At 40.7% G+C, this 249432-nt stretch overlaps 5 protein-coding genes across 10 annotated transcripts; 2 read left to right on the plus strand and 3 right to left on the minus strand.

Moving 5' to 3' along the window:
- Positions 1-21626: 21626 nt before the first annotated feature.
- Positions 21627-28253, minus strand: LOC311206125 (myosin regulatory light chain 2, smooth muscle minor isoform-like). Of its 2 annotated transcripts, none has more exons than XM_084281336.1 (4): positions 28034-28253; positions 26645-26843; positions 26320-26481; positions 21627-22540 (listed from the first exon to the last, which is right to left on the minus strand). In XM_084281336.1, exons 2-4 carry the CDS (start codon positions 26826-26828, stop codon positions 22368-22370), a joined length of 519 nt encoding a protein of 172 aa, XP_084137462.1. In that variant the 5' UTR covers positions 26829-26843; positions 28034-28253; the 3' UTR covers positions 21627-22367. The 2 variants fall into 2 exon arrangements, with proteins under 2 accessions (XP_084137462.1, XP_084137461.1); XM_084281335.1 differs by having other exon boundaries at positions 26320-26476; positions 26640-26843; positions 28034-28168.
- A 10570-nt stretch (positions 28254-38823) lies between these two features.
- Positions 38824-44975, minus strand: LOC311207018 (myosin regulatory light chain 2, smooth muscle minor isoform). Of its 2 annotated transcripts, none has more exons than XM_084282877.1 (4): positions 44835-44975; positions 40637-40834; positions 40312-40473; positions 38824-39329 (listed from the first exon to the last, which is right to left on the minus strand). In XM_084282877.1, the coding sequence occupies exons 2-4, from the start codon at positions 40818-40820 to the stop codon at positions 39157-39159; spliced, it is 519 nt and encodes a 172-aa protein (XP_084139003.1). In that variant the 5' UTR covers positions 40821-40834; positions 44835-44975; the 3' UTR covers positions 38824-39156. The 2 variants fall into 2 exon arrangements, with proteins under 2 accessions (XP_084139003.1, XP_084139002.1); XM_084282876.1 differs by lacking the exon at positions 44835-44975 and adding an exon at positions 42426-42585.
- Positions 44976-62129: 17154 nt separating this feature from the next.
- MYOM1 (myomesin 1) lies at positions 62130-134436 on the plus strand. Of its 2 annotated transcripts, XM_084282119.1 has the most exons (38): positions 62130-62273; positions 65733-66219; positions 74448-74585; positions 79817-80027; positions 81736-81893; positions 85409-85501; positions 86461-86549; positions 86683-86745; positions 88307-88471; positions 89010-89171; positions 92607-92748; positions 95021-95220; positions 96703-96759; positions 97117-97241; positions 98739-98922; positions 99955-100129; positions 101952-102073; positions 103023-103349; positions 104953-105149; positions 106354-106480; positions 107223-107407; positions 108412-108526; positions 113876-114032; positions 115087-115193; positions 115312-115356; positions 118763-118899; positions 119908-120052; positions 120674-120733; positions 121001-121068; positions 122017-122130; positions 122810-122897; positions 123643-123681; positions 123775-123880; positions 125493-125656; positions 126846-126882; positions 127198-127220; positions 128453-128508; positions 133446-134436. In XM_084282119.1, the coding sequence occupies exons 2-38, from the start codon at positions 65792-65794 to the stop codon at positions 133725-133727; spliced, it is 5091 nt and encodes a 1696-aa protein (XP_084138245.1). In that variant the 5' UTR covers positions 62130-62273; positions 65733-65791; the 3' UTR covers positions 133728-134436. The 2 variants fall into 2 exon arrangements, with proteins under 2 accessions (XP_084138245.1, XP_084138244.1); XM_084282118.1 differs by lacking the exon at positions 103023-103349.
- A 9980-nt stretch (positions 134437-144416) lies between these two features.
- On the plus strand, positions 144417-189997 carry LPIN2 (lipin 2). Of its 3 annotated transcripts, none has more exons than XM_084306836.1 (20): positions 144417-144528; positions 159177-159377; positions 161907-162002; positions 164286-164584; positions 168348-168455; positions 173458-173581; positions 174243-174564; positions 174788-174887; positions 176012-176199; positions 177102-177195; positions 177552-177621; positions 177723-177812; positions 178527-178609; positions 179738-179879; positions 180733-180881; positions 181340-181426; positions 183158-183310; positions 184329-184443; positions 185112-185215; positions 185548-189997. In XM_084306836.1, the coding sequence occupies exons 2-20, from the start codon at positions 159186-159188 to the stop codon at positions 185690-185692; spliced, it is 2661 nt and encodes an 886-aa protein (XP_084162962.1). In that variant the 5' UTR covers positions 144417-144528; positions 159177-159185; the 3' UTR covers positions 185693-189997. The 3 variants fall into 3 exon arrangements, with proteins under 3 accessions (XP_084162962.1, XP_084162961.1, XP_084162960.1); XM_084306835.1 differs by lacking the exon at positions 144417-144528 and adding an exon at positions 151135-151163; XM_084306834.1 differs by lacking the exon at positions 144417-144528 and adding an exon at positions 153441-153611.
- Positions 189998-191848: 1851 nt separating this feature from the next.
- Positions 191849-230546, minus strand: EMILIN2 (elastin microfibril interfacer 2). The gene is made up of 8 exons (XM_084282477.1): positions 230393-230546; positions 230120-230242; positions 213681-213856; positions 209675-211609; positions 203172-203504; positions 202585-202623; positions 197325-197459; positions 191849-196598 (listed from the first exon to the last, which is right to left on the minus strand). The coding sequence occupies exons 1-8, from the start codon at positions 230518-230520 to the stop codon at positions 196261-196263; spliced, it is 3207 nt and encodes a 1068-aa protein (XP_084138603.1). The 5' UTR covers positions 230521-230546; the 3' UTR covers positions 191849-196260.
- Between the last annotated feature and the right edge of the window lie 18886 nt (positions 230547-249432).

Below are 249432 nucleotides of genomic sequence, written 5' to 3' on the forward strand. Positions count from 1 at the left end.
AGTTTGTTTTCTAATAAAATCTGATTTATAAACCACAAAAAGAGGGCCCCTGAAAGCTGTCCGTCCACTGAGAACAATTCATTAATTAGCACTTTTTCAGTCGTGATTATGGAAGATACAAACTTACATATTGTAATTTCCTTTTTGCCCCTGGGGAGTATAATCAGTGTAGTACATCCGTGTCTCCACGTACGGTCATATGCACCGGGGTAGAAGTGTCATAGATACTTTATAATGCTATCTTTATAATCTTTGTAAAGATTTACATTTTCTGCATCCCCATGGCTAGCAGATGTCTGTCATCATTCCGCTGGAGAATTTTGCGCTCTCCAAAATGGAGCCTGCATTAGGCCATCCATTCTGAATTATGAGCTGTCTTCCCAAAAAAAGCGTTGAGGCACCTCAGAGAACAGCCACTGTAGGACAGTTATTGGCTCGAACATGAAATTCTTGGATGAGGCCCTTGGAGTGGAGGACTTTGGATTATTTATTTATTTTTTTAATTTTCCTTTCTTTCACTTTGCTTTTACGCAAGGGAACAAGCGTGGCAGATAGGCCTGCTGCTTCTCAGTAGGACAAGAGGAGGGGAGAGCCTGTGGGGCTGAATGGACATGCAGGAGGTCGAGTGTGGTTCTCTGTAAACAGGAGTGCTTGGTGAGATGGGAAGAAGGAAAAGCTTTGACTAGCTTGAAACGCTGACAAAACTTAGGCTGATGTGGGGCAACGCCAAGTCCATGGAGTGAGGCAGTCCCAGTCCTGGTGTTGCTTTGCAGATGTCTGTGACTCTGCAGCGACTGGTTGAGAAATTCCTTTGCTAAGCCCGAGTACCATGTGTTTCGGGTTGGGCTCTTTTTTTTTTTGGTGTGCCTGGAGGTGTGTCAAACTAGAATTACAACACCGAGGAGGAGTTCTCAGAACATGTAAGTAGATTACTAAAAGGGAAAGGAGAGCCTTGGACATGTAAGGCAGCACTTCAAAGCTCTGTGATAGCTGGGTCATGAAGCACTGACTCGGGAGGATTTGCACAAGGCATCTGGGCCTGGCGGAGAGCAGTGCTGATCCAGAGCTAGATTCAATAACCAGGTCAGTTGTAAGATAACCAGGTCGGTTTAAAGATGGCTTTGGACTCAGCTGAGCCTTCTGGAAGGTCAGCTGTTATCCCAGACCCAGAGGCTGAGCTTTGGTTCTCAGTGAAAGGTTGGATCAATCTACTGTGATCCTGCAGCTTTTCATGCCATAAATAATCTTGAGGTCCAGAAGAGTAAAAGTTGCAGAAGAAGGCTGCTATTGTCTTCCATGGCAGCTTTTGGGCACTCGTAGCATTCATGGAATGGGAAAAATGTGATCCTGTGGTTCTTTACAAGTCCTCGTTTGCTGTGGTATTGTGGGCAAGTTATGATCCCCATTTAAGAAGAAGAGATGGAGATGCTTTATGGGGGAGTTGGATTAGTATGTTACAGAGCCCATATTTAGCCATTAGTATATGTTCTTTCTTAGTGCCTTACCGGGAGGTGATGTGTATTCCGCGTGGCGCTGAGAATGCCTTGGACCTCTTCCTAACCTGATTGTGTTTTATCATGAGTTTACCTTTGATATCAGTGAGATTACTACTTACAATGTTTATTTTCTGAAGCAGAGGAAATTAAGTTCTTGTATGATTTTTTTTTTGTAACCGTGGGAGTACTTGACATTGATTGTGGTCTTCCCTTGCTCTGTGTAGCTTCGCATCTCAGTGCTAGCACTGAAGTACTTCTGGAGCTTAGCTATAACACAGCTCTTTCAGTAGCTCCTACTAAGATAATTCATTGTCAAAGCTTAGTTAGAGGATAAAAAGAGAAAATCTTCACTGAAAATAATTGTTAGCGTTTCTGTAACGTGTCCTGCATAAAAGACTGGAAGTTTGGAGATCTGAGCTAAGGCCTTTAAGTAAAGGCTTGAATTACTTTGCTCAAAGTTACTGTGTGCCAACCATGCTGTGGTAACTGTCACTGTGTATATGCTGCTAGGTTATAGGAAACCCAAGGTAAAGTGTATTAGCATCAGCCTCCAGGGCAAAGGTTTAACAAAATCTTTGTCTCCTCTTAGAGTTATGCTAAAACCAGCCATATACTGTGTTCCTGCAGCACCCTCTGAGTTGTTGTAATTCAGTCACACATTAAGATCCTGAGGTGGAACTGCCCAGCCAAAGTAGTTAAAACCTGTATCTGCAGTGTTTCATCTTTGATGCCAGTATAGCTTGTTTTCAAAACAGTGGATTAAATGGGGAGGGTTTGGGTTAGATCTAGTTACCTCCTTAGAAAGAGTGATTATGCAATTTAAGAAGTATTTTGGAACTAATGACCGGAGCTCTCAGTGCTGGTCATCCTCACATTTGCTGAAGTACAAAGTCTAGCTTTGTAAATGGCATTTGTTTGAGACAGCAGCCAGCCCTTGGCTTAATCCCTAACGCTGACTCTGTGGAAGGAAAACTTGGGCTGAATTTACTTTAACAAATGAATGCATGCCATGCTGTGCTGTCACCGTGTCCTGTTCCTTCATTCGTACCAGCTGGGAAACCGGACAGAGTGTATACCAGCTCCAGCCTGGCCCATGTATATGCTGCTGTCCTGCATAGAAGGAGGGGCATAGGGATGCTGACTGATGTCAGATCTTGCCCTGAGAAGACAAAGTGGGCCATGGATGTGTCCTCAGCACCTTCAGTAACCCGAGCAGTCTAAAAGTTCATAACACTAAAAAAAAAAAAAAAAAAAAAAAAAAAGGAACTATTCTATGCAACATTGCTGGAATGGTTTATCCCTTTACAACACATTAAAAATACAGCTGAACTGACTTGCTCTTAAACTTTTTTTTTGCTTGTATCTCCATTTGTTTGTTCTCAGAAAGCTATTTACATTATGTGTATAGCACCATTTCTGATATCATGTGATCAATTCTCACCCACAGGTCAATTGATAAAAAACAGAGGTCTGCGTCAACCCCGTTGTTGTGCAGTATCTCATTTTCTCCGTGATCTGAGACCTAGAATTCATATCGTGAATAGGATATATTAAGAATTCATATTGTGAATACGATGGCCAGAACTAGGATAAATTGATTTTGATATTTTCTAGAGGAAGAATACGTTGTTTCATGAGCCTATAGCCAACACAGCAGGCAAGAGGAAAGGAAAGATAAGGTAATTCTTAGAAACTTACATGTTTTCAAACCATTTTACTGATATCCTTGCTTGAACTTGCATAAATCTGTGAAATTCCAAGGAATTTCAGTTTCAGTTCAGACCATTAGGTAACTACACCTATGCGTAGGCAGACAGCCTTGCTCTGTTGCTTTTGCATTTAAATCCTCTTTTGGGAGGATTGTTCTTCCAAGTTACTGGCTGAGCAAACAGGAGGAAGAACCAGAATAGCTGTGGTTTCCAGTATCATAAGGACTGTTCAAGTCCTCCTTAAGACTCAGGTTATGATCTTTCTCCCTCTGTCTTCATTCTGTCCTGGAGCAATTTCTCTACTACACTGGAAACTTATTGTCTTTTTTTTCTTTTTCTTTTTCTTATTTAAGCTGTGATCTTTAAATCTGGCGAGTCATTCAAAGGTAATGCAAGTCATTAAGTAGAACAAGTATGTGCTGCTTAGTCATGAAGTGACACACATCCCGAGGGAATGTTCCAGCTCCTGGATTCCAGGTTGCTCTGTAAGAGAACTAAGTATTTGTAGAGTCAGAGAGAGAGAATTGCTGCTTCTCTCACTCAGCTGTGTTATCACTGAGTGTGGCTCATATCTTTGCTTTAGTGGATGTGTAGTTAGTTATACAAAGCTATACACAGCTATTTAAACAGCTTCCCTGATAGAGCCTTACCCAAGAACGACCCATGGCTTTATGGCATAGACACAGAATTACAGATCCCTGGGTTAATGTCCAGCTTAAGGACATGAAACAAGATCTCCCACATTAGCTATAAATACTTTAACCACTAAGCTAATATGAGAAGATAAGCGCTAAACATACAGGAAAAACATCTTGTTTGGGCTTTTGTGAGCACTACGTATACCTTAGTGATGGCCAGAGCTGACCTGCAGGCTCAGGTTGTCCTGGTGAGCACTAGAGGACAAGCCTGGTTGAAGAATGCTGCCCCGAGACTTCAGTGGCCTGCTTCAGTCAGTGACATGCCTGTCGGGTGGTGTAGGCACCTATCAGGTGATATGGGATGGGTTTTAGGACAGACACCCGGTCATGCAAGTGGAACTACCCGAAGGGATAAAAAGTGCCTTCTGCAGAAACCAGTAGTGCTTATAGTCATCTAGTAGTGTTGACGGTGGAGCTTTTCTGCTGTTTATATGCTACTGGACTTACTGATATAGGAAGGGATTAATTTGTATCTGTCCCAATATTGCCATTGGAAAAAAAAAAAAAATCACTCCTGTTTCTAGATGCCGCTTGACCAATTTGAAAATGTGACTAGAAAGAGTGACTGCATTTCAACTAAAGACATAACACACAGCATGCTTTAGGGAACAACATCTACCCTTTCCCCTCCAAACAGAAGCCTTTAACACAGCATGCTTTAGGGAACAACACCTACCCTTTCCCCTCCAAACAGAAGCCTTTAACAGTATTTTTTTTTTTTTCCCCTCTCAGGAGCCTTTTCATAGATGCTGGAAAATATATGGGCTTTGCAGCATGGACAGAAGATCAGTAAAGCAATTGGCTTATTTCAGTCTTGGTAGGCAGTAGGAAACTGGGCACACTGTTTGGAGAAAACTGCCAGACTGCTCACTTCAAACAGCAGTACAACCTGATAGATCCCAGGGCAGCGCAGAGATCTCCATAGCAAAACCAACAGCTTAAATTCAGTCTCCTACTAAATACCTAGCCCATCTGAATTCAAAGCATTAATGCCTGTTAAAAACTGTCCCTGTAACTAAGGAACTGCTCAATTCTGCAATAGTTTCAGTGTCTGGGTACGTTAAAAATGCAATGTGACGTGAAGAAAGAGAAAGAACGGTTTGGGGGATTATGTTTCCATCTGTGCTAGTTAGTCTAATTGTTAATTGAACACCAGCATGTTCCAGGTCTTTGCTCAGTTACCTGGGGTAAATGCAAAGGGGATTTATTGGCTTTGTTTCAGATTTATGCTGAATTAAATCAGGATGTGAAATCAGGATGTAGAATAAACCATAGCAACTACAATATTTTCCTGCAGTTCTCTTTTCAGTGCTTATTTCAGTTTATGTTGACAAATATTGCTTACTTTCTCTACTTTCCCCTCCCTACCCCCCACCCCCAAGTTGTTCTGAAAGTAAGTACGATTGATGTTTAGGCCTGATTTAATGATCAGAGTTTGAGGTGTTTTCTTTGCTTCAGCAACAGCAGAGTAGAAGGACAGGACATGTAAAATAAATGAGTTCAGTCACTCTTCTGGGGAGGCACTGTGTGCTGCTCCTTGATATGTTTATATGTAGTAATTTATCACAGTTTCTAACATGAAGACTCGCAGGCAGTCCCCACGTTCACACCTTCCTATTGACAGCACCCTAGAGCAGTGGCACTGCCCAGCCAAGCTGCTCTGGTACATCAGTCTTCTCAGCAACCATGCAAAGCTGGCACAGCTTTCAGCAAAACCTTTGAAGGACCCTACAGCATCCTTGTTTTGTGTTGTGGGCAAGTAGTGGTCATGTCTGTATCACACCTTCTCCATTTCCCAGAGGAAAGAGAGAATCACAGGGACCTGACCTGCTAACTTCACAGGAACAAGACAGGTGTTACAGGCATGGTGCCGTATCTGCTCCTACATTCAGCGTTTGGTCTGGTGAGCGTGAAGGTCTCATCTTTCCTGGCTGGGATGCTTTGCATGCAGTAGTGATGTGGGATGTTCCACCAAAGCAACAAATCCAGCAGCACCCGCTTGAGACGTGTGTTCCCTATACCCAGCTCCACCAGTGGAAGCCGTCTTGTTGGCAGTGCAGTTTGTTACAAGCCCAGTATCATGGCACTGGAGCAGATTCAAGAACTCAATTGCCTTGAGTTTCCTGCTTTGTACTTGGGTCTTCCCCATCACTGGGGGCAGCAGCCTTCAGGGTGCCAGGTGAAGTTTGTGACCAAAGTATTTCACCGGACTGCAGAAGGGACTGTGGTTTTGGCACAACAGGCCCCTGAAGCAGCACCACAGGAGAGCTCAGTTTCCTCACGGAGTACCCTTTCTAATTTGGTATACCCTGACACGATGGGTGTGGGGCATTTTCCAGACAGAAAAATGGCACTCAGAAAATATGGGTTCCAGTTTAATCAGATGTGCTGCCCACGTGGGTACCAGATCGATGCGTCTGTTTTAGTTTCCAGTTCTATGTGATGAACACCTGCCTTGTATGTTATTTGCTCTGTTTTGGAAATGAAAATATGTGCTCATAGCTTTAAGATCATGTTAATAATTTGATCAGGAGATCCAGTTAGCCAAACTGTTCAATTGCACTAGTGCCGTAGTCATGACTTAAACTGAAAGCAGAGATTTTGGCAACACCATGAAATAGGACTCCAGTGGGACTGGCCAAATACATACTAGATGAGACCTTGTACTGAAGAGTGAGAAGTCGGAGTAATATGCTGACATGTGCTTTGCATGGTGCCCATAGAATATGACTAACATGGAAACTCCCCTCTGAGTGTACAAATAAAATGAGAGAGCTCTGCTCATATCCTGACCAAATCAGTCAGTCCAAGAACGGGCCAGGCCCAGTGTTTGAGATCCCATTACGCCAGTCTTTTTTCTGATGTTGAGAGGTCTGCACCAAAATCGGTGCTGTTCTAAGGAAGGGTCCCTTCTGGCATGGCCTCCACTATATCCATGGATGAAAGGACGGCAGGAACAGTGGCAACAATGGACTATTTCCAGTCTGAGATACAAATAATTTCTAAACAAAAGGAAGACATTTCTCCTTTGGGCTTAGATGACAAGTGGGATGTCTCGAGTACGTGAAGTTTAAAATGGAGGTCTGTAAATAACTTCAGCACACATTCCAACCAGAGCACTCAGTGTAGCAGTAGTGCTGAGCAATGATTACTTGCAAAAGGAACCTCTCCCTGCTCACATTCATCATTAAAGGAGTTCTATGATGTTAAATATAATTCTGCTGTTAAAGTGGTGGTTGTGATGAGAAAAGATACTGGCTAAACAGTTCGAGTAGACAGGAAGAGATGAGCCATGAGTGACTGATCCAGATTATTTGCACCTATCATTATGTTAATGTGCAAGTAAAAAGTAAAGAGAGAGGAGCACTGGGAGATGACTAAACTAGTAGTGACATGTCATTTTAATACGTGGCTAAGCAGAACAGTCCTATTTTAAGTTTGGAAGGGGATAGGTTAAATAGCAAACTATTTTGCTGCTACTGCTACATTCAGGCAAACTTTCAAAGTGTAATCAAAACCATATCCATCACATAGCATGTCTTTTCACTGTTCTTGCCAGAAATATTTCTATGTAATTCCAATGTTTTTCTTTCTAATCAAAAAGAGCTCTATGACCTCCAAAGGGCATGGCGCCAGAAGCTTCAGTTTTAATCTCAGTCCCTGTGTGGCTTTTTAGCTTCTTTGCCTTTCTCTGAAGGGCAGCGGTAGCTGCCCAAGTAACTTCTAATCTCTTAGGATTAGTCCTCGTTCTTGTCTGCATTGTGGAAGGGAGCAGGGAGCCAACAGACCCCATTAGATCCAATATTTGATCAGCCATAGGAAAGGGAGGAAGAGCTGTTCTGCTGAAGTCCTACTGCGTCAGGTCCATTGCAAACGAATGCTCATAGGCAGTGCCTAATTCTGATCTCGGTATTACTGCATTCTGGACTTCATGTATTTTGTGAATGGGGGAGGATTTCTATCCCAGTGTCTCTACTGGGTATACTTGTCATCTGGGCCCTCAGCCACCCTGAGCCTTCACAGTAACATTTGTCCTCTCCTGAGCTCTGCTCGTTCGCTCAGGAGCTGTAGGCAGCCATCTGCTGTAGGACCCTCCTGGAGGTAGAGGTTTTTCTGCCTCTGAAAGTCCATGCAGCACAGCAAAACAGTCCAAACCAGCCCAAGGTCCTGGTCTTAGTCACCCAGTGATGTTGCCACACAGCATTTGGCAACAAAATGCATATACAAGGAACTACTCTGTGTAGCAAACATTCATTCTGCACATTGTGTTTACCCTTAAAGGCTCTGTGTAACACATTCGTTGTCTGTACAGTTAACGTATGAATTGAAATCCGTAGGGTCACTTCCAAGGTAAGAAGGAATCTCTATGAGTAATGATGACAATTGGCTCCGAAAGTTGGAGGCAAAGAGAGAGGCAGTTAGAAATAGGACAGTGCAGTCCCTGCCTGGTAAGTTTGTCACCTTTTCTCACACCAGTTGCTGCATTTTCCAGCTAGTTCCCAGCCCTCCTGTGCTGGCCACGGCCCATGTGCCTTTCTTCACGGCTGTTCCCTCTCCAGGACCAATCCCTGTGCAGCCACTGCTGTTAGGCAGCCCTCCCATCTACACCTCTTTTTCCTCATTTGGTGGCACCCCTCGGTTGACAACCCCTCCACACACACCCCTGAAAACTTTTGCTTTTAGTTTTCCCATTCTCCATCATCGGTCCTGAGGGCAGCAGATGAAGGAAGCACTCTGCTGATTGGAAAAGAGGAGACTTTATTTATATGCCTATTTTCTAGGCAGAAAAAGGGGTTGGGGGAGCAGAAGACTTAATACAATTTTAACTCAGTGATGGTGTTCTGCTATTTTTTTTGTGCATGTCAGTTGTATACGCATCTGAATGGGTTGTGCTAGCTGTATGGACAGCAAGACTTCTGCTTTCCTGGAAGTTTCTGACTTTTGCTTTAAAATGGCTGTTGGAGTTCTGGGGCTACATTCTTAAAACTCACCACAGAGGAGCGGAGTAACTGCAAATTCTTGATTTCCATGTGAAATATTAAGTAAACTCTTCAGTGAAGCAAATCAGCTGAACTGGCGTGTGTTTTGATCTGACTTTTTCTTTGTGGTTTCTTTTGTCTCACTCGGATTATGCTCCGTATAGTTGGTTCTGTTCTTGCTCTCACTGGGCATGATTCTTGTGATTTCTTTTTTTTCCCAAGACTGGTCTTGGGCTTACACTGCTTGATGCTCCTTTGTTCTGTGTGGGTACTTTGTCCATCGTTTCACCACTCAGAAAATAAACAGCTAGTGCCCTTCTAAGCATACTGTTCCTATTTAGCCAGACTTCACTATTTTGTTCATCTCTTGCTAACCTCTCTGCCCAAACTGTTATGAACATGAACAGTTATATTTGGCCCATTGGTATCTCCTTTCAAGACCAGGAACTTTTTCCAGGCCTCAAGATGTGGCAGTATAAAAAGTAATTTGGGATTCCCAAGTAGAAAAGACAAAAGAATAGCTTTCCTCATCTGTCAGATATACTGATGCCATGCTATCCTGCAGCGCTCGCAGCAGCACACTAATTTCTGTCATTGGCTGCTATCAGAAGACACTAAGAATCGTGGTTCCCTTTTAAATACCAGTAACTCTCATCTCTCCAGTTTGTCTTTCCCAATCAGTCTTCTTCCTAAGCCACATGCAAATAATTTTGATCCTTGTATTAATCTAATTTCTCTTCTTTCTTCACCACCCCTCCCCAGCAACTTACACTACTAGTTAGCCTCTTCCTGACGCACACCAGTAGGTTCCTCCTATGCCTTCTGACCATGTAAGAACCCCCCCATAACATTTAGTTGGGGCTGTTCGTCATTATTATTGTTGCCTATCACACAGATTTCCTGAGCTAGCTCTTTTTGCAGGAGCCCCTCTGCACTCGCCTCTGATCAATCGTTCCTTTCATGTTGACACTCTAACTGCTTCCTGTTCAATCTCAAAAGCTCCTTTTTCAGCAAAGAACTCATGAAAGCACCTTTGTTTAATCTTTTTAGGTTTCTTCACCAGATACATTTGAAACTAATTTTAACTTTTATTAATCTTTCTCAGGAGGTAACTAATTGAAGTAATACTAATGTTTTCCTTTCTCTTGGTAGTTTTTGCATGTTCTTGAACTTGGTACTGCCTTGTGTACTGATTAGTGCTTACATGCCAGTTCTGCAGGCATCTGCTTTGCTTTCCTGTTCAGATAACATACCTACTTCCCACAGTCTCTAGTGATTCCCTTTCTGTACCATGGCTTCTTTTCCATGGTAGCCCAGAAACTTTGTACCATGCTATAATGTTTGGTCTTAGTTCTTTCTCCTCTGCGATCCTGTCAGCTTGCACCAAAAGGTATTTCAGTTACATATATTCTGACAGTTTGGACTGAATCAGGAACTGTGAACAGATTATCGTGTGCTATTTTGTGTATTCACAGAACAGAGATAAACTGGGATGAGAAAGGCTTGGAATATGGCACAGACATCACCAAAATTGGCTTAGGACTCTGAGAAGAGACAGGTTTGGAGTGTAGCATGGGAACATGCTTAGTGCACAGCACCAAAGCTGGTATCAGGGCGTCTTGGGACACAGCAGATAGGCAGAGGGCCGTCTGGGTTAGCTGAAAGCAGACGTATCTGGGCTGTGGAATAGGCTCTGAGTACTGAGTCCAAGGAACTTGAGGAGAACTGAGAACAAGCCTGGCTGTTGCATAACACAGACATACATCAGAGAATAAAATGCTGGATCCATGCCTTGCCACCAATGGAATGACAAATCTGGAGCCAGAACTAGCTTACTTTCATGACTTGCCATACCCATGCTACTTCTGCCAGGATCTGGAGTGGGGACAGATGAGTTCTCCCACAGCAAGCTCTAAAAACACGGACGTTGCTCCACAACTTGCTCCAGTCTTACAAACCGTAAGCACCACATCTGAAAAGAACGAACAGCATGACTGCGTGACTTCACTCACGCAGCCACTCGTACATCCCCCTTCCCCTTCCACCCAGTGCTCCACCGTTGCTCTCTCATTCTCCTCTGTGGTAGCCCTGCACAATGGGAGTGCACTGAAGGGTGCCCTGTGGTGCCTCAAATTTAATCCTCTAACTGAGGGGCGCTCTGCTGGGGATGCTGAGGGCAGGGAAAACCCTTGCGTGGAGCAGCAGCACGATTTAAAGGCATGCGGCCCTGCACATTGGTACGTTTGGGCTGTGGCATAACTTACTTTGACATTAACCTGAGCAGAAGCAGGGGTAATTATTTGGTGTGTCCCTACGTCCCCCACTGCCACCACCTTTTCAAGTTACTTAGGCTTGACAAATGCTAGTCCTCTAAGTTGAGCTTAAAGCATGAAACATCACTTCAGGTGCTTTGGCACTGGCGATCATTCAGGGAATCTGAGGAGCTCTTCCATAGTTTTCCTTCCACGTGTAGGCCTAGGCTATACCTGCTGTATAGGGCTCTGGCTATCCTTCTGTTGAATATTTAAGGACTGTTTGAAGAGGTCAAGAGAAGGAAAGCATAATACCTGTACGTTTCAGTTGCTCTACCAGGAATGGCAGGTCCAGATTTGCCCTGTAACTTTTCCTCAGCTGGGGGGATTTTTGATCTGCAGTTGCTTCCTGAGTTCTGTGGTGAAGGAATCCTTCTCTTGCCTGCGCCATGTCTCAGCCTCATCAGCTCTCACGTGAACCTGTGATGGAAATTGCACTTATGCTCCACTGGAGGTATACTGGAAAAGAGAGTAGACGAGGCAGGAAAGAGCAACTTTCAGTCAAGCCCCCTTTGCCTGTGTGTTCTCAAAACCTAGAGAAATTCTCTGGCTAGAATTGTAGACCTAAGTGGAAGTAGAGATTGTCAACAGCCTCTTTCCTGTCCCTATGTCCTTGCAGAACTAGTTCTTTATAACTGGAATAATTTGGTATCAACGCACCAAATTTTGCATTCCTCTCCACCTAGGTTGTCCGATTTAACAGGGGCTAGTTGCAAGGACCTCTGGATAACCAGAGTTTATCCTTATGAAGAGGAATTGTTAAGAGCAGTTAAGAGTTCCTTTTGATTTATGTTATTCTCTGTCCACAGAATTGTAACATCTACTCATATCCCAGACCCTCACAAATGAGAACAACTTATTCCTTGAAGTAGGATGTATTTAAATTGCAGTGATCCTTTACAAATCAGACCCTCTTTTAGGATTTGCCATCATGGATTAATGTGGTATATGAAGTGTCATCATACAGCTTGGGTCTGAAATTCACTAGTGCTATATCCAATAAAAAATATAACTTTGTATGTGAAAATGAGACTGATGTCAGCCGTCATGCTAGGAAGGGAAACCCTTTTACTTGAATTGACAAGAAGAAATGCCAATAATGAGTATATATAAAGTAGAAAAGGAGATGAAAAAAAAAAAATCCAAACCCACTTTTACAAGGATACTTGCTAGGAGAGAAGGCAGACCTAGGTTGTTCTAAGGAAGTCTTTGCTTTGAAGAAAATGCTCAAAATGTCTTGGACCTCACACTGAGGAAGCCCAATGTCAAATTCTTTGTGAACTTCCAAGTTACAGAGCCAGGCATATATATTGTTCCTTCGTGTCTTCTCTTCCACAGCCATGAATCTTAGCCTCCTGTCCAACTTCTATGAGTCCTGCATTTACCTAAATGGACATAGACTAGGATATGGCCAGTACAGTTTCTGCCCATCCCAGGTATTGTAAAGGGTAATAACACGCGGTACTCCGGCTAGCGGTTGATGCAAGGTTTAAGGATGTCGTGGCATTACGGTCAGTAAAGTGTAGTTGGACTCACTTCCTAGGCATCTAAACCCATGCTTGCTGACATTTCAGCACAGCTTTCACCTATGTGATTCACGCTTACAAAGCCACCTGCAGCTGTAATTACCTGGGTTAAGCGTGAGGCTTTCTGGAAACCTCTCTGAGGGCTCTTAGTGGCGAGCTAATTTGTGCTGCTCTAGGAATTGCTTCAGACGTTGTTTCCTCTTTCTCTGCGCAGAAGGTCGTAGCCTGCTGACACATTTATCCAAGTCACCTCCAGCTGCAGGCACACGTTGGTTCTGGCCATTCAAGCAAGACCCCACCATAAAATGGGCTACTTTTGCACATGCAGTAGCAAGATATAATAAAAGCTGCATGAGATGAGCTCGTTTAAGCCACAGTTTCTGACATCCAAATACAACATGAGGTTTCTAAGGGAGCATTAAAGCTGCAGATAATATCAGAGCACAGAGCAGTGTGCTGGGCAGGACTCCCGAGGTTAGTGGCTAGATTACTTGTTCTTGCATGCCTGGAAGGGTCAGCAGAAACTTCAGCACTTCCACAAGGAAACAAAACCCTTCACGGTACTTTATAAGGGGGTCTTCCCCATTCTTTTAATTCCATAGCAAACAAATGTGGAAGCCTTACTGCTGCTAAATACATAGCTACCAAGACTGGATGCTGGCTCTCTCACCTGGCTGCCTGAAGGCAGTGGCCAGACGCATGAAGGCCACAGGGTGCCCAGATGATGTATAATAGCACCTTCTTAGTGGCTTGGAAATCTGGTGTGCCACTGGCTGGCAAAAGGAACAGCTTCCCTCTTAACATCAGCGATCAACAGGTGCCAACGCACGCGTTTGCTCTTTTATGATACATTCCCAAGTACCGCAGCCACGAACTGCGTGGAGGAGCTGTGCAGACAGTGTCACAGAGCGATGATAAGCGACTTGACAGTGTAAGCCAAAATGCAAGATAAAGCACTGTATATAGTTAGCAAACGGGGTACAATCGTCTCCTTGTGTCATTAGGCTGTGGGATAAGAAAAGAGGCGGCCTTGGAGTATTTTGTTTGCCACTTGTTATCTCGGCTAGTGCTAACAGAAAGCTGTTAAATCAGCCCTTGCAGAGACATAAGAGGAAATGATGTTCTGATGAATTAGAAGTAGAAGCTGTTCAAACATCACATTTCTCACCTCTACTGAGAAAGTGTTTATTGTATTATGGAAATGCCGTAAGACATTGCATCTTCTAGAGCCCCCCCCTTCCCTGTTAGACACCGTACAAACACAGAGCGAGGCCAGTCACCTCACTGAGGAGCTCGGTCTGAGAGCGCTGTGAGCATTGGCGTGGAAGTTGCTCTTCAGCTGACTTTTCACAGCACAATAAGAGGAACTATGCTCAGCCCAAGAGCAAAATATCTCCTAAAGTCACCTCCTGAGTCTGCATCTCTCTCCCAACAAAGATGTAATTTATTTTGGGGATCCAAACTGCTTTTGAGTATGGAATACTGGCTTTGCCCAAAGTTTTTATCTTAACCCTGCTCTTATTTATTACTTGACTACAGTAATAGCGTATTGTATAAAATTATATAAACCAAGATTGTACTGCACAAAAGGCCCCAACGTATTTAATAAATATGTCTCATGGTGTCTGGATTATTACATACAAAATGCCAGGGGCAAAAAAGCAATAAAAGCAACAAGACAGTAGAAGTATTGTTCAGATAGCTGTGTAACAATCTTAAGCAATTTAATTCTCCATGTTGAAACTTAATTACTTACTTTTGGGAAAGACCAATTTAATGTCTTTAGTCAACTAAGTGGCCAAGATTCATTAAAAGGAACCCATATTACAAATACCCTCATGCCACATTGCTTTTATTTCCAGGGATAAAACTTTTCACCCCACCACCCTATCCAGCTACTGTTCTGAACAGATTTTATAGAGTCCTTTTCTCTGTAGCTTCTAGGGACAAAAGCTTGAAACAAGCCTTTGTGGATTGTGTAAGAACATGCCCAGATACATGTGTCTGACGTCAGCCACATACGGCAGATAAATGCAAAGAGATTCACCAAATAGAAATTTCAACTGCCACAGAGATAAAACGAAGCAAATTGTATAGGAAAGTTAATAATGTACTATTGATTAGAGGCTGAAACTCAATAAAAATTGTAAAAACATAAAAGTGTGAGAACGGTCAGAAAGTTAGACAGAATTATACATCAGCCTGTAAAGATAAATACTGGAATTTTGCATAATGTTGCTGAAATGGCCTCTTGAAGTGATCCTTACTAAATTCAGTACAATTTACCTGTTGAAAGAAAGCCCATGAATAGGTTTACAGAGGCATGGAGGGATTAGAAGGAGAAGAAATAACTAAAATAAACACACCCTGACCTGTTCATAATAGCATCTCCCAGATGCTTTCCTTGCTTTTATAGTCACTTTTAAAACCACCAGTAGGTAACAACATTCCTGCCAAGGGTGTGTGCGAGCACTAAATCTATCACAGGTAAGAATAATCCAGAGTCAGTCACATAGGTGCAAAGTATCCTAGTATAGAAATTGGTTGTGAAAATAAGCAGCTAGCACCCCCTTGTTTGATATTTGTTCTTTGTTAGCAATTCTTGAGATTGGTGGTGGAAAAGGCAAAATTACCAAGTTTGACAATCTGGCATAGGATGAGGTCTCCCAGGCCTCGCTAATGAGAACATCAGCCAGAAGAGTTTTCCTAGCACACTTACCTACTGCCCCCAAATGTCACGTGTTTTTTTTTTTTTCATGTGTTGCCCTGTTATTGTGCGTCCTCAGATGTGCACAAGAATCTGATTTCATCTTTCAGCCAAGAGTCTTAGATGTCTGACACACCATTTAGATACTGCCAGCGTTTTCAAAGCTGCCATTAACTTACTTCTTAATCCTGGAAGTGCTTGAATTTTTATTCACCAAAATTTGCAAAGCCTGCCCTACAGCGAATTAACTGCTTTGAATCTTATCTCAAGGTGAGGCCCAAGGTGTGGTACACAAAGCAGGGAAGGGAATGCCTTTCTTGCTTGTGGGCCTCAACCCTTAGGCATGTGTAAAGCTTTTAACAGAAGGGATGCAGGTCGTTGACATAAGGCATTTAAGTGCTTGCAAGAAGGGCAGAAATGCCAGGGAAGAAGGGGAGAGAAGAGAGAGACTCTGACACAGAAGCCTTGAAGAGCTGCTTTAGGTTGCTGAACTAAGGGGCTACCTAAGCAGTTGACAAGGCATTGGTGTCCAGCTTTTAGAGAAGACAGGCTACTGGGATTTGACTAGAGAGTCATCTCTCTGACCAGCTGCATGAGGAAATACTTCTGTGCATTATCTCTTATCTCCTCTCCTCTGCATGGTATTTTAATCTTTAGTTTATTTAGACAGCTACTCACTTGCCTAAATTCTGCATCCAGAGCTTGGGGCAGAAAATTAAAAGGGCAGCAGGCTGCTTGTATTGCAACAGGAACAGAGTAAAGGCTAAGTAAGGACTTCCTCAAACTCATCACTGTCTTCTGATTACTGTTCCATCCATATTGCAGCTAGCTAATATGTACAGTTTCTGCTAATCACGCACTTATAACTAGCGCTTCATTTGGGGAGTTTATCCTCCTCTTTTGAAGTGCAGGTTGCCCACAGTCATCCTGCAGTAAATGAATCAGAATTCTGTGTTTTTGCAGTGTATCCCTTACTCATCCTTTTGTATGAGTTTGATGAGTCCTCCTTCCTCTTAGGTCTGTGTGTGGTAAGTCATCCTCAAATACAGTTGTAAACAGTGCTGCTGCTGTCCTCTGCCTCACACAAAGAGGCCATCAACAGATGGATGTGCTAAAAAGCACCAATAACAAACTACAGAATCACAGAGTATCCTGAATTGGAAGGGACCCACAAGGACCATTGAGTCCAACTCCTGGCTCCACACAGGGACACCCAAAAATCAAAATTTATGTCTGAGGTATTATCCAAATGCTTCTGGAACTCTGGCAGGTTCAGTGTCGTGACCACTGCCCTGGGCAGCCTGTCCCAGTGCCCGAGCACCCTCTGGGTGCAGAACCTTTTCCTAACACCACGCCTGACCCTCCCCTGCCCCAGCTCCATGCCATTCCCTCGGGTCCTAAACACCAGAAAGACATGCAGTTTGCTCACCTATGTTTGTTACAGCACAGAAACTAGTTATTGTAGTTCAATTCTAAGATTATGTCCAATTAGTTACAAAAAAAAGTCAGAGAAAGTCCAAAAGAAATGCTGTCTTTGGACAATTGAAAATAGCATTGCTACCTTTTTATTTTTCTTGTAATTAGCAGAGGAGGGCAACAGGCAAAGTACAAGGGTTTAGATTCAGGCCAAGTTCCCCTTTTTGCCAACAGAATAGCAATAACAGTTAATCTTACAAATTGTTTTGCACAACATATGGCTCAAGTTCTAATAGATATAAAATACCTTATCCATGAAATCAGTAAAAGGACCAGGCAAGCACTGACTACAAGTAACTCTATTCTACTTAATTCTCTTCCAAAAAAAAGTATCACGAGGTTCACAATTTTATCTTGCTAACATGAAACTTGTCAACTCCCCTTTCACCTGACTCCAGTCCCAGGGCTCTGAAGCTTGCTATGAGGCATAAAGCTGTGCCGATTGCTCAAGGAACTATTGTATGTGTGTGTGTGTGTGTTGGGGGGGCACATGCAATGACTGTGGGCTCTTTGTAGCTTTTTGCAACCATTTCAAATGTCACAGTGACCTGCAGTTCTTTGAAAAGGAAGTTCCCAGCTGCAAGTATCTTTAATTTGCAGCTCTCATCTACTCACTGAAAGAAGCCTGCTGGGACTGGTATGCATCCCTGTTAAACTTGTGTGAATACTTTTTTTTTTTCCTCCTTTTTAATACAGTTTTACATACTCGTTTTCTGTGACACTTCTGATCTCATGAGGCTTGTGTGGGAATTCTGGTTAGGTTTGCCTTTCACAGCTAATGAGTGCTACTAAACCAATTTTTATGCTCAAGCAATGGGATGCAGAGAGTGGAACCAGAGATGAGTCAGCAGTCAGCTGAGGTGATTTGAATAGCACTCCGAGCCATGCCTACCCGTAGGAGATAGTCCGCAAAGGTCATCCCAAGTGCCTAGTGTTTAGATTCAATCACCCTGATGATGTGAATTCCCCTAGGACTCTCATGCTTTTCAGGCCAGTCATCACTCTGTGTGACATTTGGATGTTGTCGTACTAAATACCCGCTGCTTGGTAGCTGGATGACAGGGAAGAACGCCTGACATCATTTGTACTTTGCCTGCCAGCCTGACAGATGCTTCTCTCTCCCCGTCTAGGGGCGTTAGGCACTAAAATTAGTACCTATTAAAACAAGCACACTGAGTAAGGATCTGCTGAGTCTCATCAAGAAATGCTGAAGGGAAGGGAAAGAGCCACCATTGCCCTTTCTAGAGGAGTTAGGGCTGTAATTCACAAGCAGGGACAGCACAGCTATGGACAGCTTACAGAATTACTGTCCCTGGTCCACAGGTAGCTGAGTTGCTCAGAGATAATCAGGGGCTGAGCCACAGCAGCTTGCAGTGCCCAAATTAAAGCAGAGTAAGGTCAGTGACAGGCTTTAGGAGCTGTTAGATTCGCGGGGAGTGTGTTGGGGGTGTTAGGCCAGATACAGGATGTGTGAGCCGGTTCCCTGGTGAGGCTCAGCTTCTCACAAACAGTCCTGGAGAGGAAACGGTTTATAAGCTTCAACTCATTTAAGGTTCAGCTCCGTTGCCTGTGCAACCACAGGAAACAAGCACACCAGCCCCACTTATGAATCATACCTTTTGGGAACTTCACCTTGGAGAGCAGGAAAAAAGTCTGTCTTCAGGTAGAACTGATCTCTGTAATCCCTTCCCTTCTGCTGGGATCATTGCCTAAACTCCTTCATTGCCAAAAAAAAAAAAAAAAGGCACAATAAGAAACACAGCTTGTGATGGTTCCACCCTCCCTTATTCAATTGTTCAGCAGTTTAACATTCAAGCCTGAATGTTGTAGACCTAGTTTTAATTCTCTTCTAACTGAGAGGATTCAAGGCCACATTTTTCTAGCCTTCCTCTTAAGTGGCTTAAGTACAAGCCAATTGAATTAACAAAAAAGATGGAGAAAGACATAAACACCTTCATCTTCTCTTGATCCCTTTCAGCAAGAAAGAAGACTTTGAGATTCTGCCTGGCTCTTACTGAGACTGATTTTGCCAGGGCTGAACACTACAGGTACTCTATAAAACCACTTACTGGTTCCAGACAGACAGGGACTTCAGCATCAGGGATGAGTCGGGGGTTAAAATTTGCCAGAGAAACCCCAGGTGCCTGAATTACCCACCAAAAGCTCGTTTTATCAGGCTCTGGGACATGTTTTATCAGCGCAGTTAAGTGCCATAAAACCTGAGAGGGTAAAAACGCAGACTCTTTTAAAGGCGAGGCTACAAACAATAGCACTGGTGATTTACGGTCCATCATCCCAAAACCAAGCGGAATATTGGTGTTGCTTTGCAGCAACTGAATCCTAGCCCCCTGAGCAAGATCCAGGGCTTAACTGTTGGTGCTTACTGCTATAGAGAAATAGCTGCCTCACTCTAAGTCTCAATAGCACGGTTTGTATCACAGATTTTAGTCTTTCGTATGTAAACAATATTATGCACGCAAATAAATTTGATTTTGGGGTAAAGCTAATCTTGCAAAACAGCACGGGCACTTGCTGAGATGCTCAACCAAGCAATGTGCCTGGGTTTAGTTACGAAAGGTGACCCTAACTACACACGAAAAGCAATCTTCTTCAAGCATACACCACGTGTGTGTTTGTACATACAACAACGGCTTGACAACATCTCATTTCGCTCATCTCTGTAACGAATGAATTTGATGAAAGAGCCGAAATTCAGCGCCTACAAAAGCTGTAACATGAAAAAGCCCAGCAGCATTAGTCCTGGCTGCGCTAGCTTCTGTGGGAACCGACGCTATTTTTCCTCCGCACGCTGCATCAAACGAGCTCTTCGGGACTCAACAAACAAAACCCCAAGAGATAAAAACCCCACAGTCGCATCGGGAGCCGTCTGCCCTGCAGCCAAGCCGGAGCTGGGGCTGCACTGCCACCTGCCGATGGCTGCGGCTCCTCGGCCCGAGTCCGGGAGGGATCCCGGCCGCATCCCTGGGGCAAAGGGGGCAGCTCCCAGCTGCTGGGCTGGGGTACATCAGCATATATATATATATATTCTATTTAAGATCCGCCCCTTCCAAATATAAATATTTTTGCAGGAAAAAAAAAAAACAGCAACTAAGAGAACATTTATTATTGAAGCATTTAGATTTTTTCTTACATCTTCCCTGAAAGCGTTTTGAGCCCTTTTTCCCCCCTCTGTTTTCGGTGTCTTCCATATTTTTTTCCTTATAGGCCTGCAGTTAGCGTCCTGCGGTGCTTTATGTGTCCAGACAGGTCCCATTCTTTTGCGAAGGCAGAGGAGATGCACCAGAGCTGCTTCTGACAGGCAGCAAGAGCCATTAAAAATAAAGAAATCTGGCAAAATGAGCGTACCTCTGTCATACCCACAGAGGAGGAGGCACTCTCATCTCCATACAGATCAATAAATACCAAAAAGCAGGGTTTGTCCCAAACAGAACACAGCACATTTCCTAATGCAGTACCACGATGAACACCACGCTACTTCCAGGTCATAGTTAAGAGATTGAAAGATGATTGATAGAGTGATAATAAATTGTTTTAAACCCACTCATTTGCAAATTTACACAGTTACTATCCTAAAAATGACAAGAAGATCCCATATCATAGCATTTTATATGCCCCTTTACACCCAAACCTGTGTCAAGGACATGGTAATTCTTACTTTTTAAACTATCTACAGAAAAAGTTTTAAACTGGGTGATGGTTTGTACAATGTTCTCCTTGTGTTACGGATCTGAGTACCACCATTTAACATGACCAAGAGCATTAGCAAAGAGCTATCATTTAAATCACCGTACCATCTAATCCCACTTAAAATTCCTGCTGGTTTGAAAGTTTTGACTAGCTCAGGAAGTATTTACTGCAAGAACACACGTACATAAACACACTTTCGTACGGCTTAATAATGCCAGAGACATTTCCTAACAGCACTTACTGTGCTGGAAATGTGTTTGGAACTGGACGAGTAAATATCCTTGGTAAGCCCTAATGTATCAGACGTGCTGTGGAACAGCATTTCCATCAAACCTTTTACATTCATGGTTTCCCCAGGATAAGCTAAAAGGTGAATGGCTTTTATGGCATCGCCCTTCTCAAGAGTGCTGGTAGGTTATTCATGAAGCACTGCGTACCTCTAACACAGTCATCGGCCTCTATTGAGATGCAGTTTATGAAAGCAGCCTACCAAGAAGGAGCAAAACACTCCTAGCCAAAAGCCAGTTCTGGATTTTGTAACCTGAATTCCTAAGGGAGAGCACTGTAATTCCTAGAAGTGATGGAAGCAACTCTGATCACCATTTCTCTCCACCAAAAAAAGGAAAACAGAACCAAAGGTATTCAAATTATGCTGAAGATGCTGGAAGTGTGTGGCAGATCTGCTACACATTTCACACCACATAACTAGAGGATATAATGATGAGAAATGGAACAGAAAAAGATGCCTTCTCCTCACACACCCGAAGCACTATAGACAGCAGAAGCTCTCAAAATATATTGAATATAGCTTAATTTGGATGGCAAGAATAATGTATTTTCAGATAGAAAACAAACAGCATAGAGGCAGCACACCTTCCTTCTTCCTCCAGCCCCATCCTCACTGTGTTTTCAGAAAAGATAGGAAGAAAGAAAAAAAACTGATTGCAATGAAAGACAATGAATTCTGTATTGTTAGCGCTGAGATCTGGTGAAAGGCATCAGTCAAACACTTGGCTCATACACAGATTTCTTTTATTGTTATTATTTTAAAGAAAGCACTAGAATTAACCATGTAAGGTTAAAAAGCAGTATTAATATTGTATTCAGTGTCAAGAAATGGAGGAGTTAAGATGGTAAAATATCTCCTCAATTACACCCATAGGATTTTAACATGTTAATGTGCAAGTCTAAGACAAAAATCATTAATTTACAATGGATTAAAATTTGAAGGATGGGAATTTCTTCATCACGTATGCTCACAGTAGGAAGTGAAGTACTCAGTCACTGAAGTACAAAATCAGTATGCTTAAGTGATTCATGACTCATTTTTAAGGCAAAAATAGATAACATGGTTGTATACAGCTGCAAAAATATTTACAGATATGATTAGATAAACAGTCCACTTCTGGCATGAAAATGTTTAATGCCATACTTAACACAGCAGTGTCTTGTTTGAAAAAAAAATTATCATAAACTGCAAAAATCTAGCTAGGATGAGTAACACTGACATTTTTATCTGTGCCTCCCAAATCATTGATCCCTGTTCCTAAGCCTCTGCCACTCTAAGCTCTCCTTTCTCCCTGCCCATTTCCAGTCTTACTGCAAAGGTACAGGTGTGCCTGAGCAGCCTCCGAGTACACAGAGGCAAAAGCTGAAATACTAAAATGTATGCAAAAGGTCCCAAAAAGAAAAGAGGAAAACAAGCAGATCCAGAGGAAAAGGAAAAAAGCGTTATCTGCAGGTATCAAGGACTTGCTCAGTCATCCTTGTCTTTTGCTCCGTGTTTAAGGATGCGCGTGAACTCGATGTAGTTGAAATTCCCCTTCTTGTCGATCGGTGCCTCTCTGTAGAGCTCATCTACCTCCTCGTCTGTGAACCTGTCTCCCATTGTCGTCAGCAGCTCTCGCAGGTAGTCCTCTTGAATAAACCCTACAGGGTGAGGTATAGGGAAACACAAAAGGAAGTTGTTTCTTAGCAAGCCTTCAAAAGCAGCAGGATGAATGTGCAACGGCCGACGACAGACATGCAATCACCTAACACAACATGTAGGATGTGCATTTGTACCAAAAGCCCAAAGTACTTCCTTAATCGAATTGTAAAGAAATTTTTTGAATGCAAAGGGGAGGGAGAGAACTTTGATGCTTTTCATACAAATATTTTAAGAAGGCCTGATCTGCTGTGATCTAATAATATCTATTTCCTTACATGGATCTTCAGCAGCTCGAAGTCGAAAGACACGATCCTGAGCTACGAATATGGTCACTGCTAACCTTCATTATGAAAGCACTTCTCTTGATTGAATTCTATTTTTCTTGACTTAATTAGATACATGTGTGCATCCTCTATAAACGAGTTTCCTGTGGGGACTAAATAACCACTGGTTGGCTTTTCACCGCTGCACAGCGCCGTTGCTGGAGGGTTTATGTGGATGCAGTGAACTGCTGGCACGCATCCAGGGGTAGAGTTTATAATAGATCAGACTCTCAGACAGGATAGAGCAAGTTAACTCAGGAAGGAGCAAGAATGTTTACCATGGAGAGGTAGAGGCAGAAAAACTAGTCAAAAGAGGTAGGATATAAAATGAGGTGTTTTGTTTTTTCTTTTTTAAATGACAAAATGTTAGCAGACTTTAGAGGAAACTATCAAAGATATAAGAAGGAGCAGCTGATGATTTTATTACTGCAAAGAAAGCTCTGTCAATTCAATTTCAGTAGGTGGGCAGAACCACCAGCTGCCAAATAATTCCAGGAAAGTTTAGAGATTAAAAAAGGAATGTGCAAAAGAGACACAGACCTGAGAATGCAGGAACTGCTTACTGCTGAAGTAAGACCTATCATGCCTTTACATGCACAATAGTTGCTTCCTTGGAGAAAGAAAGCTGTTACTGAACTCGAGTTGGAGAAATACCAGCAACAGAATGGAGGTAGAAGTAGGTTCCAAAAAGAAATTTTTTACTGGGCAGAACAGCTGGAAATCATAAGTAGACACCAACAGTGACTGACTGATGTAGAATTAGTTAGGATGTGATTTTTACAAAAAAAGAATTCTGCTTTGAAAAGAGAGCTGTATAACTTGAGCAAACAGAGTTCATTAGAGAGAAAGCCAAGAAGGAAATCAGGGAACCAAAAGGCAGTCAATGAGCATGACAAATTACCCTGGGGTTGGTCTATGCTGCAGGGAAGGGGGAAAAAAAACCACCAAAAAACACAACAAACACATGTTACAACATATGCTAATTGAAACAGCATCATATCCTAGTGCAGGCAAGTCCATGATTAATGACTCCAAATGAAGAAGGCTAACAGCAATGTTATCATTTGAAATCAGGAGGGGAATGTTCAATTAGCCAGGCCCTACTTAATTGGGTCAAATTTTGCAGTTGTCTCTTTGCAGGTGTGAGCAAAGGGGGGAGGGGGTGACACGACAGGACATGACACAGACAAAACAAACTAAATACAGAAGGCTTTTTCCTTCTGTAGTGCTACAGAGACCAAATAGTGATGAGAGATGACATAAGGATTAGTATTCAAAGAATGCAAGGCCTTTCGTGGTACAAGTTTAGCCTCGAGGACTTAATCTCTTTTGTCTGAGTCGGTGGGTGTTTAAGCACCGAACTGGGTTGCCAGACGAGGCATACGCTAAAAGTTTTAGCAGCACAGATTATATAAAGCATAAAGTCTACCCACTATCCCTAAACCAATCTCACACACAATTTCAACGTAGACAGGGAGTAATAAATTAATGAAGCAAAATTTAAGATGCAGCCTTTGGCAGGCAGCACAAAACAGATGACAGCGCAGGATCAAACAGCAGACAAAAGTTACACCGATTTAGAAGACAGATATAAGCTTTTATACTAATTTCATAGTACTACTGGTTTATGTGACAGTAATGCTGAAGTAATATACCCAACTAGATGGACCATATAGGAAAAGTAAGTAAAAACAAGTACAACTGCTTTATCCTCATCAAGAGGATCTGATTTGGATTATTCTCCTTCAAAAGAACTACACTAATGTCGAGTAGAAAATCAGGTCCGTAACACAGACATATGGAGATTATTAAGTGAAAAGAAGGATAAAGGAAAAGAAAGTTCAAATCTGAGTATAAGATGAATAACAGGCAAAGACAACATGGGTTCTACCTTATGCTTCATTTTTTAAAGTGCGTTTTGATGATCATCATTCAAAAATCAATAAAACAGCATAAATATCTTAACATATTTCCTGGTTAAAACTTCAGGATGGCACAAGACATAAAACGGACTGTGAAATCGTTACCTTCAAGTTATCCTGGGACTAAACTAAAACATTTATCACGGAGAGTTTAAAGATGATAAAAATCAATCTTATCAGTACATGGGGGCCTGAACTAGTAACTTATTATTTACAGAGACACAGAAGGTCACTGTTTAAAAGAACAGGTAGCACAATCATTTTCTTTATATCCTAATTCACAGGTTCTTGTTTTCGTGCACACAAAAAAACCCTGTAGCACACTGAGTCAGACTACCTGTGGAGAGAAAATAATTAACCTACTAACAAAACTTCCTTCTCTAGGAGATGGTAAAGAGATTTCCCTTGAGAGGGAGGAAGTCAATTAACATTTGAAAAGGCCTTACCACCAGAAAGCCTGTTTACCTACATCCCAGCAGGAAGGGGATGCACTTTGAAAAGGCAAAAGGTGCTAAAAATACACAGACAGAAAATAGCTGTTTGAAACGGAATAATATCCTTTGAAAGAATCTAGAGCACACATCCACAGATTAGATTGAAATATTTCGGTAGGCAGCTGTGAGAAGAGTTACAGGTGTTGCCTGCACTCTCGATGTGACTGCATGATTTCTGCACACGCTAGCAGGGCAGCCCTGACACTCTGTGACTGCACAGAATGCCCTCAGGATCCATCCCTGGTCACTACCCAGTTCTGCAAAACCTCAGCCTACATGAGTAAATAAATAAAAGCCCAAACTCTAGCTTCATGATTGCAGACACAACCTTGAAAGTCTGATAAAGCAAAACTGAGCTCTGCATTCTTTCCCTCCCCCTTCCTTGCTACGCAAGTCAATTCAATGTCATTTCTGCCTTCTGGCCCCACCCTGTTTTATCTCAGCAGATCACCACGGCTACAGCCCTTGCTATGCCTTTAAAAGGACTGAGCCGGGCGTGATGGCATGACACAGAGGATTTGTCATCAAAGCCTAACACACACTAGGCAAGAGGAGGGGTAAGAAGAAAGAGTTTATGTACTCTGGATGGTCTGTCTTCAAGTATTAAATACATCAAACAGTCAGATGTATCTACTGCAGAGGGAGGACAAACTCTTGTCATACAGATTTCACATCTACTCCCTTTTAAGTGCCATAGAAAAAAACACAGCTTACTGATTTGAATTTCTTATCTTCTCTGAGCACATACGTCGTATTTTGTACTTCGAGGAACATGCACGCTGCCTAATTAAAGCACTCTTCTTCACAGCCCCACAGAAGAATGTTACTACTAGTCCTCAGCGTGCAGCCAGAGCAGCCTGACAGCTTTCACTCTCACTTATTACTAGAGTCAAGTTCTCATACATGGCAGATGATGCCATCTAGCATTACTGTGGAATACTTCATTGACAAAGGTGCAAAAGTCAGCCTACTAATTAGAAATCCAAATAAACAACATGTAAATACAACACCCCAAAGGAGCTGACTATCACCCACATACCTGTTGCTTCTTCATCAAAGCAAGCAAAAGCATTCCTGATTACATCTTCCGGATCGGTGCCGTTTAACTTCTCACCAAACATTGTGAGGAACATCGTGAAGTTTATGGGTCCTGGGGCCTCGTTCATCATGGCATCTAGGTATTCGTCCGTTGGATTCTTTCCTACAAAGAAAAACATTCAGCTTTGCTTGAGCTTTCAAACTAAACACAACAAAAGTCACCTGAATAGTGCAATACAAAGTGAGACACTTATAAGCTATCCCAAATGCACTGTTTTAATTATAATAAATTTGCTTGGCAACTGTAAAGAGAAAAGGCACATTACCAAGGGAGGCAAGCATGTCGTGCAGGTCCTCCTTGTCAATGAAGCCATCCCTGTTCTGATCGATCATGTTGAAGGCCTCCTTGAATTCCTGTATCTGCGACTGGTCAAACATGGCAAATACATTGGAAGTGGCGCGCTGAGGGCGCTTCTTGGTGGTCTTCGTCTTTGCTTTTTTGCTAGACATCTTGGCTGTTGGATACTAGGAGAGAAGTAAACAGAATAAGGTCAGTTAGGACATTAAAATAAAATGTACTAAGCTTAAATCTTTAAAGTTAGTGTTCAGAAACAGAACACACCTCTAACACCCTTACATTTCCTCTCAGCAGAGCCTATTTCCCTAACCAGGAAGTGCAAAAGAGAAGCAGGAAATACAAACATCAGTCAGACTGTTAACTAATAAAAGTGACTAAAACGAGATGTAAATTGCACTTCATTTTCACTGTTAAAAGAAACAGCTTTCATCTTGGTTTCCTTCTTACAACATGCATCTGCAAGAACGGAACTTTGGTCTCACATTTAAAGGAGGAAAGCGAGGTTTTGAGCCTGTGAAGTAGCTTTGTATGGATACAGTCTAAGTGTGTGCAATATTAGAGTAAGGGGAAGAGAAACGGAACTCAGTTCACCTGAACAAACCCCGAAGTGCCTGTGCTTGGCAGTATAGGCACACATATTACAGCAGTTGGTTTTGTATGACAACGGGTCTCCATCTCTGCCTTGCATTCCCTTGTTTAAAAAAACAACCCCCTGACATTAGGAGAACCGTGCCAGCTGCTTTTCTGCTGCTACCTGACCTCAATTTACTTTTATCCACTTCATTTCACCTGTACCACAGGTTCGGCCTACCTGACAGCTGCCTGAAAGCTTCCTGCCTACTCCTTTAAGCAAAAGGGGGGGTGGGGGAAAACAACACCTCAGGGCTTTTGCTCCTCTCCCTAGCACCGGGCACCTTCACCTGTGGCAGGCTGAGCCGCAGGGCAATGTCACCCTGCGGTGGCTTCATCCTTCGTGCCGTCATTTACCTGTTGCTACGGCTCCTTTAGGATCTGACGCCTTTATCCCTCAGGGCGAGCGGGGCCGGCAGGGGGCTGACAGCGCCACAGGGGCTGCGCCACGCCCGGGGAGCCGCCAGCAGCCGGCCGGCCGCGGAGAAACCCGCTCGGGGACAGCGCCCGGAATCTAAAATCGCTCCCAAGGCCTCTCGACGAAGCTCTAAGCTGTATATTTGCGGGTTATTTGCAGGTTATTTGCGGGTTATTTGCCCCCACAGGCAGCCCGGCCGCCCCCCGCCGCCTCCCCTCAGCAGCAGCCGCCCCCCAACGGCCGCCCCGCAATGGCCGCCGCCCAACGCCCCCCTCCGGGGACCCCCCCCCCGGTGCCCAACGGCCTCACCCCAGCGGCTGCCGCAGCGGATCGGGGCTGTGGAGGAACCGGCGGCGGTGGCGGCGCTTCCTGGACAAAACCACCGCCCCGCCGGGGGCGGGCAGCGGGCCGGGCAGCCGCCGGGCGGCCCCCGCTGAGGCGGGCGGCGGCCCCGCTCCGCGCCCTCCCCGCCGCCGCCTGCCCTCCCTCACGGCGGAGGCTCCGCGGGGCGGCCCCGCAGCCGCTCTTCTCTCCCTCTCCCCCCCCCCCCTCCGGGAGAGTTGGTGCAGCCCGGGGGCAGCGCCGCCGCCCCTCAGCGGGTGCCCGGCGGCGGGACCATTGGTGGAGGCGGGGGGGGGAGCCGGTGGCCGGCCGCCATCTCAGCGCCGCCCCCTCCAAGCGGAGCCACCTCAGGCTTCAGAAAAACGTTGTTTAGTCCATAAAGGGGTGTGAATTGTTGCAAGTTTGGAGGGCTGCGCTGTCAGCTTGCTGTTCTTTCATCCCCTTTCCGACCTGTCACCGGTTTTGCTGGTGTACAGCATATTTATGGTACAATTTAGTAACTCTCAATAATGAAAGAGGAAAAAAAATCATAATTCTGCCAAAATTACCGCTTTTGGTGCTTCAGTACAGACCTTTACAGAAGCGTAGGCACTGCACATACTGAAGTTAATGCATCCTCTAGAAGCAGAGTTGAAGGGGGACACGTTAATGGCTAAAAGGCCCAAATTTCCTTCCCCTTCCCACCCTAACACAGAAAACAGGTGTGAGAATGTGGCCTAAGACTGAAGAATTTTAATACTTTCTCCAGCTTGCCTGAAAACGCAATGGCAAAAAGTAGCTGAACTTTGATGACACAGGAGCATGGCCCTAGAAGAAGTACTGGGGAAAAATCCCCAGTACCTGGGGAAAAATCCCCGTGCTTACTGCATACGGCGCATGGTTTCGTAAGAATACATGCACAGTGTGAGTGGGTGGAAGAGTGGCAGGGACACCGAGACAATAACAGAGTCATTAAAATACCCTGTGATAATCTCAAACAACCAAATCGTGTGTTGAAATTTAATTACGAAAATAGCAATTTCATGTCTTGATCTAAAACCCTTCCACCAGTTACTTAAAATGGAACCAGTGTTGCACACACACTACTCTGTATTGTACTTTTTGTTCTATTAAAAAGGTGTTATATGAAACCTGTCAGGCTGTATGTTGCTCCCAGTGTTTAACTTTCAAATAGGTGAGAAGAGATAGGGTAACATTGCTTGCTCTGCATGAGATCAGCTTAGTGATGAAATAATGTCTGCTCCTCGCTCTCTCAAAGCTTTTGTTCTCCAGTTTACCGTGTCACAGTGAAACAAGAACCACTTCTTAAATGCAGACCATTTTCTGTGTGATGTAAATGTATATAATCCTTTTCCAAATGGTTCAGTCTTACGATACACACACTCACAATACAGCTTAAGAAATTTAAGGGGGGCGAAAATGGATGTATATTGCGCCTCATAAAAAAAAAGGCCTTTTATGTGTCTGCATTAGCTGGTGGTACAGATCTTGATATCTGCTGTGATGATCCCTCAGGTGAGCAGGGCTCCATGCTGTATAAAGCTCCCTCTGGAGAGGATACAGGTAGGACGACGGTTCCTGTGAGCAGTACTGTGACTGTGAGTGCCTGGCTGGTGCTGGAGGAGCACGAGCGGCTGTGATCTGCCTACCTGCTGCCACACAGCCTGTTTCTGAGGGTACAGGGAAGTCTCTTGAGTATGCAGCTCCTTTGTGCTCCGATCGTGCTCCCAGGTTGCACAGGGAGCTGTTCTGGCAGGTGATTATCTGATGGGACAGAGGGCCTGGTCTTGACAGCGGCTGTCGGGCTCTTCCAGAAGAGCAGTCTGGGCACATCCTAGGGAAAGCATGCTCTGGGAAGCCCATGCTTGCAATGGGCAGCTCTGCTAAGAGGTTCCTCCACCACCACGTCCAGAGTCCTCACGTCCTGGCACTGCAGTGGCAGCGAAACATTTCTACAGCTGCTCTGCACACAATGTGTCCTTCGTGGCTCACAGGAAGGGCGTTTGGGTCAGGGGCTGCTCAAGCAAGGGTGAAAGGATGCCAATGTAGCCCTCCGTACTGCACCAAGCGGTGGGGCCATCTAGTGACGAGCATTGCTTTTATACAGCATTTGCCCTGTGGGCTGGAGAAAAATGCTTCCACCACCGCATCCAAGAATGTCTGCCAAAGGCTTGTTTATTTCTCAGTACCGCCTAATTTCCTGGAGAAACCATACAGAACAGGAATTAATTTATCTATTCTGAAAACATGAGCTTTTTTAAATGCTGAGTTTTCAACTCTTTATGTTTTCTTCTAACTCCTTTTCCTTCATTACTCCCACCTTCTTCCTCATTTGTCAGACGTATTTGAGAAAACAAGCCTTTAAGCAAAACATGTAAAATTTTCCCATCCTGTCCATCTAAAATATTTTATTACTTTGGTGGAGTTGAAAAGTTTTCTTAGAGTTACTTTCCTTAGATTGCATAAAAGTCTTCAAAATTAACTATTTCAATCTTAAGTTCTAAGGCTGTCACAGACAACAAGCAGTTTACAGTAAACTTTTTCCCCACTTTCATTTAATTCTCTCCATTTCCTGACCACGGCAGAGTTGTAATGACTGGGTGAATATTTGTGATTAACTTGGTTGCTTAATGAAGCAGGGTCGATCTGGGTTATTTGATGTTATTTCATAAATCTACGGAACGCAAGAGGAACAGCTGTGCTGCCTCACAGTAAAAGCCTGCCTAGGCCATTCATCCCTAGCTGTAAAGAGCTGCATGAGCTGGATGTGGAGAGCAGGGAGCAAAGTCTTGGCCCTCCTTTGGAGAGCTGCTGTTCCCTTGGCCATGTGTGCCCTGCCTGCTCTTTTGGCAAGTATAAACTGGCACTTAAATCAGAGAAGGGGAAACCCAGCAACTGACCACTCTCTCTGCTTCTTCTTGTATCTCTAATAGGAGCTCCACTGGGATGCACTGGCTCCTTGAGTGTCTTCAGCAACCAGACCTGAGGTCTTCCCCTGCCAGACCCATGGAAGGTCTTTTTTTGATTTGTGATTTTCACATTGGAATAAGGATTAAAAATATGTGAAAGTTGGATGGATGTTTTTGTAAATTAAGAGATTTTTCTGCGCATATTATCATTGTTCAAGAAAAACTGCAAATGCTAATTACAGAGGTTAAGTATTGACAGCACAATTAAAATCATACATGTCCGAATTTTGATCTGAGGTAGTTTTAGGTCAAAACAGTCATTTAGCAAAAGCATGTTGACTGTCAGTTCCTTCACCTAGTATTTTGTCTCATTACTCTCTGCCTTTCTATGCTTTCCCATTCCAGCTGTTATCTGTTGTCTCTGTAAAGCTATCCTAAGTGCAGTGCTGTATCGGTCAGAGTGACAGTAATTCTTGTGATACTTGGGAGCCGGAATTGTTCGGAATTCCTCCAAAAATAGCTACAGTGCTGTGATCCAAAGGGACGACATCTGAGAAGTTTTAAACCCAAGAAGGGATTCTGAATGCGTATCTTTGCTTGGATCTCTCCGGGAGCCTCAGAGCAAGACTTCCAGCCAACTTTCTGGATGTTCACTGTTTTGAAAGGCCTCATGAATAAAAATGGTAAGTAACTGCTTACCCAGGTGATCCCTGCTTCAGTGCAGATTCTGAGGCATACAAAATAAAGGCTCTCAGAGAATATGCCGTAGCCTATAGAAGAAAGACGTGTGTTTCTCCAACACGTAAAAGACAAATAACCCTGTTTTGACTTTCTGGTAACTTCCATTGTGCCCAGCTGAGGAAAATGTAAGCTCTCTAGAGCATCGTATGACAATGATATTCCAAGGCTAAGGACAAAGCAGAGAAATGTAATGCAACATAAATAAAATACAGTCAGTCTTTTTGAAGTGTTGTAAAACAGGAAAAAAAAAAAAAAGCAAACAAGCAAAAACAAACAAAAAACATAGTTATTTAAATCTGCAGTTTGATCACTGTATGAGTGGGGACTGAAACTGGCTGATTGACTGTGAAGGGACTGGAGTCAGCAGAAAAGGTGCTCCTTGCCAGTCTTACATTCCCAAGTCCAAAGTCCTGTGTATAGAAGCAACACGCACATGCACACAAACACACAGTTGAAATGTACATCTTGGGCTGCTGATTCCTGCTACCTGTTCTCTATGATAAAGAAATCACGCTACTGCCACTTCCCTGCTTCTGCTGGATGTCCATCACTTGTTTTTAATTCCAGCTGGCAAGTTGTGATACTTGTAGTCAAATCGTTGTGTTCCCTCCTACCTCCTTTGCGCACTACTTTTAAACAGAAGTATTGTCAGACACCATGATTCTTCAATGTTTATACATAAAATGCAAAAATAAACAAGTTTTAATGTATTCTTAGTCAGAAGAGACTGAGCCCTCCAGTTTTTCAAACACATGTAATTAATTCTGCTAAGCCAGAGCCCATAGCACATGCTGAATTAGCGTGTGTATCTCTTTGACAGTGTGCTTGTACAAATAAGGAAGAAAATGAAATTTGTTCAATGCTTGGCCAAAGGCCTAAAAATGGTATTTTAAAACATATCCAGAAAACAGGAAGGAGCGTATTTAGTCAGGTGGTTGGCACAAAAAGTAAGCTCTTATCAGTTTTCTTGTTAGCTGATGCTTACAAAAGGTTTGTTGGCTGGTGAACCAATTTCAAAATCAACATGCTTCTTGCGGGCTGGTGATATGTTGACAGTATAAAACGTGTTGCTTTAGAGATGATTAGCTCACAGCTAAGGAAGAGGAATTTGACAGAGGGAAAAAAAAGTCAGTGCCTGTTAGATACAATGCTAAGTCAAGGCTCAAGTTACTTGCGTCTGATGCCAGCTCTATTTTAGCAAGTACTAAGACAGCGCTCGCAGTCCTTATTTTACACCCAGTCAATTGGTTATGTTAGACAAAGGCTGTAAATTATTGTGAAACGCTGCCTTTCAACTCCCAAGGAGATATACACACAACACTCATAAGCAAAACAAAAGAAAACTAAACTACCAAAAAAGTATTTCAATATTTAGATTGTGCCAATCTGTTCTCTCTGGTGACCAGCAATAGGACACAAGGGAATGGAGTCAAGCTGCAACAGGGGAGATTCAGGCTGGATATCAGGAAGAAGTTCTTCACCCAGAGGGTGGTCACACACTGGAACAGGCTCCCCAGGGACACAGTCACGGCACCAAGCCTGTCAGAGTTTAAGAAGTGTTTGGACTGTGCTCTTAGTCTTATGGTCTGAATTTTTGGGTAGACCTGTGTGGTGCCAGGAGTTGGACTCGATGATCCTTGTGGGTCACTTCCATTTTGGGACATTCTGTGGTTCTATGATTCAGTGATTCTATTTATGGAGGTTTTACTCACTGATACCTTAAAACAGTCAAAGTGAGGAAATCAGAGATTAAAGATTAAATAAGCCTTGCAAAATTGAGCAGTGACAGCTGACAAAAATGCTAAAGTGAATGCTGCTGTCATGCACCGTCTGCTTCTGTAGGTGCACATATTCAAGTTTAACTTTACCTGCCTAATTCTGTACTGTTTATAACTGCTTTTCAAGCTTTGTCAAAGGACAAGACTGGTTTACAAAGGGAATAAATCACCACTGTATGGTAAAGGAAACTGCATGAGCAAACTGTTGGGATTTTCCAGGAGGCATTTTGATTTCCTGTTCTCCTGTTAATCATGTGCTTCCAAAGAACATGTAAACATCTTCTGTTAGTGTTATTAGAGTCACAGAATATCCCGAGCTGGAAGGGACCCACAAGGATCACTGAGTCCAACTCCTGGCTCCACACAAGACCACCCAAAAGTCAGACCACGTGTCTGAGAGCCTTGTCCGAGCACTTCTTGAACTCTCCTAAAGGCTCGGTGCTGTTACCACTGTCCTGGGGAGCCTGTCGCAGTGCCCGAGCACCCTCTGGGTGCAGACCCTTTCCCTAACCCCCAGCCTGACCCTCCCCTGTCCCAGCTCCATGCTGTCCCCTCGGGTCCTGTTGCTGTCCCCAGAGAGCAGAGCTCAGCGCCTGCCCCTCCGCTCCCCTCGTGAGGGAGCTGCAGGCTGCCATGAGGCCTCCCCTCAGCCTGCTCTGTTCGGGGCTGAGCAAACCAAAGGGCCTCAGCCGCTCCTCGTATGTCTTCCCCTCCAGATCTTTTACCATCTTTGTAGCCCCCCTTTGCACACTCTCTAATAGTTTTATGCCCTTCTTATACTGTGGCACCCCAAACTGCACACAGCACTGGAGGTGAGGCTGCACCAGCGCAGAGCAGAGCAGGACAATCCCTTCCCTCAACCGGCTAGCAGTGCTGTGCCTGATGCATCCCACATATGGCCCATGGTGTGCCAGGGCACACTAGTGGCTCGTGTTCAACTTGCCATCAACCAGAACCCCCCAGATCCCTTCCTGTGGGGCTGCTCTCCAGCCTCTTGTCCCCCAGTCTGTACACGCAGCCAGGGTTGCCCCATCCCAGCTGCAGAATCCTGCACTTGCTCTTGGTAAGATTTCACACAGTTGGCGATGCACTCTCATTTGTCAAGATCTTTCTGCAGGGCCTCTCTACCCTCCGGGGAGTCAATCGCTCCTCCTAATTTGGTGTCATCTGCAAACTTAGTGTACATCTGAATCCTGCATCCAAGTCATTTATGAGAACATTAAAGAGAACTGGCCCCAAAACGGAGACCTGCAGAACCCCAATAATGACTGTCCACTAGCCTGATGCAACCCCATTTACGATAACCCTTTAAGCCTGACCCGGGCTCAAAGTTTGAATGACATTCATTCAGACTGCTTGACCCCTTAAGCCCTGTGATGCAACACCTATTATGTACAATCTGTTTTCTAGGGAACATTACACATTTTGGCCTGAAAACTTCCCTTGGCAATAACCATTTCTGTATTGCCAAAATTTGTAAAGCTAATTATTTTTTAGAAGGCCTAGCGCGGGTATTGCCAAAGGATGTGGTACCCCAGCAGCCTGTGTGTTCTGTCTGCCCTCAGCAACCAAGTTTGCTCCTGCAGGAAATTCCTGGTCCCAGGGTCCCAGGGAACTCCACGTACAGGCCCACGAACTGGAGGGAGAAAACAGGAAGCTCAGCCGTGTGCTCCCACTTTTAGTCTTCATAACAAGTTTCCTAATCTAATATATCAAAAGTTTAGGAAAACAGCGATCTCTGAGTCACCAGCCATGAGCTGCGTGGAGTTGTTTTCCAGTATTCCTTTTCGACATTTTGTAATAACTTATTTGCAAGCTGCGTTTGCCGATTTCTCTTTTTTTCTGCATTGTTCCTGGCATTCATAATCCTGTTTTTGAGTTCATAGAGTTTGCTCCTGTCATACTGAATCATTTCTCCGTGAACTAGAAGGGTATCTAAAAGCGACAGCAGTGTTTGAAAAATCAAGGGAGCAGACCAAAATAGGAGCACGGGGACACAGACAGTACCAATGGCAGATTAACTGCTGCTATCCAAAACGTCTCTGCCTCTATTTTCATTGTTACTCACCTGTTATTTGGACTTCCATAGTCTGAATGCCTTCAGTGGAGTAAGAGCTACTTATTGCTAGTTGAAACTCCCTAGGAACATATCAGATAATATATTAGTATTATTACCAACAAGAAAAAGCCATAGACATGAGAAACATTTGACAAGATTCAAGATATTTTCCATCTTTTAGAACAAATACTATGGGCAGGATACTAAGGCCCTAATGTCCTGTTCCAGGATGGGGCCCATTTAATTCCCTAACATACGCTGGTGATCTTAGAAACAAGTATGCAATCTAAAGATAGTTCTCAGCTCAGTAGCGAAACAGATCCTTACTTCCACATCTATGGACACTACCTCTGTGACAGCAGTTAGTTGCTAAGCTAAGTGTATTTGGCTGACTCCATTTTGTGAATGCTTGTTATGGGATCACTGCTTGAGAATGCTTTACTTGCTTAGGTGCAGATTAAAAGAACAGAAACAAGCACATCCTGAACAGTCAAAATGCTGCGTATGACGAGCATCACCAGCAACAGAGGGGAAAAATAAAAAAAAAAAGGGGGGCAAATATACACTGGCAGCACTTCACGCAGACAGATTCCTCTCTGGATTTTTCTCATGCAGCTGCAGTCAGGCTTTGGCTTGAGTTTGACCCTTGTGGATGTAGCCTTAGAAGAGGGTAAATGGGTCACATAGGATAAATCACTCCTTTTCAATGGCGCTTTGCAGGGTGTTATATATCACTGCAGATTTAAGGCTATTAAATGTGTGCATCAGCCTGTGAAAATAGTCTTTCATCATAAGCCTACTCTAGCACAGTTTGAAGACCCATTATACATGAACCCCAAGGGAGAACAGATTGATTCCAAAAATTTGACTGCAAAATGCTAAGATTAAGTCATCGGGATCTTAAACTGTTTCAAAGACCAAAGTTATTTTTATTTTTGGAAGTGGATTATTGATGACACATCCCTCCAGCCCTCGGCACGCAACCTCAGCTGTCTGAACATTCCTAGCTGCAAAATGCATCTGATGCTCTTATATGGTCTCTTGGCAGGGCTTGTTATTGACCTTCCAGTGGTTAAGGATAAATCCTTAAGGATAAATCCAGTGGTTAAGGATAAATAAGGATAAAACAACATGCCCACGGTCAAGTGGACTAGTCTTCTATATTACAATACGGATAACAGGGAGACCTGGCCACATGGAAGGTCAGCATTATTTGCACTTGAACATACTTGGAAATTCTTCCTCAGTAACATATCTTCCTTTATAGGTATCTTTACACTTCATACAGTTCTCCATGACCATCCCCTAATCAGCAAAAGTGGCCAACAGCATAACGTCCACACACAGCAACAAGAAACAAAACTGCCATGTTCCCCATTTCAGCTGGCTCTTGAAAAATTAAGGGCAGCAGCACAGAAGATTTTGAAATAATCTTCCTCTCGAGGATACCAGATTCTCTTTAGCATGATATTCAATTTAATAATCACTAATTCTAAACTTATTTCCAACATGGAAAAAACAGATGGTTTATCTGCTAATTATTCAGTGTAACATACCAGCACCTAAAATTTATTGAGAAGATTTACTAATCAGGAAGAGAATAGTTCAGAGGCCCAGTGTTTGTAAGAGAATAAAAGCTTAACCTCCCAGTCTTAGTCCATTTAGTTGTTCAAAGAAAAAAAGACTTAATGTTTATCCTTAGTGCAGGCTGCTTGCATATCCACACACAATACTGAATTGCAAAAATGCTACGAGAACAGCAAAGAAGTAGAGTGGAATTGCTCCTCAACTTAATGGTACATAGCGACACTTCACCGATTTCATGTGTCCTAGATATCAACAGTTCTGTGACAAGGGTGTTGTAGGTAAAGATTTTGACATGACCTGCCTTCTCAGAGTCATCTGCAGGTATTCCAGGGAAAGACTACCCTAGTAACCATACTCAAGAGCATAGAGAGTTTAAAAGCAATCTTTTGAGAATAGGAAGAGGTGTGGCAGTCTGAAGTACTACTGTGAAGAACACAGTCTGGGTAGGAGGGAAAAAAAAAAAGGAAGAAAAATTGAGACAAAACAAAAATAGGAAAGTAATGGTTGAAAACCAATTTTAATTAAGCCCAGAAGTAGAAGAAACCACCAAGGAACGAACAAAGGATGCTTACTGTGTGTAAAATCAACTGATTTATGAAGCTAAAGACAGAACATGTGAACACAGGCAAGATTAAGAAACCAAGCCTTCCATGACTCTACACAGGAAGTTAGACAAACACTACTTTTTTGTAGAGTATTTGCATCCTGAGGCATTTCATGCTGGCCCAAATCTTCTCACACCCTTTAGCTAAAGTAAGATTCCTATCCTTTTGGGTCTCATGTGAAATAGCTCAGGGAATGGTTTCTGGTTAAGATGTCATCGCTTGAACAGACAAATACGTAGGCAAGATGGATTTCCCTTTACTTTTTTAGCTTGTAGGAGCTAGGAGCAGGAGACACATGGAAGGATGTAGTCAGTCTGAGAACTGAGTAGGAACTTTCTCTTCTCTTGGTATTCAGGAGAACAGCATCAACACAGCTGTTTTTGTGTGAATGGATTTTGTTTGTGCAAAAGCTACTTCATTAATATCAGGTAGATTAATAAAACATATGATCATTGAAGTAGTGAGAGTGGTTTTACCACACACAGGGTTTACCATGTTAATTCTCCCGACTTTCTTGCTGTCATTCTCCCATGCAAATGCTATTAGCTGCAGAACAAAATTTATGGAGGTTTTCTGGACAAGTATTGCTATTAATCACCGCCAGCACAGACGCTTTTACCCCATAGATGCCTTTGCATGAGCTTCCTCCAACAGAAGGAAAAAATATGCCTAATTCCCACTTATTGCCAGTAGTAAAAACAGGAATGCAAACTTGGGAACATAAACATTGATATAAAAATATTGCTGAAAAACTATCAACAGAAAAAGGAAATAAAAACTAGGCAAGAATCATAAATGCTCCCTGCTGGCAATTAGGCAATTCTAAGTCTTCCCTAAAGATTTCTTGGGCTGAGTACTTACACCAGTCATATTCCACTTGGAAAAACTTATGTAGCAGATTTATGCAGCTTCATTTTTAAAGACACCAGCATATACTGCTAGAAGCATTTCGTAACTATGCAACAGAGAACAATACATTATGAGAGTGAGTTTGAGCTTGATTTGCAACTGCAAATAAAATACAGTTAAGACCCGCATTTGTAAATGCATAATAGAAATTCCCCTCTCCACAAAAGAATGAGATTTTAATCTATATAGCAAACTTTATTTCAAAATGGCATTTGTTACAAAAAAGTGTAAAAATCCAGCTAAACCAGAAATATTGAGATTATTTCCATGGACTTCAAAGTCCACTGATCTTTGTCCCCATATGCTTTTCCTCAATATGTTCCCCACTTCCAGTCTGATTACACAGGTGCAGATGTGCCTAAATGGCCTGGAATAGATAAATACGTAAAGAAAGGCAAAAGCTGTAAAGCTAAATGCATGCAACAACTTCTACCCTCAAAAACCCTCAAAAATAAACATAAGTGTGAAGTAGAAATTAATCTGCAGGTATCCAAAGATTTGCTCAGTCATCCTTGTCTTTTGCTCCATGTTTAAGGATGCGCGTGAACTCAATGTAGTTGAAATTCCCCTTCTTGTCGATCGGTGCCTCCCTGTAGAGCTCATCTACCTCCTCGTCTGTGAACCTGTCTCCCATTGTCGTCAGCAGCTCTCGCAGGTAGTCCTCTTGAATAAACCCTACAGTAAGCGGACAAGAAAAAACCTTTTACATTTATCTGCTAACTGCTGGATAATAATTTTAATTCTTTAATAAAAGAGCTAATCTTTTTCAGCACATGAAAAAGCCTATTACCATAACATACAAATAATTACAAGCAATCAATCAAGTCAAGCTTCTTCGTTAATTTGCATGGTCTCACTACTTCAAGTAAAGGTCACTGCATGACCTGCCTTTGTAAGAAGTTTGTCAGTGTCCATATGCTGTCGTCTTCATAATAGGACTGAACTCCCAGTAGCACTGAGAGCCTTTTAACAACTATGTATTTTATACAAAAGGGATCCATTTGTCTTAAACATTCCTAATGAAAACAATCACTTAAAATGGAACTTCATCATTGGTCAACATCTGTGTTAAGCACTGGGAAGTCTGAAGTATTTTAAAGACTCAGAATTCATCTTAAATCATTGGCAAAACTCACATTTACCAGACTCATTGGAAAGAACACATTTTTACCATTGTTTTATTAAACAACCTTAAATAACCTGAAATTCCTTTCTTCTATCAGCAATCTAATTACTAGCTTTTTCTTGTATAGATTTTCTTCTCCTATAAGTGCAGCTGAACAAGTTGCTAACAAAAAAGGTTCTTCAAAAAAGCACACCAGCTTTGTAAACAAGGAGGATTCCCCTTACATATGTTGCCCCGACACTGAATTTAAAGTTAGAAAACAAAAAATAAGGCCATGGCTCCCAGTCAGTATCTTGTTCTCCTGCCTTGAAAAAATAAATGTAGAGCTAGAAGTTTGGGATTCCGTTTTTCATTGTTAAAAAAAAGCGCAACGCTGCTTTTCAGCTGCTGAGGAAATACAGCATGATTTTTACCTTCCAGAAATCAGAATTCTCAGAGTTAACATTCATCACTACTTCCATGAATAGAAGCATTTATGGTTACAAAACCAAGTAAGAGCAATACACATACACTGTTATTTTACCCACATACCTGTTGCTTCTTCGTCAAAGCAAGCAAAAGCATTCCTGATTACATCTTCCGGATCGGTGCCGTTTAACTTCTCACCAAACATTGTGAGGAACATCGTGAAGTTTATGGGTCCTGGGGCCTCGTTCATCATGGCATCTAGGTATTCGTCTGTTGGATTCTTTCCTACAAAGAAAACCATTCAGCTTTGTTTTAGCTTTCAAACTAAACCCAACAAAAGTCACCTGAATAGTGCAATATAAAGTGAGACACTTATAATTAAAATAGTGCATTTGGGATAGCTTACAATAAATTTGCTTGACAACCTTAAAGAGAGAAGGCACATTACCAAGGGAGGCAAGCATGTCGTGCAGGTCCTCCTTGTCGATGAAGCCATCTCTGTTCTGATCGATCATGTTGAAGGCCTCCTTGAATTCCTGTATCTGCGACTGATCAAACATGGCAAATACATTGGAAGTGGCGCGCTGAGGGCGCTTCTTGGTGGTCTTCGTCTTTGCCCTTTTGCTAGACATGTTGGCTGTTGGCTCTAGGAAAACAGAAACATATCCAAAATTTAGACTGATTAAACCAGATCACAAGTACTTAGGGGGAGAGATGGATAAAAGATTATCAAATTTCATGTTGTAGTCAAACACAACATACAGAGTTACTTTGTTTTCTTTTATGCAGACTTAACTGACTACTAAGCATAATCTCCTGCATGATTCAGAGAGAGAGAGTGCTGAAGGTCAACAGCATGCTACATTATAAAAACAAAACAAATCACAGCTCCTGAAGTGAAGCTCGCTCAGTGCTTGTATTTCTGATTCAGAACCCCAACTGCCTCATCTGAGAACCAAAGACAACCTGTTTAGCAGATCAGGAGGCACTGGTGACCTGCATGTAGAAGGTTATCATCTGCCAACCTGTACTGTATTTAGCTGTTAAATAAACTTTAGCTTACTGCTTGATAACATCTGGGAGAAAAAAAAATATATATATATATTTTAGACTCTGAATAACAATGCTGAAGTAGCTGCTGTTCAAGGAGCCGACCCTGACAGGATCCTCATGTTTTTCTGAAGGTTTTTGAACAGTGCTGGGCTGGGGTGCTGGGAGATGGAGAGATTGGCCAAGCCAGCCCCTACCGGAGTTCTTTCAAAGCCAACTAGGGGATTGTGTGTTGGAAAGTGGAAACTGACTCTTGGGCCAAAAGCACTGCATTGCTACTCTCTTACACAGCTGAACTATTAACAGAATACATATGCAAATGCCAGCATACTCCGTTTATTTCACAAGTGAATTAAAGTCACATAAGTATTCTTAGAAGTTGATAACTTGAAAGAAACGATCTTCAGATCATAGAACTGCTATTGTCATAGGCTCTTTACATAGCACATGTATATGAATTGCATTGTTTCCCTTGAGCTGCCAAAGAAGCTAACAAGTGGTAGTTCCCGTGGAAACATTAATACAATCTGGGTATAAGTGAGACTTTCAAGTTAGTGGCTTGTGTTTAGCTGAGAAGACAGACTTAGCATTCAACAAATATGAAAATCTGGTGCGCTGACATGCAAACACAAAGACCTCAGCATAAGGCAGGACTTGTTTACCACTGTTTCTAGAACACTGTTGTAGTACACATCTAGGCCTTAGTTTTATTTAATGCAAATACATGTAATCCACACTGCTCTAATCCTTTTTTATGCCCAACCAAGCGTTACCCAACCCAGATTCCTTCTATCCTTGGTTTTGGGTTTTACATTAAGCACATGCAGTAAGCGCCCTGAAAGAGGAGGACTTCAAGCTTCACTTGTCACAAGAATGCCAACATGCTGAAATCGACAGTATTAATTGGCAGCTCCAAGTATTAATTTTCTAACTTAGTTTTGTTCAATGATCTCATCACCAATGCAATTCTAATTAGAGTCACAGGTCTACTGGCCTCTCAACAGTTTGCTCACAAGTTACTGTATTTTGTTAGGCTCCTGAACATCAAGACTGAAGTCACCAACTTGGATTCATCCTTTAAAAAAAAGGAAAAGGAGGAGTTGCTCCCATAGATGATCAACCGAATACAGAGGCAGAAAGCAGTTACCTTTCTTCTTTTGTTCTTAATTAGAGGAAACGCATTTTACCTTGCTTTGTGTCAGATACGTGGCACGCTGTACCAAGCATCTGGATCATGAAAGGATATTCCATAGTTCTGTCCTTCTCCTCCCGTCTACAAGCAGCGTTACTGATCTCCCCTGCTAATTCCACGCTTTTATAGCTTACGTTCATATACAACGTTCGCCTGACGTATAAAACCAACCATTATGCCCTGAACTAAAAATAGCCCCCGAAATGCAACTGTGCATCATTCGGCAACGCTGAAGTTCTCATCGTTACATTCACTGACCACAAGCTATCTGAAACCTCTGGCCTCCAACAACACTTCAGCAAACAAACCTGAACTCCTGACGCCCAGAAACCCATGAAGGCAGCCGACAAAACAGGAGTTGGCTTTCAGGCTGCAGTCAGGAGCTGCGCGTGACTTCGGTCTTCTTCTTACCTCAGTAGAAACCTGTTCAACTCTGAATTGCTGGTTAAAAGTTCCACTGCTCAAAATACGGCCAAATCGTACCCACTAAGAATCGTTCACTGAGGTAGTTCATAGCTTGAAGGATATTGGCTATTCAAAGTAAACCAAAAAAAAGTTTCCTTTGGATGCAGCATAGGACAATACTCCCAGAAGGCCAGGGAGCTGCTACCTCCAATTCCCTAATGTACAATTCAGTCCTAACTGAGAAGGTAACAGAAGCAGACTGCTGCTCACTGCAGCTACGCATGATGGGAAGAGAACCATTTGTTTTTAACTCTGTTCAAGAGATTGCCACATCAGAGTATCACACTACAAGAGACAAAAAAAATGCCAACGGAACAGTATCTGTACTTGCATGGCTGCTTTCTAATGTTTCTCTAAACCAGCTTTGGGAAGCAGCCATACAGAGCACAGAAGGCACAACTCCTGCACTCAGACCTCTTGAGCATCAGCATAGAGAGAGAGGAGCATGTCACAAGAATGTACTGCCTTTCAGCATAAGCTTGGTGCAGGTATGCCTGAGGTATTTCCTGCACTCTGGAAAACTCCATTACAAGGAGAGTGATAAATTGGAACATCCTCAGAAAAAAAACACACAAGGACATCAATCCATCCAGCCAAAGAGACCAATTTGTGATGGATAGAAGATCCAAGTGTTTATACATAAGTTATCCTGGTGCATGCAGCAATGAGCAAGAAGTAGCTTCACTTGAGTCAAATACAGGACTCACTGATTTTGGAGAAAAAAGGATTTCATCTGAGATATCCACCAGAGAGACCATTTTGTTACAGAAGTCATGGCACTGGAATTGAATACATGAAGTGCAGGGTGAACATAGAAGAGTATCAGTAGATAAGCAAATGGAAAAACTTCACATTGGATGGCCCAAATCCTGACAGAGAGGCTGGGTTTCCACCTAACATTATGACTCACAGAAAGGCTGGGGCCTTATTTCAGAAACCGTTCAGGAACTCCTCCTGTAAGGCTCATAGTACACCTCAAGTCCCACAACGCCTCCCCACAGAACCCTGGGCTGGATCTAACGCTGCTGCCATTACGTTGACACAACAGCCACCTCTCCACACACACAGAATCACAGAACCATCCAGGTTGGAAGAGACCTCAAGATCATCAAGTCCAACCTCTGACCTAACACTAACAAGTCCTCTTCTAAACCATATCCCTAAGCTCTACATCTAAATGTCTTTTGAAGACCTCCAGGGATGGTGACTCCACCACTTCCCTGGGCAGCCTGTTCCAATGCCTCACAACCCTTTCAGTAAAGAAGTTCTTCCTAAGATCCAACCTAAAACTCCCCTGGCGCAACTTTAGCCCATTCCCCCTCGTCCTGTCACCAGGCACGTGGGAGAACAGGCCAACCCCCACCTCGCTACAGCCTCCCTTGAGGTACCCATAGAGAGCGATAAGGTCGCCCCTGAGCCTCCTCTTCTCCAGGCTGAACAAGCCCAGCTCCCTCAGCCGCTCCTCGTAGGACTTGTTCTCCAGGCCCCTCACCAGCTTCGTCGCCCTTCTCTGCACCCGCTCAAGCACCTCGATGTCCTTCTTGTAGCGAGGGGCCCAAAACTGAACACAGTACTCGAGGTGCGGCCTCACCAGAGCCGAGTACAGGGGGACGATCACCTCCCTAGCCCTGCTGGTCACGCTGTTCCTGATACAAGCCAGGATGCCGTTGGCCTTCTTGGCCACCTGAGCACACTGCTGGCTCATATTCAGCCGACTATCCACCATCACTCCCAGGTCCTTCTCTGCCAGGCAGCTCTCCAACCATTCCTCTCCCAGCCTGTAGTTCTGCCTGGGGTTATTGCGCCCCAGGTGCAGGACCCGGCACTTGGCCTTGTGGAACCTCACACAGCTGGCCCCAGCCCACCGGCCCGGCCCACCCAGCCCCCCCTGCAGAGCCTTCCAACGAAGCGGCCCCGGCCCTACCCCCCCGCCACTGACCGGGCGTCGGCGGAGCCCCGGCGGCGACACGGACACGGAGAAGGACCAACGGCACCAACGGCTGCAGCAGCGGCGACACTTCCGGGCAGCGCGCGGCCGCCGCCCAACCAGCACACGGGAAAGGAAGCGTGGGCGAGACCATTCCCGCAGAAAGCCCGGGGGGGGAAGGGCACGCGGCTCATCGCTCCTGACGGCACGCGCCGCGACCGAGCCCAGCTGACGGCACGCCGGCGGCGACCGAGTTTTACCTTCCTCTCGGCCTCTCCTTGCCCTTATCAGTGATCCTGTGAGAGACACGCGCCCTTTCTCAGCCCGCTCCCCCCCCCCTCAGCTCACTGTTGGTACATCCCGGCGCGCTCTCCGCATTCCAGGCAGCGCCTGCCCTAATAAGGCAACGGCGGGAGTTTCCTGCCCGTCGTCCCGCCAGGCCCCGCCCCCCATCCCCGCGGAGCCCCGCCCCCCACCGCGCCCAACGCCCCCTCCCCGGAGGAAAATGGCGGCCGGGGCCTCGCCCGGCGCCCAAGCGGCCTCGGGGAGCGTGGGGGCGCTTGTGGCTGCTTCACGTGCAAACACTGAAACACGCAGTTTATGGTCTTAATTCATCTCACTGAGCCACCCCAGTCCCTCCCGTGGTATCTCCAATAACTTCTGAGCCCTTTTGTTTCCATCCCCCGTTACGTCACAGCTGCCGCAAAATTACCTTAATTAGAGCTGAAATTGTCTCAGAAGCATCGCAAAGCTTAACTGTTGCCATTTCCTGACAGAAAAAAAGAAATATTCTGGATATTCAGGGTAATGGGGTGTTGTGGTACAGCTGTCAACTGACCCTACACCTACCAGGAGTAAATATCCTACCAGGAATATAAGTGTACATATCTATATTTTTATGGTACTGCCCCGCCTTCTCGGGAAGTGCTCTGTTGTAACAACCAGAGGAGCTGATGTGTCTGGAAGATTGCTTTTTACGCTTGCTGATTGCCTTATCTACGTAATAGCCTCAACTACATTTTTTTTTAATCTTCATTTTTTATGTTTCTAGAGCCGGATACTTCTCCTGCTGGCATCATCAGGAAAATTAACATATAATTTAATAATGGGAACCTTTGCCTGTGTTAGAGACTGTATTTTTATCCAACAATGAAATAAATAATATTTCATAACCACTATTTATATTTTTTCATTCAAAAAATGATACTATGTTAACTCAATGACCTATATGCATTTTTGTGACTTTTTCTAAAATAATGCTTTACCTTACCTAGATAACTAACGAACAATGAAAAATGTAAGTATAAATGAACAATCAAAGGCTAAAATATGTATAATGAATATGTAGGAAAGTCTATCAGAACAAGTCTTCATACCTGTTTCTGTGTCTAAAGTGGATATGAGTAGTACTTATACAATGTAGTACTCATATTAAATATTAACATAATGAGCAATATGTAATAGACTAGCCACAGAGGACTTTAGCCTATAGTTGAAATCACCAGGGCCAGGCTTATGTCACTGCCCACTGACCTTTCAGAAGACTTTTTTTTTTTTTTTTTCTGAATCCTTTTCTTAATGGGGAAATGTGTGTAATCTGCTATTTTGGAAATTAGGGTGGAATTTAGAGATTCACTAGATCCCAGGCATCTATAAGAAATACAGATGACAGTACTATTGACTCATGAAGAGCAATACTGTTTCCACAAACACTAATTAACCAATTATAAACAAATACATGATTTGTTTGTAACATTTTTCTCATTAGCTCTCATTCAACTTCTTCAGACTGTATAAAAGCATCACAGGTTCCACCTTACAGGTGATGAAACTGAAGCACAGGTGGATTAGACAACCAGCAATGCGTGAAGGCTAAAGATGCAGCCAGGAATGTAAAATGTCTCTCAATAAGTTTCGGAGTCTACTTTCAGTGGGATTTAGAAACTTGCACACTTCCAAAAGTCCTATGAGCTTCTGGACTTTGGACGCTTCTCAATAACTTTAAAATCTACCTAAAAGTGACATGCCTACTACTTTGTCAGGGGCCAGATGCCCCTAATGGAGAGTTTTCCAGGCTGCTTGTAAACTTAGTCTTGAATATACTCTACACTTAAGCTATTCCTTCTGGGTTAGTGTCACCTTTGTGTAAGTGAATAGCCTCACTGCAGTAGGTACACTATTAATGGGGCAGCTGGGTGAGTGCCTCTCTTGGGTAGTGGGCAGTGCTTGGGAGGTCCTGTGGTGTTTTTTTTTTATTTTATTTTATTTTATTATTTTTTTTTGGGAGGGGGGGGAAGGGTCTGGCTTCCTAGACTTGCTTGTTTTGCATCATATTGTGTTTTGCATCTGCCTTGTCTTTTCATGCTCCACTGTTACAAGGATCTCCACTGTTGCTTTATATATGCTCTGGGAACTTCTCACACTGAATTACGCTTGGCTTTCCATATAAATTGATATATTCCATGTACAGGCAATACAGTTCCCCTCCATGGAAATGATCATACTGCATACCAGCCTGGCAATGACGTTCTAAAATGAATTCCATACATTTATCAAAATTAGTTTGCAGCCAGCAAAATCCTGGCCATGTGGAACAAAAGGGCCAGAATGTCACATCTCTTTATCCATGTGTTGAGGATTTTACTGGGAGAAACATACTTTAATGAAGCTCATGTGTCATAAAAATAAAAATAATTCAGAGGGATTCAGGGCATTCAAAGGAACAGAATCTGAGCACCCTCCTGAAGCAGATGATTTACCTGCTCTAAGCATTTACCAACTCATCTAATGCTTTTCAAATGCATTCCTCTTTGTTTGTCTAGAAACAAAACAATTCCCAAATTAGTCAACTCAAAAAAAAAAAAAAAGCTTAATACTTTTGCAACATAGGTCAGGAGAACACATTCTTTTACAGTATTCAGTTACGTAAACAGCAGTATTGTAGGACTATTGGTACACACAAGGAAAATAAATCAAGGAAGCTGGACTATTGTTCCACCACTATGTCACCAATTCACCAATCGGGAAAGAAGGCATATGCTCCAACCTGCTACAAATTTCAGCAGACTGTAATAAATAAAGAGAAGTCTCAGGCACTGCTGTTTGCTTTGTGCAAGCTGAAATGCTTTATCTTTGTTGTCTGCTTATTTCTTGCACAACTCAATTAAATGTCCTGCTCTTGTCCTGCTGGGACATCCCAGCTACTGTTCCACAGCTGAAGTGAAGAAATATTTTGAAAATGCAAGATGACGTCAATGTACTTGAGAACAGACCAAACAAAAAGCGCTACTGAACCCAAGCCACTGTTCTTAGACAACATGAGGCCATGAACAATAGCGCAGAAAAGAAAGAGAAATGGCCAAAGTGTCTGATGTGTTAAAAAAGAGCATTTCAGTGGGCTGTCCATGCTGAACAGCTGTGTCTATGCAGTGAGTTAGTCCTCTGGTACTGCTGAACAGAAATAACTACAAAATAATGGATAATAATACAGCGATGCTTGTTTATGGTACACTGCATGACACCAGCTTCTGTATTTATCTTTCTTGTTCTCTCCAGAGACTATGTGATTAGTATTTTTCCAGCCATGATCAATATTACGGGAACATTTTTAGTTTGACTAAATGTTTGTTTCTTTTTAATCTTTCAAATGCAGCTCTTTATCCCTTTGTCTTTTGCATTACGTCAATGAGATTTGTCCTTCTGGGTGGGGACAAAACCTGGTTCTGGTGTTGAACCTAAGGAGTCAAGCCATGTACTGGGAACTGCAGGTACCTGGAAGTAAAAGGAATACCAGTCCTTCTATCCTCTAGGCCCATTCTGCTCTGTGACAACTTGGTGTGTACCAAGCATGGCATACACCAACTACCTGGGCTCAGAGGACCTGCTCCTGGGAGTCTCCTTCTCACCATCGTGCAAGAACCCCGCTGAGGAGCTCAGTGCTTGCCTGCTTTCAAGCTGCAGGCTCACTGTGACTTAGAATTCAGACCCTGAGATGTGGCTCAGGCTCAGCATCAGGCGTGTTTGTGTCGTCTAAGTCTAAAAGTAGCATCCCAGCCCAGCCGATGGGGAGCAGCAGGTCCTCCCAGCAGGGCTCTTGCCCGCCTTGTGGAGCCCTTGCGGCCGATACCGGCTGCAGCCAGCAAGGGGAGCTCGTAATTTGGTTAGAAAGCTCGGAGACAGGCTGGGCGTGCTGTGTGGCACACGGCAAGGGATGTTGTCAAATTAAACTGATGTTGGGCTACATGCTCTTGTGGCCCAGGAAGGAAAGTGGAAGAGACCTTACGTGGGCAGTGGGCTCCTGGAGGTGACCCTTGGGATGCTTCTGGGTTCTTCAATGAAGACCCTTCTGGGACAGGCATCTTCCCTACCAGTAGAAACTGCTGGATGTTTTACACAGTGGGAATCCTGCTTTACTACAGCAGGGCCTCTTTGCTCTGCTTCTGTGCTATTAATTACGTCTTAGTAAGAAACTTAAGGAGGTCTCCAAGCCTTAAATACATCAGAAACTTCTCCAAGAGCTTTGTTTTCATAGCTATTAACGCTATGCGAAACGAGATGTCACGTTTTCACCTGTGACAAAACATTGAGCAGTTTCTCTGGTTTCGGTACAGCCTGGATGAATCAATGCCCGTTCACTTTATGGACAGCTCAGTATTTATTTATTTATTTTCCTGGGATGGAAAACATTCTGTTTTATGGTACTGCAATCAAAGTGACAAGTGCAGTAACAGCAGCAACATCATAGCAATTAACAACATCTATGGTAAATATATTTTCTACTTGTTTAACAAAATTAGACTAATTGTTTTCAGCAGGGGCACTTGCAGGAGCGTGATGCACCAGAGCTAACCTACAACATGAACAAGGTTTGCAAATCTTCCTGTGAGCCTGGATTGAATTTAGAACAAGCCAGAAGGAAATTTTGAATAAATCTGGGTTGAATAAAACATCCAAGTGCTTGGAAGGTATATGAAAACAGATGGTCTAGAGTAAGCCAAGAGCTGGAAAAAATGAGATCTGAGGTGAGTTTCATTCAAACCTGAAAGCCAATGGAGAAGTCGTAGTTTATGAACCCTTTTCAGCAAGCACTGATGAAATGAACACATGGACAGCACTGAGCAAATGAACAAACCACAATGAAAAAAACGAGCAAATGAACACCACAAACTAAACCCTGCTTCACAAAGCTCTAGGTTCACCTTCATTCTGTAGCCGTGCTTGCTAGTTCAAGTCTACTTCAATATCCCAAAAGAACACGTGAATGTTGGTGTTAGGGTTAGGAATATCTGCTTCTCTCCCTTGTGTAGCTCCGGAAAAGTAACACAGACTGTTCATATGGGATCCACCATGGCTTCTCGCTGCTTAAGCTGGCAGTGCCTTCACAGCCACTGCACTCACTAAAAAAGCCCTGGTCAGAGAGAACAGGCTTCTCATGTTAATTGTGTGCCAGAGAGCTAGGCTTCTGTCAATTCTGTGTCCAGGTTAGGTAACAAATATTCCTGGGAGACTCAGTGAAAAACTGATGGAAGACTTAAATGCATTTAAACCCAAATATTTTTAATTTTTCCTATGTGTAAGTCTATCCCACTGAGCATTATCTGGATGTTCTGCCTGTGTCCAGGACACTGGGTTTCCTGTAGCCAGGTATTGAAGGAAATATGATTTTTCCACTGATGAGCTAAGAGAACATCTCAGAAGCCCTTGTTGAGAGAGCCCGCTTTTGTGCCTTTCCAAAGGAAATCTCACCTCACAACACGAAGTATTAAGTCTCTGGCCGTTTTATGCATGAATGCGGCCCCGAGGCCAGAAGCCAAATGATAAGGTGAAATGGCACCTGTAACGTGACCTGACTACTCCAGCTGAAGGTGGGGATAAGGGAAAGCACGATCCTTTTCCAAACACCCCACCCCAAACCATAACCTGACGCAGTGCGCCACGGCTCCGGGGTGATAGTGGAGAATGGGAGCTGGTTGCAAATGGTGGGTGGAATCAAAAAAATTGTTTTGCAGTGACTGTAGAAACTCAAATGTGAAAAGTTAGCACTGAGACACAGAGATATGTGCTTCATATCTCTGAATGTGAGTCAGCAGCACACTTCTGCAGCAATGAAGGCAAATCAGATCTGGGGCTGCATCCCCAGGGGCTATAGTAGCCAATAGAAACGTGTTCGTCCCACTCTACTCAGTGCTTGTCAGGCTGCATGTGGAGTGCTGTGTCCAGTTCTGGTCCCCACTATTCAAAAAGGCACAGACAGACTGAAGAGGGTCCCAAGGTGGTCCGTAAAGATTATCAAAGGGCTGTGAGGAAACCTTGAAGGAGTTAGATCTTTCCACCCTGGAGAAGAGAGGACTAAGGGGGACCTCATCACAGTACTCTGATACTTAAAGGGTGGCTACAAAGAGGATGGGGACTCTCTCTTCATAAGGAGTCACACAGTCAGGATAAGTGACGAGGGCTACAAGTTGCACATAAGGTTTTGTCTTGATATAAGAAAAAAATATATATATTTTTACAGTGAGATTAGTCACTGGAACAACTTCCGCAGGGAGGTGGTGGAGTCCCTGTCACTGGAGGTTTTCAAGAAGTGTTTGGGCAGGCTCCTAGATGATCTCAGCTGGGTTCCCTTGTGCACAAAAGGTTGGACCTGATGGTTTTCTGAGCTCCCTGCTGACCTGGGCTGTTTGATGATGCTCTGCTATTGCAGAACAGCTGATGTTCTATGATGTTCCATGACTGTGTTCCCCCCCAAAAAAGGCTTCCTAGGGGTATCTGACAGATGTAATGAAATCCCTTTTTTTCCCCCTTTTCGTCCCCCTGTAACCATTTTGAGGAATAACACAGGCCAAGTTCCTATTTTCCCCTTTGGAAGTTTTGAAGCCTTGCCCAGCTCTTCCCACCAGACTCTGCTTGCCCAGCCCTCACCGCACAGCATGGAGCAGCTACGAGGAGGAACAAGGAGCTCTGCTCCCTTGCTGAAGATCAAACAGGCTGTTTTCCCACTGCTCCTGGGCTGGACTGGAGAGATGCTGCCTTGCTAGGACAGGTAGTGGGTTCAGGAGACCAGAGGCTGCTCACTTCAGCCGTGCTAGCACGCAGACATGCTCCCCTCTTCATTAACAACCCAGCAACAAAAAAATGAATTGCTCCACCAGGCGTTTCTGGGACTGATCATCAGCTGCTAGGAACCCTCCAGCAGTCATCACGCAGCTGCAAGTCCCCGTAAGCATTAGGGGAGGGAACATTTCCCCTGCGTTTCCCCTGGCAGCCACCATACCGGTCCCCGGAGGACAATTACAGATGAGTGAAATTTTAAGCAGATGCAGGAGGGTAGCGGAAAATCCACCCTGAATTGGGAAGCCACTAATATCTTTTGCAGGGCTATTCTTGGACATAGCCAGAGCTTGCAGCCCGTGGCTGAGGATCCAGCTGCCTGCCTGTGATCATAGCACACATCCCTATACGGAGAAACCTCAAACACGGGATTTTAGGCAGAGTTTTTTTCTTTTTTTCTTTTTTTTTTTTTTTTGGTGGAAAATGTAAAATGCTGTGGTGTGCTTAATAAATTAACATTTTTCCATATGCAAAATCAGAGAAATTTGATATTAGCTGAAAAAATATGCATTGTGCATTTTATTTTAACGACACTTTGAAACCTGCAGAGATAATGGTAAATAAATGAATTCCAAGGTGCCTCTGTCAGGCTTGATGAAAATTGCTTCTTCATGAAACATAGATAAATACAAGAAAAAAATGACAAAAATCTTTAAGGATATTATGCTTCTAGTCCCAAAATATTACTGCTTTTCCCCTGGTGTGGATTAACTGCAAAGATCTTTTGCAAAATCCCATCAGAAACTGAAACTTTCAAGAAGTGCAGCCTCTGCAAGTTAAGCAACCCCAAACTTTAATTCCTAAACCCACAGAAGATGGAAATAGCCTTGAACTATTCAGTTTGATCTCTCCATGTAGCTAGCTTTAATTTTCTTTGGCCTTTGGCCAGAGCTGAAGTGACGTCTAAATAAAAGAAATCTTTTATTTTTGCGAAAGCAAATACAGTAACTGTGGCTGAGCTTCAAAGGAGTGGTAGTAGGTGATGAATGGCCAACAGATGGGCTCCAGTTTGGACCATCTCACAGAAAATAAAACACATTGAGTGGAAAAACGCTTCCTCTCTGATTTTCCATGCGGCTATAAATAGCAAACAAAGATACACCCTATATTTCCTGCTGCGCACATTCAGCCCAGGGGCTGGCATCAGCTGCGTAAAGCAGCGGATCATCTGAACAAAACCAGACCTCACGTTCTTCTAACTTTATCTAATAACCTCAAGTGCTGTGGGTCCCTGTCGCTGTTCTAATTATTCCTACAAAGATTATGCTTTTATCTGTAAGGGTGTTCCTAATTAAGCTAAAGAGTGCCTGCATATTGAGATAATAATTCGAGAGCCTATCTCCCCTCCATTGTTTTTCTTAGGGGAGATATAAAGATTAGGAATTGTATCTGCTGGAGTTAGCAGCCTAGCAGGCCACGCAGAGGGGCATCTCTGCTGATGAAGAGATTGTGTTGCAGTTATGTGAGCAGGCATTTGAGGACCGTGCACTGGGCATGCCTACCGACAAAAGATGCAGCCCTCTGTGTGCATTCTCTGGAAGGGAATTACTCATCCAGCCTGTTTTAATTCACAGGATACGAGTGCTGGGGGAACAGTTATTATAAGCAGTTCAAAAGCAGAAAGCACTTGGGCAAAAGAGACTTTTCTGCCCCATTGCCAGCTCACTTCCAGCAACAGAAAGATCAAACAGTAAGAGCATATTCAGACAAAGGTTTTTATAATACATTCATCAGAACAATTCTGGGACTCAGCGACAAAAATCACAATGCTGGTATCTCTCCAGCTTCTCGAACTTGACACAGCTAATGCTAATCACAAAAGAAGTGCATGAGGACAATAGAATCAAGGACATTTTTTGTCAGAAAGGCAAAAATGCTCTAGCTGAGCAAAAGAAGCCTATGCAAAGCAAGGAGGGTCCCAGCCTTCCAGTTGTTGCAGATAATTGCAACAGCTGCCTTGGCCAGTGAGGGTAAAACATTAGCATTGAGTGGGGGCAGACCTGCTCTATTGAGCAAGGTAGCAGAAAAAACCCTTCCAGAAGAAGAATTAGCTCTGCATTAGGAAGGTGATTGTGGCTTGAAAGCTTTCAATACCAGTTTGCAAATGTACTTTGGAAACACCTCCTTTTAATTGTGTGACAGGGAAAGCAGAGACAGAAGAAAGGAAAGATTACAAAACCAGTTATGTTGAAGGATTTTAAGGTTTGAAAATTTGACCTAGGCCAGATGACTTGAGTTTGAAATACATTTTCATCATTATATTCTCTAGTCAATCTTGCACATACTCGCCTCTTGCATTACATCTTCTTACCACCTTCCACTTCCATCAGCAAAAATGAAAGACAGAGGTAACAGCACAGAAAATCAGGGAGAGGTTAGCTGCCCTGTGCCCAGGCCCTCCTGGTGCCATTCTCTGGGACTGTGTCCCTGCAGTGTTGATTTCCCTTTAGATTTTTCAGCCCTACACTTGGCTGCCCAGGTTGTGGCAAAAGTGGATGAACCTTTAGTTCCCTGTTAACTTCACATCCACTGTTATTAAAAGCTGGCTGTTAATTACGTGTACATGCAGTTCACCCAGTGAGCAGCATTCACAAACATCCTGAATACTACATCTCAAATAATAGCACACTGAGGTATAGTTTTTCTTACCTGAAGCATTTTGTGATTCTTAAGAGTTGTCTTTTCCAGGCAATTGCTTCTCCTAGGTAAAATGAGTTGAATTCCAAGACGTTGCAAGCTTGTTGTAAGCTTGGTGTAAGCTTGTTGTAACCAGAGCTGAGAAAGGACTGAAACTAAATGTCTCTGTACAGTTGGTTTCTCTTTGCTCATTACTCTAAAGTTATTTTCAGTGAAATAATGTTATCCTTGTATCTGATACTTGGAAAGAAAAACTGAAAAACAAATATGCCATCACCATGTTTGCTAAAGATTGTGAGTATCAATGTTGCTGTCAGCAGTTTTCACTGAGCTATGGTAAAAAATGTGGGCTTGATTAGCTAGTCCTAGCTTACATTCAGAATACTGATTTATTAATTATACACACAGTTTGGAGATGCAGTACTCTGAAAATTAATGTTATTCAACAATTTTAGTGAGCTGATTCAAATTCAAAATGGCTATCATGACCACAGCCCTGTCTTCTCCCAGCTTGCTGTATCTGTGCTTCCAATGATAAATCAGATAAATACAGATTTGCTCTTCCCTAGCATTGATGACCATTATCAGTGACCTTCCCTTGGCATCACCCAGCATGAAGCTTCCTTCCTGTGGGTCATTAAGCTCCTGAAACCACTCCAGCTTCTTTGGATTAGTATCGAGCTCTTTCAGAACCTGTGGAAAGGTCACTGCTGCCTTCTCGTGTCCACATCCTCTATCTGGGCACGCAGCTGAAGACCTACCCATGTTTCTGGACATCATGTGCCTGCTAATATTCAACATTTGTAGCTCTGTGAGCCCTCATGACAGCCTATCAGGGGAGCAGTTGTAACCCTCCCCAGAGCTATCTGTACCCAGAGGCAGCCCAGACGTCAATTTTTACATTTTAGGAGAAACCTCCTGTCTGGCACGAGCAGCCAGACTGAACTTCTATATTCAAGGAAATTGCCCATTTCATTAACCAAAGATACAGTCAGCTAACACCTAGGGATGCTGCTCCTGTGTCTCAGCTGTTAGAAGAGCCAGGGACAAAGAGAGGTTGTGCATGGAGGTCGTGCAGGCACCACCACTGGAGGTATTCAAGACCCAGCTCAACAAAGCCCTGGACAACCTTGCAGCTGGCACTGCTTTGGTTCAACACGAGACCTCCCAGGTCCCTTCCAACCTGAATTCTTTTCTCTTCCTGCATTTCTCATTGTAGACTGAAATTGCCATTTGGATGTACTTTACTGTATGCAGAAGTGATGGGACACTTGTCATTTGTCTATTACTAGTGATCCTATTGTACTAAAAAATATGACCAATTTCTCAGTCCTTCACTTCTAAATAGGCTTATTTTTTTCCAAGAGAGATTTTCTCTGTTTAAGACAAGCAATGACTTTCTTGGCAGTTTAATATTGTTCCAAACATGTAATTACAGTCAAAAAAAAAAGTAATAACCACTCTTATTCACACTTTTATGCACTTCAGACATGCAGACTAGTCAGATTAGTTTAAAAGACTGGTCTTATGCTGTGCACAGTTCAGACTCATTAGAGGCAAGTGTGATTGAAAACCACAACTGAAGCAGAGCTAGAATTAGAAATTGTGCTGCTGCTGGTGTATTGTTTTAAATAGCAATTGTCTATGGTGTAGGGAAAATTTAGAAATCAGTGTTTTGTGCAGTAGAGTGATACTAAGATCCTGTGAAGAACAAAATACTCAAAGGAAATAGGGGAAAAATAGAGAAGAAAAAAGAATAAAGGAAGAGCACAGGATAACAAAGCAAAAACCATTATAAGGAAAGAAGAAATACAAACCAAAGTGTTTTGATTATAATGATGAATTGTAATGTGGTGGGTAACATGCTGGAGTGATGGTTACAGACTGGGAAAGTTTCCCAAATTCCTATGGTTTGGTAATGGGAGCAGTACTGAATTACCAAGTGGGCCAGCAAATTGTGTGGGGAGGGGTTGCACAGTCACTAGGTGAGTTTGTTTTTTCAGAAACCAGGAAAGATCAGGAAGTTAATCACATCCTTAAGGGTCTATTTTATTTTATTTTATTTTATTTTATTTTATTTTATTTTATTTTATTTTATTTTATTTTATTTTAATTTTTAATCCACTGCTCAGAATGGTTTTGCTTCAGCCTACCAATAACACTAAGCAGAGCTACTCATCTGTGGGAGCTGCCAGCAGGGTTCCTCCAACCCATGTTTACTTAGTACTTTGGAAAAGCTGGTGGCTGCAAGAACAGGACCCACAAGCACGAAGAATATCAGTTTTTCCTGTCGCAAACCATTATGTTGCAGCTGGGTTCTCTTTTAGGTTCCACATGAAATTGTTTTCTTTGTCTGCAAGATGATCTTTGATGTTTTTGAAGAAAAGACTCTCTAAAATAAAAATGATTTAAAAGAAATGTAGTTTATATCTGTAGTCTTCCTTCCTGATTTTCTCTATGGCAAAACAAAAAATCTTTATGGCCCAATTTTCAGAAAATTTTTATTTAAAAATTTAGAAAATAAGTTAAAAAAAAAAAAAAAAAACAAACAAACACAAAAACAATAACACAAAAAAGACCACAAATTCTTCAAATGCAAAAGTCTTCAATTTAAAATATACAGTGCAAAGATTTTTAGATTTAGATTTAGAAATATTTTTATCCCAACTGAACAACAATTTGTTGCACAACAAAAATGGCTGGCATGTAACTTGTTTGTGCCATATCACGATATATCTCAGCCTTTTAAGATCTTATTTAGCGTTTCAGAAATTGAGCCCCTGGGATACCACTTGCCTGTTTGACAGCATGTACATTGATAGCTTTTTACATAAATTTCTAGAAACAAATAATGCACGCCAAATATCATGGTTAAATAGTTTGCTTCAATTTGCAACCAGCAGCATGAGCATGTAGAATGGTGTTTTGAGGTCAAAATATGGAGACGGAAAATAAACAAGAGTGGGGATTTTAAGAACAGCCCGAGAAGAAGCAAGGAGCAGCAGACCTAAATAATATGGATGTGCTGTGATAGGAAGAATAAATGTGCAGTCAGATAAAAGGGACAGAGATAAGGCTGTATAAGCACAGTGTCTTCACTTAATAGCAGCACTCTTTGTGTGCTGCTATTACTTGGCCAGTAATCTTTTTTGTTGTTTTCAGCATGTGCAGTTGCAATATGACTCATTGTATAGCATCATCTGGGGTGTAATAGAGTCTTGATGTCCTTACATTCTTGCACTGAAGAAATAGTTAAGGATATGTCCACATGGCCATCACATAGAGATATATATGTGAGCACTTTAGACTAACTAGTTCATTTCTGCTAGCTGTACACTTGCAGCAGCACAGAGATCAGGGCTGACTGGAATACTCACCCCAAACTGATCAGCTGTAAAGTTTGTAAAGAGTAAATAGCAGGTAAAAAGGTGTTTTGCTGAGCATTGTGTTGCCAGTGCTATACCATCACTGGTGCTGTATGTAGCTAGTTAAATCTGCCTTGGATAAATCTACATTTTGTCACAGCTGTTATCAGGAAAAAGAAATGTTCTGTTTTCTAAGCCAGCTGCTGGTGGAGGCAGAGGAGAAGAGCTGATGCCCTCCTTTCCTAGAGGCTTCTTTTGGCATCCTCTCTTAATTTCCAGTTACAGAAATTTGTTTCTTTGCAGTGAATTCACGGTCTCTTTCCTGTGGGAGCAGACAGTGGGGTTTGGATATGTCTGTTGTCCATACAGTGCATGTCTCTCACTGAAGCTTACTGCAGCTCAGATGCTGGGAATAGTGCAAAGACATATAGGTAAAACATCCAGAAGTAATTATTTTTCATCACAAGCACCGTATTTTGGGAGAGCACATTGGAAATTTGGTGCAACTAAATGACTTGGAAGAGTTGCTTTTTCTAGATGAGGATTCCTGTTGTGTCACTGTTGGTGGTTGATCTTATGGCTTGTTTCAATTATCAAATACTGAGTTCTGAATCCCAGTTGTTAGAAATGATGAAATAAGACTTTGGTTCTCTGCTCCTTTCCAAACAATTTTGGGGGAAGACTGCTGTCACCTGGCTGCCATGCCTTGCTGGAGGATTTCAGAGGAACAGGCACGTACGTGCTAATAGGACATTGACAGCTTCTGGTAGGCAGCCAGGATCAAGCTATAGCAAGAAAAACACAGATGGGAACTAGTAACTTTTGACAGCTTATTAAATAACCAAATTCAAATTGATTTTCAGAGAGCTAGTAAAATTATACTCACTTTAGGATTAGCATTATACCAAATTCAGAAGTTTTACTCTAAGCCGTGGACAGGTATTCCGAATCTTAACTTTTTTTAAACTACAGGACTTCATTAAGCAACCACAACTTCTCCTATAAGACATAGAATCATAGAATCCTGTAATCATCTAGCTTGGAAAAGATCTTCAAGATCATCAAGTCCAACCATCAACATGACGTACCAAGTCCCATCACTAAACCACATCCCAGGGTTATAAGATTATAAAATATCTGATAAACTACAAATGCTAAGGGGAAACATCCTCTTGGAAAGGATGCTGCAAAACTCTCCACTGTGTGGTTTCTTGCATATTTTCCTGAACTATCTGCTGCTAGCTACTGGAATAATCTTGTCTAGCAAATTTATATATTTTCCAATCTTTGAAGTATCTTTAGCTGTTGCAGTTCCATTTTGTTGAGTCTCCAAACCTGAGCTTGCTTTAAATGTAGGAAACTTGTCCTACAGCATGGATTGAGAAACAAGAGCACCAGGTCATCACACAAGAAAGCAGAATAAAATGAAACCGAGATTGACTTTAGTTGGAGACTAAGACCTCCTTTTTGGGGGAGAGGGGAATCCATTCAGAAAATTGGACCCAGGTTTGAAAATAAATTCCAGAAGACAATATACATGCTCAAAATCTCTGCCTTTCAAAAAATATTTTGGTAGTTTTATTTAGGACCCTTTCCTGTTGGAAGGGTCCTGGGATTGTTCAGCCTGGAGAAAAGGAGGCTCAGGGGCGACCTTATTGCTCTCTACAGGTACCTCAAAGGAGGCTGTAGCGAGGTGGGGATTGGCCTGTTCTCCCACGTGCCTGGTGACAGGACGAGGGGGAATGGGCTTAAGTTGCACCAGGGGAGTTTTAGGTTGGAGCTTAGAAAGAACTTCTTTACCGAAAGGGTTGTTAGGCATTGGAACAGGCTGCCCAGGGAAGTGGTGGAGTCACCATCCCTGGAAGTCTTTAAAAGACGTTTAGAGCTTAGGGATATGGTTTAGTGGGGACTGTTAATGTTAGGTCAGAGGTTGGACTCGATGATCTTGGAGGTCTCTTCCAACCTAGAAATTCTGTGATTCTGTTGAAAGAGATGAATTTGGATGTTGTGGAATTCTACTAGCGCTCACAGCTACAGCATCCTGTAGCTCTTAAAACTTAATCAGACAAACAGCCTGGAAAGCTATTTTTTCTGCTGTGTCAAGTTCTAAATTTATCCCCCAGCTTTCCCATTCAGAAAAGCAAACAGGTCCCTGGCACTATGTAATTCTAATTAGATGAAGACTGAACTACAATTTCTGGAGTCTCTCTCCTAGGACCAGTGCGACTAAATAAATGTGGATACACAGTGCTGCAGGGATTCTAAGATTTACAGAGCTCCAAGTGCTTTGAAACATGCACTTTGATATTCAAATGGGAGTTAAGTGGTTTAAAATTAGCTATGGATATTATCTCATTTTATAGGCATATAAAAGTGCATAAATTTAAGTGCCAAAGTATTTCAAGAACCTAAAAGATTTTGCTGCCATACTCTATCTCAATTTTATTTACATAATAAACAAAATCAGCACAGAATCTAAAAAATGGCACTCGGTAATGTTGTTATACCTGGAAAAACACTGAAAATGTTACTCAGATTTTCATATCCCACCTGTGATCTATACAAATTCTATTGCAATGAAAGGAAAAAAACAGGATGCTTAATTGGTTTAATTTCTCTACATCTCTCTCTGAAAATTTCAAAAGAAATTAGTATGTCATTAAGTCTTTTAATATGCCTTTGCAAATGACCCGCTGTGAAGGTGTGGAGTCTGTAACGCAATTCAGGAATCTCTCACCTTCTCTAATTAAAAGTATATATTACAGCCCAAACTCTGTAGATCAGTGGAGCTGCCATTGGTGCAGAAACCTGGGGAAGAAGAGTTTATATTAGAGTTCTAGTTCTCCATTCAGCCAGTTGCCTGAGCCAAGACAAAGTTCGTATGGCTGTACATCTTTTTTTTTTTTTTTTTTTCTGTCCATACCTTCTTAGGCTTTACAGTTGATTTAGGTAAGCAGCTCCCATGCAGAAGATGAAGAAGTGTGTGAACTTACTCCATGGCATAGCACAAGGCAGGAGGTAGCAGCTGCCCAAGGAACTACTAGCTAGTAAGTTAAACTAACAGGTTTCAGGTGGATTTATGGTAGGTGAGGTAAGGAAGAGGATACCAGTGAACCATGGTTCAGAAAAGCCTGGGGCAGCTGGTCTCATCCAGACCTTCTTCCTGTGGTTCCATGTAAGAGACCACAGCAGAAGAGGAATATCTGAAAAGCTTTCAGCTGTGTTGTATGGTAGGTGTGGTGGAAGTGGCTACAGCTGAACTTTGGGTTAACATTCCTGACAATGCAAATGTGCAAGATAAAAGTGGAATAACCATTTGTATTGAAAGCTAAATGTACTCTGCAGAGCAAAATACTTATTTACAATGAAGTCACAGCATAGTTTCACAAATTAAACCCTCTTCCAAATGACAAAAAGTGTTCTCATGCAATATTTAGCTATTACATTGGGTCACGTGCATTTCTGTGCCAAAATGTTGTGACCAAAGTGAAAGAAAAGCCCATTTCATTATCCCTAGAAATAACACTATTTCATTCAGAAACAAAAAGTTGGGTCTTAGAGTTACATTGGTTATACATGTATCTACTTAAATACCTCATGAGGTCATGTTCTTAATTTAGTCATCTTATCTTATCATGTTCTTAATTTATCATCTTATTTAAATAAGATGATAAAAATGTAACATCTTGTCAACAGAGCAAGGAAAGTACATTTTTATTGAACTGTAACGTGTTGTATGGCTTTATAGAGTTTTGCTGCTAATTACTTCAATAGGTTGTCTGTCATTAAGCTGTGAAATATCTGTTACATGCACTGTGGCATGGCATAAAAAAATTAAAAGAATCCGTAAAACTTTAATATTCTTGTACCATGGCAAAGGTCAATACAGAGACTGATATTTCCTACTCTCTGGATCATGACATGACACATTGTTTTGTTTCCTAAAGCTGACTTAACTAAGGAAAAAATTCTATAAATAATTTAAAATTGGCATGCTGATTTTATGCTGATTTTATGGAAGATATTTAAAAGGGAGAATGCTCAGCCTGACACTGCTGTCATCATGTGTTTGCACAGAGATAGCACAGGGTATCGGTATCTGTCTCTGTCTCTCTCACTCTTTGCTGCTATATTTATCACCCTCCTGGCCATAAAAGGTCTGGACTGGGGCTCTGACATTCCACTGACTGCAGGCATTATTTTTGCTCTGGACCTTCAAGTCCAGTCCCTACCCCTGGTCCTGACTACCTCTCCCTTTGCTGCATTCATAGCTGCTGTGTTTTTCTGTTGTTCATCCATTTCAGAGCTATTCCAATTGCCGTTGTTCTTCTGGGCCCTGGTAAGTGTTCCTTTATGATGTAAGATTTTATGTGTTCAACTATTTTTAATTAGAGTCTGTACTACCAGGTTGATAGTAGCTCTCTTTAATCTTCTCAGCTCAACAGTTATTTGAGGGAGTTGTAGATGGGAGCTGAAGAACTCTAAAGGCTCAGCTGTGAAACAAAGCATAGCACAAGGGTTTGCTTAGCAACTCAACTGTCCCAGCATATTCTTGTCATACTCTCAAATGAAGCATGGATTACTGAGATACAGAAGGAATTTGTTGTGCTACTTCCTTTGGGATTAGAGATTAGGTAAATAATCAAAATATTTTCTAATTTCATAGGATGTCTCATTATTTGTAAAGTATATAAAACACCATTGACTGAACTGAAAGAAATCTTATAATTTTTGTAAGCTTATGTGTTTCAGTATTTTTTTTCTATTTCACTATTTTCATTGATGAAGTAGATCTTCAAAGAATAACAGATAATAAATAGTGCAAGAGGCAATTCTAATAAAATCACTTCCTTTAGTGTGCATTTACAACCTACAGACAAGTACAGAACTGCCTGTTTGCTCAGATGCCATTTTGAAAATTCAGTTCAGCAGCTGCTAACATATAGATCCCAAATCTGCATATTCATCTAACTGTGGCCACTATATTTTTAGGCCAGGCTCTGCAGTTATAAAATCCTACACAGATCTTGAGAGGGGTTTTACCCTCATAATAAAAGGGGCTGTTGAATGGACTCAAACTAAGGAGGTGCAGGTAATATGGATTTTATAAAACTCCAGAGATGGGAGTCAGTCAGATAACCAGACAGTGCCCCAAGTTGGAGTAAAAGCCTTGTAAGGTTCAGAATTTCTTGTCATCCCCTAAAACATAGCACTACTGGTCAGACTGGTGTAACTAACTGACCCTTAACCTGTGAGTAATGCTTGATGTTTCAGAGGGAAAACAAAATACAACTCACAGGGTGATAAAACACCTATAAAAGGAGTTTCCTCTTAGATTACATGAGTAAGAGTTGGCCTTTGATTTGAACCAAGAGAGGTGACTTGTTCAGCTTGCCTTACTTAGTTCTTATGCCTAACATATACTCCTCCTTGTACTCTTGAGGATAATGAGGCCCACAGCTTTTGTGTTTGGAAGAAAAAGTTGCCTTTGACACTTTTTTGATACTGACTTAAATGGTTAAGCTTGTTCTTTTGCTCTGATAAGATGTAAATTGAAATGCCTCACTTAACTCTTTAATGGACAATACATAAAGTGCTCTATATTTTTGGATCACCTTCCTTGCTTTGAATCCTGGAGAGCTGTGCAAATCCCTGAGCAATAGAACTGAATGAGTGTTAACGTTGTGGCTGTTGTAACCATGACAAAACTCACTAATGCTGCAAATAAGGCTGGTGAAGATGAAGGGAGGCAAATGTAATGCTCTACAAAAGGTACACAGGATGCTCTCATGCTCTTTCCTTTTCAGTGTCTAAAACATGACTAATCTGTACACCTTAACTTTGCTCAACAAAAATCACAGTGGCTTGCAAACCCTAAACTAGTTCTGTGGAGCTGGGAGAGAAAGTAATGAAGAAAAATGAAGAAGAAATCTCTGAAGCCAACAAAGTGAAATAATCACAACAAAAAATATTGATAGGTATTAGAAATAAAGATAGTAAACAGGCTAATTGTGTTCATTAGACTTACATGAAAAAAATAGCCAGCAGGAGAAACAAGGAAGTTAGCAAGGAATGTGAGTTTTTAATGTAGAGGACAATGGGCTAACACTCTTTCCCATTTCTCCCTTCCTCAGGTAGAAATAAAGTAAAAGGACAAACTGGTCTCCTGGAAGTCATAGTTTCACTATGGTTATGAAATCAATTTCTTCTACATACTTAAAGACTTCTGAATGACTTTCTTAGTTTATTGTTGAATTTCTGCAAGTGAGTGATCCCTTCTGATATCATGCAAAGAGCAGTTCCCAGACCTTGAGTGAGCCCTGAAATACAATTACGTTGAAACTTTTTTTTTCTTCATAATTAGCCTTAGTCCAGTTGAGTACCTGAGCAGTGACCAAAGAGAATAGTTTGCAATTTATTGGCTTGCTATCAGAATGAATACTAAAGAAAAAGCCAAAGGCTGAAATCTTGAAAGCAAAAAGACCAGTGAAAAAATAATGATTTTCATGGAATCAAAATTACATTCCAGATTTGTAAGTTTATTTTATACAAAAACATCAGAGAAGTAGTTTCATTAACATGAACAAAAACAGAAGCAGAACAAGTTCCCCGTTGCTGTGATTGGTATAAAAAACAATAGCAAACACCTCTCTTGGTTTTGGATCTTCAAATTTTTCTCAACATTTTCCCACTGTAGCTCATTTCTATTCATAATGATGTACCTCTTCAGTGACAATCCTAGGCACATTGTAAGCCTAATGACCAATGATAAGAAAAAGAAAGGTTATCATGAGGGATTGATTGGTAGAGGCAACTTTGCATGCCAGAGAAGAAAATGTCAGTTTTAATAATAACAGCAAAACAAAACAAGATTGTATTGCCAGCTGAAAAAACAAAGGGAAATCCTTTCTGCACTCAACCCTCATCCCATTTTGAGAGGGGAACTACCTCTCTCCTGATCAAATTTCATACTATGAAAAACTGCCAGATAATCTATTGATGACTGTGCAAAGTAAAACTTAGATAGGAATACCATCTGGAAGAATTTTCATGATGATTTTCTACACAATATTTCTAGGTTAAGAAGAGAGGCCATTCAGACTGATGAACATTATGTTATTTTAATTATTGGATACAGACTGTATTCCTTATTAAACTGTAAAACTGTGATAAGCCCCTTTAAATGAAACTCTGTTAACACACACAAAATAATCAATGTAATGCATGTTTACAGAAAAAAGTGGCATCCTTCACAATCTTACTGCTCTTAATTGAGTATTAAAGTCTTAAGCCATAAATTAAATTGAATTTGAAAATTGGATTATGAAAATGAATGAAATGTTCACATATTTTTATCTCATATTATAAACTGAATAGCCCTATTGAAATCTCTCATGCTTTTTAAAATAACTTAATAATTTATTCTGTCTTTTGTAATTTAACAAAGTATTTACAGTATCTCTGAAGAAGCTGAACACAAGATTTCAGTAGCTGGCAGTAATGACTGGAAAAGTTGAATACGTGAAACTTCAACAGTTTGCAGTAAGAACAGGGAAATCAACTACAAATGATCAGGCACAATAATGTAAAGATTTCTGTTCCCAACGAATGACGTATGCACTTCCTGAAACTTAAATATGAGCCTACCTTAAAGTCCAAGAAACATCATAAATGATAGCCCCAAATGTATAACATTTATTTTTTAAAGGTTTAAGTTTCATGTTAGTTTGTTCTTTACTAATTGTATGCTAGCTCTTAAGTTTCTTTGGTGTGAGTCTTTATGTTTGATCTTTTTCAGACAGTCCTGTTATATCTACATTCAGAAGAGTGCAGCAAAAAAAAAATTAGAAGGCACTCATGATGTCTTTACCATTCTATCAAAGACACCATGACCATTATGACCGTGCATATCGCCATAAAGCACTGCAGTCAACTGTAAGCCAGTACCAAAAAGAAACCAAAAGCAAATCTGCTCTCTATGCTCAAGGATCTACAGCTTATGCTAGGGGTTCTGCAGCCTATCGCCATGCCTCTGCAGCAGACTTCAGCCTTGAGTCTTCAGCAGCATACAGCCGTGGCTCTTCAGCCTATGACCTTGAGTCAGCAGCCTACAGCTATGGATCTACAGCCTATGATCACTCTGCTGCACAAAGTAAAAGATCTGCTGCCTATAGTCTTGACTCTGAAGCCCTCAGCAAGAGCTCAGCTGCCTATAGTCATGGATCTGAATCAATCAACAAGCTGGCTGCAGCCTACAGACTGGGATCTGAAGCCTACAGTCTTGGGTAAGGCAAAAAGTACATCTACCTTTGAAACAGTATTCCAGAACAAAAATGTCTAACTGTCTCTTATTGAAATCAATGGTAAAACTCTCCAGTTCTTCAACACAAACAAGTTCTGTAACTTGTGTTAACATATTTTCCAGTTTTTCCTTGGCTTTGAGACTGGGAAGATCAGCTTAGTTTGCTGGGCTAACTCATGTGTGATGGTTGGATTGGCATGAGAATAGCACTTGCAATGCTGACGTGGCTGAATGATGACAGATACAAGTTGTACCTTCATTCTCCAAACTGGCTGGGCATGAGCCACCCAAAGTTTTTGCCATACTAAGAGAGCTGAAGTTAATCCGCATTGTTGAGATAGCTTTTGGGTTGGGGCTGGCTCTTACTTGGCCACATTGGAGCAGTAAAAGAACTTGGAGCTGTTCTCCTAAGTTTGAGCTGACATGCCCATATATCATTATTCCTTGGAATAAATGTTTCATTTTTGTGCTGAGTGAAATTGAACAAGAATTGTTCAAATTATTCAAGAAATTGAACATTTCACTATGGAAATAGGTTGAGATATACTATTTTCAAAGAGTACCATTTTTTTTTTGTTTATGAAAGTAAATATTGCTCAATCAATGCATTAGCAGAATGTTTTAGATACCATAGCCTCACATTATTTTAATGTATCTCAGAAATTAACAGAAATTAGGGGAGCATTAAAGTAAGATTAGATCAGTTGTTAGCAGTGGAGGAAATAACAAACAAATTATAGACCAAAACATCTGCTCTCCATTATGTTAATATAAAATCAGAGTATTACTAGCAGAACCAATCATGGCTTGTTCACCGGAAAACTTGAATTCCGAAAACTAAATGGCCTCCAGGGATTTTGGATAAAGATGGACTCCTGGCCAAAGCCACTGAAGGAAAGGATATTGTACCATAGTAAATAAGGCCTTGCGATTGCAGCCTTCACTTGGCTTTCAGGAAGTTCAGGGTCATGTCTCTATTTGCCAGAGTTTGTTCATGAATTTGAACCTCAGGCAATTAGAGCCCAAATGAATGACTGGAGTGCCTGACTATCTTGGGCTAGATTATATCCTGTTTTTCCTGTTGAAACCATTTCCGTTGTGTAAATAATTAATTGCAGAATGGAGTAGCAAAAGAGTCTCATATGTAATCTGCTGAAGAAGGGATGCAGACTGGAGGTGATGGGACTATGTTTCTAGAGAGAGTCGGGTAGGGGGAGGTATCCCAAATGGCTCCTGCACTGTAGTGACGCAGCTATGTGTTGCTGCTCACCCTAACCCAAAGCCTCCCTATTCTCATAGAAAACTTTGAATATTCCAGTAAATGGGAACACTGTTTGAAGTTACAAAAAAATAAAAATGGTTGTAAAAATAATTGCTGCCTAGCTTCATTTACAATCTCTTCAGTGACACAGGTTTGTCAGATATTTCTTCTGAAACACAAGTCTTCTCACCAAGAACTCTAATGTCAGCAAAGCAATACTACAGGAAACTGAATTGTTTAATGTACTGAAATCATACTGGGAGAGAGCTTAAAACATTTCCAGAATTCCTATATGTTTTAATAATAATAGTAATAATAGCTTTTGTTTTGAAACAGTATATTTGTTGCTATTTGCAAGCTACTCTGTAGTACAAGAGTTGCCAACAGACCTCATACTATCCTGGCAACCAGAGATAAGAATGTCTCAGCTGCAATGTCTCTCTGTGATCCTGTCTTTGTATTGGAGAAACTCAGTGCTGCTATGGGAGACAAGGACTTGGGAGATTAGATTGACCAATTTAAACCTTTCTTGAATGAAATTTAATACACAGGAGAATATGGTTCTGAATGGCAATGTTTAACATAATTTAATGGTTAATATATCCTCAACGTTGGTATTTATTTAGTTTTGGAAGCAACTGCTTTGTGGCCATTTTGTTGCAATTTGCAAGTGGTACAAGTAGAAGAATACCATGACTATATTGTTAATTGTGGTCCAATTTAAAGTAATTTTCCCCAAGTTCATGCTATTTTCCCCTGAAAGCCCAAAACACTTCAAGAGATAATGACGAGACAAAAAGCGTTACTAAAAGAAATTGAGCAAATCAAAGATGTTCTGATTTCATCATTATGAAAGAAACGGTGTAACAGAAAAAAATGAACACTTCAAACACTTTAAATTTTCAAAAAGTTCAAAAGGCCTTGAATCCAAATGCTGCATCTAGGTGACCTGGAGCACCGGTGGTTGCTTGAAACCTGAATGTGCACACGAATCCAAAATTAGATTAAATTGTTCAAGTAACAGTTGATTATTGCATATCACTGGATTTTAGTATCACATCTACATTTATGTTTAATATGTTTAAAACATTTTATGTTTTGAGGATATATTGTTTTGAGGATAAACCTTGCTAAGCCCAAGAGGAAAAATATACAATTCAAATACTGAGCTTTTATTTAAAACACCTCTTATTTTTATCTGAAGTAACTTCTGCTAAACTTTACTATTCCTACAAAATGTGTCTCAAACCTTCCTGTAGCCACTTCACAGAAATGAGTGTCCATAAAGAGGCAATGTTGATATACAGGTAGTGCAATGTGAGGAATTGATCACAGGAAAGCACTGGCAAAGGACTTGGGGCTGGGTAACCTGCAAGACCTTGACTTGATCCCAGTTCTCTGATGTTGGAGACTCGCTTGAGTGGAAAATATGGACAGCTTGAAGGAGCTGCAGTGACAAAAAAGGTTCCATTTGGAGACGGGCTGTCTGTTCTTTGCATTTCAAGCTTCCTTCAAACCCATGACAGCTTGAAGAAGAGGAGAGAAGTGAAAGCTGGCAAAACTAAGAGCAAGTGTGAAGGCTTTCAGCTCTGTTGGTAACCACTTGCCAAAGCTGTAAAATCCTGGGCTCATAAAAGAAAGCAAGCCTCATCATGCAAGGACTGCCACTTCACATCAAGCCCTGCACCAAGCCAGGAGGAGTACGGCCTGCTGCTACCCCATGGATCCTGATGGGCCTGCAGGCCCAGCTGCACGCTGGCAGCTCTGTCCCAAAGCTGTGGTAGTGGCCACCCGTCCTGCAGGGGTGTGCAGTGAGGTTTGTGTGCCCCCTATGTGGTTCTTCTGTCCACTCCCACAGCAGAGCTAGGCAACAGCCTTCTTCCACAGCTTCTCCATGTGCTTCTGAGAAGCTGAGTCAGGTCTGACAGATCTTGTAGCTGTCAAATTGGAGTGCTGGATTAAGTCCCTTACCTCTTCTTCATCTTCATTTTTCTTCTTTCTTTCTTTCTTTCTTTGGAAGCTCCTTGTTCAAACTTCCATTGCTTTTCCATGTGTAATTTTCCTGGCTGAGAGCATCAGATAATCCCAAGCAAAGGTAATTGTGTCACAGAGTGGTTATCTGCCACCAAACTTGCAATTAATGCAAGTGCCAGATAGTAAGAGTGAATGCTCTTCTGAGCAATAACGTAACTGGGAACAGGATAGGGCTGAATAAATATTACACTTTAAGAAACATGAGAAGACCATGATCTTGACCTCCCTGCTGGCACTGCTCATCCTTTGGTTTATTATAGGTGAGGGTTAAGGAGCAGGCTTCCAAACATCACAGCCAAGCATGGAGATTGATTTAATGCAACTTGCCATGTGGAAACAATTCCCCTTTAAAAAAACTTGTGGAAGCTGTGTGAGGGAACAGCATGATTATTGCCAGCAATATTGCCTGAGCCCATGACAAATCTGTCAGCAACTTAAAATGAATTTAGTCACCAAAGAGTGCTTCTCAATTTTAGAAGCTGTTTTTAAAGAGCTTTCTTATGAAAAACTGAAAAACCTTCTATTTATTTTTTTCCTGCTGTAACTACACCTTGAGAGATTCCTTTTGGCTAATGGAGCTCCTCTGCTACAGCTATGGTGTATACCACATGCATCCCTTTCTGCTGGTGGAATTAAGTGAAAGAGAGAAACATTTAAAGAAGCATGCTAAGGACAAGGTGCATGATTTACTAATGGTGTAAATGAGCTTACCAATGCCTTTTCATGCTGGGGTGGAATAACTGTGAAATAGGGTGTTGTGGTCCACTCCTAGGAAATGTTTCTACCTCCACTGGGCTCAGGATCATTTTGTGCAGGGTGGGAAGCTTGTACCTTCAGGTGCAGAAACAAGGGCAGTGCCAACATACTGAAGTATATTCATATCTTGAAGATATGAGAATATATATGGGAATAGGACATCAAAAAAAAACCCTCTGTTTGTGAGTTTCACAGGCCCTGTACAGTGTTGTATTTAGTTCCTCTGGTGGGCTAGAGGGAGCACTGTTAGAGGCTGTGCAGGACTATACCTGTGCCTTTAGCATTTACAGTCATCCAGCTCCCATTTCATTCCATAAATTCAGTGACTCTACTGAGAAACTAAGAAAATGTTGGCATTGATATTTTAACATGCTGAAAACTTATCAAGAAATGAGGACGCTAATCTTGGGTCACCAACCTTGATAAGGCAGTACAGATAGCATCTGACCTGGAAAAAAATATATGTATGCTAGCTGGGCAGATCAAATGAGGCTGAAAGCTGCTAAAAGGTCATGGTACTGTTCCTCCCTGCGAAACTAGAGAGCACTGATATCCTGCTCCTTCTCCTCTGGGGAGATTCTGTTCCACATATCAGGTAAAAGGTTGGAACACTTTAAAATAAAGGGCAAGATTTTAGAATCTGGTTCAAGAAAGTGGAGTCCTCCCTTAGGCTACCTAAATAATGGTTGTAAGGCAGGGTTTGTTTTTTGTATTGCACAGGAAGAAACAGTAATAACAAGGAAGGAAAACATAGAATCAAACCTCATGATAGAAGTAATGACCAATTTGTTTTCACATGCAAAGGGGCCATTTGAATAAGCATTTCCACTAGACTCCATACAGCTCATCCTGAATAGATGCTAACATAAGGAGGGTTTGGAAAGGAGAAACATTTTCTACCATTTCAAATTTATTCATCTCAGCTTTTAGTTTATGCACTCCAGTTCTGAAAGATTTTGGAGTTACTCTGGATACTCCTCTGAAAACACCAGCTGGGTTCTCTGATGTGGACACAAACCAATTAGAAACTTAGGAACAGCTGTGGCAGAAAGTGAGAGCAAAACAGACAGCATATTCTGTCAGTGTGTTAATCCAAGGTATGCTTGAAGCTGAAATACTGGGTTCAGATCCTACCATCCCATCCTAAGAAGTAAACAGGAAAAGATCAGAGATCAACAAGAACAGTAGTGGGAGGATACCTAGAGAAGGTATAGGAATTGGGGCTCTTACCTTGGGAAGGTGGTAAACATGAGCATGTAACATCAATGTATAAAATAATGAAAGATCTGCAGAGAATGAACAAGGAACATAAGGAACATTTTTTCCACTATTCTTCACACAGAGAAGCAGGTAAGCAGCAAATATATATATATATATAATGTCACAATTTAAAACAGGCTCAAAAAAAAAAAAAAAGTGCCATTTACCTATATTGCTACAGCAATGATTTCAGCTCACTCATGACATCCCCAGATCTTTGTTTGAAACCAAAAAGATATATTGGGGAAAGTATTTCTCTATATGAACTTAAAAAAACCAAAACACCTGTTGTTGACTATTGTTGGAGTAGAAAACTGGCATAAAAGCACCCTTGACATTATGCAGTGTAACACTGCTCAGAGGGGTCTTGCTTAGTCCAGATCAAGTTGTTGGAAGAACAGCATCTGAAGTAAATTGATTGGTGTCAGAGAGCCTGAGTCCAGCAGACAACTGCAGGACCAATGTGGATCTGTTATTCAGTTTGCAGCTATCACCTGTGGCTTTGATAGGGGAGTGGTCTGTACCACCACAAAGTACCTGGAGGCAGCTCTTAGAAGACAGCACAAAGACTCTCACTGCAGCTGCCCCTTCAAGCTGAAGAAGAAGAAAGGAAAAAATATCCAGAAAGGTGCTTTTCTGGTCCTGAGCACATACAAATGAGGACTGTTCACTATGCCAGCCAAAGCATGCAGTAATATGAAAGACCCAGGAGTACTAATCCAGAAAATAACCAAGTGTCTGCAGTGGAAGGTGCCTTGATCAAGAGACATGCAGCTTAGAAAACTCTGGAGTTACTGGGAATCAGCTGTTCATGTATAGTATTTTTATCCTATTCATCATACCTCTGAGAAAGTCCTAATTCCAGCCCAGTTTTCTCAGGTTGTGGTGGAGATCTCTGGCATTAATCTGAAGGATTTTGGGGGCATATTTTAATTAATGCCAGCTGTAGTAGGCAGAAAAAATGAAGATGAGTTATTCAGCTTCAGCTACTTGCAGTGTTTGATTAAAAACAAACAAACAAGCAACAACAACAAACAGAGCCTAAGAAAGAAAAAAAACATGCAGAGGAGATCTCAACAAAAGACCTGGCAGAAAGTGATGAGAACTGCTATGCATACTGCCTGATGATTCCCTATATAGGTGCAGGATCTAGACCTGAACTGAAAACCAAACTGATAAGATAGCCAAATTCTGCTTTATGAACAATGAGCAGGTTTGGATGTAACAACTCTGAAAAAAACTGAGCTGAGATTTTCACCATATTTCGTCTACTTTCATGAAAATCAAAACTTATTGACTTTTAAACTAAAGTCCAAAAGATACTGTGATTTTTTTCAAATTATCAGAAGCCAAGTGGTCTCCTAAAGGGTTCAGCGTAAAGCCTCCAGGCAATCTGATGACAGATTCACAATTCCAGGTTTGCCCCATCTTGAAATAGGACAGCTATAAAAGTCACCCAATAAGTAAAGGACTGCAGCTCCCTACAGATCACAGTTCATTAAAAACATTAAAAAAAAAAAAATAATTAAAAAAAAATCAACCTTGGCTTTGCTTTTTCTCACCATTTATTTGACAATGAGTTGCCTCCATGCATTTGTGGTTGGCCATAGTGGTTGTACCATATCATCGCCAAACCCAAGAGGGGGGCAACCTTTTGCTTTACTCTGCCTGGGCTGTTCCCAAGTGATTTCTGCTTGGATTTCTCTCCCTAGAGCTGTGTCTGCCTCCTTTGGAGTCCCTCCCCAGCTGTCTGGGGCAGGGAAAAATTTATCTTCAATGTTATGTTCTACGTGCTTTACATTCTCAGGGGCCCAGTGCTGCTATGAGGTTTGGTTATTAGCCTACCAGCCTTACCCTGGGGACTGGGAGCAGGTTAGCCCTGTGAGAATGGTCCAGGTCTGGACGCAGGAGCCTTGCTGAGAAACAGTGGCCTTAATTCTGCTCCTCTGTCTTGTGCCATGCAAACAAAGCTCCAGTCCAAAAGCAGGTTCATCTATGATTTCCCTTGGCAATGTTGAGACAGAGATGAATAGGCAATTCAGGGATTTGTAAAAGTCTGAGAGCTAATGGGGATATTCCATCTCTAAGATATAAATCTGGCAGCTTAGGATGTATTTGGAGAAAAGGAGGGAGGTATTTGGAGTTCTGTTAATATTATTTGTAACCATGTTAAATAGAAACCCAAATATGACTGCTTCAAATATGCTTCATACTCATCAGAAGTCCTCCCCTCTAGCTGGGGAGTCTTTCCCAGGTTTTCCAGAAGTCTTTCTTTTGGTTTGCTTTTCTTTCTTCCCACTCACTCTCCACTTATCTGGGCAAAGTGAAATGACATTACTTCACTCAGATCTGTGCTTTCAGTAGTTTGGGGTGGTGTGGGAGGCCAGTGGGAATGGAAAGAGCAGTTACCGGACAATTCACTGCCCTATATTTTCTCTAAAAAGACCTAAAAGCATCACGACTTTGAATGTATTTGCCCACTGACAATATTTTGTTAGGGGATCACACAATTTGGGAACCATAAATTTTGGGAAAGTAGAGGCCATCAGTTCAGACACAATCTCTAGAATTACTTGGTGGTCTCAGTGACCTCAAGACCTACCAAAACTATGTATATAAACTCTCCAAGTCTCAAACCAATCAATGAAATATGCAGGTATATTGTTTATTCTCTGTATTTAGATTTAATATCAAGGGGCATCAGTGTTATATTTGTAATGGTCCCTTTGTCAAAAGTGCATTTAGTTATGTGTTTAATAACTCTGAAGCCATGGTTATTAAAGACAATATTTTCTTTCTTACCAAACAGAGAGCAAAAATGTGTAGTACTTTAATATTATGTTGGAGTGTTTCTTAACAGCTTTTTTCCCCTGATTTTAACAATATGATTTTTATTGCAGACTGAAAGATTCCAATTTAATGATTGAAGATCAATCCTATAAGATGAGTCCCAAAGCAAAAAGAGCAAAACAGAATTTGATATCTGAGGACAAAGAAAATGAAGCCATAGACTACTCAGTGCCTATATTCTCAGGACGGTATGTCCATTTTCCTTTTTTTATGGTACCTTACTTCTGTCATTTTATTAGCTAATTATAAAATAAGAAATCCATTGATCTTTTTTTTACACTCCTGGATCTCAAGGTGATTGTTTGCACTTCGTATGGGTGATAAAAAGACCAAGAGAAGTTAACTGACTGGCAGAAAATCCATCATGGAGGTCAGTCATCCAGAACCAGGACAAATGAATCCAGGTGTCTGGTCTTTGTTTCAAGCACGTCACCAGGGCCACTTTCTATGAAACTATGATATAATTATAACACTGCTTACTGGGAACTGGACAAACATGTTGTCCGCATAATTTAGCTTACTCTTGTGGTTTAAAGGCTTGTAATCCAATGTCCCCTACCACACATTAACCGTAGAAACAATGAACCAATGTGCTAATGTTTTGTCCTGGCACAGAGAAAACCTGGAATGAAACCAAGCAATTTCTCAAATCCGTCATAATGATTCATACTGATCTCACGTGTTGTTGGTATTTATTGCATGGTTACTACTGATGTAATATGTTTTACTGCAGCACTGTCCTCAGTAAAGCTGAATGTGAACTTTGTGTGGAAGCCAGAAACCACACAAGCAAGGAGGCTCCCTTGCCCTTTTCTGGGTATGGCATGATGATTTTATTAGGAGTCTGCAACAGGTCAGGTGTAGCCATTTGTTCAGGTTGATCCATACCAGGGTGTGGTGTGGAAAGCAGACATGATGGGAGCCTGGGAGAAAAATTTCTTGCCCACCTGCAGCTGAAGAGAAACCTTTCTCCAACTTGGCTTTCTTCTGCCCAACACATCTTTTATGGGGCACATCAAAGCTGTTTTTGGGAGTCAGTGCGCTTGTGCCTGCTGCTTGGTCAGCACTCAGGAAAAAATGTCACTTCTGCCTTCATGTGAGACTGAGTTCCACCTTGTCATTGGGAGACATCACTGCTTTTGCCTTCTGAGCATTCTTCTTTTGTGATGAGACCAGCAGTTTTGGTTTTTATTCCCCCTCTTCCACTATCCTGGAGTAATATTTACTCACCCCTTATAGATTTATGTGCCAGATTCACTGCTCTTTGACCCCACCAAGCTTCAGAAGCGCACACTCTTGCATTTTCAAAGGATTTCTTTGGAGCTCCAGCTGTATCTGCTGTGATAGAAATACATAAATACGTCTCACACAAAGCTTGCTGTAACATATTTTCAAGGTTTCGCACTACCTATGTGCTTTACCCAGTGTTTCTGCCATCTGTCTCCCATGCTCTTAAACACAAATATGCTCCCTTTTTATTGTGTCTAGAGTCTACAAAAGTAAAATTTATAGCGTTAGTCAATAGCTGGAAATCCCAGCTGATGGCCCGCACTCCTGGACAATTATTTTAGATTTTATACAGACTCCTGTGGTCTTAACAAATCATGGCTTTTTTTTTTTTTTTTTTTTTTTTTCTCTCCTTTTTTTTTTTTTTTCTTCATTTCACTTTTTGTTCAGTGAATACTGTAATATCTAATTCAGTGTGATGGTGTGTTGCATCATTGAGTTGTGTCTGTCTGATGCTTTGAGATACCACACTAAAGCACACTGACAGATTTTTACATCATAGTCACTATTCTTCATCTTATTACTGTTGTTGGTATCAGTATCATTTTTTGTGCATGATGACTCAGAAAGTTTTCTGTGCTTTTGTGCCACTGAAATGACCCAAACTGATCTTTTGTAATTAGTTTAGAAGTATAAAAAAAAAGTCATATGAGTCATGTTAGGGTGCCCAACTCAACATGACATGAAGCATTTCAGAGTGCCTGTTTTAGTCTTTTTTCTGTTGGCATCACGTTCATCAGTGCATGCCAAGGCTGCAGAAGTTGCATGCCACATTCCTGTCAGATACTTATTTTTGTTTGAAAGATAACAGCTGAAGCCTGTTGAATCATGTGCATGTTAGATGTCATTCCCAAATTCCCCTTGTGAAACTGATGTGTGGCTTCCCATAGGCAGATAGCTTTTACAAGGAATAGTTATTTATAAAGGTCAGCTCTCTGTGTGTCCATCAGAGCTGTTGCCCATGCTGCTGGATGACCTTCAGCACAGTGTCACCCTTTCCATGATTTGATTCTATTTCAGACCCTTGGATTCTGCTGTATAAACTTTTTTTCACTCAGATTATTCAGCTCATAATTCTTCCCCTTAAGCACCTAGCCTAATCCTTGCAAGATAAAATTAGGGAGACACAGCCAGTATTCCAGATAATAAAAATATCTGGACCTAGATTTAACACCATAGGTGCTAAAGATACTGGATATCTCTCATGGGACTCTTTGCAGCCACTAATAAGTCTAAGACAAAGGACTGCAGATGGCAGATGCTCTTTAAATAAGTGTTTATGTGTGCCATTTGAAGGTTGATTCTCTTGTTTCTGTTTGAAAAGTATTTCCTATTGAAACCCCCGAGACTTGGCTGCAGAATCAATTCTTAAATGGTACTCTGTGCTGCTTCTGATACATTCATCATTTCAGGGGACTTGTTTCTCTTTGATCTCGGAAGATTATAACAGGAAAAAACGATTAATGAATCTAAATATTTAATACTGTTGATCAAAAGTGTCTAGGGACCACTGCTGCAGACAGTTAGGCTGAGTCCTGTATTAAACTGAGGATATTCATGAGCTCACAGATTATGCTTTATGCCTTGAGGATTGGGTCCATATTGTGAAGTTGCTTAACCACTGTAATCAAGGAGAAAATAACGTCAGCTTGCCTTTGAAAGAAAATGTCACTGATTCATTTAAACTGAATGTAGACAGCTACGTTCATATGCATTAAACTGAGTTTTCAAAGACGTCTTTAGAAATCTCTGTGGTATCTCTGAAGCTTAGATGATATTTGTGTGGGGAGCTGATATGCACAAGTGAAGGGTATCATCCCATTGATACTTTTAAGGATCATCCTGTTAAAGCAGCCTGAGACTCAGAAAGTTCAAGGCAGAGTTTGAACAGGAGGGAAGTCAAAGCTTGAAGCTTTTAAGTACATTTTTAGCCTTTTGAGGAATTTTTATGAGTAATTATATTTACATCATATTCTACCGTTTGATTGTCTTGCATCTCAATGAACTGACATCATTCTCCAAAGATTAGGAGTTGGATAGTTAGTTATGGGCTTGAATCCATATTTTCCTGAGTGATGAGATGTCCTATCAAATGCATAATATTAGCAATCTTAGAGAAAACAGAGAAAAATATTTTGATTTGTAGCAGTATTGTTTTATGATAAAACAATGAGGTTGTGTTTGAGTGCCTTCTGGAAATAAGAGGCTACTTTATAGTGTTTGCAAGATGGCACTTAACTAGTACTTACTCAGAGCCTCTTTTCATTATTTCATCTAATGTTAATCTAAAGTAACTAAACTCAGCAAAAGGATATCAATGCTTCTAATTAGGTCAAGGAATTCTCATTATGTATGCACTACTATAGGAACTATAATGTCCTGACAGTGCCAAAACAATATGACTGCACTCATACTTCCACATATGCCTCTCAAAATAGGATAGAATCCATTGAGAGTACCACTTTGCATCCTGTTTTGTAGAAATCCTGAAGGAGATACTTCAAGGAAATCCTTAATTGTTTTTGTGAAGACTATCTTTGTGAAGAAAGGACTTCTGTAAGACCTTTGACACGGTCCCACATGACATCTCCAAACTGGAGAGGAATGAATTTGAAGGGTGGCCAATTCAGTGGATAAGGAATTGGCTGAAGGTGCACCCAGAGAGTGGTGCTCAATGGCTCCATGTCCAGGTGGAGGCCAGTGATGTGTGGTGTCCCACAGGGGTCTGTCCTGGGACTGGTGCTGTTTAGTATCTTTATCAGTGACACAGACAGCAGGATCAAGTGCACCCTCAGCAAGTTTGCAGATGACACCAAGCTGAGCGGTGCAGGTGATACAGCAGAAGGAAGGGATGCCATCCAAAGGGACCTGGACAAATTAGAAAAGTGAGCCCATGTGAACCTAATGAGGTTCAGCAAGTCCAAGAGCAAGGTGCTGCACCAGGGTTGGGGCAATCCCAGACATGAGCACAGGCTGGGAGAAGAACTCATTGAGAGCTGCCCTGCAGAGAAGGACTTGGTGGTTCTGGTGGATTAAAGGCTCGACAAGAGCCAGCAATGCATGCTTGCAGCCCAGAAGCCAACTGCATCCTGGGCTATTTGAGGCCCTGCTTGGAGTCTTGCATCCAGGTCTGGGGCCCCCAGCACAAGAGGGAAATGGACCTGTTAGAGCAGGTCCAGAGGAGGGCCATGAGGATGATCAGAGGGCTGAAGCACCTCTCCTATGAAGACAGGCTGAGAGAGCTTGGGCTATTCAGCCTGAAAAAGAGGAGAGGTCTGGGGAGACCTCACTGCGGTTTTACTATAGTTAAAAGGGACTTATAAAAAGGATGGAAAAGGATTCTTTACTCAGGTAGATAAAGACAGGACAAAGGGGAATGGTCTTAAACTAAAAGAAAGTAGAATTAGATTAGAAATTAGGAGGAAATTATTCACTGTAAGGGTAGTGAGGCACTGCAACAGGCTGCCCAGAGAGGTTGTGGATGCCCTAAGGTGTTCAAGGTCAAGCTGGATGGGGCCTTGGCCTACCTGATTTAGTGGGTGGCATCCCTGCCTATGACTAGATGATCTTTAAGGTCCCTTCCAACCCAAGCCATTTTATGATTCTAAGAAAATACATGGAAGATCAACCACACATTGAAGGATTGAATTCTCTCTTAACAAAGAGACCTTGTGTGATATGCAGTGATGTTCAGTTTTTGTATAAATCACAAATATACAAAATATATACAAAATACAGCAAATTACAGCTACAATTATTCCCTGTCCCTTTGGTATTGTTGCTACAAATGCTCTAACTGATACTTAAGCCTGGCAGATCTGTGGATGTGCTTGACACTCATCACTATGGCAATGGAGATACAGGACCACAGCAGGATAGATGTCAAGTGGAAAGTGTACATGATGTGATTATACAGAGAGACACTGAAAATAGCTACAGCTTCAGACAGTGAAGCTTCTTCTTTGAATACATGTGATGGTTACAGAGATAAAGGTCCTCAAAGCAGAAATGTGTTATGAAAGGCTGTTGGATATTTTACATCCACTGTGGTTGGCTAACTTGATAGAAAATATAAGTGGAATATGTTCTCAGCATTTTCCAATGGCATTCTATTTTTTACACCTTCTTTCAGTGAAGTGAGCATCAGTGGGATCACAGACACAGAAGAAGAAAGAATTAAAGAGAGTGCTGCATATGTTGCCAGGAGGAACCTTTTTGCAACCGGTGAAGGAGTTAGTGTCAGCAAAGTGGCCAAGTCATCTTCTGAAGAGGAACATCATGAGAAAAAATCAAGGAAAGTAGCGATCCGGGAGTCTGCTGAACGTGTGGCCCTGAAGAAAACGGTAAAAGAACAGAGATGAACACAAAGCTGTAAACTGCATGGGTCTTCTTTGTTTGGTGTTTGTCAAGTGCTTCACACATCAGAGCCCTGATTTACACCATGGGCAATCTCAATAACGGCAGTAAAGACCAAAGTATTTGCAATTAATGTATTTTCAGTGACTTAAAGTCTTGTTATCTTGGTGTCAGGTGGATAAGAAAAGAGGCACCAGGAACTCTGCAGTAATGCTGGGAGACAGGGAGGGCTAATGGAGCAGGGGAATTCTCTTTTTTTTTTTTTTTTTTTTTTTGCACCCACACCTATTTGAATGGTGCAGCATCCCTTACCTGAACCACGAGGCAGTCTCTAGGCAACACTTGCTGATAAGAAAGTGATGGGGTAAATCTGGCATTTTATGGCCTGGGAACAAGCTTGTCCAAAGTGTTTACTCCTGGGTTTTAATCACAATGTGTAAATGATGGAGGCAACCGTCAAAGCATCTGGAACTATTTTATATAGCTTTGATATTGTTGCGCAAATTGTTAAAAAACAATATTCAGAGGGTATTTACAAATACATTATGACCAGACTGGGAGAATATCAAAAGAAAATCAGTTTTGTTTAGCTGATTTATTAATGTTCTGAGCAGAAGAATTGGCAGTATGCTTCTAAAATATCCTCATGAGATGAGGTTGGAAAGGGTGTAAACACTTTGAAGGACAAGGTTAAAAATGCAAAATCATCTTGAAAAATTGAGAAATAGTGAAGGTGAAATTTGATAACAAATGGAAATTACTACACATAGAAGAGTACAGTGGGGAATGCCTGTCTCGGTAGAGGTACTGAAGGATCTGGAAGTTATAATATTTATAATGTAATGTCAGTCAAAATCAGGATTCTGTTGTATGAAAACAAATGTCCTTCTAGAATGCATTAACAAAAGTATTTTTATTAAAACGTAGGAGACAGTAACTTAATTATGTTGGAAACTGTTAGACCCCTGATAATGAATACTTAGCATTTAATGAATGTCGAGGACAAGTAGAACATATTCAGAAGTGAGAAACAACAAATGTAGGCAATATTGGTATTGCACATTTTATTAAAGATTGAGAGGATTATAAAAGCTGTCTTCTTTTAATCGCCTTAATACAGGGAGCTGTAATTCTCCATATACATGAAAGTTAGGGCAGAAAGTTTAATTTGCAGAAAGCGGGATTTATAGTATATTAATAGCCTTTTTTCCAGCTCTGTGAATAGTCAAGCAGTTGAAACAGTTACCCTGGGAGGGTGAAAGATTCTCCTCAGCAGGAAAGGTTTGAGAGCACATCTGTCAGAGATGCTGTAGGCATACCTGATTTTGCATTAGAAGAGTAAAGAAGACATCTAAGTTTCAGGCCTATTTCACCATTCATCATGTACACCAAAAAAACAAACAAACAAACAAAAAACCAAACAAACTTAAATGTGGAAAATTATTTTACCTGTGATCATTTTAAGAGGAAAAAAATAGGAAAACCAAATCTAACTATTTTGGAAGGAGAACCTCTTGAAGATGAAAACATTGTTTTCCATGTCCAAGTGAGATAAGTGCATTAAGTACATATCCGGATTTTAGAATGAAATTTCCATACTATTTTACTGCTTTTAATAAATACAAAAATTCTTTTGAGAATTAATAGTTTGCACTTATAACTGCAGAAACCGATGATGAATTGTTTCTTTTCCAGCTAGAAGAAACTCAGGCATTCCACAAAAAGCTGAATCAAGATAAACTTTTACATCCTCCTGAGTTTATTATTGAGCCTCGTTCTCACACTGTCTGGGAAAAGCAAAATGTCAAATTTCACTGTACGGTGGCTGGCTGGCCAGAACCCCGTGTTACATGGTAAGTTTGTATCACTGAAAGTCACCACTTAAACAACATTTAACTCACCTCAGTGAGTGTGGATTTTTTTCAGTAAAAATACAAGATCGGTAAAAATACAGGTAGAGAGGACACCCTTTTTATAACAAACACATTTCAAGTCATTGCACAGGAACAAAGCAAGATACTAAAAGGGAAATAATTTGTGTAACAACAGTACAAATACATAGATCTTCAGTACTATCCTTAAGAGAATGTTTTCCAAGTACTTCTGTGTAGTCTATAAATGCCATTAACCAAAAGCATTAACAAGAACTACCTGCTTGCCTGCTGAGCAGTTATACTGCTGAATCTCCGTAAAACTTAAATCTCAAGATGCAGGACGTTCATAGAAGACACATCATAATTATTTGAAATCAAAAGCTGCAGGTAGATCTAGGATCATCCAAATCTGAAATCTTTGGAGTCTGTTGGAGTCTTTTTATACACATGGTCTTTGAACCAAGTCATTATTGTAAGAACGCCAAAATATACTCTTAGTCATAGCTGAAGGTCTGATTTGATTTGAATTAAGGTTTAACCTGAATGGAATTTAATTTAGCTTAATTAACACTGACTTGTGAAACTTTACAGTCTCACTATCTATTATGCTGATATTTCTTAACTCTTTCATGCTACACAAACACAGTCAAGTTGTTAAGGTAATAGGTAATAATTTTTTCAAACAAAATGAGTTTTGATACTCACTTTTTAATTTAAAAGATTCTTATAGAATGTGTATATAGAATGTATGAATGTGTATACAAAATGAAAAAAAAAAAAAAAAGCTCATGTTCAGCATTAAGCATTAATTAGCAATGAGTTCTATAGATACTCTATTGGCAGAGCCAATATAAAGCATCTATTATACCATGATGTAATACTCATATTTTGTATTTTACTTCTACTTCCCAAAACTGGATGTACTTAAACCAAGCCTTTAGTTATTTGATTTTGCTTTCACTGTGAACTGGCCTTTCATCTACTTGCTAAATGTGGATGGTGGAAGTTAATGCATTATTTTACAGTACATTTGAATTCCAAAGGGATTTCTGTTTGCCACGGGCTACTAATGGAAAAGATGATTTCATAGCCATTTCAGCAGGTGTCTTTGCTCAGAATTAGGGAATAGTTCTGACCTGGATTTGTCAGCTTTCATTCAGCATTTCTAAGTAAATGTCAGTTGTGTATTCCAAACAGCCATTCTTTGTATAAGCAATGAAGACTTGTTCATGCTGTGCATGATAAATTATAAAGCTTTGTGGACTTTCTGTAGAGAAAATCTTGCTATGTGATGCAGCTGTCCTGACTCCCTTGGAAAAAGCATATGGAAAACACAGGACATTTGAAACCAGTAGCAGAAAGCATAAACTATCAGTGCATAATGACAGTGGGAGGTTGCAGTCCAACATTAACTAATGACTTGGCTCTTCTGGAATTTGCGTTTCCAGAAATAACAAGTAGTCTTTCTTACATGAGTCCTATTCTTGCCATAGATTAATATAAATAAGTGAAAACTGAATCAATTATTGTTTAATAACCTGATAATGAAGACAAAATAAGTCTTCTCAGTGCTGGCTTGACTCACTTAAAACTTGTTTCTGCACAGCACTGCATGCCGTGAAATACCTTTGCTACCAACAGGATCCAAGGGATGCCCAGCCTTTTGGAGGAAAATTAGAGATCAGAGTCAAGTCCTGTTCCGTAGGATTTCATATGCCCTGGAAAACATTGGGAGCAAGTAGCATTATTCTATTTTCTAAACCATTTGACACAGTGTATGGAATATAAAGATGCCCAGATGTTGCCAGCCAGGGGGACACCATTGTGCAGATGAAGTGAAGAGTGGTGGTGAATGGATTTACTCTTAGTGGACCCAGGCTGTAGGTCAAGATAATGTAGTAGGAGATCTGTAATGAGTTCAAGAAGATCTGCAAATGTCTGAAGCCCAGAATAGAGAGTACTGTTCTGCATTAACTCCCTTTCCATAGACGTTTTAGTGAGAGGAAGATTGGGATGAAAAGCATTAGGGTTTATGATCCTTGCTCACTTTGGCACTTGGACAAATCCCAGTGTATTACTGTGTCCAAATATTTGTAGTCAGGGAAATATATGTTATTGTATAACACAAAAAGTGCTGAAAGGCAGTGTTCAGATTTATTGCAGATATAGCTCAGTCCTGATATATAACAAACTCCTAATATTCTTGGTAAAAATAAAATTGGATATTACTGACTCTTTTGGTGAAGTGGGACACGCCACTGGCAACAGACCAATTCCCTTTCCAGACTGATAACCAGGAGGGAAACTGATTTTTAAATTCAGAAATGAAGAAGCAAAGCCCTTTGGCTGGCTATCTGCTATGATTTATGTAGAGAAAGGTTTGTTTGGGCTACATCAAAGTGTGAGATGAAGATATTTTTATCTATCACCATTTGCATTCCCACTTCCCTCATATACACAGCACAGGGAAAGCTATACTAAAGCATTACACTATCCTAGGGAACACTTCTTCTTTATATACCTCAAATCAAACCTAGAAGTACTTAATACAATTCAGTATTTCATTTTATTAGACTCCTATTGCCAGCTTGTTCCATACTGCTCACTCAAGACAGGATTCACTTGAACAGTTATGCAGTTACACCATGTATTTTCCAGGATGAGTGACTGTTTTAGTGATGATTGGTGAGAAAGAACCTACCACTAAATTGTCCCTCTGCAAGTCTCACATAAATATTAATTTAAATTCTGCAATCAGCAGTGCCAGCTCACTACTGATCAGTACTGGTTCATTCCTTCAAGCTACTTACTGGGAATTTTGAACACTAACATTTCCTACCTGACTCCCACTATTGAGGGTAACGCTCATAGTACGAGAATCAAGAACATACTCATAGTATACACTTGTAAAAGCTTTTTGATAACACAGTTTTCGCCAGGTGCCTCACTGCAATGCACTTTCTGACCAAGACAATTTTTTACCAGTCTAGCTCTATCTGCTTTGTGGTTTCCACCAACTTAATTATGCAAGTAAAAATAAAAATAAAGATAATTTCCTACATGGCATTTCTGTGAATATGCAGGTTTTAAAATTACATCAAAAATGCAAAACAAAACAATACTTTACCAAAGTAGGTAAGAATGTGACAAAATTTTTATTGTTTGCCATTCAGAAAACCATGAAATGTTGCTCATGAGAATCTTCCATTCCTTAACAAGTAGCAAGTTGAAGTTCATGGCAGTATAAGCTTATTTTCATCATGTTCAAGACTATTTTTCCTTTAGCTAGAAAATAAAATTCACCCGGGGCAGGAAAAAAAAAAGAGAGAAGTTGAGCTTCCAAACATATATAATGCTTTCCCAAGATAAACTATATTTTATCTAGGAGAAACATGCAGAAATTGGTTTTATGTTTCAAACACCAAGCATTTTACTTTTTAAAGTATATAATTATGCTTCCATTTGTGATGTATTGTTTCTTTGCTTTTCCATAGGTACAAAAACAACGTGCCCATCGATGTACAAACTCACCCTGGCAAGTACACCATTGAAAACCGATATGGGCTGCACTCACTGGAGATTAGCACGTAAGGGAATATTAGATAATTTAACAAATAACTTAAGCTGAAATGTTACTGTAGACTGAGACCTGCAAAGCATAAACATATCTCTTGGGGATATAAAGATAAGAGATATCAAGTTTATACATCTGAGATGTATGGTATCTTCTAAATGTTGAAGTAGCTCTGGTTTTCCTCAGCAGAGTATATGCCATTTACTTAAGTGAGTAATTTATCTTTAATATTAATATCTGCATTATTATTTTATTTATGGTTGACTCAGAAGCATATAGAACACTTGTGACTATTTTTCCATTTGTCTCCTTCATGAGTACAGTTAAATACTGAGAAATACCTAGTTCAGGGTAACAACATTTGAGTTAACCATTTTTTCAATATAGCAAGGTCCTGATTCTTACTGAAATGAGGAACAGAATGGGAGTCCTCACTTATACACACACACACACACAAAAAAAGATCTTTAACAGCATTCATCCTCCAACTGGGAAATTTTTGCAGTAAAATTTTGTCAAAAACCACTGAAATCCTGAGATGTAATCAACTACTTCAACCTTCAGCAACAATCTAGTTTTGACAATCTAGGTACCTTTTGAAAATATTTTATAAGTACCATTTCGACAGTTTCCGCATCAGGCATCTCTCCATAGGAGAAAATAAATTAGAAATAACTTAAATATTATCAGACTTTTTTTTCCTACTTCTGCTGTACTGTCAATTTCAAATCTGCATGCAAATTTTGAAGAGACATTTTTTTCAAACATGGATTTTTAATATTGAGAAAAGCTTAATGGCTACAACCAGTCCAGTGTCCTGTATATCTCCCACACTTTTACTGATTTATAGGTTTTACCCTGATTTATGAGTTTTTGTTGTTGTTGTTTGTTTGTTTGTTTGTTTTTTAAAACATAGGATCGGGTATGCCAAGGATTAATGGGTGCCCTACCTAATAATTTCTCTAATTTTAGGTGTGATTTTGATGACACTGCTCAGTACCGGGCATCTGCTATGAATGTTAAAGGAGAAATTTCAGCTTATGCTTCCCTTGTGGTAAAGAGTAGGTTTGCAAAATATTTCCTTGTTTTTTCGTTTGTAAAATGCGTGTTACCAATTTCATTTCTGTAACTCAGAGGCCTTTTACCTCTTGGCGATAGTGACTGGACTTGCTCTTTTTCTGTGTGTGCATCTAGGGTACAAAGGAGACCTTGATGCAAGTCTTTTGCATGCTGGAACAGTTTCCCAGCCTCTGAGCTGTAAGTTGCAATATATGTTTGTTTGACACATCCATTTACAGTTGTGACATGATGACAAATGACTAAGCAGAATATTTTGTAACATTATATATATTAAAAAAAAAAAAAGAAGGAAAAAGCTAGTCATCTTTCAAAGGTACTGAACTCTCCAATTTCAGATAGCGTTTAGCCTAACCTGCAGGGGACGATGTCTTCGCCCTCTAGGTGCATGGCTACTTGCTTATACAAGAAGCATCATTTTAATATTGCTCCTGAACATGAAATAAAATCGTCAAAGAGAGAGACACTTCATATCTTGCAATATGTAAAACATATCCTGGAAAAAAGCTAGAGGGTGTGTGTGCTTCAGTAGACTGGCTGACTTAATAGTTTTTGTCTGCTATGTGATTTCATGTGGTGCAAGAAGGCATAGAAAAAATGAAATTGTCAGAAGCAAATCTGAATATGTTGGCTGTATCAAGATAAAAATCATAGTTTGTTTTACCTGAGACCCTCACATTTTGAAGTCATTTACAACAGTGTGCATTAACATTTTCTTAACATTTCTTGATCAGAAATGTTAAGAAAATCCAGTAGCATATGAGTGCTGAGTACCCTAGGCACCCTGTGCATGGAAGGCTTGACAGATGAGAAACAAAGACATTTATTTTAGCAGCACAGATAAGTTGGGATATGATGCAAAGGCATATGATATGTCATTTATGTACGGAAGCTCTGAAATTACAGAAATACAATTACACACTATTACAAAATGAAAGGCCATAAGTTTTTCATGTCATTTGGGATCTATCATTTGGTGATGGAGAAGGAAGATGACAATCTGTATATATGCATTGAACACAGGAAGACTGTGAGCTACCAGCATAGGGCATTGTGGAAAAGGAAAACGTGACCCTAGCTTTTATCAGCTGAGCTCTTTTCAAAAGAATGATGGAAGGACCTGTGCCATGTATGTGCAGCACAGGTATAAAGCACATACAGTATTCTGTGAATACTGAATCGTTCAGGAATTACAATATCATGTAAGGTAAGTTCAGGAGCAGGTACAGGCTGCACAAATGCCCGAGGGAGTGGAGAGCTCCCTTCAAAAAGACTTAGGGTTTAAAAATGAATTCTGAGTGGACACGACTGCCTTAAGATGAAGCAAAGAGTTAAACAGGGGAAGAAAAGAGACATCTAAGGCAAAGAGCAGCTTGACCTGAACAAATCAGTAGTCATAAATAGAAGAATGCTTAAGTTATATGCATGATAATAAAATGACAAAACACTCAGTCTGAAACTTTGGAAATTCTGGAATGAAATTCTGAAGGAGCTTTTCCCTGATAAAATAAACTAGAGTTATATGAATAGAGAAATAATTGATTCCTGGTGATATTAAGTGTTTGCATTATGTGACTCTACGATTACTTCTGAATACAATTATTGAATACATGTTGTTTCTATTTATACCTCAAAGTTTACCAGAGCTTGTATTCTTAATTGTTGAGTACTTTCACTAACTACTCTTATCTCAAAATGAAAGAAAAGGTAAAAACAACCAATATTTTTTCCCCTTATACAGTTGGGGTTACCCCGCATGGCTATGCTTCCAGGTTTGAAATCAGCTTCGTCGACAAGTTTGATGTAGCCTTTGGGAGGGAAGGCGAGACGATGAGTCTGGGCTGCACAGTTGTCATCAGTCCTGATATCAAGCGCTTCAAACCAGACATCGAATGGTACAGAAATGGTGAGCTACACTCATTGATGTAGATCTTTACTTCTTTCAGCATCTGCGAATGTCATGATTTGGTCAGTATTTTCTCAGCTTTCTAAGCAGTAATATTTCCTCTTTTTGATTCAAAGTTTTTCAAAATTTAGCATTCTGAACTGAAACCACGGTTAGAAAACAGAGGAATTGCTGTGAAAATGTCTTTTATCTTTCTTAAACAAATTTAAATACTAAAAGTTCTAACATCTCTGTGGCCCATCTACATAGCCCGCATAGCTTTTCCTACATATTACATTTTAAAAGTAATTACACAAAGCTGTAGTGCAATAGCTGACAAGAAGCTGTTCTTTTCTGAATGTAAACCTTGAAGATGAAGATAAAACTGACATGAGAGCAGAATTAGCTGTAATTTACGATTGTCTTTGAAGATAGAAAATTGTACAGCAGGAATGGTCTCTTATGCATTTCCAATCTTTTTCAAACTATTCACTGTATTCTCAATGCATTCCTTTAATGTTTTTGCCTAGTTCTCATCATGAAATTCTCTAATTTCTAGGTGTTCTTATTACACCATCCAAATGGGTCCAGATGCACTGGACTGGGGAGCGAGCTTCATTAACACTGACTCATGCAAACAAGGAAGATGAAGGTCTTTACACTCTACGTGTGGTGATGGGAGAATACTACGAAGAGTACAGTGGTTATGTCTTCGTTCGAGGTAGGATAATGGTTTATGAACTGAACTCATTGCAGAAATGAGGAAAATCTGCTGGCAAAATCTGTCTCTGTTTTAGGTGCTTTTGTCCAATAAAAAGATAAATATTTTTATAAATAATATAGTAATTTTTATATAAAATGAATTAAATTCATTTATGATAATACTTTATATTAATATATTCCAGCATTGTTGCTTCCAACTTTTATCTTTGGAAAAATTGAATGCGTACCTCAAGCTTTGGTGTCACATGCTAGAAAACTTCTAAACCACACTGGCATTCCAAGGAAAAAATTTGGGTTATTGATGTAAATTCCCAACTCCTTCTCAGTTTCAGCCTGTGAACAGCACCAAATGTAAAACATAAAGAGGAAAACTCTATAATTCAACTTAAAAATGTATTTTTGTAACTAACTCATGCTAGCTAAACCACATTGTTTAGATCAAGATTTTTTTTATGCACCATTTGAGGAGTTCTCTCTAATGCACGATACAAAAAGAAAAAATATGATAAAAGGGAAACACAAAGATCTACACGTACACCTGGGGAAAAACAACCTCATGCATCAGTATGTGCCGGTGGCTGACTGGCTGGAAAGCAGCTTTGCAGAAAAGGCCATAAGGATCTAGGGGAACACAGGGTGAAGAGGAGCCAGCAACATGTCCTTGTGGCAAAAGTTAGGGACATCCTGGGCTGCATTAGGAAGAGGGTCACCAGCAGGTGGAGGGAGGTTAGCCTTCCTTTCTACTCAGCACAGGTGAGACACATCTGGAGTGCTGGCTCCAGTTCTGGGCTCCTCAGTGGTTCTGTAACATAAAGCAGTAAAGCTGACACCATAATTTAAACAAAGAATTTAAATGTTGTTTTTCTGGATGTTATTTGCTTGTACCACTAAAAACTTCCTTGAGTTTCTATTAGAGTAAATATTTCTTTAAGAAGATCCTGACTATCAGGTTACGTGCTGAGTCTATATCTGTCCCAGCTGCTAAAAGCAGCTGAAGCATGTAATGCTAATTCAAAAGGCTCTGGAAATTTTTGGCTCTGAGAACATGCTTGGAGTGTCACTGCTTTCTCAACTGTAGCAAAGCTGTGTGAGATAACGTAACAGTCTGCTCAGAAAATATGACTGAAGTCAGATGTTTTCATCACCTGAAGAAAGAGCGGACTGAAATGTGAGTCTGTGACGAAGCAGCAAGGAGAATCAGTACTTGTTTTCTTGTTTAAAATTGGGCTGCCATATAAATAAATGATCTTGTTCCTGTTACATCTTCTAGCACTTCCAGCAAGGCAGGTATGACCTGACAGTGAACCAGCTACCCCTTTCACAAGAGTATCTTACTAGCCAACTGGTGAGCTTGTCAAATTCAAATTAGATTAATTATTTTTTACTTAAATGCTCCTTATGGTCCCCTTTGGCTAGTGTGTTTCTCACTGCTCCTCCTAATTTGTCACCAATTTACTCCAAACTCTTAGATAGCTGTTTAAGCACAAATAGATGTCCTGCGTCACATGTAGAAATACCCATGTGTATTGCTGGAAGTGAGTAGGGTGCCCATCAGGCTCATAAAATCAACTCTGTAGACAGGCTTAGAGAGAAGGGGTTACTCTTCTGCCATGGCTACAGGTCAGTATTTGTCAGCGAGCCGCCAAGGGTGAAATCCTAGCCCCACTGAGGCTGATGAGCAATGCTGATTGTCTCAGCTATTTCCCAGTCTGTCTTGGAAAGAAATTGTGGTGGCTCATGTTTTGTCAAGCAGGAGATACGGGCAATTAAACCTCTCATAGGCAGGTCATTGAAGATATCTTGTCTTTACCCTTAGTGTTGTTATTATTTTGCTATGTTAAAAGGATTGCTTACCCTGTACATTATAGTTTCAAAAACTGGATCTAGTTAGCTGTAGTTAGAGCCTGCACTCAGTAACTTTGGCACAGCTTCAAAGCTTCCATATGATGCTACTGTGTCTAAAAGGGAAGATACAGAGTAAAGTGATTTTTTTTTTTAATTTAAGAATACCATTTTAATTAATAAAGAATATTAAATACTCTTATAAGGCTTTTTTTTTTTTCTTTTTTTTTTTTTCTTTTTTTTTCTGAAAGACAAAAGCATAAAAAAGGGAAACAACATACATTGTAATACAAAACCTTGTAATGCCCTGAAGCACCAAACATTTTAAAAAGTCCGTGTTTTAGATGGAATGCAAGAATAATATTTGTTAGCCAAACTTTGTTTTTCTTCAGGTATGTACAACTTAAGTCTTAAGTCAGGTCTTCTTTAGTAGTAGCTCACAACAGGGCCTGAAAAATGCTATATGTAATTGTACAAACTGATGCTGTTCCTGCAGAGAAACAGCCTCTCTTCTTTGAAAGTCTTCTACATAATCTTCTTGCAAGGGTTATTTTTCCCTACAAGAAAATCACTCCATCTCAAAATTTGAACTCTGACTGCGTAAACAGTGTAATTCTCCAGTGCCCAGCACTGTGCATTGCTATTTAAAGCTTTAGATAAAATTTGCCCAGAATCTGATGTTATTCAAGGCCCTTTGACACCAATAATTTCATATTTGTGATGAACACTTGAAAGGAACAATATGCTCATCCTTATAAAGGTTATATTCCAAAACATGATATCATTAAACTTCAAAATGTTTTGGTACCTTTTCAGCTCATATATAACCAAAATCAAACTATGAAGTACTATGTGTGAAGCTAAGACATTTAATTCATTTTAGAAAGAGAACCATGTTCAGACTGGCATTTTCTTCAGCAGAGGTCTTTGTTCTGCGGCTGCATATCCAGCAAACAGTAGTTCAACAAAGTTGATCATTCCAGAGGATGACCTTGTAAGAAAGCAAAACAAAACAAAATAACAACAACAAAACAAGTATTTGAATAGAAGAGGTTTTGCCTCACAGCTCTCACTGTGGGGTCAGATGAGATCTGGTGGGGGAGCTATATGTAGCAGTATTGACCCCATCAGTGTTAGAGGTATGTGGCAGAAATCACAAAAGTGAAAAATGTGTTTCTTTTTAGACTGCAGTGTTGTGTATTCAGTAACTGAATCCTTTTGATTGAGCTATTGCCTGGCTGCAAGGCAAAATGTCAGCCTTATCTAAGTAACATAAGAGGTAAATAGAGAGTCTGCCAAGCTTTCACTTGTCTTGCCAGTGTCTCTGGCAGCTACCTCATCAGAATTCACGATACTAATATTTATTTAAAATGCCTAGATCTGTTATATTTACATTATGTTGTAACATGTTAAGTATTTGTAAATGTTGCGAAAAGCAAAACCTGGAAAGACACTGCCAATATAAAAGCAAATGATTTTTGAAGCCAGTAGTATAACTTTTTGGCTGAGAAAGAACAGAGTTTGGTCCTTAAAGATTAATTGTGAAAGAACTGTGGTTCACATTAGGAAATGTGTGTCTCCATCCTTGCAGATGCCGATGCTGAAATCCCAGGAGCCCCTGGAGCACCGCTGGATGTGCAGTGCTTAGATGCCAACAAAGATTATGTCATTGTTTCCTGGAAACAGCCAGCTGTTGATGGAGGAAACCCCATCCTTGGGTACTTCATTGACAGGTCAGCAAGCACACCAGTGTGAAGAACTGCTATGCATTCTAACTCAAAAACCTAAAAGCACGTTTAAATGACTGAGATAAAGTGGTCATTGTTATTTTCATTCTTCGTGCTTGCCAGAAAAAAACAACTTTTTGTCTTAGATTAGATTGGCTGGGCCTGATCTAAATTTCAGGGAAATAATTATGCCTTGGTTTGTTTCAATACACAGAAATGATTCTGCAAATCACTGCTGAGCTCTCACTGATTCTTGTGAGGCTCAAAAGGCCTCGGGATTTTACAGTGCTGGTACCTCACAGGGTCAGTTCCTTCAAGATCAGAGCTCTCCCTCCTGTTTCCAAATAGTTACCATGCCCCAGAAAGCAAAATCTTATTCCAAAGGGAGTTGGATTTCTTTATGTGCTGTTGTTTTTCAAGTTCTCATGTTCACAAGCAAATTGCATTTATGTGTTTTTCAATTCAATTATAAGAATTGAAGATAATTTCTAAAAATATGAAAGCTGAATATGTCACACCATGACAGGATTCCAGAAGCTTGGGATTTAAGAAATTCAGTCACTATTTTGAGACTTACAGTGAAGTTTTCAGAGTTGGTAATATTTTTTTGAATTTCAGTAATAGAATAATACATCATCAGTGACATGGAGTTCCTGTTCAATTCAAAGCTATGTTACTGTTCTCCAGCACATCACCATAAATCAACTGCCGTGCTTTGGTATAAACTGCCCAGCAGCAAATGCCCATTTTCTGTCATGTTAATACGTGGATATAGCATGGCCTGTGGTGCATATTCCCCCACATGGCCAAGTTTACTTTCCACCTCGCAATGTTGCCTTGTCATACCCTTCAGCCCCAAAGACACAGCAGCGTGTCCTTTTGTGGGCCCTGTGGGGTGAAGCAGTCTCTTTATTTCTGCAGTACCAAAAACAGCTTCCTTTGGGTTGTTTGAGCAGCAGCACACACCCAGGTCCACCTAATGAAATTGGTGTCTTTCTGTCATGGGATTCTAGAAGATGGGGTCAGATACTAAGCTCAGGACTGTTAGAAATGTTCCCTGCTGCGCTTTGGCAAATCGCAAATTCTGCCTGTGGATCAGTTACTGAGAAAACAGTGTTGAAAGCACTCAGCTTCCTCACAGAACCTTGCAGAGGAGAAATCCATTAAAGAGCATACATTTGCATGTCTTTGGTAGTGTTTGATTTCAGGGTAGGTATTTAGACACCCAGGTATTCAGCCAGGCTAGCCCTTGCAGCATGAGCAAGCCACCTAAAGCAGCACGAACAGTCTGTGCTAAAGCTAAAACTAGGGCATCCTTCACGCTGAGCAGAAACCTGGACCACAAAACCACCCTGAGTAAGACCGTAACACTTGCCAGAAAACAGAAGTTTGCATGTACTGAGAAATCTAGGCTTCCCCCTAACATTTACTTCAGCAGCTATCAATAAAAAATCAGCAGCAATAAAATGCATCTCCTGAGCTGCTGGTTCCTTTTCCTGCTGCCCATGTGGCTGGATGCTGGGAAGCCACCTACAAGGGCTCCTGGGGTGATGGCTCCTTGCTAGCCATCAGGACTTGAAGGACTCCTGCTAGCTCCCTGAGCAGGAGTCGTTGCTCTCCCTGCTGCTGGTTCTCTTCTTTCTGCCAAAAAAACTGTGTCTCACCAGGGTGTGAGGCTTAGCAGTGGAATGAGCACCACACTGCTGGGTCTCATCGTTACAACATTTGCAACCACAGCAGCATCCAAAGCAGGGCTTCAAATTCTTCAAATTTGAAGCTGGGTTTCTGACTTCAGTCATATTTACAGCTCTCTGTGTTCTGGGTTGGTCACAGATGAAATCTGAACAGAGGCTTCCACACACCATGAAGCCTCTTGCTGTACAGTAGGGCAAATGCATGCAGGATGAGCTCTGCTCCTGGCAACTGCCAAGGATACATGTATTTCATGTCCCTTCAAGTATGCTGAAGCTGACACTCCCCGAGCCTCCCAGAGCATACTTTGAAGGGTTGAACAGTGGAGTGAGTTCTGTCTGTGTCCCCTCCCCAGTTCAGGAAAGATGGAGCACAGCTGCAGGGGATTCAGTGCATAGGCAGGTGGCACTTCGACCCTGACCCCTTCTGCAGCTGCTTTGGTTTCACCAGCAGGCACCAGTGCTGGGGAAGCTGGCTTGCTTCAGGCAATGAACGTGAACAGATGGTGAAACTAAAGGTCTGGGTGCCTGGAGTCTGCGTTTTTCCCTTCCCAGCACTACTCCTTCCTGCTGTTTGTATGTTTCAGATGTGAGGTTGGCACCACCCACTGGACCCAGTGCAATGAGACTCCTGTGAAGTTCGCCCGTTTTCCTGTCACTGGTCTGATTGAGGGCCGCTCCTACATCTTCCGAGTCCGAGCGGTGAATAAAGCTGGCGTTAGCCTACCGTCACGGGTGTCCGAGCCCGTGGCTGCCCTGGATCCTGCTGACAGAGCCAGGCTTAGAAGTAAGACATGCTTTTTGTAGCTTGCCTGAAAGGCTTAAGAAGCTGTATGAAAAATAAATAAATAAAAAGTCTCACTATTTACTCTTAAGCCTTCAAAATCCCACTAGAGGGAGCAATGCAAAAACAAAATATTCTTTGGAGACGTTTGCCAAGAAGGATTCATCTCAGTGCTCTTTGCACAAAGCGCTCCAACAGCTTGAATGGCTTTGCTGGCTACAGTGCTGCACTCTGGACTTGCAGAAAGCAGGGAAAAGGCACAGGAGAGTAAATTGCCTGAAGAGACTTGCTTTTGTTCCACCAGCAAAATAGCTGAGTGGATCCTGTGAATAGTCACCTTCTGTGCTGCAGGCAAGGGCGGCTGATTCTGCACTCATGTGATGACCAAAGTCTTTCAATAACATCAGCAAAATATCAGGGCAGCCCAACAGATTATTGATCTCAAGCCCTCTGCTTAACAGTTAACTTTTTACAAGTCAGGCATATTTCTCCTGTAGCCTGGAGACGTCCTAGACACAAAGGCCTGGGTGATGAATTTAACTAAAAGTTTGCTTCAAATTCCCCTTCTCCACCCACATCCCAAAATCACATGCCTGAAATCCAGGTATTTCTACTCATCACTGAAGTTTTACTATTTAAAATGGCCAGGTATGACACTACTAGGAAATACTGTGGTCACACGTGAAACCTGAAATCTGGGAGGGCTTTTGCTTTTCACTGGGAAGTGTGGAAGCTGTCTCAGGAGAGGGAGTCTGATTTTGGTGACCTGTTGCATCTCCTTTTCTCCCTCCTGATCCACTTTTCTTCCCATCTGCTCCATCTCTAGTCTAATTTCCAAAACAAATCAGCCAATGTAAGGTGAAGCACATGGAGGTGGAGAACAGCAGTTGCAAAAATTATCTCTGAAAATGCATTGACCTGGCTGACAGCATTGAGCTACATAGCTGTGATAATATGATAATGCAAAGGCACTGAGAGAGCCACCCAAAGCATATCAAGTTGGTGTGTTGAGTCAGGCTGAGTAATTTCTGTCTGTGACTATGACCCTTGTTCTGAAAGCTGGAAATGTGAGGGAAAGTGGGTTAAAAAGAGACGAAGAGCAGCCTTGCCTCTTCCTTTAATGAGTGAGCTTATAAATCAAATGAACAGAGTATGGAAAATGAAGTTAATTCTCTAAAAACAAGTGAGCTTAATACCTCTGAGTGAGCTAAATACCTCTGCTTGTCACTTAAGTGACTTCAGAGAAATTTCAGCAAGGACTATGTGCCTCTGTTGATTAATTTATTCCTGATGTATTGGTTACAGAACTGCTTTAAACTAGGTTTGAGTATCCCTACACGAGTAACAGTCACAGCAGTCACCAAGAACTGAGCTCATGTGAATCCTGCAAACGTTAGTTTTGAACCACAAAGGACTCAGTTTGCTCAATATTTCAAAAGTTCATGAAAGTTCTCATTTCCATCCTCTCTATGACATCTGTTTCAGGTCACCCTTCCGCTCCCTGGACAGGACAGATTATTGTCACTGAGGAAGAACCTGCAGGTAAACACAGCCCTTTTGCCTACAAAAGTCTGGCTGAGTAACTAGGAAAACTTCCATTGAGTTCAATGGACTTTGGCACACACCCAAAGTTCGTTGTTCTGAAGAGTCACTCAACCTTGAACAACTCTGGCTTTAGGTTTCGTTATTGAGGACTTAATAAATAAACATATTTAACATTAAAACAATGACATTTAAAACCAGTACATAGATTGCTTTAAATACTATGTTTTCTAAAAATATCAGGTGCCAAGATATGTTAATACCTGTCCTATACTTTAATCACAGCACTGATTCTGATACAAATATGAAGGAATTCATACTCATTTCCATTTCCTACTCTTCTCCCCTGTACTTCAGAGGGTGTTGTTCCTGGTCCACCTACAGACCTCCAAGTTATTGAAGCCACAAAGAACTATGTTGTGCTTAGCTGGAAACCTCCTGGACAGCGGGGCCATGAGGGTATCATGTACTTTGTGGAAAAGGTAAAACCAGAGAAAATCAGAATCATGTTGTGGCAATCTTTTTTAAAGTTTTCTTTGCTGGCTTTTCTGGAATTTCATTTCCACTTTCAAACTCAGGCTAGGACTAGATGTTTATTGACATAATTGTTGCTGTAGATTAAGATAAAGTAGGAGAAAAAAAAATAAAATGATACATGTAATTACAAAAATGGATGTAGAATGTGTCACACACTGTAATAGCCTTTCATGAACTGTGTCATTGACCGACCATAGGGTAGATAGGCTGGCAAACCCGCTCTATAATGAGAAAGCACACGGCAAAATCAGAGCTGTATATATATCATTCGTATAAAATAAGCTTGTCTTGAGGGACGGACTGTTAACATTTTGGAGGGAGGCATTCTGTGAGAGAGTTTCTTGGCATCAGCACTTTCTTCTCCTGCTGCCTTTTCATATTTATTGTCTTCGTTAGCTTTCCATTTGCTTCACCAACTCAACAAAGGTGACAATTTTTATTTTTCTAGAACAGAATCACTTTTAATTTCAATGTCCTGCTTTTCTGAGCTGTTTTTCACATGGCTGATAGCCTAGAAAGATCTTCACCACCACCATTTTAATAGTGTCTCATGGTTTCCACTAACTTTTTTATCTGTGCTTTTCCCTATCACTCTAGAGCTGTCATCATGGGAGATATAAATATCTTCCCATTATGTGTTTTTCATCTCTTATGAAATCTAGTCTAAATAAATGAGTTTCACTTAGCAACAGTCTCAGAGAGGATGAATATATGAATTTTGAGTTTCCATATAAGAAAGCTTTTTGATAACCTATTGCATGCTGAGTACCGAACATTAGTGTCACGTATTGAGATAATGTTCTCTTGAGAATTTGAAATCCCTCAGAAACAGGACCTATTATTTGAAATTATCTTTAATGTAAGGCAAAAGTTGATTGTTAATATTAGCAGTATAAGTGACCATGGTATGTAGAGCTTCTAGCAGCAGAGATAAAAACAATTCACAAATAAAATGCACATGCCTTTATTTTGTATTTTCTCCTCTGGGAAATGGAAGTCAGACTAATTAATTCTGATTAATTCTGAAAATCACCCAAAAACATCCTCAGGAGTGGCATAATGGCATCTAGAAGCAACGTGGTAATATTAGAGTTTTGTTCTCTGGATGATGTTGAATGACTACAGAACTTCTTTTGAGGGTGGTCTATAGGGTTAGGTATGGAACTGAATACAGTTGATAGCAACATCACTTACTTGCTGTGGAGAAGTGTTTAGCTTTGATATATTACAAGCAGTAAGCTTGTATGTGTGACTTCTGGAGTAGGTGGGCAGATTCATAAGCTTTGAAATACACCTTATTCTGTGGAATGGCTGAAACCAGGAACATGACTCCTTGTTTTCCATGTCAGATGTGCATTTGATGGTGTATGTAGAAAGCCTTGTCAGGTTAGATTCTCATTGGTCAAAGACTTCTGCTGCAAAAGTTGTTTCTGGGTTTGCAGTGCGTTGCTGGCACCGAGGAGTGGCAAAGGGTGAACACTGAGATTCCTGTGAAGTCTCCTCGCTTTGCAGTTTTTGATTTGGCTGAAGGCAAATCCTACTGTTTCCGGGTTCGCTGTTGCAATTCAGCAGGAATTGGTGAGCCTTCAGAAGCAACTGAAGCCACTGTGGTGGATGACAAACTTGGTAAGTGTGTGGTCATAAGTATTAAGTTACCTTCATGATTCTTTTTCAGTTTATGATGTAATTGTTTTGCTTGAAGATAGCTGTCCAGCTGCTAAATCAAATATGAAGAGTCAGTGATATATTCCCTTTATTTAACATAATTTTGGATTAGGTCATTGAACCTCTAACATATAGTCAAATGGCAGATAGAAACCAAGGGAACTGAGCTGCAAATAATAACGCCAAGAACTGTAAAGATTCAAACAATGGAAGAAAATGAAAACTTAAGAAAGGACAAAACCATTCTGTTTTACTTAGTCTGCATTGAAAATAAGCACAGACATTAGTAGAGTTTAACCTTCCTTGTTTGCCAAATCAAACAAAAGTGAAGAAGTTAATACTTATATGGATGCAGAAACTATTTCTACTGGAAGAAAATCCCAGATGTTCACCGCAGTAAAGTATTAGTAGCTTGTCTACTAGCTACATAGTAGCTTTGTCTACATGAGCATTTTCTTTTTCAGAACAACAATACAGATTTAAGTCCCAGGTCATCTCTGTTTACTGCATACTGGTTCAGCTCACAGAACAGTTTGACACACATGAACTACAATTCCTTAAGAAGAAGAGTAAAACAGCTCTCTTCAAAAACCACTTAGATGCATTTTGCTATTTAATAGGGGCATTGGTTTCTGACTCCTGTGGCCTGTACAGAATCCTTCAAAGTGCACCTGACACTTTTTCCTTTTTAGAAAGCTCCACATGACATTTCTGGTGCAGATGTTCAGCAAAGAGAAATAACCTAAATGTAATCTGAAGGAAATGTCCCAAACTGTATGTAATGGAGACATGAGGAATATCATCACCAAAACCTTGAACTTACTGATCCTGTCACGTTGTACAAAATTACTTGTTTGAGATCACTGTGGATTTTAGAGGGGTTAAAAGAGCATTCATTGTGTTAATACAGTCAAGAATAAGATGTCACCCTTATTTTTTATTTGTTAAATTTGACTGGCTGGTCATTAATTTATTTCTGTTTCTCTCCCAAAGATATCCCCAAACCTCCTGGCCGTATTATGCCAACTAGGAATACAGACACATCCGTTGTTGTCACTTGGACTGAACCCCCAGATGCCAAGGAGCTGGTTGGGTACTACATTGAGTCAAGTGTGGTTGGGTCTGGTCATTGGGAACCATGCAACAACAATCCAGTGAAAGGCACGAGGTAATGGATTTGAAAGCATGGAAATTATGGTCACCAGTTTTTGTTTGTTTGGTTGGTTTTGATTGATTGATTGATTGTGTTTATGTGATTCCCAGCCACCAAGAGAAACAGCTCACTAGTTCTAACTATTGTACAACCTATCAGCTTGATGAAAAACAGTACAGTGAGGAATGAGGGAACTTACAAATATGGAAAACTAAACTGCATAATGTTTGGAAGAAAAGTCCTTCATTTGGAAGACTGCTGTAAACATTTATAGGACTGTATATCTAGCATGTCAGGAGGAAATGTGGATTATATCATGCTAACAATATTACTTTCTAACTACTCTTTCACTTGCAATTATCAAGATATTAATGAACACTCTTAAGCCGTGTGTGATAGTAAGATCTTAGAGGTCTTCTCCAACCTAAACAATTCTATGATTCTATGAATATTATGTGCTTTCACATAGTGTTTCATGCAAGTGTTGGTGAAGTTTTGTGCTATTTGCTTATTTCAGAATATAAAATTATTATTATATTATTTCAGAATAATATTATTGTATTATTTCAGAATATAAAATGTGATATTTATTCACCTTAGAAATAAAAATGTTGTTTTGAATTACAGTATCTTGCTATGTAATTGCACTGTTTAAATTTCTACCACTGCATTTATATTCTACACAATATAATTTATGATACAGACAGGCACAGGCTGTCTGTTAACTGTTGGTTTTCTGGCTGAGTCAATTTCAAAGCATTAAATGTAGCTCATAGATTGCTTGCCACAGTATATTTTGATGTTTTGAATTGTTTTCTTCACAAATCCAAGTGAAAGCAAATGATTCGGAAAAGTCTAGTAGAATGGGTAGTGAAAATTCTGTTCTGAAAATTTTGATTCAGGTTTTATTTTTCTCCCCATAGTAAAATTTTGATTTTTTGAATATATTTTATGTTTTCCACACTTTTTTTTTTGCTGCTGGACATCGTTGTATGATGCCAGCATTGTAAATGCAGAATATAAAATTATGAAGTAGGGCAAAATAAAAGGAATGTGAAGTAAAATACACTTAAAATACACATGGAAAAATAAGTGTATTTTTGGAGTAAAATATTGAAACTTCCGAAACACATTTTTTTCCAAATTAAACATTTTCTGTGTTGGGATTTTTTTTTTCTTTTTTCTTTTATTTTTTCAGGGTTTGTGCCAGAAGAAAAAATACATTTTTTCAATGCATTCATTATGCAATAAAGCAGAAAAACTATTCTAATACAAGAGTCTGTCTGACTTAGATTATAGAACCAAAAAAATTCAATAAAAATTTGGGTACTTTTTTTTAGCTCTTATACAATGCCCTATAATATCTGTGAATGCTAAAATTTTTCACTTCTGATTGGAAGTAAACGATGGGAACTTGTGATACAGCTGTCTTTTGCATATGTCATGAAGGTATCCCACATGCAAATATAAACTAAATCTTGTCTCTGAAGATTTTTGCATTGTTCCCATTAAGAAGTATGGATTTTATACATCATCAAAGGTAAGATAAGTAGGCCCTTTGGTAACAGAAGAACTTGTATAGTCTTAGGGGGGCAAGAGTATTGGTAAAAAGGGATATATCTAAAGATACATGAATTCGACATTATTTTATATGCGTGAATGAGGTGCTTAGACACATTCTGCATTCTCTGACCTTCACAGAAGTCTCTGGGTTCATGTTTTATCCTCAGTTTTCAGAAAGCAGAATAAATTTTACAGAAGAAATGCTTCCCCATTCTCATTTTTTTTTTTTTAATATTACTTTCTTCATAATATTCCTTCATTGGTTTGTTTTTAGATTCATTTGCCATGGGCTCACCAATGGCGAGAAGTACATTTTCAGGGTCAGAGCTGTTAATGCAGCTGGACTCAGCGAATTTTCCCAGGATTCAGAGCCTATAGAGGTGCAAGCAGCGATTGGTAAGTTATTTCCCATTACTCTGTTCAATGGTAAATATATGTATATATATAATATATACCTTAGAAGTAAAGATGGTCTCAGCATTTATTTGTAATTGATTGTTTTGGTTTACAATGCTGTCCACAAATAATGCTTTCTCTATAGAGTCTATCTATTGCCTCACAGTCACACTTTCACTGTTACTGCACTCTTGTAGACAGTTCACCTTCACCATTCAGCCTTCTCCAGCTGTTTCTTGTGAACCACTGTAGGAGAGCACTACTAAGTTCACTTCATAGCCATCCTGGAAAAAGGAATGTCGTTTGGACCCTCTAAAGTGGTATTTATCACCTCTAATGCACACCATCTCATATACAGGCAGCTCCTAAGAAACATGCTTCCACACCTAAACCTGATAATAAATGTGGTATGCTTTTTGCAAACCTTCTATAACCCTGTGTGTTCTCCCTTTGTTAATGAATTATTTCTGTTTGCCACTGCCTGAACTAATCCATAAGGATTAATGAGATCATTGTACTAGAACAAATTGTGTGTCTGCAACACACTCACTCTCATTTGTATTGAAATTGCATAACTCTCAGTCATAGAGCAGAGAGATGTGGCCCCAGGCAATTTTATGAGATCATGTTAAAAGGATAAAAATATGAGTTGGAAGATCTAATACTAAAATAATTATAGCAAGTGAAGATTACCATTAACGTTTCATTTTTCTTCTGCTCTGAAAATTAGACATTATTAAAAGAACATAATTTGTGAGGAGGTTGAGAGGTATTCTATGCATTTCAAATTTCTGTGAGTCTGTGCTTAGCTTTTTGTCCATAAAAACTGTGATTTGTCATATTTTGGCTGTATTGTTCACTGTTTGCATTTCTTCACTCTGTTGAGTAAATGAAGAAAAAATAATGTACTCTAATTAAAAATGTCTTTGCTGTTTTCTGGTGATTATAGGGGGAGGACTGCTTCATGGTGTGTGTCCTGAACTGAGTGGTAAAGCTGGCGGACTAACAGACTGCACTACCAGCTGGGAAGGCATGCATGAGTCCTCCCAGCCTATATTTGACACAGATGCTTTGCTAAAATGCAATGCTAAATTTAATAGAGACCCGCTACCCAGTAGCTCTGACAAACTGGGCAGTACAGGAGACAATAACATGAGAGAAATGGTTAAGGACGCTGTCAAATCTGCACCACAAAAAGTTGCTGCTGAGCAGGCAAGTAAGTCTCAACCCGGGGATCCTTTGACACTGGAAAAAGTGACAAAGAAGAAAGATGTAGGTGAGAGTTAATAAATAAATAGCTTTCACAGCTCTGGTACATCCCCTCTGAATGGGTGCAACCTGTACTCTTCCACGCCGCAAGTGAACGTTCTCTCCAGTGATGCATCTTCCAGCAGACCTATTAATTATATGCTCGACTCTCTGTTAAGGTCATTATGCATGTAATGTTATCAGAGACTGCTTCGCAAACTTAGAAACTATTGAAAGTGAAATATATACACCCATTTACTAATTTAATAGCTCGTCTGAGTACATATTAATGTATCCAATACTGTATGACTTCCATATCACATCCGTAATTTGTTCTCTGTTAGGAGTCTTCTTACCTAGTCTCTGGGTTATGTGTGTGTGAAGGAAACAAAATCTGGTTATGATGGTAAGCATGAAAATCTATGTTGTGTTAAGATACATGAAGATCCTTTTTGAATTTATGCCTAAGCTACAGCTTATCCTCTGAGATGCAGTGCTAATGAATGTTGTGTTCTATTTCTGACTGATGATAATACATAATGAGGGATACCTATTAAGTTGAAGACACATGGACAAAATCACATTTTATGTTGTCAACGCCTAAACACCCATCATGCCTAAGAAATACGGAGCTTGAATTTCATTCAAGTCCTGGTACCTGGCCAGTGAACTAATTTAGTTCACCTCCCATGCCATGGGAGATTTATGAAGTGAGATCCAAAAAGCTTGTAGCCAACAAACTACAGGCACCTGGGGCTAGCTGACTGCATGATAAAACTCCAAAGACAAAGGGAAATATATATGATGAAGGATTTCCATCAAAATTAGAACTTGAAGGTCACAAACAGTGCTCTTAACTGGTACGTGATGTACTGAGTGTGGGCAAATATTACCCCAATAGATATAGAGAAAGCATTATAAGAAAATGGATTGGGATGAAGTTAATGATTTCTGTATTTTTGAAAAGTATTTATAAAAAAAAGAGGATAATGCTGCAAATTTTCTAAAGTAAGTTCCAGTAACAGACGTGTTCCATTTCTGGTCAGTCTACAGTGCCTGTGATCATGCTTCCTTCCATTAAGGTAAGATGACGTGAAGGGTGCAATGATAAAATTTGCACAGTGTGTAAATTTAATAATAAAAATAAAACACAGATAAGCTACATTCTGTGAAGGGAAGAATGCGAGCCTATTAAACAAATGAGCTACAATAAATATGTGTGTGAAAAAAAGGTTCACTTTCAGCAAAAGAAAACAAATCATTGCATCTCCAACTTTTAACTTTTCTTGTAATGTTAGTTTTAGTTCCTCATTTTTCACGGTTTTAAAGCAATTCCTCATCACTTACATCAGAGCTGCAATTGCAACACATTCTTTCACTATGTCTCAGCTTGCTTCTCAAAAAACAAATGATTTTGAAAATTAATTCCTATGCAGTTTGGATGTTTACATTTGGTTTATGGAAGCTTTTATTCTGCATTTCTCATTCCAGTGAAGCCCCCTCCCCCCAGCTAAGCAAATATTCTCCTAACCTGGAAATGCACGATGGGGGCCACCTGAATATGATAACCAAACACCTGTCTGCCTATTGAAACATTACTTCCTACTTATGTGTTGTTCATGTTAAAACAGCTGCTCCATCTCCACCTTATGACATCACGGTACTTGAGAGTGTTCGTGACTCAATGGCACTAGGATGGAAACAACCCAAAGTCACCGGTGGAACTGAAATTACCGGCTACTACGTGAACTATCGTGAAGTGATTGGTGGAGTCCCTGGGAAATGGATGGAGGCCAACATTAAGGCCATCAGTGAGAGGGCATACAGGGTAAGAGGTCAACTTCTGCTATTGCTGGGGGTGCAAACAATATTTCCAAAAGACATCTTAAAGATTAAGATGAATTATGATTCAGTGTGCAGATTGCTGTTCAGAGGCTTTTACACCCATGGCACATGTTTCTGTTGTGTCTTCTCATGCAAACATACCTTAAGTATATTAAGAATCATATTAAATTATTTGTTTTATTTCCTCTAGGGTTTTTAAGAGTCTTTGCTTGAAAGGTGGTACACAAATAATGGACATTATTACACTAGTAAGGGTGACCTCAGAAAACTAACAGATGGTATTAAAGCAGTGGTTTTATGTAGGATAGTTAATGTGTTACGGAAACTGTAGCTTCTTGTACTACAGAAATTCCATAGTGCAGTGAAATACTCTTATCATTCTACTAACTTTCTTGTTAGTGTTTGTTCAAGGTGATAAAAATTGTCTGTTCACAGAAGTTTTATGTATACGTTTAGTGCAATGTCCACATTGTTAACCTTATTGCATTAATCCTCTTGTTTAACAAGTAATTCGGTAAAGAATAGAGAAGCATATGGATGATAAAATTTAATTAATTTTGTTAAACTTCTCAGCAAAATTATTTGCAAACTTATCTGTTATTCTGGCACAGAATTCATCTGTGAATTCATTCCTCTGGACATAGCCTAAATTTTTGTTAGTCAGGCCCTCAGAACAACTGGCATTCCTAGTGGACTTGGTGGACCTACCCCAGTGCTTAGTGGTGGTGGAACTAGCTCTGTGCCAGCTGGCTTTTGTGATTAGTTTTTGACCCAATTTAGAGGTACATTGCTAGCTACAACTTAGCTGAGCTGCTTTACAATTGTAAAGTAATGCTGGGACTGGGTTTCACCCTGCTGCAAGGACAACTCTTGCCTGATGTGAACTTGCTCTGTATCACAAGACATATCAGTATACCTGTTGAGCAATACCCTGCTCCCTCCCTGACAACCAAAATGTCTTCAATAGGAACAGGGTTTTAGAGTTTGAGCATGCTAAGAACACTCATGTATGCTCTACCACCGAAAAAGGAAAGGCAGGAGAGTTATCCCCTTAATGTATGATGTCAATAAAGCTTTAATCTCTTTGGGCACTTAAAAGCATGCTTGTGTGCTGAATAATTGTCATTGTGACTTTCTCCTAAAACCTTAATCCAAAGTTAATAAGTACCATTTTATTGGTTCTGCAGATACAAAACCTGAAGGAAAACATGGTGTACCAGTTCCAGGTGGCTGCAGCAAACCTGGCTGGGGTCGGGACACCCTCCCTACCCAGCCAGCCCTTCAAATGTGAAGAATGGACCATTGCTGTACCTGGTAGGATCCTGAGTGGGATGTTGAGGTTACTGCCTGCCACAAGGTGCTCTTGGACAACTAATCTAAATTGTCAATGTCCTTAGTTCCAGGGGAGTCAATGGGCTCTGAAGTTCATACCCAGGCCTAAATCTCCATCACTTTGCTTTGATGCACTGATGCATTAAGCAATCCCCATGTAACAAGTAACAATTTACAAGCAGCTTGTATTTTCTTTATCTTTCCTGTTTGGTTTCTCTACTGTGTCTTCCACTGTGCTTCCTGGTTTAAGTGGTAGACATAAGCACCTGTCTAAGGGACAAGGCAAAGAAGAATGAAGTCCTGTAGCCTGTGTGTAAACATATTGCCTCAAGGCCAGATCTCTAACCTTTTAACACCCATTGAAATTAATGAAAACAATCTCCATTGATATCAGTGGACTTTAGAACAGTCCTTGAAGCAGCATGTCAGCTTAATAATTAACTTATTTCCCCGACTTTGGAGATTATTTGTCATTTTTGTTTGTTCATGGATATTTGATCAAGATACCAAATCTCAAAAATTTGGATTGTTTTTGGGGCTAGTCTTTTTATTAGGTAGAGGTCATATTCATATCTGGTCTACATCTGACAATGGAACTGCACGTGTTGTGTCAGGTCTGGGTGTGCAATGTGGTGTCTGGTTTTGTATTGTTGAAAAATTATGCATTAGTCCCTTTGGGCTTTCTTTTGATACCACAACTCCAATTTTCACTCTTACCTTTCAGGGCCACCTCATGATGTCACATACACAGAAGTCAGGAAGGATTCTTTGGTTTTATTGTGGAAAGAGCCAGTTTATACGGGTCGTAGTCCTATAGCTGGTTATTACATTGACATGAAGGAAACTGAAGCAAAGGAGGAACATTGGAGAAGTGTCAATGAGAAGCCACTTCAAAAGAAATTCTTGAAGGTAAAATAGTTTAAGATTCAAATAGAAGTATAACAGTACAATCTTGAAGAATTCATTCATAGATAATATCATCTTTCATGGTTCCATTTAGTGAAACACTAGGATACGCATGTATAATGAACGTGTAGTCATACATGGCAGTGACTTGCAAGAGGATACGGTATGAGAAGCCTAAAAGCAAAAGGAAACACTCCTAAAACTACTTATCATTCTTATAACGCAGGAGACTTCCCTAGCATTTGCTTGCCTAAAGGGTAAGGTAGGCGTCACTACACAGAACAGATGACACGAAAACAGATTTTGTGATAATGTGGTAGGTGATTTTTTCCAACACAAAGTACCCTCTCTACACATTTAATGGCAAGTAAAGCCCAAGCTTTTTCCACTATACCATTTTGTGGAATGACTTTTAAATAAGTGATCAGCTGTACCTCAATTCCAGAGATATATCTGAAGTGGCTTCACTACTTTTGTGTTTTTCAGAACATTTGGAAAATATTACCTGTTTTAAAGGAACATTTGCAGGTGTTAGAATATTATTAAGATTGCTCAAGTCACTACAAAGCATAGAAGCATAGGGTTAAGTGCCATTCTGGTTCTAGATGGGTGTGACTGGGATATTTTGCCCTGATAATTTTGTTTTTAAGAGCCAGAATTTACCTGCAGTAAGACTGTCCTGTTCCAGAGGTCAACGGACGTGAGTTAAAAACATCCTGTTCCAATAATAATACAACAATGCTCCTTTTATAAATAAATCAATGACAGTTATGACACTGGCTAAAATGTTAGCTATGCATACAAGGAAGGAGCAAAACAAACAGATTAGTCATGTCACTCAAACTGAGAAAAAAAAATGAGGAAGAAATATCTGTCAACTAGAAAAGGAGCAAAACAAAAAAGAAAGGAAATATAATTGTCAAGCATCAAGACTAGAACTGTAAGAAATGTGAAATGGAAATCAGTATTTTGTAATAAATCATGCACGTATTGTTTGCTTCCTGCAGATAGGTGGCCTAACAGAAGGTGTGAGCTATGTGTTCCGTGTGCGGGCGACAAACCAGGCTGGGGTTGGGAAACCATCAAATACCACTGATCCTGTTGTAGCTGAGACACGACCAGGTTTGTTAGAAATGTTTCCTCTTTTTTGTTTTGTTTAAAGAGGTTCCTGTTTGTGGTATGTTTGCACACAGGCTGTATGCGAACAATCTGACCCCCCTCAAGTCAAACATTTTTACTATGCAGGAAACAAGTTGAGGGTCATATCTTTTTTTTTTTTTTTTTCGGATGTATTTTAAGGTCAGAACAGATTTCCTTACCATAACTACCTGTTCAGGAATATAGAAATACAATAAAGTTGTAATACTTGTATATAGCAAAAAAAAAAAGATGCACTAAAATCAGCCCAACCAAACAATTGTGCAGGTGTAGGTTTTGCCCTTCCTATCATAAACCATTTATTTATCTCTCTCTTTTCTTTAATTTATGCAATGTGCCTGAGGAAAGGGTAAAAGAAATTACTATTTTCCCTTGGCATTTAAAGTAAAGGTTTTAAAAATTGTCAAGTCATTTTGGAGACCATCTTCAGGAAGAATTCAAGTGCAGCTGTTCACTGGAGTCATCCTTGATACCTGGCACCAGCATGTCTATAATGCCAGAAGAAAAACAGGAACTGGTACAGAGACAGAATCTCTGTACCTGGAACTTCAGAAACCCCCTGAACTTTATTACAATAGATAGGTATCATGGGTGACTTGGGTGACCAGCTTTTTGTCACCATTCCCTAAGAGGAAGAACAAGCATGGGCATGTATCTCTGAGAGCCTTCCTTTGTTTGTCCTTGTTTGTGGTCAAAAGGTTACCGAGTAACAGATTTTTGTCTCCTCATAAGAGATGGGACTTCAGATACAAAACTAAAAATAAACAAAACCCTAGAGCAAGCTAATTTTAAAGCTCTCTGGCCTACTAATCCATAGACTGTGTTAGAAGTGGAGGGGCTGGACCCACCATACCCCTGTTTTTCCTCAGACAAGTTCATTTCCTCTGCTGGGAGATTCCCATGCCTCATCCCACCTGGGAAGGTTTCTCAGAGACCTAAGGGCACAGGAAAGGAGGCAGGGGTGTGCAGGGACACTGACGGCTGGCACAAGCCAAGGAGGTGATGACCTGGGCAGGCCTACACCTGAGCCCTGGCTGTCGTGTTGGACTCCCAGTGAGTCAAGAAAGCCTGAAAAAGGAGGTTTGAATCTGGGGGTATAAAAGAACTGGAAAACTTGGAATGGGGAGACTGGAGAGACTTAGTGAAGCTGGGATGGGAAGAAGGGGCTGGAAGTAGTGGATGGCAGGTTGAGAGGGGGCAAGATTGTGGTATGGAGACTAAAGAGGATACACCATGTGGGCAAAACTTGGGGCACAAGAGCAAGGCATGAGCTGTGAAAGGACTAAGAACACTTTGCTGAGAATAGGTTTGGGCTAGACTAGGAGGCAGGTGTGGTTGTAGTGGAGATGTGGATTGCTCTCTGATGAGAAGATCAGCAGCCTTAAAATGGTCACAGATTGAAGCGGGAGGATTATGGAGCTGGGAGCCCTAAGGACTGGAGGCTTGGGAAGTAGAGGCCGTGAGATATTTGGGAGGAATAACGGCAAAATCGGGAGTCTGGTAACTCTGTGGTGCTCTGCTGTAGCAGATGAGATGAAAGAGGGCACCACAGGGTAACACTTACCATATTGACAGCAATATCTGAAATAACAGGACATGCAGGATTGTTAGTCCCTCTGTTCATCTGCCATACATCCCTTGACTTCATCTCTCACAGCCGTTGCATCTTCTTTTCTCTTTCAAAAAAACAGTAACCCTAATTTTAGATCTACAGACCACTGAAGCATTAGGCTTATTTCCATCACCTGCAAGTGGAGCAAGGCAAGGCTAAGGAGCTTGTTCTTGAAAACAGCTTAATACTGCAACAACAACCACTCTTAAAACAAAAATCAAGCCAATATTAGTATTAAAATTTTGGTTTTATTAATACATTTTCCTTCAAGGTTAATATCTGTCAGATTTTTGATAAAAACTTGTTATGATAATAACCTTCAAGTGTACTAGGAAAAGGATTGGTCATGCCATTAGAATTCCAAAAATACAAGAATGTAAACTCTTGCAAAGATGATAATCATGAAAAAAATAAAAATAAAAATAAAATAATGATAATAATAAAAAAGCACAGCAATTTTGACATTTTTTATACATTTACTTATACAAATCTGGTTGACCCATATTTTGAGCTGAGGTCTGCGGATACAGTATTCATCAAACTAAGCTTCTTAAAAGTGTTAAGAAGGAACAAAAGGCTTATTAAAAAAATATTTTGGAAAGCAGTCACTTGGGTAGGCTTTCAGCTTTCTCACTCAAACCTCACAAATCTCAAGAACAATGACACCATTTTAAAAAACTGCCACAAATCATTTGGTGTTGCCCAATGAATGCTGCTTTTATTAACATCTTAGATGGAGACAAAATATTGTAAGGTCTCTGTAGACAATTCCTGCTGGAATGTGGCTGGAATGTTGCTTTTGGCAAATGTCTAAAATCACCAGGAGACTGAGCTGTCCAACCAAAGAATGTAAGTAAATAGCATCCTGAATGAAAATATTTGTTTTAGTATGAGTGGTAGCAGTTTTCTTTATCCAGCAACATATGTTAATATAATGGTGTAATAGTTTGCATCCACCTTCTGTTTGAAAACCATATTCAACTTTTACAGTTATCTCTTAAAACTAAATGAAAAGCCCATACACATTAAAATAAATAAATAAATAAAAATCCAGGCTAGTTTTGAGCTGTAACTTTGCCTTCAGGCAAAATCACTTTGGTGTGTATGGATCTCACAGGAGGCAGAGGAAGTCCAAGAGCAGACTGCAGCTCTTCCCTATTACTTCCCAGGTTTGCCTTAGTCCTTGTGCACTTTGGTGCAAAATGAAGTTAGCTTCTGATCCTGCATCAGGCGCTTCAGGAGGGCTTGGCACAGGAATATTATCTGCCCTGGGGGTCAGACTATGGGGTCTGACCTTCACCCTCACCTGAAGAGCTTCACTGAGGGATTTTGTGAAAGGAGCCTTTTTACAGGAGGGCTCCTGTACATTTCTGTGAATCCTTGGCTATAAGACCATGCACTTGAGGGTTGTTCTGCCAGAGCAACCTGCTCTCAGTTACACCTGCGAGGCTCACCTCGTGAGGCCACTCTCACAACAGAATCAGGAACACACTAAGATGGTGTAAAATAAATTATCTGCTTTTCTTACACTACCTAAGGTGCTGCTATGACTGAAGCCACAGCAGACCTCAAAATTTAACCCTATGGCTGCCACAGCCTGCATCAACTGTTTCACTTTAATCACACACCCATTTATCCATCAAAATCCCTTCAGCTACCCAATAGCCAACGCCCATCTTGAGAAGAGAGGCTTTGGGCAGTGTGTTTTGGAAGTTTTAAGGCCGCATCTCAGAAATTAATGAAAAAATATCCCATTCAATTTTTTAAATTTTTTTTTGTAGACAAGATGATGCCAGTAACTCTAAAGTTTTGAAGCTGTCTGCTTTATCTTAATGTTATCTCTTTTCTTTCAGTGCGGTGAAACCCTGGAGATAATCAGTATTTGTTCTGACATCTAAGTATTTTATTTCTTATGATAACTTTATGAGTGACTTTGGGTGCCCTGTAGAAACCACCAAGCTATCTAGAGAAGGCAAATTAGACTGCTACTGTTATGGCAGCCTCTTCAGTTTCACATTGTAGGACAGGTGGAGCCCACTGCTCAGTAATTTAAAAATTTTTTTTTTGTCTTACTTCCACATAAATATTAGAAGTAAAAACCATCATCACTTCTGGAGATACATGCTATGCATTGTTATCATAATGTCAGTGCTTTAAAACAAATATAACAGATGTTGTCCCCGTAGGGAACTTCTGGCTGTGATTCTTTGCACATTGCATAAGCTGCCACCCAAAGATTCATGTGCTAATGATCTACAGGAAACTAAATACTAATGAAATATAAAGTGATGAATTTGCATATAATAAATTACATTATAACATTCTTGAAAAATGTGCATCTGCCTAGAAAAATACTTGTAGACCAAATCACCTGTTGGTACTCATTGTGCTTCATTCCTGTGAGGGCTAGTAAATAATAGGACCAAAACAGGAATATTAATCTAATCTTTCATTAAACAGTTATGGCAAATTATAAAGAATAAGAAGGCTGCACGTACACCTATTGTCATTACAAGAGCTACTCACAGTGCTGGAACAGGACACATATAATACTAGGGTGACGAAACACAGAAATCTCCTTGCATACTTGAGGCTCATTAAGAATTATGATGAAAACAAAGCTCTTAATTTCAATGTCAGGAATAGGGCTCTTGTCTTAAAGATACAATATGTTGTGGAGAAAGCATGTCATTAGCATTCTGGGCAGCCTGAAATTGCCTTAGACTGAGTAATACACCACGAGTGCCCCATTCAGATGTAAGACCAAGCTTGGAGCTGTTCAGAGGAGGAAGCTGGATGTCCTCCAGCACATCTCAGTTCTCTGTGGTATTCTCAGACAAGCTGTTGAAATGAAATTTAACGCCACAGATGACGAGATGCCCAGATGAAATTCCCTCGGCTTCACCAGTGTGCAAGGGAGCAGGCAGGAGGTACATTCAGGTTCCTGACCTGGGCCTCACTCTCAGGGCCCTGTAAGGACAAACTGGGTCACCTTATTCAGCTCAAGGAGGTACTGGCAAAACAGGGTGGGCGACTTAGCCGCTAATTGCAAATATTCACTCCCTTTGTGGGTCCAGAATTAATGCTGCAGACGGTGGCAGGGCCAGATGCCAAGCATAGCAATTAAACCAACCTCCTGGAGTGAACCCAGAGTCCCTGAAAATGTGCCTCGGTTGCACAAATGAGCACTGCTTGGGCGGCTCGGTTGTTTCCTCTTTTGCCTCCTACACCTTTTGAAACATCTGCATTTGTACCCAGTATTCCCTTCAGAGCTCTTATTTGACTAGGGAATGAGAAATTCATACTACATAATGAAAGCGCTGACTACCCCTTAGCTGGAAAAATATTGCTATTTAATATTTCAAGCATTTAGTGGATTTAGAGACTTGCTTCCTCCCCCTCTTCTCCCCCCACCCCCTTAGGTTTTTCCAGAGCAAATATCATAAATCTCTTGTGTGCTTAGGCATGTTCAAATAAATCTATTGATTTATGATGCTCTTTAATCTGTTCCTTAATTTTACGGCCTAGAATGACAATTCTAATCATGAATCAAGGACTGAGGATGCCAATGTTTTCAGTGATTTATGTGCCACTTGAGAAAATGGCAAGGATCTTCTTAATCCACACTATGAATCATACCTATATACATTTGTTTGCTGGTATCTCTAAGAAAGTGGGATTGTCTTGTTCTGATCTTTCAGGAACTAAGGAAGTGGTGGTCGATGTGGATGACAATGGAGTAATTTCCTTGAACTTTGAATGCGATCAGATGTCTCCAAACTCTAAGTTTGTTTGGTCCAAGAATTATGAGCCAATTGAGGACGACTCTCGACTGGCCATCGATACCAAAGGCGGAAAGTAAGAGCCCTCAGTAGTAACAGCCATCCCATGTTTGATAAACCTAGGCTGGTCACAGAAATTGATCTTTCTGGATGTATGATCTCAGTAAGAATTGTATCTGCCTTTGTTACCAAAAGGCTCTGGATGAGTATTTTGTTCTCCAACAAGTCCCTGTGCAGACCATTGGGAAATTGTAGTTTGCACAGGATGAGTCAGGCCTCCTGATTAAGCAATTAAGTTACATTCAGGCATAGGGTGAGAAAATTGGTGCTCTGTCCTCTTATAACCTGCCAATCAGGACAGGTGATTATTATTCCTGTTGCTGTCACTGTAAAAGTCCAAAAGCTAAAATTGTCTGCTTGCAAAATGCTTTTACCATGTAACACTGTCACAATCTTCTGAGAAGACCTCTGTTTTGATCATGTCACCATAGCCTGATCTGTTAACTTCCGCAATGCTCCAGGAGCCTAATATGTTTCTTCAGGCGTTTTTCAGAAAGGAAAAAATAACAAATGCACAGGTGGAGCCTATGAAGCTATGTGCTCTTACAGCTATAGAAACCATATAGGAAGAAAGGGTGGCTCATACCACTCTTGGTATTGCATATGAAAACTGAATCAACCTGCACTTACAGTATCCTTCCACGGTCACTGAAGACCTGACAAATGCATTTAAGCATGTGTGAGCTAGCTTTGGCTAGCTCCAGTACTGTTGGCACTACCTGAGAGCTTATGCAGCTTCCTGGAGAGGTTGTGCAAGTTGTACAGAGGTTGTGCAGCAGAGGCAATTGGTCAACTTTTACTCTTATGGTCTCATGGATACTCCTGGATCTCCCTTCATTCTTTGCTTTAGTAACTGAATCCTCTTAGTCCCGTTGTACTGGCTGTGCCATCTCCACTTGTACCACATGTGATAGGGCTCACCCTGGTTAATATTGGTCAGGACACCTGTCTTTGCCTTTTAGTCAGAGCAAAAGCTAAAAAAAGAATTATTTTTATCTGGTGTTATAAGAAGGAGCTTGGTTCAGACTGATCTCACCTTTTAATCAAAATGTTTCATTTTTTTTCTAAAGGTCCAAAGCAACCTTTAAGGATCTTGGAGAAGATGACTTGGGAATTTACTCTTGTATTGTTACAGACACTGATGGAGTTTCATCAAGCTACACAATTGATGAAGAAGGTAGATACACAATGTCTATTATGCATGCCTGTTTTGCTTTCACTTCTGTTTTTTCCTGCTGCTGTGTCTCTCATATCCATAAGGTATGCACGCCTATCTTGTTTCATGTCTTTTGCAGAAATGAAACGGCTGCTTGCTCTGAGCCATGAACACAAATTCCCAAGTAAGTGAATCAAGCATGTCTGTAGGGGAGAGATTTGCATGCACACGGGTATGTATCACAAAGCTCCTGCCAGCATCAGATTTTGAAACTGCTACATGAATTTCAAGTGAAAGTGGTTTTGAACTGAAAATCTAAGATTTTTTTTTTTTTTTTTTTTCCCCAGTATGTTTGTGTATTGCTTTTGTTCTTCCTCTTCTTTTGCAGGCTGGTGGTCTAAGCATATACTAAGTCTCTATATTAGATTGAAAATAAGTATCCCAATGGCTTTACTTCTTCTGCCAGGAAGCTTTCTTTACTTACTCATAATGCCTAAGCTGATTTGAAAATTCTCTGCCCCTCTAACTTTACCCCAGCTGAAGTTAACAGAAGTTAAAAGTAAGGCTAAGAGAACATGCAACTGTAGTAAATTCAGCTGTAATTTTATATATATATACACACAGAATTTTTCAGCTGAAATTCATTCCCTCCCTCTTTTTTTGTAATACTTGATAACAAGAGCACCTTTCTTTTTGCTTGGAAGGATATTTTTTTCAAGTCCACAGAACTCTTATACCTTTATGATATCCTGGCAGTAGTACAACCCTGTTATTTTCAGTGGAATGTGACTTGAATACTTGAAGAAAATAATAAATTGAATTGTAGAAAGAATCCTATTGCACACAATGTGATGAGATCTAAGCCTTGTCTTATCTCCTGCCACTACCATCTCTTGTGCTCTGTTCCAGGCTCTACTGTTCTTGCCTGGGTTTAATACCTTCAGCTTTGTGCGTGTGCTGCTGGCACCTCTGCCAGCTCAGCCCATGTTGTGCCTCCCAGGCCAGTCAAAGCTTGGCTGCAGACATTGCCTGTCTTTCTGCCCACATCATCTCTCTTTCTCATTTCCCTCTCTGCCTTTTCCGTATCAGCTCTGCTCTTCCCAACATATTGTACCAACTTCTGACAGCCTAATGACAGCCCAAGCACCCCCTTCTTTACTCCTGCTCCTCCCAGACATTTCCTCTTAATCAGGTCTTCACAGCGAGCGTTAGTCATCACAACCCCTTATTGCTGCCACTCGCCCCAACCCTTCTTCACTGAGTGCTCTTCCACACTCTGTGTTAATAACTAATGTCACAAAATAAGTTTCTCAGCTCAGGACACACAGACTGAGGGTTTGCGTTTTTAACATGTTTTTGTGTTTCAGTATGCTCCAAGCTGTGTATGAACTTCATGGAAAAACAGACCAAAAAAAAAAAAAAAAAGAGATCACTGCAGAATTTATTGTAATGTTTCAAGGAGAAAACTGCTTTTCTTGCTTTGGCCATCCTAGGCCCTGTGGACTCCACAAAAAAACAAACAAACAAACAAACAAACAAACAAAAAAAAACCCACACAGATTATCTCACTTCAGTCTAGTTGCACATGGTAATTTGTGATGCTATACAAATAAGATCTAAAACCTTGTAAGCATGATGACTGGAAAATCCCTGAAGTCATCAGTTGGTGTTTAGTAAAATGGATTTTTTTTTTTAAATAAGTCTTTTGCTTGTGGAATACTCTTACATGGATCTCTCTGATTCATTTGGACTGTGGAGTGAATGGCCTTTTTCCCAAAATACAAACCTTTTACATCCTTTCAGCCCCTTCTTGAACAGTTTCTGAGATATTTTCCTCTCTCCCATTTTAGACTAAGATATTAATAGTTAATTACATGCAAATCAACTGGGAGTTTAACATTGCCATGGAGCTGACAGTGAAACAAAAGCAGTGCGGGCTGATATCTATTCTCATCCTCATCCTGTTGCTTCTGAGACTCCTGTAGCATTTCAGGCGCTTTGTTCTGAGAAACCATGCAGCATCTGAGATTCCTTTTGTTTCTCACAAGCAATGCAGGAGGGAAGGAAGCTTCACAAGTACCATTTCCACTGCTGGGGCACGCTCATAACCCGGTCCCTTTTGGTACCTCTTTCCCTCCAGAACTCCTTTTTAACCATTTTTTTTTTTCTCTTCCATGTTATGTCCATGTCTTTTTCATAATTCTTTTTATTTTTTTTTCCCCTGGGACTGTTGCCTCACCTCCCAGAAGCTTTATTTTCACCAAAGATATGTTCTGTACCACCAAAATGTACATAAGTGTGGAAAAGTATAGGTGCACAGAAGAGGTACCCTTATGAAAGGAAGACACAAGGAGGCTTCCTCACACATGGCCACTACCTGGGATTGACAGCAGGGTGGAATGGCAGTCCTGCTCCAGAAGGCACCCTGTTGTTTAGGGTGGTGAAAACAGGAAGATGAGAGATGCCAGAAAACTACCCCAGCCCCAGTCCTCTCCTGCTGCAGCTAGGCTTTTCACACATGAAGTTAAATAAACAACCCTGTCCTGTGATTTGTCTGGGAGAAGGTGTAGGTTGACACCCATCACCACACCACATAATCAAGTATTTTGCAATGTGTTTGCATGCTCTCCTCAGTTACACCCTTGCAATGCAGACTTTACATTGCTGTGAAAGTGGAGGTTGGGGCAGAGTTCATATACAGCATACGTGCTCCTAGGAGTATAAGGCTTTGGAAACTTGAGCACCCACTAAGACAGCTAAAATGATGGTAATGAAAAAAAAAAAAAAAAAAAAAAAAGAGCAATGTGCCCAAATATCAGAGTTTAAATGCCTGTATTTAACATTGCTGATTAAAATCTCTTAACAAGAAGTTAAAGTGAAGGCACACTGAGGACTTTTACTAACAAGAACAAGGAAAAGTTAAAAACAAAACAAAACAAAAAAAGTTAGCAACAGTAGAGTACTCTTTACAGGATTTTTTTTTCCTGCTTACACAAGGAATTGTTCTATATGTGGGGATTTCCATTATTCATACGTAAACAAAAGGTACTGGGGAGATTTATTTGGGGTATGTTGTGATACTTTGTGTATTCTGGAGATAAAGTTTCCACTCAGCAAAGATCAAAGTACTTATAAAAGTCTCCCAACCTGCAATCCACCAGCTGACTTTCTGATCTGCCTTCGTATTTGTTTGTTGTTGTTGTTTTTTTCCACTGAGTCAATTCCCTGCCTTACAATAACATTGCTAAGCGACTCATTAAAGATGTGTCTGCCCTATACAGGCTCACATCATGCTGCAGAGATGCTTGCAGTTTACCTTTAGCCTTGTATTACAATGGAGGAGCCCCAGCACAACTCAAATCATAATTTCTGCTCTGTTCAGACCTAGTGATAGAAAGATCAAATGATTCAATCTCACCTGTCACCCTGTTTACATGTGGGTGGAGAGGTATTCCAACTATATGAAGAGCTGTCACAAGCTAGTCACCTTGCATACATTAGCTGAAAGAAAGACGTGGCTTTTACAGAAGAAAATAGTTGTTGGGGCACAGGCAATGTATATACTTCATTCTTGTCTATCTTCTTTGTAGCTGTTCCACTTGTCTCTGAGCTGGCAGTGGAAATTTTGGAAAAAGGAGAAGTGAGGTTCTGGTTGCAAGCTGAAAAACTGTCTGGCAATGCAAAGGCCAACTTTGTATTTAATGATAAGGAGATTTTTAATGGAGAGGTAAGGCTTTTCATTGCTTACAGATGTTTGCATGTTTATAACAAATGAGTATTAGTGTATCCAATATGCTTCTAGCTAGTGTTCCATGCTAGTGAATTTTTGTCAGAAATAACATACGTCATCAAAAACATCACTAGGAAGATTTTGTCCATAGTTTTCAGCTCCAGCTGAATTCTACTGGATGCAGTTTATAAAGTGGAATTAAATGACTTCCTGCCACCTTTGTGAGTACCATGTGGTCTGTTAACTAATGAAGACCATAAGAGTTCCTGCAGTGAGGTAGTGACAGGTAAGTAACTCCTGTGGTCTTCATGGAGTCACTGCAGTCACCCAGATTCATCCTATGTCTTTTATCTGTGGCTTATCTACAGCCCCTGTGGTCACTTCACACATCACTTTTCTGTTTGGAGGAATTTAGGACACCAAGGGAAAATTCCCAAGTGGTTGTTTCCAGTAGCAGAGCTTGTTACTTATGAAGACAGGATGTATCATGCTTTTGTTGCAATACTGATAGCAGTTAGAAGGCAGGGATAGAGCTTTTCTAGACTCCCCAGGGAAGTGGTCATGGCACTGAGACTGCCAGTTCAAGGGGGTTTGGACAATGCTCTCGTAAGTGTGGTCTGATTTTTGGGTGGTCCTTTGGGGACCCAGGAGTTGGACTTGATGATCCTTGTTGGTCCCTTCCAACTCGGGATATTCTATGATGATTCATTCTACACAAAAATTTATATAAATATTGTCTCAGAGATGATAGTGTTCTGAAGAGATGCAAATCTAAACCTCAGTAATAAAAAAGAACACAACACACACCATTGAACAGGATGTTCACATGCTTCCGTCCTTATCAGATTTCTTATTTATTTGGTTACATGTATAGAGCTGGAGCTAGAAATAGTGGGAATTTGACTGAAGAAAACAGAATCTCACCTAAAGATATGAAGCAATGTTTGCCAAATACTCTCTGATTCTGATATCTGTTACTTGTTGCTTTACTTTCCATTCCTGAAGAAATATAAAATGAAGGTGGACCAGAAGACTGGCCTTGTTGAAATGATTATGGATAAACTTGAGGACAAGGATGAAGGGACTTACACTTTCCAGCTGCAGGATGGAAAAGCAACCAATCAATCCAGTCTGGTGCTCATTGGTGATGGTAAGCTAATCTATACTATGCAGAAGGCTGGAAAAAATTACATCAGGGTTGGTTGTCATTTTCACTTCCCACTGTTTTCCCAATGTAGTTCTAATAAATGTTCATGTCACAGCACTTCCCTGCCTCAGATAAAACAGACCATGTGTGTGAACTGATAATTTTTAAGTGCCCAGAGGAAAGGGAAAGGTTTTAGAAATGTAAAATATTGCAGGCTATCATGGCTTGCTTTTCTATGGATTTTCTATGAAAATTTCCCTTGTAAAATGTCTATTCAGCCACGAATACACATCTGTACCTCTTTGCATTGCCACTGCTTGCCAGTTCTGCTGCTACTCCTGTTTGTCTTCCTCCTAGGAGTGGAAAGCGGTTGCATGACAGGGGATTACACTTCTTCAGAGTGATGCGTTAAACCCCTGATGGCTGCAAGCAGCTTGGGAAGTTGGGTTAGCTGTAATCAGCTTCTGGCCCTTGGAAACGTTCAATATTAAGTTGCTGAGAGAAAATTTGACCATATCACAGGGTTCTTATTGGCCTCCAAGAGACAGAGATCTGCCTGTTACAGTACTGCACAAATAACACATGTTGTTTAACCTCATATATGTTGCTGGTTTTAATTTCTAGTATTCAAGAAGCTGCAGGATGAAGCAGAATTCCAGAGGAAAGAGTGGCACAGAAAACAAGGTGATAATAAGAACATTCATAAGAATCACATATGTGTTAGTTTGTTAAGTATGAGAATTTGTTTATATTAATATATGCTAAGTTAAAATACATGGTTTTATTCTGTTGTGTAGTTGCTTGCCTTTTGAAGGAGAAATGGGAAAAAAAAAAAAAAACACTTTAAAATATAACAGTATTCTTGTCAAGAAAAACACATTAGCCTTTGTTTTTGTATCTTTCATACCACTGATGTAATTTTTTAAATAAAATATCTGTAATTTCAAACAGGTCCTCATTTTGTGGATAAGCTGGGATGGGAAGTTACCGATGACTGTAACGTGATGTTGAAATGTAAGGTAAGGGACAAGGAAAAGACTAAGTGCAATGTTCAGAGAAGCACTTTGTCCTACTGCTGCTTAGATGCTGAGGGAGGAAAAGGACTAAAGACAAGTCTTTGGTTTTGTATTCCCAACTGCATATTGAGTAGTGGAAGAGACTGAAAACACATGGGCTAATCATGCTGGAGTGATTGTAGATAGTCAGAGACTTGGGCAAAACTCCTTCCTGTCCAGCAAAAAGCAGCTCAAAAACTGATGAAGAAGATGGTGGTGAAAAACAAATAGATTGTCCTCCTGCAGTATGATTAATAAACTCTGCTTTCTTTACAGAAATACTGTATCTGAACAAACAGCAATGTGTCGGTTACTGTGCTGGAAATAGAAAGAGAGGCCATCTAAAAAAAATCATTCAAGAAGGGAACTCTTTATAACACACTTCTTGTGTATCACCACTGGTATTCAGGGACTTGTTAGATGTGCCCGTACAGCTTCCCAGTTCAGGCATTTAAGATAGAGACTGGCACAGGAGCAGGGTAGGAGGAAGGTAACATTTGTTCTGAAGGGATAAAGAGCACCTGCCTCTGGACCGTAAATTTGTTATCCCCTGACAGCTCTCTGGTCACGTCTCTGCAGTGAGCTAGGGCTGCCGTTCAGTCCTCTGTGTCCCCCCCTTATCACAAGCAGAGGTAAAACAAATCATCCTGTGCTCTTGCGGTTTTTTTTTTTTTTTCACACAAAACACTTTGGAAAATAGCTTAAATATTTTTCTTCAGGTCTGCCATCCGTCTGTCCGTCCGTCCGTCCATCCATCCATCCATCCATCCATCCATCCATCCATCCACCCATTCAGGAAAACAGACCTTAATAGGAATGACGAATCCTTGTGAACTCGGGGACTGTCTGATTTTGGGCATGTTTATAATTGCAATGTGAGAATAATTGCAATGTGGTTTTCATCCATTTTAGGTGGCTAATATTAAGAAGGAAACACACATTGTATGGTACAAAGATGACAGGGAGATAATGGTAGACGAAGAACATGACTTTAAAGATGGTGTGTGCACTCTGCTGATATCGGAGGTGAGTGACTGTCTTTGCTAACCCTAATCTGAAGTCAGTGTTATGAATTCAAGTGAAAGATATGATCTGATATTTCAACAGAACAATCAAAATAGGAAGTGGGTTTTAAAAACGGAAAAACTCATGAGGCGTCTATATTTTAGCTAAAATAAATTTCTATCTATAACTGCTCACTCAGATTTTCAGGAAATAATGACAGCAGAGATAATAAGCATGTCGCTTCCTTTGCATGTCAGTTAACAACCGAATGAGACCACATCTCTGTTGTGACTTGCACTTAGGAAGTGCTTGTCACTTGGGCTTCCAGAGGACCGCCCTCTCAAAGTCACCCAAGAGACACACTTGAGATTTGTGGTCCCTGCCCAGCTCTGCTGCAGACAGAGGGTGTGACCTGCATTAACCACTAAATCTCTTTGCTTTCCATTCCTCTGGCTGAAAAAGGGCAGAAGCCCTGTGGTGGATGGGGGCCATGATGGGGCTGTCAGGGTAGGACCTCCCAGCCAGGTCCTGACCCACCACCCCAGCCAGGAGCTGGGCACAGGGGGCACCAGGGTAACCCCAGCCCTGGGCATTGGGCACCTCCTGTAGGACAGGGATTGGGATGGGATGAGATGAGGCCGGGCCAGGCCACAAAATCTGGATTTTTCTACCATAACTGCTCTGAATACTGTTTTTACAGTTTTCTAAGAAAGACACTGGCACTTACGAAGTCATACTGAAGGATGACAGAGGAAAGGACACCAGTGAGCTCAAGCTTACGGACACAGGTCAGAGCCCCTTTCTGCATGCTCTAAGCCATGCAGCCGACAGCCTGCAAGCAAGATCGAGGCAATAAAGATAACTGCATAAGTCTCCTTCCTGTGGTTTCGTTCCTCCTGTATATAAGATCATCTCATTAGAAAAGCAGAGATTGTTTAGCACAAGTAGCATTTGAATATGCCTCACTGCATGAGGATCTTGTATAATTTTGCGAGAATGTGATGACTAGTGCTGAGCAAAATGATAACACATTTCCTCAGGGGCTCACCAGTAGTTTAAGTCTGCAATTATAGAAAGAAATTACAGAGCTAGATACTTTTAAAAGATCTCACTTTTTAAAATGTTTTGTCATTACTATATTTAGAGGCTTTTCCATTCCTTGTGACCACTGCGTTTTTAAAATTTCAGTTATAGTTAAAGTTCCAAGCAAGTGGGAAAAAATCATATCCATTGCAATGTACACAGATGGGTCAGCAGTCCTACTGAATACGGTCATTTACAGGGTAAAAAAAAAAAATAAAAAAAAAAAATACAGTTCAGCTGCAGCAGTATTCATAAAGGTTAAAGTCTGGAAACTGTGGAATAACAGGTTACATTTTGGCATTACTTAGCTTTCTAATACTCTTTTTAAGGTAGGTCTCATTTCTTGTTGGACCCTACTGGGGAGAATATTTCAGAATCGGTGCTTGGCCTATGATTGACTGTGCTTGAGATGCAGACACTGAGTTTAGTCTATGGATTTTGTTTCCACAGCTTTTGCAGATCTGATGAATGAAGTATGCAGAAGGATTGGTAAGCTTTTAATTCTCTTCTGAGATGAATGACTCACTGTGACACTCAATGAATGCCTGCATGGCTGCATAAAAACATGTGGTCTTCTTGCAGCTTTATCTGCAACAGACCTGAAAATCCAGAGCACAGCTGAGGGTATCAGACTGTACTCCTTCGTCACCTATTATGTAGAGGATCTGAGAGTAGGCTGGGTACACAAGTAAGTATGCAAAAGCTTTGCAAATATCAGTGTGGTTTGTTTTTTATAGACTCAGAAAGAACCTGGGTATATGAGACAGACTAGGCACAGCTGTCTTGTCATCATCTCTCAGGGGTCTTTCTCTCATGTGAGTTAGTTTCAGTGAACTTCACCCACGAGGAACCAGTAGGAGAGTTAGGTCTTGGTGGCACGGGGCCTTCCTGCTGTTTTCATGTGAGACCGACAGTCCCATGCCATGTGCTGCTGTCAGGGCTGTGCTGCTTCAGAGGGCTTCCCACCTCCCGAATGGGATCTGCATCTTCCTCTGAACTGGTTTTGAGGGGCAACACGAGTATGATCTATGGCACTGACAAGCTCAGTTAGAGGCCTGCACATCTGGTTCAGAGATACCTGGCCTGGAGGCCTACTTGTCTAGGAGCCATAATTCACAGGAACTGGGGCAAACGGGCACATCCTCTTCATGCATGGGTTCATGTTTTGGAGGCAAAACAAGATTGATTCAACACGTGCCTGAGGCAGTAAAATCCAGACAGGCCCTCCTGTGAGCGCTCAGAGCCTAACAAGGACAGACAGGAGAACTGAGACTCTTACAAAGCAGTTGAATACCCAGCTCCCCATAAAATTAATGGGAGTTGAGTATGCAAGTCCATGAGACAGCTTTGAATTTTCACTCAGCATAAACAGCTTGTACTGAAAAACTCAGAAAAGTAAACAACTTAGTTTATTTTAAATCTATTATTAATGTTCTTGCTGTTTCACTTCCTGTGTATATGGTAGCAGTTTGAGGTCTTCCTCTTTCTTGTCATACATTTTGATCTGGTAAAACCAGGAGACCCGAGCATTACAAAACTAGATGTGAATACGAATTGCCCTGGATTTTTTCTCTCCCTTCATTTTCTCTCTTTTTCTATACTTCTTGCTTGTCTCTCTCTTTTCTCTATTTAATTTTTAGAAGCTAATTTCATCTTGAAGCACATCAAATTGCTCTTTGACCCTCTAGCATATTCAAAGCTATCAATTGAAAGATAAAAAGAAAATGAGCAGCTTATTTGACAAATATCTTCTGCCTCTTCCAGAGCAATTAACTGCTTAGCTAAGAAGCTGAAAATTGGTATTTTTCATGTGAGATGTATTTGTGTCAAGATACATTTAACTGTAAAAGCCAAGGCATAGCAGAACATGAGAAAACTTTCAAACTAGGCAAAAACCATTTGTAACAAAAGTGTTTTTCTTCAGGTACAGCCCTATGTAGTTTTGCTTTGCTCAAGCAGAAATAAACTTGTGCTAGAGAGAACACAGAAACATTTGAGGTATTACCATCAGATATCTGGGTCTTAAGTCTGTGTAATATTTCTATGACTCAGGTTCATAACCTGTCTGCAAGCTTTGAGGGGAGCTGGAAATTGAACAGAAGAAGACTGTCATGATAAGTCTGTCCCTTTGGTCTCCAGTTTAGCAATGAATTGGCTTCAAAAGCTTCAAAATATGATGGCATACTATTGCACCTTGGAAATCATTTAGTAACTGCAGGTGTTCTGAGTGACACAACAGGAACAAATCCTGTTTATATTCCAGTAAAAATGAAGGGGTGACATTGCTTTGTATTTTTCAGTGACACCCAGATTAGGTTTACAGACAGAGTGAAGACTGGTGTCACCGGGGAGCAGATCTGGCTGCAGATCAATGAGCCAACTCCTCAGGACAAAGGCAAATACACCATGGAACTCTTTGATGGTAAAACCGCACACAAAAAGACAGTGGATCTTTCTGGACAAGGTAGGCCATTCATGCTGTTAATATCACCTGCACATGGGTATGATGCTCTGGTAGGGAAGAAGCATCTCTAGCAGGATCAATCTGATACTATTTGGGTATCAGGTTAATTTTTCCCATTCCAAATGTCAGCTTGCAGTTTGTCCTAGAGTTTCCTATGGAGATGTCAGCCCAGTTTCTGGGTTATCTTACAAAACCCTTGGGTTGCTGGCATTGATTGACAATTTTAGACACAAGTTGTTGCACTGAATGCCTTCTGTATCTTTCCCTTCCAAGTAATAATACTCAGAGAAGGAAGTGAGGGACAAGTTTGTTCTGTTACTTTCCTACTGTATTTCTTTGATGGATATAATAGGGCTCCTTATTCTTCAGAGATGTCAAGACTGGTCCCTTTCATCAGCACAATGAGGGAATGTTACGGGAACAGCTAAAATTAATTCAACTGACTGATGGAAGCTCTTACTCTGAGAGAGCTCTCAGAACCTACGAAGCACATTAACTAACTTCTGAGTTTCTGCTTTCCATCCCCAGCATTTCCCATCCCTAAAGCTTTGCTTTGGGCCTATAAGACCTGTGTAAGGACTTACAAGCATCTCTGGGTTGCTCCTTCTTTACTCTATTCTCATTTTTTGAGAAAAAGTGTGAAAAGCACTTAGGAAAAATAAATCTCGGTATCATAAGCGAGTGGTCTGCAATTTGGGGTACACATGACAATCCACTGGGGTGCAGGAAAAAAAAACACAAGAACTTCAGTAGCATGTGTATATAATTTATAAAGAATTGCGTATACACATATGGAGGGTACTCAAAATTGTATTACTAATAGGGGGTTGTGATCAAAAAAAGTTTGGATGACTTTAGTGTGGTATATTTTGGGTTTCCTCCTCTGTTTTGTGAGGTAATTTCAGCCTATCATTCTCCTATCACTCTGTGTGAATTTTTGACCTTTAGTAGAAAAAAGAATTGTGTTTATGTATGCATATGTACATATAATAGTTACCATATACAAGACTGCCTTTATTAGTTGAACCACTCAGCATTTTAGGGCTTATACAGTATCACAGCATGTATCCATACTTGAATATTTCTTTAATGATGTCTACATTTTAAATTAATTTCTGCATTTTAAATGAACGCTTGTGGTGGCCTATCTTTGAACCTACCTTTAAAATCAACTTTTCTCTTTACAAAGCATTTGATGAAGCCTTTGCTGAGTTCCAGAGACTAAAGTAAGTATTATGCAATTCAAATACAGCAATGGCACCCATAAAATAATAATGGTATTTGTTTGTTTTGTGCTAGAGCTAAAAATATCGTATGAAACAAATCCTAGTCCTACAGAAGCCTGTAGGAGTTTTGCATGTGACTGCTTTGGTATAACTCTTATGTAACAGTTAGGTAATGAAGAAAAAGCAGTATTGCCAAATGACAAGAGGCATTTTCTTTTAACTGATTAAGGCAATTTAAAAGACGAGCTATTTTTCCATCACTCTAAGTAAACCTTAAATAAAATTGGATTTTCTTTTTGTTTCTTTCAACTCCAGGCAAGCTGCGATTGCAGAGAAAAGTAAGTGGGCCTTCTTTGACAGTAATCACAATAAGCTGTTTATGAGGGTTTTCTTCCTATACAGGAAAGTTGTGTGTTGGGAGAGAGAGAGGGGGCATGTATGCACATGTACATACCTGTGCGCATCCTAAAACTAGTTGACCTTACACCAAGGGAAGCAAGGAGCATGATTTAACATTTTGCACATTGCCGCTAATTTAACAATTTAATTTTACAATTTAAGAAGGGGTTACGTGGACTTTTCCAGAATAAGCTCCTGTTCCCATCATAGGGCATAACCAGAGTGAGAAAATTTGGGGGAGAAAAATATGGAGAGGGATCTGAGTTAACTCCTCACTGGATATAGACTCCAAATGGAAAGGGTTTGGGCTATGTACAGCAATCCCTGCTAGTTCCAGCTGAGGTAGCAGGAAAGGAGCAGGAACAGCCCTGCCCTGGGCAATTCATTTCTAACTCTGCATGATTCATAGAGGGCTGGCACAGGCAACATAGTCGTGCTCATTACTTCATCAAGTTGCCATTTACTCCAGAGTGTATATTTTACAGAGTATATTAGATGAGAACATGCTCTATAGTCACGTCCTTCCTCTGCCAGGCTCCACCAGGACTTACAACTAAAAAAATCCATGTTCCAGAATAGGTACCTGAAAGCCTGCATGTGATCAGCTTATTTGTTTTTATGTAAGATTCCTATGGGACTTTGAGCTTAACCTGTAGAGCAGATACCGACCTTGTTTACGTCCAGGTGCACACAAAGGGGTGGCATTTCACTGCTGTCACCAAGACTGAAGCCTGTTGTTGTTATTAGATCAAAAACAAATCTTCAGCACTGTTTTAGCTGCCATTCATTCCTTATCAGAAACACGTTTCTAGTTTATGACACTAAAAATTTAGATCACCAGATCTCAAAAATTCAAATTTTTTTTTGTGTGTGTGCGTGTGTAATCACAAGCAACACTGAATCAGTGGCTAAATCTGCAGGACACAGAACATGGACTTTAATTCCCTCCTGTAAGTGACTGATGCCAGCTGTTAACACTTCTTTTGCTGTGAATCAAACGTTTCTAAAGTCCAAATGGTGTGCTAAGAATGCTGAGTAATTCTGTCCTAGCACAGATATCAGAGACAAGTTGTACATAAATAAGATAAGAAGAAAGAACTAGAGGGGAAACAGAATCTGGGACAGAGTTGATTTTGAGAGACTAAAGAAAATTATGTTCATTTCTTTTCAGACCGTGCACGGGTGCTTGGAGGTTTGCCCGATGTTGTCACCATCCAGGAAGGCAAGGTACAGTGAATTCACCAAAGCTTTACACAACAGCTGAACAGCTTGAATGCCTTTCAATGACAGCAAAATATTCACCTTTTTTTTTTTTAAAAAAAAGATTCCATCTTTAAAATCTGCCACATTATTTATTCATTCCCTGTCTTCTGTACATAATGCAATGGTCTTGCACAGATGGGTTTATTTATTTAGGGCAGTGTCTTTTCTTAAGCATTAGATAAAAGTGAGATGACAATGTGAGCTGAGACTAAAATTCCTTATGTAACCAGCTCTTTAAAAATTCATGCGCAGGTTTCACTGTTAGGTTTATCTATCTATCTATCTATCTATCTATCTATCTATCTATCTATCTATCTATCTGTTTATTGTAACAGGGTACCATGGAAGATTTTGATTCCCTTTTTTTCATAGGATAGTTACACATTTTGTGTCTTATGGAGTTAACTGATAGTCAGATCTGTCAAAGCTGCCTTTTAAACAGGCTAAAAGCAGTAAACCTTTCTAACTCAATTCTCTTTCATACCAAAGGAGAAATTTTTCTCTATTTCATTGGGGTTAGTGGGAAGGAAGTCAGAGGAAGTCACTGGTATTACATCGGACTATATTAGCGGAGTTTGGCTAAAAGATTATTGTAAGGCAGTCACAGGGGAACACAGCCATGTCACTGCTCAAGCACAGGACAGACATCCCAGGAAGTCAGTTCATAATCTTGTAACCTTTTCCCAGCACTCTGCTTCTACAAGCCGCAGCAAAGTAGCACTGAGACCAAAAGCATCTGCTCTTCACCTCCCTCTGGTCAGCCATAAGCCACTTCCTTTTCAAAGTGTGGGTGAACACTGAAATGAGACATTTGAATGTAGTTGAAAAGCTGTAACAGGATAACTACAGTAAGACAGCTTCTTGATATTTCCATTTTTTTTCTGGTAGTGGGTCAGCTGGGTTAGAGGTACTTGATTATAAACTGAGCAGAAGCGTTAAAAATCTAAAAGCTTGACAATGCAAGACAACAAACATAGCCACCAGATAGTGGGCTGCAGCAGTTCAGGGAAAATTAAGCATCTTGACATTATAAAATGGAATAACATTTGATTAAACTTTTCATTAAAGGATTTAGTGGCTCATGGAATGATGTAAAAATAAGCAGCATTCATACAAGTATTGTAACTGTAGGCAGAGGACAGAAAGAAATAGAATGAATTTGCAGAATTTCAGACAATATTGTTTCTGCTTGAATATGAGATTCTCATACAGGTTTGGCAGGGGATAAATTTGGGTGATTATTATCAGGTTTAAGCTGACAAAAGAGAGTTGAAGTCGAGTATAAGCTCACTAAAGCAAATTGTGTAGTTTACAACAAAAGCAGTTCATAAAAAAAAAAAATGAGTTGCAAAATCTTACCCAGACACACATTGTCCTTGACAGCAAGGACATTTGTGATGTTTGAATAAGCGACTGGAAAACTCCCAGAACTTGAGACAAATATCGTTGACCTTATGTGTCTGGATTCTGTAGATGATCTTTTTGAGAAACAGAGTAGGGCAGAGAGCGTTCAGGGAAAGCACTGTGTGTTTGGGTGTTGTTGGCTCATCTGCCTACTGCTTGCATATATGCTGGAGAGAGGGGGAGGGTGGTTTTCTGTACCTGGTGTGTAATCCATGCAAATTGCACAATCAGCAAGGATTTTGAATATGAGTAAATGAGGTAGTCGAGAACTGGCAATTGCAAGTTTTGGTTCTGAATACAAGTGCAGCCATAACTGGATCTCAAACTTAAACTTAACACTGCGATTGCGATGCTATTGACTGGCTTTTTACACATGAGCTGAAGGATATGTGTGGGAATACATGAGCCAGCACTTACCTAGTGTTAATCAAACAGTGCTACAGATGGCCTAAGAGGCTTCCACTGATAGACATAAAAGCTCTTCAGCATTGGGTTATAATTGGAAAAGGCTAAGTGTCGGTTCATATTAGGGAAGTTCATATCAGACAAAACTAGCATAAGTTTTGCATACAGATGGCCAATTTAACCTAAGTAGTTGTTTTAACAAAAATAAGGGGTTTTATTTTTCAAAGGAGACATTGGATCCTGGCAGACAGGCACTTTCAGACCTAGAAGCGACATGTTACATCCTCCTGCCCACCAGCTCCCCCTGTTCTCCCCTTCTGCCAGGGTTGGTGTCCTCATAGGTAGGCTGGAAGAAGGAGCATGTTCCCATAACTTAGCTGCTTTAATTCAGACCCTGGCATTTTAGTCCAAACTGCCCATAAATGTGAGTATGTGATAATACATGTACATGTATGCAGGTGGAATGGCAATACTTGAAATACAACACATTTTCCTCTCCCATCTGCAATACCCTACTCATGCTAATCTGCAGTGAAACGCAGAAAAGTCAAGCAGAGACACAAAGGGTCTGGACTTGCAGCACCTGGTTGCTCCAAGTGCATGGGCATCAGTGTCCCAGCTGCAGATTTATGATGTGAACTTCTGTATGGAGCTTTGAGATGTGGTTGAAAGAAGTGAGGTTTACTCATGCAGGGTTTTTCAGATAGATCAGATTTCCTGATAGATGCCATTTACTCACTGTAACATCTAGACATGTTTCTAGTCCACCCTCCACCCCCTTCTTTTTTTCCCCACTGGACAATCATCAGAGCCAGACAACTACTGGAAAAGATGGATTACTTTGGAGGGGAAAAGTGCCTCTTACCCTTGTCTTACTCTTGTCCTTGCAGGACAGAACACACTTTGTTACTGGGATAGGTATTTCAGGATAAATACTGCATTATAATCAGGGTTTTCTGCGAGTAGTACAGGCATGAATACATGAGCAAGAACTATAACCTGCCCAAAGAACAGAAAATCTGAAGCAGACAGGTACAGTCACAGAGGGTAACCACTTCTGCTTGGCTAAGGCACCATAATCATGGAACTGTCTTCCAGAAAACTTTGGCATGACCAGAGATCTTGCCATCAACATAGTGGATTAGAAGATACATCTCTACACACTAATAGCCGGAAAATTAACAAGAGTTGGGAACATAAAGAGGAGCACAGATGTCAAGCCGGAGCTAGTGATGCAAGGTTAAGCCAAATGTGGCTATTTTGAGGAATGATTTAGAAGAAAAAAGTCATTGTTGATGCTGTATTCCTTTGAATTAAGGAGTGCTGCACGACTTCAAACACCTGAGGTTTGAATGATGCCCCTATTAGAGCAGCCCGGACAAGGACATGAGCTTATTATCATCTTGGAGTGGCAGATGGGGTAATTTAGTGATGACCTCTTGCTTGCTAGAAAACCAGAACACATTAAAGAAATACTGAATGCCATAAGGGACACGTGCAATTCTTGGCTGAGACCAAGGCTGAGGACATGTTTGCACTGATAGTGTTAAGGAAAAGGGGGAAATGTAAAACCACTTGTTTTCCCCATCTTTTTGAAAAGATGAATTGATATGGTCAAAACCACATTCTTACCAGTGGGCTACAGGAGAAGGCATCCATAATCCCCAAGTTGTCATCAACTGTAGGTGCTGCAGGAAATCAGATAGGGGCCATTTCCACCAGGCTTTCACCACCCCACACCCAGTATGTGTCTTTACTTCAGTACCAAGATATATGTGTTGGTGGTGGTGGGGAAACTTCACCCTCCCTTCTGTTCTCATTCTGTTCTTTAGGATTTGGGATTTCTGTGATTATGATTTTTGTTCTCAGAAGTACAATGCCTTTCTGACATGACAATATATAGGGTCACAATGTGATTCTCCTCAGTTGTCTCTATTTTTGATGTATTTTTATCAAAAGCCTTTAAAAAATGGACAAGAAACTTGATTTCAGTCAAGCAGAACCTTGTCCATTCCTTATGTACCACTGAAGACCATTTTCTCTGTAGTATATTTTTCAAATTTTGCTAGAGAAAAAGTTAGATTTCTCTCTGAGGAATATTTTCAGTTTGGAGCAATGTACTATTTAGTACTTAGACATAAATCAATTCCTTACTAAATAAAGGTCAGAGAAAGGTGTATGTACACTAAAGATTCATGTGAATATATTTTACATTTGACTTTCTATGTGATGTTCACTGTTGCAAACTCTTTGAGAAGATTCCTACAGCATTGTGACTGGAGGAAGGGATAACATCATCCCTTGTGATGTCCATATGTAACACATATGCCTCGGTTGACAACAGCAAAAAAAAAAAAGAGACCCAAACATTGTATGCACCTTAGATGTGCCAGCCTGCAGAATCTATTCAACGGCTAGTGATCTCTCCAACAACTGACAAGATGCTTCCTTCAGTCTGTTTGGACTTAGGAAGCTTACTAACATCAAAGGGAAATACTTACATGAGCACCAAAGAAACAGTAAAGTCTGTTTTGATTTCAGTTAAAAATAGTTTTATAGGACTGCATAAAACAAATTAAGGTAGTTGAAAGAGCTGTCAGGGCATGGTTTAAAAAGATTCTAAATTAAACAAAATATTCCAGGGACACTTTGCCCTTAGTCATTATTTCCAAAAGGAAGACAGGCTTTCTTTACTTCTGTGGCAAATACGTAGTGAGCTTAACCTGAACAAATCCATCTAATAGATCCTCAAATTCATATTTTGGGTCTAACACAAAAATGCAGCTGATATCTGGTTTCGTATTAAACATTATGCATGGAGAAAATCCCAGTAATCATTATTAGAGCAGAGAAGAAGGTCCATAAAATATTGAAAAGGTCGTAATGGAGTTTTTGAATTAACTGAGTTCTTTTTCTTTACGATACAGAAGACTGTGACAAAAACTATTGATCACTGATGATGACATGTATCCATTTCCTAAAAGCAGGAAGCTAAATGGGAGGAGGTGGAACATTTGGAGAATTGTGCATCAGAAAACACAGCAAGTATTTATTGACTCTTACATATAATCCTTTCATACTTTTTTCTGTAGGCACTCAATCTGTCTTGCACTGTCTGGGGAGATCCTACCCCAGAGGTCTCATGGCTGAAGAATGAAAAATCATTTGTATCGGATGCTAACTGCATCCTGAAATTTGAATCTGGAAAGAACGTCAACTTCACCATTTCTTCTGTGTCCACACTCGACTCTGGGAAGTACAGCCTCGTGGTGAAGAACAAGTATGGCACAGAGACCAGTGATGTCACTGTAAGTGTGTTCATACCAGAGGAAGAGCAAGAAAATAAGAAGGAAGATAAGAAAACGAAAGCATGAATTTAAGACTAGGAAACAGAAGTATGGGGGAGGTTTTGGATGACAATGCTGACATAATGTGTGTGTGTAAATGGCTTACTGTTTTAGCAGGTAGCCTTGAATTTTTCCATTCATTTCATTTGTGTTTCTAAAGCCCTTAATTGTGCCAGGGAAAATAGTGCATCTCCCAAGTATTTTCTCACTGCTAACTTCACAGAACCTATTTGTGCCATCCTCTCACCCCAGCCAAATGCATGCTGGCTGTAAACACTGGTCTGCAATTTGACCCCCTTCCTGGGGCACTTGACCACACAACACAAATGAAGAGGGTGACAAAGGATTTGAGTGGAGGCAACTGATGAGGCAGATGGAAAGATAAAAAAAGATCAAGGCATTTCTCAGCTGCAGTTTAGATTTGTTCCAACTTTGGTAAAGTAGCATAGATGGAATGTGTTAGAGAATTCAAACCTTGGAGAAGTTAGTGCTGGTTTTCGTCTACATTAAGGCCCCCTTGTATTGCTGTGTTACTTTAGAGAGGCCTTAATATGGGTGTAATTTACATCCATAAATATTGTTTAATCTGCCCAATTGGGGTAAAAGTACTGTAATATAAATGAAAATGAAGACTTAGGAGGCTAGAATACTACTAATGTCTGCATGTGTCTACAAATATGAATGAACTCTCCTCTATGTTCACAAATAAATGGGATTCACTTCTTTCATTCTGTCACGAGTTTGTTTCACTGTGTCATGTTTTACTGGTCACGGCTCTCCTGGTTGTTCACATTATCTTATTATCTTAACCTTTTCACCACTTTATTTACCTCTAGCTTCACTTTAGATCCATGTTAATCTTCACTTTACTTGTCACTGCAAAATCCCTGATGGCATCACTTCACGTTTCTCAGTCCAGACCTTCACTGCTTCACATCTCAGCTCACAAGGTATTTTTGCCAGTTGAGGCACAGGAGTAGTCTCATGCAGTTCAAAGGGCCTGATCATGAATTTTGACTGAAGGGTGGTAGGTAAGTATGTTGTTAGACTGAGACACTAGTTAATTTCATCCACATTTAACACTGAAGATCAGAAATAACATATTTCTTTAAGATCCTTTGAGGGTACAAAAATAATCTTTACTGGAACTGAGAAAAATATATATATATATTTTTTTTTTCAGATAAAAATATTTAAGAACCTTTCATCCAGATCCAAAAATATTTCAGAACCATTTGTCCAGATCCTGAACACACTTCTATAGATTAAAAACTCCTTGTCAGCCATTTTACAACAATGCCACTGATTATTAGCTGAGGAATAGCAACAGAATGCATATATATTTCCATCCTGTTGGACATATTTGATATGATATTATGCCATACTAATAATTCTTTTCAGAACTGATCTCGCAGCAGCACAGTGATTTTTCACATCAAAATCTAAAGAACAATTGTATATATTTCCAGTGTTCTGTGTAAGGATGATCTGTGTGCATCCTTTACATACTTCCTCATCATTTTTAACCATGGTGGCTGCAGAAACAGTGCTGTTTCCCAGGCACTCATTTTGCTGCAGTATTGGCATTTCTGTGAGGAATACACAGTGCTGTGTAAGTGCTGTGCAGCTAATGCTGACTTAAATCCTTGCCATCTGAGGCTTACTGTCAACTACAGCTAATGTTAAAGGCCAAGTGGGTGCATGAGGGAATTCTTAATGTCTAGTACGTGGAGAATTAAGTGCTGGTTTGCTGGCATTGTGTTTAAAGGTCTTTGTCTTCAAAAAAAAAAATTGGAGTATAGAAACTAATAACGATATTAATAATTCAAAAAAATATATCCAGATTTAATTCAGATTTATAACATATCAAAACATTTTAGCATGTGCTTAATGTTATCCATGAAAAGTACCACTGGGACATGGTAGGTTTATCTGGTATACATCTTTTTTCTTCCAGAATGGTTTTCACATCAGTTATTTTTAACATGAAATTACATAAAGCTACCATGTTTTCAGCATCTCACATAAACAGTAAATGTGTTCAGTCATCACATGGCCTTATCTACTAAAATATTTTAAACTCAAATATTTAATTTTATTTAATAATATTTATTGGGATTACTGCAATCTTAAGTGTGCAATTATGGACAGTAATCAATCACAATCTCAGTTAAAAAAAATCAGACTATTTAGTTACACAGCTGTGTTTCAGACAACGTAAAATAGTTTAATTATTATATTTCAAAATATTAGCAGGAGAATATCTGTAATTTGAGATACATCAAGCTTCCTGAGTTTAGAGAAGAAATGTCAAATTATTTGATAATTTCTCTTAGCATAATATGAGGCCAGCCCAGGGGTGATAAGCAGGTCATTTCATCCTCGACTCAGAACATTATGCTATGTAAAAGCAACAACATTACATCTCTTGTCCATCTTCCCAAGTGAAAACAAGAATCTAACTTGCTCCTTGCAAGTCCTGGTAGCTGATGTTTATTACTTAGCGTTAGCATAATTTAAATGATAATTGCATTTTGGCAGCAGCTTATTTCTACTATTGCATCTTCAAAAATCTGTCCTGCTGCCTCCATCCATTTGGCAGAATGGCAAATTCCATTTGGCAAGGGAATATAAGAAGTGGGTCATCTCCCAGACAATAATCAGGATTCTGCTTCTCTTTGGTTCAGAAGACGTATGTGCCATGAAAATTCAAGGAGTAGTTGTTTCTAAACATATTGCTGCCAGGGACTCAGTCCCCATTTCTTGCTTGTGCATTTTCTGTTCTTGCTTTGCTTCAGGTGATTGTGATTTCTGTGTCAGGCCAGACTGACGTGGCTAAGCATGCTGCTAGTGTCCAAGGACAAAGTCAGAATAGCGTAACTCTATCTAAAAAGAAAAAGGCAACTACAGCAAGCAAACAACATAAGGAAGGGGAGAAGAAAGGTAAGAGTGCTTTCACCTTTATGACAGCTGCTCCAATGGAAAAAAAATGTTGAACATTATGCAGATAGTAGTCTGTACTGATCATCACCTCACAGGTCCCAAAGAAACAAATTTACTGTATGCATGCTCTTAAGTGACAACAAATGCAAAGTATGAATTGCCAGGTTAAACCTCAGCGAGATTTAAGTCCCCATCCCACCGAGCTACCAGTTCTCACCTTGGCTCACCTGACTGATAGAAGTTTTTTAAGCCATAATGTTACGGCCCAATTGCTGAATGCAGAGGAAATATTTCCTAAGCATATGTACATATACAGATTGAATTATTTTTGCCAGCTAGACATTTGACACTTGCAAAAAAAAAAAAAGAAAATATATATATATATATATATAGGCTAGGTAAATGCCAAAGTGTTTTAGAAAACTGACCATATGGGTATTTGAGATCAATAAATTATTCTCTCTTCATTTTAAGTCCATATTGAATGTTGAAGTCGGAATTATAATCAACCATATTTCCATCCAGTCTAGAGAAAGGGTGGAAAATGAAAAGCCCTCTGGTGATTCAGCATTCTTGTGTATTACAGATTTTTTCTCTTTGGTTAGACTCTTTTTTTATATAATTGCTACTTGGACATTGATTTATTCTTCACAGCTACATTTCCCTTATGTAGGGCATTTTAGATCCAAATAAGCCTTAAATTCCAACATTATCAGAATATATATATTATATGCTTTTGCCCAAGTAGTTTTTGTTTTTATACATTTGTACAAACAAAATGTTTGTAAAAATGTTATATCATTGCTGACAGACCATTTTATAATCTTACTCCTCCTGTTTTGGTTCCTAAGGCAAGAAGTAGTAATTAACAGCATTTCTTTCCTCTCTTGCCTTGCTGCTATGGGTAACTTGGACATTTCTGAGCAGTTGTGTAAATGAGATGCCTTACGTAAGAAACAATTATTTGTGCATGTAAATGTTTTGCAGGCTCTATCCCTTAACTTATTTAATTAGAGATCATAAATATTTGGCCTTGTTGTTGGTTCTGTGAAAAGTAGTAGCGTCTGTGATACTGAATCTCTTTGAATGGGTATAAGAAGAGGAAAATAACATAATAAGGTCATAACCAGTGCTAAATGAAAATCTAGCTCTGCATTCCTCCATGTTGCCAACTATAGTAAATACAAAGGAAATTTTATTACTTCTCCTAAATCAGATTTTATTAAGCCACATGTAGATGAAATTATTGCCACAGAAGAGACACCTGACCCAAAAGGAATCCCCACAGTGGAGAAAAAAAAGGATGCAAAGAGCAACCAGCACCCAGCAAAGAAGGCTGATGAAAAGGCTGCAGCAGCAGAAACGGTTCCTTAGCCCACAGAAGGCCTGGAAACAGGGAAAGAAACCACTGGGAAAAAAAAAAAAAAAAAGCCTCGAGTTAAATCCAATGTTCTTGAATGAAAAGTATGATCTTGCTGTGATCTTACTATGTACTAATATATTTTAGCTGAGTTTTCATGGGTGGTAGGCTAGCCATAGTACTTTAACACCAAAGTTTGTGTTTATTTTTATATGATTTGTGATACTTCGTAACTTTAAATGCACAGTAGGCGTCCACTTAGGTCTCAGTATCAGAGTGGTTGTATTGCAGACCTTTCTAAGCACCTTGATAACGCCCCATGTACTGGCAAGGTGATTCTAATTGCTAGAAAATGTCCATGATAAACAGAGGTTGTTAGAATGAATCCTGTCCAGTAAATAACTGACTTTACTGCCCTGTAAAAGAATGTCGATATCAGTTTTGTGGATCTGTTAATACTCGTAGGCCAACATAGCTTGAGGCAGGCCCCATTTCCTTTCTCAAAGAAACCGTACATATGGTTCTTTTCATGACACGTGGGCTGCACTTTTCACCGTGACCACTGAAGCCACAGGGGAAGATCTTCAGAAGCAGAACCATCTCCTACAGCCACAGGGAGGCCACAGGTAGGTTTTCATTCAGTTCAGGTTTCTCTCATCCACATCTCTTTCATCAGATGGACGATGTTTGGTATTTCTTACCACTGAGATTCACATGACTGCTTTCCAGTCCTTTCCACTTCCTTAATTCCCTCCCTGCCTTGGTGAAGTACTGTGGGTATAGCACTAACCCATAAAGCATCAAATGCCCCAAATGCACATTTCTCTACACCATTTTTGCTACTGAAATCATATTTCTGCTTCCAAAGCCTGCCAGACCCACTGTCCTCCTTCCCCCCAGTGACTCAGCCCAACACCAAAGCAGTTAACCACCTCTTCTTCCCCTCCCTGGGGTCAGGCCCAGTGGCTTCCTATGAACCACAGGAGTCAGCTACATTTAAGCCTACATATATATAGCCCACGCAGCCTTTGTGTGTGGCTACGTATAAGCCAAGAATCTCTGCTTTAAGTCATTACTGTGTTCATGCACACATTTATTTAGTGAGGATGTAAGAAAATGCAGCCTGTGGATGCTCAGATATGTTGGAGGACGGAGTTCGAGCTGAAAGATCAATAAAGCAAAGGCCAGAATTTCTTTTGTTAATATGCAACCTGAATTCAACTTCTAAGTCACCAGAAGTTATTAAGTACAAGAAATAAAACTATTGTAATTAATAGGAAAATATTTTTATTGATTTCAATTCTTGGAAGGCTCAGTCATATTATATTGGCTATCTCCAGATGTATTGCTGATGGAAGGTTGCTAAACCCTGGTGATACTTCTAGGGTGTTAGATCTACGACAGAAGTGGATATACTGAAAACATGAGAAATACCAGTTCCTAGTCCATTTTTATCGAATTGTTAGTGTGAAAAAGAAAAACAAAGAATCTTATATTGGCTTATATTGGCTAAATCTTATATTGGCTAAATATTGACTGCTACACCCTCCCCCCCCCCCCAAAAAAAAAGTAAAAAAAAAAAAAAAAAAAGTAGTAGAAACTTAAAATCCAGTACAATTAAAATGATCCTATTAGACTTGGCTACTGTTTAACACAGAGCTTTATTCGCTATTACATTGCATCTTGTTCTTCATCTATGTATCATAGTTTAAATTAGCAAAAGACTGGAGCAGCATGGCAGGGAACTACCCAAGTGTAGGTCTCGTACAGGAAGGCGCATTTCCAAGCTAGGAGACATTTTAAATGAGAACCTTACGTGCATGTAGGTGCTCATGCAGTTTTTACAGAAGTTGATAAATATCTACAGATGTATGATTACATCACGCTGCCAGAGAGTTACAGTCTGGCCTTTCAAAATGTTTCACAGCTGCAGGTTGTTTCACATGACTCTTAACTTTCTTTGCCATGGTTATTATTTCAACTTGATTTACCTAACTAAGAATCCATCACTTCTTACAGTCCTTTTGGATTGCAAGTCTGTCTCTCTCTCACACAGCCATCAATGGCAGTGTATAAGTTATAAATAGAACAGATTCAGAGCCTGATCCAATTCTTGTAGAATTCCTGCCAGGGCTTTTTTCATGTGTTTTAATGGAAAACAAGCCAGAACTTAGAAGAACACTCAAACAGTCCCAAACCTCAGATAATGAAGCCCACTTTACTCCCTGTGAAGCCAAGGGTGGATCCTTTTGCTCTTATTTTAGCAGAATCAGGTCTTAGCTTTTTGTTGAAAGAAAAATCAGAATTCTCCTGATATTTCAATTCTTTTTTTTTTTTTTTTTTTTTTACTCTAAATAAAAAGGGATCAGAAGGTGGTTTGATTTTTTTTTTTTTTTAATTTGGATGGTTCCTCAAAAAGCTGGAAATGCAGTCACAATAATATTGTTCTACTGGAAAATATTTTCTAGGCAGAAGTATAGTGCTGTTATGCGTGGTAATTGAAATACATAAATAAATATTGCAAAGATTAAAAAAAAAAACTTTAAAATTTTCATGTTTATTATTTAAGCTGTAGATGTTCACAAGTGTAAACAAAACATTGATATTAAATATTCATATTAAATATTAACAGAATTGTTGAATATATGCTTGATGAAATTTTTCTTGCAACCTAAGTGTAAAATTTACATTCTATTCTCCTTGATAATTATGAAAATCGTTTCAATCTGTGTCCCTTACATACCAATAGAATGCAAATAATTTCTGAAGAAACAGAATTGCCTATCAAACACACAGAACCATTTGACTATATTTAAAATCAGACACTGGCTGCAATATTTAACTGAAATCCCACTTCTGGATCAAGTATTGTCACCAGTATATTCCATTCCAGAACTCTGGAACATACTGGAATACCAGAATATACTGCAATGCTCTGGAATACCCTTTATATTCCAATTGAGGAGTATATTATAAATTCATATTTTTTCATTATTTAAGTGTGGGAAAGTGTTGCATATGAGCTATATTATCTAATCACCTTCCAAAATTATAAAGTGTGTATTTCAAAGATTAAAGATGTGAAAGACAGGCTTTGTGTAGCACCAAAGTAAAGGCATTGTGTTTCCATGTGTTCCTGACTTCTTCTGAGAATTATCTCTGGATTTGTTGCCAGTTATTGAGGAAGATCTGTCAGTGGCCTGAGACTGATAAACCATATTTTGATAACATGTAAAGCAGTAATATTTGAGGCAGCTAACTGCAAAATGAGATCATCCTTAAACTAATTAGTCTAGGGTGGACCTCCGCTCTGTATCTTTGGAAACAAATATAAAGGGAATGCATGAACAATATTTCATTTAAACTGCGCTTGCACTGACTGGACACCTGAAACAAATCTTTCCATGCAGCAAGTTTTCCAGTGTTGCTAAAAGGAGAGTAAGTTTTAAGAACTGAAGCAAAATGTTGGCCAGAGGAAAGGGCAACAAAAGCTGTAAAGTGAAAAACATTAGAGAAACTCTGTTCCACAAGGGCTTCTGGAGATGAAGGTAAGAGGGACAGTGAGGGGAAGAGACTGATAGCAAGGGGAGGAAGGAAAACACCAGATTCATCTGCAACTACATTCTGCTGACTTTTCTCCTTGTCTCACTTCCTATTTCATTTTGTGGGATGCCTTTCCTGTAATCTTCCTCCTTCTGCACATTTTCAAATGCAACATCTTTTCTCTTTCCCCAGCCTTCATCTCCTGCCACCCATCCTATCTGCTACAGTCAGTTCCATTTACTGTGTATCACTCACACTAACAATAGTAGAATACAAACTCCTACTTAATTAGGCTGTGATTTTGGCACAGATAAGGATTTCTATCATGTCCATATCAGAAGATGGTTTGTGAAACACCTGCCAATGATTGACAAAGAATGGAGAAATGTTGCTCACGTGAGACTTGAGCTGAGTGTGCTGACAGCCAAATAGCCCAAACCAGCAAACAAGCCCATCAAGTACAGTGGGACTGTTGGTGTGATTAAATATTCCTGTGGCTCAGGTGGCTGGTAGAGCCCTGATGGGGAAAAACAAGAGCAACGTTTGTGGTGAAATGGCAAAATAAGCATAAATGACATGGCCTGGAGGCCTTGGTTTAACTACCGGTGAGTTATGGTTCAACAAGGACTGCAAATCACACACAGATACAGATATAGCGAGATCCTATCTACACCAGTACGTGTGGAGCCCCATGCAGTTAGAACGGAAACAAATCTCACTTAATACAGCTGCAGAAAACGAAAGCCATCTTTACAGCTTGATTTTAATTTTCTGTGTTTAAGTGCAAAAGAGTAGAGAACATAAAAGGAAAATAATGAAGGCTGTCTACTCCAGACCTTCTGGTTGTCTGGAGATGATGATTTTGGAATGGAAAAGATTACCTAAGGGGAAAACGTTGTGTTTTCGAATGAATACCCCTTTAATCAGAAGCTCCTTCTCCAGGTCTGAAATACAAAAGCATGACTTACCAATTTGCTACCCCTTTTCAAGTTAAGATTTTTCTGTCAGCTAAGAAGCTGGCCTGCTTTTGGATTAGGCTTAATTTTATAATAGGATCTGGCTTAAATTTGATATTTGAGGACATGCCATAAATTTAGCCTCCTACCTCTTACCTCCCTGCAAACTGTTCTGGCTGGTGTTGGAAAGGAGAACCCCCTCAGCTGAGAAATCACTTGCTGTTATGACTGGCAAAGATAAGATCACGGAAACAAAAATGAAAATATTGTTAGAGCAACTTCTGATGCAGTTACCCTCAGAAACTGAGGAACTAGCATGCAAAATAAGGAACACAGTAAAGATTGGAAATGCCCTATTACGGATGCTTTGCCTTTTTAGCTGAAGCACAGACTATGTGTTTGTGGCAGATGTTATGCTAAGATGGCTAGGTTATTATGACTCCATTATAAAATGGGAGGCATCTTTAGAAAACTGCTGCAGCTGAAGCATGCTTGCACTGAAGGGTGGAAAATTGCTCCATTAATCTGTGTTGCGTCCTCATACCCAGCGCCCTAGAAAGTGTTCCAAAGCTGGCTCTGAATTTACAACATAATCAAAACGGACAGGTGCGAAATCTGCCCTTTCGTTCTTTTTACCTATGTGTATATAATATATTGTCACTCTATCCATGTAATTCAGTGTTTGTGTCCTCTTCCAAGGACTGCTTGCTTTGCAAAAACACACCACATGTCTTGCAGGGATAGACATTTAGTTCCATGCTCAAAGGGATTTAAATATGTTATTTGCAAATAAGCAAACTCTCTATAATTTTTTACACAGCTTGCACCAGGAGGTACAGATGAATACAAGGATCGTCTTATCTGTTTGTAGGACTGGTACAAAAGATTTTCGAGGAGGCTCTCTCAGCTGCACTGAGTGGTTTGTTAATCAGCCTGTTTGCTTATGTGACAGCCATGCAGAATGGGTGTGAGAGCACAGAACGGCTCCAACACCAAGGTGGGAGCAAAGCAAACACCTAGTCAACAGACTGGCAGGTGAAAAAGTCACTGGTAAGCAAATAAAAGTACACTAAAATAAAGAGGCAACGACGGATAGTGATAACACTAAAATCATGTTTGGAAGACCTGAGCTTTATTTCCAACCATGTTACTTCTTTCTTCTCTCTATACTGCAGATTGTTTGGGGTGAGATTATCCTGTTTTAGTACAGTTTGGGGTGAGATTATCCTGTTTAGTATCATTTTGGGTGAGATTATCCTGTTTCAGTGTATGTATCAGTACCAAGTGGGCCTCGGGGCTATACTTGGAATCAAATAATCATATTCAAGGCAAACTCCCTGAACAGCAGCGTAAATGACAAAACACATGGGCCAAGCAGCTGCGGACCTGAAATACCCACTTGGCCTGCTGGACACGTTTGGGTTTGGCAATTTTTGGCAACTAAATAAGCCACCTGCAGCCCTCCCCGGGTACCATGCCGCCTTTCCACAGAGGGATGCAGCGAGAGATGCGCGAAGCTACCAACACCCCCCTCCACCCCAAAAAGCCGTGTTTCTCGTGAAAACCCCCCGTCACGAGGGGCTAGCAGCGGGATATAGCAGTAAAAGACCCTGAGGAAGGGGTGTGAGGAACTGTGGCTGTAGGACACGCCGAGTTAGGGACCCTGCCCGCTACAACGCCCCGACCACACAACATGGCGGCCGCCCCACAGCACTTGGGGCAACAGCCACCACGCAACCGCCGCCGGCCCCGCCCACCCCCCGTGCGGTCACGTGGCGAGGCGGGGCCGCGCCGCGCCGCTGAGGTGGCGCGCGCGCCCACGTCCGCCTTGCCCACAGCGAGCGGAGCGGGCGGGCGGGTGCACGCGCACGCGATCCAGCGTGCACGCGCTGCGCCAACCGCCTCAACCGCCGCCTGGCGCAGCTCGCGGCCAGCCCGGCGCCGCTTCCATCCCCCCCCTCAACGTCCTTCCTCCTCCTCCTCCTCCTCCTCCTCCTCCTCCTCCTCCTCCGCCGGCCCGGTTGAGGTAAGCGATGGGGAGGGGGTGGGGAGGGCGTTCTGCTCCCTCTTTTGAATTTATTATTGTTATTTTTTAAATAAGGGGCGTGTGGGTGAAGTTGTAACGGCTGGGGGGGGGTAGGCTGCCGGCTCGGGGGTGCCCGCTGGAGTTTCAGCCCGGTGGCTGTGTGGTGTGGGGGCTGAGCGCCTTCCCCCCCGTGAAGCGGTGCCCGGCTGCCTGCCGGTGGCTGGGCGAGGCGCTGTGCCGCCCGGGCGTAGGGCGCTGCCATCCCGAAGAGCGGTGTGGTGGATGTAATTCTCTCCTGTATCAGCGTCTGATCTTTCGGGGACGGTGTTCCAGAGTGAGGAAGGATTTGTTAGCCCGTAACGGTATGTGGTGTTATTTAGGGTCGTGTCGGGGGGGAGGAGGATGATGGACAGTCCTACAAATCACAGGATCAGTGAGTTGGAGAAGACCTCCAAGATATCTGGTCCCTACCACCCATCTCTCTCTCTTTCCAGTTTTGAATACTGAGCACCTAATGTTTGAAAAATACGTTGGAAAGGGAGTTGTGGGGAGCTGGGGGTCAGCCTCTTCTCACATAACTAGTGATAGGACAAGAGGGAATGGCCTCGAGGTGTACCAGGGGAGGTTCAGGTTGGAAATGAGGCAACATTTCTCCTCGAAAAGAGCAGTCAGCCATTGGGACGGGTTGCCCAGGGAGGTGGTGGAGTCACTGTCCCTGAGGGTGTTCAAGGAAAGGCTGGACGTGGCGCTTGCGGACATGGGTTACATTGGTGGTAGGGTGGTGGTTGGACCAGGTGATCTTGGAGATCTTTTCCTATCTTAATGATTCTATGTTTCTAAGAGGGAAAATGAGTGGGTTTATATGTGTTTTAAGGATGTACAGGTATTCATTAGTTAAAATGAAAAAATCCTAAGTCCCTGTGTGACTTCACTTTGTGTCACTGGAAGTGTGGGCATGGCAATCCTGCACATATGTATGTGTGTACATGACCGTGGCCTGTATGCATGCTAGGCAGCTAGCTCCAGCCACAGCTGTCAGTTCTCTCCTAGCCCCTGCTCTAGGCTTTTTGCATCCCAGAACATACAGGAATGTAAACAATTCTACTATCTCTTAGAGAAAAAACATCAAGGAAATCCTGTTTTATTGAAGTAAGCAAATGTTTGGTGAGATGTCCTTTAAAAACATCACTCTTATATGGTAGAATAACAGAACTGAGAAGCTGATGTTAAGTCTCTAAGTAAAGTCAGGACGTTGGGGAGTTTGAAATGCTCCATTGTGTGGCAATATTCATACTACAGTAAGAAGAGGCAGTGCTGAAAGGCTGTAGTAAGCAATTACAGTATTAATCGTTAAGCTCATAGCTTAACTTTTCAGTTATCAAAATATTTGTGTTTTTTGTTTGTTTTGCTTTGTTTTTTAATGGCCTGTAATAGAAGTGGTGTTTGAACTTGTCTTATTCCTGGAACTTAATGTTTTGGATTGTTAGAAAATGAAGTTACTTGTTTGATATTCTGCACTAGGTAAACATGCATCTGAAATGTTCTTGTATTGCAGTGCAGCGAACTTTGCCCTTTCTCCCTACCTGCAGCATTTCTTGCCGCTTGTGTAAGGTCGTGGGGAAATGTAAGCTGTGCTTTTTGCACTTCACACCTCCTTATGTATCTGAAGCCCAGAGGCTGCACACAGGAGCCATTCTTTGTGCTACATGCTTTTTTAATGTCTCCGTCTCTAAGAAATTGCCGTCTAGCTCAGATAAAGCTGAAAAGATTTTGTTCCAAGTCACACTGGGAACTTTGATAAAAGCTAAAGATTAAATTAGTTGCATTTGGTATTGTGTTTTTTTCTCCTCAAAGATGCTTACATAGCTAAGACTCCAGAATTTTCTTCTTTTTCATTTTTTTGGTAGTTAAGTGCAAGGTTGCAACGTGTAGGAGACCAGGGAGTCAGTTCTTCAGTGTCTTTGTGTGTGAGCATCAAGTATCTGAGCTGAATTAGAACACTGCTATTTCCACTTTTAGCAAAATAGATTTGGCTTCTACATGGAATAACTTGTAATCACTGCTTATATCGTGAATTGCAAACACCTGAAAACTGTCTGAAAGAGTTGAAAGGATAGCTTCTGGTGTGAGATCTGGTGCTGCAAGTTAAATATATCACAGCAAAAAAGCTTTCAGGTTTATACAAACCAGTGAGTGGTACGTTTGTGATCAAATTTCACTCTAAAATACATGCTTTACATGTGTTCCTGCAATACTAGGCAAATTGTAAGAATGGAACAAAGTAGCATGCTGTATCCCAATGACTTTTGGATCTTATGGTGCTGATGAGAAGTACTTTCTTGAACTTCTGATCTCACTGCTCTCTGCAACTTCCTGGGGAGGGGACATGCAGAGGAAGGTCTGTCTGCTCCTGGTAACCGATGTCAGGATGCACAGGAACAGCACAGAGCTGTGCCCAGGGAGGTCCAGACTGGACATCAGGAAACATTTAGTTACCTTAGGGGGTTGGTCAGACTCTGGAACACGCTTCCTAGCAAGGTGGTTGGTGCCACATGCCAGTCAGTGTTCAAGAGGCATTTGGACAGTGCTTTCAGCAACATGCTTTTTAACTTTTGGTTGGCCATGAGAGGTCAGGCAGTTGGACTGGCTGATCGCCCCCATCCCTGGAGCTGTTCAAGGCTGGGTTGGATGAACCTGATCTAGTGGGTGGCATCCCTGCCCATGGCAGGGGGCTGGAAGCAGGTGATCTTTAAGGCCCTTTCCAACCCAAGCCGCCCTATGATCTCTGAAGGTCCGTTCAACTGAACTACTCTATCTAACAAGTTGCTAAATGTATATTTTAAAGCTCTACAGTAACACAGAAGTGTCATTTCTGTAAATACCTCTGTAGGCGAGCAGAGTTTAGAGAATTATAAATGAAATTATCTACTTCAAGCATAGAAAAATACTGCTGCTGCAAAGAATGTTTTGCTTTCAAATGAGCTTTTACTCTGCCTAGCTGCCCCCTCTCCTTTGTCACAAGCATTCAGGTGTATCGTAACTTCAGGGCTTGTGTTTCTCTTGGTGTTGCCAGGCTGCTTTGAGATGCAGCTCTGGTGCCAAGTCAGGCCTGAACATAAAGACATTGGAGGACAGAGCTTACCCATACTTTTGGGGGTTAACATTTCTTCTTTCTTTAATAAGAATTTAATGTTTTCTTGTGTTTATGTTTCAAGGGAATTTCAAAGTAAAGGATGCTAGCTTGCCCTTGCTAAGTATTTTGTTGTTATCAGTGTCTTTCAGCTTTGCAATAATGGCACTTGACAACATGCAACCACAAGTTGTCCCAAGTCGTTCAGTGCTTTTCCCAAAACCAAGGGAGATCTCATCACTGTAGTCTTAATAGAGTGAACAGATAAGAATTTTAACTGAGCAATTAGGCCATTTCTTTATCCAAAATGCTGAAGTTCAATACCAGAAATCCAAATACTCTAAATATTAATAGAAAAGTCTCCAGTTTACCATGTGGCGTTTCTGTGTTGGTCACTGTGGCTGAAGTGAACACGTGCTAAACCAGTCGTAGGCCATGTCTTTAGACGTACTAGTCTTTTTCAACTGCGTAACTGTCTCCTCAGGAAATACAGGTTTTTTGGCTTGATGGTTATGACAGGCCTTTTAAAGGATACATGTAGAGGACTCTTTGCAAAGCTCTTGTAAGGAAGAGCTTTGAATGATGAACTGTAGCTGAGATCCCATTACAGATGGAAGAAATTCTCTCTCACTTGCTTAACTGTAGAATTTAGTGTGTTCTGTGAACTAAAACAGTGATATTTTTTTAAAATAAATTCTTGGCCTTAAAGACTCTTTTTCCTCAAATGCAGTGTGTATGTTAACAGAAACAAGAAATCTGTAGGGCTGCTTTGCAGGTTTGTCATGTCTCGTATATATGGTACAGGCTTGCTGTTATATGCTAAGGGTGAGGAGAAGTATCCTTCAGACTGATGTGTGATCTCTGCTCATTAAAACTTAATAATGCTGGTAGATTGCGTTGGGTGAATGAGTAAGCATATGCTGCTTTGCTCAGCTGTATTGAGTTTTCCCCTTCCCAACATCTCATGCTGTGCATACCTTTGGGTAGGAATTCAGCGTTTTTACCTATTTTTCTAATAAAATAGCAGTCTTATGTACAAATTGAATGTATAGATGTCTTTCTGTTTTGATATGAGTGCATCAACTCAAGCAAGGCTGTGGAGAGTTTAGCAAATAAAAGAGGTTTCTTGTTTGCTTATGTATACTATATTTTGAACTTGGGTATTTCAGGGATTTGTTTCTCAGAATAAGTACATTTCTGTTTGTTCCTGTCAACCTAAAGATACGTGCTAGTCTCAGATCTTATACTCATGTATCCATCCTAAATGTAGCTAAGTAATTTACTGTTAATAGATAGGATGCTTTTCTTGCTTAAATACACATGCTTTGATTTTGAGGTAGGGAAGGTTGGAGGAAAGTGTAAATACACCTGAGGCAGATCAGTGTATGGAGAGATTTCTTGGGCAGTGGAAAAAGTAGACAGGTAATGGGTTGCTTGTAGTGCTTTCTAGAAAGGAAATTCAGGAAAAGCTTCATCAGGCTGCTTCTCTCGTGTCATGCAAAATGAGATTCAGACATTTTGGTTACTGTGGCATGTATCTAGAGATAAGTGGGACCAAGGGTGATGTGGCAGTGGAACAGTCTGTGCTGCTGGAAATAGATTGTCTGCCAAGTGGGGCAGACGCTTGGGTGCGATATGCCCGTGCAGATTTTGAAAGGGTGCAGTCTGCACTAGCCAGTTATTTCTTTTCAGTACCTTGAAAGAAGCGAATGTCTTCATGTACATTGCTTTTTTGGTGAATGTAACAAGTTTTCGGTTGAACTGATCAATTCATCAATATTTTTTATTTTTTTATTTATTTTAACAATACATTTCTATTTATTTTAAACTTGCTTTATAAGCTCTTGAAGTATTCTGTCTTCTTCCTCTGAAATTCCTCTGTAAACAGAAAAAAAAAAAAATTAAGAAAATTGAAGATAGGGCTCAAGTTAATGAAGGAAAGATGCCATAGTACTGGAATCAGATGATTCATAGTAAGTCATTCAGATATAAGTGGTGACACATTACAAAAGGGACATGCCTATGCAAAGTGGATTTTCTTGATACCTTTTTCCTGAAATCAAAAAAATACTTAAGCTGCACTGACGAATCATCTCCTTTGAATGCCTAACTGCCAGGAGATCTGGCAGAAACTGTTTGCTATCTTGCGTTCCAGATGGAAAACTAGACATTTGATTTTATTTATTTTTAATCACTGGTTTAGGGGACAGTGCATTGCTTGTTGCTTTTGTATCACTGGTGTTTCTCTACAGTCTATTAACTGCTTGGATTCTTGTACCATCCTATTATTACTTGTGATAAGTGCTTTATTTTCATTACTTTAATACTTACATTTTGGCCAGCTGGAAATTTTTAGGTAAATCAGGTGACACTGCCTTTTATTTTTTTGGCATTTTTGAGCAGGACTTGAATTTTATTCACAACAAAATTCGTCTAAGTGAAAATATCATTCTCACTAGATGCTAGGCATGTTTAGCCTTTATATGGAAAACTGTAGCAGGTATTTTAATTTTGTATAAGAACTGAAACTAGGTAATGTCTTTCCCCGCTAGGTAATGTCTTTCCCCTAGAGGAAAATCTCCAGCTGTTTTCTCTGGGAAAAATTCTCTTTCAGAAGGGACTACAGGCAGATGGTCTTCATTCAGTATGTCTTCTGTAATTCATGCGCAAATAGATTTTCACTTGGCATACTTATTAGTCTATATATTAGGTTTAAAAGTCCATAACAAGAATGGATAGACTTCTGCAGTTAAAAGTAACAATGATGCTGCACTGAATGTATTTTACCTCAAACAGGAATGAGCAGAGCTTAATATCCAGGTTTGGTAAGCAACTGTTTCAGTGCAGGGCTGCTTGCGAGATCTCAGGTGCTGGAAAGCATTCTCAGTCACAGTCTGATTTTCGTAATACCTATGGAAGAATTGGGAAGTCTTCTACTTTGTTTGCACCCTATAGCCAAAGCATTGCCAGTACATGAAAATGAAGTGGGCTGGAATTTAGGATTCAGAGTTGGGCCTTAGGGAGAAAGGACCTTTTCCAACATCAGGATGAGGTGTGGTGCTTAAGACTTGGCTAATGGTAAGTAAAAGGGTTTGGGGGCAGGATGGAGACCTGTGGGACATGGACAAAGACAGGTTGTCCCGTACTTGCTGTATGTATAATGATTTCTTAGAAAAGGATACACTTGTCTCAATCGCTTGTCTCAGCAAATTTCCCCAGATCTGTGAGTGACTTGTGATTGTGTTCTCACAGAAGCTCCTGCCAGCAGGATTTCTGCTTGCTTCCTTCTCTGTAGACCTTAGAACAACATGTACTGAGGAGAGGTGGAGAAGATTCCTGGAGCTGTGTTCTGGCCTTGCTGCTTCTACAGTTCCTGTGCAGTGCAATCGAATCACTGAGATGTAACTTCCACTGGCAATCAGCCTTGTTTGTTTGTTTTGGAATCATTACCTGGGATATGTCAATATAGCATATAGAAGAAGTGTTTTGAATATACCTCTTTGAGGTAAATAATGTTGTAGGGGAACTCTGCACAGTCAAGTCTTAACTTAAAAAAAAAATAAAAAATCTGTGGTTTTAATTCCTAAACTCCTGGACTTAGTTTTCCATTGCATAGGTGAAAAAAAAAAAAAAGCCTCCATCTCTGGGATGCTTTAAAACTAAATTAATAGAGCCAAATGTGTTATGACGCATACTACAAAAAAAAGTACCATTTAAAAATGGATTTATATTTCCATCAGGAAGCATGCATGAGCAATGGGGTAAGATGTGGAGATCCACAAAGAGAAGGGAAGAAAAAGAATACAGTGTGCTGACTGATCTTTGTCAGCCGTATTTGCTTGCATGAGTCTAATTAAAAAACTTACGTATGCTTTCTGAGGCTAAACCGCAACAAAATCTACCCCATAGCAAAGAGCTGGTGTAAGGCTGCGTGGCAAATACTGCTTCTAATGCTTTCCAAATTTTGTCTATTTGCTTTTCAAAACTGAAGCTAATTTTCTTGTATGAATGGTAAGTAAATAGCATTGTAGTTAAAAACAAACTTACTCAGAGGGAATTACATTGAATTTAACTTATTAATATTGTGAAATAAAAGACAGGGAGGCTTCTTAAACATGCAGAGCTTATTACCTAAGCCTTACCTTACTACCTGTATTCAAAAAAATAAAGCAGTGACTGCAGTGTGATCTGCATTCTGGAAAAGCTGTTTTCTAAAACACTTCTAAAAGCTTTGAAGAAAATTAATGCTAATCTGAAATACTGAGCAGTTCTAAAATAAAGCAGATATAACAAAAAAGCTTTGGTTTTTGTGTGTCCAAAGTCAAAAGTGTTTTAAGAGAAGCACTGTCTTAGAAAGCTGGCTTTTGTTCTGCTCACGAACTTGTTTCTTAATGTATTTAAATGGAACATGTGATGAAGGAGTGATGAACAAGCAGATGAAAACTGAGTGTATCCTAGTAATTCCTAATGTCCTTTGAAAACCCTCTTCAGATCTGCTAACAAAACCAGTAATCTTTCTTGTGAAGTTCCATTAAATGTGAGTTTATTCAATATGTAGAAAAGGACCCTTTTGGGAGCAGCTTATTGCAACCTTACTGCAGTTGTAGTGATCCCACCACTCAATGCACGAGTATGTCATCAAGCCTGATTTAATTTTGGCCTTGGGTGTAGTTCTTGAATTCTTCTAGAAATGCAGAAGTGATTTGGTTGCATCCAGTGTAGTTAACACATCAGAGTTTAACACATCAATTTAAAAAACATAGAGGAGGAGAGAGTGCAGATGGTAGTAGAATTGGAGATGGTCTTTGAGTTTGTAATCCAAGTAGTCCTACACAGCTTTATGTAGTAGGCACAGGGTAACAACGTGGGGGTTGAGGGGTGGCAGAAGAACATTAATGGTCCCCAGGAATGTGTCTCCCATCCCCGGATCACAGGGATAGAATTGTTTCCTTGTCCTTCTCCACTTCCTCACCTAGCCAGGGTATGATTTAGAGAAGAAATGACACTTCAAAATTCCTCAGAACAGAAAAATCTTTTTCTTAGTCATGGAGCATACAGCAAGCTTTGTATGTGTTGTCCACGCATCCAGTTCACACTGCTTTAACAATTCTGTTTCAACAAAGTAGGAATACTTCCACAGGAGGAAATAACGTTTATTCTGACGTACCTTTTTTTGTATGGTTTGGTATAAGCTTGATACCACGTCAGTAGTCTATTTGGTATTACAATGCTATTTCAAAAAGGGGGAAAACGTTCCACAAATATCAGCTGTCATCATAGTTGTCCTATAACCTTGAATACGCAACCCGGTGAAACCATCAGCAAAGGGAACAGGCCTTTGGAGGGGCAACTGGTGTTCTTGAACACGGTGTGCAGCAGCCTGGGCTCGCACTTGGAATGCTGCCACAGGGGAGTAAAGTCATAACAGTGGGCAAAAAGTCTCCAAGTGAGCCAATGTAGACTTTACTTAAGAATCATTAACCAAATCCCTGTTCCTTTGCATGGGAGCTTCAGCTACAGCCACGTGACCAAACGTAACGCAAGATCATTACCTATCAGAGCAAACATATGGCAAAGTCTGTCCGTGTTAGTGCTTATCTCAAAGAGTGCAAGGGGGCTGTGACATTTCAAGCAAAGCCTATTGGTGAGGGAGTTTCTATGTGAGGTTTCTTAAAGAAGTGCTTCCTTTTTAATCTTGGTCTTGCGTGGGAAAGTACACCGAGCGTTTTCCTCTAAGAGACCAAAAGTTTTGCATAGCTCTTCTACCCCTCTGTGGAAGGAGAAGAAATGCTGATCCAACGTTCTGCTATGGCTGTGATCTTTGCATTTACTTGTACTGTGGAAAGTTAGTTTGTTGTTTTCTGAGATGAATTTCTCAGAAGAGTATGATTTTGAAGATAACTTCAGTAGAAATGTTGCTGCTGCCCATGGAAGGGTTCCTTCTGGAATCTTGGTGAGTGTGACATGTATTGCTAATTATGGGCTCCTATAGCGTAATTAGCTACTAAATCACCTGCTTACATCTTTCTCTGTGGAAGAAGACTTAAGGTGGTCAACAGATTTGCTTGGTTTCCCCATTTTTGTTCCGTAAGTGCTCTGTGCGGTACTGGGAACAATCCTAAACCACAATTAAAATCTTACTTAGGAGGGAAGTTGGGTTTGTTCTGGTTGTTTGCTTGTTTTTTGCCAAGTAGACCTTGTGCTACAGTGGTTATTTTGTATGGTCTCAAAAAGCTTTTCCTCTGGTTAGGTAAAGCACCTGCCTCATAAATATATATGCATGCAAACATAGGCAAGGTGAGATAAACCGGGGGAAGCCAATGCTACGCTTGATTTTATTTTGCTTTTCTACATAATCTCTTGAAATACATGCAACTTCTTTACTGTTTATATCATTGCAATCTTTTAATCCTCTAGCTGCAGCTCAAAATAAATGGGATAGAAGAATATATACTCTGTTTTAGGCTAAGATCTACATTTAACTAACTTTTTTTTTGTTCTATAATAGTTAAAATTCATAACCTCTAAAGCCGCGTCTCTCTAGAGCAGTCTGATAACTTGCATGCTTCTTTTTCTGCTGTTGAACCAGGCAGTTGTAGTGTTCAGTCCGGGTGTGCCTGCATGAGAGGTGGCGCGTTTAAGAACACCAGAACAAACAAACAAGCAAAAAAATGGTTTGTCTTTGGACTATATCGTGTGTTTGTATATGGGTATTCTTGAAGGACATAAGCTATTCAGGAAGACTTGTTGGTTTTGTAGCAGCCAAAATAACATCTATGCTAATGGTACATGGATATAACTCTCCCACTCAGGTTATACAAACATAAGCATTTCCTGGATCTTGAGTTCTTAAAACTTGGATATCTATTGCGTAGAGAATGTTAAATTCTTAATCTGAGGTGTAGTACAGTTTAATCATTTTTGAGAGTCATTTTATTCCTCATTCCTGTAGCATGAGGTGTTCAACCAACATATGCAGGGTTAGTTTAGCTGATTGGAGTATTTTATAGATGAGGGTAGGCGAATTTTATTTTTAGTTCTTGAACTTCCGAGGCAGATATTTTCCTTTGCTTTTATGTGTCTTCCCTTCCTCTCTTACCCTTCCTGCCAGACACAGTTTCAGTTTCTGCCTATTTCTGTGTGAAGGCTTCTTGCTGCGAAAACAATCTTTTTATGTTTTAGGAGAGCGTCTTTCAGACCCTTTCCTCCATTCCATTTACAGTTCATTTCACTTAGTAATGTTAATATATTCAGCTGGATGAGTTCATGCAAGCTAGGTAGAATTGCTTAAACGTTCAAAAATCAATCTCTCTGGAGCCCCAGAGTCACAAAAAAATGATTTTCTGCTGTGAGATCTTAGATATTGGTAGGCTTTTAAATCTTCTATCCTAGAAGAATGTGTAGTAGTGAGCCCTAACAACTTCATCTTTGTGCAGAGTTCAGGAATTTGGCTGCCTCAGGTAATATGTATGCTCCGGATAGCAAAACAAATTTGAAAGCTAAACAGGATTGTGAAGTGTTACTGCTTTGCCCTTTCTGAACTTGTCTTGTCCATCAAACAGCTTGAATTGCAGAACTGGAAATTGTTTTTAGGTTGTTGTGGCAGGTTATGAAGGCATATTGCTCTTGGAGTCATGCTGCTTTCAGGGCAATGACACTTGAAAAATGTTTACTAAGCTTGATATAACTAAGAATGTTATCTAGGAAGTTCTTTATCTTGCTTCCTATTCTGTAATCTGAGGTACTTCTATACATTTGCAAGAATTATCACAGGAACGTTTTGCATTGTTGCTATCTGTAGTCAGATTCAGTGCTGCTCACCACAAATTTTCTAGCCAGGAAAAAATCTAGCCAGGGTTCTCTTGGCATTTGAGATAAATGAAACACCTCATGTTTCTCAGGTATGTGGTCACACTGTTTCTAATCAATCTGTTGTTTGCTTTAGTTCGAACCTTCTTAAATAATATGTTTATCTTGCAGAGTGAACTGTTACGTTAGAAGCTGAACTTGTAAATTATGACCATCTTTCCTTCTTGCCTTTTTTTTTCCCTTTAAAAATATGTAACAATAAAGGTAGATTAGTCTTTTAAGTTCTGATACAGATGTGTGTTTTTTTTTTTTTCCCTTCATGGCTTTGCTTTTTGCAGCTGATGTCTTTCAGTAATAAGTGCTCTGTGGTGAGGAAGTTGTTAATGTAAGGGTAGCAAGTGGCTTATCCCTGGAAGGTGCTTTGTAATCCTTATTTTACAAAAAGTGTCTCTCTAGGTATCTCTTGGATAACTTCCATCCCAAAGCTACCAAAGTGCCGCTGCTTCTGAGGTATGCAGCACATATCTGGACTCTTTTTCTGGGTGGTCTTTAGGTCCCTTCCAGTCTGATCCTTTCTATGGTTAAGACTTGGACCATAAAAAGCTTCTTTGTAAACATTTTTGATACTCATTAGGTTCGAAAGCTCTTTTTTTTTTTTTCACACATGAGGGGTTATTCTGTTTGTGCAATCCAAAAAGTCATGCTGTGAGCTATAGAGCTCTCAGTGAGATGTGTAGAAGAGGTAACCTTCCCTGCAGGAAACGAAGTATGTGGTTGTAGTCTTAGGGGATTTGGGAGTGGTTTTCTGTGGTTAGGTGAGATCACTTACATGTCTGTGAGGACAACTAGAAAGCCTACCACCTCAACTCAATTCTTAACAGCTGGAAATTCTGAGCTTTTAAATAGCCAGTACGTAAATAATAAAGAATTCCTCATTTAGGCCTGCTTTGTTGAAATGAAACATATGGGATGGATACTCTGTAAAGGATGGCTGTTCCTGATTGTGTCAAATATCTAACAAATTCAGTCATCCTGGCATCATGAAATCACTTTTCTTGTGTAAGCCAGTACCAGAGTCCCCTTGGAAGTGGCCAACATCTGGATGTGAATGACAACATTTGTCCGAGAATTTCCCCTGTAGCTTAAGTAAGGATTGACTGTCAGCATAGGGCAGGATTAATTGCTTAAAGAATAAAAAATAAAAATATTGCAGTCTTTCTTTCTTGGGTTGCAGCTCCATGGGACGCAGCAAATATCTCCCCTGCCAAAAGGAAGATGTTCAGTTCCCTGCTGCAGCCTTTTCTTGTAGCGCTCTGGTGTCTGCCTGGTGTTTGTCACGTTCTTGTGTGCTGATCAAACTTCCTGACTGAAGCACCCAGACAAAAACTGGGTGTGCTTCTTGCAAGCTGCAGGCAGCTCACTGAGAGGGGCTGCTGAGGAAGCGTAGAAGTGTGGCCTCCCAGTCTTGCAAGTGAGTTGCTATTTGGTTAGCAAGCAATTTTACAGTTGCACGTGAAACTAATTGGAGGTGAAACTGATTTTTATTAATTGCTAATTTTAATAAGGAGGCCGTTCTGCTAATTTCATTAGTCGCTCAATGACAGTTTCTTCTCATCTTTGTCAGCCACGTTGTGCAAAAGCTGTGGGAGAAAATTCTCTAGCATGTTATCTAGTGTGGTAATCCTGTGGTTTATACCAAAACAGTTTTCAATCTAGATTGTCAAGCCTCTATCTTTGCTTGTTAGCGTTGCTATCCTTTTAAGTTTTCTGGAGAAGAATGGTGTTTTGTAATTTTAAATCTCAATATGATTAGCTAACGTGCGTGTGTTGGACTTGAAAAGCCCAGAAAGTGGAAAAATACTTATATAGCTGTGCTCTCTCTGAAAGTAGTTTGAGATTTCTTGCACGTTTACAGTTATATTGGTCCTGTTAGATGCCTACAGAATCAGTTCCTTTTGAATGAATGCAGTGCACCCCGTGTGACTCTAAAGCAGGCTTTGAAGGCTCAGAATGGAAGTACTTGATGAATTACCCAGCCAAGGAAAGCAATATCAGGAGGAAGAATTCTTGTAGTGTAATAGAGTTTTGTTTAGAGGCATTAAGGAAAATCTTAAACATTATCGTGAATAGAACTTGAAACCCTGTTTGGAGGCTAATAAAAACAGATAAGCAAATCGACAAATTAATTTTGGATCTCTTTGAACAAATATTATTCCCAAATAGGTTTTTATAGTTTAAGCCCAGTTATAGGTTGCATTTGTGTGCTTTGCTTGTTTGCAGTGGCTCTTTGTTCTCCCAATAGTGGCTTCAGCTTCTGAGTTGTGCATTCCCTTGGATGCCCTTGAAATGGGTTTGTAGCAACCTTTTGGGTGGGAGACAGGAGAGGGCAGAATGAGGAAGGATTGCACTTAGTTCTCCATTAGAACATTTTTTCCTCCTCTTTCGATTAAAGCTGAGATGTTTTTTGGACTTTGCTTCATAGTTCATGTTGTGTTCTTAGTCTGAAAGACTTAGTCATTCAGAAGGTTGCTTAAGTATTTTAATGGACTACAATAACTGATAAGTGATTGTATGTGTTCTTTGTTTATCTTTGCATTTTGCATTTCTTTTCAGTTTGACCAGAGAATAACCTTAATGTTCATCTTCTTTTCCTTTCTTTTTCTGTCCTAAGCTCCCCCATTCTCATCTAGCAAGGGTTTCTTAACCTACACTAAAATTGGTCTTTTCAGTTTCGTGATATCAGGAGTGTAAATAACTGCAAAAACTAAGAAACTTGTTTTCTCTTGACTGAAACTTTGTGAAACCTCCGTTGTTTCCTAAGATAGCTTTTTGCACTTAAAATAAGTTGTTGCATGACTGCGTAAACTTGGTTAGGACTTGCTTTTACATATGAGAATGTATGTATCATTTAGTGTTTACTCTTTGGATATAATTTCTGTGGAAATAATGGTTGTTGACTGGTAGGTTGTACTCTAGTTCCTGTATCTGAGGGGAATGCTCAAGACAAGACAATGTCCATGCTTTTCAAAAAAGTTTTTACAAGCCCATAACATTGTTGCAAGAGTTTTTAGCATTTGTTTCATGACAGAATAAATTCACTGGGGTTGTGCTTCACTTATATAAGAAACAAAAAAAAAAAAAGGATTCCTTTCCCATTTATTTTTTCCAAACTCCTTTGGGCAGCTTGTGTCTCTCAGTTAATCTTTTGATAACTTGAGGTGACTTAGGCATTTTTAAAATACAGCACGGTGAAGGAAGAGTTGCATGTTGTGATTCTATATAACTTACTCTGATGCTTAAGGTTTTCTGCATCCTTGCGTATAGTTATTTCTATTTTCAATAAAGAATCAGTTGTATTAAATAGGCAATCTTCAGAGAACAAATTTCTCTGAGCTTACCTGAGTAATTAAGCACTATTTGAATCTAGGCCTTTCAGGTTTTAAAATGACATAATTCAAGATTTACCTTAAAATACTAAATAAATGTATGTTCAAGTTAACCATAAGCTATTAAGAATGGTCTGGAGACTGGCAAGAATTGGCTCAAAATTCCGTTGGCTCTTCAAGGCATTTTTGTAAAGCTTGTTAATTTAAGCAGAGTAATTGATAAATGATATAGCATATGTATTTTGATTTTTAAAAGAACTTAACTTTAAAAAAAAAACCTTCTTTTTACTTTATTTAATTACTTTTTTTCTTCTCTTTCTTAGTCTCAGACTATGAACTACGTAGGACAACTTGCGGGACAAGTCCTGGTTACTGTGAAGGAACTGTACAAAGGCATTAATCAGGCTACCCTTTCAGGATGCATCGATGTCATTGTGGTCCGGCAGCAGGATGGCACATACCAGTGTTCTCCTTTTCATGTCCGATTTGGGAAGCTTGGTGTCTTGCGCTCCAAAGAGAAAGTGGTAAGTCCAGAAAGTGGGCCAAAACAAAGCTTTGAATACCAATGCATTCGCTTTCTTACTCCTCTTTCTTCCTTTCCCAGCCCCCCACATATCCAGTTAGCAGCTTCATTAAGTGTAGAGCAGTTTCTTGTTACGGAGTGATAATTATGGAATGCAAAACAGGACTTCCTGTGGTAATCTAAGAATTCTGCAAGAAAAAAATGTTGTTTTAAAAACAGTTCTGACAGCTCTTGAAGTTATCAAGTAAAGAATTATACTACAAGCACAGACACTTCAGTCTTAAAATATTTATGTGGTTATTTATTTATCTATTCAAGTATGCTGGGAAATAAATACTAAATGCATTTAATGCATCCCTGATGCCGAAAGCAACTATTTTTGGGATGTCGGAGGGATAAATAGAGTATATCTTAAGGGTTGGTGACCTGTCATAAATATTACCAGGGCTGCATTAATACGGGCATGGCCAGCAGGCAGAGGGAGGTGATTGTTGCCCTCTGCTCTTCCCTTGTGAGGCCCTGCTAGGAGCCCTGCATCCAGGTCTGGAGCCCCTAGCACAAGAAGGCTGAGAGCCTGTTAGAGTGGGTCCGGAGGAGGGCCATGAGGATGATTAGAGGGCTGGAGCACCTCTTCCATGAAGGAAGGCTGAGAGGGCTGCAGTTGATCAGCCTGGGAAAGAGAAGGCTCAGGGAAGACCTCATTGCAGCTTTTCAATACTTAAAGAGGCCTTATAAAAAAGGTGGAGAGTGACTTTTTGCTCAGGCAGACAATGACAGAACAAGGGGGAATGGTCTTAAACTAAAAGAGGGGAGACTGAGATTAGATATTAGGAGGAAATTCTTCACTGGAGTGGTGAGGCAGTGGCACAAGTTGCCCAAGGAAGCTGTGGATACCCCATCCCTGGAATTGTTCAAGGCCAGGCTGGATGGGGCTTTGGGCAACCTGGTCTGGTGGGAGGTGTCCCTGCCCAGGGCAGGGGAGTTGGAACTAACTTTCTTTAGTTATTTTCCTTCTTTTCTAACTCATCTTTTAAGGTCCCTTCCAGCCCAAGCCATTCTGTGGTTATCTTTGTTTAATGCTGATACTCAGTAGAAAATGCAATTGTTAGTATCTACAAGCAAATAAAAATTGGGGATTAAACTTTGTTCATTGTTGGGCGTGTTAGATAGGGAATTGTACTGGGTACAACTCTGTCTGGCAGGTCTGAGACTGTGGTGCTGCAATCCCCTTGCCCGGGCTTTAGTAATCCTGTACTTAGGGAGTGGGCTGGATTGGGTTATTAATTTGATTTAAAATGAATCTATTGTGGTGGGGAGTTTACATCCTTGTAAGAATCCTAAGTACTCCCAGGAGGGAGTACTGTGTATGACAATATTCCCTGGGGGTTTGTTACTGAAGGGTGGATTGATTTAAACAGATCATAAAACTTCAGGACTATATACAGCTATTCTACGAAGTAAAGTGGCACTGCAGGAAACTACCCTTATCTTTATATTTTTGTCGTAAAAGGAGAAAGAAGAAAGGAGAAATAATGTTTTGGGCAGCTTTTTGTTAAGGGTGTGGTCATACTCCAAGTTGCATGCATTAAGATTTTGCGCTTCTCATAACACAGGCTATCAGCAGTTTTCCTCTTTCTTTTTTTTGTTTTGTTTTCCCACTTGCTAGTGTTCTCTTAATGAGCACACTGCTGAAAAAAAAAAGTTGATTTTATTGTTTTCCTTAACAGTTCTGCAACAAATTACATCATGAACGCTTTTTCAGCAAGGTATAAGAGAGGAGATACAGATGAACTTTAAATGCCTAATGTCTGTAGAGCAAGTGAGATACACATATGGGAGGAGTGATTTGAAACTGAGCTTAAAATTGAAGGAAAAAGTGTTCTAATGGAGAACTAAGCTTAAAAATGTCTTAAAGTACCTTTTAACAAGTCTAAAAGCATTTTCCCTCTTGCAAAAGCACTATGGTTGCAGAAGAGTTGAGGTACCATGTCATATTCTTATAAACTCATGAGAAGGAAAATCTGAAACAGTATCTGAGTTGCAGAAGGAATTGTGCAAAATCTGCCCTATTAGAAGCATGGGGTTAAGGTTCCTTCTCCGAAAAAAATACTGCCTTCAGTGGTCTTCCAGTTTTCCATCTTGAACTTCTGGTCTTTGTGACTGGTTTGTGCTAGGCCCCAGTTCAGTCTGAGCTTAAGTATGTGAATACTCTGTCGTTTATCATTCTTCCAGGAAAGAAAGACTAGAGCAGTGCTTATTTATGCTTCTAGCTCTCTAAATCAGGTGAGCAAGACTTAGTCAGCAGATGTTTTCAGTTTTTCTTCTGGGTTTTAGGATCTCTACTAACAGCCTGATGTATTTTCAGTTAACAAAATAAAGACGATTATAACAAGCTTCTTTCAGAAAGCAGAGGAGGGAGACAGTGATGATTATGCAATGGAACAAAGTTTATCGTCAGAGATGAGCAAGACTCATGGTCAGTGCTTTCCCCTGTGATGAATTAATCATGTTAAATCGTCTCTTTCCACAGATCGATATAGAAATTAATGGTGATGCTGTTGATCTTCATATGAAACTGGGTGACAATGGAGAAGCTTTCTTTGTACAAGAAACTGAGGAGGAAAATGTAAGAGCTTTGTTCTTTATGGTGGCTACAATGCTGTGTTAACAGAGTGATGTGTTGAAAATGCTTAATGTAGTATTGTCAATATGGTAACTCCTGAAAGCTAGATTTTTGTGACCGACTCTTACATCATTTTCATGTACTGCCAAAGTGCTTGGTATTTCATAGAGTTATGTTACCAGTGATAATAAAGTAACTAGTTGATTATTACCATTAGACCATTATTTGAAGGTTACCTTGTTCTGTTACATTCATTCTGGTTATACAGATTATAACTACAGTTATACAGATTGCAGTCTTATAATCACGTTTTGTCATATGTTCTTATAGCTTACATTACAATCTCTGTACTAATGAAAGTGGATTAATTTGGCATATTTTTTCTTACAATTTTTAGCATACTTTTTCATGATTTTATTTATGAAATTTTCACTAGTTAGTAATAGCTGCTTTAACTTGAGAATTCTTATTGTATTAGAAAGCAGGAAATAATGTCCCAAGACATTTTTCAGCGGGAAGATAACAAGCTTCTGAGAAAACAGGAATAGTTCATTTTTAGTCAAGTTTTCTAAGGACATGGAACCTGTGTTATTGCAGTATTTTTCAGTATAGAGCTTTGGTTTTGATCGCTTCTGTTTCAGGAAGGATATTCAGCAGCATAAAAGGAAAGGAATTTTAAATATAAAAATCCAGAATGTTTAATGAAACTAGAGGAGAAAGGGAAAAAAATCTGTCTCAGCAAAGTAAAGGGTGAAGTGTGTGTATTCACTGTTGCTATTAGGAATCAGTCTTTCAAGGAAATGAGCTTGATCCTCTTACTAGCTTATGACAGTGCTTGTTTACTGTGAGGGAATGGAGGAAGCTCTCCTTTCAAAAGGAGATATATTACTTAAAGTGGAAGAAGAAAATAAACATCTAGACTAGTGACCTAAATGATAAGTTGGGGTAGGAATTCATAATATTTAAGAGAAAGCAAGTATGAGTTCTGTTGTAACATTCACCGTGAATAAAATCAAAACTGAAAGTGCTTCTTTATAGCTGCAAGTTGTTAGCCATTGATGGGAATTGATCAGTCTTAAGATTATTTTCAGAAAGCAAGGGTGATTACCACTAACTTTGTATATTAACTTAGAGCAGAAGTTTTATATTAACTTAGAAGTCCCTTACCTGTTCTTAATGTCTTCTGGAAAGCTGGTAGTTCATGCTGAAAATAGATTGAGTTAGGTAAGAAGCAGCTGATTGAGTTATTTCTAGTGCTCACAGATGCTTTTTTCTCTGCATTTCTGCTACTGGTCAACATTTCCTTGTGGTAACTTCTTGAAGCTGTGTTTAATGCTAAAGCTCTCATCGGAGGTCTCAATGAATTTGGAAAGGCTCTTTCAAATGGTCAGTCTTTGCTGTTTTCAGAACTTGATATTCAGAAGAAAGATCACACACAGGCATTGAATATTTAGTTCTATTGCTACCATTAATTTGAGCCCATAACTTTTTCCCCTCCATGGAAATTCAGTTATCTTCTCTTTCTGTTTACTTCATATTTGTTCCTTCACAGTGTATTTCTTTCAGGTCTTGATATGTTTCAGTTTGTTGTTGTGATGTAAACAAACACTGAGTGGTTATTGGTAAAGCTTTTTCTTCATCTGTATTGTTGCTTCTGTAATTAATTGAGGGTTGGTGCTGGTTTTATTTTTGCTCTTTGTTTTAACCTGAGTAAATTATAGTTCAGTTTATCTTTTTGGAAGATACTTTCTGTAAATGGTGTCTGACATGAATGACAAGACTTGAAAGCATCTTCAGTTTTGTGGATAACACAGAACTGGGAGGAGGCTCCAACTTGACATGGCCGTGGATATCCTAACCTAAGGCCCTACTTTCAACAGAAGATCGAACCAGATAACGTCCAGATACCAATTCCAACCTTTCTGTGAATCCAACTTTTCAACGCCTTTCTATGAATCTGTTTCAAAACAGATAACATTGGGTTTAATTAATCTGTTTTTAGTAATGCATTTGCTAAGTATGGATGGAACTGTTGTGACTGTTTTACTATCAAAATCAAGTGTGTGTGTGCCTTAAAACTGTAATAATATTAACGTTCATTTATCTGAACTTTCTGTAATCCTTCCAGTGAACTTCCGTTCTGGACATCAGCCTCTTATATCGCTGGGCTATTGTATGGTTTCATGTCTAAAAATAGATGCAAAGATTAGTAATTATCCTGTATGCACATAACAAGTTCTGTTTTTTTAAAAGAAGTTTGTGCTTTATTTTCTTTTTTTTGTTTAGGAAAAAGTTCCTGCATATTTGGCAACATCTCCAATACCCACTGAAGACCAGTTTTTTAAAGACAGTGACAATCATTTGAAATCAGGTGAAAATGAGAGGACATGTGCAAACTCAGAAATTCCACATTCTGTGGAACCAGAGACTGTATTCACCCCAGGTTCTGTGAAAAAGAAAAAAAGAAGAAGAAAGAAATACAAGCAAGATACGAGGAAGGAAGATCAAATGTCTTCTACTGGGACAGAAGAGATTTTTGAAATGGAAATAAGCTCAGATGATGAGAAAAGCGTTCAACCCCTAAGGTAAACGATCAAATATTCGCTGAGTGCTTTTACTGGTATTACTGAGCTTTTTATAAGTGACTTGCACCTTTCCTCTATGCAAGTAATGTCTAAGTTTCAGTAGGCTTGTAGGTAGGCTCTTGTTAAACAAAATCCCAAACTCTTGCCTTCTATATTCTTACAGAGTCATTCAAGTTTGGCCATTTTGTTGTAAACATGAAATCCATTTAAGTCCATTCTCATAAAGAAAAATGTCCTGATCTGTTGTGTAACTTCTTTGAGGCAGGGTGGTCCAGTAGTGTTTGGAAACCTGTAAGTAAACTCTGATGTGGAATGTCTCTAGTACACTGCATCTGACTCCTCTTGTAACTTGAAGTTTACTTCAGTAACTACAAACTACAAAAATTAACACTCCTTTACATTAATAAAGAGAATTCTCTACATATGTGTAGTTGTGGTGGGGAATAACCAGCCCTGTATGCTGAAGTGGATAAACTACTAGTAAACTGGAGCTTGCAGTAAAGTTGTAACACGTACTGAGAAATGTTAGGAGAACAATCGGAAGGATTATGGACATAAAGCTATCAAGCATTTAAACATTTAAAATCCAGGGAAAGCCTACTCAACAGGGTTTCATGGAAATTTCTTAGGCTGTGGAATGAAAGAAGTGAAGTTAGTTTTTAAACAGAGCTCAGTGTTTTATTGGACAACTTTACTGCTAAATGTAGTATGAATAAATTCTATATCTGCTCTGGGAAATGGAAGAATGCTTTGGTACAAGAATAAAATGTAACTGAAAACTCTCCTTCAGTATGGATCTTCAGGGGAGTCGCAAGCTTAATAATAAGTAGCAGTCAAAAAGATCAGTGCAACAGAAGAACGTGAATCTAAGTGATATCACACCTATGCCCAGTAAAACACAACAAAATTTGGAATTTTAGGTGTCTTCTAGAATATTTGTGGTATTACTATTTCATTTGTTTTCATTGTCATGCTTATGTCAAAGAATTTTCATATAGATACTGCTCTCTTGAAGATGAAGATTTGGTGTTTCATTTGGCTTGATTTTTTTCTGCCTTTTTACTTTTTTTCCAGTTTAAGAAAAGCAAGATTTTTAATCAGGCTTCAGTGCAAGAGCATTAAGACAACAGTATCTTGTCATAGTGAAAACATCAAAAATCAACCATCAAGTATAGGAAGAAAGCAAATACACCCTGTAATGATTTAGTCTTTGTTCAATAAGTCATTGCAAAATTCATTTTCTGTCATTGCAAATTTAAGGTGTTACATCAATAGTAGTTGATTTCAACAAGTGTTCAGAATTCAAATTAATATTCTAGCAATTATCTTAATATGATGAGAGATGAGTAAAAATTTGTAGGTTTGACTGAAATGTCTGGTCTAGCCATAGCCGAACAAGCAATAGCGTTTCCATAAAGGTTACCCCAGTTTTATTTTTGTACTGTCTAGAACAAAGGATTGAGAAGGCTTTTTATTTGTAAACCATAATACTTTTAATAACAAAAACGGTAGTAGAAATGCCTTGTCAGTGTTGTGATGCGAAAGGAAGGTGACCTTATGAAAAAAGAATGCTGTTTTCATGTGAATGATCATTAAGTGCAGGACTGAAAAATTAAATTGTAGTAATTGAAACCCAGAGACAGTAAGTTCATGGCTATGTATCTATTAGTGGAGTTCATGGATGATCATTCCAGTGGCTTACCAAGGCAGGAAATAAAATGCTTTGTGATAAGCTTATACAGTTTCTTTTCCAGTTGAAGATACTGTTGTAGAAAAACATTCGTAAGGTTTCTGTGCACATCCCGTGGGGATGTAAGGTGCTATCAGTAGGTTTGAAGTGTTTTTATAGCCCTGTGTGATATCCATAAATGCCTGGTACTGAAAAAAAAACTCTCTATAAAGAAATAAAACCTTACACTGCTATTAGACATATCTTCAGATTGCAGAGTGACACTGAGAAAGGAAAACAGAGGGTGGAGTTCCAACAGGAAGGTCAAAAATTCAGCCATAGGTACCAGCACGTCATGTCTTACCTAGTTCTTTCCTTACAGAGTGGTAAACAAGCTGTTTCCTGTTCCTCGGGAAAATTCAAAATGTATTTCCAAATGTTTATGGAGTTTTTTTTTTAAATGGCCTTTGTGTCTTCTAGCTATGATGGCATGCTGTAGATCTAGTTATGTTACAAATGCTTCAATAATCTAAAATACCAGCAGGACTGAGATTAGTGCATCTGCTCAGAAACAGAGGGCGTTTTTTTTCCTAGTGCTAGGGGTGTTGCATAGTGTCAGTCCTGGGTCATGCTCCACGACTCCTCCCAGCCCTGTAAAATGGAAATGATTTTCACTTTCAATCCACACAATTAGTCCGTGCTTTCAGGAAGGCATTAAATGTATATTAACCTTCTGAAGCATTCTAACATAATGCCTTTAAATGATTCATTGGTTTCTTAAACCAGCCATGCAGTGCATCAAGCTGGAAGAAGTTACCTGTCTCCAAAATCTTCAGTATTTTGATTCAATATAAAATGGATATGTATGAGAGGAAGTGGTAGCAGTCTTTATGAACATTACAAAATTAGTAATTTGGAATGAATAGTGAACTCATGTTATAAATTGGTATACACTGATTAATTTTCCACTCTTATTTTCAGTGATCTTTGACTGTGTTTGTATTTTTAACCTTAGAGATGAGATTTATTCACTTATAGTTTTGTGGGATTTTTTTCTGGTGCTTCATGTAAACTCATTTGGTGGCTAGTTTCTGGTGAATAAAATCTGTTTAGAACCACCTACTTGTCATCTTGCCCACCCTCTGAAGTCAAAATATTGAGGACCCCTCTGTAATAGTTTTCTAGTGTGCTTTTGTTAATCTTTTGATAACATCTTTTGCCCGTTTTTTAGATACTTAGCACTGAATAAAATAGTATGAAACTTCTCTATCACAGCTTGGTTTGAGTGCAAAGGTGTGTACAAAAGTCTTTGCAGCTATAATATCAAGCCAAGCTTTCATCATCAGGACTCTCATTGCAGAAGAATAATAATACCCAGTATTAAATACTGAGCTTAGAAATGTATCTTAACAGAGTCTAGACTCTTCCAAATGAAAGACTTGCTCAAATGAGAGATCATTGTAACTGCTTACAGCCTAAGTAAACTGCAGTATTAAATAAGTGTGTAAAATCTAAGTATTTATGTATTTTAATATATAGTGTTAATATTTTTTCTATGTCCATAAAGTAATTTAGCATTAGCATTCCAAAAGAGGTTCAGCACAAGCATGCTGCTAATGGAGGAAATATTTCTTCTTTCTTTCATAATAATGTCTTAAAATAACTTTTCACATTTTACACTGAAGTTACAGACTCATCTTTTTTGTGTTATTTGCACTGTGCATCCATGATGCAAACTTATGGATGAATTGTGTGGCCAGCAGCAAGTCTAAGTGAGGGTTTGGGGTTCAGCTTTGGGTTTTGGCAGTATTAGCTGGCTGTAGAGAGTGGTATCACATAAGTTATCATGAATTCCTTGTTCAGTATTAACTTACATGATATCAGAGACCTTTTAAACTTGCAATATTTCAAAGCATTTGTTTCTATAATAATTAACTTGTTTACAGGTGTGCTGCAAACAATGAATTCTTTAAGCTCTACACTTCTTCCTTTAGATCTTGGATTTTTAATAGCATGTAAAGTCACTTTTCTAACTGAATTAGTAATGCAGATTTCTTACAGTGACTTATTAAATGTCTCATGTTATTTCTGCAGAGGATCCTCAAATTCATCACCAAAAGGCGAAGAACAAAAAGAATCTTTGATTTATCACTCAACAGATCATTACCCCTTATCTGATGGAGACTGGTCTCCTCTGGATAAGTAAGTCACTTTGTAATGTCATTGTGCATATAAAGATGAATGATTATAATAAATGTGCCTTTTTATTATTATTTTTTAATTCTTGATCTGTAATACTATCCAACTCGTCTAAGTTCTGTGATACCCAATGTAGCATAAGCTGCTTATTTGGAACTTTGGGGAATTTTCCACTCTATGTATTAAACCAAATTTTTGTCTTTTTCCTCAAATGAACAAAATGTTCTTGCTCAAATTCACTATCAAAGAAAGAAAATACCTTTCTCAACAAAATCTTATTAATTGTATGAAAAGTTCCTGTGTTCCCATGACTCACACTAGTGTAAGTAACATTTGATATGCCATAAGGCAGAAGCACTGGGTATGTAAGTTTGAACTTGTCAGGTGCAAATTACTTGAGGTAAAGCGAGGTCCTTAGCTTGGATCATTGCAGCACAGAACAGAGGATTTGCTAGGTACCGGAACACTAGCCCAGAGATACCAGAAGCACCATCTGTTGATTGTGGATTCTTAGAGATGGCATGATAAGGCTCACCAGTCAATTTTCAGTTAGTGACTGGGGCATTTATGAGCTTTTTCAAGACTCATTCTTCAGAAGTTTGGCTTTACCACTCTAACACTAATCTCTATTAGTGTAAGTAGATGCAAACCTTGAGGTGAATTTTACCTGAACACTGAGCATAGGGAAGGGCGTGTATGTAACAGAAGATGCTGATCAGCATGCTATGATTCATGTCAACTCTGAGTGTCTAGTTTTACTGCTTTTCAGTTTGAGGAGTCTACCTCACAGCAGATACTTTCATGGTGTCATTTGTGGTGACCATTACTGGTCAGCCCTGTGTGATGGCCATTGTTGCATTTTTAGCTGCTCAGTGTACCAGGTGCCTGTTTTTCTTTACTCATACAGCAGAATAGATTAAGCTTCAGAAAATACTTAAAAATAATCTCCCTGCTTTGGGTGTTTTCCAGGGCCATGGCCTCAGTAAGTCTGAATGCACCACACCATGCTTGGTGCCTGCTAATTCCCCAATTCCCCCAGTCATAGCTTGTTAATGAACAGAAGCCTCTCAGAAGCAGTTGGACAGGAAATCCCATTATTGTTCCTTTTTATGTTTTGGGCTGACATCCACATCCTCAATTGTGCTTAATAAGTGTAGTGTTCAAATGTTCCCTAAAGGTTTGTGGTTGAAAAGCATCCACAGTGTTTGACCCTGAATGATACAGTGCCACATGGATTATATCATCTAGTTAATTGTAACATCAAGTCCTTCATCAAGACAGGCTGGTACTTCTTTTCAGTTTATTGAACTCTAGCTAACATAGGCTAGCAGATTATATCTAGGAGACAAGATCCTTTCAGTGCTAATCTCCTTTCTTCTTTACATGTTTATTGAGGTAGTCTTCTATAGCAATTTGTCTGTGAATCTTGTGAGATGCCTGGACCGTCTGTTTTTCATTTTCTTTTTTTTTAACAAGAAGCTTTCCAGTAATAAAGAAATTGCCAATTTTTATTTCCCTTTTTTTTGGGGGGTGGAGAAAATCTACCTGGGAAAAGGGAAGTTTTACATTGAATTATTTCTCCTGAGCCACCAAAGAAAGATTCTTTAATGCATATATCATACAGTGAAAGAAATTAGAGGTTATAATAACCTCTTTTTTTGGGAGACCTGGAACAGCTAATAGTCTTTTTTTTTTTTTTTTTAATTAATATGGTAACTTTAGCTGTTACCATATCTCAAAAAGAGGATTACTTCACAAGCTAATCTTTGAGATGTTTTCATATGAAAGTTTCACAGGGCATAGATACGTTTGATTGTGAATATAGTGTTTGTGATTTCTGGTCTTTTAATTAATGCAGCCTTAAAAACTTTTACTGCAGGTACTGCCTATCACAATAGTTCATCTCCAGTGGTATCTGGGTGACTGGTTGGTAAATTGCCACTTAAGAGCGTAGGTTCTCCATTTCTTGGTTAGCCTGTGTCAGTGTTTGGATGTCAGTGTTCTTCCTATCCAAGTGCACAGCATTAACTGAAGTGACTCAAATCTGGCAGCTAGATACATCTCTCGCTTCTGCAGTTGTAGTAGTTGCAGCTGAGAAATCTAATCCCTTATTTGTCCTTTTTTTCTATATACAACAGCGTACATGGGTATATTTTCTTTTGAACAGAACAGTATGTCCAGCTGTACCCATCCTAATGCTTAGGTACCATCTGAGGGATAAATTCACTTGAGTCCCAAAGCAAATCTGCCTCTGGTTGCTCAAAGCCCCATCTAGCCTTGGCCTTTAACACTTCCAGGGATGGGGCACCCAGTTTCTCTGAGCAGAAGTCCATCCCCAAATGGAAACTTAATGGCTAGTGTGAGTCTGTATTTGGACTGTACACGTTGAAGAATTTTAGCTACTAATCCACACTTTACAAATGTGGGAGAAAGTTGAGTCATTTAAGGTAACAGAAGTCTAGGGGAAAGATACTAAGTAAATCATTCACATTTTTAGTCATAGGATTTCTTTCCTAAATCCAAAAAGCTTTGCTCCTACTTCAGAGAGCAATCTCTTTGATAAAAGCTTAAGAGACAGGAGGCTTGCTTACCCTTGGGACAAGATAGGATGCTAATTATTTGGGATGTTAATTGTTTGCACTAAAGGCTGTGTATATGTGTAGTGGGGCCATGCCTTTGTTCAAATGTGCTAGGTATTTTATTTAAGGAGCAGTATTTAGCTTTGAACAGGCACTGCATTGTTGCCTACTCAAAATAAATAGAAACAGCCACTACAGATGCACAGATATATGCTGGTAAATTATGTTGTGTTTTGAAATTGATACTTTATTCATTAGGGTGGTATCAACAGATCTACTTAGTAGTTTTGTGTTTGAGAGTGGGGCCACATTCATTTTGAAGCAGAGGAAGGCCTTAGGATGTGGTTTCATTTTTTCCATCACAAGAGGCAGGCATGGAATGATACTTCACATTAAGAAAAAGTGGAAGGTGGTCACAGGTCTTTTGGCTCTCTGGTCTCATTTCTTCTAATAAAAGGCTAGAAGTTCCTCCATGTATATTATGTGTTCAAACCTGAATCTTCCAAGACTTCCATTTTAACCATTGTGATTGTGGTAGGTAATCATGACTTTCTCAAAATGGGAAGGTTTTTTTTTGTTGGACAAGTTGAAAGGCTGGTTGGGATTTTTTGCCTTTTTTTTTTTTTTTTTTTTTTTTTTTTTTTTTTTCTCTGGAGATTGGCCCTCTTGCTCTTCAGAACCTTTACAGGGAGCTGAGTGAATGTAGCAGCCCAAGTCTTTCAGGGAGATGCTACAGTTTCTTTCAAACCACTGTCCTATTCGCTAGAATAAAACCAAAGGAATAACCATCAGCTATTTGTTACCTGATACCATCGATGATTTTCCTGTTTTAACAAGCAATGTTAGCATGACTGGATCACTGTTATGAGCATGGGCCTTTCGAGTAGACTTCTCTCTGAGAATGATAATGGAAAACTTGCACTTCAGGGGAAATGGAACAGATTTTGCCCTGAAGTGCTCAGTCTTTTGCAGGTACTGCTGATTATTAAGAATTAGGCTAAGAAACAGGTTAATAGGTCTGCTTGGCTTCCAGTTGACTTGTGATGTAGGCAGAACAAATTATTTGACACCAAAGGAAAATGAGTTTATATTCCTCCTCGTAACAAATACGTGCATGTATTTTCATCAATGTATTACTTTAAGTTCTTCTAACAGTGTAGAAAGTGCAATTTCTGTAGGAAACTTTTCTTTTGTGTCCTTGGATAATGAAGACTGGAAAAGAGCAATGTTGTTAAATCACATGTAGACTTGCTTAAATGTACTGCTACCTTGGATTTTCTGGTGTCCCTTAGAATATTATTAAGGACACTTACTGTTTGGATTGTGATCAGGTGATTGGATTTGCTTGCTTCTAATGTCTGTTCCTTATTGTGGAACATTGGTTCCACAAACCTCCAGAAAGTTTCAAATAAGATACTTGCATTAATTAATTATTGAAAGAACTTTATATGTTTATATATATATATATATATGTATGTATGTTTATATACACGCACACATAAGTGATATACCTGTAGGATTTACTATAAAATTTTCAGTATTCGATATCAAGGTTTATATTTAAATAAACAATCCCCAAACATTATGAATGTCAAAGTGTAAAAAGAGCAGAATTTCCGTAATCTCAATTATAAATGCCTTATTTGAGAGTGGACAGACTTGGACCTTTCCCAACCCCTAAATACTGCGTCAAAACAACATCATGTGTTTCCCTTCTTCCCTAAGACCTGAAGAGCAAAATAATTTCGAAACTTTTGAAATCACACCTTTTCTTATATTTTGTAGAGTGAGTTCTAACTACTTTTAAGCCAAAAGAAGTAAATTTCAAAGGGTCTTTTTCTGATTTATGGATAGTAAATGTTGTGGAGGAATAAGATAGAACTTTAATAAGTCATGTAGCCTGAAAGAAGTTTTCAAATAATCTCCCTTGCCTCTCCTAAATTACCTTGCTAATGTTGTTTTTCCCACCTGTAGACCATGATTTGGTGTTGCTTCATTCACATGTGAGTTAGGTTTGTAAAACTGCTGTTACTCAGGTCTTGGCATAGCAAGTTTAAATGCTGTATCTTTATAGAACAAAGAAACTCAAAGCAGACTTCTGCTGTACTTTTGGATAATCAACTTTTTTTTTTTTTTCCTGTTTGTTTTTTAATTGAATGTGGGCTTAGGAGAGAGCTATACCTACACTGCAGATCAAGTGAAGGAATCTGTTTAGGGTGATCACCAAGGAAGTCCTTTAATGTGATTTTGGTTTTAACCTAATTTCTTGCTGTCTGAAAACTGCTGGGCTTCTTGCCATGTTGCAGAATAATTGAACCTCTGTTAAGCTGTAGAAAATTCTACCAACAGTAGCTGCACAACAAATGCATTTTAAACACTGTAGCTTTCTTGCTTTTTTTTTGTTGTTGTTCCTGTTGATTTGCTAGCCCTTACGCTGAGCCAGTCTGTCCTAAAAGTGATTCAGAACTAGAAGTTAAACCTGCTGAGAGCTTGCTCAGATCTGAATCTCACATGGAATGGACATGGGGAGGATTCCCAGAATCAACCAAGGTATAGTTATTTACTGTCTCAAACTTTTGAACCGAATTTTGGCATATTTAAAATTGTGCACTGCAAGTGGTTTGTAAATCTGCTGCTGTTCTTCAGAATAATTCAGCTGAAGTAGGAAAGTAGCACCCCCTTGTGGCTGCCTGATAGTCGATGTTACTGAGTTCAAAAGCTGATCAGCAAAGTAATTCTTGAAAGCTTTGCAGTGATGTAAAATTTTTGAATTTCTAGATAGAAACTGACAAAAGCAACTCTGGAAACAGATTTCCTTTATTTTAGGATAAACTATAGTTTATCCTAAAGAGGAAGGGTAGCCTTAATAGATGGAATATGTTTTTTTCTAACAGGACAGCTGATGGCATAAGCCCTATCACATCGATGCTTACGCGTTTTTCTTGCTGTTGTGTCATCATGTCAAGACTTGCCAGTTTTTTTTATGGAACTTGCTAATAAGCTAGTATAAAGTTTTTCTTATAGGGAACTTTGCCAATACAGTAGGCCATGTTTTATGTTGCTAAAATACATGTTTAAATTCTTACCCAGTTTACTTGTGATCAGGGCACCAAGTTTACTGACAAAATTACCCCGAGTACAGGTTTAATGTTCAGACCAGAATAAAACAAATATGTGAAGTGAAAGGATTGACTGGAGTCTTGTTTTTCAGATAAGCAAGAAAGAGAAACTGGAACAGCCCAGAACAGCTACCATTACACCATCAGAAAAGACTCATTTTAGGGTCATCCTCAGCTCTGATGAAGTTGAAGATGATGATGTAGTGAAAGATTCTGTCTGTACGGTACTAAAACCTGAGCCAAGAACTCATCCTCTTCTTAAGCAAATGGATGTTAAAGATTCTCTTGCTTCTGCAATCATAGAACCACAGGATTCCTTAACATTAGATGCTGACCATCATTCCAGACTATTGGTAGACCCTCTACCAGAAACAAAACCAACAGCAAAAACTGACTCTCCTTCAAAAAAGAAAGGTATAAAACTGATTATTTCCTTCAGCTTGATCTACCAGATAGAGGCAGTAGTGGAAAAAGCACAAATGTGCCTTTTCATTTTTTTCTTAAAACTCTTTGAAGTCTTGATTAAAACCATAATTAAATTCTTCAATTTATAAATGCTGTAAGTCTGAATCTTCCAGAATTATGTTTGTCTTTAATGCCTTTGGATCTCATTAACCTTAATTGTTAAAATTAACAGGGGTGCACAAGCGAAGTCATCATCAGGGGCCTGATGATATTTACTTGGAGGACCTAAAGGCTTTGGAACCTGAAGTTGCAGCACTCTACTTTCCCAAAAGGTAACTTTAAACTAAAATTCCATGAACCTAGGCTTATACTGCAGTTGCACTATGTAAACAACTACACGTATGATGTGTCTCCAAGAAGAGAATGGGACTTCAGGTTTCTAGGTGTTTGTGAAGAAGCTGGTCCTAATCTCATTGTGGAAATTGGTTTCTGATTTGGCAAGAAACACGATGAAAGATCATGTGAGAGTTTTACTGAGAGATTTTCATCTTTGTATAAACTGTATGTTCTGAAAATATTGTTAGCTCTAGATAAACACACATCAGTTTATTTTTTACATGCCCTGTACATTCTTTCCAGCTAGTTTTTAAATATCAAAACAGACAAAAACAATCCCTTACAATCTTTGTGCAAGGATCAGTCTCAAAATTCCCTCATTTTGTATTTTATGAAATCTAAGCCTTCTAGGTATTTCTAAAATACTCTACAAAATTCTTCCAGGACAGTCATTCTGGAAAAATACAGCCTAATAAGGAAGAAGTGTCTAACTTCTGTTGACCTGTGAACTTTTCAGTTTGTGGGTCTGGGGGCAGGATTGATAGCAACAGGAGAACATAACTGTAAAAAGTTTTAGTTTTATTTTGATAGTTACTAATAATCATAATGTTAGATGTCAGTATGGTATTTTTCTTATTTAAAAGACAACCTATTGCAGTTCTTTTTCCAAACAGTGTTCTAAAAAATGTAAAGCAATGTCCTTTTTCCTTCTTATTCTTATTCTACAACGTTCTGGTAAAGACTGAGGAGCATGGTATTGTTCTGTGGCTATAGCATGTAGAGGAATTTTCCTCATTTAAATCCAGTTTTGTTGCAGGCAAAAGAAATGTAATTACTTCCCAATTTAGATGGATGTTGGGAGGAGAACTGGACACTATCGATAGAGATTAATAAAGGGTTTGCGTGTATGTGTCTGATTTCTCTTTATTATTAAATTTATGTATTTATGTTGTAAAATGATGCAGGACATTAGAAAAATGCAACAGCAAGATCATTTTTGATTAATCGTACAGCTCATTCCATAATCTAAAATCTATACATCTGCTTGCAAGAGAAATAATTATGGAAAATGTGATTCTTTTTTCCTTTTTTTCCTTTTTTTTTTTCCCCTTCCCTGTAGTGATTCCGATCCAGGCTTCAGGCAGTGGGCTGAGTCAGATACCCTTTCTGGTTCTCAGTCACCCCAGTCAGTAGGAAGCGCTGCTGCCGATAGTGGCACAGAGTGCATGTCTGATTCTGCTATGGACTTGCCTGATGTTACTCTCTCACTTTGTGGAGGTCTCAATGAAAACGGGGAGATTTCTAAAGGTATGTGAGAAACTAAATCATAAATGGTAGTAAAGCTCAGGCAGTTAAATGAAGTGGTGTGTGTGTATATATATGGTAGAAATAAAAATTATTTCTACCTTATGAAGCTTTGGCCTATAATTAGGCTTATGTTGAGAAGCATATTCCATTTTCTAAAATTCTTAAGCATTTGCCAAGCAGAGATTGTGGAATTTAGCCTGAAGTTAGTCAAGAGCACATAGAGTCTTGAGAAATGCTTATCTCTTTTTTCATGCTACACATTACACGTCTGACTAACCAGTCTTATTTCTGTCTGCAGTTCCTTGTTTACTCCAATATAAATCTTCACAAACCGTATTCTTCCTAATTGCTTGGTGTTTTCCCTTGGTGGTGTTTTTTAGCCATTGCGAGACTAATTTATTATCTTACCTCCTGTTCTACTTTTCCTATCCTAAATGGTTTTTAACCCTTAGCTTTCTTACCTGTTGATTCTTCTGTCTTTATACTAACTTCAGTGCTAACAATGTTAACTTCAGCATTTAACTTCAGTTTTATGCATTCTGAGTAAGCTTCTAGTAGTGCATAATTTTCATCAATGTTTTTAGTATTACTTTTTTTTAATGATCATCCCATCTCTTAAGTCATCAAGTGAAAATTGCATGAATATTATAAGGGCTCAGAACAAATCCTTCTTCTCGTTTCTTATTTCTTACTTCCTGTGACTGTTAAAGTGTTACGAGGGTTTCCTTGCTACTGAGAAGGCAGTCAGGCTCTTGACAGGTAGGCCATATTAGCATATCTTAAGTGATGCTGCAAAATTAGCAAAGACTCTGAAGTGACAAAGCATTTTCCTAGACACAGACTGATCAGACATTTTAGGATTTCGTATTACTAATTTTAATCCAAATCTGCTTCTATTGCAGAAAAGTTCATGGAACATATTATTACTTATCATGAATTTGCTGAAAACCCTGGACTCATAGACAATCCTAATTTGGTAATAAGGATTTACAACAGGTAAGTCCTCTGTATCATGAAATCATTTCTTAGAGAACCTTATTTAAAATCTACCCTATCAAGCGAGTGCATTTCTCGGCTTCCATTTTGACTTATTTTTTGATGGATCTGCTGCTTGGTCATAAAGAAAAATGCTTAAAGCTAGATTTAGTGCAAGCTTTTAGTTCAAAATCAAAGTGAGATTTCATTTCAGCACTGATGTTGGTGTGTATATTAAAATAATTCCACTTGCAACAAACTTTAGTTGTTGGCAGGAAACACATCTTTTCATTAACAAAAGGGCAGTTTGCACACTGGTATTTATTTACCTCTATTCGGGTTTTGTAATAACTTATCAATAATGTGTTTTTAAACAGGTATTATAACTGGGCGTTGGCTGCTCCAATGATTCTGAGTTTGCAAGTGTTTCAGAAAAGTTTGCCTAAGGTAAATGAGATGTATACTTAAAGATTTTGCATGTAGTAATACACTTATCTTTTTATTCTGTTTTTTTCTACACAAACTTAAAAACATACCTATTTTTTCAGGCTACTGTTGAGTCTTGGGTCAAAGAAAAGATGCCAAAGAAGTCTGGAAGGTGGTGGTTCTGGCGCAAGAGAGAAAGCATGACTAAACAGGTAATCAATTTTATATTTTCCTCATCTATTAAAAGATTTTAGAAGTCCATTTGTCAAAAGTGCCTCAGAACACTTCTCATACAGCTCTGTCACTGACTGCCAGCTGGGAGTTACTCACTGTTGCAGTACCTATTGCTACTTCTGAATATTTCATCTGAAATACTACATAATTTTTCATTGCTCCTAGTTGCTTCAACAACTTACTCAGCTTTTGCACATTATTCTTCAAACCCTTTCTTCTAAGCCATAAGCTTAGTCAAGTCAAAGCTACTCTTCAGTCATTGCAATATATTTCAGGAATTTATACACAAATTAAGTAGGTGCACAGTAGATGTTATGCTGAGACACTCCATTTTAGACTGTTACCTAAACCTTGAATATGTCCTAAATCTTCTCTTTTTTAAAAATCTGATTTTTACAAACTTAGAGATTGACTTTCCTTTAATGCTAAATTCATCATTTCAAACTAGTATTTCTCAGTTTCGGGTGCGTGGAGTGTTGTTTTTTTTCTTGGTAGACTGAAAAGCTTTAACAGATCACTCCTTCATAGGGAACCTTTTTGTTAAATAATTCTCAGAATGAGTGATTCTGAGACTTGATGTAGCATATGTACTATACTGATAGCTATTTGCTTACGTATGAACTGTTGAGTTCACTTGGATCATTTTAAAATGCTTAAATATCAATGTGTTCTTTATTGTCATGTTGCTTTAGATACCAGAAGCAAAAGAGGGGAAGTCTGAGACGCAAAGAGCAAATGAACTGCCAGCAACTATAAAAGAGCAAGTTAATAGTAGGTGTGTTCCTGCCTGAAGAATATTTTGTGTACTGAATAGTCTCTCCCTCTTTCTCTCTCTCCTTCTCTCCCTCCCTCCTTCCCTGCCTCCCTCCCTCTCTCGAGGAAGAATTCAGTAGGAGTTCACTGTGGGAGAAATGTTTTCCTCTAAGCTATTGAAGAGAAGCCAGATGTGTTTGGTAAACAACTCAACAAAATTAATGTGGCAGTAAACATTGTAGCAACTACAAATACACTACAGTTATGTCCTGAATCCTATTGTTTTTACTTCTTAAATTCCAATGTAACTGACAGAACAACATGTATGGTAACCTTTAGCAATGGGCCACCACCCTATAATTTACTAGTGGGATTGTTTGAGATATCATTTGATGTTCTTTTGTATAATCATAATAGGCTTTGAATAACTTAAACCATATGCATTTTTTGTAACATGAAATAACTGAAACAATAAAATGGCATTAATTACAGTACACAAGTTGCCCAAGATTGTAATGGGAAACTAGCAGTATTTAGCACAACTGTTTCAGTCTAAATATGTACACTCATATTTTCCCATGATTTCATGAAGATACTTGTAAATGTTTTTGTTTTTAAGATTTAAGAAACTGAATATACTGTGAAATTAAGATAAATTAAATGCTACTTTTAATCTTTAAATCTCTAATTAGCAGAAAAACAAATCTGAATAACCTTAAAAGGTGAGCTACTCTGCTAATTTATCACAGTTTAAAAAAAAATATAGTGACTGTGACAGCTTTTCTTTAAAAACAGGACACTTACTCTCTTAGTATCCCTTTTCATCTGCAGTATACTTAATTAATCAACACAGTATTAGTGACCACTTGACAATGTCTTTACTAATTTCATCATGTGTGGAGCCAGCTAGACTGTGCATAGTAATACTTAGAGCTTCATCAGTAGTAGCATGCTTTACAAGTCTTATTTGCTTATAGGCATATACTGACTTTTTCTGGGCACAAACTAGACTTTGGACTTTGTTAATCTCTGCTATCAGGCTAGTAGTGAATCCTTGGCATAACCAGAAATTAATCTTGTGTAGGAATCTTTCATCATTAAAGAAAGATTTTTCTGGCGCTTACAATTATTCTGTTTGATGTCATGTTAGACCTCCAGAAGATGATTCTTCTAGTGATGAAGCATCACAAGAGTTGAAGGAATCCTTGAAAATAGATTCTACAGTAGAGCATCCGACCCATGGGAACATTCCATCTTACAAGAAGTCACTTAGACTCTCTTCGGACCAAATAGTAAGTGGCATGCCTTCATTGCATATAGAATGCGTCATAGTTATACTCTTTGTTTGACTGTAGAAGTTGGATTTTTTTCTCATTGTTACAAGGTAAGTGTAAACACATTTCACAAAGGCAAAAATGCTATTGGGTTGCTCTTTCAGCAGTAGAAAAAAGGAATGGGGAAACTTAAAATGCAATATTTAGTTTTATTTTTAAATTTAAATGAAGTATTTTCCATTGCTAGTGTGGGCAGCTGCATTATTATTTTCCCTTTTTTTAAGGATCGTGATTCTGTATTTTGATTTAAAAAAAAAAAAAAAAAATATTGTTAAGAAAGTGACATAGTCACTTCCTGCAATTTGGATATCCTGGGATATTAACTGTACATCTAGGTTGGTGTGCTGTTTATTAGTTTCAGTCTAACTTACAAGTTCCTTCTGCTGTCTAAATATATGATCTCCATCATGGAAGAATTTTGAGGAAAGCACCCACTAGGTAGAAAATACCATTGCATGCTTGGTTGTTTACACATTTACTAAACAGAGTTATTTATATATATGCTAATATATTAGCAAATAGTATTTGCTAATAACATAAGCCTATGGTAATAGCAAGAATTAAAATAGGAAGGAGTCAAACACTTTCTGTTACTGCTGTGGTCAGTGCTGCTGTAATCAGATAAAGAACTTAGGGGCAAATACATGTACCCAGTACAAAGCAGGCTTTGCCAGTGAAATTGTGCCATTGTTAAACTATGGTTCACTTTTTTTGAAGAGTTGATCAAAGCTGAAGAGGAAAATTTATAGGAGCCTTTTCCTGTGAGTTTATTTTTGATTCTAAAAATTCTATATTTCAATTTATTCTAAAGGCGAAGTTGAAACTCAGAGATGGCCCTAATGATGTTGTATTTAGTATTACAACCCAGTACCAAGGGACTTGCCGTTGTGCAGGAACAATATATCTCTGGAACTGGAATGACAAAATCATCATATCAGACATTGATGGAACAATAACCAAGTAAATATTATTTTTTTCTTTTTTTTGTATTTGATGCATTATCTTGCTTTATTGATGCTATCCTGCTTTTCAAGATCAGATAAAGAAGCTTGATTTAAGGTGACTTGACATTTTTAACAGCTATAAGAAATATGTGTTGCTTTGATGTTGATTTGTACAGCAAACTAGAAAAGCCTTTTAAGAGACTAGTGTGACTAGCATGTGGCAACTGCCCTTTCCAGTCAGACTTCCTTCGGTTTAGCAACCATGGGTTAACTTGGAAACTGACTTGTGCTTTATGGCCTATCTAGTATTAACTAGTAGATATTAACTAGTACTATATCTAGTACTAATTCTCTTTTGAAATGGTTAGGACCTTCTGCAGAGGTATTTCTGTAAATACTCATAAATTGTTTATTCATTAGTAGTTGTCTTTAACGAACTTGTACAATTCCACCTATCTCCAATTTTCTTTTTAGGTCTGATGCTTTAGGACATATTCTCCCTCAGTTTGGCAAGGACTGGACTCATCAGGGCATTGCAAAACTCTATCATTCCATAAATGAGTGAGTATGTAATCTATGAGCAGCTAGGGCTTTCTGGAATTTGGGAATTAATGGGCAGGTAATTGAATTGCTGTTAATGATTTTGCAGTTCGGTACAATGTGTTGGTCTAAATGATGGAAGGGAGCTACTTCTGTCATATACAAACAAAACTAAGTTTTTCCCTCAGATGTATACTTCAATAGGAATGAAAGCCAACACTTTTACTAGTTCCTCTTTCAAATGTTTGATTCTGCATTTGAGTTCTTAAAAACTGTGTAATATCATTGTGACTATGAGAGAGAACCATAATACAAATAGCTTCTCAAACAGTCATGCATATGTTTATCTTCACCAACTCAGGTTAATCACAAAGTCTTTACAAGCATAGCACACTGTAAATTCAAACCTAAACAGTGCCCTCCCAATATCTAAATATTCTGTGTTTTAATGTTTACTATCAAAGTCAAGTGAACTCTCCTTAGGATACATTTTTGTGTTCTGAAATGAACCTAATTAATAACTTGCCACTGACACAAAGGTTGGTGGCCTGGTTTAAGTTCTGTCACTCACTTTGCTGCGCTTCTCAAATAAGCTAACACCGTCCAGCAAATCACCAATTTCGCCATCTGCTCTCTGGGTTAGTCACCTGAATGTGCTCACCTTGTCTGCAAGAGCCATCAGAGGCAGCTCATGTGACTAGAAGAGGGGAGGAAGGAGATGAAAGATGATTTCACTGTTGTTGCAGTGGTGTGAGGTGTTCAGTTCAGAAATATTGTGGACCACAGCCTTACAAATGTAGTGTGCAGTTAAGAGGAATATAGCCTTATTGTATTTATGTCCAACAACTTTATGCAGAATAAACCTGCATTGTTTCTCTTCCTTAGATTTGGTCATTTAACAAACTTTCAAACAAACCATACCAAAAAAACATGTGCGTTGATGATGGAAATAATAATTTGGTATTGAGGATAACGGGATGGCTAACTGTTAAAGCACTTCATGATCCACTTAAAATAATCCATTTTTATCTTTGGCTTAACATTTAGTAGTTTTTCTTTCCACTAAAATAAGTTTGGGGTCTTGGCAATCCATTTTTTGTGTGTGTGGTGTTACATAGAGCTAAATTTTGTCTCTGGCCCCATGCAGTCTATGGAAGATAACCAGAACTTTGTTTTGTGCTCAGTGTATAATAGAAGAGTAATTTTGGGATTATTTGCCAAATTGAATCTTGTCTTTGAAAATGCACATAAACACTCAAGCCTTTTGTGTATGCAGTAACTGTGTACAAATCTGTTTAACAGATGGATCTACGAAGTCTTTAGGAAAAAAATTAGGGGCCGGATGAATGCTGGTTGTGCTTCCTTTGCTATGAGCTGCAAATTCTGGTAACAATATGGAGGAAAAATAAAAGACAGGAGATCTGGTATTCAATATTATGGAAACTGGGTGAAGCCAGTGTGACGTTTATCTAAACAGAGCTGAGTCCATCTAAATACATAATCTTAGTATTACCATCCTTGTTCTTCTTGCATTTCCTGTTTTTCAGTTTTGATTGAGTCATGTTTTCAAACTATTACATGCTGTTCTGATTTAATAACAGCAGAACAGTCTTTTCACTAGGAGTTTGTGAAGCTCACTGCAGCAAGCCAGTACCTAAACTGGTGCCTCTGGATGCTGCTGGTACAGGATGCCTGTGTTGACAAAGAATATCTTCAGCAGGAAAAGGAACTAAGTTGGTATTTCTTTTCCAGAAATGGTTACAAGTTTCTATACTGTTCTGCCCGTGCCATTGGAATGGCAGATATAACTAGAGGATACCTACACTGGGTGAATGACAAAGGAACAATTCTTCCCAGGGGACCTCTCATGTTGTCCCCCAGCAGTTTATTTTCTGCATTTCATAGGTAAGCACATGGGATTTCATACATCCATTCCCTCCTCATCTCAGACCAGGAAGTGAGTTAAAAAGACTTGGGATGCTGATCATTATAACTGTGTATCCAAACATTCTGCTCTCTGCTTGGCTTGCTACTGAGACTCAGTGCCCCTCTAGTGATCACTTACAGGCGATTTGCATGAATTTCACTTGAAGGAAGTATACTTTTGTTTCTACGGGCATGTTAGATGTGGCTACTAAACACAAAATGCCTGTCACAGTGCAGCTTGTTTTCTGCTTTCTATGTTTTTCCAATCTGTGAGTGATTACTATTAGGTTCTGCTTTCATCAGTGCTCTGATGCAAGATAAATTTAAAAACAAACAACAAAACAAAAACAAAACAAACAAAAAAACCCACGACATACCACTTAGTGTTAACAGTCTATCTTGCAATACTGGGAGTGTTCCGTACGTGACTGCTTACAGCTGGGTATGGAATTTAGCTGTGGCTCAGCCCAGCCAATCTTTTGAACCAGCTACAGTCTGCCTCATTTTTGATTGGAAGAGCTAATAGTGTAAAAGTATTTTTGTTCATTTTGTTGTTGTTGTTATTATTAAAATCAAATAACTGAGTCATGGCTAACAATGACAGCAGTTTCTGTTGTGGTCTCCTATTAGTCCTGCAGATTTTTTCAGAGGCAGGAATGGTAACAAGCTTATGTGTAATTGATTCAGTCTTCTGCTTTTGGTCTAGATGGTAATGTACGATAAAAGTAGTTCATAAACTGCAACCATGAGCTGTGAACTTCATCACAGTTAGTTAGCCTAGCTTAGTGAGTTTATTCACCTGTTTTTACTGTGAGTGTTGTTTTTATTCTTCTATTGTTTCTTGCATCATCCTTGGAAAAGTATTTGCCAGTATCTGTGTAACTAGCCACACTATGAACAGGAAATAATGAGAACAGAAATATCAGATAAATTGGTGAAGGAGAGTACCCACTGCTTGGTCATGATTTAGAATTTGACTGTTCATTTTCTATTTTAGGGAAGTCATAGAAAAGAAGCCTGAAAAATTCAAAATTGAATGTTTGAATGATATCAAGAACTTGTTTGCTCCCAGTAAACAGCCTTTCTATGCTGCTTTTGGAAACAGGCCCAATGTAAGTCTGAGACTTTCTCTTTGAAGGGTTAAAATGCATGAAGCACTTGGGAGGGAAGGGAAATAGGCTTTTCTTTTTTTGTCTGTTAAAGTTTGAATGTGGGAATGGGACACCGATATTTCTATAGATTTGGCCATGCAGATTCTTAAATAAAAACTATAGCTTTAGAATTCCTTTACAAAAAAGATTACACAGATGTATTAGTGTTCCCAGGGTCTTACTAAATACGTAACACCTTTCTATATTTTTTTCAGCAGTTTTGACAGCATTAAGACTTAGGAGAATTCCATACTCCTCAGGCTTGAATCTTTTTTCCTATCATAGTTCCTGTACTTTCTCTGCAGCTCAGTGCTATTGTAAGAGAGCTTGAGAGAAGGGGTATTCCTAAGAGGAATGTTGTCACAGGGAGTAGTACGAGTAGTACCGTGTGGTAGAGATTTTGTGGTGCATATTTGTGGTCCAAGGTTTGAGAACAGACTTAAGGGTTTTGGGTGGGGGAGATGCTTTGTTACAATGTATGCTTGTTGTTTATTTGTTTTAAGGAGTTTTGCTATATACTGTTGGATCAGCTTTTAAATCTCTTTTCTTATTCCTTCAAGAATTTGTTCGGTATATCACATTCAATAAGAAAGTGTCAAAGCATGTGCGTTTGTTCATGCTTTTCACAGGATGTGTATGCCTACATGCAAGTGGGAGTTCCAGACTGCAGAATATTTACTGTGAATCCAAAGGGTGAACTGATCCAAGAACGGACTAAAGGAAACAAGTCTTCGTAAGAGCATTTTTATTATTTCAGTTAAAGAAGGTTCTCGGCAATGAGATTACAAAATAATTACAGTTGTGACCATGATGATTCCTTATGATCTTCTGTTGCATGTGATACATTAAAAAAAAAAAATGCCAGAGACTTACCACTTCGGATGCTTAACTTAAAACTTCTTGAAAAGCAAAGTAAGCTGGCAAAATAAAATTGAAAATTGCTTCTGCAGTAGTTGTACCTTATTTGACTATAGTTTTCTGGTCTAGACTTCTAAAGCTCTTTTTTGGCTACAGTTAACAGTGACTAGACTGTTAAATAATGGTCTTTCTTCTTTTTTAATATAGGTATTACAGACTAAGTGAGCTTGTGGAATATGTGTTCCCATTGCTTAATAAAGAACAGAGTTCTGCGTTTCCATGCCCAGAATTCAGCTCCTTTTGCTATTGGAGAGAACCTCTTCCCGACCTTAACATGGAAGATCTGGCTTGAAAAATACTTCTCACCTAGAAACGGACTTTCATGTTCAGCTACTCAACTTCAGTTTAAATGTGAAGAACTTTCTTAATGAAGATGCTAATTTATATACTGGTACCATAAGTCTTACTAAAGAAATCACTTTAACTCCGTTGGTGTAAGACGAAGAAAATGCAAAGCTACTGTCCATTTTTATGTTCTTTTTTTTTTAATGATATTGTTTGTCTTTATTGCTTGTCTTTATATACCTGTACTAAGGCACTTGAAATTGGCCTGCCATTGATGGCCGTGGTACTCAAGTGCTTCATGGCAACTAAATGCTGAGTGACTTTGCATTTTCATCAATCAGACCTTATTGTAAGCATAGATATTTTTTTTTTTGTGTATTAGTCTTAATAGTATATTTTCTAAAACGAAGCCAAAAAGTGTATGGAAACTGCCAAATAGAATGTCAGACCTATTAACAGAAAACGTGGTCTAATGTTCAGGTGAGCAATTAGGCCATTTTGCAGAGGAGCCAGAACCTAAGACCCAGTGTGCTCTTTCTCAGCTAAAATACAGAAAGGTGTAGATATTATTAGCCTGACAGAGTCTGAAGACATAAAATTCATCTTTAAATGTAAATATGCCTTTTGTCACATGTACGAGACTGTGCTTGTACAATTAATGCTCAGACTAATTCTGCTTTTTTTATATGCAACGCTTAAACTATTTCATTATCTTGTTAAAGTGAAAGTTGTCTTCAGATACTTGTATGGCTTTTGTTGCTTTCAGGCTGCACTATTTCATGTTGAATTTCCATCAAGAGAAATCTTGAATGTTTCTGTAAGAGTTGGGGAGCTGGCATTTTAATTTCTTTTTTTTTCATCATGGAGATTCATATGTGTGTGTATGCTGTGTAGGCCAGTAAAAAGTATGTACAGATTATATTCAGGGAATTGTTATACTAAAAAAAAAAAAAAAATGATGTATTTAATTTTTTAATTATCTACTGCAGGTCTTTCCAGAATTCTGTATTACAGGTTTTCACTAGCTGGAAGGAAATGCAGCTCAGTAGTGGGATTCCAGGTATGAGAATGGTTAAATGCTGCAGAGCAGAATAAAACCTTTTTTTTTCTTTTTTTTTTTCTTTTTCCTTTTGGTTTATTTGTAAGCATCATGCTGGTCATTCCTCAGGTTCAGATCAAGAGCCTGTGAACAAATTGCATTCCAAGTCTAGTGTTTATCAGCTGTGAAAGCAGCTAGTATTTCTCTCTCCAAAAATACTTGAAAACAAAAGTAGCTCTGCTTTTTAAGTTGGGTTGGTACATTTAAACTCCTTAGGACAGGTCCGTGGTGAGAATTGTATGTTTCCAACCCAGACAGCTTAAGGCCTACAGTCATTTAAATTTCAGTCCCAGGCTTTCCGTGGTGCACAGTCTTTCCTGTCACTCCTTAAGCAAGTTCCTGAGGCTGTGCGTTAACAATCCCACCAGGGCGGCCATGTCCAGAATTTCCACCAGGCTCTGGGGCCAGGCTCTCTCCCTACACAGCTCCCAGTGGCCACACACTCCTGCGCAGGGAAGTGTGAGTGATTTTGAGCAGGCACTTGTACAGCTACTGCTGCGGTGCTTAGCCAGAGCTGCTTTTGATAGAAACATGGCTTGGGCAGGCCCCTCTGCTTCAGCTTACATGGCCTGAAAGCAGGAGAGGATCTCTACCTTTCTTTCACTACCCATAAAAGAGCATGCTCAGAGGATTTTGCCCCACCCACACAAATATTTTCTTTATCAGGCCTTAACCTTAATAGGTTAGAGTCTTAACCCTATGTTCTAAAATAACACCAGCCTAATGCTAGACAACTGGTGGACTGCTTAGGGGCAATAATTTTGGGACTATTTGTTTTCTTATAAAATTCTGGTGTATTCCTGTGACTATAAAACATCAGAAAAGAAGGGGAGAGGGAGAGGGTCAACATGAAACCTCCCTTTCAAAGCAGGAGTATGAGGGTGGGAAAGAAAACACACCTGCCTGTCACTGTGTGCCATACATGTAAAGTGACTTGAAAGGCATCCTTCTTGTTCTTACACAGTGAGGACGAGACATTGTGACTGTTTCAGCAAATTCTTGCTCCTGTCACCAAACTACTTAGTGTTTAAGTAGATTTCATGGATTCAATTCAAAGCATGTTTTGCTGTACTGCATTTTTTTTTGCACTTTCAGAAGCTTGCAAACATCATTCCATATATTTTGCTTTATTTTTTTTTCAAATTAATTTAAATTCCATAGAAACTGAAATTCTCATGATCACTAAGTGCTTTGAAAATTGACAGAATTTGAGCTTTTAAGTCACTTAAATACTTCAAAACTTACAAGAACCCAACATATTTTAATTCCATTCCTCATGAAGGGAGTGAAGCTGCCTCTCCTAAAACAGTCCTCTGTGGATGACAAAATTTTCTTTACCATCCTTAACGTAGTCTTGGTGGCCTTGGTATTACACAGATTTTTGGAAAAAATAAAAGAACAAAAACCCACTTCCAGCAAAATAACTACCAGAGATGGGATTCCAAATTGTGATGATTGTTACTAAGGTTTGGCCATGTTTTGCTAACTTTTACTGAGTAAATTTTTTTCACTTAAATCCTATTCATCTTTTTGGATTGTCATAAAGACAAGCTGTGGATTGTAAGGTGGGGACTTGGATAAATGGGCAGGGTGGAGACATGGTATCAGGTCTGTCTCCAAATCCATGTAATTTAAGCTGGTGTGGTATGGGCGTGGCTGCAAAGAGCTCCCCATTCTGCTGACCTCTTATTTTGCAGTATAGGGATGTCCGAAAAGTTGCTTAGTTAACAATTCTGCTTTTCAATCTCTCTAACAGTTTTGATATTTGGGTTTTGATAAAATGTAAAAGATTTCTTGAGTATTTCTGATACAAGTCAGTTGTGGTGGGTTTGTTTGTTTGTTTGTTTTTCTTTTTAATTGACTTGTATTTGAAGCTTTGTTCCAGACTGTTTGTTAACCCTGCGTAGGGACAGAATTTGGGGTACTGTACCTGTAATTGTGTACCTACATGATTTGGATTCTTGGGCACTTTATTGACTAGAAAAGACATCTCATTGCTATCAAACTGTAGGCTTGTGCTGCAATATTAATATGAAGTGGGGTGTATAAAAACTACGCATTTGCCTATCCGTTGTTACTTTAGTTAAGAGAAGTGGCCTGAAGTTAATGTCTGAGAACAAGTTGTGCTATACGTATTCAAAACTAGCGCAAGTGAAATCATTCTTTCTATGAAAGAGGAACTTCTAAGTGTGTGTGTCTGCAGGCACACGCGCATTCCTGTTAAGACTGTGTTGTTGAAGATGCAGATCCTCTTAATGTTGGAAGCATGTCAAAAGCTGAGTCAACGATACCTGTCTGGGGATTAATAAAGGAACATTGCAATTCAGAACTTGTTAGTGACTTGGACGTTTCCCATTTCTATAATGATTTTAAGATCAGTAACTTAAGTGGTGCACATTTCTGGATTCATCTTTTTACACTGTACAAAACATGCTTGTACTTCAAAAGGTTGGGCTTTAACCCCTAATGTTATACAGTTGCATGTGCAATATGACTCGCGTATCCTCAGCTTCTTGTCATCAGTGTATTCCTTAAAATATTTTTTTTTTCAGCTGGAAAAGTTTTAACACTTGTATTGACTCAGTTATGGAACTTCTGAAGCAAACTCTGAATCCACTTATGGTAAAGACAAAAATAAGATTTCATGTTAATATTTCATACAAGTCTTCCAGAAGATGCTGTCATACGAATGAATTGTTTAAATGACTGTAATGCGAATTCATAATGAAACATCAAAAATAGATAATGGATTTGAGATGCCTTTAAAGTGTCACTTTTGCCTAAAGAAGTTTTAGTTTCTAAAGTTGAATCCTGCTGAATAGAATGGAATTGTTTGGATTTTTTTATTGCAGTGTTAATTATTTCCAGATGAAAGTTACATTTTGGTTGAGTTTGAGGATAGGAAAACTCTCTTCATTAGTTTGTTTCACTTTTTATGTTGAAGATGTGAAATAACTGATTATTCAAGCAACCCAATCACTAATAAGGTAGTGTGTTTAAAACTGTCAAATCTGTGACCATACCAATATAGTGGTTTTTGTTAAGACTGGACTATCTTGGGTACAGTAACCCACACTTCAGTGCAATGTTTATTGATGTTCAGAACAATGTTATCACAATAAACAAACTTAAACTAATTTTTTCTTCAATTTGTGTTCACAAGTTCCATTCTTGTATTGCTAATCTAGTAAATGTGGATTTATTTAAATTGTGTTCATATCTTATATTTCAAGTTGCTCTAAGGACTGTGACATTTGCTTTCTTTCACACTTGGTTTACTCCTAGAGTATTTGTACAGCTGACAAGTAATTGCTGTAATCAAATTTACATTGTCTTCCAATACCATTATTAGGTTATAATTTAATGAAAGCTAAGCATACATTCATAATGTAGAATCTGAGGTAACATACACTGTAGTCATAGACACATCTCAGGAATACACAAGCTGCCTTGAATAAAATACTGCAGCTACAGGGTGTGAGCACTTGTACACCTGCCCTAGTTTGGAGTTTCATCCTAATTCCATCCAAGCAACATGTTCATTTCAAAGCAAAAAAACAAACAAACAATCATTTTAATCACACAAATGTATGATAGATCTGCATGGATATGTAAATCATGTGGTACAATGCAGGTGTACCACTTGTACTGCTGCTCCCACTGCACAGCAGCTCTTTTCTGTCCAGATACAGAGCCTGGTGCTAGAATTTTATCTCCTGCTGCAGAAGCAGAGTTTCCATTTCTATTTAGTTTCCCCTGTGACTCTGCTCATACCCTGTGCCCTTCACACCCGGGTCTCTTCAGTCTTCATACCATGCTTCTGTCGCTGCCCATCTTTCACACCTAGGTTTCAGCACTTGTCTGTGGTGTGCAGTGAGCAACAAAGGGCAGGCAAGTCCTGTGCATGCCAAATGCTCAAAGGTGCTAGAGGAATATTGTCTGTGCTCAAATTGTTCCTCCTGTATCCCTCCTATCCCGTTCTTGGTGGATGGATAGTTTTGTCTTGGAGGAGTTGTCTTAGATCTAGGGCCCTCTCTGACCTACAGATGTGCCATGAGCTCCCTTAGACTGCTGGAGGACCGGTCACCTTTCTCTGAGGGTCCCAGGTGCCAGCAGGGACTTTCATCTATGGCTTGCTGAATTCCTACTGCCCTTCACAGGCCCTGGCACCCATCCCCTTGAGAGCCCTGGTATGCTGCAACTCCTTCCAGCGTGTGGGCTTTGGGGCAGGGAGGTGGTGAGAGGCAGGGAGGCCCCTGTAGGTTTGTGTCCCTTGCATCCCACTACTGCACTGGGATTAAATCCCACATACTGCAGTGACATCACTGTGTGAGGGCCCGGTGTTATGCCATACATCCTGCTCCCAGTAATAGACACTGTGTGTGTGCAGGGCACCCTCTCTAGTGTCACCTCCTGGGAGGATGGGGCTGATTCGTGCCTTGCATTCACACAGAGATCCTCGAACAAGGTATGGTTAACAGGGCATTGGGGTAACTACAAGCAATGCTGAGCCACCTCCTCGTGAGTGCTACAAGTGCAGGTCTTCACTTGTAAGGGCGTAAGGCCAGAAAGAGTTTAGTCAACTTTCACCTTGTACTGCTCCAGTCCTCGTGAAGGAGCAGGTAGCTGCAGGTCCTGCTTACCCCAGCACTGAGAATCAAGGCACTTCGTGGTTCTTCCCAATCCCTCCTTCTTCATTCCTCCCCTGCCTTTTCCTCCTTCCTAACCTCTGTTCTCTGCCCTAATATTTTGTCTGATACTACTTCATCCCCAGATGTTTCAGGGAGTGAAACAGCCAGGAATCAGGACACTGAATGAAGAAGTGTGTTGGCAGAACTTCTATGCTGTCTATCCCAAAACCTATATAACAATGCCTGAGACTGAATTAAACACCTAACCCACACATGCAGGCTTGGCTACGAAGCCAGAAATTGAACTTTTAAAGGTGGTGGAGGAAAAAAGCCAAGGTTTTGGCTTACGGTACTGCTGTACTCACTGGAAAGCAAAGGGGCATCAAGACATCACAAAACAGGCAGGCTTTATTTGGACATGTCAGCAGCTGGCTTCCTTCCATCAAACAGTTTTCTCCATGCTCTCAGGTATCAGACCCTGTACACCCGCGTATACGCGCACACAAAGCATATGCTCAAATGCACTTCTTTGAAAAAATCAGTAACTTTTTTTTACAATCAAGATAGCAAAATGGATACATGCCAAGACCTGCTTACGTATGAACACGTTATAAGATGCTCTTTGAAGTCTCCACGTACAAAGCATTGGCAGAGCAGTTCTGCATCGCGCCTGAAGTCTGCAGGGTGCCTTGCAGGAGGTTCGGTGTGTGCAGGTCTGCCTTGTGATGACAGGACGCGGCCCCAGCTGTTCCTGGCAGCTCGACAACTGGAACTCTGCACCTTTCTCTGGGAGCAACTGGGAGCCAAAGTGTACCTGCAGCGAGTATCTCAGTGAAGCAAACGTCCCTCACATCACCAAGCTGATGCTGCATGAGAGCATTTGTGGTTTTGGTGGCCCATTCGTATCCAGCACTGTGCCACACCGTAAGGACTGACTGACTGCAGCTGTAACTTCCTTCCAAATGCAGGATGCAGCCTTGGAACCACTGCACTCCTGAGGCTAATCTGCTTCTGGTTAAGGAGCCCTTTACCTTGCATTCCCAGCACATTTGAGCCTTTTAAAGCCATACAGGGTGCTCACTTACGCTTTGGGCCAAGTTGCCTTCCCATGCCTTCCTCTTACAGGTGCACTTCTTTGATCGTAATGCTCCTGGAGTGGCTGGCTGTCTCCACCAAGTTAGCTACATCCTCTGGCTGCTGAATTGCACAAAGTTGCTGCAAGTAACCTGGCGTACATTGAGAGGCGACGTGGTGGAGGTTGGTGGAGACATCTGTGGCACACAGCCACTGCTTTAAGTGCTCAGCATAGCGATGTCTCCACTGTCTCCGAAGTCTAGATAGCAAATGAAAATAATGAGGTAGTTTCACACATGTTGCGATGGAAATTTGCATTCTCACTTTGCTCCAAGCTTTCCTGTGGTTTCCTCTGATATTATTGATTTTTATGGCTCTCTGCTGCCTTTCCCATCTGCTCTAGGATGCACTGTTTGCGTCGGGCCAGGGCAGTGTGTCTCTGGCTGGCACCACTGGTTTGTAAAACATGCAGTGTACCCGCCTTACAGCTTCAACCTACTGCATGTTGTTTTTTAAGGCATTGTTATTTCCAGATGCTTCCTATTTGAGGTGGGGAACACTGTCCTATGTGGTTGCTGAATGAACCAAGAGTGTGAAAAGGTTCTTTCAGTGCAGGTTATTTCCTTGGGCTGTTGCTGATTGCCACTGAAGATGTGAATGCCTGTCAGCGGGTTTGGGGTATTCTGAGCAGTGCTCTCACCCTTTCCTTTGAAGCTGAGCTGTTTCATACAGCACGAATCCTCAGTAGGCCCATGAATTCATCTGTGCCTGAGTCTCTGCCAGCTGCTGCTAAATTTAAGGAATATTTTACCCAAGCACTGACTGAGGCAGCGATTAAGACCCTGATTCCTCCTCCCTGTGCTGTTCAGGGGCTGCAGCACAGCAGTCTGCCCAGCAGGGTGAATATTCCACCTTGAAGGCTCCAGTAGGGTAACTTCATTAAGAGAAAATGAGCCACTTACCCTGATTACAGCAATTACTAAAGCAAGGCGGTGGTTCCTCACCAAAGCTGATTGCTTCAGCCACTGTGCTGCTACCGATGGTGGATGGGGAGCTAGCTCTAAAAGGTGTTCTCAAAATATGCCTCAGACTCAGTCCTGCTGTGACGTAGCTTAGAGAGTGCTTTACAACCGGGTATAAATCCTGGTTAGGTCACGTTATGTGGGATCAAACAATCCCAGCTCCGTCAGCAGCAGATCCTGGGCACGGGGAGAAGCTTTCTGTCAGAAGAGAGCCCTGTCCGACAGCACAACTGGGCTCCTGAGGACGTGTGGGCTGGGCTTAGAAATTTACCAGATCAGTCAGGTAAGAATTAGGTGATGAAATATTTGTACCTCTAGCACTAAACTTGCACTGCTGATTCTTAAAAATGTCTCACTTGGAGGTAGGGGGGTGGAGAAAAAAGAGGTGGTTGTTGCCAGCGAGGTCTCCCTAAGCGCTCCGGCTCACTTTGTTTGTTTCCATGAGTCATTTTTAGCACAGGCAACAATAATGTAACAATACTTGAGTCACACACAGTCTGGAGCCAACTTCTTAGAGAACACAGCTTTCTTGCGAGTGAAAAATATCCTGAAAGGAAAAGAGCCTCTACGGCTTTCGTACATAACAAGAACTTGGTTAATATATACATATATATATATGGTTGATGTAGTTGGCTTTCAAAAGAAAAAGTTTCCTGTTTTTCCCTTCATCTCTGAGATGTAGAAAGGCATGGGAGAGCAGTGGGCTGTTGCTTTGGGACAAAAGAAAACCGGGCCCCTCTTGAACGAGGGGTGGTCCAGCCCAGATCAAGTCAAATGTGCAGGGAAATGAGGGGGGTGGCTCCCTTCACCGGGCTCTGCAAGTTCACCACATCCCTTAAGCAGCTGCTCCTACACAAGCAGCCTTCCTGCTCCACAACACATCCAGCCCTGGCTGTTGCTTATCAGCAACACCCCAATTTCTGAAAACCAGGTGCCAGGAGCTCTTCCTAAGCCACGTGCTTTAAAAAAATCCGCTTGCAATTTCCTTCCTGTGCTCACCCCACCACCCCCGCCCGGCACAACCCTAGCTGCAGAGAGCCTGATGCGGAGCTCCTCTGGGGCCAGGGAGCTTTTTCTGTCTGCTTCTCTCCGAGGCAGCTCAGCTTCCAGGATGCGATGGTTTGTTGTGGGAAGGCCCCCTCTCATCGCCTGGAAACAGGGTTATTAGGGAGTATCAATTCCAAAACTATGCTGCAAAGAAGGCGTGAAGTCTGCATTTGACCTCCTCGGATGGGGAAAGGCTTCAGCTGAGCGTACGGGGCTGCTTCCAGCGCGGGGAGTTCTTCCTTCACCTAAAGGATTTATTTGTTCTGAGGCTGTAACAGCTGTTCTGGATTCGTAAGAAGGAAGATACACTACACAACCCACTACGATAAATACAACGCTATGCGTGAAGAATAGACTATGAAAAAGATGACCAGTTTATGTATGTGAGATACAGATGACAGTGGAAAAGTCCTGCTCTTACTAAAGTATGGTTAAGATTTTTTTCCACCCATGAAAGAGCTCAAAATGTTAACTCCAACGAGCCAGAACATTATTTTTGTTACCTCAATTGAGAAGTGGCTACTATAAGAAATAAAACATTGTTGCACCAAATGCGTTTAAGCTACTAAGCAAGTTGTTCCATCCACAGAGACAGATGCTGGGTGTTAAAACCCCACTGAAAAGTGCTGATGCAGGAGGCTGCTAAAACAAAGACTCAGTGCAGGTGCTTGGTTTGTACATTTGACAGCATTGGCTAAAAAGACTGTTTTCCTATAATATTTTTTAGCCATTTTTTCCTCTGGTTTATCTTTTGCAATGCAACAAAGAAGAGAACTACTTCTCTAATGCAAATACTGTAGGAATTCCAGACACCAGCACTGTAAAATTTTTCAAAAGCTTTTCAAAATGATCATTGTTCTAGCTAAGAACAGGTGATTCAGATCTCTCTGACCTGGCTCGTTATTTTCAAGCTCTAAGCCTGAATCCCAAGAGCATCACGCTTCACTGGTTGTCTTTTTTACTGCACCAGTTGGAAATTACTGTTTAAATCCTTCAGTAGCAGCAACTGTGCCTTACACTCATGCTTGCCCATTGAAAAGCTGAGGCAAGGCAAAGTTCTCCTTGCACTGCTGCTTCCACTTGACTGGTCTGAGAGTCACTCGTCTCTTAGCACTGGGTTTGGCCCTTAGGGGAAAGAGAAAACTGATGCAGACTAACATCATTTTGTTTTGCACCACCATGGTTAGCACTTGCTTTGAACAAGTTATGTGAATGCACTTGGCCCACCACATTATTTTAATAAAGCAAGGACCAAGTCATCAACAGTGTCCAACATGGTCTCAGTTTCTTGCCCCTGCTTTACCGAAAACGGGATGGAAGCTGGCTGCAACTGGAAACTGCAGCAAAGATGTAAACTTTGATACACCACGGACACTGGCAGAGATAAACTGGGGAGCAGACTGCAAAGGCTATTTAATAGGGAGTAGCAAGAGCACAGTGGAGAAGTATTTACTGAGAATGTATTTGTTGTTTAACAGCTGTTGTGTTTGTACAGGTAAACTAGGACTTGGGGAAGGAGTTACTTTTGCTACAGAAACAGGTCTTTTGTAGCTGTCTCTGAAAACTGGGGACAAGGTTTCAATACAGACAATAAACCCATCACTGAAATCAAATATATAAACTGAATATATTAAAGCTTTGAATTTTATTACACTTAATTTCTTCGGAATATCTTACCCTTCTCTCCTGTTCCACGATGGACCTAAACATGGGAAATGGAAGGATAAAGCAGAACCCCACTAAACGTGGAATACATTTCATCGGAGTCCGTGTAGGCTAGTTTGCCTCCTGTCACGACGACGTTGACTTCATCTCCCGCTTTGAGGTGAAGAACGAGGTGGAACGTCCCAGGACCACCACAGGTCCGTTTCCCCGAGTAGGGTTTGTGATACTCCAGCAGTTCCCTCCTGTACCCGGCCGTGTGGAGCTGCGCAACGCTGGCATTGGAGACGGACAGCACTGCCTCTACGTACTCATCGCGCTCCGGCGCCAGCACGGCGGTGATCAGGTAGCGCCCCTCGTACGGTGACGTGAAGATGCCTGCAGAAGAGAGATGGGGATGGCTTTTCTGAGGTACTCAGAAATAACTAAGCACAAGGCCCTAAGCACAAAGACAAGCATAGCACAGCACGCACTGTGCACTGCTGTGTAGAGGTGACTGTGATGAGGTCAGCCTGGGCAGCTGACCAACTGAGAGCGGTCACGAAGGCAACAGGGTGTGAGAAGCTATAAGCCAGACTCTTCCCATACGAGTCGGTTTAAAAACTTTCCAGGCTTGCGATGCAGAAAGCACCACCACCACAGGTACCTACCACTTCAGTCATGACCACTCTACATAATTCTGCAGAGCCCTGAGTTTTAAAGAGCCAGCTCATGGAGGTGTTTCGGGGTGTGTGAGGGGGCTGAGGTGGTTCACACAAAAGCAGGGAGCCCTCCTCTCCTCAGGCCGCAGTGAAACGTGTCAGTAAGGAGCCTCCCTGCTGCTAATAGTGTCCCTAATTGCCTGGGAAGGATGAGGAGCACACAGTGCTTGTGGTGAGTCAGGGAGGTGAGTCAGGCCTCAGTGTAACTGGTAGCTGTGGAAAACCAGCATGGCCAAAGTGTGTGACTGTCCCCATCCTTAGGAATGTGAGCTCCTGCCCTAGCTTAGATGGACTTGTGTAATTTGTTCATTTCGATGCACCGCAGTGCCTGAGATGTCATTGACCACTTGTAATGTGTGTTACTGCCCACCTGGCAGCTCTGTGGGTCCGCTCTTTGCCTTACCTGTGTTGGGGTTGTAATAGTCCCCGTCATTCACCAGCACTTTGTTGAAGTGAACCACGCCGACGTCGCTGGAGAAAGGCTTCTGCGTGAGCCCAGCAGAGAAGGACACCAGCGAGGCCGCAGCGGCAGCAGGTCCTAAAATGGGTAAGAATATGACTGAGGTCACTTTGGGATGACAGCACAGCCTTTCCCTGCAATGGTTTATAGCCCAGTGTCTCTGCTCCTGCAGATACTCCACTCAGCCTAACCCTGCCACTTGAGGGGTGCCAGAATTAGCAGAATACGTACTGCTGGCCCAGCTTTCTTGCCATAAAAAAATTGACTGAGGACCATAAAATTTCCCCATTGGCTACAGCCTCCCAGCTCTGGCAGGGGAGCCAGAAAACTGGCATCACCTACAAGCTGCTTTTTGTCCCTCTAAGGAAAAGATTACGCGTGGCTTGTAACTGCTGGAAGTAGCCATCCTGCCACACCTGAATTCAATAATGCTCTGCCATGGAGCAGCTCCAGGCTTCAGGCTGCCCCGCACATCTCTGCTCTGTATCATCATCAAACTGGCAGCAGAAGTGCGGAAGGTCGGTAGCTCGTGCCAGCCCTCTGAGGGGAGAGGCTGTGCACAGCTTTATTTCCTGCCTTCTCCGCCAAAGGCTATCAAAAACATCTATACAAGTAACATTTTTCAGTATTCCAACAAAGAGAATCACGTCTGGGGCTTTTCTTTCTTTTGCACTTCTCTTTCAGGAAATTTTTCACTTCGATTTTTTTTCTTTTCTCAGCAGCTCAGACAGACGCTTAAGTATTTCATAGTGTCTATCTGCTTCCTAGCTAACACCACTTGATGAAATACAATTTGGACTATTAGGACAAGTTTTGACTTTTAAACAGACTGACATAAAGGCAAGTCTTGGTAATCAACCATGTGTTAGTCTTGTTTCAGCTCCCTTCCTTCTAAACGTTTCCCTTAAGGCAGGAACACTGCTAGAAGCAGTCAACTCTTGCTGCTTTGATCCGGCAATTAGGTAAACAATGAATACACTTAAAGTTGTCCTCGGCTGCTCCTTCTGTTCAACAGCATTCAGGGTTCAGGTTAGGATCCAAGTCTCTCTGTGCTGTGTCAGCCCTGCTCCTTGTTCTGCTGCCTTTAAAATACCCGTCTGGTTTCTCTCCCTCCCAATCTGACATGCCACCAGCAAGCAGTGATACAAACGTTCAATTCTTTGATATAGAAGTTTAAAAGTGACAAAACTTTATCTAAAATTTGAATATTCCAATGTTATTTTAGATATTTTTTTTTCCTGAATAACTTGGCACAGAGGCAGGGGGACCATAAGATGCCAGCAGCTTCAGAAATGGCAAATACCCACCATGAGCTCCCTTGGGGTCTAGCAAACAGATACTTCATAAATCTTTGGGTATCTCCTCATTCAATATTTTGTCTCACTTTCACAAAGCAGACAGAACCCTTTTACCTGGCGGTGCACATGTAAGAGCTCCCGTGAGCTAAGATGAGGCTATTCAAAAGGACCAAATTGAATTGCAGGAAGTCTGCTTGCTTCAGGAGGGAGCTTCTGCAAAGCTCCAGCCCCTTAACATTACTCCACTTACAGGAAGCGTCTTTGTAGTCGCAGCTTTCCCTGAGACTCAAGTCAAATGATGATGTACATCAACTCATTTCTTGCTGGCTGACTCAGAGAGGTTCCTGTAGCCTGCCCAGAAATGCTCTGCTCTCCGTTTGCAACAGCTACAGCTCACAGTAGCTAAGGATATGTGAGGAAGTGACTCCTGTCCTGCCTCCCCTCAGCTTCCTTTAGATTTTCCTGCACTGACACTGATTGCTTCAGTAGTTGTTAGTTTGATGCTGAGATTTCCTTCAGATCTGCAGCCTTGTTTTTTGAGCCACCAGCTCAGTTTTATGCGTACTTGTCTAAAGAAGAGATCTTAACTGCCTCTAAATATCCTGTGGGATAGTTCAGCAGGCAAACACAGAGGTGCAGGAAAGTCACGATGTTCCCATGTTCTCCTCTCCTTGTTTCTAGACGGAGCTGCGCCTGTTTGAAGTTTGCCCAAGTCCTACCAATAGCTCTCAGCAATGCTTTTGCAGATCCTTACAGAGGTGAATCGCCTTCCCTTACATGTCCCCACTTGCAAATGCTTTTCTTCACCCCGAGATCAAAGTTCAGTTTCTCTACGCAAGGTCCAGGCTTGGAAACTCCACAGTTTCACCTCAGGAGCTAGTGCTGTGACATTTTACAAATAGGAAGAAAATTTTCAAAGCATTTGAAAGCCAGGAGCTATAAATGTACTCCTCATGAAGGAACTGCGGGGCAGAAGAAAAGCTTCACCTTCATTGAGAAGGAATGGGCTGAAAATATCAGCAGTTTACCACTACCACCTTTCTTTTTTTTTTAAATTCTTCAGTTTGACCCCAGCACATCTCATTTCCAGGAACATTCCCTCTGCACGTGGGATAGCCATGCCAAACACTGTTCTGTATTACACTTCACAAGAAGTTTCTTTGAGAAAGGAGCAATCACCCTCCATTGGAGCTGCAGGGTCGGGGACACCACCAACGCTGCAAACTGCGTGGAGGAGGGAAGGAAAGGCAATTTGTACTCTCTTTATTTTTTTTTTCCCTGTGACCCTCTGTATGGTGATCAGAGCATCCAATTCCTCTTCTTGGCTCTGTCCTTGCCTAGCTGTGTGACCTGGGGATCTAACAAGCATTTTCTCATCAGTTCCCAGAGCAGTTCATCAGTTAATTCACAACCTCTGCCGCTGCAATTGTCAGCAAAGGAAAATTCTCACGACTGTAAAATTGCCGTGCTTCAATAACATTCGCTGATGATGATGCTTTAAATATCTACTGCTTCAACTCTTTTTGTAGCAAAAGGCATTAGATGAAGCCGCTTGGGTCCTGATGCTTAATTCACCCCTGTCATAAACTCCTTGCCTGTGAAAACAGAGCTAATGCCTATTATCGTACCTCACACCCTCTCATTAACACTTGCGAATCCCTGAAGATCTTTACCTACAAAGTTATATTGTAAGATGCATCCAAACAGATGGCTAATGCATCTGGAAAGCTCAGAAGTGCTATTGCAAATATGCAAAGTAGGCCTCAGCATTCAAGACAAGCACTGATGTGGGCTAGTTTATACCAGAGGACAGAGCTGGAGCCCTCAGCTTCTTCCTGAGTAATGCCTTCACGTTACAGGCTAGTCAGAAACAGAAATGAAAGGGAAAGAGAAATGAAAGGGAGCACTCAGAAGGCCAATTTAACAATCCATGCTCCTGGTTTTAGGAATCATAGTACAAGAAGGTCTGATCTTCTTTCAGATTACAATTTCAGTACCACAAAATGTTCTGGGCGAAGACTGACAAAGGCATAAACTGTGGTTTTGCTTGAATTAGGTCTTAAAGGTTCCTCAGTGCCTTACCTAAGCATTAAGTTCCTCCTCCAACAAACCAAAGACCTTCCCTTTCCCATCTGTTAATTTCTACAATACTGCTGAATTCTTCCCCAAAAGTCTCTCTTTCATTGCTGTTTATAAGCAGCTACCACCTATATGATCAGGGACAGCGAGTGTAAATGCCCTGACTCCACCAAGTCCAACAGCTATTTGTACCATACCACATTTGTACCATGCCTTACCCTCTGCTTTCTATCACCTCACCTGGCCTCAGGGCTTGCGAGGCATTTTGGGTGAAGCACGACAGGCTGGCAGGCGTATCTTGTATTGAGACAGGCCTACAGGGGCACAGATTGGGAAAAGGAACTCCTTGGCTGAGCTCACCTCTCTGTAGATGTTGGAGTGCTACCACACCATCTGTAGCAACATGTTCCACCAAGCAGCCCTCGCACACACTGGCTGCCACACCTTGCCCTTTCAACGCGTTTAACGTGCAGAGTTCACAGTTTTAGCATAAACTTATTAAAATACTGCTGTCTACGAACTGCAGTAGTATGCATAAAGTGGAATAAGTCCCCCAGGAAATCCATTTATCACAGAGATCTAGACATTTATATTGGCTTTTCTGGCAGCAAGATAAATGAGCATTTCCTTACTTCTCATCCCTTTCCAGAAGCCTAATCTATAGCTCCTTGTTCTTCCTCTGTTGCAATCCTCAAACGCAAAAATATTGCTTTAAGGCTATGAAGGATTTTTAATTAGAAAGTATATATATATCAGGGTTACAGTATCAACTCTTCTTGTCAGTCCCCAGCCCAGTCTTCGGGATGTGCATCTGTGATTTGGTTAAGGCTAAAACCCAGGGGTAAGATTTTGGATGTCGTAAAGTCCCTCCGTTCTATCTATTTCTGATATTTCCTTCAACACACTTAGATTAAATCATTCTTTCTGCAGAAAGTGTGGGAATATTCACTTTGACACAGGATACCACTCCCCAGGGCTTGATACTATCTGGAGTATGAGGCTGTAGGGCAGGCAGCAACCAATCAACGCATTTATTGAGGCCAACTAGCATGGCCCACACAAGCTATATACCTCCTTATCATACAAATCTGTCAGTGAATTATGATATTAGCAATTATAATAAAACCGCATCAAGCCTAGAAAATTGTATTTTAAGTCTTTCTAAATGAAGGCTGACAGTGGGAACACTCCTGCTTTCACTGAAGTCAGGAACATGAGTCCTCATTGTTCTAACAATGGTAGAAACTCTCCCATGAGGAGCACCAACTCACACACTCAGTTACTAACAGTGCTTCAAAAATCATAGCATTGGCCTTAGTGTTAATTTCTTACTAAAGGAATATTACATTCATTGGAAAGAAATAGATCACAGAATCACAGAATCATCTAGGCTGGAAGAGACCTCCAAGATCACTGAGTCCATCCTCTGACCTAACACTAACAAGTCCTCCACTAAACCATATCCCTAAGCTCTACATCTAAACGTCTTTTGAAGACCTCCAGGGATGGTGACTCAACCACCTCCCTGGGCAGCCTATTCCAATGCCTAACAACCCTTTCCATAAAGAAGTTCTTTTCATTTAAAAGGAAAATAAATAAATAAATAGACAAATAAAGCACAAAGTAAGTAACAATATCAGCAAATGGATTATTTTTAAAAACCTTAAAACACACACATTTTCAACGGATGCAGACTATGTTTTAATGCTAAGGTGTAGCAAACGCGTTAGATTTTCCTTAATGTCACTTTGTTCTCTTAGCCACAGCTCTCCAGGGACTGATATTAAGTACCTGTGTAAAGCATTTCTGCAAAACAATTGCCTTACCCTGTGAGTCCGTGGTTGGAGGAGATAACTTCGGATATCCTACAAAGCAAAAGTAGTGTGTGTTACACAGTATGTAATTGAGTACATTATGACAAAATATCACTGCATTCTTCTAAAAAATATCCTTTGTTACCAAAAAGCTACCTACCAAAATTGCTACCAAATAACATCTCCTATGAATGCTCAGATTCTCGTTAAACTGGGGCAGTCACAGCAAAGAAGACCAAATTCTTACTATAGGGTATTAAATCCACGGCAAGCACTACAGCAAGAAAAAATTAATTTAGGTTTCCCTAGGGGCAAAGGCTGTTGTAGTTACCAAGGACTTTACATCAGCCCCATTGACCTCATGCTCTGTGCAGCGCTGACACAAGCAACAAAGCTGGCACTGACCAAGTTTCCCCTACTTCTGCAGCCAGCTGGAGGCTGCCAAGCCCGATTTGCAAACCACCTCTGCCCTAACTCCAGACTCTAATAGCTCTAACGGCTGAAAGGCATCTGGTAAAGCTCAGTTTCACCCCCCTAGCGAAGGCCTGGCATGTCCGTAGGTATCACAGGGTGATTCACTGCTGGTCTGCTTCCCTCACCTGGTGCTCCAGCGTAGCCTTCAGCAATGGGCATGGTGCTTTGCCCAGCCTGGCCATCAACGCTTCGCAGCCGCCCTCTTCCCGACATCAAGACGGTGCCCGGCGGCCCTGCCTCTCCAGCCTCCAGGATGATCCCGGTTGTTCCAGGAAGGAATGGGGCGACTCCTGATCCCGGCAGAGCCGGCCGTGGAGGAGGTCTGGGCAGAGGAGGCTGGAGGGGAGGCCTGTGCCGTGGGGGTTGTATCCTCGGCCGGGATGGCAGCAGGGATATGCCCGGCTGGGGCTGCAGCGGCGGTCTCGGTGGCACCGCCTGCCGCGGTGTTTCTGGTCGCCCTTGGAAAGGTTTGAAGAAAAGGGAAATGCAGAATTATTCACTTAAAACAGTCTGTAAAATCGGCATATGCATATTCATGGGAAACAAAAACTTCAACATAAAACCGAGACTTTCTGCACTGAGCTGGCTGCATGTTACAGCTACCTCCCACCGATGGCCTCCACCTCCCCTTCATGCTCTCTTCTTCTTCTGCTTTACTCCCTCCTGCCCACAGCTCTTCCCTTCTACACCGTACTCAGACAACACCCAGCACAAGGCAGTCTTGTTCTTATCCAACCCTTTAGCACTATCACCAAAAACAAAAAAATCCACAGGAAAAAAAGAGTAAATGGACACTGACTTGGGGATTTTTTCCCCTCCTTTGAAAAGCAATGAATTTAAAATTCCCAATACTCCCATTACTAATATGTTCTGACAACAAAGGCAGAACCCCAGGATATAATTTAGCTGAAAAGCCCTTATTGTTTAAAGGCAAGAGATCCCATTAAGAGACTTTTCCAGCAGGGCAGCCAACACATACGACATCGGGGTTGAACAGTGCTGACACGGTAACATTTGGGTTATCAGCTGGTACGGTTCTGCATCCTTTACAGGAATTAAAATGCGTTCTTATAAGTGGAGTCCTGGATGAAATTTAAAGATGCTATGTCCTCCTAAGTGTGAAGCTGACTTATGCCATATTTATAACAGGAATTTACAACTGTGTAGATTTCAGCAGAGGCAACGACACAGCTTTTACAATGAATTACCAAAAAGAGTTCCTAAATTCACATTTTAGACAGCAGAGTAAAAAAATCTAACTATACTGACATTATACATTAGCATTGGTTGTATTCATTGCAGTGTATGTCCAAAGCATGGCTTTAGGCACAGGGATGGGAGTGAAAGTTTCTGGGGAAATGAACAAACATCCCCTTGCAAATTTATCTGATGCAACTTGTCATGCCAAAGGCAATTGCCATGGTCCACAGCAGGAGACCTCTGCCCCAGGCTCTTGGTGGTGAAAACAAAGCACATTATCCCTTATATCAGCCTGGGTAAGCTCACCAGTGGCTAAGGCTAAACCAAATGCCTGTGCTTCACAGCAGCTGGAGAGGCTTGGCCATGGCAGCAGTGGCTGCCCTTCAGAAGAGGGCTTACAACCAGATCCTGCAGGTATGGACCATGACGGTGTTGCTGGCAACCCCTGTGCTGCTCCATCACTACCTGGTGCTTTTTGTCTGTGTTCCCAATGCCACGTGTGATTAAAGGCGACAAACTCTGCCCCTGCACTTCACCCCTGCGAATCTTATTTCTTGTTTCCAGTCTTGTAAAAACTCCTCCTAAGCGCTCCAAGGTACTGCGAGGCTATCTGAAGGCATGGTTCCACACCACCTGCGTTCATTTGCTGTATGTATGTCCTTTAAAAGAAAGTCTTCAGGAGCTCTGCTGGCTGATTTTAAGTGCTGTGAGAATTGAAAGTTATACTGGCAATGCACCACAAGGTTGGACTGAAGCTTACTCGGTAATTCCTTCCACAAGGCAGAGGGAATAAAAGGTGAAATGTTCACTTTGCACAAGTTAGATTGATCTTCATAAAAAAAAATCACAGATTCACACCTTCAACTAAGATCTTCAGACTAACCTCATTCAAAACAGAAACTGGCAAAATATTTTATATTGATATATAAATATAAATATTTGTCATTTCTCTAGTCACTTAAACTGAGCTTTATTGAGCCAACAATTTGGGCTGACACAGGGAAAACGACTATGCTTTTGTGCTTGTTTTTCTAGAGCTTTAAACAATAATCAGCAGCTCAAGTCCTGCATCCTGTGCCAGCAGCTTCCTTGTGTGCAGCATCAATATTCCAGCATTTAGAATTACCCAGCTACATTCCCGTAAATCAAAACTACCTGGCTAAATCTCAACTTAAAGTGCCAGTTATAAGATAATGTGAGGACTAAGAGGGATTGTGGTCTGCCATCTTTGCCAAGCTTTTTAGCATTTTTGACTGAGAAGCACCATACCATGACAAAGTATCAATAAATCATCAGATAGAGATAACGCTGGAGCCATCCTATCTCGATGCTGGATTACCCAACACGTGTTTTCAATTCAGTAAGTGATGAGAAAATGAATCCCCAACAAAGGCTGAGGTGAATTTCGCTGGACCTGCTTAAGCTTTGCTGGGCAGCTGACAAAACAGACATGTTCCTTGTTGTCTGTGAAATATCCGGGAAGGCAGTGAGCAGAGCTGAGATGGTTAAACAGCTGAAAATGGTGATGCTGTCCTCGCAGAGGAGGTGTCACTGCTTGGTTTGTTGCCACCAGACCAAGTGACAACTCGGTTACCAGGTCAGACAGCAGCACTGCCTCACTTCTGCTCTCAGATGCCCATCTGCAGCTGAAACTGAAAAGGCTTCCCTTGTACAATTAAAACAAGAATGCTTTCATTCCCAGCTCCCCTTAAAGCATTTTATTTTATTCAGTTTGATTAGCCGGGCAGCGTTAACTTCCATTTTGCTTCACTGAAGAAAGAATAATTTTGCAGGAAGGAGGAAGAGCTGTGACCTGGATGCACAGCTCAAGTGTTTCTTTGCAGTTTGGCTGATTCTAATGAGGTTCTGCCCTGGCCACGTGCTCATCAGACCCCAAAACACACAGTAAGCACATAAAAGAAATTATCAAGTAAAGGAATTAGTGGCTGCACCCACAAGAAGCCACAAAGACATAACCTGTATTTTCTTATTGATATCAAAGGGATTCAGAAATTAAGCACCCTCTTGTAAGGGAGGCTACAGGAACCGACCCCATGAGTCCTTTGTGATATAACACTTGTGGTTTATGCCCCTTTTAGATGTAGCACAGAGCTTCTTAGCCCGTAACTTCAGCAGACAATGTTTAGCTGTTACTTTTGAAACCCTGATATAGCGACAATTAGCAGAGGAATTGCAGTTCTGGTTAAATAACCATAACCAGAGCAAGCTACAATCCCAGCACACTTCTAACTACCGAAAATCTTCACGAATCTGTACAAAGAGGCAGTAACGAAAAAGAAACAGCTGACTTTAACTTTTAGTTTCACATGATTTGAAGAGCACTTGCATCTGCAGAGAGGCACGGACCGCAATGAGCAGCTCCTCTGCACGAACTCCTCTCTCAGCAGGAGATCTGGGGCAGTGGCCATTTAATTTGGACAAACAGAAGCTGGAAAACATAACCTTGGTGAGTACATTGTATGTGGTTATCTACGTCCTTGGAGCAGAGCACCACCTGTCACCACCCTGTTTAATGCTGACATTAAGTTGCATTATCTTCACCAGAAATCCAAACTAATACAATGCTGTCCTAGCCTCTGGGTTTACATCTGCTGTTGTCTGCAATCCTTCACTAACCTGGTGTCTTAGTTTGGACTCAGGCACTCAAAACCCTAGATCCAAAATATCTTACGAATTTCTTAATAAGACACAGCCACACTCCTGAGTTCAGCCCCAGGCCTGCACCTCTCAGTAAGACTTTATATTGGATTCCTTCTGACATATCCTTGCCTTACCACCCTCAACAGCTCTATTAGTAACAAATTGTTCCTGTTATGGTCCTTCTGAAGTCAGATGACATCACTTGAATGCTACGATATGCTGGCAAGTGGTGCAGAAGACACTCGGCACTGATCTATGGCCAGAACTGAAAGTCTTCTTTCAGCTAACGCAGGTACCAGAGAGGCCACTGCAGCCACACCACCTGCGAACACAAAACCAGCTAAAGCTGTGCCCAGCTCACATAACAGGGCTCCCAAACTGCTTCCCAAAAAGGCTCTTTTGCCAAAATCTTTCTGGAACTCCGACTGTCCAAATTTACCCAGACTGCTGCGCTAGACAGCGTTATTTTAATTGGAAACATTTGGGGATCCAGGCATTGCTTCACAAATCCTGCAGAGGCTGGAGGTTGCCGAAAGCAGAGAGGGCCGTCCAAGGTACCTGCGTGTCTGGGCTCCAACAGCAGAGCCTTTCCCCAGGTACTAAAAACCTGACGGTGGATGGAGAAACAGCTCTGCTCCGAAACTGAATTACACTATGGAAACCCAGGCACGCTTTAGGCTTTTTAATGCCTTACAATGTTGTAATAGAGGTTGACAAATACAGCCCATGAGGCCGCCCGAACACCTGCATTAAATAGCAGGAGAAAGATTACTCTGCGTGTCTTGGATCTTTCTCCAGTGTCAGTTCCCAGTGCAAATTTATTTTTGGTGAGGCAGATGAGAAATAGGATAACACAGATACATCATACTGCATTTTAATGGGAACTGGGTTTCTTCTGAGAGACTCTGGGATTAAGGTCTTAACCCCGTTGAATTTAACAGGAGATTTCACTAAAAGAAGTATCTGAGAATTACAGACCTCCTCTGTTCCTCTGCACTTCTTTCTTTAAATTAAGATATATATATATATATTTATTTTATTTAATACAAGAGCTTCTCACCTCAGAATTTCCCCTCTCTTTCCCTTTGAAGAGGGGCAGTGAGCGGCTGTGGTGGAGCTCAGCAGTGTAGCAGGGTAACATCACTGCAACAATACTTTTGTTTTCAAATGGTTCTGTGCTCAAAATAAACACGTCTACAGCAGGCTGTCAAGTCTTTGCCTCAGACTGAGAGGGGCATCCTTCCCCACAGGAATTAGTTTTGGATCCTCCATCAGGTACAACTTTTCCACTCAAGCGAGTGCTCTCTCAGTCAGGCACCGGATCTCCCCCACCCACCACCAGCTCCAGCAGCCCACAGGGCTTCCCCTCAGCACCTCTTCTTCAGATTTGGGGCCAGCCACAGAAACTGGCCTCTTCCCCACTGTTCTCTCACCAACTGAACGCATTCTGCCCTTTGAAAGCACAGCCTCACCCACTGCATCCAGGAATCAATACTCCAGCTGGGCTGGCCAGCCCCAAACACCCCATCAGACCTTTCACAGGCCTATCTCCACGTCAGTACTGGTGTCAGCATCTGTAATTCCCCTGAATTATCCTTCTCTAAAATGAATAAAATGTCAAAGGAAACAAAAAACAAACTGAAGTCCAGAAAAGTTCTTTCTGACGAAGTGTGTCTATCTCAGTTTTGACACAATAATTTGTGCTGTGTCAAATTTATCTCATGTGTGCACAGAGCTAAAACCAGAAGCATCTCCTGAGCTTCACAGCCAACTGAAAAGTGCAATTTCAAAATAGCCTACACTTCCTATGTTTTTTCCTCACAGGAACAGGAACAGGAAACCAGCTTCCTTCTGTACACTGACTCATTCAAAAGAAAACAACTAATTGCTGAAATTTTGGGGAAGAACTGCAGAGGGACTGACTGGCATTTGGCAAGCCCTCTAAACCATTATGGCAGGGTTCACTGACACACAGAGGTTACCATTTCATAGCGTTTTGAGCCAAAGGGGTTGTGTTTCTGCTTCTCAACCACTCATGCAAACTTTAAACTCACTGTGAAGTTAGATTTGAACCAACAGGTTGGATGGCTAACAGAAGTGGCTGAGGTGTGAAAGCATTGCCAGCTGTGGTGTGAATGTATTGCCAACTTGCCACCTAAGTTGTGGGAACACAAACTTCTGGCAGGGCTATGAAACAAAAAGTGTTAAATTGCCACACCAAGATATGCCAGAGCTTGTTTGTGAAAGTCCTAAATCAAAGAGTCAGTGCTGAATTATAATCATTAACTCACACTATGAACAAAACTTACAGAGAATCTTTCTTATCATAAATTTGAATTCCTTTGTCTTCGGTTTTCTCAATTTACTTTTCAATTCCCCTCGAGGAATCAGCTGGAAGGATTCTCACACATAATCTCATACACACAAGAAAAAGTTGAATAAAATAACTGGAATAATACCTACAGATAAATATTAATTAAAACTTGCTTTAAAGTCACTATCTAAAATATTAGTTTTACTACTATCTTTATTCTGGCTCAAAGTGAGTATGAAAGCATAAAAGACTTTTTTTTTTAAGAATGCTTTTAAAAGCAAAGTCCTCTATGGTGTCTTAGAGGAAAGCCAAAATTATAGTCATTGTAAAAACAAAGCAGAAACTGTGTAATATTAAATTTTTCCTCCCTTGTTTAGTTCCTCTATAAGTGATTCAGGAAAGAAAGCCTGTTGAAAAACAAATAAAAAAGCATTAAAAATGCATGAAACTTACTTGTGTCAGACTGAGATTTCAGCATGCCTTCCATGTCTGTGGTGATTTTAGAGACTTGACTATAAAACTGCTGGACAGAATTTTTGAGGCCAGAAATATCTTTGGAATGAGATAATATAGTTCCATTCATTTCACGTATGCAGTTCCACAAGCTGCTCACGTGCTTATTCAGACCTTCTTTTATCTTCTGCAAGCTACCCGAGACAGAGTCCAGCTTGCCGCAAACTTTTTCAACATTCGCGACTCGGCTCTCAACATCTGAAACACCATCCTGGACACCTTGGGTCTTTTCTTTACACTTGTTGAGATCAGTCAGGACATGGTCATTTAATTGTTCTAGTCTCTCTTTCACTTCACTGCAGCAGTTATCACTAGGGTGAATGGTTTGATTTGCAAATGTCCTCTGCATTTGATCAATTTTTCGGTAGACACCTCGTTGTGTTTTTCTACAGGTAGAATTGACACCCAGAAGTTGCTCCCTGCAACTATTCAAGCCATCTTGGAGATTTTTCATATCTTTATCCATGACATTTAGACTATACCGGAATACACGCAAATCTCTCTGCATTTTCTGGTTGTCACGTTGGTTATCCTTAATTAAGTTAAGTTTCTCATTAAGAGAGCTATTTAAAGACTGCAGAAGAACAGAGTTGTTCTCTGTTTTCAAAAGCAAGTGATTGTATTTGTTATTACAATTTTCTAGCTCTTTCTGAAGGTCCTCTGTCCCTTGTGGTGCTGACAGACATTTCTGGCCACAGAGGTGTTCGAGGGACAGTAATTTGTTCTTGACAAGATTTATCTCCGTTGTAAACTGCTCGTTTGCAAATCCAGTGTCACTAGGCATAATAGGCCCAGGATTAATAAACATTCCATCCGGGTCTGTGGTATTAGCAATCTCTAAAATAGTGCCACCTAGCCTATCTTCTAGTGACCGGAGCTTTTGGTCAAACAAGTCTCTCAGCTCATCTACCTCAGCAGCTATAGCACCTCGGAGAGTTTCCTCAACGTAAAAGCAATGTTCTTCAGCATTTCGTTCTGTAATGTTCATCCTTGCATCTAGCTCCTCCAGCCTCTCACCAAACATGTCTTCCAAATCCGGAGTTGACAACCGACTGATTTCATTGTCTATTCTGACATTCAGGATCCTGTGTGCTTCCACAACTCTGTCAAGCTTCTTGTCTAGATCTTTTATCTGCTGGTCAAAGTCATTTCTGTCACCCTCCTTGCAACAACTGGACTGGTTTGATGGAATCTGAGTTCGGAGAGTATTTATTTCTTTCCTCAAATCATTCTCTTTTCCTCTTATAACATCAATTATACCTAAACAGTTATTGTCATTGTCATCACACTGCTGCTGGATATCCTGTAGTTTGTATTCACAAGAGTTCTTCAGATCTGCCATTTTCTTTTCAAATCCTTCCAGTATTTCCTGTCTGAGGGACTCAAATTTTGAGTCTATGTATTCCTGATACACATTGCCACTAGGCATTGTTAACGTAGGTCCCTGTGCTGCCTCCTGCAGTTGTTTTAGTTGTCCTTCATAGCCTTTTACTTTTCCATTCAGTTCCTCCAGTTGGTCATTCCTGATCTTCAGTGCTTCTTTGACCTCGGCTAGCTCAGACTTTATATCTTCCATTTCAAAATCAAGAAAAGGGTCTTTCTGATCTTTATTGCTGAGGAGTCCAGGCAGATGGATAGTGTCTGTTTCACCACCGACTGCACTGTCAGGCTCTGGGCGGTCATAAAGGTTGTTCAGCCAAGTGACCAACATCTTACTTGCATCTTCTTGGACAGTCAGCTTTAGGTTTTCATTCACACCTGCCAAGGAGGACTGAAGTTCAAGCACTGATCGTGTAAGTCTAAACAATTCTTCCTCAAGAAACTGCATTTTCTTCTCATATGGTGGAGGTTCTGGCGCTTCTGTTGGTTCTGTATCTGTTTCAAAGAAATAATAGACTAAGTCTGGAAATCAGCATTCTTAAGGGTATCCGTTTTGGTCAACAGAGGCCAATTTTACTTTTGCTGAAATCCAAAAAATACTTCAAAATGCGTAATGCTTGTTCCCTTTTCTATTCTTGCTTTCAGTAGTTTATGATTAAAAAACCTTATCAAATAATTCCAAACTAAACGTTTTAGAACATTGACCAATTCTTGCTCAAACAGCTGTACAGAAAAGACATTGACCACATAAGCAGCAGAATTCCTGCCACTGGAAGCTGGACAGGCATAGCTGATCCTGCCTAAGGGGATGGATAAGTGGAATCCCTAAGATCCCTCCAGTCCTAGTTCCTAGGATTCTCAGCAACAAGGCACTAGCAAGTCAAGACACTGAGTGTGATCCCAAATAATGATTTAATATAATGCAAACCTTCAGCTAGATCACCAATTGTTTTAACAACCATTTAAATATCATTTTAATGTGTAGATCTGTATGACCATATTTATTTACATATTCCTATGTATCTTTGCCATTATGCACTGAGGGATAAACTCTATAAAGACATCGTGTATAAACCCTACTGTGATGTCGCATTACATCCTTTAGGCAATTCATAATTCAAGGACCTTTGTGCAGTTAAGGCATGCTATCACGGGCACAAGTAAAAGTAAAATGAAGTTAAGAAGCGGAAGTGAAGAAGAAAATATACTTTATAGAAAAAACATACACAAGTTGTTAGCATCAGAAAAACTCTTTCAGATGACAAGTAAACAGCTAACAATAAGAAAATTCCCCTGTCAAATTGTGACTCTATTGTAATGGAGTGCTGTTAACAGTTAAATCTTCAGACAAAAGAATTTTAGCACTGATTCCAAGCTACGAATGCTAGATATACTTTGGAAAGCAACACTGAGATTGAGTTTGAAGGACATGCAGTTAGAATTGTTCTTAGCTTTAAAACGGATTTCAGCTAAAAGACAGTACAAAGAAGGTAGGAAATCATAAAGTATTCAAGACAGGCAGAATGGCTGCTTCCTTTAGTAATGAAAAAGTATGAACACACACAGTGTAGCTATTACATACACACTGGTCTACTTTTGCTTTGAAACATAGGTTTTTTAGGGAGTTTTGTCAGAGCAAAAAGAAAATCTCTAGATAGAAGCAGCATGCCAGTTAATAAAGAGATTATCATGTTTTATTGTCAGTTTGTTGAAGAAATAGTTTAGGCGGGCTAACAAAATATTTAAGCGCTTTATTTTTAAAGCATGTATATAATGTATAGGAGTAGTTTAAAACTATGTATTTAGTCCTACTTGATTCCACTACACAAAAACACCAGTGGAAATCTGACTAAGTGAACAGCTAGTATGACATTAATCTCTGATGCTGCTGTGAAGAAGTCCTTCAAAAACAAGCATCTGTTTACCATTTCTTATTGATGGAGGAAAGGCATAATCCTGCAGCAACAGCACTCCTCTTACCCTTTCAGAAGGCAGTATCTAATACAACATTATTCATTCTTTATAGTATTTTTTTTAGCATTTGAGGCTTATCATTCCCTTAACCTTAGTATTAAGGCAGGTAATCTAATATTAATCTGTAAAACCTGCTCAGGTCCTTGAACAAACAACACACTGTGAAATGCTAGGAAGCACCGTCTATCATTAAAACTAGTACCTGTTCTTTTTTCATTTTAATAATAGTTTCTCTCAAATATATGTTTTTTTTTTTTTTTTTTTTCCTGAACATTGAAGAAACCACCAAAAAAAAAAATCTCTGTTTTTACAAAAAACAACCTTAAGACAAAGATTTTCCTGAACCATGAGAAGACAGATGGCATTTATGGCCAGTGTTTCACACACACCCCTTCATTATTCTTCAGGAAATTCTCTGTATCAAGACTGTTATTGCCTGGCTATTATTTTCCCACCACACAGTGTCTTCCATATGGATTTTGTACCTGCCAGTAGTTGAGTTTAATAGAAACCATAACGGTTATTATACGTAAAAGGACAAAGCAAGAAACCAGACGTGATCATGCATACCAAAACTCAAACAAAAAGTTACCCAAGCCTTTCTTCACAACAGCTTTCACCGGTGCTGTGGGACGACGAGCTGCCTTTGGCTGTTCTGCTGGCCCTTCTCTGCAGTCTTCACCTTTATATCCAGGACAACATCTCCATTCTAGCTCTGTTACTGTCTTGTATGCAACTGTATACCGAGGTCTGAAACTCGTTCGGTATCTGCCAAAACAGAAAGTATTGTAAACGATCTGTAACATCAGCTTTTACTTAGACTAAGCCTAAAACTAAAACTGTTTTTCTTTTAAGTGAGATTCAATTAACTTCAGACATGCTTTATTTTTTTCCTCCAAACATTAATTAAACAAACTTTTTTGTTGAGGTCTAAAAGTTACATGCACTTAGCTCAGTCGTGTCAGGAAGAGCAAACATGGCCCAGGCATGAGGGACTTTCTTCTATGAGCTGAGGGACACTGCTCTGGGGGAAGTGAAGGTTCATTTCGTCAGGCATTGCTGAGAGTAACAGTGACTGCCAGTGTATCACTATGAATTCAAAACCTTTCTCCTCTAACTACTTTTCATCACAAATCCACCCACAGGGCTCCTCCGGCAGCAATTCTTCACAGCATCAAAACTGCTTCTGCCTGCTTTGTCCCACTTGTTCCAATATCATTGTCCCTTAAAACACTCCCCAGAATCCGTATGCACAGAGCAGTCAAAGCCAGGAAGGCTGTTCCAGGAAAAGACAGGATGCTGACAGCATGAGTCAGATAAGGACATGAAAGAAGGGGTCAGATGAAAGGCTAAGACCAATGAGGGAATCGACTCTTTCCTACTTCGCTGTCCCTGTTAAGCTCAAGAGTTCTTGAGGACAAACCTATGCACCTTACGTACACGCAGACTTAAGGTTCCCTGATTAATCACTCAAAAAGTTAATAAATGGCAACCTGATTCTGAATGTGCAACTGTCTTCAACCAAGACTTTTTCCACAATTTTTTTAACCGCATATATCATAAGTTCATCTACAGTCATACCCTAAGGGATCCCCCCATAGGATATTCAGAGGCTGTTTTATTTTATAAAAAGTGTTACCAGTTTAAGGTATAGCTCATGTAGGGTGGAGAGATGAGGAAATGAAATAAAACAGGAATTTGTCACCTAAGTTCTGTAAAGTGGTATGCTTGGAACACCAACTTCAATATGAACGAACATCTTACCCTGATTCCTCATGAGAATTTCTTTCTGTGAATAAAATTATCATGACACCACCCTCTCTGTTGCACGTTCAGGTCTTTTTTCATAGAGTATTTCACATTAGAACAACACTTTGCATCCTTTAATCGCTTCACAACTGAAGTGCCCCTGAAGTAGTAATACTGGCAGAAAAAATTGGGAACAAATGCAATGGACTTAACAAAAGCTCTACAACACATCTCATTCATTCAGAGGGTATTTTGGGACAGGGAGAAGGCAGTATGTAATGAGCACCCAATGCTATCACAAAAAATCAACTCCTCGTCTCGTTAAATATTTACTTGTATTAATATGCAAAATCTCCTTTTGTTTAAAAATAATCAGTAATCCACTACCAGCTGGAAAGAATTAAATCTTACAGCAACTGTGAAACAGTTTCTATTGAAAGTCACGGAGTTTAGCTGTTAATCTCCAAGGCTTGTGTGCAAATAACTGCAGAAATAATTCTGCATTTTTCATGCATCTCCCACTCCACTGACATAATTCTAGGATGTCCTACATCCGACAGCCATTTGCCGTCCGTGTTTTGATAAACTGCTTAGAAAACTCGGGGCGGGGGGCTTCAAAGTGTTAACCACTAAGTAGGAATTTGTTTCTTTTCCAAACATATCTTTCCGAGTTCTGTAACAATATATTCCACTTTTGGCACTGAGGAAATACTCAATGTTCTTTTTTGCGTTACTACTCTATGTACAACCTCTCATTTAAGGGAAAAAAGTTATTTTGACTAGAGACAGTGTCATACTTTTCCAAGCCATTTTGGGGCCAAACAGTAGGTTATTCTAACAAGCCTCTCCGGATTCTCTTTTCCCATGAATCTTCAGAGAAAGGCAAGGGTGGGACTAGCCTGTAAATCTGTCCATCAGCCACTCCCAGCTGAATGGTTTGCTCCGGTTATCAGGTTTTCAGATTCTGCCTTGGTGAACATTAACTCAGAGGGGTTTCCGATCCTTTTTAACCTTCACTATAGCACACGGTGAAACTGCTGTGGGCTGCGCTCAAGCTCATAATTTCTTTTGCTGTGTTCACGAAAACATCTGCTGAATCCTGTTTACAAATGTAAAGAGCAGCCATCCCAAGGTCAAGTGCTTCAAAATTAAGCGAGTGCAACGTAGAGGGCACCATTGGAAAGGACAACATCCCGACCACCCAGGAACTTCCTTTTCCTTCTCCCTTATCTGAACATTAAACCACATCTCATGTAGGTAATTTGGGTAGGATCCCCTTCCTTTGAACTAGCTGCTAGAGGCAGAGGAGTGACAGGATTAGCTAAATGTTTTAGTGGTTTGAAGTGGTTTAAGAGTCATTACCATCTCTCTCACAAACACCACATTACTGAAGTACAAACTTTGAACTTCCAGATCCATTTTCATATGCCGGAAATGGCAGTACAGACTTTTCTCTGATTGCCATAAAGCACTTGACTGCTCTCAGCTTTGTGTGTGTTCCTCTCTATACTGTCAGGGACAAACTCCTCCCTGAAAATCAAAGTATTTTGACTATCTTCAGATCACTAAGTTATATTTCTCTTTTTTTTTTTTTTTTTCAGTAAAAAAAAAAAAAAGTAGCTAAAAGCAAATTTATAAAAGGGAATAAGAACAATGTTTATGCAAAACATGCATTTGTTTACTCAAATAAATTATAAAATGAGGATTTTCCTTGTACCGTTTCTGCCATTTCTCTCATATCTTAGATGAGTTTCTCTTTCCATACTTCCTCTATAGTCATGTTCATCAATATAGACAGCTTCAGACTTACTTTAGTATGATTTATTACAAAAATTATTTGAAATGCAGAAGAATCCTCCTGTCTTAAATTAAAGAACAAAAACACCGTGTAAGTCTTAGCAGTCTATTCCTTACAAATTCTCATAACTGTCTGAGAGCTCAAGCAAATACACAAATTGGATCTGTTTTGATTTCAACTATGACCTGTCAAGTGCTGACTAACCTGAATCTTAAACCACAATTCTCCTAGGGCAAAAAGTGTGCTAGAATGAAAATGCTTCAAAATCTGGACACACCACAGCTTTCACATTTTACAACCTAAACTGCCGTACCAAGACAGTAATGCTCATGTGGAGCTCAGAAATTAAACAGTGATTTTCTTAGCAAGAGCTACTGCTTCTCTATGTTGCCAGTCCAGTTCATTTCATCACACAGCCAGTGCCATCGACTGCAGCAAGACTAGTCATGTTGAGGCAGGGAAACGGGAACTTACCCTAAAACTTTTCTAATTGGAATTCGGTCATATACAAGTTTCTTAAAATCATAGCTTAATTGCTACAGCTTCACTCCTTCGTGCAGACTTGTGGAAGTTGCCCATGCAAGGAATGTGTCGCCATTCCAGGACTATCCAGATGCACTGATGAATGAATAACCTTCACCAACAAGCGGCCAGCCTAAGCGTGATTCCCAGTCATGTAAGTTTTTTATAGCCAGAACTTTGCTTGCACAGTGGGTTTCAGTGGAGGAGCTGCAGACTTCCAGGGTTTTGGCAGGCTGCAACAGCACTGAACACAATTATATTCTTGGTTATGGTTCTGACAAAACTAAGGAAAACGTACCTTTCTGCTAGGGAGCACAGCCAGAAAATTATTTCTGATTCTACACAGTTTAATGATGTAGGCTTGGGAGCTAGTAGAATACAAAAATCAGATGTCTCTGTTTATATTTGCAGTATTTGGAATTAAGCTGCTCACACATTAGAGCATACACAATGTACTCAGTGTGGCAGGAGAGAAAAAATGTCATTATAACGTTGCTTCTCTATGCAGCTGGGTTGTGTTAAACAGTTAGAACACAACATGCCTGAGTTTCTCATATTTTGTCTTGTAGTTGTGAATCTCTGCAGTTACCTAATGAGGCAATTTAGTCAAATTCAGGAAAGTTTCATAAGTCTCAAAGAATTGCGGCTCCACATTAATGCCTGTATATGTTGGAACATAATTAAAAACATAATAATCATAATAATTTATTAAATCATCCCCCCATGACCTTGGATTTCTGCTATTCAAGTGTTAATAATCATAATTATTTTTTACAACTGTCTCACAGACTGAAAAATTTTTCTTTTCTTATATGATTAAAACTTGCATCATCAGCATTTATTGTGCCTTGTCACCTAATCCTCACGAGGACTTCCAGCTAAAGGAGATGGCCACATCCTCTCGGAGAATTGAGCTAAAATAATATTAATGAGGTCATTCTTTTAGACAGCAGGAACAAAGAGGGCCTTCAACAGTCTCTAATCTTCCCTTGCAAGAGAGAAAATAAGAACAGCTGGTATTTACATTACTGGTAACAGCAGACATGGAGAAGGTTAACATCCTCAACAACTTTTTTGCCTCAGCCTTCACAGCAAGTCAGGCTTTACCACATCTCTTGAATCCCTGAACTTCTAAGCAGGGGCCAGGGGAGCGAGGTCCTTCCCACTGTAAGTGAAGAGCAGGTTTGAGACCACCTGATGACACTGAACAAGTACAAGTCTATGGGGCCTGATGCCATACATACCAGGGGCCTGAGGGAACTGGCTGAGGGAGTTGCCAAGCCTCCCCCCATCATATCTGAAAAATCCTGGCAGTCAGGCCATGTGGTGACTGGAAACAAGCAAACATCACTCGCATTTTTAGAAAGGGTAGGAAGGAGGACCTAGGGAACTATAGACCAGTGAGCCTCACCTCTGTGCTTGGGAAGATCATGGAAAAAATCCTGAAAGCAATGTCAAGGCACATGAAGGAGAAGGAGGTGATCTGAGACAGCCAGCATGGCTTCACCAAGGGCAAATCATGCCTGACCAGTCTGGTGACAAGTGGTGTCCCTTAGGGGCCTGTTCTGGGACTGGTGCTTTGTCATTTTATCAGTGACATAGACAGTGGATCAAGTGCACCCTCAGCAAGTTTGCAAATGACACCAAGCTGAGTGGTGCAGTTGATATAGCAGAAGGAAGGGATGCCATCCATAGGGACCTGGACAGGCTGGGGAAGTGGGCCCACATGAACCTAATGAGGTTCAACAAGTCCAAGTGCAAGGTGCTGTACCTGGGTTGGGACAATCCCAGACATGAGCACAGACTGGGGGAAGAACTCACTGAGAGCAGCCCTGCAGAGAAGGACTTGGGGGCTCTGGTAGATGAAAGGCTCAACAAGAGCCAGCAGTGCGTGCTTGCAGCCCAGAAGGCCAACTGTGTCCTGGGCTGCATCACCAGAAGAGTGGCCAGCAGGGCAAGGGAGGTGATTGTGCTCCTCTGCTCTGCCCTTGTGAGGGCCCTCCTGGAGTGCTGTGTCCAGGTCTGGGGCACCCAGCACAAGAAGGATATGGGGCTGTTCGAACAGGTCCAGAGGAGGGCCACAAAGGTGGTTAGAGGGCTGGAGCTCCTCTCCTATGAAGAAAGGCTGAGAGAGATGGGGATGTTCAGCCTGGAGAAGAGAAAGCTCTGGGGAGACCTCATTGTGGCCTTTCAGTACTTAAAGGGGGCTTATAACAAAGATGGAAAATGACTTTTTACTAGGGCAGATAATGGTAGGACAAGGGGAATGGTTTTAAACTAAAAGAGGGGAGACTTAGATTAGAGGTTAGGAGGAAAATTTTCACCCAGAGGGTGCTGAGGCACTAACACAAGCTGCCCAGAGAAGCTGTGGATGCCCCATCCCTGGAGGTGTTCAAGGCCAGGCTGGATGGGGCTATCAGCAACTTGACCTAGAGAGTGGCATCGCGTCCCATGGCAGGGCGTTGGAACAAGGTGATCTTCAAGGTCCCTTCCAACCCAAGCCAGTCTGTGATTCTATTACATGATTCAATTCTAGGAGTCCTTCCATAACAGGGCCTTAGCTACCAGCACCTACTGCCTTCACCGTGAATTCAATATGATTAAATGATACAACACATTCAGAACAGCAATGCAAATTTATATTTTTTATATCTAAAAACTTCATAGTTGAAATAAAGTTGTACAGTGTGGCAATAACATTAAAAGATTCTTCCTTTCTGAGAGAAAAGTATTTTCTTCGGAAAGCGTTTAATTAAAAATACATGTTTGCTGCAAATGCTAGACATTTTGACTACGGAACGAGCTCTAATTTTCTCATGGTGCTAAACCACAGAAGGAAGCAGTTAGCACTGATATTTGGAATGTCACCTAATAGCGATAAAACAAATCAGAAACATTTGGATGAAATCGGTGGGAAAACATATGGCTCCGTTCTGTAACTAGATATTAACATTCGACCTTTGGGGAAATGCAAGGAGATAACTGCCACCACATCCTCATTGTGAGCGAGGGACTGCAGAATCAGCATATGTTTCTACATAAGCAGTGTGTAAAATGTTTATTCTGAGCACAAAACTTCAAGGTCAGTCCAAAATTCTGTAGTCATTGGAACAGGTCCCATAACTTCTGCAGTCTGCAAATCGTGATCCTATTGGATATAAGATAACTAATCTTCATTGTTTAATGCCTTTATTGAATGTAGCTCTGCTCTTTCTAAATGATATAGCATGCTCTGGCATGTCCCAGTCGTCCAAATCTCCAATGGGAGTGCTGGAGTAGTACACACACACAAAAAAAAGCAAACACCAACTATGATATACAACTGCAATCATATCTGACCAAGGTTTTTTATTTATTTTTTTAATTATTTTTGCAGGCTGAAAAGGCTTCTGCTGAATATATACCTAAACTGGCCATTCTTCCCACACAGTTACTAAGCTAGTACCAGTTAATCCCACATTTCTAATTTCCCGAGAGCCTTGGCCTATTTGTAGCCCCTACAAAAGCTAGTAGAAATCCTAGTTCCAGTGAAATCAGGGAGACTTGATTTCTGACAGAAATCAGAAAGTCATTGACTGCAACAGTGAGATTCAGCACATCTGAATTTCAGGTGCCCATAATGTGGGTATTGATGGGCATCAGCTCTATGTATTTCCCTTAAGCCAACAGAACAGCTAGTAGAGTCTAAATAGGATTTCATCTCATCCTAAATCCTTATTTACATCTGATTACTTAAGCACTGTGTTGGACACTACTGACCTGCATTTGAGTCACTACTACTGCAGATGTCTAAGCTCCTGTGCTCACATGCACATCCCTGTATGGTCGACAAGTGAAGTTAGGCTGAGCTGAATCCCGTCTCTGGATTTTGTTCATGTATAACCTTGCTACTGCAGAGGCACACTGGCAGCTCTCTGCTGTTCTAGGCCACAAGTGAGCTTAATTTAAGAAAAAAAATATGTCTTTAATAGGAGTTTACCCTAAGGCACTTATGGCAACCGGTGAAAAGATGTGTTGACAGGAACAGATGAGAATCACAGAACGGTTTGAGTTAGAAGGGACCTTAAAGCTCATCTAGTTCCACCCTCCCTGTCATGGGCAGGGACACCTCCACTAGACCAGGTTGCCCAAAGCCCCATCCAGCCTCTGAGTGAAGAATTTCTTCCTTACAGCTATTCCAAATATACCCTATTTAGTTTAAAATTATTTCTTCTTGTCCTATCACTACATTCCCTGACAAAGACTCCCTCCCCAGCTTTCCTGTAGGCCCTCTTTAGTTACTGGAAGGCCTCTATATGGTTTCCCCAGAACCTCTTCTTCTCCAGGCTGAACAACTCCAACTCTCTCAGCCACTCTTCATAGAAGAGGTGCTCCACCCCTTGGATCATCCTCATGGCCCTCCTCTGGGCTTACTCCAACAGATCCACATCCTTCTTATGCTGAGGGCCCCAGAGCTGAACGCAGCACTCCAGGTGGGGATCTCAAGAGAGCAGAGCAGAGGGGGAGAATCACCTCCCTCGCTCTGCTGGCCACGCTGCTTTTGATGCAGCCCAGGATACGGTTGGCTTTCTGGGCTACGAGTGCACACTGCTGCCTCATGTTGAGATTCTCATCAACCACCACCCCCAGGTCCTTCTCAGGGCTGCTCTCCATCCATTCTCCACCCAGCCTGTATTTGTGCCTAGGACTGCCCTGGCGCAAATGCAAGACCTTGCACTTGGCCTTGTTGAATCTCATGAGGTTTGCACAGGCCCACCTCTCCAGCCTGTCCAGCTGTGCGTCGACTGCACCACAGAGCTTGCTGAGGGTGCACTTAATGCAACTGTCCACATCACCAACAAAGATATTAAATAGTGCCAGTCCCGATAATGACCCTGAGGAACACTTCATCACTGGTCATTGAGACACTGACAGCAACTCTTTCAGTACAACCATCCACCCAATTCCTTACCCACCAAGTGGTTCATCCATCAAATCCACATCTCTCCAATTTAGAGACAAGGATGTTGTGCAGCACAGCATCAAATGCTCTGCACAAGTCCAGGTAGATGACGGCAGTTACTCCTCCCTTATCCACCAACACCGTAACCCCATTGTAGAAAGCCACCACATTCATCAGGCATGATTTTCCCTCAGTGAAGCTTTATTGGCTGCCACCAATCACCTCCTTATTTTCCATGTGCCCTAGCTGTACTAAAAATCTATTTAAAAGGAATTCCAGTGAACCTAGAAATATTTACTGATTTTGACTTGGCATTGGAGACACAAAGTCGCCTCTTACAGACTTATGAAATTCTCATCTTTGCACTGGCCCTCTTCCTTTAGCTGGCAGTTTTACTTTCCAAAATTTGTATAAAGAAGACAGTACATGTATTTGCAGGAGTTGATGTCTGGGGTCTTATCCTCCAAAAACCTGCCACTGACAATACCCACCATCCCAATATCTAGCCCAGTCGTAGCCATCTCAACTGAAGTTCCCTAAAAGGTCGTGGTCAGATCTCTATGTAATTTAATAATCAGCCCCTAATATACATCATTAAGCTCTTATTAATAAACTTTGAACTACAGTAAAGCATTAGCCACAACTGATATTACAGAATTAGCACCAAATCGATTCTGAGCTAAATCCTGAATAAAAAACTGCTGCTGGCTGAGAGCACTAACAGGGACCGAAACTGAAGCACTTGTTCTCTGAAGAGAAGAAGTTAAAGCACTGCACATCTGCATCATGGAGTTCAGCTACACTTTGCATGTAAAACAAATAAATCACCCATCCAAGTCACTCCAAAAAAAAAATAAATAAATAAAAAGCTTTAATATTTGACTATGAAAACCCTGTAATTTTACTAAATACAACATAAAACAAGAATGAGGGTTAGAGACTAAGCAGCTTTTCCAGTGTTTGCTGTCTGCTCTGCCCCTTCGCACCACCTGAGAAGCACAGTGAGAACAGAGATTGCTTTCTGTCTGGAGGAAACTGTTAGCAGGCAGAAACATGGCACAGGTGACTTGTATCCCCCCTCTCACTCCACTACCAGAGTATCAGCATGTCAGGACAGAGGCAGAAACGTTGCTGTCCTCCATCCCCTAATCTACTCATAACAAGGAAGGAGCAAAGAATCATGCTGCCAAAATCAGCTCTCTACAACCTAACCTCTCAGATGGTTCTCTTTAATGCTGAGTGTTAGTTCAATGCATCCAAGAGAATCTGGCTGAATTTTACTGAGGTATGCTTTTTTCTTTTTTTTTTCTTTTTATTTTTTTTTTTATTTTTAATAAGTAAGGCAGAAGATCACAGAAACTGGTGGAAGACAAAAATGTTTCTCAGACAGAAGATTCTCATTTGTAGTTCCATTAATCCCCATAAATTCCATAATCTCCATAAGTGCCATCATTCATTACCTATATGGTGAATTTTGATGTCACTCATCTCAGTTAGGACTTTTTCTTAAAAAAAAAAAAAATCTTTTTTTTTTCATCTTTTTCATCAAAAGAAAATGAGACTCAAAATATTTATTTTCTCTAGATGTGCAATTAAACAGAGAGTGGAGAGAAAGTGAACAAACAACTAGGGGACTGCATGCTCTGAAGGAAGTCCCCCCATGCCTCCTATTAGTGGTTTAGTTTCCCAGTGGTGTATTTGTATGGATACATAAGGATATATCCATACATATGTGTATCCATACATATCTATATCCATACAGATAGAGGCAAAGAGAGATAGATATCTATCTCAATCACCAAGGATTTTATTTTTCAAAAGCTGACCACTGAATTCCAGTGGGGAATGCCCAAAAAGTTTCAGGTTTAGATTTTAATAGTCCTAATGTTGTTGAATTATTATTCCTTAAAGCTAGGCAGGCACATGTTTCTTGTGAACAGAGAAACTAAGATATAGGATGCATTTAAGTAACTTACAGCCACAGTCTGTGGCAACACTCAAAGCAGAGCTTTGTTCTTGGGGTCTGCAATCTTGTAACTCTTACATGGTTGCTTCCTTCCATTTTGTCACAAGATAAACATACGTCAGTCAACCACATGCTGACAGACCCAGAATAAGCTACTAAGAAAACACTAAATAAAATAGGATATTAGAACCTTGAAAAGACAGTCCTTCCAAAAGAGTTTCAGAAAAAAAAAGTGTAGAACAGCACTGTGATGTAGTCCAACAGTGATGGAACAGAAAGGGACTTAGCATCAGCTTACATGTTTACAACATCCTCACCTCCTTCTCCCTGAAGTAGGGACCAAATTTCTCCCCTTACGCCAGTGGACAGGTTAAATGAGGATTCAGAGTACTGCTTCTGATAAAGCTGCCTGAGAAACAGAGTTCCAGTTCTTTTCTGCTTCCCCAATCCACAAGATAACTTAATTTATAAGAAAGAGCAACTGCTAAGAGATTATTTGAAAGATAACCAATATCTTTATGAATCCAAGAGCTAACCAGTGGGATTAGCTGGGATCCAACTTTCAGAATAAAACACAGCATTGTTTTGAGACCTGATACTTTTCAAGACACCGGGTCAAAGTGAATCAGAGGGGAGACGAAAGATGAAATCTGACTGCAAAAAAGAGGTCAGATGTCCTTAGGACAACGGGAGGAAGGTAGTAAAAATCTGCAATGTGTAAAACTGGAACAGCTCACTTTCTAGTGGTACAGAACGTTCCCTGTTTTTTGGAGGTGAATTATGACAAAATAGGCCTTCAACAGGTCAGCAGCTCCCAAAAATTAACAATCTGTTATTTTGGCAACGGTTTGCTGCTTAACAGAAGAGGCCCCAGGCCTCCGGGTCATACACATCTCAACCCAGAAAAACATGAAAAGTGTAATTATTTGTATTAATGAAAACTGAGGAACAGCTTGTGATTTCTGAATTATTGCAACAAACCATGAATGATGTATGAGAATTAAAATTCCCTGTCCGATTCACAGAGAAGAAAGACACTGTTGCATTCAGCATGTGGAGGCAGAGATGCACAATTGCAAGCTCAGGGAGATGGCCAGCAAAGTTTACCACGCCCAGCAGGCCCTCAAAGATTACCAAACAAGCACTCCAGGAAACTCAAGTATGCTCTGAAGTTGTTTAAGTTTCCTTACTGTTTTCAATGCACAATCCCTTAGGCTAAACTCCCTATGTAGCCAGCTAGCTGGAGCCTGTACAAAGAAATCCTGCTTCATACGAAATACCTAAGTAGGGGGAAAAAAAAACTTTAAAGGCTTTTCGAGATATTTCGAGGGGAAACATGAAATAGCCCTCACTTTCCCTTCAACTCCTTGTGCATCCTGAAAGTTTTTCTTATGAGATATGCGTTGCTAGAAGCCAGAGGCAAGCACAGCCTCTGATCCTGTCCTGACCTGGGTGTCTTAGGTTTGAGCCTGCCCGGTGCTGAGCACTCTGGCTCTGGTCTGTGCACTTAACTTCCATCAGCTGAGTATGCTCAGCAAAAACAATACTGAGGCTGTTCAAGGGCTGAAAACTACATGTGGCTTTACTACATGTTCCTAGACCAGTTCTGCTGTGCTCCACCCAGGACGCTCTGAGGTTGCCAGAAAACAATAAATCAATACGGCCACGTGAATTGAACTGAAGTCTGACATGCAGCTTCCCAGTAGGAAAATTTCCACTTTTACTCAAAATATTATTATTAATAAGCATCGTATACTGCCTATTAAAAGCTGTGCGTTGCTAGTAAGTATAGTCATCTATCCTGACATTTATGATTACAGAAAACCAGCAGTAACAGTCTGTAAAGTTACTTCAGCCTTTTTGCCTTAAATCTTCTTCTTGGCAATGGCTGGGCTTTGAAACTGTGCTTTGGATTGGGAGCGGGCTTATTTATGGTCATTTAATACAAGAAAGTTGGAAAATATTGCTCAATGAGAGATCTGGAGAGGCTTGCTGATTTAGCTCCTGATGCATTTGTAACTTTCTTGACTGTTTTCTAAGTACGTGCAACCTGGTGAAGTAATTGGTTTGCTTCTTGTGTGTTAATCATTAGCGTTAAGATAGGAAGCTGACACTAAATCATGAAATCGGCTCCCCACAAGCTAGAGACAGGTGACCCGACTCATTATACTCCTGAGCACAAGCATATCTTTACACACGAGCAGAATTAATGAGAACTGTTATCTGAATTAGGGGATCTGATAAACATCCTCTCTTTAATTCCCCGAGCAACCTGACCTAACTTTGAAGCCAACTCTGCCGTGAGCTCGGGGCTGCAGGGTGATTACATGACCTCCAGAGGTTCCTCCCAGTGTAAGTTTTTTCTATTTGATTTACTACCTCTCCCTCCATGGGACGGGGGAGTCCTGTTTGCCAGTTCTGTGGTAAGGATGGAAAAAAAGCAAACATTCCCCTGCTTCAGTTCACAGGCTTATTGTTAATTAAACTCCTCTAGTGAACACAGATTTACCCTAAAATGCTGGGCCATAAATTGGGGCATCTAAGATACAGCGAAGTGTCCCAATGTACTCTACTCCACAAAGGGAAAAAAATAAAATAAAACAAAACAAAAAAAATGGTATAGTAACATCCTGTAACAACATCCTACCCTGAAGCACCTACAGTGACCAGAGGATGTCCAATAGATTCAACAACCCTCAAGAGCTTGCAGGACCTAGCCAGGAAGACAACACATTTGGCTTTTAGAAACAGATAGTGCCATTAAACCAGTTAAGTTTCTAAACTACTCAGAAGAAAGCCAGGAAAGGAAATTCCTAACAGAAGAAGTGGAGAGGGAGCAGTTATTTAAGAAACAATGCTAAATTTCAAAACATAGGAGTTACTTTTTAGCAAGTAACACCACTAACATTTTTGTCTAAGTACCCTTCATTCCTACCACCCATTAATAACAACGTTTCTCTCTCCTTCGCCAGTCACAGTTTTAAGTAAAATAAATCAGAAGCCCCCCAAACTTCAAAGGGCACATACTTCAAAGGGCATGTCTGCTTTTTCTTTTTCCTCCTTCTCTTCGTATCTCTTAAGCAGCCACACTTTAACTCACATTTATCCTTGACACCTTCATCAGCCAAAGCTTTCACTAACTGTTCAGTGAGGAAATCATTATCGAGCCCAAATACCTGTAGAACAATGAAGTGTAATAATTTCCTCAATTTAAGCATAACATTTTAGGAAATCAACCCTGTAACCAAACTTAAATTACAGTTGACACTCCCAGATGTGCAGTCATTCCAACAGTGTGGGATTTTTTTTTTATTTTTTATTTTACAGACAATATTTGAATGGGCCTAAAGGGCAGACATAAAGGGTTCAGGCACATATATCATTTAGGTTTAATCACCAGAGCTTTCTATTTCAATCAAAGGAAAAAAAATGGTGGTAACTATAATCCATATCCACAATACCTAACACTCTTGTTCGTGAAGAACACTTGGAATTCAGGAGCACACTCTGTGTTTAAGGCAGTGAAATGCTCAGAGCCCTAAATGCAGAGAACTATTTCAGTAATCGCTGTGCAGAACCTGGACTGCACCTAAAGAGTGCACTGTAGAAGGAGTCTTAAACTAACTTAAATAAATAGTAAATCCACTGACTGAACACCAAAAAAAAAAAAAACCTCAAGTACTAATAAAAGCCATAAATCTATGGTACAGTTAACAAGTTCTTTGTTTGACTTGGATCTCACTGTACCCACTGTCTGTAAGAGAATGAGGCCTTAGATAAATCAAGGGTATCAGAAGGAGACTACACAGGGACTGTAGTTTATTCCAATGAATATCTACTATTTAGTTCATTTTTAACTTCTCTATCCAAGTGTATAAAGGAAAAAGAGAATAACTCCAGAAGAGTCCTCACAATCTTTTCTTTGTTTCTTTTATAGCTCTTTCCTGTCCTATTTTTGTCAACGTTAGGCTCTGAGCTAGCAAACGTATACAAACACATTTTATTATTCAGACCACTACTCCTCCTGAATTAAGGAACACTTTTCATGTGAAAAGTGTGTTCGGTGCACAGGGCTTTGCATGATTTGAACCATGAACTTCCAACACTTCTGATTAATTCCTTTCTTACACTGCTCCTAAGAAAATGTGCATACTAGCAACAGACAGAAAAAATAAGTCATTGTCTATAAAAAGGTAGAACAGAATAAAACTTCAAGATTTTGATATGACCTGCTTCAGGGATATTCCAGATGCTTTCAGTGTTCATCAGCTGTTGCTGTAATAGGTACTTAAAATATTTTGAGTTAAGAATGAGGAATTATTTAGCAGTTTCCACTCAGGTTATGAATAAAACAAGACTTATGTTCACCAAAAAAAAAGCAAATTCAGGAAACAAAGGCTTATGATAAGTATCTAATTCCGTTCTCAAAGAACAAAAAAACCCCATGAGGTTGGCCACAGCAGGCGAGCCCAAATGTCTGTTCAGCCCCATATTCTATCTCTGACAACAGCCAGCTCCAGATGTGTAGGAGAAGCAGAAGGACAGACAATGCCATTTCATAGAACCACAGCATAATTTGGAAGGGCTGTGACTTCTGGAGGTCATCCAGTCCAGTCCCCCACTAAAGCAGGGCTTCCCCTTCTAACTACTGCCAAGGTTTCTAACAGCTCAACCAGCTCTTGGTTCAGGAATTTCCTGAGCTAGAAGCAATGCCTTTGCACTTTCTTCATTATCTACTAGCAGATAGTCCAATAAAACCCTAATTTACCACCGCAGAAATTCCTTACCTCTATTGCTGCTGATGGATGTGTTCACAGAGTACAGTTTCAACCCTTCCTCACTCCTCCACAGCTCTACTACTGAGCTTCTGTACAACAGAGGGTACACCCCATTACAAAGCCCCAAACCTCAACCAGAAATCCAAAGCGGACAATTCAATTCTCCAGAGAGAAATGAGGGAAATTACACAAGACTGTGTTGCTCAGCTGCCTGCTGCCTTTGTTATTTGCCTCCAATTCCGGTGCTCATATATCCCAGTAGAGAAAAGCTATTTTTCCAAACCGAACTAAAACCAGAGCATTCAAAAGCCAAAACCCATTGCCACGGGCCCCTGGGTGGCACCATCAGTGTACGCAGCCCATTTCAGAAGCACCTAGGACACAGCAGTACAAGCTGCCTCCTCACTTTCTCATGTCAAAATAAAAGCTAGCTATTTGTCCTCACCATCAGGTCTGTCAAAGCGTAAACCTGATCCCACCAGTATTTGTGGGCGTCCAACCCCTGACTTCTGGAGGTGAGAGAGTTTCACAAAGCTTATCCCGTACAGCTTTCCAATAAGAAGTGCAACTATTTCTGTTTTTCAGGTGGGGAAAGTGGGGAAAGGGGATGAGCCAGGGGGTGAGCGTGATGCAGCTGTCCCAGCTGCTGCTCTGCCTGCGAGATCACGCAGCCTTGCCACAGCACAACGTGCTGGTCACCCTGTGGGCTTCCATGCAGTCGCTCTCAGCCACACGAAGCTTAAACCAAACTTTGCATCTCTGCATTGCCTGCTCCCGGTACGGCACAACCCATGAGGATACAAAAGCGGTGAACGCGTCGGATCATGCTCCTGCCTCTCCCTTTCTGCTACCCACAGATCCAGCCGCGGGGCACCCAGGAGAGCTGCTGTGAGCACCGCTCACCCCGCCAAGCCCGGGGCAGGGTGCATGGGTGTGCTCCCAGCAGGTGCTGCTGCTCATGCCACCCATGGCAGCGGCGTCGGGCAGCGGGCTGCTGTGCCAGGGCAGCTCCCCAGCCCTTCACCCGCGCACAGCGTACTCAATCTGGCTCTAATTAGCCCCGGCAGCTTTCTGCTTGTAATAAAAGCTTTGTGCGGGGCGTGTGCTTGGGGGCCAGGAGAGCGGTACGGGGTGCAGCGAGCCCCTGGGGCGCAGCCACCGCTCTCCCGCGGGGCTCTCGCTCGGGAGGGCTTCGGGCCACCGAGCTCGTCCCCTCCCGGGGTCGCCTCCTCCTCCTCTTCTTCCTCCTCCTCCTCCTCCTTCTCGGCTTACTTACACCGGGGTCGGCCGGCAGGGAAACTCGTTCCAGGCGCACTTGTACTGGGCCTGGACGTAGCTCTCCGTCCCGTCCAGCACCGAGCAGCTGACGTTCCTGTTCACGATGTAGGCGCACCAGTTCCTAGCGGGGAAGGGGAGACGGGACAAGCGGCATCAGCCCGGGGCGGAGGCGACATGGAGCGGAGGGAAAGGGGAGGGAAGGGGGGACCCATCCCCATCCCCATCCCCATCCGCATCCCGCACGCCCCCGGGGGGGCTCGGCGCTACTCACTTGCTGCGGGAGCCCGGCCGCGAGTACCGCAGGTGCGGGGTGGCTCGGCTGAGCCCGGCGCCCAGGGCGAGCAGCAGCGGCAGCGCCCAGCCCGAGGGCGCCGCGGGGCCGGGGCACAGCAGCTCCATGGGGCCGGCCGCTGCCTCTCCGCCGGCTCCCCGCGGCCGTCTGTCCGGCCGGCCCTCCGCCCGCCCGCCCGCAGCTCCCCGACTGACGCAAATCCCCCCCTTCTCCACCCCGGTGCCGCCCCTCCGCGGTGGCTCCGCGCCCCTCCGGCCCCGCTGCCGCCGCTCCCCTCCACCCCTGCCGGGCCGCGGCCGGCCGGCCCCGCTCGCCCGCAGCCCCCCTCGCTCCCCCAGCGATGTCTAAATCCTTCCAAAAGCCTGCTAAGCTCTTTGGTGTGAGGGGGAGCTTGCAACGGTGAGACGGTTGCTCCCTTGCACCCTGCAGCGAGCATCGCAACAGCAGTAAGACATTGTTTTAAACTACCCCATGCAGGTACAAAATATCATAACACATGTAAATGTTAGTTCAGAAATTCAGCTTTTAGACAAGTGATGTGGTTTAGGCCATTAATCATGAGGTGAATCCTGTGCTGAGCAGAGAAAGTTATTGAAATTCATTCATGTTGCACTCTTCTTCAGGCACCTGGACTGGGTTACCTGCCCGTGCCAAGCAGCCTGCGTTGGGTCCCACCAGCCTCCAGACCACAGGGAGGCCCCTCTGTCCTCATCAGCTCCCGTTCTTCTGAAGTGCTTCCTTTTGATGGCCACAGGCACATTGCACTGTGGTTTTAGAGGCAGAGCCTGTGCTGTGCTTGTGCAGCATGTGGGAGGCCCAGAGCCATCCTCTGGATGCAGAGGTGATGTGAGCACTGGTGTCCACAGAGGCTCGTACACGGCCACTTCGTGTCCTGCTATGGATCCTGCTTGTTCAATGCTCCCTTCAGTAGCACCGGTAGCTTGATGGGCTTCTGCATCAACCCTCAGACATAACTGCTCGTGGGACCATGTAGTCAGCTGCAGTGTGAAGCTGAAGTGTTACAGAACAAGTGTTTCTTCTGCATTTTTTTTTTTGACCCAGAAGCATTTTTTTCTGACCCAGGAGCAGGAGCTGTAGGGATGTTTCAGGGCTTCATGACGGATACAGGGTAGGGGCTTGGGAGCCCTGTGTTGAGGGGTAAAATCTTGAAAGCCACCAAGCCTGGACTCAGCACAACTGAATAAAGCTGCGGGGCTGGGGCAGCACAGGCTGCTCCTGCCAGAGGGAAAGAAAGGGAAGGGAAGGAGGGAACAGTGCTTGGGTGGAGAGCCGAGAGGTCAGGCAGCTACCATGAGGTCGATGGAAGATTTGGAAGAGATTGCTGCTGCTGCTGAGTGTGATCCCAGCCCAGCCACGTGCTCCAAAGCCTCCCTTAGCCACAGCTGCCTCTCTGGCTTTCTAGGTCTCAAACAAAGCAGGCAGCAGGGCCGGGCCCTTTCTTCTGCTCTAGGCAATGGCCTGCTTTCAGCTGTAGACCTGGTTGTCTGCCTAGACTTGCCCAAACAGGTAGATTTCATCTGCTGGTCTTACAGTTGGCCTCATCCAACTATTTCACTTGCTCACCCTCTGGGTATGACAGGAAAATAAGCTTTACACACAGAGGTCAAAATTATGCTTTCAGAGAGTTTTTTAATAATTGTCTCACTGGGAACATACACGAAAGCTTTCTGCCCACAACCCCCAAGAAAAACTTGTCCAACTACAGGTGCACAACAATACTTTACTGGTGATAAGCAGAAATGGGAAAACCTGAGGTTATTGCTGTCATTTCAGTGCATCCTGTTTCACCTGAAAAAAATGGCGTCCTCCTAACAGCTCTGCAGCTCCTTTGGAGAGGGCAACATGTCACTGTCTAAGAAACTACACCTCAGGCAAAGGTTAAGCAATTTACCGTGCCACTGTTTGCATTTGCAATAGCATGACATTCAGGCATCATGAATTCTGCTGGCAGAAATTATTTGGAGTTTCTCCAGCCCAAAGAAAGCAAGACTACAATTCAGTCCCTAAAAAGTAACAATGAAGGCCCTTCTTCCTTTTTCCCCTCCTCATCCAGTCAAGGAGCTCTTGAAGTTGGTCCTTTTCCAGAAGTGATGAGCAACATGGAAGAGCTGTATGTCTTCCCACAAAGGGAAAGTCATGAAATAATGAAAGGCTGAGGTCATGCCCATCTTGAGAATGACTCCACAGGACAAAAATTAACAGGCTGATTTAAACAAAACGAGCAGGAAACAACAGCATGTTGCCATACACAAAGCACAGAGTTTATGTCTTGGTGCAGGAAGATAAAGCAGGTGTGGCTTGATTTGCCATGAGAGCACCCTTCTGACCTGCAAACTGAAGACTTGCCTGGTTATAGGATCAATGCAATCAAGGATTAATGTAATCAGGATCAATGTAATACAGGACACGATTGGAATGGAGAATCCCTGTAGCCTTCTGCTTACCTCTTGGATGTGCAGGTAATGAGGCAGGAGTTGCCTGTAACTGCAGGACCCTGTCCTTGGAAAAATATTTATTTACTCAGGAACCATGCAAGAAAGTCTCTCCTGTTTTCTGATGTAGAGGGGTTGTCCCTTTGCTGTTTGGATCAACCAGTTTGTAAATATTATGGAAGAGGACTTTGATAGCTTTTACTGCATTTACTTTGCCATTACTTTAAAAGGACACATGAAGCTTCTGCTGCTACAAAGCATGGCATATCTTTGGGTTTGTTTCATTTCAAATAAACCATAACAATGGAAGCCAAAATCCTGCAGGACCCTTCACTGCTCCTCAGTGACACCAGAGATCTGTGGGAACTTGGATGCGAACGCTATGGCAGAGAGTGAAGTTTTGTGTGTGGCTGTGTGGTGGCTCAGTAAGGCAGTGACAGCAGAGGATGACTTGTTCTGAGAAGTATTGAGCTGAATGGAAATGGATGAATTTGGGCAGATGTTTAGAATTTACTTCAACGCCTATGATATTCACACTGGGCCTATGATATCAGCTGATACAACAGCAACCAGAACACAAATTTGGCTTTGCCAGGAGAATTTTCAACTCAGGTGCACGCTGAACATGTGCTTCAAGCTCTGCTCATGGCTGCATTTTTTCTATGGGTGTAACTAGCTTTATTTCAGAGTGTAAGTATTAATGTTAATATTGCTTTCAAGGAGACAGCAACGTTCACACTTTATTTTTCTGTGCTGCATCCTCTCATCTCTGAAATTCACAGAAATCCCAAGACAGATGTTTCTTACAGTACATGGAAAGCATCCTGCACCCCTCCCTCCAAAAGGAGTGTGTAATCTGCAAGTGCACCGAGAAGGGCTTTGGTGACTGGAGAGGTCATAGCACGGGTCCCTGGAACACAGAGATCACAGATGTGAGTCCATAAATCCCTTTAAATTATTTTGAAGTGCATCTCCCTTTACTGAGCTGCCTGGGTGTGTTTTCAGCACCAAGATCAACTGCACTTTCATGCTTTGTAACAGGATAATGATGGGAAAGCAGCTAGGGCCATGTGCAAGGGCCTGCCAAAGAGGGAAAAGTGCATAGAGTGGGAGGCAGAATAAATAGCAAAAACATTATCAGAGTATTTACTACAGAAATCCAAAAGACAAATGTGTCTTTAATAGCATGCAGCATGGACAGGCTGCCTGTTCTCCCTTTCGCGACATATTCATCTTAACATCAATATTAACATTAACAATTATAATTGGAGTCTATGATTGGTGCCCTTCAACTTTTCTCAGCTCAGATAATGAGCTTTTTTTTTTTTTTTTTTCAATATATTTTTTTAAAATGATTCCCCACTGCAAGATTTGGGTTTCAGTTTTGAAATTTCTAGCTGTAGTCACCTGGCTGAAATCAGCCAGATGCATATTTAGCTGTAAATATTTAATGAAAATTAATGACCGAATGAAAAGTTGACGGATGTTAATGGCAGATGTTAATTTCATTAACATTAAGTCTGTAAAGGCTTAAACTCTGGAGCATGCAGAGAAAAAACAACCAAACAACAACAAACAAACACAACACACACACACAAACAAACCCAAACATTTGTGCTAGGTTAACTTCTTTAGACAGAAAAACAAATTAGTGTTTTACAAACAGCCCAAACATTGCCTGGTTGTGTCCATGTGTTTGTATTAAAAATGACACCAATTAAAAATGGACAAAATTATTGTTTTGGCTAGAGAACGAACTAAACAACTGCTCATCCCTGGGAACAGCTACCTGAGCACACCTTTACAGTCTACTGAAGGCTTCAGGCCCGGGACAGCAGAGATCAATATCCATTATCCTGCACCAAGAAGATGGTTGGTGAATTGCAAGCCACAAGTATTTCACGCTTGAGAAATGTTGTATCTGCTTTGTACTGTATAGGCGTGATTACTAAAGACAGGAGAAATAATGATTAAAGTCTCCACTAAAATACTCTCCTGTGTTACAGCATGCAAGGGCTGAACCTACTGTTACCGTGGAGCTCCTGGTACAGCAAGGCTGAAGCCTATGCAGAGAGAAGACATCCGACTGCAAGACAACAATCAGAAGGAAATATTTTAATGCTTCACAACACCTCTCACTGAAGAGCCCTGAGGCTGGCTGACACGTGAACAAAGGTGTAAGAAGTTAAACGGCACTGGAAAGAAGATCAGAGGAGATTGGCATTTCTTGGCAGACGGCCTGGGGGTTGGAGAATAGAGGAGGTATGGGGAAGAGATTTCTTTTTGTGTCTGCTTATCTTATGCTTATTGAAATTGGCAAGTGACTTCAGTGGAGAAGATGCACAGTGCTTTTTGGTTCTTTCCACAGCTGTGACCACTCTAACCTGCATGTGCAGCGGGGCAAAGCTGGTTCCTACAAAGCTACACCTGCTGCCTGCACACAGACCCTTCAAAAAAACCTGCTGACAACTAGCTGAAACATACTTAAAGACCAAGTCCAAAACAGCATGCATTGTTTACCCTTGCTGTAAGGAGTTTCTTCCAGTCTTGCTCATTATCAAATCAAGAATTGTCATATGTGGTTATAGACGTACTGGTTACTTTGGTTTGGATACCTCACCTCTGATGGTAGTGCAATACTTCAGTAAAAAGAATAAGAATCTCTTCCTGAAAACAAGAGGCAGAAATTATTCACCTAGATAAGACCTAAAATTATAATTCATAACATCTTTCTTGCTTCCTTGGAGAAAAGAACTCCCAGCCTAATAATTATTTTCCAATTAAGAAAAAAAAAAAAGGCTGCTATTTTTAAGGAGACACCCTGTATGTTTCTTCTGATTCCTTTATTTTTATTTATTTTTTCTTTTTCACTTGAAATCAAGATTAAATTTAACTTCTTTTCAAGTTGCACACTGTAAAGATTTAGGGTTCTTAAGGAGAGTTTGTGTTTTAAAATGAGCTAACCAAACACAAAAATGCCAGGAATATTTTAAGTAAGACCTCATTAGGTAAAGACCATGACTGCAAATATTTGTCGCCTCTCTGCAGGCACATCATGTTTTTAGAAGAGGATTTATATAGGCTAACTCATTTTTCTGCTTCAGCCATTTGGACACTCAGCAAATTTCTTCAGCTTCTCTGGTTTCTCCCTGTTTGCTCCCTCACACCACTCATTCTTTATCCTGTGAAATTTCACTGAGGTTATAGCGGCTCTTAGATGCAAAAAGCAAAATAAATAAAGGCAAGAACAAAACCCCAACCCCTTTTTTCTTCTGCCTTCTCCAGTCTTAGATTTTCACTGCATGCCGATGGTATGTGGCTGTTCTTAATCTCGAAAGCCATGACGCAAAACATATGAGGACAGCTTCTGGTGAACAAAGCCAAATGACAGCTCCAGGCCCCCAGTGCCTGCCGCTGGTGGTACTGCTCACAAGAAACAAAACTATGGGGAGGAAGGGGGAGGAGAATCCCTTTTGGGGATCACTCTCATTATCCTTCCCCATGGCAGACTTCTGCTGAATCATTCGCTCTACTCAGTCCCTGGAGGTTCATTCTCATGGGTTGATATTGGCAGCCTCCTACAAATACAGGATGAGGCTATCACGCTTTTATCTGCAAACAGACTCACTAAATGAGCACGACTCCCTCTACAATAGTAAAGCTATCACAATTCAATTCATAAAAATGAACACATAGATTCCACCCAAAGGAGTTTACAGTCAGACCAGAAGGCAGCAAATCCTATACTCCCTGTTTTCCAACACACCTGTAAGCTCCAGTACTGTCTTGTGACAAATCATATCCTGTTTTAATGTAATGTGAAATGCAAAGAAAAGTATCTGACAACTTTTCTTGCAGTTGCTTGTTATCATTTGAGAATTTCAAAGGAAGTGGCAATTCAAAAAAATAAGTTGAGAAAAAGGAAAGAAGATGTAGGGAAATGTAAATGGCTGCACAACAGTGTAATGGGATGAGGTGCAAAAAGGTATTGGAGGTAAGAAGGTGTGGAAAGAGGAGGTGGCGAGTACAGCAGGGTCTTGCACTGTTCATAGCTCAAATGCTATGAAACATTGTTATTCACACTTTTGCCTTAGTGTATTGCACTTTCTTTCTAACATGAATTTCTGTTCTTTTGGACTGAGAGGAAAGTGTTTATCTTTCCTCAGCCCCCCTGCCTGTTGGGGAGCAGTGAGTTGCAAATGTTGCATTGCGGAATCCTAATTGCCTTCTGTACCAATGTGTGGTGGCAAAGACAAATGTATCAAGAAGCATATTAAACTGGGAAAAAAAATGAAAGTTTGTATTTATTTTGCTCATAATTAAATATATACATATCTGTGTTTATTCTAGAGATAATTATAGAAATTAATATTGAGAAATGTTTCTCATTGTGTCAAAATTACGTGTTTAATCGTGCGCTAATCGGACTGCAAGACCCATTTGTATTTAATTTCTCAAGGCTGCAATTAAATAAGCTGGCGATAGCAGTGCTCTGTTTGGATCAGTTAAGCACTCCAAATCAGCCAAGGGCAACCTCCTTAAAGCAGGTAATTACTTCACTCCCACCAATTTTGATGGGAGTTAAAAGCCTGCATCTCCATGAGAACTAGAGATTAACCACCCAAGATTTGTTTCAATCAAACCTCTGTCAGATAACATCTCTGGATGCATTCATTTTATCCGTGGGCATTTTGTGCCTCACTGTCAGCTTCTGCTGGAAAGGTAGTTTATTTAAACAAAACCAAATATTCTCCTGTTCAGGCATGCTAGGTTAAAACAGTGAGTGCAGTGTCTTGGTCAGCACGGTGCATTGAGAACGGAGGAGTACAGAAGTGTTGTCCCCATAAAATGGCCTAGATTATTTCTTTCCAGTGGTGAGAGGGAGGTAGGTAGGTTTTAAACACCTGCCCCATAGCAAGCAATAAGCCATGAGAGTAACTGCAAGTTACATGAGGAATACTGAAATATATATTTAAACTCTCTCATCTTTAACCACTGAAGTTTCCATTCTTGCCCATAAATATATCAACACATTTTGGAACATCTCAGAGATTTCAGTAGTAGCTACTTAAGATATTTAAGTAGATACTTAGGTGGTAAGTTTTCTGGGAGCTTAGTTTTCAATTCCATTTTTCCCACTTGAGATCAAAACCTCCGGTGACATCAGTTCCTCTTGAGTCTCTCAGACACATCTTACACTGTTGTCCCAATGATCATTCTTGATCAGCCGCTGACTTGTATTTGTCTTTTACTGTTCAAAGGAAATCCCCGTTGCCAAAAGAGGGTGTGTCTTTTATATAATTTCAGAAGAGCAATGGCTACAGGAATGACGACTGATGGAAAATAAGTTATAAATGATGGACGCTGCTGGTGTGCTTCCTGTGTGGCGGAATGAAAAACGATGGATCAAATGACTGTAACACTTCCACTGCACAACAAGACTGTATGCAGCAGTGGTGAAATGAACTCATGATTTTAGAAAACTTGAAAGGACACGAGATATGAAGAATTTATGTATAGCAGTGTGTGTTCAAGAATGAACTCAGTCGTGGACTCAATTCAGGGCATCTGGCATTATTTACAACATTCGCTTCTACTTTTAGGAACGCAAAAATTTCAGGCCTTTGACTTTTATGACAGTTAAAAGTTAACCCAAGCATTAGGATGAACTCTGTCAGGGATTGTTAATCCTCTCTGTGCCTGTTGGTGTTAGGCTTTTCTGTTTATTCCCTTCAGCAATTTACAGAACAATACAATGGGGTCATTACTGTGCTAGGATAAGAAATGGTCGGGGAAGGAACCCTGTTGTTTTATATGTACCTGGCAGCAATGCTGGAGGATCTGAACAAAATCAGAGCTCCACTGTCTTCAGTGTTTTACAGCCACAAGCTTTGTGCCAAGGCCAGGTCTCTACAGAAAGTTTTGCCACTTCAGTTATAATAACAGAGTCAAAGCCAGAAAAAAATCTGTAGATTACTGATGTGGTTAATGTGCATAAACCAGTGCAGCGTACTTCAGTTTGGGAAGTGGTTAAACTCTGTGCCAGATGAAATTCCCCGTATTCCAGTGTAACAGCACCTCTGCTGAGGGTCGGGATCTAGGGGGAGGCATGGGCAGGAAGCAGAGAACAGGCAGGGAGTTTTGGTCGCTTCTTTCACATTGTGTACCTGTTTCTGAAAGAAATTTAAAGTTTGCTCATCGTTGCCATTTAAACATGCATTGTCTATCCTTTCTCTCCTTTCAGTTTTAAGTTGTGGAGCTAGAAGATGGTCTCTGCTGTGAGATGTTGCCTTTATGCCAACCTACACATTCATTCTGAACTGTTTGCTGATGTTCCTAACAATAGGGCACTTTAAGGCAAACATTCGGTTAATAAATTGTACCAGCTCATTCCTACCTTTTCCCTGAAATCTGTCATTAACAATTAATAATAAAGAAATAATGTAGCAGAGGCTGAAGCTATAGAGATATTTTCAAACTATGCTAGGGGAGAATAAATCCTCTGAGGTACATGAGGATACTTCCAAATCAGAGTGCAAAGAAGTCACTGCAAACTATTACAAGGTAATTTTACTGCAAGTAGTGCACGGCAGAAGATTATAGGGACAGTTCTCTTTTGTATAAGAAGATATCTGTATCAAGGAAGCCAAATGTCTAGAAACATCAGTTATTTACAATTGAAAATGTTTAGATTAATTTTAGATAACTTGCAAGAACCACTTCAGTGACTGCATCCAGAGAGAGCCAAACGTTCACTGCCTCTTATGTGAGTTGTCCTGCTTTGCTCTGAAAAAGTGGGAATGCTCCCAAGACCTTTATTCTTTGAGGAGTCTGACTTGTTCAACGGACTTGATAAGATACAACAGTGAGATCCTGATGGAGAGCAGCCTTATCTTTGTTGGAATATGGGATATATATTATTATATCAATCTTCTCTTCAAAAACGTGGCAGAAAAAGTAGTTCCTATGACTATTGAGCTTTGTTTGTCTTTACAGTTCTTTTTAGTACTGCAGCATCTCATGCATTTTGCGTTTTCATTCAAGCTCCAGTTCCTGGAATTCCAGCATGACTTGAGCACTTCAGATTGTATTGCAAGGAAAAGTTAGTTCTGGCATTCCCTTGCAGACAGTGATTTGAAAACCTGACTCACAACCATCCTACAGTCTCAGAAACAAGGCGGCAAGTACCAAGAATTATACATTTTTTTAAATCTGATGACTTTTAAGCCAATCTCCTGATTCATTTTATTGCAAGGGCTTTGCAGTAACAATGTCTTTATCCAGCTGCTTCAGACTTCCAACTCTCCTCTTGTCTGTTCTGGACTTGGCAATGCAGATTATTCTAAAGCACTATGTCCTATGTGGCATCCTAAGAGGCAGCTCAGGCTTTAACTAACTTCTCTAACCAGTTATGGAATTGCAGTTCTTCATACTGCTATCTCACAGTTCACCCTTCATTTACAATTAGTTTATTCCATTTTCCTTGTGTGTGAGATTTTTCTGGTAAACATCAGTTATCTGGGTTGAGTTACTCGTCTGAAACTTATTGAACAATACTTATGGTAGTGTAAAATAAAAGACTTTTTCCATCAATTCAATCTGTGGTGACTGGGTATCTATATTTCAGCTGCCATCTAAATCTACAGACAGCACTTCATGTATGAATCATTTGTTGGTGACTTGCAAAACTCTTCTGAGATGAGTAAGTGTTCAGTTTTTATAATTGCTTCCAGGTTTTCAGGTTTTAGTGATTCTAAGCGTGAGGAGCCCAGCTTAAGATTCAAGCCTAAATCTTTTGCATAGATATAACCTTTTGTTTTTAGAGAGTTACCAACATTTTAAAATAATAATTAAAAAAAAAAAAAAAGCTCACAGCCAAACATTGCAACATAGGTTGGACACACATCCAGGGGCGGAAACAAAACAAGCCTTTTCTACAAACTGTGTCTCTGGGGTCTGGTCCTGTTTTGCAACTGGCAAGAATATGGTTATAAAAGATATTATACTGACAACAAACTTAATTAGCTGCTGTTACGGACAGGGTTGTCTTGGGCCTTTTGGAGGCTAGGGGCCTCTCAGTGGTCAAGTCTACTTGATATCATCATCATGTACACAAATGGGAACCAAAAGAGCCACCTGAATGTATTCATTGGATAGAAATCCAGTGGGTTGATTTTCAAAAGTGTAGAATAACCAGGAACCCCCACAGGAGTCCTCTGCATTAGTACCTACAGGAATGAATCTTATTTAATCACATTTAATTTCTGTCCTAGGTGAAAAGACCATCCAGGGTCTTAAACAGAAGTTTAAGAAAGAAAAAAAATAATCAAGTGAAGTGACATCCAGTACTTCATCTTCAAAGCCTTTCTGATCCTTTGGCAGAGATAATCTGATAGTTCTTTTTCATCCTAAAGACTCTAGTTTCCATTTTACCTTTTGAGGGAACATTTATGTTTACCACTCACAAAGTCCTTTCTTAATCTTTACTAAATAAATATATATCTACAGAGAAACAGCAAGAATTAGAAAACAGTTCTTTTTAAAAAGGTCTGCAGACAGAGAAGATTATGCAGATGGAAGATCTAGATGTTATGAACTCTGAGATGGGATTATTCATTTTTCACCTAAGTGAATGTTAACTAGGCTTGACTACTGCTCTCTCTCCTTTTCGCTCTCTCTCTATAGTTGATTTGTCAAAGTATTCCAAGACCAATAATGGGCATTGCCTAAAAACTGAGGAATGTTCTCACAAGTTTCCTTCTTTCCCAGGAATCAGGAACACTGCTTTAAGGAGGAAATGGAGATGTACAGTCAGTGTGCACAAAAGACAGGGCAAGTAGGCTCCAAAGACAGAGTAGACTTAAAAGTGAGAGCTGTGATTTTGAAATTCATGAACATTTGGAAAGCTGAGAACAAAAAAAAAAAAAAAAAGCAAAAATTAATAAGCTTGCTGATTTCAAAAGTCTTAACTGCATTGTGAATGTTTTGCAAAAGATCATTTTAATGCAGAACACTGAACTTTCTGCTTTGCCAACCCAGAAAAAAAGAGCCCAGATTTCTTTCCAGTTCTCACCCCCCAGGAAGATGGCATATTTTTCATTACTATTTTTCACACGCAATCTCTGCGCATGCAGGAACGCTTTTCAACAAAGGAAAGGCTCACATTTCAAATAGTACCGTGGAAAATGTTCCATATAGTCAGCTCCTTGACACACCGCACTGATGTGTCAGCATGTCTTTGTAAGGCTCTGGAACAGTCTTGGCAACAAAGCTAACCAGCAAACTCTTTGACCCCAAATTCCTCTATTCCGATAATGTTATCATGCATTTGACACGGGGTCACTGTTACTCACATAAAGGAAACTTTCAGGAGAGAAACTGGGTAACACTTATTCATGAGAAATCCAGTTTAAAATGATAAAGTGGACTCATATAAGCCATAAATATCCTTTGTTTTACAGCTATGCTAGTTTTCTTAGGGCAAGAGGATCTAAATTTTCTTTTTGAAAAACTTCTGACAGACTACTTAAAAACATGATTTTGCTATTGAGAAGATCCGTCTGAGAAAGCAAAAAGCAAAAAAAAAAAAAAAAAGTGTTAAAAAAATACTATTTTGTTCAATACCATGAAGCATGAATGAGGTTTGAATTGCCTTAGTAGCATCCCCTCGTGGAAGCTGGAACAAAACCAAATCTGAATAAATTGTGCTAATTCCAGATAATTCTATTTGCCAGCAGTCTAACAAAAGCATCCATGTTCTGCTCTTTCTCCAAACCTGGCAGAGACCCCTCCAGACCCTCTGAGAATGCAAGAGTTCATAAGTTCACTTGCTATTTGCACTTCAACACATTTTGTTGAAATAATGTTTCCAATCCTTCCTTACAGCAGAAATCACACATATCACCATTGAAAGATAAGAGTAGACAGAGCACAACTTCAGAAAATAAAAGTTCAACATTAACTTTTAAAATGTACTTGTGGGGTTTAAGAATCAGCGCATCAATATTTAATGAGTAACTCTTCTCCAGAATACCTGACTTTCTGTTTGTAAGGTACGTGAAGTATATCTGCTTATATCTGTAGTTCTCCTTTTCCAAGCCCACTGAATGTTTCTTAGAAATTACTGCTTACACTTCTGAAATATTAACATAAAAATGACTCAGGCTTGTAGAGCCTAGAATACATGTTCTCACACCGTGATTCAGGGAAGAGCAATTGGATAGCTGAGGATTAGAAGGCTCTGGCTCTGAGTCACACACACACACGAAAGGAAGATATGAAATTTGAAGAATCGGAGTGTTTGGCTTCCCACAAGAAAATGACTTCTTGTACCTCCAAACCTTGGTTTAAAATTGATACTTCCCCTGTGACCATTTGGTGACTCAGGAAAGTTACGTGATCATAAATGAGGAAAAGTGGCCCATGAAGTCTTCTGGGATGTTATTCAGCCTGAATAATTTGAAAATCCACTGCACAGAGGTGTTGCAATGTATAATCTCCAGAATCCTCAGTCCAAACCTATCTGTAAGTGTGGAAGCAGAACTAGGCTGTTAGGAGTCTCACTGGCAGGGTAGTTCATAGACTTACCACAGCAATTCTGTGTAATGTTAATAGATGTGACCTTCTCTCAGTCCAGTATTAACATTATTTCTTGCATACATATGAGGGTTTTGATTTGTAGGAACTCCAGCAGTTTCTGCTTTTCTGCTTGTCTTCTCTGTGCCTTCATCTATTTCTAGAAAAAATGGAGCTGAGACTTTTGAGGATACTCGAAGTCATCTGTTGGTAGCCTCCATGGTTAGCTCATCTGTAACCCCAAGCCACCTGGATCTTGGAAATGCATCTTGCATCCAGCACTGAACAGAGGCTTAACAATGACATGTCTCCTTTTGGGAGATGTGGAACTTCAAGCCCAAATTTCAAAGCTACAGGTATCTTCCTTAAGCCTTCTCCATCGCTTACACACCCTTCCCCACTCCTGGCACACACTCCTCCATTCAAAGTCCTCTGAAGGCTCTTGTTTATGTTTGAAATATCTGAGCACATGTGGGACACACAGTTTGGTAGAGGAGACTCCAGTGATGTCACAAGTTTATGCTCAAACACACAGGTGATAGTTAAGTGGAAAAAGTAAAAACTATTTAGGCTTTGTGTAGTGTCAGACAAGTATACGCCTCACAGCATTTGCAGAGTAGGAGGACGAGAAAGGTCAAATCTCATGCAGGTTGGATGCTCTGATGATGACTCTCAGGCAGGGTCAATTCTGTAGCTAGATAAAATCTCTCTCCAGAGCCCAACTGGGTAAGTCACAGTCTTGGCCTGACCACCCACTTTTAGAGGGACTTTTTTTCTTTCAAGCTGTGCATGACAATAAACTGCCTTTGGCATCTGGAAGGCTCTCCTCTCAGAATATAATTACAAACTTCAAAATGGTGGTTAAAATGTCAATAAAGGACATGATTAGTTGCAAGTTTCCACATGTCTGTGTAACAACACTCCAACAGCAACTCACCACTGTTTAGTAGCTGATCTAACCCATCCCCATTTTTACCATACCCTTACAGCAGCTGGGCTCAACCAGCCCTGCTGTATACCTTCAAGCCAATTCAGGGGTGGATGGTGGTGGATGACAGAAGATAAGAAAGTTGCTGTGCTGAAGACAGCTCTCTGCAGTTAATCTATCTGTCAAAACTACCTTTTGCCACAAAAGCAGGCTCAATTTCAGCGTATGTGGCTTCTTGCATGTCTACCAGTCCTGATTATGCTTCCACTTCAGCAACTGTGCTTTGATTTCCCTCACTGAACTGTTAAAAATTGCTAAAATTACTCTCCTGCTTGCTTCTGCTAAAAGTCCCTAACAACACAAGGACTTCTAACCATCCCTTCTCGCTATTCACAGGACACCCTCCACACTAGAATTGCCCCGGGACTCTGCTGAAGAAAAGAAGCTCTTGAGCAACTTGCAGAATCGCCTCTTCCATTGTTTCTGAAGAATTCTTTTCACTGCATTCCTCGGGCTGTCAGGAATTGCACAACCAGCTCTTCCAGCTCGAGCAGAGCTGAACCTGTGATCTGTATCTTCCGACAGAACAGTCATTAAACTTAGGTCGTTTCTATGCACACGTACACGTGTGCTAAAAGATCCTTAAAGATCCTTAGAGTTAGGAAAACTCAAAAGTCTTGAAAGTAAGACAAAGTGGGAACACACCAATGCACCTTGCCTGTTTATTATGGCTTTAATTCCATACTAATTTTATGCTATATTGTCATTTCATTTCTCTAATGTATTTTGAAACCAGTTATAAGAATGCAACGAAAGCAGGAGCTATATGTAATACAAAATATTTGTTTTCACTACCCCCCTTCAGCTGCATCATGGAGAAAGCTAAGGTCTGGAGCTTTTTGGGATCATTGCCATTAAACTAAGTAGCAGTGACTTTTAATTCAATAAACCATTTTTTTTTTTAATTCAGCAACTTTTAAACCTACCGGGTTCTTGTGAAAAAATGCTGAATGAGAGGTTCCCACAGTCGTTCCAAACATGTAGGTCAATTGGGGGAAAAATTAATTTTGCTGTTCTAAAAATCAGGCTTGAATGCAACAATTTGTGTATTTCTTGCATGACAGGGTTCAGTTGGTTTGCCAGAGTTATACGATGAGAGATAAAAAATGAGTGAATAACAGGAAAGTAGGGCCAACTAAATGTCCTCCATACAACTAGTATGTAACATTCCTTTGCTAAAAAAAGTTAGCGTTATATATAGTTTAGGCAAAATTCTTGGACTGTGTTATTAGATGTAAAAAGTAAAAAAATAACCTTACATGATTTGTTCTTGTGTACAACTTTATCAAACTATTAGTGTGTGTTCAAAGATGGTGAAAGGTCTGTGGGGGGAAGATGTATGAGGAGCAGCTGAGGCCCCTTGGTTTGTTCAGCCCCGAGCAGAGCAGGCTGAGGGGAGGCCTCATGGTGGCCTGCAGCTCCCTCACGAGGGGAGCGGAGGGGCAGGCGCTGAGCTCTGCTCTCTGGGGACAGCGACAGGACCCGAGGGAACGGCATGGAGCTGGGACAGGGGAGAGTCAGGCTGGGCGTTAGGGAAAGGGTCTGCACCCAAAGGGGGCTTGGGCACTGGGACCGGCTCCCCAGGGCAGTGGTCAGGGCAACGAGCCCACAGAGTTCAAGAAGTGTTTGGACAACGTTCTCAGACATCTAGGGTGATTTTTGGGTGGTCCAATGTGGAGCCAGGAGTTGGACTCGATGATCCTTGTGGGTCCCTTCCAGCTCGGGATATTCTGTGATTCTAATATTGTGTAAGTCAGGAAAAGAAATAGCTCTGATGTAGTAAAATATTTAAAATTTTTACAAATAGAAGGAAGGTCTATTCTTTATGGCCCATTTATGTTGCAAATGACTTTCATGTTTGGTTGTGTGCTTAAACACGGCCTAGATATCGTACTCATAAACAGCTAGCCACTAGCATAGCTTAAAATAATTATACACAAAGTAATGAGTGAGGGTTTCTTTAGAGCCCATGCAGTCCATTAAAAAACGTTGAGAATTGAAGAACCAACACATTAAACATACAGTAAAAATTGTGGACTTATATTTTTGTGCAAATAGAAGGTGCTTACTGTTTTTCAGTAACAACTGAAAATTTGCCCTAGCTTTATATATGGTTTGGTTTAAGATAAAATCTCCTTCAATTAGTATACGCGCACATGTATCTGTAAGTTTTGTTTGCTCAAACTGAGGCTGCTCCTATTAGAAATATTTCATTGAGGAGGAAACATGCTGCATGGATGGAAATAGAGGGGCCGTGCAGTTCAAGCACATCCAGTCAACAGAACAGCTCTGCTGCAAGTCTGTGCATCTCTGTAGGGGTAGTGGGTGTGGGAGAGCCTCTTTATGGAAATACCATATAATGGAGTAACTGTATGTATACATATATATAAATCTTTGTGTATGCACATATGCAAGTGCATGCTTTTTATGAAGGAGAAATGATCGCTGTTGCAGAAGCCTGGGGAGATGATCTGGTGTGACAGGAATGTCAAAATCACTGGATACACCCTCTCCAGCAACAGGCAGAAAGGGAGGCTAAGAGTTACTTCATGCTGAAAGACAGCGTTACTGCTACCATCAGTAAAATGCCTGTGATTCCTAGAGGATAAGCAAACTGACTTTGAAAAGAAGAAAACACTATAATTAATTTGGGCTTCTATACTGGATTGCATCCTGACAGGTGAAGACTAATTGACTGAAGATCTGTTCAGTAGTAGTTGCCTTGGTGAAAATAATTCGTTGCTGTGCTAATGACAAGCAATCTCACACAGCTTTTTTTTTTTTTTTTTTTTTTAATATGAAAATAATGGAGCAAACTCATTAGGAGAAAATAATGATAAAAATGCAAACAGCATTTTAATGACAGTTCCTTACCCATACAATGACACCAGCACAACCTCAAACAAATACTGTTATCCTGAGTACTACAAATACTATGCTCATATATGTTTGATTAGGGACCCCTGTTTGTCTGCCCAGGAAAACAGATGAAAAAGGCCTTTAAAAACAATGACAAGTCCTTTGTTGCTATCATATGGAAAAAAGTAAGCAAAAGAAAAGAACGCTCAAGGAGTCAGAAAATACAGAGAGCTGTGATGAAGGAGGATGAAGATATTGAATATATCTCTTAAAAAAAAAAAAAAAAAACAAAAAAAAAAAAAAAAAACAAAAAAAAAAAGAACAGATTGCTAGGATTGGAAGATAGAAGGGTGGTACGGGTGGTGAGGTGCTGGCACAGGCTGCCCAGAGAAGCTGTGGGTGCCCCATCCCTGGAGGTGTTGAAGGCCAGGCTGGATGGGGCTTTGAGCAACCTGGTCTGGTGGGAGGTGTCCCTGCCCATGGCAGGGGGCTGGAACTGGGTGATCCTTGAGGTCCCTTCCAACCCAAGCCACTCTGATTCTATGATTAAGAACAACAACAAAGAGAATGGAGAGTCTGAAACAAAAGGACTCCTGGAATGGTATAGAATTTGCCTGAACACTAAGTATTAATTTGTAATGAACATTCAGAGATACGAGCAGTGTCACAGAAGATAGAGCTTTTTGATTTCTGTACCTGTACCTGTATCTGAATACACACAACTTAATGAGCTAGACCTGCTTTGACTGCCCACACCTGGAGTTGTGCTTCATTCACCAAGAAGGATAAATGAGTCTGCATTTTTTTTTCCCAACCAAATTACTGGACACCAGATATTTAGAACCACACAGCAAAAGGGATGGAGGGATAACTGCAAAATGCAGCTATAGTCACTGCATCTCTCAAAAACAAAACAAAACAAAACAACACTATGGCAAGCAACTTCTTTTCCCATTGTAATTGACAGTTTTGACCCTTCATCAATGGTGACTTCAAATCTCTTGACCAGCTCAGTTGAAATGGAGCTCAGAAGAATAGCAGTATAAACATACCTCAGTAACATGCTTTAACTTGTGGTTAAACCTGAAGCGGTACGGCCTTGATGCACTCTGTAACTCCCTTCCAGCAGAGCTATTTTATTCTTCCCTCGTCCACGGCTGCTCTTGCCCTGATGTGGAGCCCTGGCTGATGACGGGACTCGAAGAGGCCCTGAAGAAGTCAGAAGGAAGTCACAGGTGGCAGTTGCATGAGGCTAGAAAAGAACTGGAGGAGGTGATGCTGGAAAAGTAGCATTGTGGAGCCAGGGCCATGGTGGGACTGGGACACTATAACAGTGTCATTTGGGAAGGACGGACTTGTCCCTGACCAACATCGCTGGGTTAGAACAATGTTTCCTCACCCAACTGATGTAGGCAACCTCTGAAACCCTGCTTGTGAGAGGAGGTAGAGCAAAGGGCACACAAGAAACACAAGCCTACGGGAAGCAGAGCTTAAGCAGTGAGTCAACCTATCGTCCTTTTGGTGGGGGCGGAGGGCAGGGAAAGAAATGAAGCCTTGCCATTGATGCCTTCACCTCTACTGAAGGTAGGGAAACTGGGAAGAAGGCAAGTGTGTTTGCTGACAGAAGCCCAGGAACAAGACTCCCAGTAGGTTTTCTCTTGACATACTTGTGCCAGAGCTTCCCTATCCTACAGGAAAACCCATCAGCAGCTTGCATTGCAGAGGTGTAGTCCCCCATCTCTCCTGGTTGAAGTTCTGTGCTCAAACTTCCACCTTCACTGCTGAGCCCCCACACAACAGGGTGATGATGGGCTTGGTAGGGCTGGCGAGCAGTGAAAGCTGAGGCAAGGGCAAGGTCTCAGGGCTTTCAGTGGAGGAAATCCTATCTTCTGAGCAGGAAAACTGGTGGGGATGCAGGACCTGCTGTATGGAGCGGGGTCACCTGGCACAGCAACGGGCCTCCTGCTCAGCCCTCTGTCAGGACACAGCAGTAGGCCCCGCGCACCACTGCCCCCACTACCCACGCAGGGGCAGCCCAGCCCTGCTGAGAGGTGGCTCCATCTCCCCGTCCTCGTGAGGCAGGCTGCGGCCCTTCCCCACCCACGGCTGCTTCTGGCGTGACTCAGAAACCACCTCCTCACCCC

The sequence above is a fragment of the Netta rufina genome (assembly GCF_964035555.1).
Source record: "Netta rufina genome assembly, chromosome: 2".
In the NCBI taxonomy this organism is placed as follows: domain Eukaryota; kingdom Metazoa; phylum Chordata; class Aves; order Anseriformes; family Anatidae; genus Netta; species Netta rufina.

Excerpts from the sequence above, each read along its gene's own strand:
- MYOM1 (XM_084282119.1), top strand. The coding sequence starts at position 65,792 with ATGATGTCTTTACCATTCTATCAAAGACACCATGACCATTATGACCGT. Across the intron at positions 106,481-107,222 it reads ATGGACCATTGCTGTACCTG|GGCCACCTCATGATGTCACA; the intron begins GTAGGATCCTGA and ends CTTACCTTTCAG. Across the intron at positions 125,657-126,845 it reads AGTGGATCTTTCTGGACAAG|CATTTGATGAAGCCTTTGCT; the intron begins GTAGGCCATTCA and ends CTCTTTACAAAG.
- LPIN2 (XM_084306834.1), top strand. The coding sequence starts at position 153,525 with ATGAATTTCTCAGAAGAGTATGATTTTGAAGATAACTTCAGTAGAAAT. Across the intron at positions 168,456-173,457 it reads GACTGGTCTCCTCTGGATAA|CCCTTACGCTGAGCCAGTCT; the intron begins GTAAGTCACTTT and ends TTGATTTGCTAG. Across the intron at positions 183,311-184,328 it reads TTATTTTCTGCATTTCATAG|GGAAGTCATAGAAAAGAAGC; the intron begins GTAAGCACATGG and ends TTTCTATTTTAG.
- EMILIN2 (XM_084282477.1), bottom strand. The coding sequence starts at position 230,520 with ATGGAGCTGCTGTGCCCCGGCCCCGCGGCGCCCTCGGGCTGGGCGCTG. Across the intron at positions 203,505-209,674 it reads GAAATCTCAGTCTGACACAA|GGCGACCAGAAACACCGCGG; the intron begins GTAAGTTTCATG and ends AACCTTTCCAAG. Across the intron at positions 197,460-202,584 it reads TCCAACCACGGACTCACAGG|GACCTGCTGCCGCTGCGGCC; the intron begins GTAAGGCAATTG and ends TACCCATTTTAG.
- LOC311207018 (XM_084282876.1), bottom strand. The coding sequence starts at position 42,570 with ATGAACGTAAGCTATAAAAGCGTGGAATTAGCAGGGGAGATCAGTAAC. Across the intron at positions 40,835-42,425 it reads CGTATCTGACACAAAGCAAG|AGCCAACAGCCAACATGTCT; the intron begins GTAAAATGCGTT and ends CTGTTTTCCTAG. Across the intron at positions 39,330-40,311 it reads CTTTGACGAAGAAGCAACAG|GGTTTATTCAAGAGGACTAC; the intron begins GTATGTGGGTAA and ends CGCTTACTGTAG.
- LOC311206125 (XM_084281336.1), bottom strand. The coding sequence starts at position 26,828 with ATGTCTAGCAAAAAAGCAAAGACGAAGACCACCAAGAAGCGCCCTCAG. Across the intron at positions 26,482-26,644 it reads CGACATGCTTGCCTCCCTTG|GAAAGAATCCAACGGACGAA; the intron begins GTAATGTGCCTT and ends TTTTCTTTGTAG. Across the intron at positions 22,541-26,319 it reads CTTTGATGAAGAAGCAACAG|GGTTTATTCAAGAGGACTAC; the intron begins GTATGTGGGTGA and ends CTCACCCTGTAG.